Source organism: Notolepis coatsorum (assembly GCF_963971535.1).
Source record: "Notolepis coatsorum genome assembly, chromosome: 5".
NCBI classification, from domain to species: Eukaryota; Metazoa; Chordata; class Actinopteri; order Aulopiformes; family Paralepididae; genus Notolepis; species Notolepis coatsorum.
Genome location: NC_140169.1, coordinates 11,311,004 through 11,534,176, shown reverse-complemented (window position 1 = coordinate 11,534,176; position 223,173 = coordinate 11,311,004). Strand labels below are relative to the sequence as shown.

At 45.6% G+C, this 223,173-nt stretch overlaps 3 protein-coding genes across 5 annotated transcripts; 2 read left to right on the top strand and 1 right to left on the bottom strand.

Moving 5' to 3' along the window:
• The first annotated feature begins 45,074 nt into the window (after positions 1-45,074).
• LOC311228755 (interferon alpha/beta receptor 1b-like) lies at positions 45,075-77,449 on the top strand. Its single transcript, XM_084314697.1, has 8 exons — positions 45,075-45,242; positions 57,523-57,652; positions 58,318-58,499; positions 60,598-60,758; positions 62,393-62,546; positions 73,747-73,892; positions 74,248-74,405; positions 76,017-77,449. Exons 1-8 carry the CDS (start codon positions 45,182-45,184, stop codon positions 76,252-76,254), a joined length of 1,230 nt encoding a protein of 409 aa, XP_084170823.1. The 5' UTR covers positions 45,075-45,181; the 3' UTR covers positions 76,255-77,449.
• Positions 77,450-84,091: 6,642 nt separating this feature from the next.
• On the top strand, positions 84,092-126,404 carry ccnt2a (cyclin T2a). Of its 2 annotated transcripts, none has more exons than XM_084315007.1 (10): positions 84,092-84,261; positions 85,310-85,391; positions 89,976-90,104; positions 90,362-90,422; positions 97,992-98,054; positions 101,828-101,873; positions 104,523-104,686; positions 105,446-105,516; positions 123,412-124,732; positions 125,609-126,404. In XM_084315007.1, the coding sequence occupies exons 1-10, from the start codon at positions 84,104-84,106 to the stop codon at positions 125,620-125,622; spliced, it is 2,109 nt and encodes a 702-aa protein (XP_084171133.1). In that variant the 5' UTR covers positions 84,092-84,103; the 3' UTR covers positions 125,623-126,404. The 2 variants fall into 2 exon arrangements, with proteins under 2 accessions (XP_084171133.1, XP_084171132.1); XM_084315006.1 differs by having other exon boundaries at positions 125,589-126,404.
• A 3,379-nt stretch (positions 126,405-129,783) lies between these two features.
• map3k19 (mitogen-activated protein kinase kinase kinase 19) lies at positions 129,784-222,600 on the bottom strand. 2 transcript variants are annotated; one of them, XM_084314616.1, is made up of 9 exons: positions 222,383-222,600; positions 220,384-220,535; positions 201,333-201,379; positions 192,144-194,594; positions 158,522-158,626; positions 155,320-155,558; positions 152,516-152,768; positions 144,978-145,186; positions 129,784-131,443 (listed from the first exon to the last, which is right to left on the bottom strand). In XM_084314616.1, the coding sequence occupies exons 1-9, from the start codon at positions 222,592-222,594 to the stop codon at positions 131,305-131,307; spliced, it is 3,807 nt and encodes a 1,268-aa protein (XP_084170742.1). In that variant the 5' UTR covers positions 222,595-222,600; the 3' UTR covers positions 129,784-131,304. The 2 variants fall into 2 exon arrangements, with proteins under 2 accessions (XP_084170742.1, XP_084170743.1); XM_084314617.1 differs by having other exon boundaries at positions 222,360-222,397.
• Positions 222,601-223,173: the final 573 nt, after the last annotated feature.

The following is a 223,173-nucleotide window of genomic DNA, read 5'->3' as shown; positions in this document are numbered from 1 at the left end:
TTCACATATAGGTGGATCCAAAGAGAACCAACATCTTCTGAGCATGTCTTCTCATGTTTGGAAAGTTCTCCTCCTTGAGAGCAGAGTAGAACTCTAGCAGTGATGCTGACTTAAAGTGCTCTTTCAGTAGTGAATCAGACTGCAGGGCCCCGTTCCCCGTACCTGGATAACTGAGTTAGCCGGATAACTTTCGGTCAAGTCTGACTTAAGCCGGACTTTCCCATTCCCCGAAGCTGGATTGTCTAAATCACCATGACAACAGATCAAAAAGTTTGAGCCTGGTCGAGAGCAGGGTTTAAGTTCAAGTTAGCCGGATGAACCATCGCCACGCCCCCGCAAAGAAGTGACAGCTCGTTTCCTGAAATTATTCCCACAGTCTAGGATCTGCATTATACCATTCTGAATTACGTTTTTGTGCTCCATTCTTCCAGAGGGGGCTTTTGAAATGTAAAATAGACCCAAAATGCTGATACTAAATTCACTTTGTCCTAAATAATGCACGTTATATATACTGTGGCGCTCGCTCGGTGCGATGTACACATTATGTGGTTATTTTAACAACGCGCAGCATTGCAAATGTGAATCCCGCGGGGATATCCTTAATGATTGAAACCTATCGCTCGTTTGGCTCTGATTCCTTTCATATTCTCCGCTGTGGATGAGGAGCGAGGAAGGAGAGGAGCGCCTGGATTTTGTTTCATTCAAGCATAAAATTGAAGTGTCTATGCGTGGATTGTGGATTTTGTGTGATATTGTAACTGGGATTAAAATGTCTGATGAGATGCGCTGTTTGACGGATTTGAGAAATTGAATGAGCCGTTGACGTCACATTAATGAATGAGAATAAAGAGATAAAACTTCATTCAAAATAAAGAATATTCTAAACACGGGTCTATCGTTCATTAATGTATAAACAATGAATTTATCCCATCTGGCACAGTGGCGCAGCGGTAGTGCTCAATCCTGGCAACCGGGCGACCGGTGTTCGAAACCCCGTGTTTCCAATATAATTTTTTGGAATATAATATTAATGATTATACGCAGAAGTAGCCTAGTTTTAAGTTAAAATATTATAAATCTACATGCATTGAGGATGTCATTCTTTATATAGCTCTCAACGTGCACCAAATTGAATTATTCCTACATTGCAAAAAGAAGGAAAAGACTAGGATTCGAACCCCGGTCGTCTGCGTGAAAGTCAAAAGGACAAACCGTCACACCGCAGTACAGATAAATAAAAAATCCACCATACATCAATCAATGGATAAGAGAGCCGTATCCTTATTCTGAAACAGTTAAACTAATTATTTTCGCTAGCAAGATCTCATTTGATTATTCAATGCATAAACCTACTGCCAGCAGGAACGTTTAAAGAAATATAATCTGATTGATTGGGGTAATGAGGGATTTAAAATTAGCCTATAGATTATGCATTTAACTTGTCGGCAAGGCTATTGAGCCTGCAATCTGTAAAACAATCAATCAATCAATGCCGTTAGAAGATCAGGATTTCTGCGATCTACACCTGCTGTCTTTTCAACTGAAGCGGCCGCGCGCACTTATCCAGAGTCTCAAGTCTGGCTCGAGTTAACGAGACTGAATCAGCGTTCCAGGAACAGGAAAATCCCGGCTTCAAACATCGGGTTAACTGAATCTGGATAATGGGACTCTTGATCGACTTAGTTGAACCAGGTACGGGGAATAGGGCCCTGGTCAATGAGTTCAAGCTGAACATCAGTGGGTGCACTATCAACACTGCAGGTAAAGGGAGAGGAAACCAGCTGCATTTCATCCTCAACCTTTTTGAAATCTTAAACGCCTTGAAAATTCATCATGCAGTGCTCCCAACATGGATGAGTACCTGTGCCGGTGATCAGCTGATGGTTTGACTTCTTTCAGGGTTTTCATGTGTTTGAGATTGTTGCTGCCTAGTTGCCTTGAAATTAATTGCAACTTTGTCATGAAGGCTTTCACATGGCTATGCATTTCATGAGCAAAAATGCCCTTGCCCTGCAGTTGTGTGTTCAGTAGGGATGGGTACCGTTCACATTTGAACCGATACGGTACCGGTACCTGTGAATCGATACCGGTACCCTTTTTCTGTACTTTAGTCTCCAAAAATGTTATCTACCTACCTCAGTTGTGAAAAAAGAAATCCAAACTTCAAATAACCACACTTTCGACAGTTTTCGGCTTGCCCCGACTGCTTTGTTGTTGAATCAAGTCAAATCCTAGGTAAGCGTATATTGTGCGTGTGAACGTTGACATGAAAAAAAAAGTTAAAAATAAAATAAAACGAATATTAAAAAAAGTTTTTTTATTTATTTTTTTATTATCATGTAATCTTTCGCGGGCCGTGCAATGCCCAGGTCTGATCTAAATAGTTAGTTAGAGTGTTGTGTTCATTCATAGTTAAAGACAGTAGAGGTTGAGTACTTTATTATCTAAAGAGGGTAAGTTAGAGTGTTGTGTTCATTCATAGTTAAAGACAGTAGAGGTTGAGTAGTTTCTGGTGATATATCACATTCATTTAGATGTAGATTAACGAAGGGTTATGTATATAACTAGGAATGGGTACCGAATTCGGTACTTTTGAGGCACCGAACCGAAACACGTCGGTACTACCGAGTATCGAATCAAGTGAGAAACCGAAAAAAAATAAAAATAAATAAAAACAAATATTTTTTATTAATTTTTTTTTGGCTTTTTTTTTTTTTTTTGCTTTTTTTTTTTCATGTCAACGTTCACACGCACAATATATGCTTACCTAGGATTTGACTTGATTCAACAACAAAGCAGTCGGAGCAATGACAAGCCGAAAACTGTCGAAATTGTAGTTAAGTTTGGATTTTTTTTTTTGCGACTGAGGTAGGTAAATTAAATTTCTTGAGACTAAAGTACCGAAAAAAGGTACCGTTGGGTACCGGTATCGATTCACAGGTACCGGTACCGGTACCGGTATCGGTTCAAATGTGAAAGGTACTCATCCCTATATATAACCCAGTTCTATGAGTTATGGTGCGCTCAGCACCTGTCTGCATATATCTCGCTTCAGCGTATATACACTGAATAAAAAATTCCACCATGTACCTTTACATGCCAGCATTCATCTGGCCACACCCCCATCCGCTTACCTACATAAGCAGGGGTGGGGCCACACACTCATCTCCTTCCCAACAAATTTCACCACAATGAAAAATCAAGGGCCGCAGCGGCGTCCAGGTGCTGAGCGCACCATAACTGGGCTTAACCGTGGCTTGACCCCACGACTACACACACGCACAACCCGCATGCCACCCCGGGAACGAACGGAAGGAACAACCTCGTTACTGCCCCCAGAAATCACGGGGTCAAGAGCAAACCCAACCCCGTGGCAAGGCCGTAGCAGCGGAGCGCGAAGGAAGACCCAGACCCACTGAAGGGACTGGATCCCCTGGAAAACGGGGGCCCGGAGAGGTCAATGACGCCAGGCATCAAGACCCCACCAGGTGGTCACTTAGTGACACCGCCCCCCACATCGCCAGCGTATTCGGATAAGGCCCCTCCAAGAGCGGGCCCTTTCCCCCCAATAGCACACCGCCTGGCACACTGACCCTGCAGAACAGGCAGTCAGCATGGCCGTAAGCACACAAAAAAGGTTAACCAACGGAAGCAGGCAGCGCACCGGGGAAACCAGGCAACAGGCTGTAACAGAGCCTGGAGCACTGCGGACGAGACAGGCGCCAAAGGAGTCAGCTGAAAACAGCCCCCCCGGCGGAAGGGGCGTATGCTGGCGTTGTTGCATGACAAAGCGTCCATTAAAAAAAAAACACCCAGAGGGGTCGAGGCAGAGAAGGCTGACATGATTGGCAGACATCATGAACGTGCAGGGGCACACTCAACCGGGTAACCCGGGAGTTGACTCTGCTCCAACATACCAGGGAATCAACCACCCTCTCTGTACAGACGGTGGTTGTTCCTATAACCCCTCAAGAAAAAAACTCCAAAACACACTCAATACACTGGCTATACCGCAGTACAAGTTTCAGTTTTCAAAAAAGGGTTATCCCAGGCCTACGGTATCAACGAAACTTAGAACCAGCCCTAAGCACACTGCACTTGGTATTCCCAGGCGGTCTCCCAACCAAGTACTAACCAGGACCGAACCTGCGTAGCGTCCGAGATCGAACGAGATCGGGCGTGTACAGTTTGGTATGGCCGTAAGCCATTACGATAGTGCAGAGTACAATATGTACCCAACAGAGGGTCTCCATAGCGCCTAACCCTGTGACACCCGGACCGACCCGGCATTTTTCCCCCTGAAAAAAGCACAAGTCCCTCAAGGTACCAGAACAGCAGATCTGCATCCCCGGCGGACAACGGGTTAACTGACCTGGACCAGCGCGACCAGACCAGTCCCGTGTCCTAACCACGCCGACATGCCCACTCCAGAAGAGGGGGTAGGTATGCGTGTCGATCTAAAACATGAAAAGAGGGCGCCACCCAGACGGTCCCATTTGGACCGTGCTCAGTGGCCCACCCCAAGGGCGTGAGACCCCTCTACCTATGTTCAGATCTATTCCGTTAACATCCCCCAGATATGAACGAGAATTCATCAAGACAACCTAGTAAACTGGCGCTCGGAAGAGACAAAACTCCATCCCAGTTGCCCTATAAAAACGCTGTTTTAACAAGCAACCAAGGCGCACTTAGCCCCTGTGTGATTCCTTAACAGAAACACACCGAGCCAGCACTATGTATGCGTCGAGACCCAAACACATCAATGGATAGTCTAGCAAGACACCAAACATTGTTCCTCCAAGTCGCCTGGGAGAACGACACGGAGCCGTCGTGCTTCATGTACCTTCCTCTTTTTATTCAAAAAAGAAAGAAACACAGACTGACATGAATCTTTCGTGACGCAGCTGAGGGTAAAAATTGTTTAAATTTTTACATCCCACCACCCTCCCATAGGGAGGAGACGGAAATCCCCAGAGAGACTTCCCACGCGAGCTGTATAGATTGAAAAGAATATATTGCAACATTGAGCTATGTAAAATTTGGGGTAGGGCTCTCCGAGGAGGAGGCACTGAACCAATACACACTCAATAATCGAGTTGAATCGAATACACACACAATAGAGCAGAACCCCTTTTTGAAGTTCTACTCACCTTGACAATCTGAGGAGGAGGCTCTGAACTCTGAGGAGGCTCCCTCACAGGGAAGGAGAGTCCTAACTCACAGAAGGCCCGAGGAGGAGCTTCGTGAGGAGGAGCTCTGACAACTCCCTGAAACAGATCCATCACATGGACCTGAACAACTCACGGAAGTCTTACCAACAGAGACGCGCACAGTGACGTACTCTATGGCGGGGGAATTTCTGCGGTGCACACGCCCAATCTTCCAGGGCGTGGGACCAGGAAACCCCCCCCCCCCCCTCTTACCCTGTAACGTGCCGAACAGCAACGTGACAGGAACCTTGAAGGACAGGAGGTTTTAACCCCTGACCAATCAAAAAAGGGGAGGAAGGATTACCAGTTCACCCCTTTACGACCCCACACCCATGATACGATGTAATGACAAAAAAGAGCATGACACAGTCATATACAGCTACATGAAGTGTCTAACAGCTTCACACAGCTCATGTGCTAACCTGCTATCTGATTTTTACTAAGGAAAAAACACAGAATAGAGAGGGCCCCCTTAAGAGCCCCGGTACCAGACTTACACATGTGCTTCTGTGGCCAACCTAACCCAGTTGTAGATCACAAGACACACACAACCCTTTATCACAACAAAAAATGGCAAGTACACTCTTGCTACAGAGGAACGCCGTTTTTCATAACGAGAGAATACAGAATCCTCGATTAGTATCGGCCACAGGCCTTGCTAAGCACACACGAAAAGCGACCAAACAATCTTTTCTTTAGGAAAATATAGTTTCTCAAGCGGTTAGCACAACCCCAGCAACTAAGCTAAGGGTTACATCGTATCCCCACAAACAGTGACACAATATATTGTAAACAACATGTCTGAGAGGAGGGTGGGGAAACCCCAGGGAACCGGGGGGATCACCCCTCCTACCTTACCCTTGATACGGCCCAGTTGAACAGGTAACCCTGTTAATATGTGAACACCCTGTTCATTGTCATTACAGGCTGAGAAAAGAATTCATTCTTCACTCATATGTCACTAAGCATAGCTTTATAGGTTAATTAACCCCCTTAGTTGTGAGTTCACGGTACATGAACACACATGATGTTCTGTAAAACAACAACCCGATTTGTATGGAGAGAGAAGCTATACCAGTGACAAGACAATTCACACACAACACACGTCGTATCCTAAATGTATTGCAGCAACACCCGTTTTGGAAAACATCGTTATTACAAAACATTTAGAAGGGAAGGAAGAAGAAATGTTTAAGGTCCGGTCGGGACCTTCCTACCCAAGCGCAGGCCAAGCGAACTGCAATCTGGCTAACGGGGCACCGACGTTGAACACAGCATTCCTGTGTTGACGACGAGGGCAGCGTCGCTGCGCCACCCAGCCGCTACGGTTCTCCATGTTGACGCGGTCCTCGCTGGCCGGGCTCCCGGTAGGTTCGACTAACATCCTCTGTCAAAGATGACGTCGTAGTCAGAGTGTTTAAGGCATGTCATAGTCACAGAAAACGTTCAACAGTGTAGCATTAAGCTAACAGCCGTTCGGCTGATAGCAACAAGCTAACGTATTTTCATTTCAAACCTTTATTTATACTCGTGAAAGCACTGAGGTTTCCCTCATTTACAGTGATGACGAGTTAACAAAGGACACAAATATCATAACAGTTAATAATTACAATGAATTACAATTACTACAATGATGGATTAAAAACAATTACATGATTCAGTACATAGGTCAAGTGCAATGCCTTTAAACTCCATGAATGACGGGAATGTTCCGAGCTTTAGAGTCTTTTGCAGGGTATTCCATGTGTACGGAGCATCGTAGGAGAAGGCAGACTTTCCAAACTCAGACCGAACTCGAGGCACCCTGAGCACAAGCCGATCATTCGAACGAGTTTGGTAGGTGACAGCACTCCAGACCAACAAAGATGTAATATAAGGTGGAAGTTTGCCAATAATTGCTTTGTAGATAAAAAGATACCCATGATAACTACGTCGCAACGAGAGAGATGGCCAGCCTACCCTCTCATACAAAAGACAATGGTGAGTATCATATTTGTCACCCGTAATAAATCTTAGGGCGGAGTGGTAGGCAGAATCCAAAGGCCTTAATGTAGACACAGACGCATGCCTGTAAATGACATCACCATAGTCCAATATTGACAAAAAAACAGCCTGTACAATTCTTTTCCTACAGAACATAGGAAAACTAGCGCGGTTACGGTACAAGAAATCAATCTTTTGCCGTAATTTTGTAGCTAGGTTATCTATATGGAATTTAAAAGAAAGTTTATCATCCAGCCATATACCAAGATATTTATACTCACTAACTCTTTCAATATACAAACCATTTGCTGTTGTTAGGTGTAGCATGTCATAATCTATAACCCTGGCTCTAGAAAACATCATAGACTTGGTTTTACTAGCATTAAGCACTAACTTGAGCTTAGCTAGAGCATTTTGGAGAGTGTCAAACGCAAGCTGCAGGTTTACAATAGCTTCCTGAACAGTATCCGCAATGCAGTAGATAACTGTATCATCCGCATAAAGATGAGCCTGACAACCTGCTAGTGCTGAAAGACTAGAAACAATATCATTAATATAGATTGTAAAGAGGACCGGCCCCAATACCGAACCCTGTGGTACACCCTTAGACAATGGCAGGAAATCAGATTGAAAGTTACCTGAATTCACAGATTGACACCTTGAAGATAAATAGTCCTGAAACCAAGCACAAGCGGCTTTATCCAGGCCAATGCTAGCTAGACTATTCAAAAGCAAGTGATGGTCTACTGTATCAAACGCCTTTGAGAGGTCTACAAAGAGAACTGCACAATGCTTCCCATTGTCCAGGGCTGAAATAATGTCATTAGTGACCAAAGTAACAGCTGTAATAGTACTATGATTTGCTCTGAAACCTGATTGGTGAGTACTTAGCACTGAGCAACTTGAGAAAAAGGTTTTTAATTGGTTGTTTACCAAGGTCTCCAGTGCTTTGGCTAGGCATGATAGTTTGGAGATAGGACGATAGTTATCCATCTTACCCCTATCCCCCCCTTTATGCAAGGGGAGCACCTTGGCAGATTTCCACACTTGCGGGACTATGCCAGATGCAATAGAAAGGTTAAAGATGTATGACAATGGCTCACAAATGACAGGGGCTGCCAGTTTTATAAAAAAAAATAGTCTAAATTGTCCACACCAGTAGAACACTTAGGGTCTATGGATTGCAAGATATTGAGAGTTTCACTAGATGAAAATGGCTGGAAGGAAAATGTAGGTACACACGAGGCATGATCGAAGATTGGGCTAGGGTCAGAGTCAACATCCAGTGGAGCCAGCCCAGTAGACAACCTGTCAAATAAGGATCCAGCCTCAATGAAGTGTTTATTGAAAGCAAGACAAATTTCCTGAGGATCCGAGATTTTACAATCAGCCACATTAATACACAATGGCAATGTAGCAGGGTTATTTTTTGAGAATTTAGCTGGGTTAGAGTAGGAATTCGAGACTAAGTCTAAAAAGTAATCAGATTTAGCCTTCCTCACAGCTGCAGTAGTTCTATTTCTAAGTTGTCTGAAGGAAAGCCAGTCTTGCGTATCCCCAGTGCGTCTAGCACGTGACCACGCAGAGTTCCGCTCAGAAAATAATGCTGACAGCTCACTTGAGAACCACGGTGCCACCCTATCCTTAATCCTAGTCCTTTTATAAGGAGCATGTTTATCTACAAAGCAATTAAATGTCTTTATAAAAGAATCCAGTGCAGTTTGCACATTATCAGACCCTGCTAAACATAGACTATTATTAGTAGCAATGTCCTCCAAAAAGGTTTGGGGGTTAAAGATTTTAAGATTTCTCCTTTGAACAATACGCGGTCTTGATTTCAGCAGCTTTGTGGATCTAACACAGACCGTAGGACAATGATCACTAATGCCTAAATCAAAAACACCACTAGCAGAGATCCTGTCACATCTGTTAGAAAATATCAAGTCAATGAGAGTGGATTTAGCATGATCTTTAGGGTTTGGTCTAGTGCTCTCAGTAATCAACTGAGTAAGGCAGAGGTTACCACTCACCTCCTTCAGGTAACTAGAAGCAGCATTTCGCCAGTCCAAGTTAAAATCACCCAGCACTAGCATCTCTGAATTAGAATATAATGACAGTATATCCATAATTCTATCAGTAGCACTAGCCTCATCTTTTGGAGGCTTATAGACACCAATCAAAACTAAAGAGTTACAAGGCCCCAAATCAACCTTCAGCACAAGTAATTCGAAACACTTTGGAACTGTGATGGTATTCAATACTGAAACAGACAAACAGGATTTTACATACATTGCAACGCCACCCCCTCTGCCAGCTCTGTCGCTTCTATATAAATTATAGTGCTGTAAAGCTGCAGATGAGTCATTGTCAGATTTTTTTAACAAGGTTTCCGATAAAACCAGAACATCAGGATCAGCCTGAGATACTAAAATGTTCAGATGGTCTAACTTATGTTGTTGAAGGAGGCTTCGTATGTTTAAATGGATTAGGCCAAGCCCTTTCCTATCCTTGAAGGCAGATGGGCTGTTCAGACTAACTGTGGCAGAGACTGTATCATTAGGTACAGAGGTTATGGGAACAGAAACCTGAGACAAGGGGTGTACATATCTCTCATTTTTAAGATCCACCAGGTTACTCCTGACCACACCCCTCTCTTCTACATAACTGCGCCTACCACGCGACAAACCATCACATACAACAGAGATATTTTTAGGAGTAGGTCCATCAATAGGGCTTTGATCCGCCTGATCCCTGGGAGTGGCTTTAAAAACATGGACACAAGGAACTATGAGATGGATCGGACTCACCCCATTTCAGGCCACATCCACTGTTCTATGTTTTCGGACCAGTTCCCTACTCCCACTCACTGCGGATCTCAGAGCCATGTCCATACCCATGGAGAGCAGCCGGGCTCCATTCCAGTTGGGATGAAGGCCATCCCTAGCAAAGAGCTCCGGACGTCTCCAGAAAACATAGAAATTATCTATATAGGTAATCATCATTAGGCAACAGTAACCCTTCAGCCAGACATGAAGTTCACGGATCCTGCTGTACTTGCCATCCCCATACCTAGGGGAGGGAAAGGGACCAGAGATAATGCAGGATTTATTAGATGACTGGACTGTGGAGATCAGGGCCCTAAAGTCCTCCCTCAATAACTCAGACTGTTGATACTTAATGTCATTAGACCCGGAGTGGATGATGATGGATGATGCCTGAGGATGGTCCTTAATGAGTGAAGGGAGTGCTGCCTTGATGTCCGAGACCCTGGCTCCTGGGAGGCAGTAGGTTCTGGCCCTCGGGACAGCCACATGACGCACCATTGAAGTCCCGATGACAAGCACAGAGGGAGGGGGGGGGGGAGCGGTGCAGGGCTCACCATGCCTTGTGGGTCTCTGTAGAGGTTTACCATTCCGAGTGGGAGGGGGGCGCGGCTGGCGAGGGGGATCCTTCAGAGAGTGAGGCAGGGGACCCATCCACGCCTCCTGCGTGTCGGCTACAGCCGTGGTACCAGGAGCAGCAGTGAAGGACATTCCTGCATGACCAGTCTGCTGTAACACCTGCTCCCACGCCCCGGGAGAGGAGGTCGGTTTCGGTCTGGGGGTGAAGACCGGGAAACCAGGGCGCCTAGAAATGCTAGGAGTAGCTGGCAGATCCTCCTCCCGCTCCTGTGGTGGGGGGCCCAGACAGCTCCTAGCCGCAGGAGTGGGTGAGCCTGACCCCGGACGTTGCCTCTTGGCCCCTGGTGTCCGGTGGTCAAGCTCCACACTCTCCAGGATGTTGAATCCGTTGGAGAGTGAGAGAGACTCATGGGGTGGAGGGCTAAGACGAGAGTCCCAGGTTCGCCTCTTACGCCTCGACCGCACTTTAGACCAGGCCTGGGGAGGGGGGTGAGTAGGAGTGGAGCTGTAGAGCTTGGGCTTGGCTCCCTGCTTCCTGTATAGGCTCTCCCTAGAAGATCCAGCCGAACGGGGGGGTGCTTCTCTCAGGTCAGCCGACAGGATGGTCTCCCGATGTCTCTGCTCATCCAGATGGATGGTGGTGAGGAGGGAGACCCGCTCCAGCAAATCCTCCAACTGCTTGGCGATCTGGCAACAGCCAGTAGTGGAACACTCCAGTGGGGGACCGGCGCCCGATGTCATCCTGGAGCTGTAGGCTCAGGCAGAGCAGGCTGGAGGCCTAGTGGAGCTGGAGGTCCTCAGGTGGAGATGGAGGCCCAGTAGAGCTGGAGGCTAAGTGGAGCTGGAGGCCCAGGTAGAGCAGGCTGGAGGCCCAGTAGAGCAGGCTGGAGGCCCAGTAGAGCTGGAGGCCCAGTAGAGCTGGAGGCCCGGTAGAGCTGGAGGCCCAGGTAGAGCAGGCTGGAGGCCCAGTAGAGATGGAGGCCCAGTATAGCTGGAGGCCCAGTATAGCTGGAGGCCCAGGTGCAGCTAGTGGCCCAGTAGAGCTGGAGGCCCAGGTGTAGCAGGCTGGAGGCCCAAGTCAGGCCAAAAGTTAAAAATATATCTCGCAGTCCACAGGGCAATAAGCCTCTGCTGCAGATCTAGGCTATAGACGAGCCACACTGCAGCAGTAAGATGGTTGTGATGGGCAGGTAAGCAGGAGATTATTCTTCCAACTCTAAACTACTGCAGGTCTTCCAGCTCTTAGCTAATTGCTAACAGAGCCAGCTAGGCTAGGCTACTGCTAACAAGCAAGAGCACAATTTCAGAAAAGTTCCCAAAAACAGTATAAGTAGTCCACTGTTTTTAAAGCAGATTAAATAAAACAGACCTTTTCAACTGGCAGTACAATTCCATGTTAAAAATCCATTAAAATTCAACAAACTTTTCAGGAGCTGTCATTTCACACAGCTATCACGGCAGCCATTTTGTTTACCAGCCTGGTAAACACAGCGAGCTAACGCTGCATCTAACAGCTGCGCAGCTAACAGCTGACTGGCTAACACAGTAGTCCACAAACTAGCACGCAAGCTAAGCAGCTATCACCTGAACTGCATACAATGACATAACAAGCCACACTTCAGACAGGCCGCTGTCCCAATCCCTCCCCTAACAGGGAAAAGAAAAAGAAATGTCAGAACACAGTTGTCAACGGTGATCCAGACATACACGGGGCCCTTTGAGCATGGAACTTCCGATAAAGAAGATCCTATGCCCACATTTCCTCGTTAGGGTATACTTCCATTTGTATATGAAAGATGGGGCCTGCACGGGACAGAGAAGCATCCGCTCTAGAATCCCGGGATCACCAGGACCTAGCGCTGCCCACTAGATTAGCCATCATGGGCGTCAGACCAAGATCCCCCGACCGCCGTTTAAGCCGAGCAGAGGACCCTAGCCTGGAGTCGGCGTTTCGTAAATTGTTAGCTAACCCCCACAGCATCAACAACAACCAGAGCTCGCAAGCAAAACAGTACGTACCCAACCTGGAAACAACCGCTTCTCACAACAGTCGGTGCGTCCTACAGTCCAGCTGTGTTGCTGGAGGGTAACCCCATCCAGCCGCAGCAAGGAGGATTGTAGTTGGGAAGCATGTCAGCGGCGTGAGCTCCTAATACGAAAAAAGCCGTTGAAGGTCGGAATGATCCAGACACTCCAGTAACGAAGACAATATCGCCGTATTTTCTCGAAAACAGTGAGAGAGAAAATAAAGATATGATGTCAACGTATCTCCTTGTTCTTCCTTTCCTCAGACTAAATATTTTTCTCCACGTCAAGTGGGCATGTGAGCAGCACTTAGCTTGTGATGAAATTTGAGAAGGAAATGAGTGTGTGGCCCCACCCCTGCTTATGTAGGTAAGCGGATGGGGGTGTGGCCAGATGAATGCTGGCATGTAAAGGTACATGGTGGAATTTTTTATTCAGTGTATATACGCTGAAGCGAGATATATGCAGACAGGTGCTGAGCAAGCCATAACTAGGGGTGACGCTTGGCATCACTCATGCACTCCCTCGCGTACGTGCATGCGCACTGAATAAATTCCACAAATGTACCTTTAATACCAGTATTAGTCTGACCACACCCCTCATCAGCTTACCTTCATAAGCAGGTGTGTGGTCACCTGCTCTCCTCCTACCCAAGCTTTCACCACAAGGTGAGGTCAAGGGCTGCAGCGGCGTCGGATGCCAAGCGTCACCCCTAATTAACAGATCGTTCTGTTTCATTAGGGGATCCGCTTGGCATCACTCATGCACATAGGGAGGCCAAGCGGAGCCACTGGCCGACAAATACACCCCGCTGAAGGCCCCCCACAACCAACAGAACAGGGAGGGCCGAGCCCCCCCGACCCCCCCTAATGGAGGGCACCCCCCCTATTAGAGGTTTCCCGGGAGGGCGACGGACCCGACCGTGCGAAGAGGCACTCAAGCAACTCAACGCACAGGGTGAGCAGACCGTGGCTTGACCCCACGACTACACACACGCACAACCCGCATGCCACCCGGGAATGAACGGAGGGAAACAACCTCGTTACTGCCCCCAGAATCACAGGGTCAAGGGCAAACCCAACCCCATGGCAAGGCCGTAGCAGCGGAGCGCGAAGGAAGACCCAGACCCACCAAAGGGACTGGACCCCCTGGAACGGGGGCCCGGAGAAGTCCATGATGCCAGCATCAAGACCCCACCAGGTGGGCACTTAGTGACCCCGCCCCCCACATCGCCAGCGTATTCGGACAAAGGCCCCTCAGCCGAGCAGGCCCTGTCCTCCCCAACAGTACACCGCCTGGCACACTGACCCTGCAACAGGCAGTCAGCATGGCCGTAAGCACACAAAAGAGGTTAACCAACGGAAGCAGGCAGCGCACCGGGGAAAACCAGGCAACAGGCTGTTAACCCTAACCTGGAGACTGCGGACGAGACAGGCGCCAGAAAGGACAGCTGAACACATTACTTCGGACCGGGCCCGGTGATACGGGGAGCACAGGGTCCCCCGAGGAGGTCAAGACCACCCCAACAGGCCCCTCTTCGCCATGCGTAAGAGAAGAGCGTAAGAATGGAAAACCAGCCCCAGCACCCCGTACTTGGTATTCCCAGGAGGTCACCCAACCAAGTACTAACCAAGACCAACCTGCATGGCGGCCGAGATCCGACGAGATCGGGCACGTACAGGTTGGCACGGCCGTAAGCCATTACGACAGTGTAGAATACAATGTACCCAACAAGGGTTCCATAGCGCTCAACCCTGCGACACCCGGACCGACCTAGCATTCTTCCCCCTGAAAAAAGCCCAAGTCCCTCAGGGTACCAGAACAGCAGATCTGCATCCCCGGCGGACAACGGGTTTAACTGATCCGGACCAGCGCGACCAGAACCAGTCCTGTGCCCTAACCACGCCGACATGCCAACTCCAGGAGAAGGGGCAGATATGCGTGTTGATCTTAAACATAAAAAGAAGGCGCCACTCAGACGTTTCGGTGCGAACCGCGCCCGGCGGCCCACCCCCAGGGCGTGAGACCCTTCCACATATGTTCAGATCCATTCCGTTATCATCCCCTGATATGAACGAGAACCCGTCGACAACCACACAGGGTGTCGGAAGAGGAAAAACCCCCATCCCAATTGCTTTATAAAAACGCTGTTTTAACCCCAAGCAATCAAGGCGCGCCAGTCAGTTACCTAATGTCCAACAGAACATCCTGAGCTAGCACTATGTGTGCGTTGGGCATATCCACATCAATAATAGGCTATTTAGACCATCCTATTGAATCCCCAAGACGCCCAGGGGAACGACAAGAGGGCGGGATGCAACCAACTCCATGAATGAATGAATGAAAACTTTAACCAACAGATTGCAGAAAGGGTACAACATAGTACGGCTCAATACACACAATCGGTAAGGGGAGGCAGACCTGAGAAAGACGTTAGTCTTGTTTCCATCAGGGGCCCCCATTTCCAATTCATATAGACACATCCAACTCTTTATAATAATAAAGAAGAAGCATCACCCGTATGAACCCAACTGCACAGCTGGGAGTAAAAAACCCGTTTTCACATGATTTTACATCCAGTCACTCTTTTTAATCAGAGAGTAAAGACTAGACCCTCCCAGAAACCTTCCCACACAAGTTGTAGTCATGAGAAAGACATGCCAACTGTGAGTCACGTGACCAACTGACTCAAGTTACACATAAATCGAGCCCAGCAGACCCGTGAGCCCTACGCTCTAACTCGACACCTTAAGACTCTGTAACTCATGGAAGGCGTCGCCATAGCAACACCGCTACGACGGGGGGAAACCCTGCCGGCTCCTGTTTGTAATAGGAGTTGGCAGGATAACCCTCCCCCCCCCCCCCCCCCCCCCCCCTGCCAAGACATCCTACCGGCTCGGCCCTGACTGGCTCAGCAGAAGAGATAAAAATCTCCTAAACCAATCAAGTGGGAAGGAGGGGTTTATTCGACACCCCCTCACAAAAAACCCTTCGTTCCCTACACACAGAAAACAACCGTAGCCATTTTGAAAACCTCCGGTAGAATGCTAATGTATAGCGTAAGCTAATACAATGCCCGCTACCCACAAAATGTGAACAGGATTTACAACAAAAACAAGTCGTATGTGTGTGAATCCTACACCCGTTGACTATGTCGTACATAGCAAAAACGCTGACCGAGAGTAACGGCTAGGCCGTGGAACGTGTGTGTACGAGTATTACTGCAACTAACAACACAGCATTGTGAGACACATATACTTAGTTCAAGCAATGGAATAACACCAGTTTCTACCTGCATGTGGAGCGTCAGACTAATAGAACCCCCTATGACTGAGTGTATGTTGCAGACCTTGCTTAATCTCGTAACACAACACGACTCATCTCACAACGTAAAAGTGCAGATTCATATTTACACAACCCCACCATATGATTTGTTGAAGAAACACACAGTTTGTTTGGCCAAAAAACATATTCCCCCTTATGTCGGGGAACTTTTTATTATCACACGTTTTTTAAGGCACAAAATCATAGAGGGGCCGGGGAGGGTGTAAAGGAGAGGGGACACAGAGGGGAAAAGTCACTCTCAGCGGCGTCTGCCACCTCGCGCCGCTTGAGTCTTGCCACCCCGAGGAGCCCCGGAGGGACGGTAGGTTACTGTCTGCTGGTCTCGACGTTCCCTACCGTCTCCTCCGGTCGTGGATGGGCCGGCGGTAGCAGAAGCGCCGTCTCTTCTCCTGGCCTTCTTGGAGGGGCCAGCAGCGGCGGCGGAGGCAGTGGTAGGGACGACGGAGACAGCTCGACGTCGTGGAAGCCTTCTGACTCCACCGGCAAGGACGGGAGGTGGAAAATGGGGTTGGAGGATGGATCTCTCCTCTGCCATCTCTCTGCATGTTGAGGTCATCAACCGCAGGGCCTTCCCGAACAGACCAGCGTCGGAGAGGGCGGCCGTCAGAAGAGGGGCTCTCTTCCGTTCCGGCACACGGGCCTGCTCCAGCCAAAGATGACGCTGGCCCAGGGTGGCCAGGGCGCGCACTTTCCCCATGGCTATGGCCAGCACCTGGGTAAGGTGCAGGACAGCTCCTGCCGCCTGGGTGATCTGATCGCATTTTACCTTGGTCAGATCCGTGCCGCCCGTCATAATCCCCGATACAAATCTAGCCAGGTGGGCGATGTTAGACGCCGCAGCCAGCGATTGTGTACCAGCGATGAATGACTGGTCACCCCAATATGCCAATCGCCTAGCCGATCTACCCTGGAGGACCGGCTTGCATAAGGGTTCCCACACCATATCCGGACAGAGGAGAGCGGCCATCGGACTATCAAGCCGAGGCACGCCCTCCCCCATACCTTTGACTAACCCCGACACCCGCGTAACTGGTACGTAGGTGGGGGTTAGTCCCATGATGTTGGAAACCGCCTGACCCTGACGAACATAGGCCCCCATTGAGGGGAAAAATGGGTAGACAACGTCCACCCCTCTCACTGGGCGACGCTGCCAGAGATGACCTATGAGATCATCAGGGACAGGAGCAGGCAATGGCAGCGGCACGCCGTTTGCGGCGGCGGCTACCGCCATGAGCTCGGGAAACAAAGCCTGCAGTTCCCCCTGCGGACCTTCCTCCACCGAACCCGCATCCCTCACATGCAGCAGGCTGCAACTGGTCAAGGAGCCACAGTCTGATGTGGCCAATAGTAGGGCATCCTGCTGATGAGGCCAAGGTGGTTCCTCGACATCTTCGAACAGGGAGTCCCACGGAGCCATTTCTCCCCCCTCCGGTGTTTCCTGGATAGGAGGGATACTCTCCTCCACGGGACCATCATACAAGAATCCGTCCGCCTCTTCCATGAAGTCCTCAGTTTCCATCGGAAATCCAGAGCCGGACGCATCCTCGCTGGTCTCCAGCAGTTCCCCAAAACCAGGCCGTTCGCGCCTGCATGCTACCATCTTGCGACGTGAACGGGCAGACGCGAAAAGTTTGCGTCGCAAATCCTCCGGCTCCAAGACAACCCCCCGTTCACCAACGGACAATTCCCTGGAACCAGAGGAACCAGAGTCGAGATCAGGCCATCGCCGGAGCGACGGCACCGACTCCTCGGCTCTTCGGAGAGGCAAACTATCCATCGGCTGTCTCCTGGGCTGGGTCGGCAACCACGAAAGTGGCAACAGCCCAGCACCAGAACGCACGACGGAGGCGGGAATGGAGAACCGCTGGTGAAGAGTAGGTCTAGCGGGTCTACTCTCCGAAGAATACATTATGACCCAAACTTTTTCTTTACAACAGATATGAGAGAAGAAAAAATTAAGCACAATGTAGACTTGTCACAACTCTTTTCAACTAATCAACACGTCAAGTGGGGTACTACCGAGGCACTTCCTTGTGGTGAAAGCGAGAAGGAGGAGAGCAGGTGACCACACACCTGCTTATGAAGGTAAGCTGATGAGGGGTGTGGTCAGACTAATACTGGTATTAAAGGTACATTTGTGGAATTTATTCAGTGCGCGTGCACGTACGCGAGGGAGTGCATGAGTGATGCCAAGCGGATCCCCTAATGAAACAGAACTTCACAACTGGCAGGACATTTAAAAACATATATGGTTCTTTGGTGCAAGGGTTCAATTGTCCATAGGTTAGTATAGAATTTATGTTTAGCATGTGTTGAAGACCATTCCAAGAAGTTAATGTCCATACAATGCAAACGTTATGCATCAATCTGCAACAGATACTTAAAGCAGATATTATTGTGAAGGGACAGCATGAATTCACAGAGCTACCTGTAATAACAACACTCAGAGAGACATGTGCCTGTCAAATACACACAGGATATAGGCTAAACTAGGCTGTGTTCTTTTCATACTCTCAGGGAGTCATGTAAATAATGAATGAATTATTATTTAATTCATTGTTATTTATTTATTATTAATGAATTAATCAATCTTTAACCTTGAAAGATCATTGAGAGCAAGTTCTCATTCACTAGGACGTTGAGAAATACAGCACATAATAAATACAAAGACAATACAGAAACAGAATATATCAAACTATTTTAAATAATTAAAAACACCTGCAGACTGAGGTGAAATGGTTGGCTGTTAAAGATTTAAACTAACCAATGGAGTTCTTCTTTTCGTTTCTTTGAAGCATGATGGTTATATGACAGTTTCCCATTTATTTATTGAACACTGCATGGTTATGGCATATGGCATATTATGTGTGTGCTGTGGCTCCCCCATGCTCTTTATATTACTATTGCACTTTACTGTTACATGTGCACTCTGGTTGGATGCCAAACCTCTTTTCGTTGTACTGTATTTGTGCTGTATAATGACAATACATTTGAATCTAATCTAATCTAATGAGACCTAAATTATTATTTTATCCTTGATATTCCTTGGAAAAAAACTCATGTCACACCTTGTAGTCCAAGCCTGCTCCGTCCTATGACTGTGTTGTTTTCATTAGGACCATGCGGCATGTTACATGTGTTCCATTTGGGTCCCAACATGACATGAGTAGCCTGGGTGTACACGGTAGCATTGGTATATGACTACTTTTTGTACTGTGGTATAATATAATGTTCTCATGTAAAGATATTTCCCTCCCCTGTGTCCCCTTACCTGTGCCCCCCCCCCTCTCTGTGGAATAAGACATTCCCCTCCCCTTTCTCCCCAATCCTGTGCCCCCCCCCCTTTTCTCCCCAATCCTGTGCCCCTCTCCCCAAACCTGTATGCCCCCCCCTTTTTCCCCAATCCTGTGCCCCTCTCCATTTGACCTATCAAATGGGACCACATCCCCCCCTTGTTAACTATATAAGTCTCCTCCCAAGATCAATCCAGGGCTCTTTACCTGGGTCATTTCAGCTGATCACCTGGGGCGAGAGCCTCAGCCATTCTCTCTATGTAATCTATCTGTTTGGTTAATAAACCGTGTTATTATCCAAACCTCGGTTGACTGAGAACTTTCTTCTTCAGGATATCCACAAATATCCCACAATTGGCGTCTACGAACTTGTGACGGACCTCTTTGCGTCCCACCGGAGTGCTGTATTGTTTCATCGATACAGAGAAAAGTGAGTATAATAGATGGTCGACCAAAAAATGTATGGCAAGGAATTAAAACCTTCCCGCTTTTCTCTGTGCCAGGTGAATGTTACAGAATGTTGTCAAATATTGAGATCATGGCTGAGTAAGAATAATGTGCATTAATATATCTGATCTGTATTGAGAATCATTACCAGGGCAACGTGTGCACCTGGGTCCTTATCAGGCGGTTCTGAGAGGATGGGTTATATGTGCTATTCCCGAAAGTTTAGGCACAAAGGTTGAAGTGCTATTCCTGGTCGAGTTGGAGCCGATCAAAAGCTAAGGCACAAAATAAGGTTGTTGGATTGCTAACCCAAGTCTAGCTGATGCAGACTAAAATATAGGCAACAAGGCAAGAAACGTGGGCTTATTAGATGTGATATCCTTTAAAACGCTACTCTGTTAAAAACGTTCTGTAATTCCTTTGCAAAGAGGCGGGAAGTTAGGACCGAGAAGCTGATGGAATCATGATTAGATTTACCAGAGTAACGTCATAATATTCATTGTTTCTTTTTTTTTTTTGATCTTTTTCCCCCTCCATTTTCCTCCGATTTTCTACCATCCCAATGTTAGTCGTATGCCAATTCCCAGTCCCTTCCTGGTCGCTGCGCACTTACCCCCCACAGTCAGATCATCTGGGAGAGTGGAGGCTACCACGTGCTTCCTCCGACACACGTCCAGCCAATCACCGCTTCTTTTCACCTGGCAGCGCGGATTCTCATCGAGAGGGCGTAGCGACGTAGCGTGTGGGAGGATCACACTATCCCCCTCAAGTCCTATCCGCGCTTAGCAGGCGCCCTGACCGAACTGTAGGAGTCGCTGTTTACAACGACCCGGACCCACCCCGCCAGCTTCTCCCACCCTCTAATACAGCCAATTGTATTAGTGCAGACGGCCAGCCAAGCTGGTGACAACCCCGGAGCTGTGAGCTGGATTCGAACAGGCGAATCCAGCTCACAGCTCCGGGGTTGGTGACGAACGCAATCTCCGCTCGGCCACCTAACCGCCCTTAATAATAATAATATTCATTGTTTCAACCTCAAACTAAGCCCACAATCTCTTCCATTCCTGAAAACGATGTATTCGGATTAAATTAACCAATTGATCATACAGATAGCGGGAAGCTGATTACGCGATGTCCCGGTGTAGTACGCCATACTACATTAAACGGGACATTAGTCGCGGGTTGAAGAGACCGAGAGTATGATTAAACGGTATATTCAAATCTAATATATCGCTGTTAAATTTCGAAGTCAGGTTCGGTCGTTATGCTTTAATAACGATGTATAGGTATATCAAGGGTATAAATGCCTTGTCGCAGCAGAGTGCTGGTCGACTAAACGAACAGCGATCCAATACAATCAGGTATACAAACACGTTAACTTATATGTATTATTGTTTGTTTGTCTGTTTAAAGTCTCGTTTGTATGTGCACAGTATGCCGACTGATATCGCGCCGAGCATTGAGAGACGAGTTAACATTATGGGAATAACATTGGGGTACAACTCGCGCGACATGCAACGTCCAGTTGGAAATTATAGTTTTATCGTTTCTATTTGTTTCCGTTTCACATATGCACAAGTGACGTTCATTCGGTTACAAAACGCTGGTTTTAGGTAAATTCCAGGCTATTGAGAGCTCGCGGAACTAGTACTGCATGGATTGCAAAGCGTTATTTCCGAGGCGAATGGGAACGCACGAACGTCGCTTGGAGCGATGACGTCACGCTATGCGCGCCGTGGAGTTATGGTTTTGTTGTGAGCCTATCCATGGGCGAACGTAAAGTTTAATATGCCCGAGGCCGAGGGTATATGAAATCCACGCATAGTATATGTTTTAATTGTATGTGTAAATACACGCTGCAAGGGGGTAATATAAAATGGTTATTCAATAACTGAACTGAACTGTGAGGATCCAACGTGAACACGGCAGCTTTTTCCGGTGAGTATGAAACAAACCTATGACGCATGACATAACCATCCTTTCATTTGCAGTGAATTACAGCTATCCCATATCGCTTGAGCGATTGTTTTGAAGTCCTAATGTAGATGCATGACATAACTATCTTCTCATTGCAGCAAATTACAGCTATCCCATATCGCTTGAGTGATTGTTTTTCATTACTATACACGTTATAAGTCACATAAAGCTAACCTCAATGCCTGTTTCAGATTTGTAACATACCTGTATAGGTTTCTGTATAAAATATCATAAATAGGTTTCTATATCTTAGAAATGTGCACAAGGCTAGTGATAAGGCAAACATGCTATGTTTATTCAACAAATCATTTCTATTTTTAAAACAGTGTATGTTGTAACTCCCACATTTTGATACGGGGTACCATAGAAAATCATGCATCATAACTGAACACAACACAATTTATGAGTAACACACACTTCCAGTATAAGCGCCAAGACCTTATATAGATGAAGACTAGATGACGTGTGTTTGAACTCAAAATCAAAGAGAACACACTCAAAAATGGTCTTAGGAGTGGAAAATTAACATGTGTTTGTATTTTCAGTCTGGCTCTGAGGCGAGATGCAGAACAGTGCAGGTCTACACCCAAAGTGTATCACAAAAGACAGAAACTCCAACAATTTGCATGTCAACATGTGTGGAGCTGAAAGACAATCGATTGACCAGTTAAAACAAATCTGCATCCAAACACCCACATGTAAATTGTGTTTACAGGAAGCAAACAGACAATCAAGAGGCAGACTGAGTTAATCTACATTTGAACACAAAGCAGTTTGGAGCTAAAGGGAAATCAATTGTGAGACGATAGCAGACACTATTCAGGATAGGCACTTGAAAACGCAGGACAGGAGACAGACAAAGCTATGCAACAGCATGAACTCTGACCACACCTACCCAGACAAAAAGAAAAGAGTGGGAAATTAACACTTTGACTGCCGGGAAACGCTTTACAGCGTCATTCCCGGCCATGCTCAAGTTGCCGGAGGACGCTGTACAGTGTCCTTATATCAATATTTCAAAAATCTGCGATCGGATTCATATTTCCCCTCCGCTGGCCTAAGATCCACCAGGAGGACCCACTGAGCTCTCTGGCGGTTCAGGAGCGCCATCTGGTGGCCGATCGGCGCAATCGCCAAACAGGAAGTGCTATGGAGGTTGTGCTGGTCGGCCATATTACTTCCGGGCACTCTGTTTGGCTCCCGGGACTCGATCTCGACACAATACATAGCGATCGATTGCCAATAACTCGATAAACAACATGATTTGGACATATATACTATTATACAAGCTGGAAATGGACCCGATATTTCTACATACCATAATAGGTAAATGACTGTTCCACGCTCATCGCCCAACGGCGCGAGGAGGATACGGTAAGATTCAGCGTTATTTTTTATCGTATTCCATATAAACTGTTATGATGAACATATCACCCACACTAGATGAATGATATAACGCTGCCCACGGAATTATAAACGATCCCCCGCCCATCCGGTCATCATCAGATCATACGTAGATCATTCTAGAAGTACGTCCAATTGAAATTTTTTATATCGCCCCGATTGCCATCAAACTGTATTTCATCATCAATATAATGCATTTGGGGCTATATATCACGTTCTGGAGAAAGCTGCAGAAAGAGATGAAAACATACTTATACATTAGACCATACTTTACTATGAATATGTGAATGAAAAAGTTTAATGTTGCTACACAATGAACAATACATATAGGACTTTGAATGGGCCCTAATAATGGCAATGTAGCAATAGAATTTAAAAAGTTATAGCCCTGCAAAGAAGGGGAATTTCTCCATAGACAAATAGCGCTGGCAATCCACAGTCATTTTCCGTATTTCTGGCTGGCACCCATAGTGTTAACATGTTTTTGTGTTTACAGACAACCAAGAGATCGGGCTCCGGGTCAAGATGCATTGAAACTCCAGTGATTTGCATGTCAACACAAGAATCAACCGAAGGTGGTGTGGAGCTGAAAGACAATGCAAATGCCTAGAGAGGACTCTGACCACACCTATAGAGACGCAACGTAGTATCTCCACTATACTTAGTATAGTAGGAAGTATCGCTTTAAAAGCAGATTTTCTCTTTGTTACCACTGAGACTCACCTGACAATGGATGGAACCACTTATTTAACATGAATCAGACACAAGTGATGCATTTGCAGTCATGAAAGTCTACCTAATTCCCATACTAACAATAACTAACCAGTTGTTTTCATCATCTCTTTTCAAGAGGCACACGAATTAGAGATATGAATTCTGAATAAAACCAGACAAAGTAGAAGTGCCCGAGATGAAAGATTAATGATGAAAACAACTTCACTTGCAATCTCCTCCTTCTATTCTCTGCTTAACCAATAACTCCTTACAAATCTCAATTACTTTCCATGACTGCAAATATCAAAACCAACAAATTGGAGCACAATTATCTAAATGTACAAAGTATACACGTACATTGGTCATTTAGCTGACACTTTTATCCAAAAGCGACTCACAGGTTCTGTATGACAGGACATCAAAAAGGGCACAACTCTATCAGCTGAGTAACAATGTTCATCAAAGTGTTGAGTGCTACAGTGTAGGTTAGTTTATTAGGACAAATGCAAGACAGTAAGGTTAGCTAGGGTTAGATTTATTTGTATCAGTTGGAAGCAGGATAATCATTTACACAATGATTATCAAAATGCACAAGGTGTATTAGAGGTAATTAAATTAATGCTACTTAAGAGTAGACGAGAAAATGAATGGATGTATTTCATGCAAAATTAACTGGCTGCCTAGATTTTTATGTTTTTTCCCCATGCTAAATTATGATGAGCCACACTGAGATGTGAAGAACGCCAGAGAAGGCGTGACGAGGTAAGTATCCTGAGGCACACCCATCGCACAGGCAGTGTTGGGAAAGTTCACTTTCTATATGAACTAGTTCAGTTCACAGTTCACAATTTTTAAAATGAACTAGTTCAGTTCATAGTTCATAATACAAAATTTTGAACTAAAGTTCATGGTTTCAAAAATGAACTAATTTAGTCCTTTTTAGTTCTTTTTTTATATATATAGATTTTTTTATATAGATTTTTCACGTACAGTTACTTACATTACAAAAACACACATTGGTACAAGGGGGGGGGGGTTCTCCAGTTCATCTCTATGCCATCATCCACACCATAACCATAAGCAAGCAAAAACAAAACAAAAAGAAAAACAAGCAAAAAGGAAAGCAAACCAAGACAGGCACTGTACAGTATTGCACTTGAGTCGAGCCCATTCACATGTAGACATACATATATTTATTTTTTCCTATCCTAGGTCTGTCCATACAATGGGGCACTGGGCCTTTAGAAGGATCCGAGAAATTTCAGCAGGAAAATAGTCTAATAGTGGGGCCCACACCTCCTGAAAGGAAGCGTCGTTGCCTCTATGCACAGTGTCTTTCATGGGGTAGCACACCGAAGATCTCTCTATACCACATTTGTAAAAATGGAGGCTTATCCTTAATCCAGTTTATCAGAATGCATTTCCGGGCTGAAAGTAGAAGTTTATCAAATAGTTTGAATTGTAAAGGGTGTCACCCCTCCTACCCAACCCCCCCCCCCCAACCACCTCCAATGTACAGTCCCCCCCCCCCACCTACCCAACCTCCTCCAATGTACAGTTTCTATGTCAAATGTATATACTCTCTTTTCTGGACTCTTTTTGTATCACAAACAGTAGGCTACTGTATTTGAAAATCTGGTATGTCATAAATGTATAGATGTAGCAGTACTGTCTATCTGTATGTCATGTATGTCCTGATGAATTGAAAATGGGGGACCATGATACAGTACAGCTCAATACATACAATTGTTAAGGGGATGCAGACCAGAGAAAGACGTTCGTCTTGTTTACATCAGGGTCCCCCATTTTCAATTCATGACTGAGCTGTACTATACTGTACCCATTCTGCAATATGTTAATAAAGTGTTCAATCAATCAATCACTTGGCCCCAGAACCTGGATAAACACTTAGATTCCCAAAAGTAGTGAGATAGCCTGTAGGTACCCAGGTCTGTTTGACATTTCGAACATAAAGGAGATATTGAACGGCCCATTTTGTTAGTTCTTTTTTCAATACGTTGCTGCGAACTATTATTTGTAAAAAATATTGAACCACAGACAGCAATCAGAATACTGGCATTTCCATAACGCTTTGCCACCGCGCATTCAGTCCACACTGCAGCTTTCATTTCTACAGTATATTTTCAAAAACATGAGGAACAACTTTGCTTGAATTGTCTTTATTATGAAAACTAAAACAGGATGTTTGCATATTCTCAATGTTGCTGTCGACGTTGTCGCGTCGATGTGGGGACTTGCTTCTTCAAACCGGGTGGACAAAGTTTACAGACAAACGTTAGATTGTTTCCGTCTGAGTCAGTACTGACTTTAACGTTAAACTATTTTAAATCCCCAAGCACCGACGTCAAGAGGTAGAGTTCTCTGAGCGAGTGCTGCTCTCGACCTGCTGCTCGCAGATTCAGCTGTTGTTGTGATGAGTCTGATGACGTAGCAGGGGGTGTACAGGCGCGTTGCCAGATCGGTTGGTTTTCCACATAATCTTAAAGCCTGTTTACAGTGTTTTAACTGGGTTTTCGGCTGAAATACATATGAAATCTGGCACATCTTTGAACGCCGTTATAACAGAGTGCTGAGAATGAACGCACTTTTGAACTCCGTTACACAGTGCTGAGAATGAACGCGTTCTCAATTACGTTCATTTAGCGGATAATCAGTACGTTCAGTTCACGTTCGCCCAAAATACGAACGCGTTCATGAACGATCGTTCATTGAACGCGTTCAGGTACATCACTGCGCACAGGTAAGATCAACTTCAATTTAACATCACAGACTATGAAGACAAAGAACTATTTTATCTGATTCAAGACTTTGGCCATTCATTTACAATTTTATTTAAAGCCTAATGCTGTAAGATCTAGTTAGATACAAGATCTGATAAGATTGTAGTGAATGTGACCTTCTTGACATAAGGAATCATTGCTAATGCAATTGGCTTGCATTTCCTATTTTCAATTAAGTGATTTTATTTACAATGAATTTAATTAATCCCAAAATTATTTTCCTCTTTAGCAGAAAGGCGTTGAATCATTTATGTGAGGAGGTTTTCTAAGGCAATTTTATCATCCTCAGATCATATTGGTGAGAGGACACGACAAGTGAGAAGGAGTGACTCGTTGTTACATTCAAGCCTAAAATATGGCTCGTCAAGGCCTTGAATGCGACGTGGTGGACACAGGACACTGGACAAAAGTTTATCAAAAATAACTATTTATTTACAACTAACTAAATGGACAGAAATAGTGGGAGCTGGGTGTTCCAGACTCCAAAGTTAAATAACAAAACTATAGGCAAAAAGGAAGAACAAGTCGAATGTACAACAAAACAATGAGAGCAGGTGAGACGCTGGAGAGCTGAGACATCTCCTGTGAAGTGGGGGAGACTTGACTGCTGCCTGCACTCTGCATTTGTAGGGCGTGGTGCCTCATCACCACACCTGTGATCAATAAAAAAACGGCCATTTTAAACACAAAAACAGGAAGAAACAGTGTGTCAATTAAACCACCAATTAGTGACAGCACACTTAACCACAATGTGAATATGCACCACAGACAGTAAGTATTCCTCCACCATGTGAAAGTAATACATAACACCCCCACACCGAAGATTTATGTTCTTCTCCCAACTATAGCCCAAAGAAACCATCACCAAGAGAATGAACATAAATAAATAAGAAGATGCTTACCAACCTTACCAAAAAAAATGCAACCACACACTCCAACATGTGCAGCGCCTGTACTGTGTTGAGTGTGAGCCCCGGTCAAGAGTCACACTCAACTGCACATAAAAAAAATAATGTGACCCATAAAGCGAGCCACCACCACAAAGTGACCATGGGTCGGCCCCTGTCGTACACAACCTTTAACTGCGCCAAATGCTCCCCATTGAGGAACATTCGACAATGTTGTTCAACATAAACAACACTTCCCCGACTCTCGGCCAAACGAGACCTCACAAAAGGCCTGCAAAACAGAGACAATGAACTGGAACCAGCATGAGAGCTAAGCTCACCGCTCTCAGGACAGAAAACAGGAAAACAAAAAGAAACACGTCCCCGTGGCACCACCACCGTGTCCGCCTCGCCCACCCCTGGCATCACCAGTTCAGGAGATAGCAAAGCATGATGAACCGCCACAGGCAGGTCGTCCTCACCGCTGGAACATAGCAACACATCGGTCACAAAAAATAACGTGGTCAGGATCCAAAATGGTGTCACCCAAATCAGAACTGTCATGAGCAACAATGGTGTCACACACATCAACCTCGTCATGAAACAAAACGGTGTCAGAAACTTCTTTACTGTCACAAGCCAAAATGGTGGCACACACAGTAACATTGTCATGACACAAAATGGTGGCACACACACCTACTTCGTCATGATCAAAATGGTCGTCACCCATTAGACTAGGTTGTGAAGACTGCTCCTGCTGCACAGGACACAGGTAACTAGGTTGACTAGCATACCCAGTGCCTGGCAGAGAGTCAGTGTGGTCACATGAATCAACATCAGAAACACTGACCATACTGGGATCATCACTGCTGACAAGTGAGGCATCATGAACGTCAGAGCTACCGTAGGAAGGCCGGCAGCCCAATCCTGGCCTTGTAGCCTCCTCAACCAGAATGGTGCCACATGAAATGTCAGAAACGGTGCCACATGAAGTAGCAACATCCTGCCCACTCTCATCCTCCTCATTCTCCTCCTCCAATTCGTCTGTGGCCTCAGCCACTGTAAAGGCTGGGAAGCCCACGAGATACTGCTCCGCCACTCGAGTATCTGGCACGCATGTCACCTCCGGTTTCACCAGTACTTTACCTCCAGCCAAGTCATTGCCCAAGAGCAACGTTACCCCCTGCATAGGGAGTTTGCCAGCCGTCACTCCGATCACCACTGGTCCTGATACAAGGGCACAATCAAGAAAGACATTATGCAGCGGCACATTCATCGTGTGCATTCCAAAAGCCTCAATAACAACCCCTGCACCCAACTCAGAGTGGTGCGTAAAGGGCAGGACACTACTTTGCACAAAAGATTGGGATGCGCCAGTATCACAGAGAATTGTCACCGGTACTTTAGGACCCCCCTCTGTCAATGAAACAAACCCTGTACTCCTGAAAGGTGTGTAAAGGTCATCCACTCCTCTGCCATCTAGTGGAGACAGAACAGGGTTACGCACAGGTGTATTTATCAACATCACTGGTCTGGGTGGGTTAGACGGGCGCTTGTCTGGGTGCAAACGATAACAATTTCCCATCACATGTCCTGCACTCCCACAATTCTGGCACTTCCGGGCATCATCGCTTCCCCATGCCCCATTAAACTTACCACTACCCCCAGCACTGGACACTGTAGGCCTATTAGGAGTCCATTTCGGCCTCCCCTCATCATGCACAGGATAATGCCGTCTCTCAAAAGACGTCCTGTGGGTCAAAACATACTCATCAGCCAGGACCGCTGCTGCTGAACAGGTCCTGACTTTCCTCTCATTTAAGTACATAGCAATATCCTCAGATACGCCATACACCTTGAATTCCTCTAATAAGATTAGGTCCCTAATCTCCTCCACTGTGGTGACCTTTTCTGCTGCACACCACCGGTCAAAAAGCAACCGCTTTTCCCTCACAAACTCCACAAAAGACTGAGAGTTCTGTTTCCTCAAATTGCGAAATTTCTGGTGGTAAGCCTCAGGGACCAATTCATAGGCTTTAAGGATAGCCTGTTTCACCAAAGCATAATCCTTATTATCAGGATACATCGACGCATACACGATCTGTGCCTTACCACGCAAAGCACTCTGCATGAGGATAGTCCATTTATCTGCTGGCCAGCCGCAACTGCCAGCTATGTCCTCAAATAATAAAAAACTATCGACGTCCCTTTCCAAAAAAACCGGAACCATGCTTTTTTGCCTAGCCATATCAAAACCCGGCTCCCGATGCACATGTATAGCACCAGCACCACCCGCATGACGCATCGCCATCTCCCGGTCATATGCTGCCTGGGCGCGTACCTCCCGTGCCACCTCAATAGCTTCCTGGGCCTCACGTTCTGCTCTTGCTGCAGCTGCTGCTGTAGCTGCTGTAGCTGCTCTCCTCACCTCACTAGCTTCAATAGCCTCCCTGGCTGTAGCTGCTGCTGTAGCTGCTGTAGCTGCTGCTGTAGCTGCTGTAGCTGCTGCTGTAGCTGCTGCAGCTGCTCTCCTTATCTCACTAGCTTCAAGGTCCTCACGGTCTGCCTTGTTAACAGCTGCAAGCTCACGCGCTGTTCTAAGCTCCACATCTCGCCCACGCGGTAGCTCAAAACCTTCTCCCTCCTCCTCCAGAGTTCTACCTGCAGCCACACCAAAAACCTTCAGTGTACTCAGTTCCTCAATTAATTGACCTACCAAGTTCTCCTTTTTCTGGCCTGCATCGAGGTCTATTGAAAACCTTGTTGCCACCTGTAGTAACTCATCCTTTGAACATTTTTTTACCTTAGCCAGTGTTGGCTCTGCAACAAAGTCATCAATGTCCAACGTCATTGTCTATTATCCACAGTAAACGACAACAAACGAATACAACAATATTAATGACTAATAAAGTAATTAATCAACCAATTAATTAATTACCAATACAAGGCAATACTACAATTAATCCACAACAAGGGATATAGTTCAGTATCCAAAACACAAGCAACTCACCCACCGTTCCTACGACCTGGGGTTCAAACTCCAATTTCCCTGTATCCACAAAAAGGTGTAGCACGTAATTAAATGACAGTGACAGTGATTGAAGATACACGGCATAACACAGCACGCAATTAAACTCACAAGCAGTAGTTCAAAACACGGCATTTTATGTTAGCACGCAAAACAAATCACACTATCTAAGACACACGGCATAACACATACTGGATCAAAAGGTCAAGCTCAATAATGCACACAGATCCTATACTAGAGAATCACTACTAACCATACACAGATCCTATACTAGATAATTACAGCAGACACTGCTACTGGACACTAGCTACAGGCCTCTGCTGAGATGAACCACCCACAAGACTAACCCTGTGGTAGACATTTATCCCAAAATACTGGAACAAACGCTCTTCAGTAACACAAACCAAGTGAGGCAAAACCCCTTGTGTTACACTCAAACAAATTCAACAAACAAATTCTAATAATCCAAACAGGTGCTCCATACAATCTGATTTGACTCACAAATAGCTTCTAAAACCTATACTGCAGTCAAAAGAAGGACTGCTAGGCCCACCACATGTCTAATCTAACAAAAACACTTACATCAGGTCCTAACACACTAATTACATTTCCCGGCCCCCTAACCTACCTATACTGAAAGCTAATGCACTGTAGACCTAGCTTTCTTCAACCACACCTGCTACCAGCCAAAGATCATATACCAATCACTTCTTTGACTGCCCCAGGAGTACGTGGTACACAGGAGGCTAACAACAGCCAGAAAACAATGAAATTACCTACCTGTGGTGTCCACTAAACTAAATATTTTAAAGCATACCAGTAGTCAAATCAAATTATAAATTAAGAGCATACTTACCTGTTTGAAGACCGGCTAGAGCCCCCATGTTACATTCAAGCCTAAAATATGGCTCGTCAAGGCCTTGAATGCGACGTGGTGGACACAGGACACTGAACAAAAGTTTATCAAAAATAACTATTTATTTACAACTAACTAAATGGACAGAAATAGTGGGAGCTGGGTGTTCCAGACTCCAAAGTTAAATAACAAAACTATAGGCAAAAAGGAAGAACAAGCCGAATGTACAACAAAACAATGAGAGCAGGTGAGACGCTGGAGAGCTGAGACATCTCCTGTGAAGTGGGGGAGACTTGACTGCTGCCTGCACTCTGCATTTGTAGGGCACACCTGTGATCAATAAAAAAACGGCCATTTTAAACACAAAAACAGGAAGAAACAGTGTGTCAATTAAACCACCAATTAGTGACAGCACACTTAACCACAATGTGAATATGCACCACAGACAGTAAGTATCCCTCCACCATGTGAAAGTAATACGTAACACTCGTGATTGACCTGAACCACGAACGACATGCGGCCCATGGCAGACCAAGGAAGTGGAGCAGAGGACCACGAAGGAGACTGACCAAGGAGACACTGACGAAGAGGAGATCAACCTTTGACGGCCTGAGAGAAGACACCTACGAGTTCAGAGTCATCACCATCAACGAGATTGCGCCTGCTGCGCCACCCCGGCACTGCAGAACAAGGCAGACCAAACCCATCACCTACAGAAAGGAGATGGAGCCCCGACCATCAAGGTGGACTTCCATGACCAGATTGCCATCCGTGTGAGAGAGAGCGTCCTGCTGACTGGCCGCTACACCAGCAAACCCTCGCCCCTCTAGTACTGCGATGACGAGGAACGGGGGGACCAACCACCACACAGCACGTTCAAGACCACCCTGCAGCCATGTCTCTAGGCCTGATAAAGGTCAAGCGTGAGCACAGTGGCAGACATGTGATGGTGGTGAAGAACAACATAGACTCCAGGGAAAGAGTCTGCAAGGCCACTATAGTTGACCGCCCCACTGCTACAGGTGACCCTTGACAGGGAATGGACGGCGACCAGTGAATGTTCCCGACTGCATCGTCAAGACACATCATCAGAGACCTGTGGACCAAGAGACTTCTGAACACACATTGTCCACATTGTTATGTATGTATTTAATTGGTTTATTACTATGCCTGTATGCACAACCATGACATTAGCTCCCCTGAGTCACGACATGAACGACTGAAGGTATGCCAAGATATGTGCACAGCTATAGCCTCTAATGATTATGTTATTTGTTGTTTGATATCAGAGTTGAGGACCAATCATCGATATAGGTATTTGAGCGGTTAAATCAGACCATTATTATTAATAAAAGAATCTCACACACATCTAAAAACAAATCAGTTTTGCACACATTCATTTAGTTTGACAGGTATTGCCTGTTGTGTTAATTACAGCACCATGAAATGATGTAGATGGGAACAAAATAGGGACGAATACCTCATGTTATAGGGACTGCTACCTTATCATTTCATTGAGCTGTAAGTAACACAACACAAAGATTTAATGTCAACGATGACATCACTGGTGGCCATATTCAAACACATTTTGTCTCAATAACTTTCAAACTAAATGAATGTGAGCTAAATGGTTTAGAATATTTGGATAATGTGAGATTCTGTGCAAAATAAAGCAGCATTGTTTTTTGTTGAAGTGCCCCTTGAATACCTGACCTGACCTTGTTGTCACAGTACAGCGTGGCTGCAGGTTAAGATCAAAAGAAAAATATGTAATATAAAGATAAGGTAAAAAAAAAAGTAAGAATATACACATAATTGGAATATCTTGGTCTATACTGTCTATACAGGTATCATCATCAACCTTTATTTATTCTCAAAAAGACAATTGAGGTCACCCTCATTTTCAATGTCGTCGAGACTTTACAGACATTTCAATGCACACATTTCTACAATATAACAATAATAATATGAATAACTATCTATAGTACTTTTCACACATGGACCGCAGTCCAGAGTGCACCACAGCAATTAGTATAAAATTAACATAGGCATAAAATCAGCACACAAATTGACAATAGAAAAACAATGCATAAATTGCAGACATAAGAATAGGTATAAAAGACAATAAAGGTAGTGCAATGTAAACGTGCAGACTTAAGAATAGGCATAAAATAAGTGCAATAGTACAATGTCACTCGAAGGCATGTGAACCCAAACCCCCCACACATCAATCCCTACATCCAGGGATGCAGTGGCGGTACCACGGGGTACCACGCCGTCCTAGTAGTTCGCTGAGCAGAAGTACGCGCAATCGCGCACGGATGTGCACGCGCGCGCACACAAAAATGCATTCACAATTTCCACTGGACTCGTCGCGCCGTGCGCCAAGTACCCGGCGGCCGGCACTTATCTATCACCTAGACTTTGCATAATAATAGGATACCGATAGCATAACAAAGAACGAGAAGAGCCAAACCAAAATACAAGCCTGTACCAATTGGTGGGGGTTTGCTTGAGCTGTGGAACCTCTCACTATGTGTTGTGAAGGGCCAGATTAAACTGAGAATCTACCTTTATTGTTTGATATACTTTGTATATTATTTATATATATACACGGAATATCCCTTTACCTGCGTTCAAACCAGAGTAATATTCGCTCTCCTTATTGGACAGCGCCCCCAGGCGTCGGCGATTGCAGAACCATTACTGGTTGGATTATATTGATTTGGAACGTGGTACCCGGAGAAGAGCATCGTTGATTTCCACTATTGTTTGGGATTCAACCTCGTGAGGATTACAACTCGGGCTGGCCTCGTGGACGGAGGCTGGCTAGCTGTCATCAATGCTATCGAGCATTTGGATTACAATTATTGCTTTGCTGCTGATCAAGGGAGTTTACAAGGACCGACTCCTGTACCTGGAGTCTCTTTATTCCTCATTGAATCAGACGGAGTACCCGAACATTCCTCTACCCTCCAGGCCTTACACCCCCGGAGGGAACCCATTGTCTCCAGGCGGTACCAGTGTTGCCCTATATAGTTGCTACTATACGACAGGTGGTGTCAACTTAGACCCATCGTAGGATTCCTGCTATTCTTAGTGACTCATGCTATTGACTGACTTTACGTATATTCTTCGCCATACAAGCGCGACCCTAATTCTCATTCTGTAACCTAATGTTGCCTAATAATAATAAATTACCCTCAAATACTATTTCTTTGTCAATGCCGTGTTCTTGTGGGTGTTCACCATCTATATTTGATGTACTGTCTGGCCAGTAATTAAAGTACATAACTAGCAGTGGTTTAATCTATCACAATCTTTAATACAGTCAGGGTTTTGTAACCCCTCAGTTACAATTGGTCCTTCGAGCCAGAGGGTATCAGTGTAATATTTAATATAATATTAATATTGACATGGCCAGCGGTGAACACTCTCCAAGCGGCTCCCCTAAGCTAGAACGCCCGCAGCGCAAACGTCAGCTACCTCCATATCTGGAGGACTTCGCTTTCGTTCTACCCCCTAGCTTATCTAAACAGACGTTAAATACGGATAAATCGGATAGTTTAAGCATGTCCAATCCTATCGACTTGGCGACCCTGCCAGTAGAGACCCCAGTGGGTTCAAACGAAACTGACTTAGCTCACGGGGGGGACCAAGTGGGACATGACGTGACTATACCTCCAGACAGCGTCACCGGGATAGACCCCGGAGCGCTCCAGGATAAAGAAAGCGCTCCAGGGATAGAACCCGACACACAACCAAGAGAAGAGAACCGTGCCCAGGAGATAGACCTCGGAGCGCGCCAGGAGAACAGATCTCCAACAAGCCCTGTCAGCACCCGATCACCTCCGTCAGTGTCATCCCCCAGCGAGGCGGACCAGAGACTGGCGCAAGCCTTGATCGCCACGCTGACAGCCTCAACCGAAAGAGAGCGCGACCGGCTTCAAGCAAAGACGCTTAGTGAGCGCGAACACTCTGCCACGGAAAGAGAGCGCCTCCACGCGCAACTCCAAGCGCAAGCCCTTAGTGAGCTCGAACACTCTGCAGCGGAACGAGAGCGCCTCCAGGCTCAACAAATGAGCGAGCGCGAACAACGAGAGCGCCTCCAGGCGCAACAATTAAGCGAGCGTGAACACTCTGCAGCGGAGCGAGAGCGCCTTCACGCGCAACTCCAAGCGCAAGCCCTTAGTGAGCGCGAACACTCTGCAACTGAACGAGAGCGCCTCCAGACGCAACAAAGGAGTGAGGACGACCGCATAAGACTGGAGGAGAGGCGCCTTCAGACGGAAGAAAACATCAAACGAGACCGCGCCAATGCACAGCGCGACGCCGCCAATGCGCAGCGCGAAGCAGAGCGCGACCGGCTGCAGGCGCAGATGATAGAACAATTGATCGCCAGGGCGACACCCCCTCTCTCCGCACGGAGCTCCCGGAGATCATCACGACAAGGGTCTAGGGCACCTTCCCCTACCCGACAAAGCTACCCGGGACCCGGCCAACAGGAGGAACCTGTCTACGTCTCCGAGCCCCCTCCCCGACCGGTCCATACGAGACCCAGCCAACGGGAAGAACCGGCCTACGTCGCCGAGAGACTAACTAGAAGACTCCAGGACCTAGAAGAGGAAGAGGAGGAATATCAAAGAAAAAAAGAAAAGAAAAGATGCAGCAAGTGCGACAGCGCCCACTTGGAGGTCCTACACGACAGCAACAAGAAGAAACCCGTACCCCCAAGCAGCTCGAGAGTGAACGTCATGTACATAGACCCTGCGAAGAGCGGGAGCTCCCGAGTGCTATTGAAGGTGGTCCGAGTGCTCTTAAGCTACGAGGACAAGGTCATGGACACTTACGCCGTCCTAGACGATGGGTCAGAAAAGACTCTCCTCCTCGCATCCGCCGCAGCCCGGCTGGGTCTGCGGGGGAGCGAAGAAACAATGACAATCCGTACCATTAGAAGAGACCTGAAGACCATAAAGGGTGAAAATGTCTCCTTCACGATAGCAGCGGTCGGGCAGCCCGAGAAGCAGTATAGCATCACTAACGCCTTCACCAGCCACGACATAGGCCTGTCACAGTACACCTACCCCATCCCAAAGCTGATGGAGAAATACGTGCACCTACGTCAACTACCTATACCGCTCATCGACGACGCCACCCCGACCCTGCTCATAGGATCCGACCACGCACACCTCATCGTCCCAATGGACCGGGTCCACATCGGGCCCAGAGGCTGTCCAGCAGCGGTCGAGACCCTCCTGGGTTGGACACTACAAGGCCCCCTCTCCGGGTCTTCCAACCGACCAACAGCCACTCGCTGTCTCTACACGAGGATAAACGAAGAAGACACCACCCTCTTGCAGCACGTCGAGAGGCTATGGACATTAGACGCGATGCCCTTTAAGAATGAAAAGAAACTTGTTCGCTCAAAGGAAGACACTTATGCCATAGCCCTCCTCGAGCAGAAGACAAAGAGAGTCGAGGTCAACGGAGTGATGAGATACGCAACTCCACTCTTGAGGCGAGAGGGTATGCCCACCCTCCACGCCTCAAAAGAAGCGACAGAGCGATATCTACTGAACACCGAGCGGCGTCTAGCCAAAGACCCCACTCAAGCTACTGTGTACCGCGCTGAGATCGACAAGCTGATCACAGCGGGACACATAAAGAAAATTGACATTCAAGAGGCCGACCAGACGATTGAATCCTGGTACGTGCCCCACCACAAGGTCCACCACAACGGCAAGGATCGCATTGTATTCAACTGCAGCTACCAGATCGGACTACAGAATCTGAATAAAGAACTCTTGCCCGGACCGACACTCGGCCCCTCTCTCCTCGGCGTACTACTACGTTTCCGCCAAGACAAGGTGGCCATCAGCGGCGACATCAAAGAGATGTTCCTGCAGGTGCGACTAGTGGAGGAGGACAAGCCCTTGCTGCGGTTCCTATGGAGAGAGAGGATCAACGATGAGCAACCATCCATCTACCAATGGGAGGTCCTCCCCTTCGGCACCACATGCAGCCCATGCTGTGCTACGTTCGCACTTCAAAAACATGTGACAGAAGACCCTGAAGCTGACGAGGAGGTCAGACAAAGTGTAGAGAGGAGTTTCTACGTGGACAACTGTCTGCAAAGCGTCTCGACGCCAGACGAAGCCGAAGCCCTCCTGCTCAAGCTCCGTGCCTCACTGATCAAAGGCGGCTTTGATCTCCGGCAGTGGGCCAGCAGTGACCCTCAAGTACTTTGCAGCCTCTCCCCAGAGACAAAGGCAGCAAGCAGCGAGACCTGGATGGCGACCACCCCAGGTGAAGCACAGGAAATGACATTGGGCCTAGTCTGGCGCTTCAAAACAGACTCGCTCCATTACAAATACACACCCCTGACCACGGAGCAGGGAAGGTCGACCCCTCTACCGACCACCAGACGGAGCGTATACAGAACACTCGCAAGTCAATACGACCCGCTGGGGTGTATCCTACCTTACACCACTCGGGCGAAAATGATTGTATGAGAGCTGTGGGACAAGGAACAGGGCTGGGACGACCCCATACCCGACCACCTAGCTTCCACCTGGAGAGAGTGGGAGAGCGAACTCAGCTCGCTCCAAAATGTGAACATACGCCGAAGCTACTTCCCACCCACAGTGCGGCTGGAGACGTGCCAGATGGACCTGCACGTCTTCAGTGACGCCTCGGAAGTGGCCTACGGCTCGGTGGCCTACTTGCGGGCCCGAGAGGAGGGAGGAGAAATACACACAGCCTTCATCCTGGCTCGCTCAAGGATAGCCCCCCGCAAGCAACAATCGATCCCGCGTCTAGAGCTCTGCGCAGCTCTGGTAGGCGCGCAACTCGCCACGTTAATCCAACGTGAACTCACCATCCCGGTGCAAAGAACAATCTTGTGGTCAGACTCCATGACCGTACTCACATGGATCCAGTCCGATTCTTGTAGATACAAGGTCTTCGTGGGAGTCAGAATCACAGAGATTCAAGACCTGGTAGGATCAGCGTGCTGGAGGTACGTGGACACGAAACAGAACCCAGCCGATGTCATCACATGGGGGATGTCCCTACATGACCTCACACGTCACAATATCTACAGTGACGGTCCTGAGTTCCTCAAGCTCCCGGAGGAAGAGTGGCCTACCCCCACCCCTCGGGAGGCTAGTCAAGAGGAGGCAGAGATCAAGAAATCTATGTTCTGTGGGTTGACGCACATCCCAGTCCCCACTGACCCTAACATAGACGACTGCCTCACCTTTGAGAGTGCGCAGCTAAAAACATTCCTGTGGCACCACCCTGAGGTTCCCCCCACTACCGACATTGACGCATCGAACTACGCAGAGGCAGAACTCCTTCTGCTACAGCGAGCCCAAAGAGACTCGTTCCCCGACGAGCTAGACTGCCTGCAGGGAACAAAGCCAATCCCGTCAGACAGCAGACTGCTCCACTTGGCCCCCGAGCGCGACACCCATGGCCTCATCCGGGTGGGTGGTCGTCTGAGACGGGCCCCGGACTTAACGGATGACGTCAAGTTTCCTATAGTCCTCAACAGCCGACACAAGGTCACTGAGCTCATCATAAAGAAATACGACGAGGATGTGCACCACGCTGGGGCAGAGAGAGTCTTCGCTGAGATCCGACGTCGCTATTGGATACTGAACGGAAGAGAAGCAGTACATCGCTTCCAGCGGACTCGTCTAGACTGTCGCAAGTGGCGAGCACAGCCCAGTATACCCAGGATGGCCGACCTGCCTCACTGTCACACCCGACCCGTGGCGAGGCTGATAGAGTTGTCGAGGCTCCCTGACTCCCCTGATGACGATCATGACCCACTGACTTTGTAGATTGCCCTACTCCCCACAACAGACATTGAGCAGTTGACTGGACTATTAATCTGTCTCCTTTAACTAATTAGGTGCGGACTAATTAGGAGGCGGCTGTTGTGAAGGGCCAGATTAAACTGAGAATCTACCTTTATCGTTTGATATACTTTGTATATTATTTATATATATACACGGAATATCCCTTTACCTGCGTTCAAACCAGAGTAATATTCGCTCTCCTTATTGGACAGCGCCCCCAGGCGCCAGCGCGCAGGCCCCCAACGGCAGGTTCAAAGACAAGTTCAGGCATGTCAGGACATGCCCGGAGTCAGCGTATTGATACCAGACAAAGACTGCGGTTTGGGACTAGATATTCACTTAAGTATAAATACAGCGCAAGGTGTGCACACCGTTACGTTCAGTACCTTACCCCACCTTCACCACGAGTCAACGTGCAGTGAAGTGAGCAACCTTGCGTCTAACAGAGCATTGAGAACCACATGCGAATAGGATAGTAAAGTGTCAGAGTTTAATGCAGTAACGTCGAGTTCGACCTAATCTAATGTGAAGTAAATAGTCGTTCATTTATTGTATATCGTGCGGCCACAGTTCGTTCGTGTGTAGCATTACCCAGCGGTTCGTCGTGTCTTTAGCTAGTGTACTTAGCCAGGGTGTGTGGCCTAAATACGTCGCCCACACCCGAGGAGTCCTAGGCGGAGAACCGTTGGACATGTACACAGGAGAATCGACGTCGGCGATTGCAGAACCATTACTGGTTGGATTATATTGATTTGGAACGTGGTACCCGGAGAAGAGCATCGTTGATTTCCACTATCGTTTGGGATTCAACCTCGTGAGGATTACAACTCGGGCTGGCCTCGTGGACGGAGGCTGGCTAGCTGTCATCAATGCTATCGAGCATTTGGATTACAATTATTGCTTTGCTGCTGATCAAGGGAGTTTACAAGGACCGACTCCTGTACCTGGAGTCTCTTTATTCCTCATTGAATCAGACGGAGTACCCGAACATTCCTCTACCCTCCAGGCCTTACACCCCCGGAGGGAACCCATTGTCTCCAGGCGGTACCAGTGTTGCCCTATATAGTTGCTACTATACGACAGGTGGTGTCAACTTAGACCCATCGTAGGATTCCTGCTATTCTTAGTGACTCATGCTATTGACTGACTTTACGTATATTCTTCGCCATACAAGCGCGACCCTAATTCTCATTGTGTAACCTAATGTTGCCTAATAATAATAAATTACCCTCAAATACTATTTCTTTGTCAATGCCGTGTTCTTGTGGGTGTTCACAATCTATATTTGATGTACTGTCTGGCCAGTAATTAAAGTACATAACTAGCAGTGGTTTAATCTATCACAATCTTTAATACAGTCAGGGTTTTGTAACCCCTCAGTTACACTATGTGACAATGGTCCCGACTGGAAGGATCAAGGATGAGGCATTAAGTTGTGCTTCAGAAGGAAACTGTCCTTCTGTAAACTAAGTTACTGTCATAATCACAGCACGGGCCTACTTCACTCCCCCTCCTTTTCCCCTCACGTCCTCCACATGCTCCTCTTCATCCCCCTCTCTATCCACTGCGCACTCCTCATCATCCTCTCTTTCTTCAGTCACCCCTTCCTTCACCCTCATACACCCAGCTGTATTCCATCCCCCTAATTCACACACGGGCAAGCACCCCACTCTCCCCAGCTGCACCCTATCCTCCCCTGATGAGGGGACTATATCTGCACCTCGACGCTGACCAGAAGCTGTCGTGGTATTAATTACCACTGCCCAGGTACGACGTCTCTGCCACAAGCTCTACTGCTAGATACCCTCCGTGTATTGGCTTACTCTAACCCGTTTCTCTCCTGTGCCCAGGGCCGGACTGGGGAAATAATTCATACTGGGAGATATAGCGCGAAATATAGCCCCAATCAGGCCACTTTTTAAGCGGGGGGTCTGGGGGTCCCCCACCAGGAAAATTTTTGTTACAAAGACAGCATTCTGGTGAATTTTAGTGCATGTGAATCACAAACTAATGAGCCAACAATTGCTTAGTACAATCTACTCTTATGAACCTCAAATAAAACTGTTGTGGCCCTAGCAATGCTACTCTCTCCACCTTCAAAAAGAAAAAAGCAAGCGCACAACATATTTTTCTATTTACTATTATAATACAGTTAACCACTCTCTCCACCTATTCAAACAGAGCAAGAGCACAATACCATATTCACTTTACTGATGCACTACCCATCAACAGTTAAAATAGCCCTTTACACAAACATTAAATAACAGACCTTTCATTACAATACTATAATAACAGTAGCCACTGCCAGAATAGTGACACATGTATCGCGTGTGATGAGCACACGCATGCATGCACAACGAAGACAGAAGATTGCGTTGTCTCAATCATTTTAACTATAAAATGAGCTCAAAGTATGAGCTCACTCAGGGGCGTAGCTGGGGGGGGGTAGCTTAGGATGATTCCAAGGGCCCAGCACTGGGGGGGGGCCCAAAAAAATATATATATATATATATTTTTTTTTTACTAGACATCACTCAGGTGTATTATTGATGCTCTCATTGATACTATGTTTGTTTCTGAAGTGTGTGTGTGTGTGTGTGGTGTGTGTGTGTGTGTGTGTGTGTGTGTGTGTGTGTGTGTGTGTGTGTGTGTGTGTGTGAGTGAGATATATAGAGAGAGAGGGGGGGCTTTGGTAGACTATTGCATTGGTCCATTCATTGAAGATGAACGCAATGCGACATCCTTTACTAGGCTCACCCACCAACAGTGCAGGTGCTGAACTGCTGATCTGAATGTATAGGTAAAAACCATATTATGCATTTTCATCAATAAAAAAATGGCAAAAAAAAAATTCGCTCGCGCGCTAAGGCGCGCTCGCATTCACTGGGGGCCTACAAATACATTCTTTCATGGGGCCCAGAATCTGGAGCTACTCCCCTGAGCTCACTGACTGAAATTTCCAACAAAAAGCATCAATTGTCAAATAATATTGATCACATTAACTAGACTAGATGTTTTTGAGGAAATTAGAAAGGGAACAACTTAACCCTTGTGTCTGATCAGATTCTTATTTTTTTGATAACTTTACAGTGATTATGTTTGTAGCCAATGTGGCAAAGGTGTGTAATCTTTGAATTATCTTTGAATTATTTTGACTTTCTCTTTATCTGCCATTCCATTCGCCGCCTCCGCTGTCAATCAGTTGTATCGCCTGGTCCCGCCTCCACCAATCACAAGCGGCAGCACGGCTCCATTTCTGTGTGTGATCCGCGTGAGGGAGAGAGAGAGATAGTTCTCCAACTCTGTCGCAGACAGTGAAATCCTGGTTGTTCTCCACTCACCTAGGTTATCTAACTATCGCGCCGCGCCGCCGCCACAACTAGAAACAAAGGCCTGGCAAAAAAAAAAAAAAAAAAATTATAATAAAAAAAATATATACTTTTTTTTTTTTTTTTATATAATTTTTTTTTTTTTATCTGTGCAGGCCAGGCCAACGGGAAAACTCCAGGTGCTCCCGATGGCCAGTCCGGGCCTGGCTGTGCCCCAAATGACCGCCTTCCCTGTCTGGACGTCACCTGTTCCCGAAGAGGAACACCTATTCTCCCGCTGCCACCCAGCAGCTCCAGCGTCCCTGTCTGGACGTCACCTGTTCCCGAAGAGGAGCACCTATTCTCCCGCTGCCACCCAGCAGCTCCAGCGTCCCTGTCTGGACGTCACCGTTCCCGAAGAGGAACACCTATTCTCCCGCTGCCACCCAGCAGCTCCCCCGACAAGCACCAGGACCGCTTGCTCGCTCACTGCCGCCGTGGCAGCCACAGGACAGAACATAACCCTGTTCTATTTCCCCCCAATTCCTGTGTTGCTCAATTTCCATTAAACACCCTTGAAACCGCTCCTTTCTCTTCTCGTGTATTCAGCAATTGGGCTGTGCTCCAGACTCCAATTCTCACAGTTACATTGTTAATTTAGTTTGTATTTACTTTTCTAGTTTAAGTTCATTCAATTAAAGAAATTGTCACTACAATTACATTTAAAACATTGTTTGTTTTTTAGGGCGGCTACGTGGCGTAGTGGGCAAGGTGCTCGCCACGAATGACGGAGACGCTGGGCTTGCCTGTTCGAGCCCAGCGCTCCACATTGCTTTCAGTTTAGCTGGCCGTCCATACTGATACACATTGGCCGTATCAGGGGGTGGGAAACTGATGGGTGGGGATTGGGCGTTGTGGACAGCGACTCCTACAGGTCGGTTGGTGCGCCTGCGCAGTAGAATCAGGAAGTGTCTGGGGCAGCGTGAGCCTCCCACGCGTTACTCCTCGCCACTGAGAGATCGAGCTGCGCAGGTGAAAAGATGCGACTGCTGTTACCTCAAGTACCGGAGGGGACTTGTGCTATGTATGACTTAGTCCACATTGCAGCCGGCTTGTGGGAGGCAAGAAACAGCGTTCGTGACAGGGGAGGGTTGAATTGGATGATACAAAATTGGGATGGGAGAAAAATAGAAAATGGGAGAAAAAGTGGATCAAAAAAAAAAAAACATTGTTTGTTTTTCAACCATATCTGTTGACAATATAATTTCTTTATATATTGAAGGCTACATCCTGCTACCTTTTTCAGCTTCTCTATTTCAAGGCAATATTTACAAAAACTAAACTAAAACTAGTAATTTCCTATACAAACATGTTTCCTACTATTTATTCTGCATAATAATCAACTGTTCTGTGCGCGTGCACGTGGCGTCCGGGCAGTTCCCATATTACGACTGCACCGCCACCACCATAGATGTGCACCACTGCCTACATCCCCATCCAAGACCCCCCCCCCCCCCCCCCCCCCCCCCCCGTTGATAAAGCACGCAATGACCGAAGGAAAACACAAACAGCCTGCACGCCTCTCACACCGCCATGCACGGCGGCGGGAATGTACAGTAGCCTATTTATATATTACAGTATGTAGCAGTGTGTACACTACAGGGTAGTAGTGGGTTCCCATTTGTTTATATCGTGTAGGCCTACTTAGAAGGAGAGGAGGCCAGGTTTTAGGTCAGGATGAACAATCTTAAAAAAAAATGTATAGGTAAGTAAGTTGAATCGGACCTTGAATGATTTCATATTTTTCTATATTTCTAAATGCTAATCAATTATATATAACTATTTATCAATATACTCTAGTGAAATAGCTAAAAAGATGTGGGGATATATATTTTTCCTGTTGTTTTAAATTATGCCCCATAATCCCCTTTGTTTTTTTATTTTTGTTTCTTATGTGTGTTGGTTATGATGAATTGAAAATGGGGGACCCTGATGTAAACAAGACGAAAGTCTTTCTCTGGTCTGCATCCCCTTAACAATTGTATGTATTGAGCTGTACTGTACTGTACCCATTCTGCAATCTGTTAATACAGTTTTCAATCAATCAATCAATCAATCAATCAATCAATCAATCAATGTTAATTTGTAATAATTAAACGTTTCTTAATCTATTTAGATTTATTTTTATATTGCGTTATATATTATGTACGAGTTTTTTTTGGTATGCTTTAAATATGTTTAATAAAAAAGAAAAAGTTGAATCTGATCTAACCAAAATAATAGTATCTATTGACGGAGCATGCGCAGTGCAGGCCATGGGGATATGTCAACTGAGACTGCGCAGTCACTCTGCCAAAACCAATAGGGTCCAGCTGCAGCGCCGGGGAATCCTCTCACTGGGCAAGCCTGTGGCAGCCAAGAAAGACAGGCTTGCCCAGTGAGAGGTTTTTTCCGGCGCTGCAGCTGGACCCTATTAGCGACGAGCCGCTGTAGGAGAGGCCGAGGCAGAGCTGTGAGAACAGACCAAACATAACCACTAACATGTGAGAGCCATATAGTTATTAACGGTAAAAAGACATATACTGTAATAGAGAATTCGTCTGTCGGATAATAACGTTATATACACAGATATCGACCATGTTCGCCGCTGGCTACGTGGTTGCTGCTGCTTTCCTGCTGTGTCTCCAAACAAGCGCTGGTAAGTTGTTGCTGTACGTTTTAGGCCTTTTCTGTGATCACAACAGCTCGTTTCTCTGGATCATAAATCATATCATCTCTGGGTCTAGATAACATCACATCTTTCAGAAATGTAACTTTATTTGAAAATGGCTCTTGTGTTATTATTTCCGTCTGCATGTTTGTCTGACTGACTTCGCTTTTTTATGACATTAATAATAAAAAATGCTTGTATGAAAGGTGCTATACAAATAACGTTTATTCATATTATTAATGATAACCACGTTCTTATTTTATTTCATGCTAGACAAGACCGCATGCACACAGTTATTATTCTGTTAATGAGCCTACCTACAAGGTAGAGCTTCTAGTTATGATGATGGCAAAGATATTATAATATATAATATTATGAAGTAGGGTAATTCTGTTATTATTAAACTAAAGGATTCGGCCTACCAAATAACATGCCATACATTTGTGATGGATGCTTTTATGCTAAGTGATCAGCAGTACCAGGAGTGCATGTTTTTTTTTTAGCATGGGTGTCCCAGTAGGAATTAAACCCTTAACCCTTGCAGTGTATAGTGCCTTGCTCTAGGTTCAAGTTTCTTTATTAGTTGTCATACAAAAATACAGAATACTTTTATATGAAATGCTTTTTTCCGTTATCCGTAAGTCAAGTATGTAAACAAGTGTTCAATATACATGATATATACAATATACAATACAGAGTAGAACAATGTGTAACTTGAGTTACAATACAATACAGTATATACAGTACAATGCAGAAATTGGATGAGGTACAACTTAGGGTAAGGTGCAATGAGATGTGAATTGTAGTGCAAAGTGGGTAAAGTGGGTGCTACAGTGAGTTGTTTATTTAAAGTGAGTGTGTACTGTGGATGTGTGTGCTGTGAGTGTATTTGATGGTTTGTTACATAGTGTTATTGTCGTTGAGCATTAGGCTTGGGCGGTATGACGGTATATCAGGGTATTTAGAAATCCCGACGGTATTGAAAATCAATACCGTCCGTCACCGTCAAAATCACAGATGCGCTTCAGTTTCTATAACAGTGAAACAGAGTTTTGAGTGTAGTGCACACACGCGCCAGCAGAGGGCGAGACCGCTCTAGTGGAGCGAGTGGGTCACAACGGTGCTCACGTTTTACGGTAATGTTGCGACAGTGCTGTGAAAATACCGTAAAGCGTTGTGACGAGAGTTGGTGTGTGTTGTTGTGGAGCAACTGGTGGAGCAAGCAAATAATCCGTCTCTTATTATATGTGAACTAAAGAGTACAAGGTTTACACAACAGCCCCCACCCGCCTTTTTATTGTATTTGTACCGTCCTGTACTATCCGCTGTCAGCTGTTTATCTCTCTCTGTGAGCTACTGAGCTTGAATAACTAGCGTTAGCTCACGTTAACTAGCGTTAGCTCTGCGGCTAATCTTAGATTACCCTGAACTAAATCAATGACTAGGTTATAAAGCATTCGAGTAGTTTTCACTGCACATAGAAGTAGCCAAACAACGGGAGCATTTCGGGAGCATATGACCAATACCCAGGCAATTTCTAGCCCTTAAGGAATCAAATGGCTAGATGCTAACGCTAAAACGGTGCAGGCTTCTACCGGTGCGGGACTACCTTCTTAAAAATGCATGAACATTCACTGATAATTGGTCTGTAGTGGAGTCTACAAGGTCTACATTGCCGGACCATGTAGAATCCGGACCTTGTAGACTGACATAATTCTGTGCATAGTTTAGTCTACACAGACTATATTTCAAATAATCAAAATCTTACTTCATTCATCTTAAACATTCTTGATTTGGGGGATTGGTAGTTCCCATGAAATCTGAAGTTGTTCAAACGACAACAGCGATCCACCTTGAATTAAATCACACAGCCGAGTGAAACCTTGTTGGATGCGTCAGTCACGAAAGGGGCTACTTAATTAATTAATCCAACCCACTTTATTTATAGAGCACATTTAAAAACAACAACGTTTACGAAAGTGCTGTACAAGTCCCACAACATAAGATAAAAAAAAAAAAAAAAAAAAAAATTATTTTTTCGAAGCTTCGAATTAAAATCGAAGCTCGGCCCCGAAGCTTCGATTGCCAAAAAAAGCTTCGAAGGTCAGCCCTAACACACACACACACACTAACACACACACACTCACTCACTCACACAGGTGCTGCGCTGGAGTACAGACAGCTCTGCTCTCATAATGGCGGACAGAACGAAATGTTCAAAAGTCTGGGTCTATTTTACTAAAGTCGATGCTGACAACGCTCGTTGCCACAAGTGCAACAAGACATTTGCCAGTAATGTATAAGCGCTGGTACTTGTCAATGTGGCTGGCGAGGAGGTAACGTTAGCTCCGAGTAGAGTAATGGCTGACAATCCGGAGGTAAATAAACGAACGAGAGCTTCTGATTGGTGGTAAGAAGAAGAGGTGGGTGCAAGCCGTGGGACGTAATTGGCAGATCGACTGTCTGTCTCCAAATGTAACGTGACTACGTCACAGCCAAGAAAGGGAGCGCTGGATTTGTGAAAAACTCCCTGTTCCTAAACCACACGCTATCAGTTTTACCACAGTACTGGCAAAACGGGAGGAGGCTATAATAAAAACAAGCGCCCTTCATCCAAATCCACCCACACCGGATTTCTTTTAACCAAAAAATTTATTATATGTTATCGGAGCTATCAATAACGTTATCGAGTTTATCGGGATGACGTCATAATTGCTGATATCGGCCCGATAATTATCGGCCCGATAATTATCGTGCATCCCTAATGAAAATGAAAGTCATACCGTGCACCGGGGTATTATATCATAAAGGTTTGACGGTGTGAAAAAAAGGATACCGCCCAAGCCTATTGAGCATCCTGATGGCCTAAGGATATAAGCTCCTTCTGAGTCTCTCTGTATTGGCCATGAGACTCCGGTATCGTTTGCCTGACCGCAGCAGTTCAAAGAGGCAGTTGTTTGGGTGACTATAGTCTTTGATTATTCTCTTAGCCGTACCCCTGCAACGCTTGTTGTAAATGTCTTGGAGAGTGGGAAGCCCACATATTCCACGCTGTTCTGAGGGACCACAAAGACTGCAATTGGCTCGGATTACATGCCTGAAGTAAAATGTGGATTCCGGATTTTCTTTTCCCCATGCATTTTCATTCAGTCCAATCCAAATGGTGCATTACCATCCGGGAGATGATAGGGGGCGGTATTTTCCCTGTTCGAGCTCAGAGAGAGTGCCAGTGGTAACGTGAGGCTAGATTGATGAAAAATGAATGGAAATCGCGAATAAAAAAAATAACGATTAATAACGAGATTTCTCGTCCTTGGCACTCAAGTGTTAAGGATCTTCTGACTCACTTTGAACTTCCTTAGGCGCCTAAGGAAGTAGAGGAGTTTCCGTGCCTTCTTGACTACACTGTAGTGTCAATGTGTGTGGTCCATGTCAAGTCCTCGGATATGTGGACTCCGAGGTACTTAAAACTGTTCACACTCTTGACCGGTGCCCCGTCGATGCTGAGGGGGCTGTAGTCCCTGACCCCCGACCTCCTAAAGTCCACAATCATCTCTTTTGTTTTGCTGACGTTCAGGGAGAGGCAGTTCTCCTGACACCACCGCGCCAGATCCTCTACCTCTTCCAGGTAGGCCCTCTCATCCTTTGCAGAGATCAGGCCCACCACTACTGTGTCGTCAGCAAATTTGATGATTGTGTTGTTGTTCCGCTGTGCCACACAGTCATGTGTGTACAGCGAGTAGAGGAGGGGACTCAGAACACAGCCCGGGGGTCCCCTATGTTGAGGGTGATGGATGAGGAGGTGCAGTTGCCTGCTCTCACCACCTGGGGTCTTCCCGTCAGGAAGTCCAAGACGCTTATTGCTTATTGACAGCGGAAGAGTGCGCACGAGTGCTTCCGCGTTTTCCCTGATTGGCTGCGACACGCCCCGCGGCAGGCGCGGCAGCCGCAGAGCGGAGCGGCAGAGCTTGCGGCATTATGTAGCCGTAATCGCAGATGATTTTCATTCGAAGCTTAGCTCACCTGGCAGCGCTGCGGTCCGTTGGTTACAAGTTCGAATCCCTTCAATTTTTTTTTCTTTTTTTTAACGTGTATTCTTTCGCCGGTTAAGGTTAGGCATGGTTAAGGTTAAGGTTAGGCATTGCGCTGTTAAGGAGCTGGTTAAGGTTAGAGTTTGTCTTAGAGAATGGCAATATTCTTTCTATGGTTAAGGTTAAGGTTAGGCATGGTTAAGGTTAAGGTTAAGGTTAGGCATTGTTTCGGAGTTGGTTAAGGTTAGAAGGGTTAAGTTTAGGCGCCGTTAAGGAGCTGGTTAAGGTTAGAGTTTGTCTTAGAGAATGGCAATATTCTTTCTAAGGTTAAGGTTAGGCATGGTTAAGGTTAAGGTTAGGCATTGTTTCGGAGTTGGTTAAGGTTAGAAGGGTTAAGTTTAGGCGCTGTTAAGGAGCTGGTTAAGGTTAGAGTTTGTCTTAGAGAATGGCAATAGACAGCCTATTTCCGCACTGCCGCTCGCTCGCGCTGCCGCGGTCACATGGTCACATTGTCACATTCTTGCACTCTTCCGCTGTCAATAACGCGTCCAAGACCCACTGGCAGAGGTCATAGTTCAAGCCCAGGTCCCTGAGCTTGGCTACGAGTTTGGAGGGGACTATGGTATTGAATGCTGAGCTGTAGTCTATGAATAGCATTCTCACATAGTTCCCCTGCCTCTTGTCCAGGTGGCGTGTAGCTTTATGCCAAGCAAGCAGTGCAAAAATTTACCGTAGTGGCATGCAGTAATGCGCCTTTCATTTTCGCGGAAATAGGCTGTCTATTGCCATTCTCTTTGACAAACTCTAACCTTAACCAGCTCCTTAACAGCGCCTAAACTTAACCGTTCTAACCTTAACCAACTCCGAAACAATGCCTAACCTTAACCTTAACCATAGAAATTATATTGCCATTCTCTTTGACAAACTCTAACCTTAACCAGCTCCTTAACAGCGCCTAAACTTAACCGTTCTAACCTTAACCAACTCCGAAACAATGCCTAACCTTAATCGGCGAAAGAATACACGTTAAAAAAAAATCACGTTAAAAAATATTTTCGATGGGATTCGAACTCGCCAGCAAACAAGCCATAGGATCCACAGCCATGTGTCCTAGCCAATTGAGCTATTTGTTGGATACTGAATAAGGGGCGGTGACTTATATATATTGAGCTCCGCTCGTGTCGCATGCGCGGGCACCTCGCGCGAGCACGCCGGCGCACGCACGCACCTGAGCGAGCACGCCGCCGCCGGTGCACGCACGGTAGCATTTGTCTGAAAAGAAGGGCGCTTTACCGCACTAGCGTGCGGTGACGAATGCGGAAGCATTTTTGCACTGCTTGCTTGGCATTAACGTACAGGCGTCCAGGTGTGATGCTGCTGTGTGCAGCACATGGGCTATGGTGTCCTCCGTGGACCTGTTGGGGCGATATGCAAATTGCAGGGGGTTCAGGTTGATGGGGAGGGAGGAACAGATGTAGCCCTTTACTAGCTTCTCAAAGCACTTCATGGCTATGGAGGTGAGAGCTACAGGCTTGGGTTTTTTGGGTACAGGGATAATGGTGGACTTCTTCAGACTCTACTCGTCGCTTCACACAAAGAAGGCTAATTGTTATCATAACTGTCACTATCATAACCACTGACTGACCTATAGGATCATAACAGAGCTGCTGTGCTGAAAAAGTACAAGGGGGCTCTATGGAGAAACCATGGCACTCCCTTGACTAAAAGTATAATGGAGCTCCATGGAGAAACCATGACACTGCCCTGACTAAAAGTATAATGGAGCTCTGTGGAGAAACCATGACACTCCCCTGACTAAAGGTATAATGGAGCTCTATGGATAAACCATGACACTCCCCTGACTAAAGGTATAATGGAGCTCTGTGGAGAAACCATGGCACTCCCCTGACTAAAGGTATTTTTGAAGCTCTATGGAGAAAACCATGGCACTCCTCTGACTAAAAGTACAATGAAGCTCTATGGAGATGTCATCTACGTTTGATGTCATTTTGCCAAGTCAGCATGGCTCGCTGTGAGTGTGAGTCTTTCACCTTTTACATAATCTAGCTTTGGCATGGATTGATTGTTTAGATTCGCTGGCATGGCTAACAAATGCAAATATATTGTAGTCTGCCCCGTTGTTCTGATCATGATTACGTTCCTTTTTGCCCCCTTGATGCGTGCGCACTGCGCACACTGAGTCTGACATCGATGAGAAACACGTCTATGATGATGCCATTTTTGACATCTTGCTAAATCCATGAAATAAAAGGTAGGCTAGGTTAGTAGCCTACAAACAGATGAGGATTAATGAGCTCAAAGGCCTGTACAATCTTAACCCCTGAAAGTGTCCACTTGTGGCTATAATGAGGTTACAACGAGGCTATATAACAACAATATAACAAAGCTATAATGAGGCTACTCGACAGGCCAGATTGATTGATTTGCTTATGAAGTTTGGGCTCATTGGTATTCACAGATAAAGTACTAATTGAATATCCTACTGTTATAATAAATAGGGATGTCCTAATACAACATTTTTTCAGACCAGGTACAAGTACTTACATGTGGGTACTTGTTGCCGATACAGAGATTTATCACACATGGTTTCACCGCGTGATTACGAAACCTAGCCGCATTTCTCGTAGACGCTCTCTGATTGGCCGACGCCTGTTTCTACACTGGTTAAGCTTAGGCACTCTGCGAAGTTGGTTAAGGTTAGAGTTTGTCTTAGAGCATGGCGATAGAACGGCAGGTAGTTTGCACTGCAGGCTGTTTGACGTGGAAATGGGCAAAGACGCAGCTTGTCACGGATTGGGCAAACGCGTCAGTGGCCAATCGGAGAGCGTCAGTCAGTGCCAATCAGAGAGCGTCTCCGAGAAATGCGGCTAGGTTTCGTAATCACGCGGTTTCACCCACTCATACATTCCAAGCTGAGAGTCAAAGGTTCAGCGTGAGTCAGATTCCAGGCCATATCCTACTGTTAGGTTGTACAAATAGGAACGCTGGAGACGAGCCTAGTGGGGAACTGGATCACTTTCTGGCGTGAGAACAGAGTCGAGAGAGGGAAATATTGTGTAAGCTTGTCAACCATGCCCCCAGGAAGCCTGCTGAGATTTAGTACACACACACACACACACACACACACACACACACACACACACACACACACACACACACACACACACACACACACACACACACACACACACACACACACACACACACACACACACACACACACACACACACACACACACACACACACACATATACACATACACACGGACTACTGAACAGTAGTGCTTAAATGATTGTAGAAGCTGTGGATTTTTTTATTTATTCATTGGTGCTTTGGTGCTTTTATTGTATGTTCTTATTGTTCTATTAATTGTTTTTACATTTTTTATTTTATTAGATGCTGCTTTTGTTTTTATTGTATGTTGTTATTCTCAGATCAGCTTATGTTATTATTTATAGGTTTTTAAGGGCTGAGAGAGTGCCAGGGCAAAGTGCATCTCATTGCATTGAGTGTACACACTGTACTTTTTAATGTATGTGACAATTACACTTGAAAGTTAAACTGAAAGATGCATACCAGGGCTGTACGTTAACTTTTTTTGCACATAGCACTGGTGCTACAGAGGTTGATAGTTTTGTAGCACAGGCCAAAATCTTGTAGCACAAGTATAAAACGTGTTATATTTGTAACAGTCACAAATGTGCCTATTGTATTTGTGTTATTTAGTTGCAGTGCCATGTTTGGCTGTCATTTAGTATATCGCCATGTGTTATTATTACTATGATACTCTCATATGCTATTTTCAATTAATATCATAAACAACATAAGGAATATTAGCATAATTTTGAGTGGACTGAAGGAATGAGTCAGCGTTAATAGTTTTAAATGCAAATAATTTATTGAAACATAGAAGTGGGGTCGGTTGGGACACACACACACACACACACACACAATGGGGGACCCTGATGTAAACAAGACAAACGTCTTTCTCTGGTCTGCATCCCCTTAACAATTGTGTGTATTGAGCCGTACTGTACCCATTCTGCAATCTGTTAAATAAAGTTTTCATTCATTCATTCACACACACTGTTTCAACTCACCACCCCCGCATCATATTGTAGTCTAGTCTGTCTTCAAACTTCCACTCCTCTCGAAACTTGTTTATATTTGAATATCATCATTATCTGTCCATCCTCAGTTTACTATAATATACTCCTGTCCTGAGTCCTGACTAGTGACTTCATCGTCTTTCCAAACGCACGCACGCACACACACACACACAGGGAAGGGGAGAGAGTGCCCCCCCATTTCCCTTTCCACACTGTGTCTGCTGGCTCTGCGCCTCTGATCAGGATTAGCTTGTTAGCTTGCTAACCTTGTAGTGATTGTAATGGTACATAAACGTTAATTTCGGGCGATGTGCGCATAAAGGAATGGCGACGGTGCAAAGCATGTAGATGCATTTGACCCGTTGCGAGAAAGAAAAAACACCACGGACTTATTTCGGGACGTATAGGCGCTAACACAGCAGTGCGCACCACCAACCGACCAACGCGCTGCTCCTTGCAGAAGCACAGATAGGGCGGATACGACTTGTCGAGTTGTCACAAGAGTTTTTTCAAAATAAGAGTATCATATGCACCTGAACGTTGCTAGCTTTCGGAGCCTAGCTGGAGCTGCGCGTGGGCAGAAATGAGACCCGCTACAGGATTTTCAAAATAAGAGTATCTATATGAACCGAATCCCTATCGCACCAGTGCTACTGAAGTAAATCCATCCATCGCACAGACAGCTGTTGCTGTAGCACGTGCGATATATATGTCGCACTGTACACCCCTGCATACACACACACTAGGGCTGACCCCTATTAGTCGACTAATCGGTCGAAAGGAGCCGTAGTCGACTGGCCAACCTCTTAAGGGCTCCGCACACGGCGGGCGATTTTAGCCAAGCGACCGACTTTTTTTGCGAGCCGACCGCCAGAATTGTATCGCCTCCATTGTTATGAATGAGACAGCCCACACGGCAGGAGATTTTGAAGCGACGGTCGCGCAGCTATTTCTGTCGTCTGGCTAAATATCGCTTCGATCCTATTTTTTGAGGCGACACAGAAAGGACAATGAGGAAATAACATGACTTCTACTGGTGTATCATTTGTACAATTAATGTATCAATACATTCATTGATCAATAATCTACATATTATTACCATGCTACTTATGTTCATTATTATTAACAGGAACAATTTAAATAAATAATGTTAGTTTGAGAAGCTATACTGGCCGCTTGTTATTAACTAATAAATGAACAAACCTACTAGATGTTTTTATACTCGGGTAACAAAATAAGTTGTGGGTGTTGACAGAGTTTAATGTCCAGGCTGCAGCTGATGTAACGTCACGGTGACCAATCGCAGCCACTCTTATTGTCTGGGACCAAATATGGCCACGCCCCATTCCCAGTAAAAAGTGGGAATCTGTATATGGAAGTGACGATAGACAACACTTTCTGTTGTCAGTAGATGGCAGCATTGGTTTAAAATTAAAAGGTGAAAATGTTGAAAACTACATGAATACATTTCCCAAGATCCTTAGCACAGGTCACAGGTCACTGGGATGTGTCTATTCTTCGCAGTGATCTGAACAGCGGTAAACTATTACTGCGGCCTCGGTATAGCGACCGCGAATGGTAAACTAATTATCTTAACAAAAGTGCGCTGGTAGTAGGGCTGCACGATTAATCGTTTTTTAATCGAAATCGCGATTTGGAATGATGCAATTATCAAATCGCCAAGCCTGCAATTAAATTTTTAATTTTTTTTAACCAGGAAGTCCCATTGAGATACAAGATCTCCTTTGCAAGGTAGACCTGGCCAAGATGACAGCAATAACATTTGCAATACATCACACAGAAATAAAATGTGCGATACATCACACAAGAACATAATAAATGTGCATGTATACATTACATCACATGTAAACACAAAGCAGAATAGTCTACATGATAGTAAAAGTGTATAATACAGGGTAATACAGTAATTTTGCAGTTCGGACCCGACTACAGAAAGCAGCAACATTCTTCTTGTAAAAAAAAATCTAAAATATGTTATAATCGCATCGCAAATCGCAATCGCAATATCTGTCAGAATAATCGCAATTAGTTTATTTCTAGGGCTGTCTTAAATGCTTCGAAGCTTCGAACGTTCGATTCGATGGCACAAGCTTCGAACATTAAAAAAAAAATCGGAAGTAAAAAAAAAAAAATCAATTTTTTTTTTTTTCAATATTTTTTTTTTTACTTCGATTTGTGTGTGTGTGTAGGTGTGTGTGTGTGTGTGTGTGTGTGTGTGTGAACTACCCATCCCAGTTAGGACAGCCGAATCCCGTCCAATCTTTCGCCGTCGACTAAAGACTCACTTCTTCAACCATTATCTGAAATGATAAAAAAAAAAAAAAAAAATCTAACCGTGACTAACCTTACTGTCATGGACTTGTCCTAATAAACTAACCTACACTGTAACACGCAACACTTTGATGAACATTGTTACTCAGCTGATAGAGTTGTACCCTTCTTGCTGTCTTGTCGTACAGAACTTGCTAAATGACTAAATGTAAGTGTGTGTGTGTGTGTGTGTGTGTGTGTGTGTGTGTAGGTGTGTGTGTAGGTGTGTGTGTGTGTGTGTGTGTGTGTGCGCGCACCTTGTAGAATTCCACACATAAGAAAGAAAGATACTGGGATGAATAAACAAAATAGGAAATAAAATGTAGAAATGCATGCAATACAGAAATAAATATGAATCTCCATATATGAAATATAACATTTAGATAAGGTGCTACTGAGATGTTTTGGTGAGTTCTTTGTTTTTTTGTGGAAGTTGCCCTTCTTAAAAATGCATGAACATTCACTGATAATTGGTCTGTAGTGGAGTCTACAAGGTCTACATTGCCGGACCATGTAGAATCCGGACCTTGTAGACTGACATAATTCTGTGCATAGTTTAGTCTACACAGGCCATATTTCAAATAATCAAAATCTTACTTCATTCAACTTAAACATTCTTGATTTGGGGGATTGGTAGTTCCCATGAAATCTGAAGTTGTTCAAACGACAACAGCGATCCACCTTGAATTAAATCACACAGCCGAGTGAAACCTTGTTGGATGCGTCAGTCACGAAAGGGGCTACTTAATTAATTAATCCAACCCACTTTATTTATAGAGCACATTTAAAAACAACAACGTTTACGAAAGTGCTGTAGAAGTCCCACAACATAAGATAAAAAAAAAATTAAAAAAAAATTAAAATTAAATTTTTTTTTTTTTTTTTTTTTAAATTTTTTTTGTTGAAGATTCGAATTAAAATCGAAGCTCGGCCCCGAAGCTTCGATTGCCAAAAAAAGCTTCGAAGGTCAGCCCTTTTATTTCCCAAAATCGTGCAGCCCTAGCTGGTAGCGTTACATATGTTGTCTAAAGGGGGACATATGGTACAATTTAAGATTTTAATGATAATCGGCATATAAAGGACAACATAAAGCTTCGTTAATTTGTAAGAAACCTCAATGAAAACTGTAATATTCGCTATTATGAAAATGTGCTAGAATCCTATAAAAATGTGGACGCATTTGGTCTACGTTCCGTTAGTTTGTAAGGTTTATTGTCCAAAGAAATGATGGTTGAGAACAGAACAGCGTCTCCCGTGAAAAAACATCCTCTCAGCAGGTGCATAACATTACTTGTCCAATCGGTGGTAATGAACGTATTGTAGCGATCAGTCATGCAGTAATGTCAGGAAGAATGAGGAGAGGTTGTATTTGTATATATATGGTGGTTTAATTCCAGCTCAATATGGGTTTTACAGGTTAATATTCCCTCGTAAAGCACAACACAGCTACGCTCGCTTCACAACAAACTAACATCTGGTCCGTCCTCCTATATCTCCCTCCGGGGGGAAACAAGTAACCACACCCCCAGCTAGACAGAGAGACACATTCTTATACCTGTGAACGGTCAGGTCTGGTGTGGGGGGCCAGGCGATTGTCATTGAGCGACAGACAATCGCATCGCCAGGCGACGTTGGTCGCCCGCCGTGTGCAGACCACTTTAGTTGAATATATAGGGGGGTAAATGCTTAATTGAGCCGCACTAAACTAGGCGGGTGTAAAAGCAGTGTGTAGATGGATAATGATGTTTGATGCAGTGCATCTCTATGTGTTACAGGGCGAGCAGAGCTGGCCAAACCGGAGAATGTGACCGTGTTCTCTCTCAACACCCAATATGGACTGAGCTGGGACTGGCATCGGAGCTCTGCAGGGAACCAGGCTGTCACTTTCACCACGGAGTATATCCCGTAAGTCCCAGGAGCACATGTGAATACATCAGGTTGGGATCCCAGGAGCACACATGTGAATACATCAGGTTGGGATCCCAGGAGCACATATTAATACATCAGGTTGGGATCCCAGGAGCACATATTAATACATCAGGTTGGGATCCCAGGAGCACATATTAATACATCAGGTTGGGATCCCAGGAGCACATATTAATACATCAGGTTGGGGTCCCAGCCAGGAGCACATATTAATACATCAGGTTGGGGTCCCAGGAGCACATATTAATACATCAGGTTGGGATCCCAGGAGCACATATTAATACATCAGGTTGGGATCCCAGGAGCACATATGAATACATCAGGTTGGGGGCCCAGGAGCACATATTAATACATCAGGTTGGGATCCCAGGAGCACATATTAATACATCAGGTTGGGATCCCAGGAGCACATATTAATACATCAGGTTGGGATCCCAGGAGCACATATTAATACATCAGGTTGGGATCCCAGGAGCACATATTAATACATCAGGTTGGGGTCCCAGGAGCACATGTGACTACATCAGGTTGGGGTCCCAGGAGCACATGTGACTACATCAGGTTATTTTTAAATCACATTTCAATGGTATTGCGACTAGATCTCTTTAAAAACATCTGCCATCCGCATCTCTTCGCACCACCAGGAAGTACAAGCTGAGGATGGAGAGGAAGGAGTGGACCAAGGTGTGCCAGACGCCCCACACTCACTGTGACCTGACCCCCCTGAACCTCCACTACATGGGCATCTTCGTGCTGCGCGTACAAGCCAACACGGGCGCTCTGCACTCCAGCTGGGTCCTCACAGACTTCTGCCCCGATAAACACGGTGAGGAAGAGATGGAGCTAGATAGAAAGAGGGCAGGAAGGTAGGCTAGGAAAAGGGAAGGAAGGGATACTTTACCCATAAAGCATTGCTATTATACTGTAACCCCCCCACACACATAACCCCTACCAGTCTGGGCAGCCATTGTGCATTTGTTATTCGGATGTAATGAGAGAGAGATCTCTTGTATTCTCGAAGACACTCTGATGTCACGAGACCGCCGCCATCTTGGTATGGTGGAAAACAAATGTATTTCTACTATCAAATGTATGCGTTGAGCTCCGTTTTTATTACATATTTTATCACATTCTTGTTCATTTCATAACCTTTTCATATAATTTGTTTTGAAAATATTGAGGCCAACATGGCATTTCACTATTTCGAAAGCCTTTCTGGTGATTCTAAGGCGGGAAAAAAAGGCATGTAGGCTACTTGAAGAGAATGGACTAACGTTATATGGTGAAGTAGCTAGCAGCTAACATTTCTCTGCTGTTTACAGCCTCACAGCCAATAAAACTTAATTTACGATATACATATTTGTTCCTTATTCTCACCTGTTATGAAATGGGTAGAGCAGACATACGTATGATTTGACTTGGGGGCCAGGGTCTGCTTTGATCGACTCTCCCGTCTGAGTCTACATGTGCCCTCTTGATAGCCGCCAGCTATCCGTGATGCCTCAACTGGTATTATATAAAACTTTCGATTTGGATTTTTGATTATGTTATTAGTTTACTAGTACAAAGCGTAACACAGCAGCTCTTTGGCATTGTGATTCACTGAAGAAAATTACCCTTGATTGTGTTTAATTTGCCGCTTTTCCGATCCGTTTCTGCACTAAATGAACCGTACACAATGTACCCGGGGTGCATGTTTCCCCCACGCCGCAGTTGCCTAGCAACAACAGACAGGAAGTTGACTCGAGAATTGTGAGAGATTACTCTAACTACAGGATAAAGGAAAATACAAAAGTAGTCAAGATTCAAGATTTTATTATTTAAAATAAAGGACAAAATAACATATATAATGACATAAAACAAATCTGACCTGTATTAACAATAGCTCAGATTAATCATACCAAGTTGCTTTGGATAAAAGCGTCCGCTAAATGACAAAATGTAAATATAAATCATCATTGTATGCACCTGAGTCCCGAACACGTCCATCTACACCCTGAGTCGATCAGAGCTTCCTACGCTGAGATATGGTCACTTTTCCACACCTACCCCTACCGGTGAATGCCTTATGCCTCCGCGGAATCCGCGGAGGCATAAGGCATTCACCGGTAGGGGTAGGTGTGGAAAAGTGACCATATCTCAGCGTAGGAAGCTCTGATCGACTCTGGGTTTGTCTCTACGTGTTCGGGAGACTCGGGTGCACAAAAACCTGATTATGATCACGTCTCTACCACAACGACAGCCCGAGCTGTGAGTGAATTACGCGAAGGGGAGCAAAGTCTTATATTATATTATATATATGCCTTATGCGCACTGCCAGTCTTTATGCTACGGAGATATACAATTTAACACAAACGGTTCCAAAGACATTAATGTTTCTCTGCATATTTTCACACCGCCAACAAAGTAGCCTACTGGGTTTGTTGTCTCTGAATGGATTTGGTAGCTGTCATTTCTGCGCGTCTTCGACATCCGAGACTGAAAGTACTAAACCACTCCCCTACACGACACAACTGTAGTTCTTTAAACAGCGATGAAAATTATACAGCTGCACAATCTAACAATAATTAACACATTTATAAGTCGTATTAAGTTTTGCAAATAAGGAGACGTATATAGAGAACATTTCAAAGCACAAAAAAGTGCTCCATTTCAACCTATTTCTGAATTGCGCAACATTTTGTGGTTTTCTGAAGAATCGTTTCCGCCGAGATGTGCCGTCCTAGACCATACCGTGTCACATCTTTGAGTGGAGGGGACCTTTAACCAACCGTCGATAGTGTGATAGTAAAGGGTTAACCTTCTGTAGTGTGAAAGTGAAAGGGTTAACCTGCTGCCGTGTGGCAGTGAAAGGGTTAACCTGCTGTCATGTGGCAGTGAAAGGGTTAATAAGATTGTACTGTGTATCTCCTCTGTTCTCTCAGCTCTGCTGGGACCTCCTTCCAGAATAGACCTGGCTCCTGCTAGCAACCTCCTGGATGTGGCCATCTCTGATCCTCTGACCAACACCAACACCTCCATGAGGGAAAAGGTGCCCTTGATGTACTACCGCATCATCTACTGGGAACGCTCCCCAGACCCCAAGGTAGCCAGACAAAATAACCTCTTGATTTGGTCACTGTAGCAGGGGGACAGTTACTGGCTGCAAACAGGCTTCATTAACAGAAAACACTCACAATAACAAAACCGTACGGAACACAAACTCACAGGGTAGCTCTTGTCCATCAGTCTGTGTACACCAAAGACACAGAAACAACCCCTTTTCAGGTTGAGCGACACAACCTGCACACCTCTCTGATGAGGTGTGGACAATGCCAGCCCACTTGCCTCACCAACTTGCTGACTGCCAATTCGCCTTATTCACTTTGCTGCCGTCTTTGTAGTCGTAGATCGCTGTGAGCGCACTTCAATGAGCTGATAACCAATTAACTTCCACGTATCGAGTCGGGTGATCATGAGCTCGTAATTCCGATAGTGGATTCTGCCTGTCGTTTTGACTATTTCGGTGATTGGAATTTTAACGTTGAAGTGAACGGGACATTACATCAGACTCGACCAACATGGAGGCGAAGTGAATGAAGTCAATCGATGAGATAAGTGTCTCTCTCCCCCACAGTCACCCTTTTATTTCCCCTGGGAACACTCCTTTTGTGGTGTTCATTAACAGCTCCATGAAATGATGCAGACGAAAAAAATTAAACTGACTTTTCCCCCAGTAGCTTCTGGTACACTGTTTTGAAACAGACTCCCCCCCCACCCCTAGTAGCTTCTCATACACTGCTTTGTGTTTCAACCCCTAGTAGCTTCTCACTGCTTTGTGTTTCAACGTCAGCCCTCATACCCTAGTAGCTTCTGATGCACTGCTTTGAAACAGCCTTTCCTCAGAGGAAACATGGGTCCCTGATGGGGAAACTGTTCCTGGAACAGCTGTTTGAAGATACTTTAGTTACTGTGTCACTGCTGTTGTTTATAAAGACAGAGCCCCACAGTTTTGTTTTACAAACACATTTCAGGCTTTACGTTTGGTTCACAGTGCCTCACAATTTAGTTTTTTTATTTTGTTTTGATTCGGGATTATAGTATAGTATAGTAAAAGTTTTGTAAACTAACTAGAGCCATACTGATACTGGATTTATTTTACGCTGATACCGATATTTGGGAGTAAAGAAATTCCGATGTTGACCAATAGTCACACACATTTATAGCAAGGATCCCTCAAACTTAGTTATCAAAGAGCTGTGACAAAGATATGTAACTGGAGGTGGGATATTTTAGTTTAACAAGATTCACTGTGAATATGTGTGTGTGTATGTACAGTTTATGTATGTGTATATTACTTGTAAGAAAGGCTAAAGTACTGCATGCAAACCTGACTGCTTTGGGCCTAAATTTGTATGTGACTAACCTGAATAAGCCTGGCTGGTCCCATGTGTGTTCACCAGGCCTGACAGCACAGCTAATAAATGATGTCCCATGTGTGTTCACCAGGGCTGACAGCACAGTTAATAAATGATGTCACATGTGTGTTCACCAGGGCTGACAGCACAGTTAATAAATGATGTCCCATGTGTGTTCACCAGGGCTGACAGCACAGTTAATAAATGATGTCACATGTGTGTTCACCAGGGCTGACAGCACAGTTAATAAATTATGTCCCATGTGTGTTCACCAGGGTCTGACAGCACAGTTAATAAATGATGTCCCATGTGTGTTCACCAGGGTCTGACGCCCATGGAGGTCATCAGCAGCGCCAACCTGGTGACCCTGCCTGACCTGCAGGCCTGGACCTGGTACTGCGTGAGCGTCCAGTCTCGCTTCAACTACTACAACAAGAGCAGCAGCTTCACCGCACCGCACTGCATGCAGACCGAAGGCAGGTGACCGGCGTGACTCTGAGGCGCGGTGGTGGAGACCATCAGTGATGCAGCCGCCGCTAGGCAAACTCACAGTACAGACGAGATACTTCCCTTCAGTAGCATTGTCGTTTCCCTAATGTGAACGCGCCATAACTATTCCCACACAAGTTTAGCTGCAAACCCCCGCTCCATATAGCGTGACGAACTGCCGTGGCCTCCGATATCCTGCTGCGATTGGCTGTTTCTCTACAGTTCGCCAGCATCGAGCTGTTAGCTAGAAGCTAACGCTATGCTAGGGCTAGGCAGCATTATTGTCCATAGTCTTTTACGGTTGGAAACCGGTGAATAATAATTTGACAGAATGTTTGTTAAAAATAGCTAACTAGCTTACATTAGGGGCACTAGCATAACGTTAGCTCCATCATCAGTGCTACTGACGCGGTCCACTGACGGCCTCCTGTAAAACAGCAAGGAGTAGGAAACCTTTACACGTTCCTTGTAAGACAGGCACACAGCTGTATCACCGGTTATGGTTCCATCATTGTATCCTGTATGATAAGGTTGGGTGGTCTTCTCTGGCAGAGAGACGTGACTTGCATTGGCATGTGTTTCTGTATAAAGCCATTATTCACATATCACTTCATTGCTGTATTGGAACTCACACTCGCTCTGGTGACTGGCTTAACCCTTTCACTGCCACACTACAGAAGGTTAACCCTTTACTATCACACTATGATAGTAAAGGGTTAACCTTCTGTAGTGTGGCAGTGAAAGGGTTAACCTGCTGTGTATTGTCGCAGTGAAAGGGTTAACCGTTTGGTAGTGCGGCAGTGAAAGTGTTAATGGTCCCCAGAGTTTGCGCTGAATTAGGAAAATCTGCTCTCGGCTTCTGTGCCCCCCCGACACGTGGAATGTTTTGCAACACTTTAAAACTCAATACTTCAGTAGTCTGCATCGGTGGTCAACCATTTCACCTCAGTCTGTACAGTAGTTGTGTAACTGAGGGGTTACAAAACCCTGACTGTATTAAAGATTGTTTAGATTAAACCACTACTAAATATTATTATTACTTGCCAGACAGTACAGTTAAATATGGCAGACACTCAATATACGGCACAGGGACAAAGAGATAACGTTTACAGTATTTTATTAGCAATATCAAATGTACAACTGAGAATTAGTACGTTGCTCTTTTATGGCGAATGATAGTAGAATGTCAGAGTATCAAAGTCAGTGGGAATGAATAATTCCTAGGTTAATAATACTCGACCGGAACGCTGCATGGAGTGAGATGGCGATACAGGGCAAACGAGGGGTATAGCAGGAGACTGGTGATTTCCCCCACGGAGTGGTAAGCTCCAGAGGAATTGAAGAATAGTCGGATACTCCTGCTGGTCACTGAAGAAAAGGGGTCTCATACGGATCCAGTCCTTGTAATCCAAGTGCTCGATAGCAGGGTAATAGCTCTTAATCCAATGCCCAACGGCAGTGATGATAGCTAGCTAGCTTCGTCCTCGAAGCTAGCCCGATGCAGATCTTCAGGTGTAGTTAAATCCAAACGCCAATGGTATTAACGATGCTCTTCTCCACGTTACTACGTTTACACAATTCACTATAATACACCAACAATGGTTCTACAATATCAAGGTCGTATCTAAGGAGCTACTGGCTATCCGTAACGATACACCGTGGGTAGGTTCCACTGCTCACATGTCCAATCGTTCTGCTGTTAGGTTCACCTCGTGTTCTGATACTAATTACGTTAAGTCCACACACACTTGCTAAGGTTCACACTAGTTACTGGGTTCACTTCGCACTTCACGTGTTTAGGTTTCGCACTGCTGCTGCTTGCGCCTTTCACAATATATACTCAGAGTGATTTCTAGAGCGCAACCGAATCTCTTCAATGCGCTGGCCAAGGGCATGTCTCAACTTGTCCGGACTCGTCTTTGAACTTGTCTGGGGGGCGCGACTGTTGGCGCCGTCAATGCCAAGGGCGGTGTCCAATGAGGAAAGCGAATAATGGTATGATTCAAACGGAGGCTTAAAGGTATATAGCTTATATAAATAATATACAAGTTATATAAAATAATAAACGTAGATTCTCAGTGTTAATCTGGCCCTTCAGAACAGCCGCCTCCTAATTAGTCCGCACCTAATTAGTAAATAAAGGGGCACAGATTAATATTAGTGTCCAGTCAACTTCTCCATACTGTGTTATGAGGAGTTGGAACAATCTACAAAGTCAGTGGGTCATGGTCGTCGTCAGGGGAGTCAGGGATCTCCGGCAGCTCTATCAACTTAGCTACAGGTCGGGTGTAAGTCCGCCCTTGGACGATGACTTCTGCCGCTCTGACCTTCCCATCGGAACCAGTAATCACTCTGCTCACACCGCCGGCCGGCCACGTAGCTCGGGGTAGTGACTGGTCGATTATCATTACGACAGTATCCACTTTCAGGTTGTCCCTGTCTTTTACCCACTTCTGACGGGCTTGAAGGGATGGTAGATAGTGTAGGAGAAAGCGGGTCCAAAACTGGTCGGCCAGTACTTGGCTGTGTCTCCACATTCTCCGGCCGTTCATCTCGTCTTGTCTGTACACCGCCTGAGGAAGGGCAGGGTCCAGCCGCGCCATCAAGAGGTAGTTTGGGGTGATGGGGTCGATGTCTGCTACGTCGCTTGAGACGTAACCGAGGGGCTTAGAGTTCAAGACGCCCTCGATCTCTGTGAGGACTGTCATCAGGGCTTCCTCAACCACGGTCTGGGCCCCAAGTACGGTGTACATAGCAGTCTTTATGGAACGGACCTCTCTCTCCCAGGTTCCCCCGAAATGAGGGGCGTTCGGGGGGTTGAACTGGAATGTGATCTGAGCAGGAGCGAGGCGGGTCTTGAGTTCTTCACCCATAGCCAGGAAGCTCTCTCTCAGTTCTGTGTCTCCTCCTCTGAAGTTTGTCCCTTGGTCGGACAACAGCACTGATGGGGTTCCTCTCCGGGCTTGGAATCTCCGGAAGGACATGAGGAATGAGTCCGTACTCATGGTCTGAAGGATTTCAATGTGAACAGCTTGGGTGGTCATGCACTTGTACACGATGCCCCACCTCTTCTCTGTCCCTCTTCCTTTCTTGACGTTGAATGGGCCGAAGCAGTCCACGCCCGTGGAGTGGAAGGCCCGCTCGCCGAGTCGGAGGCGGCAGGGAGGCAGGTCGGCCATCATCGGGATACTAGGCTGTGCCCTCCACTTGCGACAGGTTGAGCAAGTCCGTTGGAAGCGACGTACAGCTTCTCTCCCTTGGAGTATCCAGAAGCGTCGTCGGATCTCAGCGAAGACTCTCGGCCCCCGTGTGGTGCACCACCTCGTCGTACTTCTGGATGATCAGCTCGTTATCTTGTGTCGGCTGTTGAGGACGATGGGATGCTTAGCATCTTCGGTCACGTCCGGGGCCCGTCTCAATCGACCACCCACCCTGATGAGGTGCTGGGCGTCGAGCTCTGGGGCCAAGGTGAGGAGTCGACTGTCTGAGGGGACTGGCTTTTTCCCTGTCAGGCAGTCTAGGTCTTCTGAGAATGAGTCTCTTTGGGCTCTCCTTAGCAGAAGAAGTTCGGCTTCTTTGTAGTTCGATGCGTTGAGGTCTGTGGTTGGGGGAGTCTCAGGGTGGTGCCATAAGAATGTCCTTTTCTGAGCACTCTCAAGAGTTAAGCAGTCGTCTAGGTTCGGGTCCGTTGGAGCCGGGGCGTGCGTCAGCCCGCAGAACATAGACTTCTTGATCTCTGACTCATCTTGACTCGCCTCCCGTGGTGTGGGGGTAGGCCACTTCTCCTCCGGGAGCTTGAGGAACTCAGGACCGTCACTGTAAGGGTTTGGACGTGTGAGGTTGTCTAAGGACATCCCCTGTGTGATGACATCCGCTGGGTTCTGCTTGGTGTCAACGTATCTCCAACATGCTGCTCTTACCAGGTCTTGGATCTCGGTGACTCGGACTCCGACGAAAACCTTGTACCGACAGGAGTCGGACTGGATCCAGGTGAGCACAGTCATAGAGTCTGACCACAGGATGGTCTCACGCACCGGTATGGTGAGTTCACTTTGTATCATCGTTGCGAGTTGCGCTCCTACCAGAGCTGCGCAGAGCTCTAGTCGCGGGATCGACTGCTGCTTGCGGGGAGCTATCCTCGAGCGGGCCAGGACGAAGGCTACTTGTACTTCTCATCCCTCTTCTCGGGCTCTCAGGTAAGCCACCGATCCGTACGCCACTTCAGAGGCGTCGCTGAAGACGTGCAGGTCTATCTGACACGTCTCCAGCCGCACTGTAGGGGGGAAGTAACTCCGTTGGATTGTCACCTCTCGGAGTGAGTTGAGTTCTCCCTCCCATTCTCTCCAGGTGGAAGCCAGGTGCTCGGGTATGGGGTCGTCCCAGCCCTGCTCCTTGTCCCACAGTTCTCTCACCAGCATCTTCGCCCGAGTGGTGTAAGGTAGGATACACCCCATTGGGTCGTACTGGCTGGCGAGTGTTCGGTACACACTCCGCCGAGTGGTCGGTAAAGTCTTGGACCTTCCCTGATCCGTGGTCAGGGGTGTGTGTTTGTAATGAAGCGAGTCTGTTTTGAAACGCCAGACGAGGCCCAATGTCATTTCCTGCGCTTCACCTGGGGTGGTCGCCATCCAGGTCTCGCTGCTTGCGGCCTTTGTCTCTGGGGGGAGGCTGCGGAGGACTTGAGGGTCACTGCTGGCCCATTGCCTGAGGTTGAATCCACCTTTGGCCAGTGAGGCTCGTAGCTTCAGTAGGATGCTCTCGGCTTCTTCTGGCGTAGATACGCTCTGTAGGCAGTCGTCCACGTAGAAACTCTTTTCCACGCTGTGTAGGGATGGGTACCTTTCACATTTGAACCGGTACCGGTACCTGTGAATCGATACCGGTACCCAACGGTACCTTTTTTCGGTACTTTAATAAAAAAAAAAAAACTTTTTTTTTTTGTTACTTTTTTTTTTCATGTCAACGTTCACACGCACAATATATGCTTACCTAGGATTTGACTTGATTCAACAACAAAGCAGTCGGAGCAATGACAAGCCGAAAACTGTCGAAATTTAATTTACCTACCTCAGTCGAAAAAAAAAATCCAAACTTCAAATAACTACAATTTCGACAGTTTTCGGCTTGTCATTGCTCCGACTGCTTTGTTGTTGAATCAAGTCAAATCCTAGGTAAGCATATATTGTGCGTGTGAACGTTGACATGAAAAGAAAAAAGTAAAAAAAAAATAAATAAACAATTTATAAAAAAAAAAAATTTTTTTTTTTTTTCGGTTTCTCACTTGATTCGATACTCGGTAGTACCGACGTGTTTCGGTTCGGTACCTCAAAAGTACCGAATTCGGTACCCATCCCTAACGCTGTGTCTGACCTCCTTGTCGGCTCCGGGGTCTTCGGCCACGTGCTTCTGTAGCGCGAACGTGGCGCAGCACGGGCTGCAGGTGGTGCCGAATGGGAGTACCTCCCATTGGTATATCGAGGGTTGTTCGTTGTCGAGCCTCTCTCTCCACAGGAACCTCAGCAGAGGCTTGTCTTCCTCCATCAGTCGCACTTGTAGGAACATTCCCTTGATGTCGCCGCTGATGGCCACTTTGTCCTGGTGGAAACGTAGCAGTACGCCGAGGAGGGAGGGGCCGAGTGTCGGGCCGGGCAGGAGCAGGTTATTCAGGTTCTGTAGTCCAATCTGATAACTGCAGTTGAATACGATGCGGTTCTTTCCGTTGTGGGTGACCTTGTGGTGGGGCACGTACCAGGACTCGGTCGTCTGGTCTGCCTCGTGGTCGTCGATTTTCTTTATGGCCAGCCGTGATCAGCTTTTCGATCTCGGCGCGATATATCGTTGCTTGAGGGGGGTCTTTGGCGAGACGCCGCTCGGTGTTCTGTAGATAGCGTTGAGTCACTTCCTTTGACGCGTGCAGGGTGGGCTTCCGTTCCCGCCTCAAGAGTGGAGTCGCGTATCTTAGCACTCCGTCGACCTTGACCCTCGTAGTCTTCTGCTCGAGAAGAACTATGGCGTACTTGTCCTCCTTGGAGCGAACCATTTTACGTTCGTTCTTGAATGGCAGCGAGTCTAGTGTCCATAGTCTCTCAACGTGCTGCAAGAGGGTAGTGTCTTGGTCGCTCACCTTGGTGTAAAGGCAGCGTGTGGACGTTGGTCGGTTGGAAGGCCCGGAGAGAGGGCCTTGGAGCGTCCAGCCCAGTCGGGTCTTAACCGCGGCTGGGCAGCCTCTGGGTCCGATGTGGACCGCGTCCGTTGGGACGATGAGGTCTGCGTGGTCGGAGCCTATGAGCAGGGTCGGTGTGGCGCCGTCGATGAGCGGTATGGGCAGTCGGCGTAGGTGTGCGTACTTCTCCCTCAGCTGTGGGATGGGGTAGTCATAGCGTGACAGACCTATGTCGTGGCTTGTGAACGCCTTGTTGATGCTGTACCGCTTCTCGGGCTGATCGATCGCTGCTATGGTGAACGAGACGTTTTCACCCTTTATTGTCTTTAAGTCTCGACGAATGGTACGGATTGTCATGGTTTCCTCTGGACCCCGCAGGCCCAACTGGGTCGCGGCGGAAGCGAGGAGGAGAGTCTTCTCCGACCCGTCGTCGAGGACGGCGTAGGTGTCGAGTACCTTGTCCCCGTAACTGAGGAGCACTCGCACCACCTTGAGGAGCACTCAGGAGCTCCCGCTCTTCGCAGGGTCTATGTAGAGTACTTCTGCTCTCGAGCTGCTTTGTGGGGCGGGTCTCCGTTTGTTGTTCTCGTGTAGGACTTCTAGGTTGGCGCCGTCACACTTGCCGCACCTTTTCTTGAGGCGGCACTCAGCTGCCATGTGGCTGCGCGCGCAGCGGAAGCAGCGGCGGTTCTCTTTAATCCACTGACTCACGTCTTCGGCAGTCAATTTCTTAAATGCGTCGCATTGTGACAGCCAGTGTTCGTTGTCACAATATTGGCATGCGATCTTCCATTTTCCCTTAGCGGGGGGGGGGTTATGGCTCTTTTGTCGCGGCACCGACTCGGCCTGGTGCATCACGGTGATGGGCCTGCTGTGGTCTTTAAACCTTCTCTGTCCCTCTTTAGTGTTAGAGCCGCCCCACGCGAAGGTGTCGATCCGTAGGCTGCTGACCTCTCTGGCTAGGAAGTCAGCAAGGTCTAGGAGTGATTGTTCTGGGCCGTTGGGGTCACGGTGATCTCTTTGCCGCCGAAAACGTTCTTGGCGGGATGGGGGGAGCTTCTCTAATATCCGCTCCACGTTGGAGTTGGCGTACAACTCGTACATCCCCTTCTCTCGTTGTGACCCGAGCATCCCTACCAGGGATTGTACTTTAATGGATAGGTCATCCAGGGCTCGATTGTCTTTAGCTGGGGGGAGACGTTCAATCTCCCGTATCTCCTGAATGACATAGTCCCATGTACGTCCGTAACGCGCATCGAGGGCCACCAGGGCATCAGAGTAGGGAGTCTGTGAATTTCTAGTATGCCAGCGCTATGTTGTGCGCTCTGGTTACTTTGAGGTGCTTGAGGAGGATGGCATATTTGTAGGACTCGTCCTGTACTCCGGACATAATGGTCTCTAAACACATGTGCAGTTCGGTATACTGCGCTCTGTCTTCTCGCGTAAAGTCTGGGAATGTGGGTGTCCCAATGTAGGATGCCATGGATGGCTGTGACACTGATGCGCGTAGGGGGAGAGGCCTCCTTGGCGAGTGTCCCCGTACGTGGGGTCGTGGGTTCGTGCTGGGTGGGAACCAGAGGCCGGGCCCCCAGGTACTGCTCCTCTGTGCTGTCTGTTGCTTAAACTCACCCCTGGGACGGGTTGGGGGTTCGTAACGCAGCGTGTCGGGGCTGAGATCGGGGCTGTACTGTTCTTCCTGGTCTGAGATGGGTTTGTGCGTGTGGGCTTTATGTCCTCCCTCGTCCTCCGCTAGGCTTTGTAGTCGCTTGGTCAGCTTCTCTGCAACGTAAGCAGGTTCTTCCCGTAGGCTGGGTCCCGTGTAGATTGGTCGGGGAGGGGAAGGTGCCCTTGACCCGTGTCGTGATGATCTCCGGGAGCTCCGGGTGGAGGAGTGGGGAGTCACCCTCTGGAGCGCTTGCTCCATCATTTGCGCCTGCAGACGGTCTCGTTCCGCCTCGCGCTGTGCATTGGCGGCATCGCGCTGTGCATTGGCGCGGTCTCGCTCCATGGTTTCTTGAGCCTGGAGGCGCCTCTCTTCCAGTCTGATGGTCATCGTGGCGTCAGCCTGGATGCGACTCTCTTCCAGTCTGAGGTGTTCGCGTTCACTCTCTCGTTGCGCCTGCAGGCGGTCACGCTCACCCTGGAGGCGGTCTCTTTCCGTTGAAGCTGTCAGCGTGGCGATCAGGACTTGCGCTAGCCTCTGGTCGGCCTCGCTTGGGGATGACGCTGATGATGGTGATCTGGAGTTGACAGGGCTTGGCGTTGACCTGTTCTCTTTACGCGCTCCGAGGTCCATCTCGGGGCCGCTGTATTTTATCTTCTCCCGCGCTCCGAGGTCCATCTCGGAGGCGCGGTACTCTTTTCTCTGGTGCGCGCCGAGGTCCATCTCGGGGGCGCGTTCTTTATCCTCTTGCGCTCCGAGGTCCATCTCGGGGGCGCGTTCTGTACCTTCTTGCGCTCCGAGGTCCATCTCGGAGGCGCGGTCTTTATCTTCTGGCGCTCCGAGGTCCATCTCAGTGGCGCAGTGGTCTTTGGGCATAGTCAAGTCATGTCCCGCTTGTCCCCCCCCCGTGAGCTAAGTCAGTTTCGCTTAAACCAGCTTGGGTCTCTACCAGTGGGGCTGACAGGTCGATAAGGTTGGGCATACTTAAGCTACAAATTTTATCCGTGCTTAACGTCCTTTTAGATAAGCTAGGAGGTAGATCTACAGCGTAGTTCTCCAAGTGTGGAGGGGGCTGACGCTGGCACCTAGGGCGCTCTAGTGTGGGGGAGCCGTTTGGAGAGTGTCCGCCGCTGGCCATATTATTATTAATATGATTATTATTACTGATACCCTCCGGCTCGAAGGACCAATTGTAACTGAGGGGTTACAAAACCCTGACTGTATTAAAGATTGTTTAGATTAAACCACTACTAAATATTATTATTACTTGCCAGACAGTACAGTTAAATATGGCAGACACTCAATATACGGCACGGGGACAAAGAGATAATGTTTACAGTATTTTATTAGCAATATCAAGTTCTTTAATAGTTGTCATACAGAAGTACAGAATACTTTCATACAAAATGCTTCTTACTGTTACGCTCCAGAGACTGTGCTAGACAAGATAGTATCAAATAACATAATAACATAATATAGCATGAATTTAGAAGAAGAAAATGAGGTCACAGTGTTCGGTATAGACATATGTACAATGTTCTGAGTTACCATATAATATACAATACACAATACTATGCAGTGTACTAATGTACAGTACTATCTAGTGCAAAGCAGAAATGGGATGAGGTACAATTTTAGGTACAATTTACAGTAAGGTGTACGAGTTGTAGTGCAATCCTTCATCCATAAATATAAAGTGTGGGGAGTGGGTGCTACAGTGTGTTTGTTTAAAGTGGGTGTGTGCTATAAAGTGTGTGGAGTGGGTGCTACAGTGTGTTTGTTTAAAGTGAGTGTGTGCGTGTGGATGTGTGTGCTATGTGTGTTTGGTGGTTGTTGTTGTGTAGTGTTCATTCATTGTTCGTTTAGCAGCCTGATGGCCTGGGGATAGAAGCTACTTCTGAGTCTTTCTGTGCTCGCCTTGAGACTCCTGTATCGCTTGCCTGACGGCAGCAGTTCAAAGAGGCAGTTGTTCGGGTGGCTCGAGTCCTTAATAATTCTCTTAGCCTTCCCCTTGCAACGCTTGTAGTAAATGTTCTGGAGGGTGGGGAGCCCCCCTCCAATTGTGCGTTCGGCTGAACGTGTCACTCTTTGTAGTCTGCTTTGGTCTTTTGCAGTGCTATTCCCAAACCAGGAGGTGATGTTGCCGGTCAAATATCAAATGTACAACTGAGAATTAGTACGTTGCTCTTTTATGACGAATGATAGTAGAATGTCAGAGTATCAAAGTCAGTGGGAATGAATAATTCCTAGGTTAATAATACTCGACCGGAACGCTGCATGGAGTGAGATGGCGATACAGGGCAAACGAGGGGTATAGCTGGAGACTGGTGATTTCCCCCACGGAGTGGTAAGCTCCAGAGGAATTGAAGAATAGTCGGATACTCCTGCTGGTCACTGAAGAAAAGGGGTCTCATACGGATCCAGTCCTTGTAATCCAAGTGCTCGATAGCAGGGTAATAGCTCTTAATCCAATGCCCGACGGCAGTGATGATAGCTAGCTAGCTTCGTCCTCGAAGCTAGCCCGATGCAGATCTTCAGGTGTAGTTAAATCCAAACGCCAATGGTATTAACGATGCTCTTCTCCACGTTACTACGTTTACACAATTCACTATAATACACCAACAATGGTTCTACAATATCAAGGTCGTATCTAAGGAGCTACTGGCTATCCGTAACGATACACCGTGGGTAAGTTCCACTGCTCACATGTCCAATCGTTCTGCTGTTAGGTTCACCTCGTGTTCTGATACTAATTACGTTAAGTCCACACACACTTGCTAAGGTTCACACTAGTTACTGGGTTCACTTCGCACTTCACGTGTTTAGGTTTCGCACTGCTGCTGCTTGCGCCTTTCACAATATATACTCAGAGTGATTTCTAGAGCGCAACCGAATCTCTTGTCCGGAATCAATGCGCTGGCCAAGGGCATGTCTCAACTTGTCCGGACTCGTCTTTGAACTTGTCTGGGGGGCGCGACTGTTGGCGCCGTCAATGCCAAGGGCGGTGTCCAATGAGGAAAGCGAATAATGCTATGATTCAAACGGAGGCTTAAAGGTATATAGCTTATATATATAAATAATATACAAGTTATATAAAATAATAAACGTAGATTCTCAGTGTTAATCTGGCCCTTCAGAACATTTAATTCATTTTAAAATTGTTTAATTTATTGACTTTTCTGTTTCTATATTGTTTCTCAATGATTTTTCTAGAATAAATAAAGATTGAATGAATGAATGAATGAATGAATGAATGAATGAATGAATGTGTGTTCGTGTTCGTGCCAATTGGCTAAAAGGGGGGCATGGTTGTTTTGTCTATTTGGACATAAATAAATTATGGATTGTGTGTTTTTACCAGGAGCGACACCATGGTGGCAGATCCTGCTGTACTTCCTGGCCTCTCTGACGGGCTGTTTCGTGGTGGTCCTGCCCCTCCTCTACGCTGCCTTCCACTGCTGCCGGGTCCTGAAGGGGGCCTTCTACCCGTCCATACAGCTGCCTGCGGTATGCCTCTCCTGCCACTGTCACCCGCTATAGACAGGGTCCCGCGAAAAAGTCTTAAATTTAACAATCACAAATTTAGACCTTAACCCTTTCACTACCACACTACCAAATGGTTAACCCTTTCACTGCGACAATACAGAATGTTAACCCTTTCACTGCCACACAACAAATGGTTAACCCTTTCACTACCACACTACAGAAGGTTAACCCTTTCACTACCACACTATAGACTGTTAACCGTCTGCAGTGTGGTAGTGAAAGGTTAACCTGTAGTGTGGTAGTGAAAGGGTTCAAAGAAAACATAATAATGATTTTGATAAGACATTACATCTACCTCTTTGTCTCTCCCTTCCAGTACCTCTCTGACTCCTCCCCCGGCTCTGACATGCCTCGCCTGCTCTCCCCAGAGTCGGAGTCGGTCTGTGACAGGGTGAGCGTCTGTCCGGAGGCGCTACTCCTGGAGATCCACACCCCTCCCCCCGAGCTCGTCTCTGGGCCAGATCAGGACAGCAGGTTAGCCACCACCACCTTTTTTTATAAATGTATTTATTTTTAAATGTTTAGCTGTGACCAGCAGCTCTATAAGTCGCTCGTCGTCAAAAGTGTCCCCATCCTCTAGTGCAGTGGTTCCCAAAGTCAGGGTCGGGACCCAAAGGAGGGTCGTGAGCCGCAGCGGGTGGGTCGCCAGATGATTAAAAAAAGAAAAGAAAAAAAGTCCAAAATTTTTTTTTTTAATTTTTTTTTCAGGCCACTGAACTTAGAAGCAGGCCAGGACAGTGTTTCTAGTTGCAGCAGCGCAATCGTTGGATAACCTAGGTGGGGAACAACCAGGAGATCACTGCAACTCACACAAGTTGGAGAACTATCTCTCTCTCTCTCTCTCTCTCTCTCTCTCTCTCTCTCTCTCTCTTGCTCTCACACACACACACACAAAAGGAGCCGCATGTGATTGGTGGAGGCGGGACCCTTACAAAAAACTGTTGTTGCTAATCAACACATGCTAGCCTGTAATAATCCCCCCCAGAAAAATCTACTTTGCATTTGATATATTGCAAATATATACCATCACACACACTGGCATTTAAAGGGTTAGAATTATAAAATTAATATGTGGTGTTATGATCAGGGCTGAAGTTGAATAAAAGATTGTATTATTTTCAATCTGACATTACAAAAAAACTGAAAATCCATCAAAATCAGTGTTGTTGCTAATCATACATATGCTAGCCTGTTTTTTAACAATAATTTGTGATGCCATCGCAAACACTGGCATTTAAAGGGTACAAATAAAAAAAATCCTGCACCAGAATGCAGGAAATGAAGTCTTTGTAACAAGAAATGTCCTGGTGGGGGACCCCCAGACCCCCTGCTTAAAAAGTGGCCTGACTGGGGCTATATTTTGCACTATATTTCCTGGCCTGAATGATTTCCCCAGTCTGGCCCTGGTTAAAAGCCTCCAATGCTTATTAGTGTGTGTGCGTTTGAACGTGTGCATGTTTCAACCATACATTTCCATTACATTTTTTTTTTTTTTTTTACCTCCTATAATAGTGGGGGTCGCGGCTCTCTGACCCCGTTATTTTTGGGTCGCGGCCTGAAAAGTTTGGGAACCCCTGCTCTAGTGCAGGGGTTCTCAATTTTTTTTATACCATGACCCCAATTTATTTAGGATTTTTTTAGGCGACCCCACACTTAATGTATTGTGTAATTTCAACGTGGAATTAAGGAATATCAAAATAAAAGCACACATTGTTGAACTTGATCATGCATATTTATTAGAACATTTAATTACAGCACTATGTTATCAATACACATTTATAAAACAAGGCATATTTAGCCAAAATATGTTGCCAGAACAAAAGAATTAAACGTTTTTTTTTTGCCAATGCGACACCCACGACCCCTGTAATATATATTACAGAAATGTCGGCCTACTGAAAAGTATAATTCACTCAATACTTGATTGGGGCTCATTTTGCGTCAATCAATGCGCCGTGGCACGGAGGCAACCAATATATTTCCTCATTATTCTAATTTATTGAGATGTACCTGCATAAAAAATATATAAAAGACAATCTAAATAGGGCAGTTTTACTGAGGCTTTAATATGTGGATCTGTGTCAGTGGCAGGCACATCCGGCAGGGCAGTGGAGACTCTGGGGTCTACTCCACGGAGGGAAGCTTCAGCCGGCACCAGCACCAGCACCAGCAGGCTGACAGCGGACACTCCTCCCTTGGCGGGGACAGCTCCTGGCAGGGCCCCCCTCTCCTGGAACAGCTCAACATGGAGGACATGGGCCCGGTGCCCAAGGGTGAAGTGGACAACGCCATGGACGAGGGTGTCATGGACATGTGCGTCTGAGCTGGATGGATGGATGGATGGATGGATGGAAGGAAGGATAGAAGGAAAGAATGGGTGTGGTGTGACTCGGGGAGTGTTGTTACTTGATGGAGAACAAGAAAGAGAGAAGGCTAAAAAGGCTGCATTTGAAATGTTCCTCCTCAATGGTCCCTGTGATGTTCCTCATGTTTTTAAGTGACACGAAAAAGATGGAGAGAAAAAGGAAAGAAAAGAGGATGTCATCATCTCACCCACATACCTCCTGAAGATGGGAGGAGTCCATATCGCACGTACATTAGCGCTGCTATGATTCATGACTTGTTTGCCTTCTCCTCACCTACCGTCTCGGGGGGGTTCAGACGGAACTAGGCTCATCTGACGACTGCTACGTTTCATTAGTCGTTTGCTACGTCCTCCCTGACTTTCCCTCCTCGGCTCTTGGTGACACGTAGCAACGCACGTCACTAGGGGTGTAACAATACATCGATGCATCGATCCTAAGGTGACGATTCAACTGCATTGATTTGAAAATGTTAGAATCAATTAGAATTTTTTTATATATATATATGTCGATTTCTTATTGACCTATATAGTCCATTCATGCTGAGTGAATCAGTTCCCCAAGCCACATTTTGTGTATACAATTTTTGGGTGGGAATTAACTGATCGAAAATGTGAAAATGAAAATGAAAACCTTTTGGTTTCTGTTCGCCGCAGCGAAAAAAGCCGGTCGCGGCACAAGCCAATCAGAAATCAATAGTGGGGCCCATAGGCTTCACGTTGCCATGCCTCGGTTTAGCCACGAGCGATGGGGAAATACTCAAAGAGTGATTTTTTTTTTTTTTTTTATATAATAATAATTTGAATAATTTAGCTGTGGTTTGTCCAAAAGGCCTGACAGCCTATTTTCTGTCCATGCTGAAGACGAGAGGGGAAGGGAGGAAGAACACAGCCTTCCCCCACAGGCAGTGCTGGCCATTGCTAACGTAGATCAAGGAGAAGTAACACGCGCTGGAATCAAGGAGAGAATTCAACGATTTAGTCCAAAGTAGAACATTGGTGCGCACACATTTAACCCTTTCACCACCACACTACAGAAGGTTAACCTTTCACCACCACACTACAGAAGGTTTAACCCTTTCACTACCACACTACAAATGGTTTAACTGTCTGTAGTGTGGTAGTGAAGGTGTAACCTTCTGTAGTGTGGTGGTGAAAGGTTAACCTTCTGTAGTGTGGTAGTGAAAGAGTTAACCATCTGTAGTGTGGTAGTGAAAGGGTTAACCTTCTGTAGTGTGGTAGGGAAATAGCGTCTTGTTTTATTTCATCTTGTGTTTATTTCATCTTTTAGTCAGATTTGGACTAAATCTCTAAAGATCCCTAATATTTTATAATTTTTTATTATTATTATTATTTGTTCCCAAGATGAGGATCAGGTGAAGGCTGCATATAGCTGAAGGGAAAATTGTCTGTTTGTCTGTTTGTGTGTGTGTGTGTCTTGTCTCGTCTCGTCTCGTCTTGGAACAAATCAGAATCTGCATAGAATCCATGTTGTAGGATTTAACCCTTTCAGGTGTACAATCAATCCATCACATGAGATTAGAATTCTGAGGACCGAACATGTTCTGATCGTGATTTAAACGAGTCACGACGGGTCATTCTGAACATGTTCTAGTCGTTATGTGAACGAGTCACGACATTGAAACCTATGGAGGTCTAGGATTCCGAGATGGAATTGCGAGTAAATGTTCGGAAGAAACTTACGCCTGTTTTAAACTGGGCCTTGATTTGTTCTTATAGTAATTCCACAGAACGATACGTCTACAACTGGAACAACAAAACCAACTTACCTGTCTCTGTCCATTTGTTTGTGTATCTGTATCTAATCTCAAAACAAAATGAATCGGTCTGTCGTATAGTAACTTTAGTACGTTTTTAACTTTCATTTTAAACTGATTATTATGTGTGTGTGCACACGCCTGTCTGCCTTTGTTCCATTTTATTAACAACATTTTACAGGAAAAGGTTTTGACGATATAAATGTCTTTAGGTCATTTTCAAACTTCTGTGTGTGCGTGCATTTGTGTCTTTCTGTCTTGAGATCAGGAGAATGTGGCTAGGTGTATTATTTGAATACATTTTAATTAATTAATTTTAATTAATTAATTTGTTCTTTTATGATTCTTATAGAATCTTAAAACAAAACCAGGGTCAGTATTATTGTGGTTATTATTTTTCTTCATTTTTGACTTGTGATCAAAGAGGCTTCGGCTCTCTGTTTGTTCAGCTCAGGTCTCGAAGGGACCAAGTCTCCTCTTTAGCCACTCTTCCTATTTCTTATTGTTTGTTTCTCTGTTTGTTGACGTTCCGTCTGGGAACAGAACACATGTGTAACTTTGCAATTCCACAAAAGACCTTAAAGGGGCAGTTCACCCAAAATAAAAAATAACATTTTCCCTCTTACTCAGAGGGCCATCTATCCGTCCAAATGGTTTTGATGTGATTTGCTGAGTTCTTTTTTTGCTGCCGTCTGCCGTCACTCCCAATACAATGGAGCTGAACGGCATTGTGTTTGTGTGGTGCTCAAAGTGGCAAAAGAAAGAAAATACATTTGGAGATGAACTTTCCAGACAGAGACACGACAGCACCACTCTGTAATACTTGCATAGTCCATAAATCAACCGTAACATTTAATCTGCTCAAGTTTTTATTACAGTAATTGCACATGTGTATATGTGTATTGCTTTTTCGTTTTGAATATTGCAGCTATAAAGGCCTTGTGGTATAAGAGCAGTGTGTTGAGGCAGTTGGGCAGTAGCATGTTGGCGACACAACTACTTATTTTAAGTGTTGTGTTCATTTCAGCTCAATGAAATTATGAGGTAGCAGTCCCTTCAAAACAAGGAATTGTTATTTTTTTCCACCTACATCATTTCACGGAGCTGTGATTAACACAACACGAGGATTCAACAATGTCTCCGATGTAGGGATGACTACATAACGCTTATTTTGATAACTGGCTATCTGTCATTAACTGGATGGCCGTGTTTTTATAGATTTCTTTTACTTTACTTGAGTGGTTCCAAGTGGTCTCTCTCTCTTGCTCACACACACACACGATATAAATCTATCTAACTTTACCAGATGACATCTGTACAACATAGGCTGCACACAGCGACCATCCATGAGTTCTGCCCATCATCACACAACAATGCTTGGTAGTTGTGTGATGGTAGTGACATTGGCTAACTACATAAATGCGCCTGCATGGTAACTGATTTACTCATCATTATTAAAACTGACTGAAACTCATGTCTACAGTACAGGCCCCCGTCTTCGTTTGCTAAACCACTGCACAATTCACCCATTAGCACCGTGTCAACACCCTGCTCCTGTCCTGGACGTCTGTTGAAACTGTATAATACCTTAACTGTGAAGAGATGTACTGCTGGAGTGTGTATGTGTACAAAGCAACGGTTGTGTCAATAATGTATTTTTTTTTTTGTTATACAGCTACCATCTGTCACATCTGCAGTAACCATGTTTAATGGGACAATCATTCAAATTAAAGAAACCGGATCTACTATCCAACACATTACTGTGAAGACTATTGATTTTCTTATTTATAGATTTATAATAATCTATAAATAATCCCACTTCCCAGAATCTCCTTCACCAAGGTCTCCCCGACCTTTATCGCCCTGTCATATTGACTGGCTATGCTGTCCGCGTGAATATTAAAGGCAACCAACTTGTGTTCAGCTTTTCGTTAAGCGTTTCTATCAATCCACTAGCACACGCCCTTGCGGCGCGGCAGAAGCGCTGGTCGAACCAGCGGTGTTCTGTTGTGTGACTGTACTACAGCGGTGTTCTGTTGTGTGACTGTACTAAACTCTTCCACCACATGACCGACATTTGACATACAGTACACCTCCTATCTATGTTCACGCATGTTGGGATTATGTTTGGTCATGACAAAACAATAAAAATCGCTACTGTTAGTAATGCTGCCACCACCCACTTCAATGACAGAGCTCTCATATTTGCGAATGCATAAACTATATCTTAAATTATGGCGATGTGTCTAATATGGCTGTCGTGAAGTCATTGATAAGCGACAGCCATATTAGACACATAGCCATAATTTAAGATATAGTTTATGCATTCGCAAAATATGAGAGCTCTGTCATTGAAGGGCTTCGTTCTACAACGGAGCACGGCCGCTGCTGCTGGAGCTGGACCGAGTCAAGCCGGCGGCGGCGCACGGAAGCCGGGGATAAACCACCGCGTCGCCCCGCTGGCGCTTCAGGCTCAGCAGCCTCCACGGGCGAAATAACATATAACGTTACAGTTCCACACTGATGTACAGTGAGTGTCTAATATGGCTGTTGCGAAGTCATGCCTCTCCCTCTGAAAGCCCATCCACGCTGTGTATCATAGAGACATAGAGCACTGGGTTTTATCACTGGAGATATATTTCTCTTTTTCAGTTTTGCCACTGGCCATGACAACATCCCCTCCAAATTCCTCAGAGACTCAGCAGCCGCCATCACCCCAATCATCACACACATAATAAACCTCTCCATAAAACAGGGACACGTCCCCAAGGACTTCAAAATTGCGAGGGTGACCCCTCTGCACAAAAAGGGCAGCAAATTAGACCCAGGCAACTACCGCCCTGTTTCTATTTTCACCTCCATCTCGAAAGTCATGGAAAAGATAGTCTACGAACAGGTCGAAAAGTACCTAGCGGAAAAAAATCTAATCTACGAATTCCAATCTGGCTTCAGAACATCCCACTCCACTGACACATGCCTTCTCTATTTGAATGACCACATCAAACAAGAGGTGGACGCAGGCAAATACTGCGGCATGGTCATGCTGGACCTACAAAAGGCATTTGACACGGTCAATCACTCCATTCTGATTGACAAGCTAAAAGCAATTGGTTTTGATAGTCTATCAGTCAGCTGGATGCAATCCTACCTTGAGGGGAGGGAACAGATGGTGGAGGTAAACGGTACCCTATCCCCCCCCCTCACAGTGAGCTGTGGTGTTCCACAAGGAAGCATACTAGGACCGCTACTGTTCCTAATTTATGCAAATGACATGTCGTCAGCTTGTGACTGCAACTTGTTCCTGTTTGCGGACGACTCAGCCCTGCTGGTCTCTGACAAGAACAAGTTACAGGTTGAAAAAACCCTCAGCTCGGAACTAGGCAGAATCTGCATATGGCTCGCTGATAACAAACTATCATTACACATGGGCAAAACAGAGTCCATTCTCTTCGGTTCAAATAACAAACTCAGCAAGACCGACGGCTTCTCAGTTACAGTGGGTGACAATATTGTCACAAGGAAAGATGAAATTACCTACCTGGGTTCCATCCTAGAGGCTAATCTCTCCTGTGACAAAATGGCATCCAATGTAATAAAAAAAGTCAACCAACGAACTCGATTCTTGTACCCAGGGGTGTAGCTCCAGATTCTGGGCCCCATGAAAGAATGTATTTGTAGGCCCCCAGTGAATGCGAGCGCGCGTAAGCGCGCCAGCGGAATTTTTTTTGGCCATTTTTTTATTGATGAAAACGCATAATATGGTTTTTACCTATACATTCGGATCAGCAGTTCAGCACCTGCACTGTTGGTGGGTGAGCCTAGTAAAGGATGTCGCATTGCGTTCATCTTCAATGAATGGACCAATGCAATAGGCAATAGTCTACCAAAGCCCTCCCTCTCTCTATATATATCTCACACACACACACACACACACACACACACACACACACACACACACACACACACACACACACACACACACACACACACACACACACTTCAGAAACAAACATAGTATCAATGAGAGCATCAATAATACACCTGAGTGATGTCTAGTAAAAAAAGAAAAAAAAAAAAATTGGGCCCCCCCCCCCCAGTGCTGGGCCCTTGGAATCATCCTAAGCTACCCCCCCCCCCCCAGCTACGCCCCTGCTTGTACCGGATCTCCTCTCTGGTAAACAAGAATACCCTGAAGACTCTGGCAGGAGCACTCATTCAGGGGTACTACGACTATGCTTGCACCTCATGGTACCAAAGCACCTCAAAGGCGCTAAAAACAAAATTACAAACATCTCAAAACAAACTGGTCAGACTACTGCTTGACCTTACTCCTAGAACCCACCTCACCCCTGCCCACTTTGACAACCTAGGATGGCTTAGAGTAGACGACAGAGTACAGCAACTTGCAATGGGCCTGGTCTACAAGATACACTACACGACCAAGGTACCCATGTACATGTCAAAATACTTCCCAAAGGTCAGTGAATACCACGATCACAACACCAGAGGGAGCTCCACAAATCATGTTAAACCCAGATTCGGCTCAAATAAGGGACTAAACACGTTTCGCAATTATGCCACATCAATGTGGAACGCCCTACCCAAAGCTGTAAAGGAATGTGGATCACTACCCACTTTCAAAACCTCTCTCAAGGGACACCTACGGGAGACTGCAATTCAACACTGGCCCCTGTAAATATCCTAACCCAACCCCCTCCAATGTACAGTCATTTACTTAGTATGGTTTTGTCAATAGTCCAATGTACAATTTTGTTTGTTTGTACAGTGTCTCCCCCCCCCCCTCAATGTACAGTTTTGCCAATGTACAGTCATTTACCTAGTATGGTTGTCGATAGTCCAATGTACAATTTTGTTTGTTTGTACAGTGTCCCCCCCCCCCCCCTCAATGTACAGTTTTGCTTGTTTATACAGTGTGCCCCCCCCCCCCCCCAACCACCTCCAATGTAGATTACCCAGTATGGTTGTCAATATCCCAGTGTACCCAACCCCCCCCCACCCAACCTCCTCCAATGTACAGTTTCTACGTCAAATGTATATACTCCCTTTTCCTGACTCCTTCTGTATCACAAACAGTACTGTATTTGCAAATCTGGTATGTCATAAATGTATAGATGTAGCAGTACTGACTATCTGTATGTCATGTATGTCATATATGTCCTGATGAATTGAAAATGGGGGACCCTGATGTAAACAAGACGAAAGTCTTTCTCTGGTCTGCATCCCCTTAACAATTGTGTGTATTGAGCTGTACTGTATTGTACCCATTCTGCAATCTGTTAATAAAGTTTTCAATCAATCAATCAATCAATCTCACTCACCATTGTCTGACAATATCATAATGATGTGTTTTCTATATTATATCCACAATCATTCATCTAAAAAATTGTATGGGCTTTGATTAAACATGTAACCTACACCTACTGTAACTTACTGTACCTCTGCTTCCTACAGCACAGCAGGTAATGGCGTTAATCAATGGAACGCGAAACATAATAACGTTACGCTTTCTAGTTCAGCGCATTTCATAACTGTATGGGCTTTGTTTATACACGAGTGAATCTGGTAGTTGGTTGTTAAAAACGCGAAACATAATAACGTTACGCTTTCTAGTTCAGCGCATTTCATAGCGCTCCACTGCTACCGCAGCCCAACACAAGTGCGTTGGAACAGCAGCCACAAGTTGGTCGCCCGCGCTGCCGCTCGCTTGCGCTCCTTGGATTTCATTTGGGACGTGGGACGACTGCGCTTGCCTGCGCGTGGGGGCGGGGGGGCGCGGCCAATCAGAGAAAAGCCGAACACAAGTTGGTTGCCTTTAATATTCACGCGTCCCATCCAGGGCGTTCCCCTCTACTTCCTCATCGAACTCGAACGACTCGTTGCATGATGTTATTCTGCCACTTAGTGGTAGCAGCTATGATAGCACCTATCATTACAACGTCCGCTCTCTGTGTCCTGACCCTACGTCACGTCCGCTCTCTGTGTCCTGACTGAGCGAAGGCCGGAGAGCAACAATGGCGGCGTGCCGGGGATCGTCGTCGAAATGGTTTTTCACCCGGGAGCAGCTGGAAACCACGCCGTCTCGCCTGTGCGGGGTCGAGCCGGACCGGGAGCTGTCGTACCGGCAGCAGGCGGCGAACCTCGTCCAGGACATGGGCCAGAGACTAAACGTGTATCCTTTGTAAACAAACCGTGTCGCCGGCTAAGCTAGTGGAGAAGACATGGCGCTCATGATGATGGGCCCGTTAGCTTACTGTGTTCTCTAACTGCCACACAGCGGCCACGACACGGTTAAAAGACGTGTTTGTGTTGATTTGTCTTTGTTAACATCCACGTATTAACGTTACTCTGGATACAAATGTCTTATCTGTTCTCTTTTATATGGGGTTCCTGGCTTGCTTTGCTCAGTTGGATATCGCTAAACTCACACTGGTGATGAGGCCAGAACGTTAAAGGGACATTTCAACACAAAAAACCCCAATGCTGATTTATTTTGCACATCTCTCACACACACACACACGTTCAAAAGCTCTGAACTGTTTTGCACACATCCGTTTAGTTTGACAGTTATTGAGAGTAAATTGGTTTGAATATGGCCACCAGTGATGTCATAAAAATAGCTATAATACCATGTCTTATAGGGACTGCTACCTTATGAACATAACACACGGATTCACTGTCCCCAATGACACCACTGTTGGCCATATTCTAACTCATTTTATAACTGTCAAACTAAATGAATCCATGCAAACAGTTTAGGGTTTTTTGGATGTGTGAGATTATGTGCAAAATAAATCAGCATTGTTCTTTTTGGTGAAGTGCCCCTTTCTGCAGGCTAGCTTTATTTTAATAAACAAACAAATCTGTTTGCTGATGGAGTCCATTTGATAAAACAGTGTTGCGATTGTTTAGCTTACATTAGCTAACTTAATCATGTAAATGTGTTGACACTATCTGTTGCTGTTTGGTTGCTGGTCTCTAGCCATACAGCAAAGTAATGTTTATTCACTCAGTCACCGGTCATTTCTGTGATGCTTCTTGAATAAAGCAACCTGAGGCGCTGTAGTGATGTAGAGCAGATCAGTTTAGGTCTTACAATTAGCTGCAGTGGATTGACGCCATGTAATTAAACAAAATCACAAATTTTTATTTATAATGGTCTAATCTAGGCTAGGTGGTTTGTTTTGACATTGAATTACTTTCCTTGACCTATCCTCCAGCTCCCAACTTACAATAAATACAGCTATTGTTTACATGCATAGATTTTATATGAACCACTCTTTCACCAAATTCCACAGAAATGTAAGTATTAATAGAAGTACTGAGATTATTATGGTGCATATCGTAACTTTGTTCATAGTTGTTAACCATCGAACAGTATTTGACACAGACACATTTCCACTATAAAATAATGTATGGGGTTGCTATCAGTCAGACTTGATAATACACAAGATCTTTCTCCAGCTATCCTAGCCCCTTACGTGACTGCGATGTGCAAGCCTGGGGCTTTAGTGACGGCAGTCACTCTCAGCTGTGCCGCGACCAGGCTAAAAAGAAAGTACCAAGCGGTGATCGGGGGCTGGGGGTGGGTCAAAAATATATCAGATGAATTTCAAAGATACCCAGCGTACAATATGGGTTTAACACAGCTTTACAGTGGGGTCTGGAAGCTCGGAGTTGCTAATAAACAGTTTAAATCATTACCCTCTACTAGTGCTTCAACTACCACTGCAGCCTCTACTAGTGCTTCAACTACCACTGCACCCTCTACTAGTGCTTCAACTACCACTGCAGCCTCTACTAGTGCTTCAACTACCACTGCACCCTCTACTAGTGCTTCAACTACCACTGCAGCCTCTACTAGTGCTTCAACTATCACTGCAGCCTCTACTAGTGCTTCAACTACCACTGCAGCACCTCTACTAGTGCTTCAACTACCACTGCAGCCTCTACTAGTGCTTCAACTACCACTGCAGCCTCTACTAGTGCTTCAACTACCACTGCAGCCTCTACTAGTGCTTCAACTCCCACTGCAGCACCTCTACTAGTGCTTCAACTACCACTGCAGCACCTCTACTAGTGCTTCAACTACCACTGCACCCTCTACTAGTGCTTCAACTACCACTGCACCTCTACTAGTGCTTCAACTACCACTGCAGCACCTCTACTAGTGCTTCAACTACCACTGCACCTCTACTAGTGCTTCAACTACCACTGCAGCCTCTACTAGTGCTTCAACTACCACTGCAGCCTCTACTAGTGCTTCAACTACCACTGCAGCACCTCTACTAGTGCTTCAACTACCACTGCAGCCTCTACTAGTGCTTCAACTACCACTGCAGCACCTCTACTAGTGCTTCAACTACCACTGCAGCCTCTACTAGTGCTTCAACTACCACTGCAGCACCTCTACTAGTGCCTCAACTACCACTGCAGCCTCTACTAGTGCTCAATACCACTGCAGCCTCTACTAGTGCTTCACTACCACTGGACGATTGCATACCTAAAGTAATTTGCGATTTATTATACTTTATAACTTATAGCACATGCATGAGTCTGGTCTCTTTTGAAAGGAAACATTCTGAACTTTCTTCCACAACAAAGAAGAATCACTGAGTGCTAATTAAATAGTTACAGAGGTTTGAACACACTGAAGTAAATGTTTTGTGTACTAAGATTTCTGTTTACTTGTTGTCGGATGCCTTTTTTCAAGTTCCACCTGAGAGGTAGGAGCTGGAAAACATAACCGTTCCATAGCCTGCCCTGAAGTTTTATCTATAGTACAGGTCCAAAGTTGATAACAATCCCAAGAAAATTGGTGTTTTTGTAATGTGTGTGTGTGGCGTTAATTCGGCATGAGTATCCACAATGGCCGTACGCTTCCATTGATTCAGAGGCTCTAGTCAAAATAAAGGACTTCCCTGGCTTCTTCTACCCATTTCTGGTTGCAATCATCCCTCGCATGGGATAACATTGGCTCCAGAATTTCCTTGGCTACAGAGGTGGTCAATCATTTTCGCCATCAGCTGTGACTGGTCTGTACAGGACCCGGCCAAACCTGACGTGGTCACTTCAGATGTTTCGTCTTGTAATTCGAGACTGGAAGCACGCAATAGGTCGAGTAGGGTGACGATCGAAAGGCGGAAAAATTTTACTTTCCAACAATGTATTGGTTGATCGGCAAAAACGCACCCCGGAGCCTGCAGACGAGGGCAAAGTGCAGCGGCGTGCGTGCGCATGCGTGATGGCCCACCGCTGTGCCTTCCCATGCTTAACACTTTCCGTGCCGGAGCTCGGTGCCCCGGAACCTCCTTGAATGCCGCCACCCACTTCAATGTTAGCGTTAAAAACGCCTAATCTATGTTTTAAATTATGGCTATGTGTCTAATCTGGCCGTCGCTTATCAATGACTTGTTTGCAGTCAACATTGTCGAAACGGATTTTTTTTATCGGTTCATTTTCGTTTCATAGCATTTTGAAAAGCCCTAGTTTTCAAGGAAAATATTAAGATTCTGTGATAAAAGACATTTACTGGAATATTCTAGAATACACAAACGTTGTAATTTTTCGGCCTATTTATGAATCGTTTTCAAATAAACGCTAGATTATCGATAGTATATGTGTACGTATGCACACTAATAGAGGCGATCTGACATCTATTCTCTTATTTCCTCATCAGCGATCACAGCCAAACAGACACATCACACATAGGGGACACGCTGTTATCTCAGCGAATACAGTTCCGATTACCCCAAGACTGGTAACATAGACTCTAGGGCTGTCCCCGACTAAGGATTTGGATGGTCGACTAGGATTGGCCAAAATTTGCCGTTAGTTGACTATTGGTCAGGGGGGGAAGTCAAATATTTAAAAAAAAAACTATTTTTTTTTATCATTCCATTTGGGCTGTGGGGGGTGCTTAATGTCTGAAGGAGTCGACTGAAGGCTTCTTGTCCTCTGTAAAAAAGCATGCAATTGGTCCACTGATGGATACATCTTGATATTTGTCTAATCTAGTGTGTTCATTAGATGGGTGAAATCCTCTTTCAGTGCCTCTGTGCCTGTTTTCGTAGGCAGTTAGCCTCTGGTATGCGTGCCATTAGCGTTAGCCACGCTTCTAGGCCTCTTTTCTTTTGGAAAGAATGATAAAAAAATATATATATATTTAAATTATTTTTATTTTTTATTATTATATTTGACTAAGAGGTTGGCCAGTCGACTACGGCTCCTTTCGACCGATTAGTCGACTAATCAATTAATAGGGTAGGGGTCAGCCCTAATAGAATCCTTACCTTAGATCAGATGTTCTCCAAAAAGATTATTCCATTCCAAATATCGATCACGCTTATTGATTGATTATTGGCTGCTGTAAATATATATTCCAGGCTGATTTCCGTCCCGCGATCAGATCCCTCAGTCTAAGCGACTGACCTGCAGTTACACAGGGATAGACGATAGGGGGCGCTGTTTTCTAATCTGAGCTCCTGTAGGGCAGGGCTTCCGTTAGAAAAAATTGTTGCCGGCCTCAGTGTCCGGTAGATTTCAATCTACCGGTCAAATGAGAGAAATTCCGGTCAGAGTTTATTGAGCTTAAAAACAATTGATAGGCAAAAGAATGACAACAAAACAAAAGAATGACATCATCAAGGCATGTAGATTTATAATATTTTTACTTAAAACTAGGCTACTTTTGCGTATAAAGTCATTATATTCCAAATAAAATAAGTCCCGAGACTCCATGCTGCTGCCGACTTTAAATCAAATAGGTGTCTGTGGGCAGTCGCCCGACATTAATAAACAGTCTGTTATAATCACATTTTTATGAGCTAACGAATTCCGTTATATTGGACATTTGTATTAATTATATCAAGCGAAGAACTGAGAGATTTGGCAGAGAGAGACGGCAACATTATCGTGGGTTTGCGTGACGACTCTCCACCTCCCAATGACTTATTTGCGAGAGTATGTCGATGCAAAGCAGCAGATTCAGCTGTTATTGGCTCTTTTCTGGGGACCGCACAGCAGCGCCCCCCACCCAACATTGAATTGCCAATGGCTGAATTGGAGTACTGCTTGAGTACTCCACTGTGCTGCTGCTGCTCCGGCTCTGCAGCTTCACAAAAGTTTGCACACCCAGCACTAAGCTCTCGCTGACAACGTTGTTGTCATTATTAGAAGCAACGATGAAACAAATGTAATGATTGTTTGGTTCATCGCATAGGCTATTTAATTTTAGCCTATTTTAATACAATTCAAATAATCAAATTGTGCTTAGACTCAGGGAATTATTTTCACCGGACATTAAGACCGGAGAGATTAAATATGTCGGACTTCAACAGATTTTGCCGGTCAAATACCGGTAATTACCGGCTAACGGAAACGCTGCTGTAGGGGCTGGTGTACCAACGGGAGACTCGGTTGATGAAATATGAATTCAGATCGCTAATAAAAAAAACTATTTGTCGTCGTGGGCACTCAATGGGGGGGCTGATAAAACGAGATATGTCGTCCGTGGCACTGAAAGGGTTAAGAGGTTAATGAATTTATCAAGTTTGCGGGTCCAAAATGAATGCTGTTGTTTACATGTTGCAGGCATGTGGCCCCTCTCTATTTCCCCACGTGGAATGCACCTGATTGGAAAATAACATGCTGGTGCTCTAGTGCGACATCTAGTGGCTGAATGTAACATGCTGGTGCTCTAGTGCGACATCTAGTGGCTGAATGTTATCTATAGCACCTTTTGAATCAACAACCACAAAAAAGAATCCCTGACGTCAACTCAGTCCTGCAGTCCACTGGGGGAAACCCTGAGCACACCAAAAACTACCACTGTAATTGTCATGGTTTGTCTTGTCATGGTGAAACATTCAGTTTGTTCTGTTCCAGATCATTTCTCCAACGACCTTATTCTTGGCTGCAAAAGTGGAAGAGCAGCCGCGGAAACTAGAGCATGTGATTAAAGTTGCACATGCCTGCCTAAACCCCCAGGAGGCGCCCTTGGACACAAAGAGTAACGTAAGTCTGGGTAGCTCTGGGTTTCACCTCTTTCAATGTCTTGTCTGTCCACTTCTCACTGGGTGACGTTTAAACCATGGTCAAGTTTTTCTTTCGCTTTTGTCAAAGGGACTTAAACCCGCCCTGCTTTGGCCTCTTCTTGGCGTGTATAAAATAAACTAAAAAGGGCGTTGCATACCAGCAGCACTGGCAGTTAAGAGCTAAAGAGACTCTCTGTTGTTAGGGGGTGTGGTTAATGACTGTCTATCAAACTTCAGGCATACCTCCAGCAAGCTCAAGAGCTGGTGATGCTTGAAACCATATTGCTGCAGACCCTGGGTGAGTAACGGTGACTCAGAATGGATGACTTGAAAGAGAGAGACAAACTTTGTTTTTATCATCACTATCATTGCCTTATCGTTTGTCACTAAAATGTGTTATGATGGACCACCTTCTAATTCACTGACGGAACGCAGCAACGTTATGGGAAATGTGCTTACCGTATTCTCCAGTCGGGCAAGAAGATGGATACAGATTTTATCCCTCTGCGTCCAGTAGAAAGCTGTGTCCTGCTGCGAGCTAGTCCTAGCTTAGCGCAAATTAATGGAAGCGGATACGGAACACTAGCCTAGGTTAAAACTACAGGAGAAGTGTTTTTTTGGCTAGTCGGTCCCAGAGCCTTCTAAAAAGAGAGTTGCGACACTCTGTGACCTCGCCACCACGCTCACTGTACCGCCGATCACGTGGTTCATGTAGCTTGCAATAGTTTAAAAAAAAAATCTTGCTTTACGTTAGCTAACTGCATTTAGAATCTAACAAACTATCTTACGATAAACATTAACTAAAGCTGGCTACATAAAATACCACTATTGACTAAATCCATGAGGTCTGCTAATGCATTAAAACTTCCAGTGCCATTCACTTATTTACACGTTTCTGACGCCCGACCGTTGAGTGCCAATCACATGTTAACACATTTCTGGATCGTTTAATTTTTTTTTCGATTTTAATACCCTATTCCATCCAGGGAGCCTGCTGTTATCATAGGGAATGAGTCTGAGATCGCAAAAGTCCAATGCCGCCGCCTGGTGGTATGCGGCCGGTATTGCACATCCTTTGAAACGTTGAGTCTTTGGCTGTGCGTCGATGATATAGGTCCGGGCGGACTATTCTTAGTCGGACAAGTGTAGCGGTTCTAATGCTCGGATTGAGAAGAAACAATTACTCCCCTGGTGAATTCTGTTTTGGATTATGTTGGCGGAACGATGGACATCAATACTTGGAATGGCGATCAGATAATTGGAATATTCTTTTCGGGGTACATCCTAGTCAAGGTAACGGCTATATGGTATCAATATTGCGTTGATCCAATAATGTTTTCATTGCGATCCGAGCGTATGTGTGTAATGCTACTCCATAACGTATTCCGTTGGTGACGATCAAAGCATCGAAAAACGACCCCCCCCCACACCCTTTCATGCATTCATGATGGAACATAATACCAATCATATGCATTTGATTTTTTTAAAGTAGCGTGTGTAGGGACAAAACGCCAATGCATTTACTATAATACACGTTGCGTCTTATAACCAGCCTCTCAGGAACTGGCCCGGCTCATTCCAAAATAACACTCATATTCACCACGGTATAAAACGGGAATGTATGGATGGAAAAATTATTTCTTTTTTGCATCTTGACCGGAAGAAACCCAGTGTCAAATGACTATAGTATTGAATCCATGGCTAGAATATAGATTTAGCTCTACAAACAAGGTGACCGTTCCCTATCTATCTAGTGGTGGCCTCGCTACAGACGGCTGCGGCTAATAGTTGGCACCCAAAGTGTTAAAATTAGGGCTGTCCGTTTATCGCGTTAACAGGGCTGTACGCTAAGCTTTTTCACTAGGGGCACACTTGCCCCTAAATGAGAAATTTAGGGGCAAAAAATATTTTTTAGGGGCACATTTTTAAATAACAATTTACCATTATTTATATCGATTGTTTTTGATTTAAAGATTTTTTTTTATTTTATATAATTTTCTTTTTAATAAAATATATATATTATATAATCATACTTGTAGTTGTATTATCTGCGAGACATCGCCACCACGCAACAAGTCTAAATGCTCGCTATATGCAACCAGCTCCACTGTCTGTGTGTACTCGAGTAGCCTCCAGCTACGGCCAGGATTCCCCGGAGCTGCAGCTGGACCCTATACTGTAGCCTCCAGCTATGGCCAGGATTCTCCGGCGCTGCAGCTGGACCCTATTGACTATATTCAGCGTGCTCTCAGCTCGAATACGCATCGACTCAGTGTTAGAAGACATTGATATCAGGAGCTATCTGAACTATTTAGTTTAATGGGACGTTTCGTTTTGAACAGTAAGCTAACGCGAGCTATCATGCACTACTAGACTTACTGGAGCATTTGTTGATAGCTATCAGTAGCTAGCCGGCTGGCAGGCTCACCGAGGTCCCAGTGTCCCACTAGAGACTAGTGTTTACAACAGCCACGGGTGCGGGAGGGAGGAGGAGCAGCAGACACCGCAGCTCTCTCCGTGTGTCTGAGTTCAGTTCAGTTCACTATAGGAGGTCGAACGCGTCGAAAATATGAAACAATACTAACTTTACAGGCCTGTACACTGCGATGATATGATCGCAAATTGCCCCCTAATTTGGTCCGTGCGAGTTTAAAATAATATCTGGGGGCAAGCTTGCGAGTGGTAATTTCAACCCTTCATTCGCATTTCACTCCTAAATTAATCCATACAAATTGTAGTAAAACATTAGCCTACAACCAGGGCTGTACAGTGCAATATAATGTTGCGGTTGTAATTTAATTAGACAGACCAGCGCGGACCTTTAATAACATGCAATTTAATTGACACGAGCAATGAGCTAACGGTAGCTTCTAACCAAGGTTACCATTAGGATTATGCTAAGCTAACTAGCGATCTCTGCTAACCCTGGAAAACGGTCAAAGCGGACTCCACAAGACTAGTTCCATTCGTGAGGAAAGGGGTGGGTTATATTGACCGCTTGACAACAGAAGTTTAAACATAACTTCATATTTATTGGTTATTCATTTCTGTATATCATTGAATTTCCATCTCTGTGTGTCTCCATCTCTTCCTGTTTACATTCGAGTGTGACGTCATCACCTACGGCAGCTTAGACTATCAAAACGCGAAGGGGGGGGGGGGGGGGGGGGGGCTGGCTCTCTTGTTCGTTCTCGCCCCCCTCTCTCTCTCTCTCTCTCTCGCTCTCGCTCTCGCTCTCGCTCTCGCTCTCGCTCTCTTTTCTCTTCTCTTCTCTCTCTCTCTCTCCATTCAATAATTTAAAGTAGCCAAATGTTACACACAGTATAAATACTAACTGGATAGTTGATGATATAAACATTTAATTTCATTATCTGAAATATTCTAAAATCATTAAGTCTGTGTGATTATTATTTTCTCACAGTAGTGTGTGTGTATATATATATATATGTGTGTGTGTTTGGCTAAAGTGGATAGAAAACACAGTACTGTGTAAAAGGCACCCAAGAGTTTTTATATAAATTGTCTTAGATGTAAATAATTTTTTTTATTAGTGTGTCAGTAAGTAGACTACTCTTGGTACATTTTCATTCAATTATTTTTTAAAGCATCTTCATGGTTTAATAATGCAAATATATGTTGCAGGGACTTATTATAATCATCATATTGGCGTGACTGTATGCATCAAAGGGTTAAATCAAGCATTTTTAAGTGCTTTAGAGGAAATGTCAAAATATTGCGATATCATTTAGAGGCCATATCGCCCAGCCCTACTATAATGGTAAAATAGTTATTTAAAAATTTGCCCCTAAAAAATATTGTTTGCCCCTAAATTTCTCATTTAGGGGCAAGTGTGCCCCTAGTGAAAAAGCTTAGCGTACAGCCCTGCTTTACTTTTCTTCATAGCTAAATCAGACAGTCAGCCAGTCTATCAGAGTGAGTGCTCAGTCGATTGTTCCCGCTGATCATACCTGCTGAGTGCTCACTGCTCAGCTCGCGTGAGTGACGTCATCGCGTCATCACACGCCTTGGATAATTTAGGAGTGAAATGCGAATGCAAGCTTGAAAGCACTACTCGCAAGCCCGCCCCCAGATAATATTTACCAATCGCAACGGCCAATTAAAGGGGCAATTCGCGACGATATCATCGCAGTGTACAGCCCTGGTTAATTAGATTAATTAATTACACAGCAAATTATCGTGTTATGAAAATTAACTCAAAATTAACGAAATTATATTTTTATTTTTTATAAACATTTAAAAAATGTTTTATCTCGTTCATTCCATAACAACGTAGAATAAACATTTACAAACTTTTTTTTAAATGGTCCATTTGCATGTTCTTGGTATCTGATTCTAGGGACATCTATGGATCTCAGGGAATGTATTCCCAGTGTCAGAAATACTGTGTCTGTTACTAGGCTTGAGTAAATTGTAATGAACCAAATGAGAATATCAATTCAATTCTTTTTATTTTTTTATTTTGTTTGACTGTGAATAACACCATGCTAAAATTGACCAGACCTGAAAAATTTAAGCAAATGAATAAAGGGAAGATGATTAAACAGAAGGTTTTGTAGATACAGTACTGAATTCTGCCATCCGGACACATGCAATTTGAAATATGATTATAGAATATAAAATATCAGGCCTAAAATGGTTATGCGATTAAAATGCGATTAATTAGATAAATTAATTACAAATCCTGTAATTAATTAGATAAATTGTTTTAATCGCCTGACAGCACTAGTTAAAATGTAAAAAAAAGAAATACAGTAATTTGATTTCATAAACTTACTAGCGAGCGTGCCTCGTAAAAACTGAAAATGAATGGGGTTCAACGCTGGAACTTGGAACTATAGGCGCCCCTGAGGCGCTTCACTTCCGCATTCCACGATTACAATAGAAGTCTATGAGAGTGTCGCAACTCTCTTTTTAGAAGGCTCTGGTCGGTCCATATCTGCTTCCATTCATTTGTAGCTTGCAGCCGGATAGCACAAGATTAATTGGTATCTATCTATGTTCTTGTCTGACTCTGGAGAAGACGGTAAGCACATTTCCCACAATGTTGCTGTGTTCCTTTTGATTGCAGCCTCTTCAATGTAATATATTGTATTATGAACTACCACTTGGGTTATTTGTCAAGCTCATTTTCTTTGGAGTGAATCATGTAAGGGTGACATATTATTCTCTCTCAGTGCCACGATTCACTTCAGACTGAACGACTGCTAAGTGATGTGGCCATAGTGGAATCTGCTATGGAATCTCCACGAATGGCATCCTTGTGTTCAATGCTGTGGTCACCATGGCAACCCCCCCCCCCCCCCAGTCATGTTTCTTGCCACTGTTTGTATGGCCAACTTTGGAATTTCAGCAATATTTAAGATTAATGCTCGTCACAGAGCAATATTTAAGATTAATGCTCGTCACCGACGTCAAGTGAAATGACTCAACCGTTTTAATTAGGTCCCACATAGTTTACTTAGTTCAGCCAAACGTTTGTTTTTGTTACCGAATTCACAATTCATCTAGTGATAAAAGGCTCTGGCCCAGTGATTTATAAGCTCAAATGAAAAAGAAATGACAACATGATTATCCATTGTTATTAAAGGTGCTATAGATAACATTTGTATGTAGACACATCATTTTTTATTTTTTTTAATAATACATCCACAGAGCTTTTAGAAATATGCAGAATAAAAGTATTGCTCCCCCCCAATTTTTTTTTTAATTAATTTATCTTAAATTGTTTGCGGGTCCAAAATTAATGTTGTTGTTTACATGTTGTGTGCATGTATCCCCTCCCTACTTCTTATTTCCCCACGTGGAATGCAACTGTTAAGGCCCTCCCATAGTCGAGCAGACTGTACGCGGACTGGACTCAGCGGAGGTCCACTGGACTCTTTGAGCTTTCATAGTCGAGCGGACCTCCGCGGACCAATTTCCTACATGTCACGCGCCAGTAGGGCTGCAACGATTAGTCGACATAATCGACGATGTCGATTATAAAAAATCGTCGACGAGAAATTGTTGCGTCGATTAGTCATTAAACATTTTTTTTTTTTTTTTTTTTTTTTTTTTTTTTTTATTATTTTTTTTTCCCCCACTACCTATCTTTGTGAGAGTGGCTTCTCAGGGTTCCAGACAACATCATAACATGATGATCCCATAGCAAATTTTGGACATTGAAAACATTGTTCCCCTGCAGGAGATGAAAGACACACAATACATTACACACGTACTCCTCTCACTCACACACAGCGATCAGAGTAAGACACACACATACACACTCCTCTCACTCACACACAGCGATCAGAGTAAGACACACACATACACACTCCTCTCACTCACACACAGCGATCAGAGTAAGACACACACACATTCACACTCCTCTCTCTCACACACAGCGATCAGAGTAAGACACACACATTCACACTCCTCTCACTCACACAGCGATCAGAGTAAGACACACACACATACACAAATTACACAGTACACACCTCTCACTCACACAGCGATCAGAGTAAGACACACACACAAATTACACAGTACACACACTCCTCTCACTCACACAGCGATCAGAGTAAGACACACACACATACACACACACACAGACTCCTCTCACACACAGCAAACAAAAGTTATTTAAAGTACACTTCCACTTTAATTTGTATTATTTAATTTATTTATCTTGTTATGAGTGATTGCTGTATTGTTCTTCAAATACATTTTCATTTAAAGTGGCTTAAAGATCCAAATTCAAATGTTTCATGAGTCATTATTTTAATTTGCTATGGGATCATCATGTTATGATGTTGTTGTTTGGTCCTGACAAGAGTCTCAAAGTCTGGGGTGATGGTAGACAAGCAACTCTGAGGTCATGCTCAATGTCCAATCTGTTCCTCTGCTCTGTCTTCAGCTGGACCAGAGCTGAGAAGCCACTTTCACAAAGATAGGTAATAATAAAAAAAAAAATCCTTTTTTTTTTTTTTTTTTTTTGGTTTGTTGTTGTTTACATTGGTTTTCGATTAGTCGACTAATCGAAAAAATTATCGGCAGATTAGTCGACTACCAAATTAGTCATTAGTTGCAGCCCTACGCGCCAGTTTACACAATTGTCCCCACGCTGTTCAACTTATGTCATGTTATCTCCGTTTCCAATATTTCGATAATAAAACGGGCAGTTTTACGCACTTGAATAACAGGTATATAGGCAGCGAGATGCAATGTACCGTATAGGCTTGAGGTGGACAGCGCGTGGTGCTGAAATGAAACACGCATTGCATGAAATAAAAGCACCAGTTTTATTTCAAAATATTGGAAACAGAGATAACATTCTATGTTATCTCCGTTTCCAATATTTTGAAATAAAACTGGCAATTTTACACACCATTTAGAAAAGCCATTCAAACATCTCTCTTGGCATGGAGCAAGTGGTCAGAGTAAAATGCAGATCGGCGTCACATTAAATGCAGTTCGATTTCAACCAAAACGCCGAGCAGCGTTTTGTGTGACACCAAGTCAGCGGCGCGGACGTCCGCACGTCAGAAAATAGGAGCTTCGCACTTGGACTCTGCTGTGGGTCTGCTGTCCGCTGAGATCAAAGCTCAAAGAGTCCGCGCGGACCTCCGCGGGGTCTGCTCTGTGTACAGTCTGCTCGACTATGGGAGGGCCTTCAGTGTTACATGCTGGTGCTCTAGTGCGACACCTAGTGGATAAATGTTATCTATAGCACCCTTTAAATGTATTGGGAGTGAAAAGAATCTCCTTTTGATCTATTTTGTTGTTGTGAGTGTGTTTACTGAATGACATGTCACCTCCTGACTTTGTGTCCTTGTGTTGAACTCACCTGTCATGTATTTTGTTCCAGGCTTTGAAATATCTATTGATCATCCACACACTGATGTGGTGAAATGTTCCCAGCTAGTGCGAGGTAGAGGCTTCCTTCTTCTGCTCACCATGCCCCCTCTGCTCTTTTGTCTTGTCCCACCTCCCGCTGTCAACAACTGCTCTGATGTAATGATTACATAACGACAATAACTGGCTCTGTTTGATGACCCCTGCGGCCAGTCTCTCCATTCTCTATACACAAGGTTGGGTTCTTCAGGTCACAGATTGAGCCTGAGACTAGTTGGGATTGACGTGTATTTTAATCTGTTCTGGTCCACTGGACCCGCAAGTGTGGTCATTGTAGGTGAAAACGAGTACATATGAAACAAAAGGGTTCGCTGTGTTCCTTCACTGTCTGCATCCACCTTGTTTCATTTATATCTTTCAAGATAAACATGATTTATTCCATATTATTCTTATTTTTTTTACAGACATCACATTTATGACAAAACAATATCACTTTTATTGATGAATGTGATGTAGCAGAGGTAAATGGCAAATGTGAACAATTTATGCCGTCTAGATTACTTGTAATTGAGATAAACATCTGTTTGAGTATGATTACATTACGGCTTTATTGTTAAAGGAGGGCTTAAAGGAGAACACACAGGGTAAATGAGAACACCACACAGGGGTTAAAGGAGAACACCACACTGGGTAAATGAGAACACCACACAAGGGTTAAAGGAGAACACCACACTGGGTAAATGAGAACACCACACAGGTTAAAGGAGAACACCACACTGGGTAAATGAGAACACCACACAGGTTAAAGGAGAACACCACACAGGGGTTAAATGAGAACACCACACACAGGTTAAAGGAGAACACCACAGGGGTTAAAGGAGAACACCACACGGGGGTTAAAGGAGAACACCACACAGGGGTTAAAGGAGAACACCACACAGGGGTTAAAGGTCAACCTCCACGTTGTATTTTTGTTCAATAAACAATGTGGACTAGGCCAACAGTGGCTTTCATGAAGAAGGGAAAAAAAAATATTGAAATTGACCCAGTTTTAGCGTTTTTATCAAACATTTTGTCTGCCCAACACAATCACCACGCACGTGCATATTTTAATCAATGGTTCATAACGTGCGTGTGTAATCGAAATGATCGTCACAACAGGTGCAGGACAACAGGGGGCTCACCAGGGGGCGCTGAGTCACACAGCTAGTGGCAGGCAGAGAGCCTTGCTACCATAGATATATGCTTGCTACTACTAGCCGAATGAAATGTATCTGTTTCACCTCACTATTGCTCCGTGATTATAGCCATCCATCCATCTCTAAAGCTAACCACTATTTGTAAAAGCCACAACCACGTTACCATATTTGTAATAATGTAAATCATTGTGTCGTTGTACACATATTGTGTTTATAACGTTAGTAGATAACATAGCTTAGCTTGGTAGCTATTGTGCTAACAACATATCCCGACATCCGGCTCGCTGGCCGGCATGAACGGCCGACCCAAAATGGTTCTCTCCTCTCTGTACACCCCGTCCCCACGGGTGCCCTGCCGGGGGGCCCATGGACGCGACGGCGGCAGCAGCCGTAGGGTGCTCGAGCCCGTAAAGGCTAGTGTTACACGATAGCTATGAGCTAACTATCGCTGCGGGCTCCGGCGCCCGCTGTTGTCGAGTCCACAAGCTCCTCCGCGGGGACGGGGGCACACAAAGAGGAGAGAACCACCCGCAGGGACGGCGGGCTATAGGCTAACGTCAGTGAGTGTAGTGGTCCCGAGTCGACTGTAGCAGGGACGGCGGAGATATAGGCTAACTGTGATGCACCGAGTGAGCCACCATTGATCTAGTACTATGACCCGGACGGACATAAGGCATACGTTTCCTGAAGTGACGTCACGGCCGTGCTAGGCATAGTGGTGCTAGGTGCTAGCGTCTGATAAGCTTTTAGATTCGGCTCATTAATATGCACCTGTTGTCCTGTTGTGACGTCGGCGTTTGATAAGCTTTTTTGATTCGCGCGTGCATGTTATTCGTGCGTGGACCTTTTTAACTCTTTCAGAGTGGCATTTCCGGTGTCAAATGGAAAAAAATAAATAATGAAATTATATACCAATGATGTAAACTACCCATAATTGATCAGTAGGGTTTAACCTGGAGGTTGGGCTTTAAAGGAGAACACCACACCGGGGGTAAATGAGAACACCACACGGGGGTTAAAGGAGAACACCACAGGGGTTAAAGGAGAACACCACAGGGGTTAAAGGAGAACACCACACGGGGGTTAAAGGAGAACACCACACAGGGGTTAAAGGAGAACACCAAACAGGGGTTAAAGGAGAACACCGCACAGGGGTTAAAGGAGAACACAGGGTAAATGAGAACACCACACGGGTTAAAGGAGAACACCAAACAGGGGTTAAAGGAGAACACCACACATGGGTTAAAGGAGAACACAACACGGGTTAAAGGAGAACACCACACAGGGGTTAAAGGAGAACACACATGGTAAATGAGAACACCACACAGGGGTTAAAGGAGAACACACAGGGTAAATGAGAACACCACACAGGGGTTAAAGGAGAACACAGGGTAAAGGAGAACACCACACAGGGGTTAAAGGAGAACACCACACGGGTTAAAGGAGAACACCACACAGGGGTTAAAGGAGAACACAGGGTAAAGGAGAACACCACACAGGGGTTAAAGGAAAACTCACGGGTTAAAGGAAAACACCACACAGGGGTTAAAGGAAAACACCACACAGGGGTTAAAGGAAAACACACAGGTTAAAGGAAAACACCACACAGGGGTTAAAGGAGAACACCACACGGGTTAAAGGAGAACACCACACAAGGGTTAAAGGAGAACACACAGGTTAAAGGAGAACACCACACAGGGGTTAAAGGAGAACACACAGGGGTTAAATGAGAACACCACACGGGTTAAAGGAGAACACCACACGGGTTAAAGGAGAACACCACACAGGGGTTAAAGGAGAACACAGGGGTTAAAGGAGAACACCACACAGGTTAAAGGAGAACACCACACGGGTTAAAGGAGAACACCACACAGGTTAAAGGAGAACACCACACACAGGTTAAAGGAGAACACCACACAGGGGTTAAAGGAGAACACCACACAAGGGTTAAAGGAGAACACCACACAAGGGTTAAAGGAGAACACCACACACAGGTTAAAGGAGAACACCACACAGGGGTTAAAGGAGAACACCACACAGGTTAAAGGAGAACACCACACGGGTTAAAGGAGAACACCACACAGGTTAAAGGAGAACACCACACACAGGTTAAAGGAGAACACCACACAGGGGTTAAAGGAGAACACCACACAGGTTAAAGGAGAACACCACACACAGGTTAAAGGAGAACACCACACGGGTTAAAGGAGAACACCACACAAGGGTTAAAGGAGAACACCACACACGGGTTAAAGGAGAACACCACACGGGTTAAAGGAGAACACCACACAGGGGTTAAAGGAGAACACCACACAGGGGTTAAAGGAGAACACACAGGGGTTAAATGAGAACACCACACAGGGGTTAAAGGAGAACACCACACAGGGGTTAAAGGAGAACACCACACAGGGGTTAATGCTGTTTGACCATGGGTGCCTGGAACAAGGTTTTGGTTTTGTGTCTATGGATAAATCTACTCAGTCTTGGCCTCTGGGCTCAATCTGTAGCTTAGCAACCCAACCACTAGGTTATATTTCCAGCTCCCCTTCTATGATGACCCCTATAATCAGAACTCTTGTCTGCCAAACACTCATCCTTCTCCTTTTCTCTCTCTCCCCCTCTCTCTGTGTCTCTCTGTCCTCCCTCACAGCAAGCAAGGATCTGGCACAGACATCCTATTATATGGCTACCAACAGGTTGTTACCCAGCCCTCCCTTTGTTGCACTGTGACTGCACTGCACACCAATAGCTTCCTGTAATGCAGGGTAACCCTTTCAGTGTCCAACTACTTGCACCGGCGGCTAGTGGGACGCTTGCCCCCACTCCCCTCCTCCTCCTCCCCAGAGCTTCCCCTCCCCTGTCGTCCCCCGCACAGCGGGAGCGGGAACGTGGGTGGCTCGTAGCGTTACCGGCCCCGGTCGCAGTCAGTGCGGTGTATTGTACAAGGGCGCCACCGGTTGGGCACAGATGGGTTGAATGCAAGATGTGAAGTGTAGCTGGTGCGCTTGAGAAAACTCCACACGTTTTGCTCGGTTGCGCAGAGAGTGCATATGTCTAAAAAAAAAAAAAAGACACTTTGGTAGCCTGAATAGCAGCTAAAGATTACACAGATGTAAACATTACGTAGAGGTCCCTCTGGTAAGTACCACGACTCTTTTGTTTTCTTTTTTTCCATATTGATTTGTGTCAAATATATGTCGTCATATATATATATTTATTTATTTATTTTTCTAGTATTTGTTTGTCGTAACATTCACATTTATTCCCCTAGCATTTTGTAACCCATTTAAAAGATTATGACAATGCAGACGTTCTGGATAAGGACCCTTTAAGGACCTGTCATTTAGGATGCTTTCTAGCAAATTCCTCAAGTATTATTTCTGTTATAATATTGACCACTCATCTGGTTTTCTTGTTGCTAAACCGGTGCTTCCCTGGCATCATGTGTAGTTGTCAGACGGGGTCCTTAAAGGGTTTGTTGACAGTAGCCTACTACATTGGTTATTGGCATAAAGTAATAATAGGATACCCGGCATTATGTGGAACTGTTGTAATAAGCCAGTTAACATAAGGTACAATGACTGGATGCTGCCTACGAACTGTTTGTGTCGTCTGGACATTCAGCTTGCATTTCCTCATACAGTTTATTGAAAGAATGAAAGCAGGCGCAGAGGAATGTTCTTGAGATGGTTTAGAGCAGGGTTCGCAAAAGGTCCATGAAGTGCTTAAAGTGCTTGATTTTTTTACCCAAAAAAGTCAAGGCCTGGAATTCCTTAAACAGCCAATTCTTTTTAACAAGGTGCTTAAAAAGTCCTTGAAATTCAAATCAACCATTAGCATTGAACGTTTTGTTCATCCATGATAAAATTGTTCTGAATCAAGAAATTATTTGTATTTTTATTTAAAGTGTAACTAATTGTCGGAAATTGGTTTTAAGCCATACATATTGGTTCAGATTTTTTTTTTTGATAAAAAAAAAACAGCATTTCAAAGTGAATTGTATCCTTTTAAATGCCCTTTTTAAAATGCAAAATTGTGCTTGGAAAAGTACTTGAAAGTCCTTGCATTTCATTTTGCAATGTCTGTGGGAACCCTGTTAAGAGGTACTCTTCCACTAAAACACAGAAGCTATTAAACCATTCAGCCACAAGTTGATCCAAAACAAAGTTTGAAATGAACAAAATAAAAAATTGGATTCGAGTTCCGTCTCGATGCGAAGGTTCGACTCCAGACTCCAGACATTGTGCTTATTATCTTAGCTCCACACGGTTACCATCCAGCTCTTACCAGATGTAGTGGGAAGGGGGGGAGACTGTTCAGTGTGGAGCCTTCTGAGTTTCTCCAGACCGCAGGCCCAGACTTATGTAGTGTTTTGTTTGTAAAACCTACAGGACGCTGCTGAGCTCCCAGACTTAACACGGACCCCTGAGCGCCTCTAGTGTCCCGTAGCCTTTATCAAGTATTTAGTGATGACTGACGTGCCTGGATGAATGACTGGTTTGAGTTGACTTTCCAACAAAAACAAACCCGCCTGACTCATTGTGATATTAATCTCCTTTTTATATTAGGTTGGCCTACGGTGAACTTGTAACAAACACAGTTAGTGATGTCTACAGATTTCTGTGGTAAACAGTTAGTGATAGCTATACATTGCTGAGGTAAACACTTGGATGGTAGCCATTTGTTTTTATGTAATGTTAATTATAATTGTGTTTCTAACCAATCTTTATTTATTTTTTACATGACCCCCTCTTACTCTGTACAGTTGTAGCGTTGAATTTTATGTAATTTATTTTCTATGATGCAGCTGTCCCACAGATTGGTTGGTTTCGAACACATCATTGAATTGGACCAATTATAAGAAAATGCTCGTTTTTAAATGTCTTTTTACGTTTACATCATCAAAAGCTCTCAAAACCTCCGAAAGACTTGTTCGATTTGAGCGTTTGTGTAAAATGGGTCTTTTCCGTTTGACCCCCCTCCCCCTAAAGTTTGAAATTGATGTTGACATCCCGACATGAAATCAGTTGACTGTAAAGCCATGTTGTTGTGTTCATGTGTGTGTGTGTGTGTGTGTGTGTGTGTGTGTGTACTCAAGCTGCCAGTGGACTAACACTGTCTGCTCCCTCTTGTGTTTTTTCTCTCCCCTATATCTCCTTCTGGTCCTGACCACGTCATCGTCCACAATCCACACCTACTACACTCTCACACACACTCACGTGCTCTCACACACTCACGTGCTCTCACACACACACACACTCACTCACGGGTCGAACGTGCACGTCTCGAATCCCCTCATACACACAAATTAATATTTTCCTCTCACACGCACGCACGCACATCAGTCTACACCTCACAACCTTCTGCCTCCAGTACAAGCCCACAGTGATCGCCTGTGTCTGCATCCACCTGGCCTGTAAATGGTCCAACTGGGAGATTCCTGTCTCCACGGACGGGAAGCACTGGTGGGAGTATGTGGATCACTCTGTCACCCTCGAGCTGCTGGACGGTAAAGAGAATTGACTTCATCTACGAGTTTATACTCTTGAGTTTGGCTGCTCCCCCGGCTGTATAGCCAACGCTATGCTAGCTACGTGTCGCAGCTGTTTTTGGTGACACGCTTTTCGGTGTGTTTCTCTAATTCAAATAGTGTAATTATAATAAATGTTTTGCCTTCAAATGCATTACCTGAAAGCATAAGGAACAATTATCAATATCAAAGTTGGGGAGAAGGGAGTTGCTGGTACCTTCCTAAATCTCTCCTTGTGCTTCTAACGGACCGGGGTGACGCGAACCGACCCATAACGTTAAATATATTGACTTTCACACATACACCTTGTGTAGCGCTATTCGCACACTCAGTCGCTGTTTAATCCATCGCTATCATAGACTAAACTAAATCTGTAACACGCCCCAAACGGCAGACCCAAACGATGCCACGTGTTTGTCAAACGCTCAATGGTCAGTCTGTCTGCTTCTCTGACTTTATTAGAAGGTTAAATATGTTATTAGCACTCCGTCACATTGGATGACGGCTGATTATGTGGTGGAATATTCACATGATCACAAGAGCTGCCCCCTCGTAGACGACGCATCGCTCGGTCAATTAGTGGATGAATCATCTTTTATGGGTTATTTTTGGAAGAATGAAGCCCTTCTGCATGATTGCACGTGGGAAACACAATTTTTCAGTTTTGCCAATTGAATCAAGTAATTTCTTTTAATTGTGGACAGTCCTAATTGCGTTTATGTCTTTACGTCTCTTCAGAGCTGACTCATGAGTTCCTTCAGATTCTGGAGAAAACGCCTGGCAAGCTGAAGAGGATACGAAACTGGAGGGTAAGGATTAGATGAACCGGTCGGCCGATATTGACCTATCATGACATATCGGTTCTGCATAAGTCAAGTAAAACTGATTTATAAAGCACATTTTACACACAGAGGCATTCCAAAGTGCTGTACACAAAAAAATATATAAAAAAGGCACAGTATAACATAATGATTCTCTGGAATAAAAAAATATATATAAAAGGAACACCGCGACTTCCGGTTTTAGCACAACATGTAGTGCACGCATTTTGCAATTGCTCCGCTCCCACCAACGCTAATTTCGTTTAAAAACATTATTTGGACAGTAAAGAAAGAGAATAGACCACATCGTATGTATTGTTAAGACCCTCTACTAACCATATCAAAAGACAAAATGGTTAAAGGTAGAAAGGCGACAGAGAAAATAACTACGGCAACTTCAACGGCGCAGGACGTAACAAAACGAGGAAGACACGTCCTAACCGTCGCTGGTTCTGAGCCGACGGCGACAAGCTCCGAGGAGGAGAAGGAAGAGGACAATTTACCGGGATCATCGATTACGGTCCCCGAAAGAGAGTTAATAGAGACCAACATAACAGAAGGTACAGAATCAAGCTCTGTGAAAGCGAGAGCAGCCAGATTTATGGATTCCAACGTCACTGCATCTATCTACCATATGCCGCCAACTGAAGAAAGCAGTACTACCACTCCACTCGACTTCAACACCACCACTCCACCCGACTTCAACTCTCTGACTATCCTGATAAAAGAACTGATGGTCGCTGATAAAGAACAGATGGTAGCTTTCAAAGCACACGTTGAACACATCGATACTAAATTCGAACAGGTTATGAGAGCGATCGCCGATCAGTCCTTGCGAATCACGACAGTGGAGAACACGGTGAAAGAAATTACACATGCAGTCAAGGCGAACGAAGGTAGCATGACAGAGATGGGAGAAGATATGGAAAAAGTGAAAGTAGAACTCCGGAGAGAAATAAAAGATCTTAAAAAAGAAGCGATGGAGAGGCAACTAGAAACCCAACGTTACCACAGGCGGAATAACATTCGCATTGTGGGGCTTGATGAAGCAGTGAACTGCGAAGATACCAACTTTCCAAAAGTGTTATCAACGATTTTGGATAACACCGATCCAAACAAAGTGCCAGAAGTGGAACAAGTTTACAGAATCGGTTCCCAGGGGCAAAGTATCAAAGTCATCATTGTCACTCTGCGGAAAACTACAACAAGGGATGACATCATCAAATATGCTCGCAACCAACGTGGGAAGCTGAAGTATGGTGATAAACCAATATTTATCTACGAAGATTTGAGCAAAGAGGCCATCATCCGACGTCTACCATACAAAGATGTGATGCAAAAGCTGTACAAAGCCGGCTACAAGCCAAGGCTATCATATCCGGCGCTGTTATCATTCTTGGGCAATAACGGCCGCAGGTCAGGTCCATATACACCTTTTGAAGCTGAGGATTTCCTGAATCAAAATGGAGCAAATAACCCAAAGCATGACGAAAATGCCGGAAACAGTTAAGCCTCTCTCTCAATATATACCAGTGTTGGAATGACTTTATTGTGTTCATCAATAAGGTCATTCCACCAGTGTTGGAATGACTTTGTTGTGTTCATCAAAGTAGCAAACGATATGCAAGTCGTCTATAACAAAGTGTATTGTGTATAATACGATTCATAATACATTATAATTTCAGTCTCTGGTCTCTGAGGGGACAAATAAATATCATTGCAAAAAGATCTATCTGGAATATTCTGGGTTTATCGCTCAAATGCCCTGGGTCTCTTAGATCATTCTGGAAAGTAAAAAAGTCTAGGCACTAGTATATTCTACAACCTTCTAGAATATAAGGCACCATGACAACGAAGCATACAACTCTAACAATAACATTCGGTGTGTATACACATAGCAGATAATAAATTAAATGAAGTGCAATCAGTCCTTAATAATACTTTAAAAATTAACCACACATAAACGTATGAGCACAGCAAGGTTATTCTAACAATTTAAGTAATCACTCCATTAAAGGCACATTGAAGCGCTAAAAGGCGCTGCTTTTCTATCTTATCTAATCAGTTAAATCGGTTCTAGTGGCTTCTCCACGTTGATAATTATTTATCTCTTATTCCTTATCTATATCTTTCCATTGATTTTTATTTTATTTAATTTTTTCTTCTCATTACTCTATATTTTTTAAATATATTTTAACTTACATTGTTCTTTTCCAATGTTCTTCACATTAAGGTGTCAATATTACTCTATATTATTTAAATATATTTTAACTTACATTATTCTTTTCCAATGTTCTTCACATTAAGGTGTCAATATTGTTCTACAATCTTTTCCTTTTTTTTCCCCACACGTTAGTGGAGGGTTCAAAGGAATATGTCGATAAAGGTTTATTCTCTTTTTTTATTTTATTTTTTATTTTTATTTTTATGTTATTTATCACAATACTTCATTACAGTAAGGGAAGGTGCAAGACCAAAAGCGACATTCTATTGCAATAGAATGGAAATGTTAGATCCTATGGCAATTAGCATAGGAAAATTAGGATTACAATGCTCAGTTTGGGCAATCCGGTGGACCATGGGAGAAAGTCAATCGCGGAGGATGTGTTCTTGGAACACAGGCATGTTCGACTTTCTGGGTGAGGGGAAAATAGGGGATTTTTATTTGTATATATATATGTTTTTAAGCTCAGCTCTCAACGGGACCTCATTAATTGGATGTACATCTATTGTAGCTTCATACTCCAGAAACATTACCAAAAACTACACGAAAACATGCATAGACTATGGCTAGTTTGAATATAATGGTATGGAACACCGGTGGGATAAACAAACAACACAAGCGCAAAAGCGTGCTCACACTGATGAAAAAAGAACATGTGGACGTGGCTCTATTAAGCGAAACGCACATTTTAGAGGGAGACATAAATACGTTAGCGGATAACATATACCATAATATTAGTCACTCTTCTTTTGCTACGAGAACTAGAGGGGTAGCCATAGTCGTCAGACGCAAATTAAATATCGAATTGAAAGGGGTATGGTCGGATGCTGAGGGGCGCATAACTATAGCTAGGATTATACACAATAACAGGAAAATTGCATTGGCAGCGGTATATGCCCCGAATTTGTACGAAGTGGGTTTCTTCACTTCACTAACAGGAGAAATGTTAAACCATCCCGAGTACTCATATATAATAGGTGCGGATTTTAATGCCATTTGGAACCCAAGGATGGACAAAACTTACCTTTCCTTCTCCAGCGAACAAAAGAATTCATCTAAAGCATTAAAAGATTGGTCGAAATCAACAGGAGTAACTGATTTATGGCGTTCACTTAACCCCATGACCCGCAAGTACTCCTGTCGTTCGGCGAGACACAACACACTATCCAGAATTGATTACGTCTTTGCATCCCCGAGAATATTTGATAAATATGAAGTGGAAATGACACCCAATGCGCTATCAGATCACTGCTACTTAATCCTGAAAGCAACATTTGGTACACTATCTGCCCGGGCCCCAAGATGGCGTTTTAATTCGATGCTGCTTAACAACAAGGAATTCATTACACAAATTAAAGAAGCTCTCACAGTATTCCTACGGGATAATGCTAACTCGGTGCAAGATCCCAGAATATTATGGATGTCGGTAAAGAATATGATCAAGGATTTCTCGGATAGATTTACCTCCATATTGCGCAAAAATCAAAACACAAAACTGTCTGAAATGGAAACGCTTTACTCAACGCTTTTTAATTCTTTAAAATACAACAACTCTACTAGACTAGATAACCAAGTTAACATTCTAAAGACAGAGATCAAAGCAATGTACAGACAAAAATCGGAATTGCAAATACGCAGCACAAGACAACAGCAGTACTTCCAAGGTTCTAAACCTAGTCACCTATTAGCCATGCGACTAAGAATTAATGCAAAATTTGCAGATATAACTGCCATTAGGAAACAACAAGCTCTAGTAACAGAACCCAAAATAATAAACGATACATTCAAAGAATTCTACTCCGATTTATATAACTCAGAAACGACCTTTGATCAAGACAAATTAGACACATATCTTAATCAAATTACTCTCCCTAAACTTACGGAGGAAGACGCTAAACAGTTAGAAGTACCGATCACATTAGAAGAACTCAAGAAGGCCATATCCGGAATGAAAAACGGCAAAGCTCCGGGAATTGACGGTATCCCATCAGAAATGTACATTTCTTGCTGGGACATATTTGGACCCTTATTACTAAATATGATCTTATACTCAGTCAAAGAGGGAAGCTTCATTGAACACAAATACCGCACTCATTTCAGTTCTTCACAAAAAAGACAAAGACCCCACTGAGTGCGGTAGTTACCGTCCTTTAAGCCTCCTCGGAACCGATGTCAAACTGTACTCTAAGATATTAGCCATCAGATTGCAAAAGCATATGACGTCTTTAGTTCATCCGGACCAAACAGGCTTCATAAAAGGTCGCCTGATCAATGATAACATAAGGCGAATACTGCACGTACTAGATACAGACAAAGAGGACATCACACCTAAGGCGATACTATCCCTGGATGCTATGAAAGCATTTGACAGGTTGGAATGGTCGTTTCTATGGGCAGTATTGGAAAGGATGGGGTTAGGAAAAGGTTTCATTGATATGATTAAAGTACTATACAAGGACCCATCGGCCAGGATTACAACAGGCACATTCATCTCCGATATCTTTCCGGTATCACGCTCAGCCAGACAAGGTTGCCCTCTTAGTCCCGGACTATTCGATCTATCATTAGAACCTTTAGCACAATTTATAAGACAATCCCAACACATAGAACCAATAGTAATCAAGGGCACACATCATAAAATTAGTTTATATGCGGACGACGTAATATTGTTCATGCAAAACCCCAACAACACATTGCCGCTTATACTCAAGTTGATAGAGAACTTTGGTGATTTATCGGGATTTAAAATAAATTGGCCTAAGTCGGCTTTTCTTCCTCTTAACACCAGTGCAAAAAAAGAGACAACCCTCCCAGGTGCGATACCCATGGTCAGATGCTTGGGTGTGGAAATATTTCCCACCATAAGACAAACGGTGAAGCACAATTACACAAAAATACAGAACAAAATCAAAGACGACCTGGACAGGTGGGCAAAACTTAAAAACTCAGTACAGGCAAGGGTATCAATAGTTAAGATGGATGTATTACCAAGAATCAATTTCTTCAGCTCAATGCTTCCGTTACCTCCTCCAGAGGGCTACTGGAAAAGATTACAAACCTCCACATACAAATTTATTTGGAATAACAAACCACCTCGCATAAAAAGATCCACCGCACAGAGAAATAAAGCAGACGGTGGCATGGCAGTCCCAGATTTTTTACAATATTTTAATGCCTTCACATTAAGACCATTGAAGAAGATATGGTTTGACCCCGAGGCTTTGGTATCTTGGAGAAAATTAGAAGAAAACATAGTAGCCCCACAGAGATTGAAAGACATGGCATACACTAAACTTTCAATCAAGCATTGTGAGCGAGAATTTGGCCCAATAATTACCCATGCAATCAGGACATGGCGGGAAACACAAAGGACATTTCCTAACCCTCAAGTATGGCATAATCACACTCCCATATTCAATAACAATGCTCTCTTAATGGGAAAACGACCTATAAGATTCCCTATATGGGAAGAGAGAGGCATACACTCATTAGGGGATATTTTTAATAACAAGGGCCTCTGTAGTTATGTCGAAATATGCATAAAGTTTAACCTCACCGAGTCCACATGGCTTTTTTACATACAGTTACGACTTTGTATGAGATCTCACGGTGTTCCATTACTCATACCAATTGAACACCACAGATACCACAAATTTTTCTATGAAAGAGATACATTGGGAGGTTTTGTATCAGGTTTTTATTATCAATTACTAACGTCCTCGTATGAAACCCTTCAACTAGACAATGTCTGGAGGAGGGATATACCAGACCTGGAAAATGACTTTGATTGGCAAGGAGCCTGGGCAAATGTCCGACTTACATCAAGGAACCCGGATCATCAACAAATCAATCTGAACTATATTCACAGGACATACTTGACTCCTATAAGGCTGTGCAAAATGGGGCTTATACAAGACTCCAAATGCTCCCAATGTACAAATGGGGACGAAGGAACATTTATGCACATGTATTGGGACTGCCCACCAGTTAAGGCATTCTGGAAAGATGTGTCCCAACAATTATCAATACTCGTATTTTGGAATATACCTGTACACCCCGTGGTATTGCTATTGAATGATGTTTTTGAGTTTGCAGTGAATCCACAACTAAAAAGATTGGTTTTATCGGGTATCACAGTAGCTAAAAAACTGATCGCATCACGTTGGTTTCAACCGGAAAAAATGTGCCGGAAAGTGTGGTTTCTTACATATCTCGATGTGATATATCAAGAAATATCTACAGCAAGAATTCTGGGGCTCAATGAATCCAAAATGTCAATGTGGTTAGAAGTGGTGGAGAGAATAAAAGCTAGCCTATAATGGTAGTGTCTGGTTAGGAGTGAGGGATAATGGAGGTACTATCCAAGAGGGGGTCCGGGAGGGGGGGGTTTGAGCTGGAGCATATGTGTGTAGGGTTTTAGAAAATAGGTATTAGGGGTATATTATATACTAACATTTATATAATTGTAACTTCGCTGGATATACACTGTATACGGTTAAAATGTTATTATTGACTATTTTTGTTTTATCCTGTTTCTGTACTTGCATATATTTTAACCACCTTTACTGAAAGTTTCATTATACATTGTGTGTTGAGTACTGACTTTTAATAAGTTTTGTTTTGCAATAATAAAAAAAATTTAAAAAATAAAATAAAAGGAACACCGCAGGGTACAGTATAAAAGCAGTACATTCTCACAAATAGATTTTCAGTGCACTAAAACAAACAAAAGAATGAAAATAGTGCAGTAAAGTGAAAAGGAAAAAAAGTGCAGTGGTTTAGCAGCAGCAGTTAAACACAGAAACAAACACCAGGGTTTTTAGCTTATTCTTAAAAACAGGCAGAGTTGGGGCAGATCTAAGATCAGTTTATACCAGCTATGTGGCATAGTAGGAACATGCGGCTTCACCATGTTTTGTTCTGGTCCTAGACGCATCATATCCCATAGACATGCATAGACGTATCCCAGCTGCATATAGATTCAGTGTTTCCCGTATACCGGCTCCAGAAAGAAATATGCTAAATGCAGTACTGCATCTACAAAAAACCCTGTAAATGATCTGCCCATTGTTCATTTGCTTAGATATTTATTATACCTGATCTCAAGAAGTAGCTGAATGAGCTCAGTGGCATATTTTAGCTTTTGGTCATTGTCAGCATGGTGTTATTCACTGTCGAAGATGGAAAAGAAAATATATTCTCCTTTTGGTTCATTACAATTTACTCAAACCTAGTAACGGACACAATATTTCAGACACTAAGAATACATTCCCTGATGTCCATAGATGTCCCTAGATACCAATAACATGCAAATGGACCTTGTAGAAGTTCGAGCAATCTTCCATTTACTTGGGTATGTACTTTTAGGCAAATTCTCAAAAAATATAGTTAGGGCTTAACAGGTTAAGTAAGGTGTAGATGCTAAGAAAAAGTAGGGTGTGTATATATTATAATAATAAAAATGTTTTTACATATATTGGCTAATGTAACGATGAATGTTTTACTCTTTGAAAAATATTTTACATACAAAATAAATAAATCCCAGTGAATATAACAGTGTTTTGTTGAATAACACTACAGTTTACCAGGGATTTCTTGTTTATTTTTCTTTTACGTGGAAAGTTCTACTTGAACCTCTGTGTAATTTGGTGCAAATACACTTTTTCCTCAGTGAGTGACAGCCATTTATTTGGATATTGTTCTGGTCGTTTTCTGGAAGACAAGCTGCACAATAAATTATATAGTTGTCAGATCAATTGATACAAGAGTAGGCTACTTCAAATCATAGCTTCAAACACCTCAAATCCTTCACTATGATTTTCATTTATATTGTCCTCAACATCCACAACAAGCTCCAATGCTTGTTATTATTACATCTCTTTTAATGTCTTTCTGCTATTTTATTATAAAACCAGGCACAAGCTCCTCTATCCTCGGTTACGTGCAAGCAGAGCATGTCTGTCTGCCGATAGGCGGAGAGCACTGGAGTATAAAGAAAAAATAGGAATTTTCCATTGGTCCTCCCAGCCCACGTGACCATTTCTAGCATTTACATTGGCTATAAAATAGACCGATAGATACAGCGGATTAGATGCAGCCTGCATTCGGAAAAAGAGAAACAGACCGATCTAGATATTTCAAGATTCTAGGCCGTACTTCCGCACATTGCCAGTCAGCCTGTGGGAGACAGAGATACACTTTCAATGTAGTCTTTATCATAAACGATTCCAAAAATATATTTTTTAAAAGTTTTCCAAAACATGTCTAAATGGTAAATAAATGGGTGACAGTGGCTCGGGAGGTAGAGCAGTTGTCTGGTAATCTGTAGGTTCCCGGTTCGATTCCCGAGCAAGACACTGCCGTAACCCCTAATTGCTCCCGATGAGCAGGTTGGCACCTTGCATGGTGTGATGGGGTGATGAATATTCCCAGCTAATTTCAAGGAAATCCAGCCTCTACATTAGGGATGCCCCGATCACGTTTTTTGCCACCGATACCGATCACCGATCGTCGTGAGCCATATCGGCCGATACCGATCCGATACCGATCGTTTTTGATAAAAAAAAATTTAATTTAATTTTATATAATTTTTTTTTTTTTTTTATAAAATATATATATTATATAATTAGACTTGTACTTGTATTATCTGCAAGACATCGCCACCACGCAACAAGCTCCACTGTCTGTGTGTACTCTAGTAGCCTCCAGCTACGGCCAGGATTCTCCGGAGCTGCACCTGGACCCTATACTCGAGTAGCCTCGAGCTACGGCAAGGATTCTCCTGCGCTGCAGATGGACCCTATTGGTATAACGTTACTGTGGTCATATCACATTCAACATGCCCTCAGCTCGAATACGCATCGAATCAGTGTTATAAGACATTGATATCAGGAGCTATCTGTAGCTACTGCTAGCCGGATATATAACGTTAATACAACGCCTCAGTGAATTATTTAGTTCAATGGGACATTTCGTTTTGAACAGTGAACTAACTTGCGCTAACATGAGCTAACAGCTAACCGGTATCATACACGTCTCTACTAGACTTTGTGGAGCGTTTGTTGATGTCAGGAGCTATCGGTAGCTGGCCGGCTAGATACCGTTCGGTTAGACCAGGGGTGGGCAATTATTTTTCCCTGGGGGCTGAATGAGCAACTGAAAATATGTTGGCGGGCCGGGCCAAAATTCCAAACTCAATTATGCATAATATACATTTTATTTCTATATAAAAAGCAGTAAATGGCATTGTTTTGACCCCTGGTAAGAGTATGTTATTATTTGGCAATTAAAAGGTGAGGTTGGCTTTCAAAAATATCATTTATTCAAATAGAATTTATTTCCAAAATGATAAACAAAATGTGAAACATTAATAACAAAGGGCATGTATGAAAAAGTGCTATACAAATAAAGTTATTATTTTGAGTTTCATATACTATTGAAACAAGGATTTTCTTAGCTTTCTAAAGACATCACATCATCTTATAGCCAAAATAAACAAGATGTCACTGAACTGTGTAAAGAAAAGTGTCCCAGTAGCCTTTTTTACTTTACATGCCTATATTAAACATTTAATGTTTTCAGAACTGTGCAAAAAAAGAAAAAAAAATATCAAGTGTCCCATTTCACTTGTTATATTTCCACATTTTAGTGTTCTTCAGCTCTTTTTTTTTTTTTTTTTTCATTCAGTGTGATAAATCCAGTCTCTGTTGAGCTTTAACAAGTCCATCAAAGTCAGGTTGCTTGTCTGAGGTGGAGATGCAAAGCACAGCTGCCAGATGTTCATCAGTGAGAGAGGATCTGTACCTGGACTTGGTAAACGTCATGACTGAGAATGTCTGTTCACATATAGGTGGATCCAAAGAGAACCAACATCTTCTGAGCATGTCTCCTCATGTTTGGAAAGTTCTCCTCCTTGAGAGCAGAGTAGAACTTTAGCAGTGATGCTGACTTAAAGTGCTCTTTCAGTAGTGAATCAGACTGCAGGTCAATGAGTTCAAGCTGAACATCAGTGGGTGCACTATCAACACTGCAGGTAAAGGGAGAGGAAACCAGCTGCATTTCATCCTCAACCTTTTTGAAATCTTGAAAACACCTTGAAAATTCATCATGCAGTGCTCCCAACATGGATGAGTACCTGTGCCGGTGATCAGCTGATGGTTTGACTTTTTTCAGGGTTTTCATGTGTTTGAGATTGTTGCTGCCTAGTTGCCTTGAAATTAATTGCAACTTTGTCATGAAGGCTTTCACATGGCTATGCATTTCATGAGCAAAAATGCCCTTGCCCTGCAGTTGTGTGTTCAGTAGGGATGGGTTGGTACCGTTCACATTTGAACCGATACGGTACCGGTACCTGTGAATCGATACCGGTACCCAACGGTACCTTTTTTCTGTACTTTAGTCTTTAAAAATTTAATCTACCTACCTCAGTTGTGAAAAAATAAATCCAAACCTCAAATAACCACACTTTCGACCGTTTTCGGCTTGCCCCGACTGCTTTGTTGTTGAATCAAGTCAAATCCTAGGTAAGCGTATATTGTGCGTGTGAACATTGACATGAAAAGAAAAAAGTAAAAAAAATATATATATATATATAAAAACAAATTTATTTTATTTATTTTTTTATTATCATGTAATCTTTCGCGGGCCGGTCAGAATCATCCGGCCCGCGGGCCATACAATGCCCAGGTCTGGGTTAGACAATGCCTTATCATGTATTAAACTAAAAGTGAATAGTTGACTGGGTCATTTTGTAACAGTAGCTAAGCTAACGTTAGCTCAGGGAGACGCCGTCCTCCCGTGTCCCGTCCCACTAGACTACTAGACCCGTGTTTACATGCGTGCGGGATGGGCTGGAGGGATGAGCAGACGCAGCACCACCCGGTGTCTGAGACAGAACTCAGCGACAGCGAGTGAGATCGGTATTGACGATCGGCGAAAATAATAGACAGGGTCAATTTTCAGAAAATCATAAACCTGAAGGCATTTCGTGTTTATTTTTGGTACACAACATTTCTAGGGGTATTAAGGGGTGCTGAATCCAAATCTGCTGTATACCAAGCTCAAAAATGTCAAATAAGGCCTCAAAATTGAGAAATCCAACATGGCCGCCAGCGCCAGGCTGAAATCTATTTAAGTGCATATCTTTTTGACTAAACAAGGTAGAAACATGAATGAAATGTGTTTTTATATGTTTGCATACATGAGGAATTTAAAATCATATCCTGATTTTAGATCAGTTGTGAAAATGTTGCTTGAAACTCATATTTATAGCAGAAACTGTGGTCGTTATTGATGCATAACTCATCAACCAAATAAGAAAGAAAAGCAGGATGATCCCAGGTCATGGATTTATTCATCAAACTCTTTTCTCTTGAATTTTTTATCAACATGCCATTTATGCAAATTAGAAATCCTTAATATACGTACAGTAGCTTAGGTACAGTAATTTATTGTCAGTCATCAATCGTATCTAACTAGCATGTCCCATATGCTCTGTAAATAACTATGTACAGATATCGAGATGTCACTCCATGTTACCTGTTACCTGTTTACTGAACAATGTTGTTTTTTCATTTTTTGATTCTATTATATGTTGTACCACTGTATTGCACATCGTTGCGGGCAAGACCACCCGCATTTCATTGTATACCTGTATGCCGTGACAATTAAAACTCTTGACTTGACTTGTATTCAGGCAGGTGTCGCAGGTGTCTTGCAGTTGCATAATTCATCCAATGCCACTTTTCCTGAATAGAATAGAATAGATTATAATATAATAAAATAAAAAGATTATTTTACCATATCAATATAAGTGAATGTTCAAGTTTCTTTATTAGTTGTCATACAGCAGAATACTTTGCATGAAATGTTTCTTTCTGTGTTGCTCCTGAGAGTGTGCTAGATAATAACAAGATAGTATAAAATAAGTATAAGTATAAAATAGAAAGTCAAGAAGTCAAGTACGTAAACAAGTGTAAACAACAAAATTGTTCAGTGTATCTAATATATACAGTATGTACAGCTGGTACAAAAATGGTGAGGTATTAGCTTGTGGTGCCACCTTGTAGTGGTGAGGTGCAATAAGGAATGAGAATGATGTGCAATTTCCTTACCAATAATATAAATATAAAGTGTAAAGTGTGTCTAAAGTGGTAAAGTGGGTGCTACAGTGTGTTGTTTATTTAAGTGAGTGTATGTGCGCTGTGGGTGTGTTGATGGTTTGCTTATTGTTCATTCATTGAGCATCCTGATGGCCTGGGGATAGAAGCTCCTTCTGAGTCTCTCTGTGCTTGCCATGAGACTCCGGTATCACTTGCCTGACCGCAGCAGTTCAAAGAGGCAGTTGTTTGAGTGGCTGGAGTCTTTGATTATTCTCTTAGCCTTGCCCATGCACCGCTTGTTGTAAATGTCTTGGAGAGTGGGAAGCCCACCTTCAATTGTGCGTTCGGCTGAACGGGCCACTCTCTGTAGTCTGCTGCGGTCTTGTGCAGTGCTATTCCCAAACCAGGAGGTGATATTGCCAGTCAGGATGCTCTCTATTGTGCATGAGTAGAAGTTCTTGAGGATCTTCTGACTCACGTTGAACTTCCTTAAGCGCCTAAGGAAGTAGAGGCGTTGTCGTGCCTTCTTCACAACACTGTCAATGTGTGTGGTCCATGTCAAGTCCTCGGATATGTGGACTCCGAGGTACTTAAAACTGTTCACTCTCTCAACCGGTGCCCCGTCGATGCTGAGGGGGCTGTAGTCCCTGACCCCCGACCTCCTAAAGTCCACAATCATCTCCTTTTGTTTTGCTGACGTTCAGGGAGAGGCTGTTCTCTTGACACCATCCCGCTAGAACCTTAACCTCTTCCAGGTAGGCCCTCTCGTCATTTGCAGAGATCAGGCCCACCACTATTGTGTTGTCAGCAAATTTGATGATTGTGTTGTTGTTCCGCTGTGCCACACAGTCATGTGTGTACAGGGAGTGGAGGAGGGGACTCAGGACACAGCCCTGGGGGGCCCCTATGTTGAGAGTGATGGATGAGGAGGTGCAGTTGCCTGCTCTCACCACTTGGGGTCTGCCCGTCAGGAAGTCCAAGACCCACTGGCAGAGGTCATAGTTCAAGCCCAGGTCCCTGAGCTTGGCTATGAGTTTGGAGGAGACTATGGTATTGAATGCTGAGCTGTAGTCGATGAATAGCATTCTCACATAGTTCCCCTGCCTCTTGTCCAGGTGTGATGCTGCTGTGTGCAGCACATGGGCTATGGCGTCCTCCGTGGACCTGTTGGGGCGGTATGCAAATTGCAGGGGGTCCAGGTTGATGGGGAGGGAGGAACAAATGTAGCCCTTCACTAGCTTCTCAAAGCACTTCATGGCTATGGAGGTGAGAGCTACAGGGCGGTAGTTGTTGAGGCAAGCAGGCTTGGATTTCTTGGGTACAGGGATAATGGTGGACTTCTTCAGACAGGTGGGGATGACAGCATGTTCTAAGGACAGGTTAAATATGTCAGTGAATACCAGGGCCAGTTGGTCGGCACAGACTTTTAGGATGCGGCCGGGGATACCGTCCGGTCCTGCTGCCTTCCTGATATTCACTTTCTTAAACGTCCTCCTCACCTCATGTTCTGTTACCCTGAACACTGAGTCTCCATCAGCAGTGCCCCCCCCCTCCATTGCAGTGGTTTGTAGGCTGGTGCTGTTATTCCCAGCCTCAAACCTTGCATAGAAGGTATTGAGGTCATTTGCCAGTTGTATGTCACTGTTCAGTTTGTGGGAGGTGCCTTTGTAATCTGTCATCGTTCTGAGGCCCTGCCACATAGCTCTAGAGTCAGCCTGTTCATATTGAAGTTCAATTGTATCCCTGTAGCGCCTTTTTGCTTCTATTACTGTCCTCCTAACATTGTATCTCGCCACCTTGTGGTCATTCATGTTGCCTGTCACAAGCCTGCCATTGTATGCTGAGGTGCGCGCCTTCAGAGCTTCGCGGACGGATTTGTCTACCCAGGGCTTTTGGTTTGGGTAAACTCTAATTGTGGTAGAGGGGATTGTTTCTTCTACCAAAGTACAAACAAAGTCCAGCACTGTTTCCGTGTAGTCATTAATATTATCTGTGTTATCGCGGAACACCCCCCAGTCTGTACATTCTAGTGCAGCTTGGAGCGTCTCCTCCGACGCCACCGTCCAGCGCTTCACCTCTCGCGATACTACAGTAATGCGCTTGAGACTTTGTTTATATTGCGGTACAAGAAAGATGGCGTCGTGATCTGACTTGCCGAAAGGACTGGCAGCATGTGATTTGTACCCACTCTTAAATTGTGAGTAGCAATGGTCTAAAATATTCCCGCCTCTGGTAGAACAAGTCACATGCTGGTAGAAGTTTGGCAGCACTTTTCTCAGATTGTGCCCGTTTTGATGGATTGGTCATGGTATCTGTCAAAGACGACATCTACCCTCTGGTATTTTGCTCCCATCTTCAACACGGTGTCAGTGAACTTGTTGGCATATGGCGCTTTTCCACTGCATGGTACCTACTCTACTCTACTCTACTCTACTCTACTCGCTTTAGGTACCTGGTACTTCGTTCCTTTTCCACTGCAGGTACTAAATAAAAGTACTCAGTTTGTCTCCGTGTGGGGAGGCGGGGCTGCTGGTGTACAGCTGAGAGCTCCATAGCTCTGTGAGAGCTCCAGCATAGCTATGTGAGCTAGTAGGCGCAAGCCAGAGTAAAACACAGTTTTCAATCAATCAATCAATAACAACATTAACGAGACTCTCGTTGTGTCTATTCTGCTAACGCTAACGTTACCTCTCGTCTCATTGTGTCTATTCTACAAGCGTTAACGTTAGCTAGGCTGTCTATGCTAACATTAACGTTGGCATTAGGCTAACAAGCTGTAACGTTACCAGTCGCGTCTATTTGCTAACGTTAGCATTAGGTAATAACCAGTTTAAAATGGATGGTGATTACCTCACGTTGTGTCTATTCTACTAGCATTAACGTTACTCATACAAACAATCAATAGCGAGTTATATTGATCACGCTATGTACGATAGCCATGCTAAAACGCTAGCACAAAATTAGCACAACATAAGCTTAAGCCTTAACAAGTCAGCAATCTTTTTGCGAGACTAAACTCTCCGCTCGGTGGCAAATTGTGTTGATGTCGGTTTTGTTTAATCAATAAATGAGGCAGAATACACAGTGACTGTATCGTTTGTTTATTGAACTTGTGCCTGCTGCCATAGATATCTATAGAACTATAGATATCTATGCCTGCTGCAACCATAATGAAATCCTATGCGAGACATTAAAGATGGTGGCTTTCTGTTTTCGTTCAGACTCTCCAAGGAGTGACATGTCTCTCTTCTGACCAATCAGTGGTCTGCAGTTTTTCACGTGACTTTTGTGGTACCAGTTCTACTCGCTTGGCTCGCGCATAGAACCTCGACAGAGCAGGGACTAAAAAAGTACCCAGAAAGTACCCAAAAAGTACCTGGTACCAGGTACTTTGGTAATGGAAAACCGAAAATACCGAGTAGAGTAGAGTAGAGTAGGTACCATGCAGTGGAAAAGCGCCAATAGTCACCAAATGTTGTAGTATCAGGTGGCTTTCCGAGTGCCATTACCAGAGCTTGGCCATCAATGACCAGGCAGCTGGGTCCCTGAAGGGTAAGATCGGCAGGGGTTTTAACTTGTTTCGTCAGTATATTTGCTAACACAGACTTGTTGGTGGAATGTAGACTCCCGTTAGTTGTGGCCAGAGATGGCGGGATGGGCATGAGCTCATGCTGGAGGATATTGTCAAGGTCTACCTTACGACCTGCTCTGTAAGCTATGATGAGCCTTTGCAGAATCTGCCTGTCAACTTTGATGGTGTTTTGCTTGTTCTTGGAAAGTTGCACAACTTCATACAAAGAGGCAAATGTCTTGGCTTTGTTCATTCGAATGGGTGATTTCAGGTTCAGGTGCTGGTCACTATCTGGAGGTTCACACAAACGTTTGTCCACAAACATGTTCAGTTGTGCCTGTTCTGCGCCAAGTATGGATTCTTGAATCTCCGGTGTGACTATGTCCTTGTTGATGTATGTAAGAAAACTTACAAAAGCGCATTTAATTCAGGTTTGTACCTTGTGTAGTCACACTTAACTCATTAAGCCCCACCATTTATTTTTTGAAAATTCGCCTAAAACAGCATGCTTACATTAAAAGGCTTATATATCCAGATTTATAAGAGCTACTTGCATAAACTTGGTACCTGAAGAAAGCTAAGACTTGGGGGATTATAATGTTGGTGTCCAACACTGTACAGTTATTACCAAATTGCTGTAGTCTTCCTGCAAACACTGAAGAAATGTCATTTTTTGTATCCTCGCCTATACAAAGATTACAGTTAGACAGTCAAAAACACCCTGTTACTCATGGTTGCACCCCAGCTATATTCCTACTTTCTTCCTCCATATGTGCAGATGTTCTGTGCAAAGTTTCATGTCAGTAGAATAAAAACTGTGGGTTTAGCACCTGTTTTTGTGGAGAGAGGGCCTGGTGCTGGCGGCCATGTTGGATTTCTCAATTCTGAGGCCTTATTTGACATTTTTGAGCTTGGTATACAGCAGATTTGGATTCAGCACCCCTTAATACCCCTAGAAATGTTGTGTACCAAAAATAAACACGAAATGCCTTCAGCACTTTATACAAGCACATTTTCTGAAATTCTGCCTAGTCTATAAAGCATTATCACCGATCGTATATTTATACTGATTATCGGCCGATAACGATCGGTGGCCGATCGATCGGGGAATCCCTACTCTACATGTCGAGATGCTCTCACACACACAGGCCTGAACAAAACCTTCTACCACAAAAGGATAGATTCAAGAGTTTATTCATCACATACATACCAGGGCATACAGTGAAATGCGGTTGGCCATGCCCGCTACGATTGTGCAATAAAACAATAGTAATAGTAGTAATAATAATAGTAATAATAAGATACCGTACTTTTCGCACTATAAGCCGCACCTGAATATAAGCCGCAGCAGCTAAATTGAATGATGTGTACATATATAAGCCGCACTGGACTATAAGCTGCAGGTGTTTTAATGTTTAATTACCATATGTAATTAGCATTTGGGACACAATACTGTCGGACAAATAACAAGAATTAACTCATTTACAAGTTGTATTAAGTTTAGCAAATAAGGGAACAGATAAATAACATTTCAATGCAGTCAAAAAAGCAATATTTAGATTTTTACATTTTCGTGTTTGGTCACGTCGAGTCACATATAAGCCGCACCGTTATATAAGCCGCAGGGTCGACAAATGGGGGGAAAAGCCACGGCTTATAGTCCGAAAAGTACGGTAACTAGAATAGACATGGTAAATAGACATGTTAATAATCCGATTAAAGGCACTGGATCAGTTTTTCCCTATGTCCCATGTCCCTATGCTATACTTGCTGTTACTAATTATACTATGCAACAATCACAAGTTATTTTCTTAAAGTGTCCTATTTCCTATTGTTGCAAGCACATATTAACTCAAAATTAGATGTGAAATATTTAGGATACAGCCCTTAGAAATATTTTGGGGAATATCATTTAATATATCATTTAACTTGGGAGGAATCTGAAATCCTCACAGTTCTATGTTAAAAGCCCACGTCTCTCCTCCCAGGCCACGCAAGCTGCCAAGAAGCCCAAGAGTGACGGCAGCTTGGACACCAACATGCTACAGGACCATTCCATGTGCGACTCCTACATCGACCCAGCCTTCTCCAAAGCGGCCCCCTCCTTCCCCACGCCCGGCCAGTCCGGCGGCGGACCCCTCTCGCTGGGTTCCCTGGGCGGACCGTACAGCTTAACGGGCGCCGGCGACTGGCCCCAGGGCCATGGGGCGTACCTGCCTTCCTCCTCCTCCACCTCCTCCTCCTCCTCCTCGTTGAAACAGGATCCCCTCAGCCTCGCCGCTCTGTCTTCTCTTCAGACCTCGTCTTCCTCCTCGTCTTCCTCGTCCTCGCTCCAGCACCCGACACACAGAACTGAGAAAGCGGGAGATTTCAACCCTGTTAAACATGAACACAAAGGAGGAGGAGGAGGCACCAAGCAGCATCACTATCCTCCTCCCCCCCAGCCTCCTCCTCCTCCGCCGCCTCCTCCGGCCCAGAAGCTGTCTCTGGATAAATACAGAGAGAAGCACACCGCGGAGCTGGCCGCCACCGGGCACAAGCGCCGGCAGGAGCAGCAGCAGGGGGCGCCGGAGAGCGACGTAAGAGGGGACTCCTCTACGTTCTCCTCCTACACTCCCTCCTCCGGACAGTCGGACCATAGAAAACACTCGCAGCCCCATCACCTGTCCCAGCAGCACGCCCTCGGTGGCGGCGCCACCACAGCCTCCCCGCTGAAGGTGAAACTGCCCTCCTCCTCGTCGGGGCAGCAGGACAGGCCTCACCACGGCGACAAGCGGGACAAGGGAGCGGGCTCGCTGAAACTCCGCCTGCCCCTCCTCGCTCCTCCACCGGGGGGCGGCGGCGGACCGGCGAGCAAGGACGAGCTCAAGATGAAGATCAGGGTGTCGTCGACGGAGCGCCACAGTTCGTCGGACGAGGGCGGGGCCAACAACAGCAACAACAACAACAAGAGTAAACATTCCAGCCCGCTGGTGAGCAAGGACAAGCAGCACCGGGGGGGAGGGGACCTCGGTGGCTTCCACCGGCCCCACAAGCAGCACGGCCACGGCCACTCACACCCTCCCCACGCGCACAGCGGGAACGGGCGGGGCGGCTCGGAGGGGGGTCCGGGGCTGCTCCGGAGCCCACTGGGGCTGGTCGGCGGGGATGGTGTGGCCTTCGCCCCTCCGGCACCGGCCTCTTCTGCTTCCTCCGCCTCGTCGCGTAAGAGGGCGTACCCCGAGGCCGGACACAACCACCACTCTTCCTCCTCCTCGTGTTCCAAAGTGAGCAAAGGTTCCAAGGGAGGCAGCGGTGCAGCTGGTGCAGGTACTTCCTCTTCCCTCCTCTTCCCTCTCTTCCTCTCCTTCCTCCTCCCACTCTTCCTCTTCCCTCCTCCCCCTCTCTTCCTCTTCCCTCCTCCCTCTCTTCCTCTCCCCCCTCCCTATCTTCCTCTTCCCTCCTCCTCCCTCTTCCTCTCCCTCTTCCCTCCTCCCTCTTCCTCTCCCTCCTCCTCCCTCTCTCTTCATCTCCCTCCTCCTTCCTCTCCCTCCCCCTCTTCCTTCCTCTCCCTCCTCCTCCCTCTCTTCCTCTTCCCTCCTCCCTCTCTCTTCCTCTTCCTCTACCTCCTCCTCCCTCTCTTCCTCTCCCTCCTCCCCCTCTCTTCCTCTCCCTCATCCTCCCTCTCTTCATCTCCCTCCTCCTCCCTCTCTCTTCCTCTACCTCCTCATCCCTCTCTTCCTCTCCCTCTTCCTCTCCCTCCTCCCTCTCTTCCTCTCCTCCCTCTCTTCCTCCCTCCTCCCTCTCTCTTCCTCTACCTCCTCCTCCCTCTCTCTTCCTCTCCCTCCTCCCTCTCTTCCTCTCCTTCCTCCTCCCTCTCTCTCCTCCTCCCTCTCCTTCTACCTCCTCCCTCTCTTCCTCTCCCTCCTCCTTCCTCTCCCTCCTCCCTCTCTCTTCCTCTACCTCCTCCTCCCTCTCTTCCTCTCCCTCCTCCTCCCTCTCTCCTTCTACCTCCTCCCTCTCTCTTCCTCTCTTCCTCTTCCTCTCTCTCCTCCCTCTCTTCCTCTCCCTCCTCCCTCTCCTGTACCTGAATTGTTGTCTCTTCTAGCTAGCAGCTAACCTCCTGCCCCCTCCCCACATCCCCTTTCTCCTCCTCTTATCTCTCCCTCCCTCCTGTCGCACTCAGGTGGGCTCCGGACCTCTCAGCAGTACCCCGCTAGCGATCCATCACACCACCACATGGGGGAGCAGAGACACTGACGGCCCCTGGCGCCTCAGTAGCAACAACAACAACCACGTGGTCAGCCGCTCGGGAACAGCAGCCTGCGTACAACGCAGTCAAGACTCTACGTGGGCTTTCCTCCCTGTCGAGTGCCCCAGAGAAAAAGAGAAAAGAAAAACACTAGGATGTGAATACGATATATAAAAAATAAATAACTTTACTGAAAGGCAGAGAAGGAATTTGTTAGGCAAAGAAAAAAAAGACAGGTGAGAAAGTGTTGTAGAAACTCTTGTTTCTGAGCGGAGGCAGAGGAGATGATTATGCTTCCTGATCGCTCAGCAGAGACGCCGTCTCGTCTTTACTTCTATTCAGTACGTCTCGATTGCTGCTTTTCTTCTCCATAGTCTCCAACGGGTGTCTAGGAATATGGATGTGTGTATCTGAGGGGGGGGGGGGGGTCCATTATTTTTCAGTTTCAAAAATCTCTCGCGTGAGAAAACAAAATGATATAAAAAAAAGAAAAGTATTATAAATACAGAAAATGCATGAAAGGTGCAATTTCTAATATTCCCCCCCCCCCTTCTATTTTTCTTTTAATAGTAATTTAAATGTACTAGTTTATTTTTTCTTCCCCTCAACAACTGTACTTAAGAAGCTAGTGACCGGCTCTTTAATGAAGGGTAGTTTCTTAAGAAGCTAGTGGCCGGCTCTTTAATGAAGGGTAGTTTCTTAAGAAGCTAGTGGCCGGCTCTTTAATGAAGGGTAGTTTCTTAAGAAGCTAGTGGCCGGCTCTTTAATGAAGGGTAGTTTCTTAAGAAGCTAGTGGCCGGCTCTTTAATGAAGGGTAGTTTCTTAAGAAGCTAGTGGCTGGCTCTTTAATGAAGGGTAGTTTCTTAAGAAGCTAGTGGCTGGCTCTTTAATGAAGGGTCGTTTCTTAAGAAGCTAGTGGCCGGCTCTTTAATGAAGGGTAGTTTCTTAAGAAGCTAGTGGCTGGCTCTTTAATGAAGGGTCGTTTCTTAAGAAGCTAGTGGTCGGCTCTTTAATGAAGGGTAGTTTCTTAAGAAGCTAGTGGCTGGCTCTAATGAAGGGTAGTTTCTTAAGAAGCTATTGGCCGGCTCTTTAATGAAGGGTCGTTTCTTAAGAAGCTAGTGGCCGGCTCTTTAATGAAGGGTCGTTTCTTAAGAAGCTAGTGGCCGGCTCTTTAATGAAGGGTAGTTTCTTAAGAAGCTAGTGGCCGGCTCTTTAATGAAGGGTAGTTTCTTAAGAAGCTAGTGGTCGGCTCCTTAATGAAGGGTAGTTTCTTAAGAAGCTAGTGGCCGGCTCTTTAATGAAGGGTAGTTTCTTAAGAAGCTAGTGGCTGGCTCTTTAAAGGGTCGTTTCTTAAGCTAGTGGCCGGCTCTTTAATGAAGGGTAGTTTCTTAAGAAGCTAGTGGCCGGCTCTTTAATGAAGGGTCGTTTCTTAAGAATCTTGTGGTCGGCTCTTTAATGAAGGGTCGTTTCTTAAGAAGCTAGTGGCCGGCTCTTTAATGAAGGGTAGTTTCTTAAGAAGCTAGTGGCCGGCTCTTTAATGAAGGGTAGTTTCTTAAGAAGCTAGTGGCCGGCTCTTTAATGAAGGGTAGTTTCTTAAGAAGCTAGTGGCCGGCTCTTTAATGAAGGGTTGTTTCTTAAGAAGCTAGTGGCCAGCTCTTTAATGAAGGGTAGTTTCTTAAGAAGCTAGTGGCCGGCTCTTTAATGAAGGGTAGTTTCTTAAGAAGCTAGTGGCCGGCTCTTTAATGAAGGGTAGTTTCTTAAGAAGCTAGTGGTCGGCTCTTTAATGAAGGGTAGTTTCTTAAGAAGCTAGTGGCCGGCTCTTTAATGAAGGGTAGTTTCTTAAGAAGCTAGTGGCTGGCTCTTTAAAGGGTCGTTTCTTAAGCTAGTGGCCGGCTCTTTAATGAAGGGTAGTTTCTTAAGAAGCTAGTGGCCGGCTCTTTAATGAAGGGTAGTTTCTTAAGAATCTTGTGGTCGGCTCTTTAATGAAGGGTCGTTTCTTAAGAAGCTAGTGGCCGGCTCTTTAATGAAGGGTAGTTTCTTAAGAAGCTAGTGGCCGGCTCTTTAATGAAGGGTAGTTTCTTAAGAAGCTAGTGGCCGGCTCTTTAATGAAGGGTAGTTTCTTAAGAAGCTAGTGGCCGGCTCTTTAATGAAGGGTTGTTTCTTAAGAAGCTAGTGGCCAGCTCTTTAATGAAGGGTAGTTTCTTAAGAAGCTAGTGGCCGGCTCTTTAATGAAGGGTAGTTTCTTAAGAAGCTAGTGGCCGGCTCTTTAATGAAGGGTCGTTTCTTAAGAAGCTAGTGGCCGGCTCTTTAATGAAGGGTAGTTTCTTAAGAAGCTAGTGGCCGGCTCTTTAATGAAGGGTAGTTTCTTAAGAAGCTAGTGGCCGGCTCTTTAATGAAGGGTCGTTTCTTAAGAAGCTAGTGGCCGGCTCTTTAATGAAGGGTTGTTTCTTATAACTGTGACCAGTTGTTCCAAGAAGAACCAATATTGACTGAAGCCGACGGGGGGGTTTATTATTTTTCCACTTCCATCTCCTCTCCCTTTTATTTTTTATACTTCAATACCGTACGTATGATCTGCATGTTCCAATCATCAAAGGGATTTAAAAAAAAAAAGCAGAAACGCAGACTTGCTGTTTACAGAAAGTGGAAATAAGTGTACATACGTTTTTGTATGTTGAAAAAGAGAGCGAAAACAAAACAAAAAAACAACGAATACTCAGGTTTGGAGCTGCTTGTAAGTATAACAAGATGTCATACCTATAAAAGTAATTTTTTCCTTTATTTTTTTTTGACTATTGTAACTTGTTGATGTAGGGATTCAGCATCAGCAGTTGACTGATTGCAGCATTCCAGTTATGTGTGCTTCTTCTCAGAGCCTGTAGAGGGCGCCCTGGTCTACCTTATCAACGGGAACATCCAGAACGCCCAGCGGTTACAGGCACATAAAAAAAAAAAGTGTTTCCTGGAGCAATGCAATTTGTATCGATAACAGTAATTTAAAATTATTATTTTTTACCTCCAAGAAGAACTTAAGCTGGATGCCAAAGGCTGTGCCTCGAAATGACAAGAAAGAAATGGACACAAGGACTATAATAGTGCTCTTTAAGTTTACATAACCGTTTTTGCTGTGAAGTGCATTGAAAATCGTTTCACAACTTTGGGGGGGGGGCGCTGTAACCCTATAGATGTCAGTGAGTTAGGGGTTAATTATGTAGGATTGTTCAATGAAACCAGTGTACTATGCTACATAATAATGATAATAATAATAAATAAATTAAGTGTTGGACCTGGAAAGTTGCAAAGGAGAGGGTGGTGTAGTTTACAACGGAGCATGAACGCAGCGCAGTGCAAACGTTCCGACGCCTAGTTCAACTTCTTATGATGACACTGTCCTTCACATCCAGCCCCCCCCCCTTTCAGTACTTATAATAAACTTCAAAGGTTGTCACTTCCTTTAACATGATAAATGTTATGTTTTTTTTATATATATATATATATATATATATATATATATATATATATATATATATATATATAGTTAAATTTTTTTCTGAGATTCTAAGAAGTCACTAGGCCTACAAAATTAAGAACTGGATATTTGAAGTATAGATTTAATGATGAAGGCACAGTGCCTTTGCAATAGCATATTCTTTTTCAATTCTAATTTTTTTTTTATTTAACATCCCCTCCACTCAAAATGTGTTGTTTCTTTTATGGTTAATTCTTGGAGGCATGACTTTATAAAGATTGTTATTTGTGCAGAACCAGAGCGCCTTCTTCACATTCTTCCCCTGGAAAGAGAGCTTCTCTGTACTTCCCTGACATCTGAGTTTCATGTGTGATGATGTCACTAATACTCATTTATACTAATTGTTATTCAATATAGACCATTTTATAATAATGACACAACTCATTGGTTATCGCCTGGTTACCGAAAAAGACATCTGCGGTGGAATCATTTAAAGAGAACTGTAGCGGTAAAACTGCCAGTTCACCTGCTCACACAACTCGCTTGTTGAATTTCAAACTGATCACCCACTGCTTATAATTCCAGATTCAAATACGCCCACCCTGAAGAGACAATTTACAAAACACTCACTTGGAAATTGGAAAGGTTTTAATATGAGTTGATTGGCACACTTGGATAAATAATGGCCACAATGTTTTGATTCAAGTAACTAAGTCATTCAAAACAGGCATTGCATAAAAGTGCTATCTTCATTTACATGTAAACTAAAGGGACAATGAGCGGTCCTTGCTAAAAGGTAGAAAGTCATCAGTGATGTCATCAAACGGTGACCTCCAGGCAAAAGAGCCCTGCTTGGTATTGCGCTTTGTTTAAATGTTTTGTTTTGGTCTGATGTGTGTTGGAGTTGAGTGGGGACGGACAGGATAGGGGTCATTATGGCTGGCCACACTTCAGGCTCTGCCAAGACGGGTCTAGAGAAATGCACACTATAATAAGTTAATATATAGCTATATATATTATAGCATTAGCTATATAATAACTTGGTATAGTGTGAATTTCTCAAACCCCTCTCCTGTTACTTCTCCCCAACTCACTTCCAACCATAAAGATGCACTTGTGAGGTATCCCGTTTCTCACGCCCCGACAATGTTTGATTTGGACATTCATCTTCTACAGCGCGTGTTGGTCGGGGGGATTATTCTGTAATGAGGTTACTGATTCCCATCACTCGTTCAGGCAGCGATGTGTGAAAGCAATACTGAATGTCAAATCAAGGAAACTAAAAGAAGGAAGGGTCAGTATTGTGTAATGATTCGACCCCACAACGATTTGATTATGATTCTTCAGGCAACGATTCAATGCATCATGAAATCTCTTCATTTGACCACGATTCGATTAGAAATTTTCGATCAGTTAATTCCCCCCAAAACTAATTATACACAAATGTGGCTGGGGGAACTGATTCACTCAGCATGAATGGACTATAGGTCAGTAATAGGGGTGTAAAACGATTCGATTCGATTATGATTCTTCAGGCAACGATTCAATATTAATTTGACCACGATTCGACCTTAGGATCGATGCATTGCATTGTTACACCCCTAGTCATGTCACTAGCGCGTGAACCCACATTGGTGCGGAACTTTCAGGTCGGCCGACATTTAATTAAATATCGCCATCTCCTCGTTTGTCATTTAAACGGGTTATTATCTTGGATGTCAGTGTTTGTTAACTAGTTTGATGTATTGGTTCATGTATATTTCCTCATAGCTGGTATATTGTTTGTATTATTTACATCTCCCATAGGCTTCAATAGAACTGGCACCAAGCAGAGCATTAGAATGCTGGTATTCTGACGCGATGACCCTTCCTTTTATAATTTCCTTGTGTCAAATGAGGAAGAAGCAGTGTTTTCTGGGTAGAAAACGGGTGGAGTTTTCTCAATTAGCCTCTAATGGCGTGGTAGTCGTGGGAACGTACTGTGTAGGAACTGTCCCCTCGAGCTTTAATCTCTGTTTGACGGCATTACAGACTCTACCTTTAAGTGTTGAGTAACTTCAGGCTGTTTTACCATGCCGTGAAGTATACCCAATGCTCTTGAGTTCCCATTTTGTTAGTGAAAAGGATGAATGATCCCGTTGTCCTAAAGCTCGCTAATGTCGTATCAGTGTTAGGCGACGTTCAGCTGCACAGTCCGTCCCGATGGACACTGCAGCCGTGTCTCCTCTGGGTCTCAGAGAAGGAGTTGATTCCGTTCTTGTCCTTGGGGATGAAGGGGTGCTTCAATAGACAGTCTGCAGATGGCCGTAGTTTCTGGTCACTAGATTTGGGCAAAAGAGAAAATGTCATATTTAAGGCTGAGACGATATGCCATTTGGAAGAATAGTTAAACCGGGACAAAGTTATTGATAAATACTGATATTTTTATTAGTATTAAAAATATATGTTTTCTTTTTAAATTATTATTATTTAAACAACACATTTATGTTTATTTTGCAGCAATTCTTTGTTGTTGCTGCCATCTTTAGTGTTACAGATTTCCCCATTCAAAACGACCACAGTGATCCTTCTCATGTTATAGTCTGGTCTCTGGATGTGATGGAGGAGTGCGCTGCATATTGAATGCACAGTGCAGAGTTGCAATTCAACTGAATTTACATTAAATGGGGATGTTTTAACTAAAACATGCCACAAGACCTAGTATTTAATATAGTATAAAAAGTATAAAATAATTATATATTTTTTACACATGCAAAATAATCGATAAGTGATGCCACTTATCTATTTCACGCAGTTATCGATAATTATCGATAAGTGTTCTCAGCCTTAGTAATATTATGTTTTGCTGCTCAGCGTAAATTACCATATTGACCCGAATACACTGGCGGACTCCGGGGGGGGGGGGGGGGGGAATCGCCCCCCCCTGGTTGAAAAACGCGCGCTAAAGTGCCCTTTTGAGTGGCGGAAAATTAGAGGGTGTGCCCTATTGGTGCTCTTCCAATGGTCTAAACTTGACCATGTGCCCCCACAGTTGAAAAACATCACGCAAAAGTGCCCTTTTGAGTGCTTTTGTGCCCCACGGTTAAATAATGTCATGCAAAAGTGCCCTTTTGAGTGGAAATAATTAGAGGATGTGCCCTATTGGTGCCCCTCTAATGGTTAAACGTGACCATGTGCCCCCACCCACAGTTGAAAACATTGCGCTAAAGTGCCCTTTTCAGTGGTGAAAACTAGAGGATGTGCCCATTGGTGCCCTTCCAATGGTCTAAACTTGACCATGTGCCCCCACAGTTGAAAACATCGCACTAAACCTAAAGTGCCCTTTTGAGTAGCAAAAGCGAGAGGACGTGCCCGTTGGTGCCCTTCCAATGGTCTAAACTGGACCCAGACGGTTAAATAATGTCACACAAAAGTGTTAGCTACAACTCTGAGCAGCCCCCTCACTACAATATTCCATCCATTTAAATGTTCAGTTTTAGACACATCCCCTCTTGAATGCTCAGATGCCAGAGGGCTTAATGCAGTCGGAGCTGTAACCCTGCATCCTACTGCTGTGTGTGAGGTAGGTAATACAGCAAGCTTTCTTTGAAGTTGCAAAGATTGAGTTTGTTTTTACCAATTATGCATTACTAAATACTAATGTATGTACACTGCAAGTGCTTTCATTGATGGCAGTATGTTTTAGCCTAGGCTAGCTGTATTACTACTGTAGCTAGCTAACTAAACGGGTACCTTGCTTAGCTGATTCTATGCTAACCTGTGTTCTCAATTTAAAAATAAAGTGTAAATTATTTTAGGATTATTTGCACAAAATATACCGATAGCATTTTAAAGTTCAGTGTGAATTGCTTTTTAAAGCTAATTTAAGAGTGGTAGTAAACCCCAAAATTGGCCATTTTAGTTTTCGTTTTTGACGACTGCATACTTTTTTTGCAAACCAAAATACTATACTTTATACTTATACCATATGCATGAGCCTGGTCTCTTTTGAAAGATGACATTCTGGAGTGTCTGATAAAAGAAGGACAACTCACCTTTAGTGCTAATGAAATAGAGTAACATAGGTCTGAACTTGAGTTGTAGAAAAACGTGTTACTCACGTTTTTCTGTAGTAGTCCAGAAGTAGTTTTCCCCAGAATGGCTGGAGGCTTAAAAAACACCCGAGATCCATAGCCTGAAGATCATAACGATCCGTTCAGAAATGAGTGATTAGGAGTGATTTTGGTAAACTACAAAAGAAAAGCTCAGTTTTCTCATAGACTTCAACTAATTCTCTTCCTGTTTTCGCTCGTGACTTCACCTATATCCCTGATTCGTACATCCCCAGGTGGGGTATCGTTGGAAAGCCACACTCATTGGCTACAACCCTGTCCAATCATTTTCGAGATCGCCAAATGATTGACGGAACTAGAGCCCCAAGAGTCGGGAGTAGTATTTGCGCAATACCGTGTACTTCGCGCAAGCCTCACATATCGGCATGTAACTCGAGAACCGCTGACTGGATTTTGTCGCCTGAAAGGGCTTTAATTCGATATATATATTGTATTAAAAAATATGCACAACCGGGCGGCTAGGTGGTGCAGTGGGCAAGGCGCTCACCTCCAATGCTGGAGACGCTGGGTTCGAGCCAAGCTCTCCACATTGCTTTCAGTTTGGCTGTTCGTTCATACTAATACATTTGGCAGTATTAGGGGGTGGGAAACTGATGGGTGGGGATCGGACGTTGTGGACAGCGACTCCTACAGGTCGGTTGGTGCGCCTGCGCAGTAGAATCAGGAAGCGATGGGGGCGGCGTCCCTCCAAAGCGCAGACCCCTGACGCTGAAAGATCGCGCCGCGCAGGTGGAAAGATGCGACGGCTGCTACCTCGAGTATCGGAGGGGACTCGTGCTATGTATGGCTTACACGTCCACATTACAGCCGGCTTGTGGGAGGCAAGAGACAGCGTTCGAGACAGGGGAGGGTTGAATTGGACGATACGAAATTGGGATGGGAGAAAAATAGAAAATGGGAGAAAAAGTGGATAAAAAAAAATAGCCACTAGAGGTCGCCAAAGTGCAGGTGGGCAAATCGTCCTCAAGAGGGCCCACATGTGGGCCCCTACCTGATAAGAAGTGGGTTTAGCATTGGCCTATATTTTATGATTACAGAATGTCAAGGAGAGAAAGAAATCGGAAGAATATTAAAAAGCAGCTCAAAAATTCTCTTTGAAAAATTTGGTCTAAAAGCAACAATAGTAATGGAGGAGATAAGGGGGCGGCTACGTGGCGTAGTGGGCAAGGCGCTCGCCACAAATGCGGAGACGCTGGGCTCGCCTGTTCGAGCCCAGCGCTCCACATTGCTTTCAGTTTAGCTGGTCGTTCATACTAATACACATTGGCCGTATTAGGGGGTGGGAAACTGATGGGTGGGGATCGGGCGTTGTGGACAGTGACTCCTACAGGTCGGTTGGTGCGCCTGCGCAGTAGAATCAGGAAGTGTCGGGGGCAGCGTGAGCCTCCCACGCGTTACTCCTCGCCACTGAGAGATCGAGCTGCGCAGGTGAAAAGATGCGACTGCTGTTACCTCAAGTACCGGAGGGGACTTGTGCTATGTATGACTTAGTCCACGTTGCAGCCGGCTTGTGGGAGGCAAGAAACAGCGTTCGTGACAGGGGAGGGTTGAATTGGATGATATGAAATTGGGATGGGAGAATATATAGAAAAATGGGAGAAAAAGTGGATAAAAAAAAAGTAATGGAGGAGATAAGGATACAGTTATGTATTTGTAAGTCCTCACTACTAGATACATGTACAAGCTTGTCTCACAGAGCCATAGTTTGGATTATAACTGAGAATCTGGTGCTAATATGGTCAATAATGCTTATTTTGGACAGACAATTGTGCCTTAAATATTTAAATTGAGCAACCATAGACCCTTTTTATTCCAATCAAGGCAAGAGGGCTAGTGGTGGTAGTGCTATATGACATATTATTTTATAATACAATTATAACATTGTAGGCTACATACGAATATTATATACAGTACAATTATATTACTATTATAAAACAGATATTATTTGCTCCACCTTAGATAAAGACAGTACAGACAATGAAGATGGAGATAGTCAACAGGGAAATAATGATATCAGGAAGAGAGATGGTGAAGAAGTGGAGGAAAGAGAAAATGTAGATTCTATGGAGAGAAATTATGAAGAAGTGGAGGAAAGAGAAATGCAAATGATTCTATGGAGAGAAATGATGAAGAAGTTGAGGAAAGAGAATGCAGATGATGCTATGGAGAGAAATGATGATGAAGACGGTTATGGAGATGCTAAAAAAAGCGAGGATGAAAATGATGATAGGGAGAGAAATTATTCAAACGACACAACAACAAATAACTTGAATGCTCTCCTGTTGCCATTAAAATATCCCACTGATCCAGCCAGTATCCAGGTACAATATATAAACTTTAATGGAGAGAATGGGGAAGATAGAGGGGGGAGGGAGAGATACAGTAGAAGATAGAATGAGAGGACAGGATGAGAAGGAGAGGACATGAGGAGAGAAGGAGAGTACAGGAGGACAGAAGGAGAGGGCAGGAGGGGTGTTGGGAGAGAGAAAGGAAGAAGCTCAACGGCACTCAAATTAACTTTAACTGTTAAACTGTTTTATATCCTGTAAAATATATGTTGTAAATAGCTTTTAAAGAATAGGTTCACTATTTTTAAACCCAGACTATATTAAAATGCTGTTTCCCAAATATTTATATTCCTCACTGATATCTTTAGCATTGAGAAATGTACCACTGCAGCAATGGTTTAGGCCTTCAAACACCATGATAATCTACTTTTCAAACACATGATAAATCTAAGTTTCAAACACTATGATAAATCCACTTTTCAAACACCATGATAATTTACTTTTCAAACACCATGATAAATCTACTTTTCAAACACCATGACAATGAGGTGAAATAAACATTTGAAAGGTGTATTGTTCCCTGTGTGCTTTTATCATAGAGGTGTGGTTATATTATTAATCTGGATTGTCTGTTATTCTAATGTTAATCTTAATCAAGGATGAAGACTATTTCACCATACATGACGCATCATAGCTTTTTGCTCACTGATGGGGTCCCATGTTGTGCAGTAGGTGCCCTTTTTTCTTTTCGCCCCTGCCCTTCAAAACAGCCTGAGTACGCCACTGCCCGAATATAAGACGCACTCCCAACCCTCCGTAGTGCAGAAGACAGATATGGCTGAACCTATTACCATTCTGGTATAGGGGGGGGGGGACACTTTGGCTTGTTTGTATTTATTTAAACCAATCGCAATCATCCTGGGAGGCGCTAAGCTATAATAGTGTCACGGATAGCGGAAGAGGAGGAGAGAATTCAGACTGAAATAGTCGGCTAATGGCAGCTTATACCCACAGTCCATAGTTGCCAAACATGTTGTAGCTTACCGGGAAAGGGGCTAAATAATGCTCAAGTTTAACTTTATTTACTGTGACCCGTCCAATAATAATAATAAATCAAATTTCTATAGCGCCTTTCATGAAACCCAAGGTCGCTTTACAATCAAGAGGGCTAGGGGAATGGGGCAGTAGGGGAAAAGGGGAAAAAGGGGAGGATGAGGGCAGGTAAGGGATAATGAACCTAATCTAAACTAACTAATGGGGAAAAGCCTTGGTGAAGAGGTGTGTTTTGAAAGTGTCCAGGGTTGGGGCGTTGTGGATTTCCGGGGGGAGAGAGTTCCAGAGGGTAGGGGACGCCACGCTGAAGGCTCTGTCACCGAAAGTCCGTAACCTGGTGCAAGGGATGGAGAGGAGACCCAGATCGGAGGATTGTAGGTTCCGGGATGGAGTGTGCTGGTGGAGGAGATCAGACGGCTATCGGAGGGCGAGGGCATGGAGGGACTTGTAGGTGAGGAGCAGGAGTTTAAAAGAGATACGGAACTTGACTGGGAGCCAGTGGAGGTGGATGAAGGTGGGGGTGATGTGCTGCCAGGGCTTGGTGTGAGTGAGAACCCTGGCAGCTGAGTTCTGTACATACTGGAGCCTGTCCATGGCTTTGCTGGGTACCCCGAACAGGACTCCGTTGCAGTAGTCCAACCGGGAGGTGACGAATGAGTGGATCAGGGTCTCAGCCACAGAGTCTGAGAGTGAGGGTCAGAGACGGGACATGTTTCTGAGGTGGTAGAAGGTAGACTTGGTAACAGATTTGATGTGGGAGTGAAATGAAAGTGTGGAGTCGAGGGTGACGCCCAGGTTACGGACTTCGAGAGACGGGGAGATGGAACAGCCGACAACGTGGGGGAGGAGATCTCCAACCTTCCGGAGCAGTGCCTTGGGGGCCACAACCATGAGCTCTGTCTTTTTGCTGTTGAGTTTGAGTAGTTTGGTTGACATCCATGTTTTTATGGCGTGGAGGCAGTTGACTAAAGACTGTGGGGGGAGTTGGGAGGATGGTGAGGTGCTGAGATAGAGCCGAGTATCATCAGCATAACCGTGAAAGTTGAGTCCGTAGTGACATATGATCTGACCGAGGGGGAGCATGTAAATGGTGAAAAGTATAGGGGACCCAGCACGGAGCCTTGGGGGACACCGTGGTTGACTGGGGCCGGGGGGGAGGATGTGACGCTGACAAACCGATCTATTTGTGAGATATGAGTGAAACCAAGACAGAGCTGTACCGGTGATGCCAAGGTTGTCAGAGAGGCATTTGAGGAGGACTGAGTGAGATATTGTTACGACCCTGTGTCAAACGCCGCAGAGAGGTCGAGAAGGATGAGGAGGCTGATGTGTCCGGAGTCTGCAGCAAGGAGGAGGTCATTTGTGATCTTGATGAGGGCGGTCTCTGTGCTGTGGTGTGCTCGGTAGGCTGACTGACCAATCTCCAGAGACCCCTCCAATCTCTAGAGACCCCTCCAATCTCTAGAGACCCCTCCAATCTCTAGAGACCCCTCCAATCTCTAGAGACCCCTCCAATCTCCAGAGACCCCTCCAATCTCTAGAGACCCCTCCAATCTCTAGAGACCCCTCCAATCTCTAGAGACCCCTCCAATCTCCAGAGACCCCTCCAATCCCCAGAGACCCCTCCAATCTCTAGAGACCCCTCCAATCTCCAGAGACCCCTCCAATCCCCAGAGACCCCTCCAATCTCTAGAGACCCCTCCAATCTCCAGAGACCCCTCCAATCCCCAGAGACCCCTCCAATCTCTAGAGACCCCTCCAATCTCTAGAGACCCCTCTAATCCCCAGAGACCCCTCCAATCTCTAGAGACCCCTCTAATCCCCAGAGACCCCTCCAATCTCTAGAGACCCCTCTAATCTCTAGAGACCCCTCTAATCTCCAGAGACCCCTCCAATCTCTAGAGACCCCTCCAATCTCTAGAGACCCCTCCAATTTCCATGTGTAATTTATGGGGAAAACATGGGTCTTATATTCGGACAATACACTCCTGAAATTGATCATTGTTTTAAACCGAATTGTTTAGCTATGTAGAAAACTGGCTGCCAACGTTTATTTTCATCCTGTCCCCTTGATGTCCATCCAATGCAGTGTGTAGACTGCCAAGGAGCTTAGTATACCGGGTAGTTCCATAGAGCGGCATTGTCGGGACCCCCACCTGCTTCTGGTTAGGGTAGTTCCATAGAGCGGCATTGTCGGGACCCCCACCTGCTTCTGGTTAGGGTAGTTCCATAGAGCGGCATTGTCGGGACCCCCACCTGCTTCTGGTTAGGGTAGTTCCATAGAGCGGCATTGTCGGGACCCCCACCTGCTTCTGGTTAGGGTAGTTCCATAGAGCGGCATTGTCGGGACCCCCACCTGCTTCTGGTTAGGGTAGTTCCATAGAGAGGCATTGTCGGGACCCCCACCTGCTTCTGGTTAGGGTAGTTCCATAGAGAGGCATTTTGCACACTTGAGAAATCCCGTTTCTCATGGCCATGTGTGACAAGACGGCCTTCTATAAGGATAAATTATTGACCGTTCTCATGTGTATAGCGCCATCTAGAGGCTCTGATTTATTCTCTAATGACATTACATATCCCCTCCATCATTATTTCCACTAAGTGGAAGTAATGTGTAAAGTTCACACAGATGCAAAATTAACAGTTATTAATAGAACACCTATGCGGTGGAGTAATGCATATACTGTAGTTTAAAGTCCCAGTGCTGTTATACTGAATATCAGCACTCTTGGAATGAGTTCTATAAGAGACATTGGTGATTCTTACTTTAGATGTAAATGTCCAGTAAGGTGAGCAGGTTCGGCACTATATGTTCAATATGACGAGACAAAGAGGTGGATATGTTCAATATGACCAGACAAAGAGGTGGATATGTTCAATATGACCAGACAAAGAGGTGGATATGTTCAATATGACCAGACAAAGAGGTGGATATGTTCAATATGACCAGACAAAGAGGTGGATATGTTCAATATGACCAGACAAAGAGGTGGATATGTTCAATATGACCAGACAAAGAGGTGGTATGTTTAGGGTGACCAGGTGTCCCCCTTTTGGTTGTACTGTCCCACCATTTGACCAAATGTCCCGCGTCCCTCATATTGAGAGGATGTCCCTCTTTTCGAAGCCAAAAAAAAACATGCATCTAAAAGCCCCTTCCTACAGACAGTAAACGTAGCAACCCGCCTCTTGTCCACACACATTGCTCTGATTGGTTATAGTACTTTAGCGCGCTGCTTGCCTGCTTGTAACGTGACTGAGACTGAGTCGTGACGCTACCTCATATCGCAGATCTGATTGGTTATAGTAATTTAGCGCACTGCTCTGCTCGTGAGAGTTGAACTTGTGATGCTACCTCATATCGCAAATCTGATTGGTAAAAAAAAACACAACAACATTACAAGCGAACTAGTTCAAGATGGAAAGCAGTAAAAAGAAACGGACCTGCAGTTACAACCAAGACTGGCAAACGACACATGACTGGGTGAGGCAGATGGCAGGCAATCCGCAGCAGGCTTTGTGTTTTGTGTCATAGTTCGTTTTCAATTGCGCATGGAGGAGAATACGACTTGAAGCGCCACAGTGGACGTGAGTGGCTCACCAAAAAGAAACATCCAGATCTATGGATACGTTTCTTTTTAAACCAAACAATGATAGCCAGACGGACTAGGTCACTGCAGCTGAGATAACAAGTGTCTATCACACAGTACAACACTCCCATTCATACAGGTCAGCCGACTGTGGTATGAAACTAGCTCCTGTCATTTGGCCAGACTCAGATATTGCAAAAAAAATCGTGTAGTCGTACAAAAGCTACATCCATAGTTATGGATGTACTGGCACCTTCCTAGAGTTGTTTGATTGAATTAAAAACCCCAATGGTCCCAGATGACCAAAACACACCATTATTTTCGGTAACTTCTGATGCTTCCAATCATGGCACCATAAAACTTTTCAAAACTATTAATTTGTATTATTATTTTTGTATTATACTACACTGTTTTCCCTAGTTCTGTGTTAACAGGGAATATCAAACAAGACATTCCTGTCAAGTGATGACGTTTAAATATTTAAAACAGATGTTAGGTGGTATTTAATTTGTATTTATTTTGTTTTAACCTTTAACCTTTGATTTAAATATATTCAGTGAAGACCAGTTATTCTAATAAGACATTTTACATTATCTATCTGTCCCACTTTGTCCCACCAAAATCTTACTGTTGTCCCACTTTGTCCCACCAAAATCTTACTGTTGTCCCACTTTTGGACTTTTTGCATCTGGTCACCCTAGGTATGTTCAATATGACCACAAAGAGGTGGTATGTTCAATATGACCACAAAGAGGTGGTATGTTCAATATGACCACAAAGAGGTGGATATGTTCAATATGACCACAAAGAGGTGGTATGTTCAATATGACCAGACAAAGAGGTGGATATGTTCAATATGACCAGACAAAGAGGTGGTATGTTCAATATGACCACAAAGAGGTGGATATGTTCAATATGACCAGACAAAGAGGTGGGTATGTTCAATATGACCACAAAGAGGTGTATATGTTCAATATGACCAGACAAAGAGGTGGATATGTTCAATATGACCACAAAGAGGTGGATATGTTCAATATGACCACAAAGAGGTGGATATGTTCAATATGACCACAAAGAGGTGGATATGTTCAATATGACCAGACAAAGAGGTGGATATGTTCAATATGACCAGACAAAGAGGTGGATATGTTCAATATGACCAGACAAAGAGGTGTATATGTTCAATATGACCACAAAGAGGTGGATATGTTCAATATGACCAGACAAAGAGGTGGATATGTTCAATATGACCAGACAAAGAGGTGGATATGTTCAATATGACCAGACAAAGAGGTGGATATGTTCAATATGACCACAAAGAGGTGGATATGTTCAATATGACCACAAAGAGGTGGATATGTTCAATATGACCACAAAGAGGTGGATATGTTCAATATGACCAGACAAAGAGGTGGATATGTTCAATATGACCAGACAAAGAGGTGGATATGTTCAATATGACCAGACAAAGAGGTGTATATGTTCAATATGACCACAAAGAGGTGGATATGTTCAATATGACCAGACAAAGAGGTGGATATGTTCAATATGACCAGACAAAGAGGTGGATATGTTCAATATGACCAGACAAAGAGGTGGATATGTTCAATATGACCACAAAGAGGTGGATATGTTCAATATGACCACAAAGAGGTGGATATGTTCAATATGACCAGACAAAGAGGTGGATATGTTCAATATGACCAGACAAAGAGGTGGATATGTTCAATATGACCAGACAAAGAGGTGGATATGTTCAATATGACCAGACAGAGGTGGATATGTTCAATATGACCACAAAGAGGTGGATATGTTCAATATGACCAGACAAAGAGGTGGATATGTTCAATATGACCACAAAGAGGTGGTATGTTCAATATGACCACAAAGAGGTGGTATGTTCAATATGACCACAAAGAGGTGGATATGTTCAATATGACCAGACAGAGGTGGATATGTTCAATATGACCACAAAGAGGTGGATATGTTCAATATGACCAGACAAAGAGGTGGATATGTTCAATATGACCACAAAGAGGTGGATATGTTCAATATGACCAGACAAAGAGGTGGATATGTTCAATATGACCAGACAAAGAGGTGGTATGTTCAATATGACCACAAAGAGGTGTATATGTTCAATATGACGAGACAAAGAGGTGGATATGTTCAATATGACCAGACAAAGAGGTGGATATGTTCAATATGACCACAAAGAGGTGGATATGTTCAATATGACCAGACAAAGAGGTGGATATGTTCAATATGACCAGACAAAGAGGTGGATATGTTCAATATGACCACAAAGAGGTGGATATGTTCAATATGACCAGACAAAGAGGTGGTATGTTCAATATGACCAGACAAAGAGGTGGTATGTTCAATATGACCACAAAGAGGTGGATATGTTCAATATGACCACAAAGAGGTGGTATGTTCAATATGACCAGACAAAGAGGTGGTATGTTCAATATGACCAGACAAAGAGGTGGATGTGTTCAATATGACCACAAAGAGGTGGATATGTTCAATATGACCAGACAAAGAGGTGGTATGTTCAATATGACCAGACAAAGAGGTGGTATGTTCAATATGACCAGACAAAGAGGTGGATATGTTCAATATGACCACAAAGAGGTGGATATGTTCAATATGACCAGACAAAGAGGTGGATATGTTCAATATGACCACAAAGAGGTGGATATGTTCAATATGACCAGACAAAGAGGTGGGTATGTTCAATATGACCACAAAGAGGTGGATATGTTCAATATGACCAGACAAAGAGGTGGATATGTTCAATATGACCAGACAAAGAGGTGGATATGTTCAATATGACCACAAAGAGGTGGATATGTTCAATATGACCACAAAGAGGTGGATATGTTCAATATGACCACAAAGAGGTGGATATGTTCAATATGACCAGACAAAGAGGTGGATATGTTCAATATGACCAGACAAAGAGGTGGATATGTTCAATATGACCAGACAAAGAGGTGGTATGTTCAATATGACCAGACAAAGAGGTGGATATGTTCAATATGACCAGACAAAGAGGTGGTATGTTCAATATGACCACAAAGAGGTGGTATGTTCAATATGACCACAAAGAGGTGGTATGTTCAATATGACCACAAAGAGGTGGTATGTTCAATATGACCACAAAGAGGTGGATATGTTCAATATGACCAGACAAAGAGGTGGTATGTTCAATATGACCAGACAAAGAGGTGGATATGTTCAATATGACCAGACAAAGAGGTGGATATGTTCAATATGACCAGACAAAGAGGTGGATATGTTCAATATGACCACAAAGAGGTGGTATGTTCAATATGACCAGACAAAGAGGTGGTATGTTCAATATGACCACAAAGAGGTGGTATGTTCAATATGACCACAAAGAGGTGGATATGTTCAATATGACCAGACAAAGAGGTGGTATGTTCAATATGACCAGACAAAGAGGTGGGTATGTTCAATATGACCAGACAAAGAGGTGGATATGTTCAATATGACCAGACAAAGAGGTGGATATGTTCAATATGACCAGACAAAGAGGTGGATATGTTCAATATGACCAGACAAAGAGGTGGTATGTTCAATATGACCACAAAGAGGTGGATATGTTCAATATGACCAGACAAAGAGGTGGATATGTTCAATATGACCACAAAGAGGTGGTATGTTCAATATGACCACAAAGAGGTGGATATGTTCAATATGACCACAAAGAGGTGGATATGTTCAATATGACCACAAAGAGGTGGATATGTTCAATATGACCACAAAGAGGTGGTATGTTCAATATGACCAGACAAAGAGGTGGATATGTTCAATATGACCACAAAGAGGTGGATATGTTCAATATGACCAGACAAAGAGGTGGATATGTTCAATATGACCAGACAAAGAGGTGGATATGTTCAATATGACGAGACAAAGAGGTGGATATGTTCAATATGACGAGACAAAGAGGTGGATATGTTCAATATGACCACAAAGAGGTGGTATGTTCAATATGACCACAAAGAGGTGGATATGTTCAATATGACGAGACAAAGAGGTGGTATGTTCAATATGACCACAAAGAGGTGGATATGTTCAATATGACCAGACAAAGAGGTGGATATGTTCAATATGACCAGACAAAGAGGTGGATATGTTCAATATGACCAGACAAAGAGGTGGATATGTTCAATATGACCAGACAAAGAGGTGGGTATGTTCAATATGACCAGACAAAGAGGTGGATATGTTCAATATGACCAGACAAAGAGGTGGATATGTTCAATATGACGAGACAAAGAGGTGGATATGTTCAATATGACGAGACAAAGAGGTGTATATGTTCAATATGACGAGACAAAGAGGTGTATATGTTCAATATGACGAGACAAAGAGGTGGATATGTTCAATATGACCACAAAGAGGTGGATATGTTCAATATGACCACAAAGAGGTGGGTATGTTCAATATGACCAGACAAAGAGGTGGTATGTTCAATATGACCAGATATGGACTAGTGCTGTCCTTGACTGAAATTTGTAACCGACCAATAGTCACCAGACTGTTGACTAATCAATTTGTTAATTATTTATTAGATACATGTTTTAAATAGTTTCCTACAAGGACCTCTTTAAATCTAGTACTTATCTTTCAGGAAATAACGCATTAAGCATAAAAGAAAGCTTAAACAACTAATGGACTAACAAAGTGTTGGTCGACTAAAGACCAAAGCAACTGATTCATGGACTGGAAAGGGTCAGCCCTGCCCTGGACTATAACTGTTGATCTACTGTTCTTACCTAGTCAGGCAGACTTGAACAAAGTCCCTGGCGTCGTCTGAGAACCCATCGGGCAAGGGTGGCATCGGCCCCCGGTGCGCCGCGATGTAAAACAAGGCCGCCCTCTTGTCCATATGTGCCAGCGGTGGTTTCCCCGTCGCCATCTCAAACACGGTGCATCCCACACTCCAGATGTCAGACTTCCTTCCATGGCCCGTCTCGCTAATCACCTAGAAAGAAGGCACACTTGGTTGATTTCATGGTAGCAGAAATATAGGAGTCCATGGCGCACTATAATCTGTTTAAAGGAACACGCCAACATTATGAGTCAGACAAGAACATAGATACCAATGTCCTCTGTTCATTCAGTAGAAAGCTATCCAACTGCAAGCTAGCCTAGCTTAAAACTCCAGAAGAGGTGTTTTTGGTAAACGGACCGTATTTGTTACAAAGGGTCAGATTAAACCGAATATATATATTTACTGCTTGAGATCCCTTGTATAATATTTGTATATCGTTTGATATCCCTTGTTTATTCTTTGTATATATACACGGAATATCCCTTTACCTGGGTACAAACCAGACCATAATATTCGCTCTCCTATTGGACAGCGACCCCTAGGCGCCAACGACCATACCCCCAATGGCAAGTTCAAAGGCAACGCCAAGGCATGTCTCAACATGTCCAGGTCTGCGCAGTAATACGAGACAGAACTGAGGTTGGCACTAGATAATTCACCTTACGTATAAATATGGCGCAGGTGGAAACAGCAGGAGTTCATTCAGTTCATCGTTCGTTCATTCCTAGTAAAGCCTTCACCACGAGTCAACGACCAAGTGAAGTGAGCAACCTTGCGTCTAAATAGAGCACTTAGAATATGTGCGAATCGGATAGTAAAAGTGTCAGAGTTTAGTGAAGTAACGTCAAGTTCAACCTAGTTTAATGTGAAGGATAGTGCACAGGAGAATCTACACCGGCGAATGCAGAACCATTTTCTGGTTGGATTATATTGCTTTGGTACCGTGACTGCTGGAGCAGAGAACCGTCTACCCCACTATCGTGTGGGATCTACCCCTGTGAGGAGCACCCTCGAGCCCGCCTCTAGGACCAGAGGCTGGCTAGCTTTCATCCATGCTGTCGAGCATACTGGATTATAGCTGTTGCTTTGTCTGCCGATCAAGGAATTACATGTACCGACTCCCGTAGCTGGAGCTTCTTTATTCTTCGTTGACCCAGACTTTGCACCCGAACATTCCTCTACCCTGCCGGTTTACAACCGGAGGGAACCCCCCAGTGTCTCCAGCTGACTACTAGTGTGCCTTATGTAATTGCTATGCTACAGGTGGCGTCAGTTATACCCATCTTACTATTCTCATGGACTTACGCTCTTGACCTACTTTAAGTGTTCTTCGCCTTACAAGCGCAAGTATAATTCTCAATCTGTAACCTACCGTTGCTGCTCTAATAATAATAAATCCCTCTAACTATAACTTTATGTGTCATTGCCGTATTCTTGTGTGGGTGTTCACCAGATATATTCATGTACTGTATGGCCAGTAATTAAAGTACATAACTAAGTAGTGGTTTAATAATACCATACTCTCAATACAGTCAGGGAATTGTACCCCTCAGTTACAATTGGTCCTTCGAGCCGGAGGGTATCAGTGTAATATCTAATATAATATTGATATTAACCATGGCCAGCGGTGAACACTCCCCAAGCGGCTCTCCCAAGCTAGAACGCCCGCAGCGCAGACGTCAGCCACCTCCCTATCTAGAGGACTACGCTGTCAGTCTAATACCTAGCTTTAAACAGACGTTAAATGCGGATAAAGCGGATAGTCAAAGCATGTCAAATCCTACCGACCAGGCGACCCGACCAGTAGAGACCCCAGTGGATTCAGACCAAACTGACTCAGCTCACGGGGGGGACCAGGTGGGACATGACCAGACTATACCTCCAGACAACGTCACCGGGAGAGTCCCCGGAGAGCTCCAGGATAAAGAAAGCGCTCCGGGGAGGGGAACCCGACACACAACCAAGAGAAGAGAAGCGCGCCCAGGAGATGGATCTCGAGGCGCGCCCAGAGAACAGATCTCCAACGAGCACTGTCAGAAGCCGATCACCTCCGTCAGTGTCATCCCCCAGCGAGGCGGACCAGATGCTGGCGCAGGCATTCATCGCCACCCTGGCAGCCTCCACCGAACGCGATCGACTTCAGGGTGAACGCGATCGACTTCAAGCACAGACGCTTAGTGAGCGCGAACACTCTACCATGGAAAGAGAGCGCCTCCAGGCTCAACAGACGAGCGAGCGCGAACAATCTGCAGACCAACGAGAGCGCCTTCACGCGCAACTCCAAGCGCAAGCCCTTAGTGAACGCGAACACGCTGCAACCGAGCGAGAGCGCTTCCAGGCGCAACAAAGGAGTGAAGACGACCGCATAAGACTGGAGATCAGACGCCTTCAGACGGAAGAGAACATTGAAAGAGGCCGCGCCGATGCACAGCGCGCCGCCGCCAATGCACAGCGCGACGCCGCCCATGCCAGCGCCGATGCACAGCGCGCCGCCGCCAATGCACAGCGCGACGCCGCCCATGCCAGCGCCAATGCACAGCGCGACGCCGCCAATGCACAGCGCGACACCGCCAATACCCAGCGCGAAGCACAGCGCGACGCCGCCAATGCAGAGCGCGACGCCGCCCATGCCCAGCGCGAAGCAGAGCGCGACCGGCTGCAGGCGCAGATGATAGAACAATTGATTGCCATGGCGACACCCCCTCGCTCCGCACGGAGCTCCCGTAGATCATCACGACAAGGGTCTAGGGCACATTCCCCTACCCGACGAAGCGACCCGGGACCCGGCCAACAAGAGGATCCTGTCTACGTCTCCGACCCCCCTCCCCGACCGGTCCATACGAGACCCAGCCACCGGGAAGAACCGGCCTACGTAGCCGAGAGACTGACTAGAAGACTCCAGGACCTAGCAGAGGAAGAGGAAGAGGAGGAATGTCAAGCCGACCAGCAGCAACGTACTCTGGACCAGGAGGCCCAGTACAGCCCCGACGTCAGACCCGAGTCACTGCACTACAAACCCCCGACCCAACTCACGGGTGAGTTTGACGTACAGTCAGCACCGAGGAACAGCACCTGGGTACCCGGCCCCTGGTACCCACCAAGTACCAACCCACGACAACACGTACGGGGAGACTCGCCCAGGAGGCCTCTTCCCCAACGCTCACCAATGTGCCAGCCATCCATGGCATCGTACCTTGGCACACCGACGTTCCCAGACTTTACGCGCGAGGACAGAGCACAGTACACGGAATTACGGATGTGCTTGGAGACTATGATGTCCGACGTCCCTGATGAGTCGTACAAATATGCCATCCTCCTCAAGCATCTCAAGGTGCCCAGAGCGCATAATATAGCGCTGGCATATTCCAACTCAAGCACCCCATACTCCGCGGCTCTAGTAGCCCTCGACCAGCGTTATGGACGCATATGGGACTACGTGATACAAGAAATAAGGAATATTGACCGTCTCCCCCCAGCCACAGACAATCGATCATTGGATGACCTCTCTATCAAGGTACAATCCCTGGTAGGGATGCTGGGGTCCCAAAAGGAAAAAGGGAGACACAAACTATATGCTAACTCTAATGTAGAACGAATATTAGAGAAGCTCCCTCCAGCCCGCCAAGAGCGCTTTAGGCGGCAGAGAGACCACCGTGATCCCGATGGTCCCGAGCCATCCCTCCTAGACCTGGCCGACTTCCTCGCGAGAGAAGTCAGCAGCCTACGACTGGATACGTTCGTGCGGAGTGGACCAAGCCCAAGAGATGGACCTCGGAGATCCAATGATAACCGCCGGTTGGTGACCGTTATGCACCAAGCCGAATCAGTACCGCGGCACAAGAACCACAACACTCCCTCGACGAAAGAGAAGTGGAAGATTGTATGCCAGTACTGCGAGAAAGAACATTGGCTGTCTCAATGTGACACTTTCAAGAAGATGACCGCTGACGAGGTGAGTCAGTGGATCAAAGCCAACCGCCGCTGTTACCGCTGTGCGCGCAGCCATATGGCAGCCGAGTGCCGCTTAAAGAAGAAATGCAGCAGGTGTGACGGCGCCCACTTGGATGTCTTGCATGACAGCAACAGGAAGAAACTCGCACCCCCAAGTAGCACCAGAGTAAACGTCATGTATATCGACCCCGCCAGCAGCGGAAGCTCCCGAGTGCTCTTGAAAGTGGTCCGAGTGATATTAAGCTACGAGGACAAGGTCATGGACACTTACGCCGTCCTTGACGATGGGTCAGAAAAGACTCTCCTCCTCGCATCCGCCGCAGCCCGGCTGGGTCTGCGGGGTGCCAAAGGAACAATGACAATCCGTACCATAAGAAGAGACCAGAAGACCATAAAGGGTGAAAATGTCTCCTTCAAGATAGCAGCGGTGGACCAGCCCGAGAAGCAGTATAGCATCACCAACGTCTTCACCAGCCACGACATAGGCCTGTCACAGTACACCTACCCCATCCCACAGCTGATGGCGAAGTACGAGCACCTACGCAGACTACCTATACCGCTTATCGACGGCGCCACACCGACCCTGCTTATAGGCTCCGACCACGCGGACCTCATTCTCCCAATTGAGGCGGCCCACATCGGACCCAAAGGATGCCCAGTCGCGGTTCAGACCCGACTGGGGTGGACGCTCCAGGGCCCCCTCTACGGACTTGACAGTCAACCCACGTCTACACGCTGCCTGCACACAAAGGTGAGCGACACCGGCCACTCTCCCGTACAGCCCGTTGAGAGGCTATTGACATTAGACGAGAGGCCTGTGAGAGAACCGTGGGCACAAGAAGAGGGAGTTCCGAACTCCACCCCCCTCAGCTGCGCTCCAAGCGACGTAGCTGACCTCGAACCCAGCACCCCAACCGACTTCTTGATTGGGCGGCCGGAACCGGCCCCTCCTCAGACGGGGTACAGACCAAACAAGAGGAACAGACGGAGGATGTGGAGACACAGCCAAGCACAGCCCAGTATACCCAGGAGGGCCGACCTGCCTCACCGCCACACCCGACCCGTGGCGAGGCTGATAGAGATGCCAGGGCTCCCTGACTCCCTTGATGACGATCATGACCTACTGACTTTGTAGATTGCCCTACTCCCCACAACAGACATTGAGTAGTTGACAAGACGATTAATCTGTCTTTGCTTTATCTAATTAGGTGCGGACTAATTAGGAGGCGGCTGTTACAAAGGGTCAGATTAAACCGAATATATATATTTACTGCTTGAGATCCCTTGTATAATATTTGTATATCGTTTGATATCCCTTGTATATTCTTTGTATATATACACAGAATATCCCTTTACCTGGGTACAAACCAGACCATAATATTCGCTCTCCTATTGGACAGCGACCCCTAGGCGCCAACGACCATACCCCCAATGGCAAGTTCAAAGGCAACGCCAAGGCATGTCTCAACATGTCCAGGTCTGCGCAGTAATACGAGACAGAACTGAGGTTGGCACTAGATAATTCACCTTACGTATAAATACGGCGCTGGTGGAAACAGCAGGAGTTCATTCAGTTCATCGTTCGTTCATTCCTAGTAAAGCCTTCACCACGAGTCAACGACCAAGTGAAGTGAGCAACCTTGCGTCTAAATAGAGCACTTAGAATATGTGCGAATCGGATAGTAAAAGTGTCAGAGTTTAGTGAAGTAACGTCAAGTTCAACCTAGTTTAATGTGAAGGATAGTGCACAGGAGAATCTACACCGGCGAATGCAGAACCATTTTCTGGTTGGATTATATTGCTTTGGTACCGTGACTGCTGGAGCAGAGAACCGTCTACCCCACTATCGTGTGGGATCTACCCCTGTGAGGAGCACCCTCGAGCCCGCCTCTAGGACCAGAGGCTGGCTAGCTTTCATCCATGCTGTCGAGCATACTGGATTATAGCTGTTGCTTTGTCTGCCGATCAAGGAATTACATGTACCGACTCCCGTAGCTGGAGCTTCTTTATTCTTCGTTGACCCAGACTTTGCACCCGAACATTCCTCTACCCTGCCGGCTTACAACCGGAGGGAACCCCCCAGTGTCTCCAGCTGACTACTAGTGTGCCTTATGTAATTGCTATGCTACAGGTGGCGTCAGTTATACCCATCTTACTATTCTCATGGACTTACGCTCTTGACCTACTTTAAGTGTTCTTCGCCTTACAAGCGCAAGTATAATTCTCAATCTGTAACCTACCGTTGCTGCTCTAATAATAATAAATCCCTCTAACTAGAACTTTATGTGTCATTGCCGTATTCTTGTGTGGGTGTTCACCAGATATATTCATGTACTGTATGGCCAGTAATTAAAGTACATAACTAAGTAGTGGTTTAATAATACCATACTCTCAATACAGTCAGGGAATTGTACCCCTCAGTTACAGTATTCATATAGCTCTTTTATCCAAAGCGCTTCACAATTTATGTTTCACATTTACCCATTCACGTTCACTCACCGACGGCGGAGGCAACCATGCAAGGTGCCAACCTGCTCATTGGCAGCAGTTAGGGGTTAAGTGTCAGATTACCAGATGACCGCACTACCTCCTGAGACACTGTCTGTCTGTTGCCCCTTTTGTTTTTGTCCGTATCCGCTTCACATTAAAGATTGCAGCCGGATAGCTTTCTACTGAACGCACAGAGGAATTTCTATCTATCTTCTTGTCTGACTTTGGAGAAGACGGTAAGCGCATTTCCCATAACATTGGTGTGCCCCTTTAAAAGTAGCTAAGCACCTATCTACCCAAATCCATTTCAGCCCAAGAAGGGAGTTCTGATTAATTTCATCCATCTAGTAACTCTAGTTCATCGTGAATTTGAACACCCGAACAGATCTAAAATAAGTAATCCTACTAAAATATGCGTTATGGTGCTCATTGCCCTACTTCAAAGCAACCCTTTTGGGTATGGAACGTCACACGAGCCATGGTTTCCATCAAACGGTTCATACAATCACTTGTGAGGCAAGAAGATGATGGTGCAAGATGTTGATACTTCACTGTTCATAACTTTTTCACATTACTGCTCAATTGCACAGCCCTGCTGAATATTCCATCCCACTGTATTGTTATTTCTATTCTAATTAGTGTATATTCTTGACCACATCATGCACAATTGTACAGCCCTGTCCTATTTTATTTTGTAATTCTATTCTATTCTATTGTGCTTCTATTTTAATTTAGTTTATATTCCATTTTATTTGATTCTACCGTAATTGTCTGTCTGTTAATGTCGCGCCAAAAAATTACCAAATCAAATTCCTTGTATGTGTAAACTACTCGGCAACAGAGACCTTTCTGATTGAACACTGGTTAACTTTGTCTTCACCACCAAACGGCACCTAGGTATGGAAAGCCGAAAGGGCCACATTTATGCCTCAATTACCCACCCGTTTGTACAATTATCGCCGTAAAATTATCGGCGCCATGCATAGAATAATAAACGGCGCCATGCGTCGAGCCGCCATACCTAGGTCCATATCTTACTTCAGGCGCCATCCAGTAAGGCGTTCCGTGGACGGACTTGAGCAGGTCTCCGCTGTGGCTGTCGGTGTGGCTCAGGTAGCTGAGGCGCCGGGCACAGCCGAAGTCGATGAGCTTCACCACGCCGGTGGGCATCAGCATGGTGTTGTTCCCCTTCAGGTCGCGGTGGATCACTCTGTTCAGGTGGAGGTACGCCACCCCCTGCAGGATCTGACGGGTGTACAGGGCCAGCACCCGCTCAGGCAAAGGACCAAATCTAAGGGACGGCATGTGGGTTGTACTTGAAGCTAAATTCAGGCGTAGCCAGTCACACACATGGTAGGACATAGGCAATTTGACATGGGGGACGACGACTTAAACATTTTAGACATTTAAACGTGCAGTATGTAGTTTTGGGGGATACGTTTTCAGCTCAAGAGTTCCCTGGGCTGTTTAAACAACTTATATTTCAGTTGTTACAACCCCCTGATATCTTATATTTCAGCTGTTACAACCCCCCTATGTTTTGTTTTTTTCTTACGATACTAGACACTCTCGCACACCTTGGTGGTAACCCATGGGACTGAAATAAATGACGATCGAATCTTGATAGGTGGCAATGTCGCCTACCTTTTGAGTACATCTGGGCCAGTTGGTCCTGTCCCCCATGAACTCAAACTGTTTGTGAGAGAGGTGGCAATAGTGATCGGTGTGGAGCGAACGATTGGAGATTATCATGAAGATGAAAAACAAGGTGAAGACTATCCAGAAGGTGCGTTTTCACCAGACTACGTTGGAGTCCGCATTTCTGGTAAATCAAAAAAATAGCAACCGGCCGGGGATGTAACGGTATCTGTTCAGAGCGTCTCACCGCGCCGCAGTAGTCGCAAGAGCACGCTCAGAGCCCGAATATTTCACTGAAATGTTCAGCGATAGCGACACAGACAGCGGGATTACCGAGTCAGACCCAGATGAGCCGGAGTCGATGCCAAGTCGAGAGGCAGGTCTGGTAATATTGACATTGAATTTCATAACTAATATGTGTGAATAATTAGAGAATCCATAATGTAAAAGCAGGGCTTAGCCAAAAGTGATATTATTGGTGTTAGATAGACATTCCAAACCAACCCCCTCTCAGGGTAAGACTGGATTAGAGAACAGTTGCAGGTCATAAAAGCCCTCAGGGGACAACCAAGACTATGTAAATAAGTCACACCCCACAGAAAACGGTGACTCATTTTACTGGCAGAGGGACAGCTGGTCTAACCGAGATTAGAGGTCACAGAAAATATAATTACATTATATTAGTTTAGAATGAAAAACAATATTGGAATAATAACAAGATTATAGTAATCAAATTAGAAGGTAACTTACAAAGAAGATTTGAATACCATTTTAGGAATGTCAAAAACTGGAAGTAATAAAGCTATTTCCTTTAAATCATAGAGTAATACAAAGTGCCAGTTTGGTAAATAGGGTTTGGTGCTGGCTCTTGTGGACTGATTGGTATTAACCTAGAAAGCAATGACTGTACTGGGTTGATGCTAAATAGGCCATAGATTCATTACACAAACCATATAAAGGGAATGTTAAAAGGTCTGATTCATCAGACCTCCCCTCTGTTCACTGAAGGAAGACACCGGCAAGGAGATCGAGGAGGGGGGGGGCCAGCTAGCCCCCACAGAGGAAATCAGGGGGGGCGGACCGCCTCCCCCAGAAGATTATCTGAGGAGAACTCCATATATAGAATTAAGAAAGCTGATTGGACCAACGTATTATTAGAATAATGTGCTACTATTGGGGGAAATCAGAGTATAAATAAGAATGTAGAGGAGAGAGAGAGGAGGCCAGCCCACCGACCCATCCCCAGGGGGTCAGGCTGAGCCTCCATCCATCCACCAGAGAATGTGCTGTTATGCATGTGAGTAGAATCATGGACTCATTCTTGTTGGTTAGAATAACATGTACAGATTCCTACCTTAGACCAGGTTGTGCCCATGTGTATGGCTTAGTACATTCTCGTTTCATACATAACATGACTACTATTTATGTGCAGAACTGTCTTGATGTGAAGAGCCACATGTGTCTGGGCTATTTGACTATATAAACCTCATCAACCCTTTTGTACAAAGCATGTATTATGATGAATAATTCCTGTATGTAACTGATGCCTTATCCACCTTTGGCCCTGATGGCTTGTCGTACAGAACTTGTAAGTCGCTTTGGATAAAAGCGTCAGCTAAATGACTAAATGTAAATGTAAATGTATTGGCAAATAAATCAGTTTGGACCATAAGTTCCTCTTTTGTCTGGCTACACAAGTTATTTCTCATCTGACTAAGTCAGGACCATGTTTCTATCACTCTCCTTTTCCTCCTTCCGGGTGGCAACCTTATTGTGCTGTAAATAACCTTAGGTATTGTATAGAATATACGACACAGGTAAGACTACCCATGGTGGTTTTGTGAATAGAACACTAATATGTATCAACATGAGCCCTTTGACCTGGAAATGTATAAGTGTCAGACGAGCAACAAGCACAAACCGTGCATGCTTCACAAAAGACACGATATCTCTCTTCCTATAAAATGAGCAGGGATTTTGGGGAAATGGCCACTCTTTAGCCTGGGATTGCGCAGGAACGGATGTATGTAGAAATAAATATGTTTTTTTCCCTGTTGGAGTAGAAAGATAAGCCTTTCAAATGAGCCATAGTATGTCTCCATAGCTATAATATAATATGGGTCTACAAACATCGTCAAAACGGTCTGAAACGCTGGCGCCAGGGAGTAAACTTGGGAAAACAGCGGGGCAGTCAATGAGTTCACCTGTGCAGGATGCTGGCGATGGACCCTCCTGGGACGTACTCCATGAAGATGCTGACCACGTGGCGGCGGAGCGAGGTCCCCAGGAAGCCCACGATGTTGCCGTGCTGGAGGGTCTTCAGCAGCTCCACCTCGTCCTGCAGACGGCCGTACTCCCTGTCCGCCACCTCGCGGTCCGACGTGTGGAGGCTCACCTGCTTCACCGCGATCAGCTGACCCTGGCTGGTCAGACCACAGTATACCTGGAGGGAGGGGCGGGTTAAAACTAGAGATGTCCGATATTATCGGCCGATATTGGCATTAAAATGTATTATCAGGAATTATCGGTATCGGTTAAATATTTTCTTTTAATTATTTTTTATGTATTTAACCTTTATTTACCCAGGCAAGCAAGTAAGAACAAATTCTTACTTCATTTATTGTAAAAAGTAAGCATAATGTTGTGTTAATTCCACGACAAGAGATATGTAATGTTAATTACCTGAAATTATTCAGTTTTTTGGTATCAATTGATATCGGTATCGGAAATTAAGAGTTGGGCAATATCGGTATATCGGATATCGGTAAAAATGCCAAAGGACATACTTGACTCCTATAAGACTGTGCCGAATGGGGCTCAAACAAGATTCCAAATGCACCCAATGTACAAATGGGGACGAAGGGACATTTATGCACATGTATTGGGACTGCTCACCAGTTAAGGCATTCTGGAAAGATGTGACCCAACAAATATCAAAACTCGTATCTTGGAATATACCTGTACACCCCTCGGTATTGCTGTTGAATGATGTTTTTGAGTTTGCAGTGAATCCACAGCTAAAGAGATTGGTTTTATCGGGTATCACAGTAGCCAAAAAGCTGATCGCATCACACTGGTTTCAACCGGAAAAAATGTGCCGTAAAGTTTGGTTTCTTACATATCTCGATGTAATTTACCATGAAATATCTACAGCAAGAATTCTGGGTCTCAATGAATCCAAAATGTCAATGTGGTTAGAAGTGGTGGAGAGAATAAAAGCTAGCTTATAATGGTAGTGTCTGGTTAGGTGCGAGGGATAGTGGAGGTACTTCTCAAGGTGGGGTCCGGGAGGGGGGGGTTCGAGCTGAGCATATGTATGTAGGGTTTTTTTTTTAGATAACAGGTATTATGGGTATATCTTATATAAAACAACTAACCAAAATGTGATCTCATTGGATGTGCCCTGACAATTAATGCTTGTATATCTTATCGTGTGTTGTCATGTTTGTTTATATGTTTGTTTTAAAAAAGAATAAAAAAATAAAATACAAAAAAATGCCAATATCGAACATCCCTAATTGAGATTTCCAAGAGAAATTAGATGTGGTTGTACCTGGGAGAAGCCCAGTACAACCACAGTTTGACACTGTTGACCACTAGGAGCTGCCCAGTACAACCACAGTCTGACACTGTTGACCACTAGGAGCCGCCCAGTACAACCACAGTCTGACACTGTTGACCACTAGGAGCTGCCCAGTACAACCACAGTCTGAGACTGTTGACCACTAGGAGCTGCCCAGTACAATCAGTCTGATACTGTTGACCACTAGGAGCTGCCCAGTACAACCAGTCTGACACTGTTGACCACTAGGAGCTGCCCAGTACAACCAGTCTGACACTGTTGACCACTAGGAGCTGCCCAGTACAACCACAGTCTGACACTGTTGACCACTAGGAGCTGCCCAGTACAACTACAGTCTGACACTGTTGACCACTAGGAGCTGCCCAGTACAACCACAGTCTGACACTGTTGACCACTAGGAGCCGCCCAGTACAACCACAGTCTGACACTGTTGACCACTAGGAGCCGCCCAGTACAACCACAGTCTGACACTGTTGACCACTAGGAGCTGCCCAGTACAACCACAGTCTGACACTGTTGACCACTAGGAGCCGCCCAGTACAACCACAGTCTGACACTGTTGACCACTAGGAGCCGCCCAGTACAACCACAGTCTGACACTGTTGACCACTAGGAGCTGCCCAGTACAACCACAGTCTGACACTGTTAACCACTAGGAGCTGCCCAGTACAACCACAGTCTGACACTGTTAACCACTAGGAGCTGCCCAGTACAACCACAGTCTGACACTGTTGACCACTAGGAGCTGCCCAGTACAACCACAGTCTGACACTGTTGACCACTAGGAGCTGCCCAGTACAACCACAGTCTGACACTGTTGACCACTAGGAGCTGCCCAGTACAACCACAGTCTGACACTGTTGACCACTAGGAGCTGCCCAGTACAACCACAGTCTGACACTGTTGACCACTAGGAGCCGCCCAGTACAACCACAGTCTGACACTGTTGACCACTAGGAGCTGCCCAGTACAACCACAGTCTGACACTGTTAACCACTAGGAGCTGCCCAGTACAACCACAGTCTGACACTGTTAACCACTAGGAGCTGCCCAGTACAACCACAGTCTGACACTGTTGACCACTAGGAGCTGCCCAGTACAACCACAGTCTGACACTGTTAACCACTAGGAGCTGCCCAGTACAACCACAGTCTGACACTGTTGACCACTAGGAGCTGCCCAGTACAACCACAGTCTGACACTGTTGACCACTAGGAGCTGCCCAGTACAACCACAGTCTGACACTGTTGACCACTAGGAGCTGCCCAGTACAACCAGTCTGACACTGTTGACCACTAGGAGCTGCCCAGTACAACCACAGTCTGACACTGTTGACCACTAGGAGCTGCCCAGTACAACCACAGTCTGACACTGTTGACCACTGAGCAGCTCCACCAGAGCAGTTTGGGGGTTTAAGTGCCTCGCTCAAGGGCACTTCAACCCAGATTTTTACTGCCGGTCCGGGGGATTGAACCGGTGACCTTCTGGGTCACAACCCTGCTTCTCTAACCTTTAGGCCACCGCTGCCCCAAATTAAAAGTCATCGAGACAAAGAGAGAGCGAGAGAGAAGCCGTCAGGCGGCAGTCTGTCAAGCTGAATTCATTTAGCAGGGATTATGTTTTTGAGGCAGTAATAACGATCTCTATGACTTGTGTGTGTATCAGCATGGCCCCCTACTCTCACCTCAGGTATCACAGAAAAATCTACATCGTCCACTCATAATTCCCACTTGTTGAGTCATTCATGTACGTGCTTGAGTAGTTTTTTTTACAATATTGTTTCAGATTGTTTCCGACGCGCCTGGAAGGCACCATCATCTCACCGTCCCATAGGCTCCTCTGCCAAGCAGCTCTCCTTTTGTCCAGGTGATGGTGTCGTCCAAGACCGACCCAGGGCCGCTGAGCTCTCCACCGTGTGTCGTCACATCCTGCCGCGCGGGACACACAACAACAGAGGGTGACGAGCAGGTTCCATTGAAGAACTGTGCAGATTTTCTCTGTGATATTAGTTAATTAAGTCAGGACATCCTTTAGATTGGTGTCTGTAGTATGAAGCTCTGGCTAGGGGCCTTCTTTGTAGGGCAGGGGTCAGGTTGCCCAGGGCAACCAGGACCTGCAGCGTCTGAACATTGATAAAGCGGAGCCCTAGAGACCAAGGATGGCCTGCATTCCTTAATATAACGAATCCACAGAAAAGGAGTGTGTCTTCGTTTCATCGGTGCCAGTTCCTTGTCGCAGCGGAGAGAGAGAGAGAACAGAGTGAGAGACTTTATGGTCAGAATCTCGAGCAGCGTAGAGAGAGAGAGAGAGAACAGAGTGAGAGACTAATCTTTTGTTTCACAACGCAGAGACAATCAACGAGCTGGACCCCGATATCTAACACGATGTAACAACTACGTTTTAGACATTTTAACGTTGGATTGGCGGTTGACACAACTCGAGAAAATCCCAACCAGATTGGGATGATTTCCGGTTACACTGACGTATATACAGTAAACACAGATCACTTGTAATGACAATGAAATAGTCCAATCAGTAAATGCATTAAGTTACATATATATTCCCAGTTGGTATGAATTAAGGACAAATATTTATTTAATATGGATATGGATTCAGTTTAATCTTGTATATGGTCATGCGGTTCTCTATATTAGTGAATAGGAAATGACAGATTGGAAGAATAGACTGACAAATATAAATAAAAACCAAAATGAAGTGTCTTAGTAAGGTGTCAGGCAATGAGCCACCAGCCTTGGCATAGTTTCTCTACTGGAGGATAGAACTCTACTGGAGGATAGAACTCTACTGGAGGGATGGAACTCTACTAGAGGGATAGAACTCTACTGGATGATAGAACTCTACTGGAGGATAGAACTCTACTGGAGGATATAACTCTACTGGAGGATAGAACTCTACTGGATGATAGAACTCTACTGGAGGATAGAACTCTACTGGAGGATAGTCTACTGGAGGATAGAACTCTACTGGAGGATAGAACTCTACTGGAGGGATGGAACTCTACTGGAGGATAGAACTCTACTGGAGGGATAGAACTCTACTGGAGGAATGGAACTCTACTGGAGGGATATAACTCTACTAGAGGATATAACTCTACTAGAGGATAGAACTCTACTAGAGGATATAACTCTACTGGAGGATATAACTCTACTGGATTATAGAACTCTACTGGAGGATAGAACTCTACTGGAGGATAGAACTCTACTGGATGATAGAACTCTACTGGAGGGATGGAACTCTACTAGAGGGATAGAACTCTACTGGATGATAGAACTCTACTGGAGGGATATAACTCTACTGGATGATAGAACTCTACTGGATGATAGAACTCTACTGGATGATAGAACTCTACTGGAGGATAGAACTCTACTGGAGGGATAGAACTCTACTGGATGATAGAACTCTACTGGATGATAGAACTCTACTGGAGGATAGAACTCTACTGGAGGATAGAACTCTACTGGATGATAGAACTCTACTGGAGGATAGAACTCTACTGGATGATAGAACTCTACTGGAGGATATAACTCTACTGGAAGGATAGAACTCTACTGGATGATAGAACTCTACTGGAGGATAGAACTCTACTGGAGGGATAGAACTCTACTGGAGGGATAGAACTCTACTGGATGATAGAACTCTACTGGAGGATATAACTCTACTGGAGGATAGAACTCTACTGGAGGATAGAACTCTACTGGAGGGATAGAACTCTACTGGAGGACTAGAGGAGAGATAGAACTCTACTGGAGGATATAACTCTACTGGAGGATAGAACTCTACTAGAGAGATATAACTCTACTGGAGGATAGAACTCTACTGGAGGATATAAATCTACTAGAGGATAGAACTCTACTGGAGGATAGAACTTGGAGAGATAGAACTCTACTGGAGGATAGAACTCTACTGGAGGATAGAACTCTACTGGAGGATAGGAGGATAGAACTCTACTGGAGGATAGAACTCTACTGGAGGATAGAACTCTACTGGAGAGATAGAACTCTACTGGAGGATAGAACTCTACTGGAGGGATATAACTCTACTGGAGGATAGAACTCTACTGGAGGATATAACTCTACTGGAGGATATAACTCTACTGGAGGATAGAACTCTACTGTAGGATAGAACTCTACTGGAGAGAAAGAACTCTACTGGAGGATATAACTCTACTGGAGGGATAGAACTCTACTGGAGGATAGAACTCTACTGGAGGGATAGAACTCTACTGGAGGGATGGAACTCTACTGGAGGGATAGAACTCTACTAGAGGATATAACTCTACTAGAGGATAGAACTCTACTGAAGGATATAACTCTACTGGAGGATATAACTCTACTGGAGGGATGGAACTCTACTGGAGGGATAGAACTCTACTAGAGGATAGAACTCTACTGGAGGATATAACTCTACTGGAGGGATATAACTCTACTGGAGGATATAACTCTACTGGAGGATATAACTCTACTGGAGGATAGAACTCTACTGGAGGGATATAACTCTACTGCAGGATAGAACTCTACTGGAGGATAGAACTCTACTGGAGGATAGAACTCTACTGGAGGGATAGAACTCTACTGGAGGATAGAACTCTACTGGAGGGATAGAACTCTACTGGAGGATAGAACTCTACTGGAGGATAGAACTCTACTGGATGATAGAACTCTACTGGAGGATAGAACTCTACTGGAGGATAGAACTCTACTGGACGATAGAACTCTACTGGAGGGATAGAACTCTACTGGATGATAGAACTCTACTGGAGGGATAAAACTCTACTGGAGGATAGAACTCTACTGGAGGATAGAACTCTACTGGAGGGATATAACTCTACTGGAGGATAGAACTCTACTGGAGAGATAGAACTCTACTGGAGGATAGAACTCTACTGGAGGGATATAACTCTACTGGAGGGATAGAACTCTACTGGAGGATAGAACTCTACTGGAGGGATATAGCTCTACTGGAGGATAGAACTCTACTGGAGGATAGAACTCTACTGGATGATAGAACTCTACTGGAGGATAGAACTCTACTGGAGGATAGAACTCTACTGGAGGATAGAACTCTACTGGAGGGATAGAACTCTACTGGAGGGATGGAACTCTACTGGAGGGATAGAACTCTACTAGAGGATATAACTCTACTAGAGGATAGAACTCTACTGAAGGATATAACTCTACTGGAGGATAGAACTCTACTGGAGGATAGAACTCTACTGGAGGATAGAACTCTACTGGAGGATAGAACTCTACTGAAGGGATATAACTCTACTGGAGGATAGAACTCTACTAGAGGGATATAACTCTACTGGAGGATAGAACTCTACTGGAGGGATAGAACTCTACTGGAGGATAGAACTCTACTGGAGGGATAGAACTCTACTGGAGGATAGAACTCTACTGGATGATAGAACTCTACTGGAGGGATGGAACTCTACTGGAGGGATGGAACTCTACTAGAGGGATATAACTCTACTGGAGGGATATAACTCTACTGGAGGATAGAACTCTACTGGAGGGATATAACTCTACTGGAGGATATAACTCTACTGGAGGATAGAACTCTACTGGGGGATAGAACTCTACTGGAGGATAGAACTCTACTGGAGGATAGAACTCTACTAGAGAGATATAACTCTACTGGAGGATAGAACTCTACTGAAGGGATAGAACTCTACTGGAGGATAGAACTCTACTAGAGGGATAGAACTCTACTGGAGGATAAAACTCTACTGGAGGGATAGAACTCTACTGGAGGATAGAACTCTATAGAACTCTACTGGAGGATAGAACTCTACTGGAGGATAGAACTCTACTGGAGGGATAGAACTCTACTCGAGGATAGAACTCTACTCGAGGATAGAACTCTACTGGAGGATAGTAGAACTCTACTGGAGGATAGTAGAACTCTACTGGAGGATAGAACTCTACTGGAGGGATATAACTCTACTAGAGGATAGAACTCTACTGGAGGATAGAACTCTACTGGAGGATAGAACTCTACTGGAGGGATATAACTCTAATGGAGGATAGAACTCTACTGGAGGGATAGAACTCTACTGGAGGGATAGAACTCTACTGGAGGGATGGAACTCTACTGGAGGATAGAACTCTACTGGAGGATAGAACTCTACTGGAGGATAGAACTCTACTAGAGGATAGAACTCTACTGGAGGGATGGAACTCTACTGGAGGGATAGAACTCTACTGGAGGATAATAATAATAATAATAATGGATTGGATTTATATAGCGCTCTTCGTGACACCCCAGAGACCCCAGAGCGCTTACAGAGTCCATTATTCGTTCATACACAGTCATACCGGTGGTGGTAAACTACAATTGCAGCCAGAGCTGCCCTGAGGCAGACTCACGGAAGCGTGGCGAATAATCATCGCCTACGGCCCCTCCGACCACCACCAACATTCATTCACATGCATACACATTCATACGAGGCAAGTAGGTTAAGTGTCTTGCCCAAGGACACAACGGCAGTGGGATGGACATGGGCTTGAGCGGGATTCGAACCACCAACCCTTCGATCATTGGACGACCCGCTCTACCCCTGAGCCACGCCGCCCCAGGATAGAACTCTACTGGAGGATAGAACTATACTGGAGGGATAGAACTCTACTGGAGGATAGAACTCTACTGGAGGATAGAACTCTACTGGAGGATATAACTCTACTGGAGGGATGGAACTCTACTGGAGGGATAGAACTCTACTAGAGGATAGAACTCTACTGGAGGATATAACTCTACTGGAGGGATAGAACTCTACTGGAGGATATAACTCTACTGGAGGATATAACTCTACTGGAGGATAGAACTCTACTGGAGGGATAGAACTCTACTGCAGGATAGAACTCTACTGGAGGATATAACTCTACTGGAGGATAGAACTCTACTGGAGAGATATAACTCTACTGGAGGGATATAACTCTACTGGAGGGATAGAACTCTACTGGAGGGATAGAACTCTACTGGAGGATAGAACTCTACTAGAGGATAGAACTCTACTGGAGGATAGAACTCTACTAGAGGATAGAACTCTACTGGAGGGATATAACTCTACTGGAGGATAGAACTCTACTGGAGGGATAGAACTCTACTGGAGGGATATAACTCTACTGGAGGATAGAACTCTACTGGAGGGATAGAACTCTACTGGAGGATATAACTCTACTGGAGGATAGAACTCTACTGGGGGATAGAACTCTACTGGAGGATAGAACTCTACTGGAGGATAGAACTCTACTAGAGAGATATAACTCTACTGGATGATAGAACTCTACTGAAGGGATAGAACTCTACTGGAGGATAGAACTCTACTAGAGGGATAGAACTCTACTGGAGGATAGAACTCTACTGGAGGGATAGAACTCTACTGGAGGATAGAACTCTATAGAACTCTACTGGAGGATAGAACTCTACTGGAGGATAGAACTCTACTGGAGGGATAGAACTCTACTCGAGGATAGAACTCTACTCGAGGATAGAACTCTACTGGAGGATAGTAGAACTCTACTGGAGGATAGTAGAACTCTACTGGAGGATAGAACTCTACTGGAGTGATAGAACTCTACTAGAGGATAGAACTCTACTGGAGGATAGAACTCTACTGGAGGATAGAACTCTACTGGAGGATAGAACTCTACTGGAGGGATATAACTCTACTGGAGGATAGAACTCTACTGGAGGGATAGAACTCTACTGGAGGGATAGAACTCTACTGGAGGGATGGAACTCTACTGGAGGATAGAACTCTACTGGAGGATAGAACTCTACTGGAGGATAGAACTCTACTAGAGGATAGAACTCTACTGGAGGGATGGAACTCTACTGGAGGGATAGAACTCTACTGGAGGATAGAACTCTACTGGAGGATAGAACTATACTGGAGGGATATAACTCTACTGGACGATAGAACTCTACTGGAGGATAGAACTCTACTGGAGGATAGAACTCTACTGGAGGGATGGAACTCTACTGGAGGGATAGAACTCTACTAGAGGATAGAACTCTACTGGAGGATATAACTCTACTGGAGGGATAGAACTCTACTGGAGGATATAACTCTACTGGAGGATATAACTCTACTGGAGGATAGAACTCTACTGGAGGGATAGAACTCTACTGCAGGATAGAACTCTACTGGAGGATATAACTCTACTGGAGGATAGAACTCTATAGAACTCTACTGGAGGATAGAACTCTACTGGAGGATAGAACTCTACTGGAGGGATAGAACTCTACTCGAGGATAGAACTCTACTCGAGGATAGAACTCTACTGTAGGATAGAACTCTACGGGAGGATAGTAGAACTCTACTGGAGGATAGAACTCTACTGGAGGGATAGAACTCTACTAGAGGATAGAACTATACTGGAGGATAGAACTCTACTGGAGGATAGAACTCTACTGGAGGATAGAACTCTACTGGAGGGATAGAACTCTACTGGAGGATAGAACTCTACTGGAGGGATAGAACTCTACTGGAGGGATACTGGAGGGATGGAACTCTACTGGAGGATAGAACTCTACTGGAGGATAGAACTCTACTGGAGGATAGAACTCTACTAGAGGATAGAACTCTACTGGAGGGATGGAACTCTACTGGAGGGATAGAACTCTACTGGAGGATAGAACTCTACTGGAGGATAGAACTATACTGGAGGGATAGAACTCTACTGGAGGATAGAACTCTACTGGAGGATAGAACTCTACTGGAGGGATGGAACTCTACTGGAGGGATAGAACTCTACTAGAGGATAGAACTCTACTGGAGGATATAACTCTACTGGAGGGATAGAACTCTACTGGAGGATATAACTCTACTGGAGGATATAACTCTACTGGAGGATAGAACTCTACTGGAGGGATATAACTCTAATGCAGGATAGGACTCTACTGGAGGATATAACTCTACTGGAGGATAGAACTCTACTGGAGGGATAGAACTCTACTGGAGGATAGAACTCTACTGGAGGGATAGAACTCTACTGGAGGATAGAACTCTACTGGAGGATAGAACTCTACTGGATGATAGAACTCTACTGGAGGATAGAACTCTACTGGAGGATAGAACTCTACTGGACGATAGAACTCTACTGGAGGGATAGAACCCTACTGGATGATAGAACTCTACTGGAGGGATAAAACTCTACTGGAGGATAGAACTCTACTGGAGGATAGAACTCTACTGGAGGGATAGAACTCTACTGGAGGATAGAACTCTACTGGAGGGATAGAACTCTACTGGAGAGATAGAACTCTACTGGAGGGATATAACTCTACTGGAGGGATATAACTCTACTGGAGGGATAGAACTCTACTGGAGGATAGAACTCTACTGGAGGGATATAGCTCTACTGGAGGATAGAACTCTACTGGATGATAGAACTCTACTGGAGGATAGAACTCTACTGGAGGATAGAACTCTACTGGAGGATAGAACTCTACTGGAGGATAGAACTCTACTGGAGGGATAGAACTCTACTGGAGGGATGGAACTCTACTGGAGGGATAGAACTCTACTAGAGGATAGAACTCTACTAGAGGATAGAACTCTACTGAAGGATAGAACTCTACTGGAGGATAGAACTCTACTGGAGGATAGAACTCTACTGGAGGATAGAACTCTACTGGAGGATAGAACTCTACTGAAGGGATATAACTCTACTGGAGGATATAACTCTACTAGAGGGATAGAACTCTACTGGAGGATAGAACTCTACTGGAGGGATAGAACTCTACTGGAGGATAGAACTCTACTGGAGGGATAGAACTCTACTGGAGGATAGAACTCTACTGGATGATAGAACTCTACTGGAGGGATGGAACTCTACTGGAGGGATGGAACTCTACTAGAGGGATAGAACTCTACTGGAGGGATAGAACTCTACGGGAGGATAGAACTCTACTGGAGGGATAGAACTCTACTGGAGGATATAACTCTACTGGAGGATAGAACTCTACTGGGGGATAGAACTCTACTGGAGGATAGAACTCTACTGGAGGATAGAACTCTACTAGAGAGATATAACTCTACTGGAGGATAGAACTCTACTGAAGGGATAGAACTCTACTGGAGGATAGAACTCTACTAGAGGGATAGAACTCTACTGGAGGATAGAACTCTACTGGAGGGATATAACTCTACTGGAGGATAGAACTCTATAGAACTCTACTGGAGGATAGAACTCTACTGGAGGATAGAACTCTACTGGAGGGATAGAACCCTACTGGATGATAGAACTCTACTGGAGGGATAAAACTCTACTGGAGGATAGAACTCTACTGGAGGATAGAACTCTACTGGAGGATAGAACTCTACTGGAGGATAGAACTCTACTAGAGGATAGAACTCTACTGGAGGGATGGAACTCTACTGGAGGGATAGAACTCTACTGGAGGATAGAACTCTACTGGAGGATAGAACTATACTGGAGGGATGGAACTCTACTGGAGGATAGAACTCTACTGGAGGATAGAACTCTACTGGAGGATAGAACTCTACTAGAGGATAGAACTCTACTGGAGGGATGGAACTCTACTGGAGGGATAGAACTCTACTGGAGGATAGAACTCTACTGGAGGATAGAACTATACTGGAGGGATAGAACTCTACTGGAGGATAGAACTCTACTGGAGGATAGAACTCTACTGGAGGGATGGAACTCTACTGGAGGGATAGAACTCTACTAGAGGATAGAACTCTACTGGAGGATATAACTCTACTGGAGGGATAGAACTCTACTGGAGGATATAACTCTACTGGAGGATATAACTCTACTGGAGGATAGAACTCTACTGGAGGGATATAACTCTAATGCAGGATAGGACTCTACTGGAGGATATAACTCTACTGGAGGATAGAACTCTACTGGAGGGATAGAACTCTACTGGAGGATAGAACTCTACTGGAGGGATAGAACTCTACTGGAGGATAGAACTCTACTGGAGGATAGAACTCTACTGGATGATAGAACTCTACTGGAGGATAGAACTCTACTGGACGATAGAACTCTACTGGACGATAGAACTCTACTGGAGGGATAGAACCCTACTGGATGATAGAACTCTACTGGAGGGATAAAACTCTACTGGAGGATAGAACTCTACTGGAGGATAGAACTCTACTGGAGGGATAGAACTCTACTGGAGGATAGAACTCTACTGGAGGGATAGAACTCTACTGGAGAGATAGAACTCTACTGGAGGGATATATCTCTACTGGAGGGATATAACTCTACTGGAGGGATAGAACTCTACTGGAGGATAGAACTCTACTGGAGGGATATAGCTCTACTGGAGGATAGAACTCTACTGGATGATAGAACTCTACTGGAGGATATAACTCTACTGGAGGATAGAACTCTACTGGAGGATAGAACTCTACTGGAGGGATAGAACTCTACTGGAGGGATGGAACTCTACTGGAGGGATAGAACTCTACTAGAGGATAGAACTCTACTAGAGGATAGAACTCTACTGAAGGATAGAACTCTACTGGAGGATAGAACTCTACTGGAGGATAGAACTCTACTGGAGGATAGAACTCTACTGGAGGATAGAACTCTACTGAAGGGATATAACTCTACTGGAGGATAGAACTCTACTAGAGGGATAGAACTCTACTGGAGGATAGAACTCTACTGGAGGGATAGAACTCTACTGGAGGATAGAACTCTACTGGAGGGATAGAACTCTACTGGAGGATAGAACTCTACTGGATGATAGAACTCTACTGGAGGGATGGAACTCTACTGGAGGGATGGAACTCTACTAGAGGGATAGAACTCTACTGGAGGGATAGAACTCTACGGGAGGATAGAACTCTACTGGAGGGATAGAACTCTACTGGAGGATATAACTCTACTGGAGGATAGAACTCTACTGGGGGATAGAACTCTACTGGAGGATAGAACTCTACTGGAGGATAGAACTCTACTAGAGAGATATAACTCTACTGGAGGATAGAACTCTACTGAAGGGATAGAACTCTACTGGAGGATAGAACTCTACTAGAGGGATAGAACTCTACTGGAGGATAGAACTCTACTGGAGGGATAGAACTCTACTGGAGGATAGAACTCTACTGGAGGATAGAACTCTACTGGATGATAGAACTCTACTGGAGGATAGAACTCTACTGGACGATAGAACTCTACTGGACGATAGAACTCTACTGGAGGGATAGAACCCTACTGGATGATAGAACTCTACTGGAGGGATAAAACTCTACTGGAGGATAGAACTCTACTGGAGGATAGAACTCTACTGGAGGGATAGAACTCTACTGGAGGATAGAACTCTACTGGAGGGATAGAACTCTACTGGAGAGATAGAACTCTACTGGAGGGATATATCTCTACTGGAGGGATATAACTCTACTGGAGGGATAGAACTCTACTGGAGGATAGAACTCTACTGGAGGGATATAGCTCTACTGGAGGATAGAACTCTACTGGATGATAGAACTCTACTGGAGGATATAACTCTACTGGAGGATAGAACTCTACTGGAGGATAGAACTCTACTGGAGGGATAGAACTCTACTGGAGGGATGGAACTCTACTGGAGGGATAGAACTCTACTAGAGGATAGAACTCTACTAGAGGATAGAACTCTACTGAAGGATAGAACTCTACTGGAGGATAGAACTCTACTGGAGGATAGAACTCTACTGGAGGATAGAACTCTACTGGAGGATAGAACTCTACTGAAGGGATATAACTCTACTGGAGGATAGAACTCTACTAGAGGGATAGAACTCTACTGGAGGATAGAACTCTACTGGAGGGATAGAACTCTACTGGAGGATAGAACTCTACTGGAGGGATAGAACTCTACTGGAGGATAGAACTCTACTGGATGATAGAACTCTACTGGAGGGATGGAACTCTACTGGAGGGATGGAACTCTACTAGAGGGATAGAACTCTACTGGAGGGATAGAACTCTACGGGAGGATAGAACTCTACTGGAGGGATAGAACTCTACTGGAGGATATAACTCTACTGGAGGATAGAACTCTACTGGGGGATAGAACTCTACTGGAGGATAGAACTCTACTGGAGGATAGAACTCTACTAGAGAGATATAACTCTACTGGAGGATAGAACTCTACTGAAGGGATAGAACTCTACTGGAGGATAGAACTCTACTAGAGGGATAGAACTCTACTGGAGGATAGAACTCTACTGGAGGGATAGAACTCTACTGGAGGATAGAACTCTATAGAACTCTACTGGAGGATAGAACTCTACTGGAGGATAGAACTCTACTGGAGGGATAGAACCCTACTGGATGATAGAACTCTACTGGAGGGATAAAACTCTACTGGAGGATAGAACTCTACTGGAGGGATATAACTCTACTGGAGGATAGAACTCTACTGGAGGGATAGAACTCTACTGGAGAGATAGAACTCTACTGGAGGGATATAACTCTACTGGAGGGATATAACTCTACTGGAGGGATAGAACTCTACTGGAGGATAGAACTCTACTGGAGGGATATAGCTCTACTGGAGGATAGAACTCTACTGGATGATAGAACTCTACTGGAGGATAGAACTCTACTGGAGGATAGAACTCTACTGGAGGATAGAACTCTACTGGAGGATAGAACTCTACTGGAGGATAGAACTCTACTGGAGGATAGAACTCTACTGGAGGATAGAACTCTACTGAAGGGATATAACTCTACTGGAGGATAGAACTCTACTAGAGGGATAGAACTCTACTGGAGGATAGAACTCTACTGGAGGGATAGAACTCTACTGGAGGATAGAACTCTACTGGAGGGATAGAACTCTACTGGAGGATAGAACTCTACTGGATGATAGAACTCTACTGGAGGGATGGAACTCTACTCGAGGGATGGAACTCTACTAGAGGGATAGAACTCTACTGGAGGGATAGAACTCTACGGGAGGATAGAACTCTACTGGAGGGATAGAACTCTACTGGAGGATATAACTCTACTGGAGGATAGAACTCTACTGGGGGATAGAACTCTACTGGAGGATAGAACTCTACTGGAGGATAGAACTCTACTAGAGAGATAGAACTCTACTGGAGGATAGAACTCTACTGAAGGGATAGAACTCTACTGGAGGATAGAACTCTACTAGAGGGATAGAACTCTACTGGAGGATAGAACTCTACTGGAGGGATATAACTCTACTGGAGGATAGAACTCTATAGAACTCTACTGGAGGATAGAACTCTACTGGAGGATAGAACTCTACTGGAGGGATAGAACTCTACTCGAGGATAGAACTCTACTCGAGGATAGAACTCTACTGGAGGATAGTAGAACTCTACTGGAGGATAGTAGAACTCTACTGGAGGATAGAACTCTACTGGAGGGATAGAACTCTACTAGAGGATAGAACTCTACTGGAGGATAGAACTCTACTGGAGGATATAACTCTACTGGAGGATAGAACTCTACTGGAGGATAGAACTCTACTGGAGGGATATAACTCTACTGGAGGATAGAACTCTACTGGAGGGATAGAACTCTACTGGAGGGATAGAACTCTACTGGAGGGATGGAACTCTACTGGAGGATAGAACTCTACTGGAGGATAGAACTCTACTGGAGGATAGAACTCTACTAGAGGATAGAACTCTACTGGAGGGATGGAACTCTACTGGAGGGATAGAACTCTACTGGAGGATAGAACTCTACTGGAGGATAGAACTATACTGGAGGGATAGAACTCTACTGGAGGATAGAACTCTACTGGAGGATAGAACTCTACTGAAGGGATAGAACTCTACTGGAGGATAGAACTCTACTAGAGGGATAGAACTCTACTGGAGGATAGAACTCTACTGGAGGGATAGAACTCTACTGGAGGATAGAACTCTATAGAACTCTACTGGAGGATAGAACTCTACTGGAGGATAGAACTCTACTGGAGGGATAGAACCCTACTGGATGATAGAACTCTACTGGAGGGATAAAACTCTACTGGAGGATAGAACTCTACTGGAGGGATAGAACTCTACTGGAGGATAGAACTCTACTGGAGGGATAGAACTCTACTGGAGAGATAGAACTCTACTGGAGGGATATAACTCTACTGGAGGGATATAACTCTACTGGAGGGATAGAACTCTACTGGAGGATAGAACTCTACTGGAGGGATATAGCTCTACTGGAGGATAGAACTCTACTGGATGATAGAACTCTACTGGAGGATAGAACTCTACTGGAGGATAGAACTCTACTGGAGGATAGAACTCTACTGGAGGATAGAACTCTACTGGAGGGATAGAACTCTACTGGAGGGATGGAACTCTACTGGAGGGATAGAACTCTACTAGAGGATAGAACTCTACTAGAGGATAGAACTCTACTGAAGGATAGAACTCTACTGGAGGATAGAACTCTACTGGAGGATAGAACTCTACTGGAGGATAGAACTCTACTGAAGGGATATAACTCTACTGGAGGATAGAACTCTACTAGAGGGATAGAACTCTACTGGAGGATAGAACTCTACTGGAGGGATAGAACTCTACTGGAGGATAGAACTCTACTGGAGGGATAGAACTCTACTGGAGGATAGAACTCTACTGGATGATAGAACTCTACTGGAGGGATGGAACTCTACTGGAGGGATGGAACTCTACTAGAGGGATAGAACTCTACTGGAGGGATAGAACTCTACGGGAGGATAGAACTCTACTGGAGGGATAGAACTCTACTGGAGGATATAACTCTACTGGAGGATAGAACTCTACTGGGGGATAGAACTCTACTGGAGGATAGAACTCTACTGGAGGATAGAACTCTACTAGAGAGATATAACTCTACTGGAGGATAGAACTCTACTGAAGGGATAGAACTCTACTGGAGGATAGAACTCTACTAGAGGGATAGAACTCTACTGGAGGATAGAACTCTACTGGAGGGATATAACTCTACTGGAGGATAGAACTCTATAGAACTCTACTGGAGGATAGAACTCTACTGGAGGATAGAACTCTACTGGAGGGATAGAACTCTACTCGAGGATAGAACTCTACTCGAGGATAGAACTCTACTGGAGGATAGTAGAACTCTACTGGAGGATAGTAGAACTCTACTGGAGGATAGAACTCTACTGGAGGGATATAACTCTACTAGAGGATAGAACTCTACTGGAGGATAGAACTCTACTGGAGGATAGAACTCTACTGGAGGATAGAACTCTACTGGAGGATAGAACTCTAATGGAGGGATATAACTCTACTGGAGGATAGAACTCTACTGGAGGGATAGAACTCTACTGGAGGGATAGAACTCTACTGGAGGGATGGAACTCTACTGGAGGATAGAACTCTACTGGAGGATATAACTCTACTGGAGGATAGAACTCTACTAGAGGATAGAACTCTACTGGAGGGATGGAACTCTACTGGAGGGATAGAACTCTACTGGAGGATAGAACTCTACTGGAGGATAGAACTATACTGGAGGGATAGAACTCTACTGGAGGATAGAACTCTACTGGAGGATAGAACTCTACTGGAGGATAGAACTCTACTGGAGGGATGGAACTCTACTGGAGGGATAGAACTCTACTAGAGGATAGAACTCTACTGGAGGATATAACTCTACTGGAGGGATAGAACTCTACTGGAGGATATAACTCTACTGGAGGATATAACTCTACTGGAGGATAGAACTCTACTGGAGGGATAGAACTCTACTGCAGGATAGAACTCTACTGGAGGATAGAACTCTACTGGAGGATAGAACTCTATAGAACTCTACTGGAGGATAGAACTCTACTGGAGGATAGAACTCTACTGGAGGGATAGAACTCTACTCGAGGATAGAACTCTACTCGAGGATAGAACTCTACTGGAGGATAGAACTCTACTGGAGGATAGTAGAACTCTACTGGAGGATATAACTCTACTGGAGGGATAGAACTCTACTAGAGGATATAACTCTACTGGAGGATAGAACTCTACTGGAGGATAGAACTCTACTGGAGGATATAACTCTACTGGAGGGATAGAACTCTACTGGAGGATATAACTCTACTGGAGGGATAAAACTCTACTGGAGGGATACTGGAGGGATGGAACTCTACTGGAGGATAGAACTCTACTGGAGGATAGAACTCTACTAGAGGATAGAACTCTACTGGAGGGATAGCACTCTACTGGAGGGATAGAACTCTACTGGAGGTTAGAACTCTACTGGAGGATATAACTATACTGGAGGGATAGAACTCTACTGGAGGATAGAACTCTACTGGAGGATAGAACTCTACTGGAGGATAGAACTCTACTGGAGGGATGGAACTCTACTGGAGGGATAGAACTCTACTAGAGGATAGAACTCTACTGGAGGATATAACTCTACTGGAGGGATAGAACTCTACTGGAGGATATAACTCTACTGGAGGATATAACTCTACTGGAGGATAGAACTCTACTGGAGGGATAGAACTCTACTGCAGGATAGAACTCTACTGGAGGATAGAACTCTATAGAACTCTACTGGAGGATAGAACTCTACTGGAGGATATAACTCTACTGGAGGGATATAACTCTACTCGAGGATAGAACTCTACTCGAGGATAGAACTCTACTGGAGGATAGAACTCTACTGGAGGATAGTAGAACTCTACTGGAGGATAGAACTCTACTGGAGGGATAGAACTCTACTAGAGGATAGAACTCTACTGGAGGATAGAACTCTACTGGAGGATAGAACTCTACTGGAGGATATACATTTACATTTACATTTAGTCATTTAGCTGACGCTTTTATCCAAAGCGACTTACAAGTTCTGTACGACAAGCCATCAGGAAGGGCACAACTCTATCAGCTGAGTAACAATGTTCATCAAAGTGTTGAGTGCTACAGTGTAGGTTAGTTTATTAGGACAAGTGCATGACAGTACGGTTAGTTAGGGTTAGATTTTTTTTTTTTTTTAATTCAGATAATGGTTGAAGAAGTGCGTCTTTAGTCGACGGCGAAAGATTGGACGTGATTCGGCTGTCCTAACTGGGGTGGGTAGTTCATTCCACCATTGTGGGGCAAGGACTGAGAATAGGCGACTTCTCTTTGATGACCCTCCCGGAGCTTGGATAGGAGTAGGTCTGAGGCGGCCAGAAGATGCAGAGCGTAGGGGTCTTGAGGGTGTGTAGTTAGAGACCATTGACCGGAGGTAGGCGGGAGCGGTTCCCTTTGCCGCACGGTATGCTAGGTCGAGGGCCTTGAAGCGGATTCGTGCAGCAATGGGGAGCCAGTGCAGGTCCCTAAGAAGTGGGGTGACATGGGCCGACTTCGGTAGGTTTGAGATCAGGCAGGCCGCTGCGTTCTGAATGAGTTGAAGAGGCTTAGTGGCAGTGGCCGGGAGGCCAGCGAGCAGTGCATTGCAGTAGTCGAGGCGGGAGATGACTGTTGATTGGACGAGGAGTTGGGTGGCTTCTTTTGTCAGGAAGGGGCGGATCCTTCTGACGTTGCTCAGGAGGAATCGGCAGGTTCTGGTCGTCGCTGCGATGTGAGCAGAGAAGTTCAACTGGTCGTCGAGGACAACACCAAGGTTCTTGGCGGTCGGGGACGCAGTCACAGCTGCATTCTCGACTGTGATTGAAAGGTCGGTTAGGGGGGAGGATTTGGCCGGCAGGTGGAGCAATTCTGTTTTGCTTAGGTTCAGTTTGAGGTGGTTGGACGTCATCCAGGCGGAGATGTCGGACAGACAGGTTGAGATCCGCTCAGAGACGTGGATATCTGAGGGAGGGAAGGAGAGGAAGAGTTGAGTATCGTCGGCATAACAATGGTAGGAGAAGCCATGAGACGTGATAATGTTACCCAGTGATTTAGTGTAGAGGGAGAAGAGAAGGGGTCCTAAAACCGAGCCCTGGGGGACACCCGTCCGCAGGGGGCGGGTGGCCGACAGGGTCCCTCTCCATGACACTTGGTAGGAGCGGTCATTGAGGTATGATGACAGCCATGTCAGCGCAGAGCCAGCCACTCCCATTCCTACTGGAGGGATAGAACTCTACTGGAGGATATAACTCTACTGGAGGGATAGAACTCTACTGGAGGGATACTGGAGTGATGGAACTCTACTGGAGGATAGAACTCTACTGGAGGATAGAACTCTACTGGAGGATAGAACTCTACTAGAGGATAGAACTCTACTGGAGGGATGGAACTCTACTGGAGGGATAGAACTCTACTGGAGGATAGAACTCTACTGGAGGATAGAACTATACTGGAGGGATAGAACTCTACTGGAGGATAGAACTCTACTGGAGGATAGAACTCTACTGGAGGGATGTAACTCTACTGGAGGGATATAACTCTACTAGAGGATAGAACTCTACTGGAGGATATAACTCTACTGGAGGGATAGAACTCTACTGGAGGATATAACTCTACTGGAGGATATAACTCTACTGGAGGATAGAACTCTACTGGAGGGATATAACTCTACTGCAGGATAGAACTCTACAGGAGGATATAACTCTACTGGAGGATAGAACTCTACTGGAGGGATAGAACTCTACTGGAGGATATAACTCTACTGGAGGGATAGAACTCTACTGGATGATAGAACTCTACTGGAGGATAGAACTCTACTGGATGATAGAACTCTACTGGAGGATATAACTCTACTGGAGGATAGAACTCTACTGGACGATAGAACTCTACTGGAGGGATAGAACTCTACTGGATGATAGAACTCTACTGGAGGGATAAAACTCTACTGGAGGATAGAACTCTACTGGAGGATAGAACTCTACTGGAGGGATAGAACTCTACTGGAGGATAGAACTCTACTGGAGGGATAGAACTCTACTGGAGAGATAGAACTCTACTGGAGGATAGAACTCTACTGGAGGGATATAACTCTACTGGAGGGATAGAACTCTACTGGAGGATAGAACTCTACTGGAGGGATATAGCTCTACTGGAGGATAGAACTCTACTGGAGGATAGAACTCTACTGGATGATAGAACTCTACTGGAGGATAGAACTCTACTGGAGGATAGAACTCTACTGGAGGATAGAACTCTACTGGAGGATAGAACTCTACTGGAGGGATGGAACTCTACTGGAGGGATAGAACTCTACTAGAGGATAGAACTCTACTAGAGGATAGAACTCTACTGAAGGATAGAACTCTACTGGAGGATAGAACTCTACTGGAGGATAGAACTCTACTGGAGGATAGAACTCTACTGAAGGGATATGACTCTACTGGAGGATAGAACTCTACTAGAGGGATAGAACTCTACTGGAGGATATAACTCTACTGGAGGGATATAACTCTACTGGAGGATAGAACTCTACTGGAGGGATAGAACTCTACTGGAGGATAGAACTCTACTGGATGATATAACTCTACTGGAGGGATGGAACTCTACTGGAGGGATGGAACTCTACTAGAGGGATAGAACTCTACTGGAGGATAGAACTCTACTGGAGGGATAGAACTCTGCTGGAGGATAGAACTCTACTGGAGGATAGAACTCTACTGGAGGATAGAACCCGAGGATAGAACTCTACTGGATGATAGAACTCTACTGGAGGGATAGAACTCTACTGGAGGATAGAACTCTACTGGAGGATAGAACTCAAGGATAGAACTCTACTGGATGATAGAACTCTACTGGAGGGATAGAACTCTACTGGAGGATATAACTCTACTGGAGGATAGCACTCTACTGGAGGATAGAACTCCACTGGAGGATAGAACTCTACTGGAGGGATATAACTCTACTGGATGATAGAACTCTACTGGAGAGATAGAACTCTACTGGAGGATAGAACTCTACTGGAGGATAGAACTCTACTGGAGGATATAACTCTACTGGAGGGATAGAACTCTACTGGAGGATAGAACTCTACTGGAGGATAGAACTCTACTGGAGGATAGAACTCTACTGGAGGATAGAACTCTACTGGAGGGATAGAACTCTACTGGAGGGATAGAACTCTACTGGAGGGATAGAACTCTACTGGAGGGATAGAACTCTACTGAAGGGATATGACTCTACTGGAGGATAGAACTCTACTAGAGGGATAGAACTCTACTGGAGGATATAACTCTACTGGAGGGATATAACTCTACTGGAGGATAGAACTCTACTGGAGGGATAGAACTCTACTGGAGGATAGAACTCTACTGGATGATATAACTCTACTGGAGGGATGGAACTCTACTGGAGGGATGGAACTCTACTAGAGGGATAGAACTCTACTGGAGGATAGAACTCTACTGGAGGGATAGAACTCTGCTGGAGGATAGAACTCTACTGGAGGATAGAACTCTACTGGAGGATAGAACCCGAGGATAGAACTCTACTGGATGATAGAACTCTACTGGAGGGATAGAACTCTACTGGAGGATAGAACTCTACTGGAGGATAGAACTCAAGGATAGAACTCTACTGGATGATAGAACTCTACTGGAGGGATAGAACTCTACTGGAGGATATAACTCTACTGGAGGATAGCACTCTACTGGAGGATAGAACTCCACTGGAGGATAGAACTCTACTGGAGGGATATAACTCTACTGGATGATAGAACTCTACTGGAGAGATAGAACTCTACTGGAGGATAGAACTCTACTGGAGGATAGAACTCTACTGGAGGATATAACTCTACTGGAGGGATAGAACTCTACTGGAGGATAGAACTCTACTGGAGGATAGAACTCTACTGGAGGATAGAACTCTACTGGAGGATAGAACTCTACTGGAGGGATAGAACTCTACTGGAGGGATAGAACTCTACTGGAGGGATAGAACTCTACTGGAGGGATAGAACTCTACTGGAGGGATAGAACTCTACTGGAGGATAGAACTCTACTGGAGGGATAGAACTCTACTAGAGGGATAGAACTCTACTGGAGGGATAGAACTCTACTAGAGGGATAGAACTCTACTGGAGGGATAGAACTCTACTGGAGGATATAACTCTACTGGAGGGATATAACTCTACTGGAGGATAGAACTCTACTAGAGGGATATAACTCTACTGGAGGATAGAACTCTACTGGAGGATAGAACTCTACTGGAGGATAGAACTCTACTGGAGGATATAACTCTACTGGAGGGATAGAACTCTACTGGAGGATAGTAAGTAAGTAAGTAAGTAAGTAAGTAAGTAAGTAAGTAAGTAAGTAAGTAAGTAAGTAAGTAAGTAAGTAAGTAAGTAAGTAAGTAAGTAAGTAAGTAAGTAAGTAAGTAAGTAAGTAAGTAAGTAAGTATTTATAAAGCACCTTTCATACATGTCATGTAGCTCAAAGTGCTGTACACAAACATAGGCATATATAACGATAAAAGCAATAAAGTCACAGTGATCAGTTAAGATCAATGTTTAAAAATAATAATAATAATAATAATAATAATAATAATAATAATAATAATAATAATAATAATAATAATAATAATAATAATAATAATAATATATTATAATAATAATAATAATAATAATAATAATAATAATAATAATAATAATAATAATAATAATAATAATAATAATAATAATAATAATAATAATAATAATAATAATAATAATAACGTAAAAATGAAAATAACGTAAAAATGAAAACATGAAAACAGTCATTTGCTTACCAGTTTGGGAGAACAGGTCCGCACAAACATGTCCGCTCAGTAGCAACCGGAAGTAGGAAATGCACTAAACCAATGCACTTGTACGGTAGGTAGCAATGTTAGCTCTTATAACACTAGTGTAGTTACGTTTTTATTAGTGGTCAGAGTTGGGTCCACAGGACTTATCCAAGCCCCATGGATCCATCAGTGGACGTGTATTGTGTGCGTATGTACCCGTTCCCTCATGTGGTCAGTGGTCAGAGTTGGGTCCACAGGACTTATCCAAGCCCCATGGATCCATCAGTGGCCGCGTATTGTGTGCGTATGTACCCGTTCCCTCATCTAAAGAGTTGGGTCCATAAGACTTATCCAAGCCTTACGGATCCATCAGTGGTCGTGTATTGTGTGCGTATGTACCCGTTCCTTCATCTAAAAAGTTGGGTCCACAAAGCTTATCCTAGCCTCATGGATCCATCAGGTTTTTCCAAGCCATAACTATTTGTAAGCTAGACTGTATAGGTACGTTTTTAATTTTCCTTTAAAAATTTTTATGGAGCTGGCGTTTCTGATGTGTGTTGGTAGTGTGTTCCATAGTTTTGGGGCATAGTTGGCAAATGCCATACTTCCTATCCTCTTTTGGTTTCTGGGCGTGTCTAGTAAACCTGTAGTGGATGACCGTAGTGTTCTTGAGGGCAGATAACTAACTAGGGATTTGCTATGTATTTTGGGCCTTGCTCATTAAGAGCTTTATATGTTAGGAAAAGGACCTTAAAATCAATTCTATGAGTTATTGGAAGCCAGTGCAGAGTGGCTAGGACTGGAGTGATATGTTCTCTTCTCCTTGTATGAGTTAGTAATCGAGCTGCAGAGTTTTGGATAAGCTGAAGCTTCCCAATGGTTGCTTTGGGAAGACCAGTGAACAGTGCATTACAATAGTCAAGCCGACTTGATACAAAAGCATGAATAAGTGTCTCTGCATCCTTTTTATTTACGAAAGGTCTTACTTTCGCTATGTTTCTTAGGTGGAAGAATGACGTTTTCATGGCCTTATTTATATGAGACTTAAAGGTCAGGTCTGAGTCCAAGATGACACCTAGGCTTGTAACCTCAGTGTTTACATAGGATGACAGACTCCCCAGGTTTTCACACAGCACTTCCCTTTTCGCTTTTGGGCCGATCAATAGGATTTCGGTCTTGCTTTCGTTTAATTTTAGGAAGTTATTGTTCATCCACTTGTTTATTGCTAACAGACAATTTGTAATGGACTGTATGGCTGTAGTGTTATTTGGTTCTGCGGAGATATATAGTTGTGTATCATCAGCATAACTATGGAAGCATACATTGTGGTCTCGAATGATGTCCCCGAGGGGCAGCATATATAGTGAGAAGAGTAATGGACCAAGGCAGCTTCCTTGTGCATCTCCAAAGCTGCTGTCATGTTCCTCGGATACATTGTCTCCAAGCTTAACATAGAACCTTCTCCCCTTAATGTATGTTATGAGCCAATTTAGTACATGATCGGAAAAGCCAACCAGTCTTTCAAGACGACTGATCAAGATATTATGGTCAATCGTATCGAACGCTGCACTAAGGTCCAATAGGACAAGAATTGAGACTTTGCCAGCATCGGAGTTTAGCCTGAGGTCGCTAACTATTTTAGTAAGGGCAGTTTCAGTGCTGTGATTTGTTCTGAAACCTGATTGTAATTCCTCCATGATGTTATTATCTTTGAGAAAGGAGTTTATTTGTACTGAGACTATCTTTTCTAATATCTTGCTGATAAATGGAAGGTTCGATATTGGCCTATAGCTTTTTAGTTCGTTTACATCTAAGTTTGTTTTCTTTAGTAGTGGTTTTACTACAGCCGTTTTAAATGCATCTGGAAAAGTGCCTGTTTGAAGCGACATATTTATGATTTCAAGGACATGATTTGAGACACTATCGAACACCCGCTTGAGAAATGCTGTTGGTATATGATCGAGGCAGGAGGTGGCGGAATTACACTCAGAGACAATCTTACAGAGGTCAGGTAATGTAATACATGTGAATTCCCCCATAGTTATCTCAGGTGGGTTTTCACTCACAGCCAGATCTATATCAGAGGTAATGCTTGCTCTAATCAATGATATTTTTTCATTAAAGAAAACTGGGAACTCTTCACATTTTGTGGCTGATTGCTGCGGTATATGGGGGGGGTGGTATGTTAATCAGCCGGTCGATGGTGGAAAAAAGTACTCTGGAGTTACCCATATTTTCTGAGATCATTTTGGAAAAATATTCCTTTCTCGCAAGTTGTATTGCCTTATTGTATGCGCCCATGGCGTCTTTGTATAAATAGAAAGATAGAAATAGATAGATAGATAGATATAACTCTACTAGAGAGATAGAACTCTACTGGAGGATAGAACTCTACTGAAGGGATAGAACTCTACTGGAGGATAGAACTCTACTGGAGGATAGAACTCTACTGGAGGGATAGAACTCTACTGGAGGGATAGAACTCTACTGGAGGATAGAACTCTACTGGAGGATAGAACTCGAGGATAGAACTCTACTGGATGATAGAACTCTACTGGAGGGATAGAACTCTACTGGAGGATATAACTCTACTTGAGGATAGAACTCTACTGGAGGGATAGAACTCTACTGGAGGATAGAACTCTACTGGAGGATATAACTCTACTGGAGGATAGAACTCTACTGGAGGATAGAACTCTACTGGAGGATATAAATCTACTGGAGGGATAGAACTCTACTGGAGGGATATAACTCTACTGGAGGATATAACTCTACTGGAGGATAGAACTCTACTGGATGATAGAACTCTACTGGAGGATAGAACTCTACTGGATGATAGAACTCTACTGGAGGATAGAACTCTACTGGATGATAGAACTCTACTGGAGAGATAGAACTCTACTGGAGGATAGAACTCTACTGGAGGGATAGAACTCTACTGGAGGATAGAACTCTACTGGAGGATAGAACTCTACTGGAGGATAGAACTCTACTGGAGGGATATAACTCTACTGGAGGATAGAACTCTACTGGAGGATAGAACTCTACTGGAGGGATATAACTCTACTGGAGGATAGAACTCTACTGGAGGATAGAACTCTACTGGAGGGATATAACTCTACTGGAGGGATAGAACTCTACTGGAGGGATATAACTCTACTGGAGGGATATAACTCTACTGGAGGATAGAACTCTACTGGAGGATAGAACTCTACTGGATGATAGAACTCTACTGGAGGATAGAACTCTACTGGAGGGATAGAACTCTAGTGGAGGGATGGAACTCTAGTGGAGGGATGGAACACCGTTATTCCAAAAGATATTCCCTCATTTTGTATTTTGATGACGTGGTGGAGAGTGCCATCTAATGGTCAGTTCAAAATCTCCCATAGGTGTTCAATTGGGTTGTAATTTACTCATCAACCCATTCAGTGACCCCTTATGCCCTGTGAACGAACGGGTAGGGTTAGTGTTGTGAAGGGCCAGATTAAACCGAATATATATATTTATTTATATATATATATTTAATTGTATTTGTATATTCTCTAATATTCCCTGATATCCCTTGTATATTCCTTGTACAATATGCATTGAATATCCATTCTAGCCTACTGAACATCCCATAATAGTCTCCATTCTACTATTGGTCGAGACCTTGGTGCCAGGCTGCCATACCCCTCAGACCCAGTTCAAACGTACCGCTCCACATGTACGAACAAGTCCTAGTTCCGCGTAGGAATCTGGCTACCGCACCACTAATGGGACTATTTGTTCATAGTGCGTATATATACTGCGCTACTAAAGTAGGACTTTCTTTTCAGTCCAGTTTCTTACCCTCCAATAGAGTCACAGACGTAAAGCCTCCCCGCGACGCCACGTGTGGGAGTAAGGCCAAGTTCGCCTACCATCGGTATTGAGACATCGTGTATATTAATATTTGAATAGTCATATTTGGCACTATATCGTCGAGTTGGACGTAGTCTATTAAGCTAATAATAGTCTGTTAATATATAGTGCTTTGTGCGGTGAGAATACTACCGTAGTCAGTACCCCATCGTTTCGGGCAGAGAACTGGCTGCTTACCCAGGGTGGTTGACCCCACGTGAAGCTGCACCCGAGGAGCCCCAGAGCCGACGAGCGAGTGGACCTGTATACCGGATTATTCTACCGACGACAGCCCGCCTTCCCAGGCACGGATTATGCTTTGTATACATTGATTATTCCATGGATAAAGACCCCCGACACTGCCGTGTGTTGGAACCCCCCCCCCTGGAGAGGACGCAAGGTGAGGAGACGCTCTGCAAGACGAGGTCGCTTCACGTCTCTCCTCCGTGGACCGGATGACGCCGGCCCACAAAGAGTCCACCTGCTTTCATCTGTGGTCCAAGGATCGCCGGCGCATTGAACGGCACTACAGTGGGTTCACCTGGGATACCCTTGGCCGGATGAGGCAGCCGGATTCTACCCCCCCCCCTTCCTACTCCTGTCGGCTTACAAGCGACCGGATTAACCCCCTCTAGTGTATCCAGTATATAATCATTAAAGTATCATTGCTGTTATTCCCTAAACTATTCCAGGTCGTATATGTACCACCTGCGCCTTCAGAGATTGGACATTCTCTATTGATATACCGACGAATACTCTTGCCATAAAAGTGCATACTATTTCCATTCATAAATGTGATTGATTTGATTAAGTGCTTGCTCTACACACCATCGCTGTGTAGAAATAAAGACCTATTTCTAATTCGTACATTTGTGTTGGATCCGTTTCATCTACGTGACAGTGTTCATCATAATATATTTATGCCGTGTACTGGGTGGCCGAATATTAAGTACAAAGGTAGTGGTAGTAAGTATCATATCTAGTAATACAGTCAGGGAATTGTACCCCTCAGTTACAATTGGTCCTTCGAGCCGGATGGTAATTAGTGTAATATTAATATAGTGTTATTAATATTGAAATGGCCTATGATGAACACTCCATGAAACGATCCTCCTAACCAACGCCCGCAGCGCGAACGACGGCTCCCTCAGTACTTAGAGGCCTACGCTGTCAGTCAACAACCTAGTCTTCTACTAACAGTAAACGCGGTAAAACTAGAAAGTAAAAGTATGTCTAACCCCAACGCCCAGACTACCCCGACCATAGAGGCCCCTACGGGCTCTAATGTAACTGACCAAGTTCACGGTGGGGACCAGTGGGAACCAGACATGACTTCACACCCCGCCAGTACTGAAGAAGTAGTCCCCGATGAGTCCCGGGAGGAATACAACGCTACCGAGAGAGAACTCGGCACGGAAGAAGACGGGGAGAGCACCCTGGAGATAGAGCTCCAAGGCTCCGCAAGGAGTACCCCGAGGGAAGGCTCCCCTATACAACCGCCTTCTCCCAGCGAGGCAGAGAGGACCCTACAGCAGGCCTTCCTCATCAGCCTGAACGCCGCTGCTGAACGCGACCGACTGCAGATCCAGCAGCGAAGCAAACACGAGCAGATACGTCTAGAAATAAGACGCATTCAGATGGAAGAGAATGTGGCCCGAGAACGAGCCGGTGCTCAACGGGACGCAGCGCGCGACAGACAGCAGTCGCAACTAATAGAACAGCTGATCAGACGGACAACACCCTCTCCCTCCGCCAGAGGCTCCAGGAACTCGTCTAGACACACCTCCAGGGCGGCATCCCCTAGCCGAGTAAACAACCCTGAACTTGACCAACAGACGAGGTCTATACCCCCCACAGACCACCTCCCCCCACCGGTCCAAGCGAGACCTAGCAACCGGGAAGGAGCAGCATATCCTGTGGAGAGGCTAAACCAGAGACTACAAGCACTGGATGACCTAACTGAAGACGAAGAGGAAGAGGAGGAGAACCACGCCCGAAGACAGCACAGTACTCTACCGGACCAGGAGGTCCGGTACAGCCCAGGCTATACTCCCGCGGAGCTGCGCTACAGACCCCCGACTCTATACACGGGTGAGCACGACGCACGACCCGCACCGAGGAACAGCACCTGGACAAGCGGGCCATGGTACACTGCCGGTACCAGCCCATACCAAGGAGCGGGAGGAGACTCGCCTAGGAGGCCTCTCCCCCAACGCTCGCCGATGTATCCACAGTCAGCGTCATACATTGGCACGCCTATGGTACCCGACTTCACCCAAGAGAACCGGGCCCAGTATACAGAACTCCGCATGTGTCTGGAGACCATGTTGGTGGATGTATTGGATGAACGCCACAAATACGCCATCCTACTGAAGCACTTAAAGGTGCCCCGCGCACATAATATAGCGCTCGCCTACGCGACTTCCACCACCCCATACACAGCAGCGCTGGTAGCATTGGACCAGAGGTATGGGCGCATATGGGATTACGTGATCCAGGAGATCCGACACATCGACCGCTTACCCCCAGCAATAGACAATCGAGCACTGGACGACCTGTCCATCAGAGTGCAGTCCCTGGTAGGGATGTTGGGAGCGCAAAGAGAGAAGGGAAGGCATGAACTTTACGCCAACTCAAATGTGGAAAGGATTCTGGAGAAGCTGCCGCCCGCTCGTCAGGAGCGCTTTAGGCGGCAGAGGGACCACAGAGACCCGAATGGCCCCGAACCGAACCTCCTCGATCTAGCAGACTTCCTGGCGAGAGAAGTCAGCAGCTTACGGCTAGATACATTCGGACGGAGCACCCCTGGCTCCAGAGAAGGAACCAGACGACTAAATGATGGAAGAAGATCGGTGACCGTGATGCACCAATCGGAGTCAGTACCGAGCAGCAGGAGCCACAGTACCCCCTCCAGAACGGAGAAGTGGAAGATAGTGTGCCCCTACTGTGAGAAAGAACACTGGCTAGCGCAATGTGACTCCTTCCCCAAGCTGAACGCGGAAGAAGCCAGTCAATGGATAAAGTCCAACAAGCGCTGCTTTCGCTGTGCGCGCTCACACATGGCAGCCGAATGCCGCTTAAAGAAAAGGTGCACCAAGTGCGATGGAGCCCATCTGGACATACTTCACGACAGTAACAGACGGCGCCCTTCACCCGCACCATCCAGCCGCAAAGCGAGCGTCATGTACATCGATCCCGCCAGCAGCAGTGGAGCCCGAGTACTCCTAAAAGTAGTGCGTGTGACACTAAGCTACCAGAATAAAGTCCTGGACACTTACGCCGTCCTCGATGACGGGTCAGAGAAGACCCTGCTGCTCGCCTCCGCTGCGGCCCAGCTAGGGCTGCGGGGAAGCGAAACCCAAATGACAATTCGGACAATAAGACGAGATTTGAAGACGATAAAGGGCGAGAATGTCTCATTCTCTATCGCAGCAAGCGGCCAGCCTGAGCGACGGTACCAGATTACAGACGCTTTCACCAGCCAAGAAATAGGACTGTCGCGGTACACATACCCCGTCGCCAAGCTGATGGAGAAATATGTACATCTGCGCAAGTTACCGATCCCGCTCATAGACAATGCTATGCCGACCCTGTTGATAGGCTCCGACCATGCAGACCTCATTGTCCCGATAGACCGGGTTCATACCGGACCCCGAGGCTGTCCTGCAGCAGTCGAGACCCGTTTGGGATGGACTCTCCAAGGCCCGCTCGCCAAATCTCTCAACCGAAGTACAGCCACTAGATGTCTCCACTCCCGAGTCACAGAGGGAGAAACCGCACTCCTGCAACACGTAGAGCGGCTATGGACCTTGGAACAAATGCCCTTTAAGAACGGAAAGAAAGACATTCGCTCTAAAGATGACATTTACGCCATTCACCTCCTCGAGACAGGGACCAAGAGAGTCCCGGTCAACGGCGTGTTGAGATACGCCACGCCACTCCTGCGGCGAGAAGGAATGCCTACTTTCCACGCCAAGACAGACGCCACAGAACGGTACCTGCTGAACACGGAGCGGCGCTTAGCCAAGAACCCCGCCCAAGAGAGTGTATACCGCGCTGAGATTGAGAAGCTCATCACAGCGGGACACGTCACAAAGATGGACATTAAAGAGGCTGACCAGACCACTGAATCGTGGTACGTGCCTCACCACAAGGTCCATCACAACGGTAAAGACCGCATAGTATTTAACTGCAGCTACCAGATCGGATCCCAAAATCTGAATAAAGAGTTACTGCCCGGTCCCACACTCGGCCCCTCCCTACTCGGCGTTCTACTCCGCTTCCGCCAGGAAAAGGTGGCCATCAGCGGGGACATTAAAGGAATGTTCCTGCAGGTGAGATTAGTAGAGGCGGACAAGCCCCTGTTACGGTTCCTATGGAGAGAGAAGCCAGGAGATGAGCACCCAGCCATCTACCAATGGGAAGTCCTCCCCTTCGGAACGACGTGCAGCCCCTGCTGTGCTACATTTGCACTACAGAAACATGTAGCAGAGGACCCAGCAGCGGACGAAGAGGTCCGACACAGCGTAAAGAACAGCTTCTACGTAGACAACTGTCTACAAAGCCTTTCAACCCAAGAAGAAGCCGAGGCTCTCCTGATTAAACTCCGCGCCTCATTGATCAAAGGCGGCTTTGATCTCAGGCAGTGGGCCAGCAGCGATCCGCAAGTACTGCGCAGCCTCTCCTCCGAGGACAAGGCAGCCAGCAGCGAGACCTGGATGGCTACAATCCCGGGAGAAGCCCAGGAGATGACCCTAGGATTGGTGTGGCGATTCAAAACAGATTCGCTTCACTACAGACACAAGCCCCTGATTACGGAGCAGGGAAGGCCGGCGGCGGCGCCGACCACCAGACGGAGTGTGTACACAACACTCGCCCGACAATATGACCCGCTAGGATGTATTCTACCGTACACCACCAGGGCAAAAATGATTGTACGAGCATTGTGGGACAAGGACCAGGGCTGGGACGACCCCATTCCCGCACACCTTGCATCCACCTGGAGAGAGTGGGAGATGGAGCTCCACTCACTCCCAGGCGTTAATATGCGCCGAAGCTACTTCCCACCCACGGTGAGGCCAGAGACATGTAAAACGGACTTACACGTCTTCAGTGACGCCTCAGAGGTCGCATACGGATCAGTAGCCTACTTGCGGGCCCAAGAGAAGGGGGGAGAGATCTACACAGCATTTGTCCTCGCCCGCTCGAGAATAGCCCCACGCAAGCAACAATCTATCCCACGTCTAGAGCTCTGCGCAGCCCTAGCCGGAGCGCACCTAGCCACGCTCATCCAACGTGAGCTCACCATACCGGTGTCTAGAACAATCCTGTGGTCAGATTCCACGACGGTACTCGCCTGGATCAAATCGGACTCATGCAAGTACAAAGTCTTCGTGGGAGTCAGAGTCACCGAGATTCAAGACTTAACCGAAGAGTTAACCGGAGAAACAGAGTGGCGCTACGTTGATACAAAACAGAACCCAGCTGACGTCATCACCCGGGGGATGCCCCTGGATGACCTCACCCGTCGCAATGTCTACAGTGACGGCCCCGCATTCCTAAGACTCCCGGAAGGACAGTGGCCCATGCCTATCCCGAGGGAAGCAAGTCCAGAGGAGGTGGAAAATAAGAAGTCTGTGTTCTGTGGATTGAGCACCGTAGCCTCCACCGACCCTAACATAGACGATTGCACGTCCATAGAGAGTGCACAACAAAGAACATTCCTGCGGTACCACCCGGAGTGCAAGTCCCCCGCTGATATGTCAGCAGCTAACTACGAGGAAGCAGAATTGCTTCTACTGCAGCGAGCCCAGAGAGACTCGTTCCCCGATGAATTGGCCTGTCTACAGGGAGGAAAGCCCGTCCCATCTGACAGCAGATTAATTCATCTGGCCCCCGAGAGCGACGCTCATACCCTCATCAGAGTGGGTGGTTGCCTACGCAGAGCCCCCAATCTACCGGATGACATTAAATACCCGATCGTATTGAACAGCCGACACAAGGTCACAGAGCTGATTATAAAGAAATACGATGAGGATGTACATCACGCAGGAGCAGAAAGAGTCTTCGCGGAAATCAGACGTCGTTACTGGATCCTACAAGGAAGAGAGGCGGTACGACGCTTCCAGCGAACATGTCTAGACTGCCGCAAGTGGCGCGCGCAGCCCAGCATACCAAGGATGGCTGACCTTCCTCCATGTCGCCTCCGAATCGGTGACAAGCCATTCCACTCAACGGGTATGGACTGCTTTGGCCCGCTGCACATAAAGAAAGGAAGAGGAACCGAGAAGCGGTGGGGTATTGTATTCAAATGCATGACCACCAGAGCGATACACATCGAGCTTCTCCCGACCATGAGCACAGACTCATTCCTTATGGCCTTCCGTAGATTCACATCACGGAAAGGAAGACCGTCTACCCTATTGTCCGATCATGGGACAAACTTCAAAGGCGGCGAAAGAGAGCTGAGAGAGAGCTTCCAAGCTATGGGCCCAGAACTTAAGACCCACCTCGCTCCAGCACAGGTTGATTTCCAATTCAACCCCCCAAACGCACCCCACTTCGGTGGCACTTGGGAACGAGAAGTGCGCTCCATAAAGACAGCCCTGTACGCAGTACTTGGGGCCCAGACTGTGGCGGAAGAAGTCCTAATGACAGTCCTCACGGAGATTGAGGGAGTACTTAACTCGAAGCCCCTCGGATATGTCTCCAGTGATGTGGCGGATATCGACCCAGTTACCCCCAACACACTCCTGATGGGGCGGCTAGATCCTGCATTACCCCAGACAATGTACCGGCCTGAAGAAGCGAACGGCCGACGAATGTGGAGGTACAGCCAAGTATTAGCCGACAAGTTTTGGAACAGTTTCCTACTGCACTACCTACCGTCTCTACAGACCCGCCAGAAGTGGGTAAAGGAGAGAGACAATTTGACAGAAGGAACAGTCGTCATGATTATTGATCAATCACTGCCCAGAGCTATGTGGCCGGCCGGCCGCGTAAGCAAAGTGATCACCGGTGCCGACGGCAAGGTCCGAGCAGCTGAAGTGCTTGTCCAGGGTCGCACTTACACCCGTCCCGTGGCGAGGCTCATAGAACTGCCCCGACTCCCAGACACAATCGATGATGACCATGACCCTATAACCCTATGACTTTGTGAAGTTGACTGACCCCTACAGCAAACCCTTATGTGTAAATAGACAACGCGATTAATCTGTCTCTGTTTAACTGATTAGGTCTGGGACCAATCAGGGGGTGGCTGTTGTGAAGGGCCAGATTAAACCGAATATATATATTTATTTATATATATATATTTAATTGTATTTGTATATTCTCTAATATTCCCTGATATCCCTTGTATATTCCTTGTACAATATGCATTGAATATCCATTCTAGCCTACTGAACATCCCATAATAGTCTCCATTCTACTATTGGTCGAGACCTTGGTGCCAGGCTGCCATACCCCTCAGACCCAGTTCAAACGTACCGCTCCACATATACGAACAAGTCCTAGTTCCGCGTAGGAATCTGGCTACCGCACCACTAATGGGACTATTTGTTCATAGTGCGTATATATACTGCGCTACTAAAGTAGGACTTTCTTTTCAGTCCAGTTTCTTACCCTCCAATAGAGTCACAGACGTAAAGCCTCCCCGCGACGCCACGTGTGGGAGTAAGGCCAAGTTCGCCTACCATCGGTATTGAGACATCGTGTATATTAATATTTGAATAGTCATATTTGGCACTATATCGTCGAGTTGGACGTAGTCTATTAAGCTAATAATAGTCTGTTAATATATAGTGCTTCGTGCGGTGAGAATACTACCGTAGTCAGTACCCCATCGTTTCGGGCAGAGAACTGGCTGCTTACCCAGGGTGGTTGACCCCACGTGAAGCTGCACCCGAGGAGCCCCAGAGCCGACGAGCGAGTGGACCTGTATACCGGATTATTCTACCGACGACAGCCCGCCTTCCCAGGCACGGATTATGCTTTGTATACATTGATTATTCCATGGATAAAGACCCCCGACACTGCCGTGTGTTGGAACCCCCCCCCCTGGAGAGGACGCAAGGTGAGGAGACGCTCTGCAAGACGAGGTCGCTTCACGTCTCTCCTCCGTGGACCGGATGACGCCGGCCCACAAAGAGTCCACCTGCTTTCATCTGTGGTCCAAGGATCGCCGGCGCATTGAACGGCACTACAGTGGGTTCACCTGGGATACCCTTGGCCGGATGAGGCAGCCGGATTCTACCCCCCCCCCTTCCTACTCCTGTCGGCTTACAAGCGACCGGATTAACCCCCTCTAGTGTATCCAGTATATAATCATTAAAGTATCATTGCTGTTATTCCCTAAACTATTCCAGGTCGTATATGTACCACCTGCGCCTTCAGAGATTGGACATTCTCTATTGATATACCGACGAATACTCTTGCCATAAAAGTGCATACTATTTCCATTCATAAATGTGATTGATTTGATTAAGTGCTTGCTCTACACACCATCGCTGTGTAGAAATAAAGACCTATTTCTAATTCGTACATTTGTGTTGGATCCGTTTTATCTACGTGACAGTGTTCATCATAATATATTTATGCCGTGTACTGGGTGGCCGAATATTAAGTACAAAGGTAGTGGTAGTAAGTATCATATCTAGTAATACAGTCAGGGAATTGTACCCCTCAGTTACAGTTAGTGTCCTGTGAACGGGTTAGGGTTAGTGTCCTGTGGATGCGTTAAGGTTAGTGTCCTGTGGACGGGGGCGTCGTCATCCTGGAAGAGACCACTCCCATCAGGATAGAAGTGTTTCATCATAGGATAAAGGTGATCTTACATTTACAGTGATCTGACATACAGTAGTTAAGAGGTTGTGAACATGAGAGAAGGTTTTAAATATTATATAGATATGAAAATGTTTGCACCATGAGCTTACCTTTAACAATTCATCTCTTCCCATCGCATGATAATCTCTTCCATCCGTCTTCATCGAGTCAAAGTCCTCAGGATACGGTCCCTCTTCTGATGTTTCCTTCTCGTCCAATGAAATCAGCTCCTCGGCCAGACAGCGCAGCAGGTCATCCGTGAGCGGCCCGTCCCCCGCCTCGTCCAGAAACCGCTGGTACACCGGGGACGTGGTGCGCTCACCGCTGCGGCTACCGGAGGTCCAGGTGTTGATCTTCGGTTGGACCGGGCTTCGAGGCGACGCAGGCTCAGGAACCGGTCTGTTTGGATTCTTAATTACGCCCTTGTCATTGTCATTGTCTAACGGATTCCCCATTGTTCCTTGTGTGTTAATCTCCACGCGATCCCTCCCGTGAGTAGCTCTGGGAGATGTGTGTTCTGCCTTTACTTGACTTGCTATTTCGTTGTCAGGTTTTAGTGTCTCTGATCCATTTTTAGATAGAACTTCTTCAATGACGGGTAACATATCAACTTCCTCCTGGCCTTCGGGACCATTAGGGCAAGTTGTTTTCTGATCATCATCATCATCACCACCATCATCCTCACTTAGGAATAATAACTCTGTTTCCAAGTCCAACAAGGGAACATCTTCCACTTTGTGCATCTCCTTCCTTGGTACGGTTGTGAGACTTGGCTTGACCCTGGAAGGTGCAGGCTTTAGCTTGGCTTTGGTAGAACCCACTCCCTTCTCTGCAGGGCTTCTCCTGAGCTTCTGACTCTCCGCTAGTTTTTTTAAGGGTTTCTGTTTGACTTTGTGAGTCTGGTAGGTCTTCCTGGAGAGAGGTTCCTCGCGGGAGCTGGAGACTCTGAGGTTGTCGAAGACGGGACCAGCGAACATCTCGTAGATGGCCGGCCCCTCGTCCCGATTCTGTATCATCTGGAACATGTCTTTGTATTGGATGTAGTCCACGGCGGACTTGGAGCGCGGTGTCCCCGGTGAGCCCGTGCTTCTCGGCTGCCGGGCGCTCTTCAGCTCCCTCACTGCCGGTTGTTTCAGAGCCTTCTTGTTGCTCAACGTCTTCTTTGGGTTGTGGTTGGGTCTTTTGATACTGGGATGTTGCAGCTCTACTACAGCCTTCTTTCGTGGAGATGGAGTGTCATTGCTCCTCTGACCAGCCTTCACAGAATTCAACCTTGATTTGACTGTACTCACCGTGGCCTCTCCGTTAATAATAAGATCAGGCGTTTTCCTGACCCTCGCTTTGACTTGTGAAGGATTTGAGACGGGTCTCAATTTGCTTTTGGTCTTGGTCCGGTGTTGAACGCTGCTGTCGCTGTGTGCCAGCGCGTTGAAAGACTGGTTCGTTTGGACACTTGTTTGTGGCTGGTAGCAGTTGATGTTAGTTCTCCTTTCTTTGATCCTGGTCGGCTTGACCGTTTTGATCACAGTCGGATCCGTCTGGAGATCCAATTCTGACAGCATGAGGTTCACAGTCGAAGGACAGTGTTGATTCTTCTCCACAACAGGAGCACCGCTCAGCTTTATGTCCTTGACGATGACCAGAACCTCCCTGTCTCCATGTCCGTTAGATGCAGCAGCGGTGTCATTCGCTGACTCAACTCGTTTGTCTTCATTCAAGGAATCCTGCCTTGTTCCCTCTCCACGGCCCAGAGTCGACAGTTCATCTCTGTAATTTCCCTCAGGAACCGAGATGGCACCGTCACTGTGGCCACTTCTCACGTAAAAGGTGACGCCACGATCGCTCTCGCTTTCAGCTTCTTTGGAACGTTCCATATTGTCCCTTTTCCCGCCAGAGTGTGATCGTATAGGTTCCTCCCTTTCTGTTCCTTTTATACGATTCGTATCATCCCCTTCACAGTACGATTTTATCGGTTGTTTATTATTTAAATCATCTCTCGCGTTATGAGCTACAGTGTCCCTTCTCATGTCAGAGTCACCTTTGATAGGTTCCTCACCAAGGACATCCATAGGGTCATGAATCAGTGCCACGTGATTGATAAGCGCAGTGTGGTGACACGCAGTCTTTGCTTTCCTATCCCCACATTCAACCGCGGGGCTCACGGCTTGCAGACCCGTTGATATCTTAGAATCCAAGTGTGACCGATTTTCAAGGATCCTCCGATAGGTGTCTACTGAAATGTGTTCATGTATGTCTTTCTCATCTTCCTCCTCCTCGTCTTCCAGATCAATAGAACTTCGGCTGCTGCTGTCACCGCTGCTGGAGCCGCTCTCCTCACTACCGCCCCTAGTGGCGGGAGGACTTCCCTGCAGGCTTCCCCAGGACAGCCTCTCTCTCCTCAGCCGAGTCAGAGAGCCCAGCAGGGTCCGGCGAATAGGCTTCAGGGGAGCGGGATGCTTGAACCCAGGCAGGGCTGCTTGGTCCCCGGCCCTACCCTCTAACGGAGCCAGGAGCTTGGGTGTCCTGGGGAGCGCAGTGGGGTGCAAGGCAGGCAAGGAGCCCTGTCGGGGGGGGGGGGGGGATTGTGGAAAATAGAGAGAGAGAGTGACCTAGATTAGAGTGACATAGATTAGAGACAATGAAGAAAGAATGCATAGATAACATTTGTATGTAGAGTAATCATAAAGAAATACATACTACATGCGTTTAGAAAGGTGTGGAATTGTAAAAAGTATTGCTTTTCTCCCAAAAAGTTTTGTCTGTGTTGATGTTTATTTAAAATTGTTTACGTATTTTTTTTAATAAATAGATGCAAATAAACTGAATAAAAAAAATCTTCAAAATGCCTCTAATGTTACTATTACACTGTATGATTTTATGGAAATCCCAGTGGAATTTGGGGAACTACATGGCGTGCAGAATGGGCATGGATCCTTGGGAGTAAAATAACATTAAAGGAACACAGCGACGTTATGGGAAACATGCGGACCCTCTTCTCCAGAGTCGGACAAGAAGATGGATAACAATTTGGAAGTGGATATGGACCAGCTAGCCTAGCTGCTGGCCAAAAACACCTCTCTCTAGGCTAGTGGTCCGTATCCGCTTCCATTCATTTGTGGTAAATGGTGCATTTATATAGCAGCTTTTATCCAAAGTGCTTTACAATTTTGTTCCTAACATTCACCCATTCATTCACACACCGACGGCGGAGGCGACCATGCAAGGTGCCAACCTGCTCATCGGGAGCAGTTAGGGGTTAAATGTCTTGCTCAAAGACACTTCGACACGCTGCCCGAAAGGCATGGGAATCGAACCGGGAACCTTCCGATTACCAGACAACCGCTCTACATCCTGAGCCACTGTCGCCCCCCCCCCCCTCTAGCTTGTAGCTGGACACACACTGAACAAGAAGAAATCTTGACTCTGGAGAAGACGGTAAGTGCATTTTCTTTAATGTTGGCGTGTTCCTTTAACCCTTCCACTACCACACTGCCAAAGGGTTAACCCTTTCACTGCGACAATACAGAAGGTTAACCCTTTCACTGCCACACGACACAGTGTGGTGGTGAAAGGGTTAACGATAGGTTATGACTATAACCAAGTTCTGTTAGTTAGGGGCGATGCTTGGCATCACTACTGCACTATCTCGCGTACGTGCACGCGTACTGAATAAACCACAAATGTACCTCTAATACCAGTATTAGTCTGACCACACCCCTCATCAGCTTACCTTCATAAGCAGGTGTGTGGTCACCTGCTCTCCTCCTTCCCAAGCTTTCACCACAAGGTGAGGACAAGGGCTGCAGCGGTCGTCTGATGCCAAGCATCGCCCCTAACTAACAGAACTTGGTTATAGTCATAACCTATCGTTCTGTATCGTTAGTGGCTTAGCTTGGCATCACTACTGCACAAGGGAGGCCAAGCGGAGCCACTTGGCTGACAAATACACCCCGCTGACAGCCCCCCAAAACCATCAGAACAGGGAGGGCCGAGCCCCCCCGACCCCCCCTAATGGAGGGTATCCCCCCTATTAGAGGCTTCATGGGAAGGCGACGGACCCGACCGTGCGAAGAGGCACTCAAGCAACTTAACGCACAGGGTGAGCAGACCGTGGCTTGACCCCACGACTACACACACGCACAACCCGCATGCCACCCGGGAACGAACGGAGGAACAACCTCGTTACTGCCCCCAGAATCACGGGGCCAAGGGCAAACCCAACCCCGTGGCAAGGCCGTAGCAGCGGAGCGCGAAGTAAGACCCAGACCCACCAAAAGGACTGGACTCCCTGGAATGGGGGCCCGGAGAAGTCCATGATGCCAGCATCAAGACCCCACCAGGTGGGCACGTAGTGCCCCGCCCCCCACATCGCCAGCGTATTCGGACAAAGGCCCCTCAGTTACTGCACCTGGTATTCCCAGGCGGAACCAACCAGGCCAGAACCTGCCCAGCTTCCGAGATCGGGCGTGTTCAGGTCGGTATGGCCGTAAGCCGAGCGGGACCCGTCCCCCCAATAGTACACCGCCTGGCACACTGACCCTGCAGAACAGGCAGTCAGCATGGCCGTAAGCACACAAAAAAGGTTAACCAACGGAAGCAGGCAGCGCACCGGGGAAAAACCAGGCAACAGGCTGTTAACCCTAGCCTGGAGACTGCGGACGAGACAGGCGCCAGAGGGGACAGCTGAACACAGCCGCCCCGGCGGAAGGAGCGTAAGCTGGCGGTGTTGCATGACCAAGCCTCCATTTAACAACCCCCACCCAGAGGGGTCGAGGCAGAGAAGGCTGACACGATTGGCAGACGTCATGAACGTGCAGGGGCACCCTCAAACGGTGAACCCGGGAGTTGACACTGCTCCAACACACCAGGGAATCAACCACCTCGGTGTTACCCAATGCGGTGGTTGTTCCTATAACCCCTCAAGAAAAAACTCCAAAACACACCTGCGGGTATACACCGGCTATACCGCAGTACAAGTGTTTCAGTTTCCAAAAAGGGTTAACCCAGGCCTACGGGTCGCAAACATCACTTCGGACCGGGCCTGGCGGTACGGGAAGCACAGGGTCACCAGAGGAGGTCAAAAAACCACCCCCACAGGCCCCTCTTCGCCATGCGTGAGAGAGGAGCGAAAAATAATGGAGAACCAGCCCCTAAGCACACCGTACCTGGTATTCCCCGGCGGTCTCCCAACCAAGTACTAACCAGGACCAACCTGTGTAGCGGCCGAGATCCGACGAGATCGAGCGCGTACAGAATGGCATGGCTGTAAGCCATGACGACAGTGCTGAGTAAAAACATACCCAACCAGGGTCTCCATAGCGCTTAACCCTGTGACACCCAGACCGACCTGGCATTTTTCCCCCTGAAAAAAGCCCAAGTCCCTCAGGGTACCAGAACAGCAGATCTGCATCCCCGGCGGACAACGGGTTCAACTGATCTGGACCAGCGTGACCAGAACCAGTCCCGTGCCCTAACCACGCCGACATGCCTACTCCAGGAGAAGGGCAGATATGCGTGTTGATCTTAACATGAAAAGAAGGCGCCACCCAGACGTTCGGACGAACCGCGCCTGGTGGCCCACCCCAAGGGCGTGAGACCCCACTACATATGTTCAGATCCATCCCGTCATCATCCCCCAGACATGAACGAGAATCCGTCGACAACCCACCCAGGTCATGGGATGTGGTCGCCGGAAGAGGAAAAACCCCCATCCCAGTTGCTTTATAAAAACGCTGTTTCAACCACAAGCAACCAAGGCGTGCCAGTCAATCGCCTGTTTACAGCGAGCTAGCACTATACGTGCGTCGGGACACACCCCCATCAATGAACAGGCTATTTAGACCTGTCATTGAATCCCCAAGGCGCCCAGGGGAACGACAAGAGGGGTGTGACACTCCCTAACTCCAACACTTCTGGAATAGAAAGAAGGAAGCATCAACAGTATGTATCCCAGTCTACACAGCCGGGGTAAAAAATGTTCACATTTTTACATCCCACCACCCTCCCATAGGAAAGAGACGGGGATCCCCAGAGAGACTTCCCACGCGAGCTGTACAGATTGAAAAGAATATATTGCACCTTGAGCCATGTAAAAAACTGGTTTTAGGGCCTCCGGGGAAGAGGCACCGAACCCATACACACTCAATAAACGAATTGAATCGAATATACATACAATAGAAAAGGACCCTTCTAGAGGGTCCACTCACTTCGACAATCTGAGGAGGAAGGCTCTGTACTCTGATGGAGGCTTCCTCACATGGAAGAAGGAGTCCGAACTCACAGAAGGCCCGAACAGGCGCTTGGTGAGGAGGAGCCCTGACCACCCCCCCTGAAAACAGATCCATCACATGGACCTGAACAGCACACGGAAGTCCTACCAACAGAGACGCGCACGGTGACGTACTCTATGGCGGGGGAATTCCTGCGGTGCACACGCCCAATATACCAGGCCGTGGGACCAGGAACTCCCTCCCCCCCCCCCCCCCCCCCCCCCCCGTAACGTGCCGAACCGCCACGTGACGGGAACCTTGAAGGACAGGGGGTGTACCCCTGACCGACAGAACAATGGGGAGAGGAAAGGTTACCAGTTCACCCCTTTACGACCCCACACCCATGATACGACGTAACGACAAAAAGAGAATATGACACAGTCATAGTCAGCCCTATGAAGCGTTTCACAGCTCCACACAGCGCATGAGCTAACCTGCTATCTGATTTTTACTAAGGAAAAACACAGAATAGAGAGGGCTCTAAGAACCCCGGTCCAACACACACATGTGCTTCTGTGGCCAGTACAACCCAGTTGTAGGTCACATGACACACACAACCCATCATCACCTACAAAAAATGGCAAAAACACTCAACAGAGGAACGCCGTTTTTTCCACAATGAGAGAATACATCATTCTTGATTAGTATCGACCACAGGCCTTGCTAAGCACACATGACAGCAACCAAACCAATTTCCCTTTAGGAAATAAGTTTCTCCAGCAGATTTAGCACAACCTCAGCAATCAAGCTAAGAGTTACATCGTATCCCTACCACACAAAAGACACAATTAATGCACAACATGTCTGATAGGAGGTGATAAAGTCCCCAGGGAACCGGGGGGGAAAACACAATCCTCCTATTTTACCCTCAATACGGCCAGTTAAAACAGGAAAACCTGCTAATGTGTGAACTCACTGTTCATTGTCATTACAGTCTGAGAAAGAACATTCTTTTACTCACTTGTCACCAAGCATAGCTTCATAGGTTAGTTGCCTTAGTAGTGAGTACACGGTACACATAAACACCATGATGTTTCTCACACAACAACCAGATCAATACATCACGATCTGCACGGAGAAGCTAACTGCCAGTGACAAAAACAGCTCACACATAACCCGCAACGTATCCCAAATGCATTGCAACAACACACGTTTTGGGAAAAAACACCGTTATTCACAATACATTTAGCAAAGTAAAACCAGAAGACGTGTTATGAGGTCTGGCCAACCCCGTACCTACCCGGAACGCAGATCAGCGAAGTGCAGTCACAAGACACCGTAGAACACAGCCGTCCTGTGTTGTTTGATCCGGGCAGCGTCGCCGCTCCAACCAGTCGCTACAGTCCTCTTTGTTGACGCAATCGCCGTCCAGGCTCAGGGCAGGGTCGACGAACATCCCCTGTCAAGGATGACGTCGTGGTCAAGAGTGTAAAACATGTTAAAATCAAAGCACGTTCAACAGAATAGCATCAAGCTAACGGCTGCTCCAACCGTTCGGGTGCTATTGCTTCCGCTCGCGAGACGCCGATCTAACGACGCACGCGATCAGAAGCGAGCTCCCGGCGGCGCGCGAGAAGCTAAGCTACCCCGCGCCAGGCCACTGACCGGCTAACCGTAAGCTATGAACATGTAAACAATGACATAACACTCACCCAGACAGGCCGCCGTTCTGAACCTCTCCTCACTTTTTAAGAGAAAAGAGAAAACAAGACGTCAACACCGCTTCACAACGGTGACATTACCACGTCCGGCGGAATCAGCACAGTACCAACTGGCCTGTATAGCTGACTTTGAACATGAATCTGCCGCTATCGCACATTACATGCACATATCCCCTCGTGAAGGAATACTCTCATTTGGATATGAAAGATGGGGCCTTAACACGGTGACAGAGAGAATCCACTCGTCCAGAACACACAGGGATCACCAGTGTCAATGGTCGCGGCCCACTATAGTTAAAACTATAATGGTCTTCAGACCAAGGTCTTCTGTCGCCTAGGTGGCTAAACAAAGGACCCTAGCCTGGGGCCGGTTTCCATAAACTTTGTCAAGTAGCCCCCATAGCACTAACAGACAAGTGGAGCCCGCCAGCAAACACTACTCACCCAACCTGGAACGCACCGCTTCTCACAACAGCGGCATGTCCGACAGTTCAGCTGTGGCCTGACAGGTTTCACCCCAACAAACACAGCAAGGAACTGCAGTTGAGAAGCATGCAGCGGCGTGCTCCCAATACGAAAACCGGTGGAGGGTTTTTAGAATGATCATCATCTTCCAGACACTCCAGTACGAAGACAATATCGCCGTATTTTCTCGAAAATAGTGAGAGAGAAAATAAAGATATGATGTCAACGTATCCTTGTTTCCCAAAGCTGTTCCTAACCCAATTTCTTCCATCATGGTGTCAAGTGTGGGGATCTACCGAGGCACCTCTTCCTTGTGGTGAAAGCGAGAAGGAGGAGAGCAGGTGACCACACACCTGCTTATGAAGGTAAGCTGATGAGGGGTGTGGTCAGACTAATACTGGTATTAGAGGTACATTTGTGGTTTATTCAGTACGCGTGCACGTACGCGAGATAGTGCAGTAGTGATGCCAAGCTAAGCCACTAACGATACAGAACCGTCTGTAGTGTGGTAGTGAAAGGGTTAACTCTTTGGTAGTGTGGTAGTGAAAGGGTTAACCGTCTGTAGTGTGGTAGTGAAAGGGTTATTAACCTTCTGTAGTGTGGTAGTGAAAGGGTTAACCATCTGTAGTGTGGTAGTGACAGGGTTAACCTTCTGTAGTGTGGTAGTGAAAGGGTTAACCGTCTGTAGTGTGGTAGTGAAAGGGTTAAGGAGACTACAGCCTTGGTGTGATCAACACTGAGGTTTGGGGGCCCAATGCCTTCACCCTGATCCTCAGCAAGAGCGAGCAGTACTGCCAGGCGAGCAGCAGAACAGAACAGAACCCACGGTGGAGAGAATGAAAACAAAGACTGACGTCTGAAAGAACCAGACGGAGGGGAGCGTCAGTGTGCGACCGCTGCCCACCTTTCTTCCATCGTCAGCTTCACTGTCCGTCTCCTGGCATCCCAGCCCTGCAGTAGGGGAGATTATTTAGCATTTGGTATTATTGATATTGTCCAATTCTTGTGATTCTATTTGTGTCATAGAGTTATAGATCTCCAGGAAATTGTTGTATGTTTTTAAAGGATAAGGCCACAGTGTAATTTTCTTTTTGTCAACATAATAGCCTATGAAAAGATTAAAACCTACAATACATTTATTTTACTCTCAATACAAGGCTTCCTGTTACGAGTGCGCTTACTCGGCATGGTGAACCCAGGTAGCAGAGTGAATACGAAGAGACGACGTGGTGATGATAACAGTGTTTACTCACAAGACAGGATACACGACGACAAACACAGGTAACATTTAGACAATGAACCAGCAAGTCTCTGCTGGTCCAGACACTTAATATACAAACACTAATTAGACACAGAGGGTAATTACTAACAGGACACAGGTGTGGTAGATAGAACTAACAGAATACAGAGCACACATGGGGAAACAATAACAATTGTACAAACTGAGACAAAAGAGACTAAAACACATTTACAAAACACAGACAGTAGGGACACAAGACTAACACAATGGAAACAACAATGACAACATAGACAATGAACATAACAAACATAAATGGCAGATGATAATGTTAATTAGGTGTGTGAGCTGATGCCAGATCTACCACATCTGGCTCAGCCCACCGGTTGCCAATGTTGTGTTGTGAAGGGTATTGATGGGGGGTTGTGAATGTCTGAGTCCTGGACCAACCGAACCGGGAGGAGGGTTGCCGGCTGGTCCCACAGGACCGGGGGAAGTGTTACAGTACCCCGCCCTCGAAGGTCGACTCCCAGGCGGCCTAGCAGGCCCCCCGGGAACGGGAAGGGTGGGAGGGACGGAAGCCGCATCGGCGAAGAGGTGCGGGGGAAGGAAGGGGGTTCGAGGGACGGGGCTTGCGGGAACTGGGTCGGGAGGAGGGGGCTGACAAGGAGGACTGGAACAGGGAAGGATGGAGGGTAGAGGTAACGGCTCCGGAGTGGGACCTGGGGCTGGGGTCTCCTCGGCGGCGAGACCCACCGCCGAACCCCGAACCGGAGGCTCCCTGGCGGCAGGACGCGGTGCAGGACCCCCGACCGGGGTCCCTCCGGCAGCGGAATCCGGCGTCGTCCTCCAGGTCTGCCATGGTGGTGGCTCGTCCTCTGGAACCTCCCAGGGCTGAGGAGACCTCGACCAGGGCGGCGAGGAGGACCTGCGGTCCTGGGAACCCCGTCTCCCCCTGGGGCTGTGGCGTCGGGATCCGCGCCCCTTCCCAGACGCTCCCCTGCGGATCAGACGACTCCCCACCCAGGGATCCAGCACAGAAGTGGCCGCGGTGCAAGCACCCATTGTCATCGGCGCCGCTGACCCGGCCACTGCGTCCCATGGTGCCAGACCCCGAGCGGTCGCCTGGTCGGCACACAGGACCGAAGCGCCCAGGATCCCGAGAGCGAAGCTCGCTCCGTCTCTCCTCTCTGCAGGGTTCAGGTTCGGCTGGTTCATTCTGTTACGAGTGCGCTTACTCAGCATGGTGAACTAGTGATGTGACGTTTGAAGCGAGGCTTCGGAGCTTGTGTCGGGCAATAAATTTTTTTTTATGTGGAGTGTGTATCGAGGCGTGTATCAGGTGACGTATTGATGACGTCCGAAGCCTCACTCGGGGACGTACCGCGTCACTGATTCAGGAAATGGCTTCGGGGTTGGTGCGCAACACAATGTGTCGACATAGGAATTCATTACGAGTTTCTTTGCGTTGGAGAATCCCGTGGAGTACTGGGAAAGACAAATAAATGTGTATCCTAATAATCCCAACATATATATATAACAGATGGTAACGCGAGGCACTGTCAGTCACGATGGACTTCAAGCGTTGTGAAGTGATTGGCGAGTAGCGGTACTGCGAGTTAAACTCACTCCACTTAAAAAGACACACTTTACACGTCATTAAGTGTGAATTCACCTTGGTGTAGCGGTCTGTGCTGTCACCTGTCGCCCGTGTCGCGGCAGACCCGGGTTCTAAACTCCCTCGGGGCATCGAAGAAAGTTAAACACAACGCAAAAAAGGTGACCATATCATCTCCGTTACATATAAACTTGCTGTAATGTCTAACTTGCTGTGCCTAATCTGATCACATCTGTATGATCCAAATGCAGGATGGCATGTCGATTTTGAGTTGCTTTTTCTGAATAAAAATGAATGAAGCAAGCACTTGTCCCTGCCATCATAGAAAAACACACTATATTAAAGAATAGAATGTTGTAGTAACACAAGCACTTCTCCTCTGTCCCTGCTATCATGCTGTCAGAAAAACAGACACAATATTATTTGTTTATTGAATGGCATCATCATCACATCAAAGCTTCACACACCAAAGCCATGGTATCATTATAATCACGCAGCCTGTTCTACATTTATTGTCCACTTGATGGCACAGTAGAGCAAATACACCATGAAGCTTCAACACATGTGTGGTACTATTGGATGGAAAGCCTCAATGCTTCATGAAGCTTCATCTCGCCATCACTATGGTGAACCCAGGTAGCAGAGTGAATACGAAGAGACGACGTGGTGACGATAACAGTGTTTACTCACAAGACAGGATACACGACGACAAACACAGGTAACATTTAGACAATGAACCAGCAAGTGCATGCTGGCCCAGAACACTTAAATACAAACACTAATTAGACACAGAGGGTAATTACTAACAGGACACAGGTGTGGTAGACAGAACTAACAGAATACAGAGCACACATGGGGAAACAATAACAATTGTACAAACTGAGACAAACGAGACTAAAACACATTTACAAAACACAGACAGTAGGGACACAAGACTAACACAATGGAAACAACAATGACAACATAGACAATGAACATAACAAACATAAATGGCAGATGATAATGTTAATTAGGTGTGTGAGCTGATGCCAGATCTTCCACATCTGGGCCCTATTCCCCGTACCTGGTTAACTGAGTTAGCCGGATAATTTTCAGCATAGCTTGACTTAAGCCAGACATTTCCGTTCTCCGAAGTCGGATTTTTTAAATCGCCATGGTAACAGATCAGAAAGTTTGAACCTGGTCCGGAGCAGGGTTAAGTTCAGTTAGCTGGATGAACCATGGCCACACCCCCGCAAAGAAGTGCCAGCTCGCTTCCTGAAATAATTACCAGTGTAGATCTGCATTATACCATTCTAAATTATGTTTTTGTGCTTCGTTTTCCTAGAGGGGGCTTTTGAAATGTAAAACAATAGACCTAAATTCTGATAATAAATCATATTCAGCCTATAGATTTACTTTGTCCTAAATAAAATAATGCACGTCATATACGGCGCTCGGAGTCGCGATACACACTGCATGTGGCCGTTTGGCTCTGATTAGTTTCATATATTCTCCGCTGTAGATTTGCTTAACGGAGTGCCCGGATTGTGTTTCATTCAAGCATAAAATTGAAGTGTCTATGCGTGGATTGTGGTCTTTGTGGATTATGAATTACGAGGAATCTGAGGATTGTTGAATTGTATCATCACTCACACGTTATTGTGATATTGTAACTGGGATTAAAATGTCTGAGATGCGCTGTTTGACGGATTTGAGCAATTGAATGAGCTGTTGACATCACATTAATGCATTTGAGAAAATGCATTTATCTGTTCAAGCATTGTTATCTGATGATGAACATGCGTCACTGGTATAAACCAAAGATTAATCAATTCAATGCATATGGATTATGTCCGAAACAGATTAAACCTGATTAATAGTGAAACTGTATAGCCGGCTCCAAGCCTCTCTGTTATTTCGGGGGTCGCGCCTTGAAAATTGTATTTATATATAAAGTACATGTTACCTAGGCCGAGCGCATACAGTGCAGATATCCTCATAAGCATCTATTAATTCTTATCAATTAGATACTATTTGGGCTTGTTTGTATCTACTTATTCTATATATAGAGTTTAACTAATTATTTTCGCTAGCAATAGATCTCATTCGATTATTCATTCCATTAAGCCCACTGCCATCAGGCACATTTAAAGAAATATAATCTGATTGATTGGGGTAATGAGGAATTTAACATTAGCCTATAGATTATGCATTTAACTTGTCGGCGAGGCTATTGAGCCGTATGTATTGTACCCATTCTGCAATATGTTAATAAAGTTTTAAATCAATCAATCAATCAATGCCGTTAGAAAATCAGGATTTCTGCAATCGACACCTGCTGTCTTTTCAGCTGAGGCGGCCGCGCGCACTTATCCTGAGCATCAAGTCTGGTTCGAATGAACGAGACTGAATCCACCTTAGAGGAACAGGGAAAGCGCGGATTCAAACATCAGGTTAATTGAATCTGGATAATGGGACTTTTGATCGACTTAGTTGAACCAGGTACGGGGAATAGGGCCCTGGCTCAGCCCACCGGTTGCCAATGTTGTGTTGTGAAGGGTATTGATGGGGGGTTGTGAATGTCTGAGTCCTGGACCAACCGAACCGGGTGGAGGGTTGCCGGCTGGTCTCACAGGACCGGGGGAAGTGTTACAGCTTCCTACTCTCTTCTCAACCGGGAATCTAATCTAATGCTAAGATCATTGGATACAGAACATTATGTATTATCATGAAAAAGGGGCCTTGTACAGGAATTCATCTACAAAAAAATAAACACTGGACTCGGCACCAGGTCAGACACCAGAGGTGACTGCATGGTCCAACGTAGACTGACCACGTTTGGCCAAAACATCCTGTCCATATAAGGCAGTCAAATGTGGAACAGTCTCCCCATTTCCATAAGGGAAAACCCCACCCTTGCTTCTTTTAGAGAGCAACTAAAAAAAATGGCTGAAGACCAACCAGTCATGTGACCACATATCTCTAGCCATAGTATTTCTGTGTATTGCTGTTATGTATTTGTAAATGTTTGACTGTTTCTATGTGTGCTGTTTTTATGTGTTTGTACATTTCTTACTGTTTTTATGAGTCCTGTTTTTATGTTTGGGGACAACGGATGGAAATTAGCCTCGTGCTAAATCCGGCAATTTTTACACTCCACGGTGTTCATTAATTTTGCATTGTCCCGTCCAAATAAACAAATAAATAAATAAACTACAAAATTGCCTTCAGAAGGAAACAAGCACTATTTATTTATCGATGTACAGCAGTAAACAGAAAGCTGTATGTTCCCCAAGTATGAGCGTTACACTCAAGTCCAGGAGAAAGTACAATGCAATGCAATGCAGTACAATGTTCATTGCAGCGGTGAATAATGCTGGCCAAAGCAACAGAACAGCTCTGGGACCTGTTTTAACATGATGAATATTGTTGACCAAAGCAACAGAACAGCTCTGGGACCTGTTTTAACCCCTTTTTCTACAACAATGGAATGGAATTAATTCTAAGACTTGTGGATATGAGCTACATTGTGGGTGTTGGTCTTTTCGTAGGCTATTTGGACAAAAAGAAAACAAATAAAATAAATGATGAATACCACACTACAGAGGGTTAATGCTTTCACTACCACACTACAGAAGGTTAACCTTTCACTACCACATTACACAGGGTTAACGCTTTCACTACCACACTACAAAGGGTTAACCTTTTCACTACCACACTACAGAAAGTTAACCTTTCACTACCACATTACAAAGGGTTAACCTTTTCACTACCACACTACAGAAGGTTAACCTTCCACTACCATACTACAGAAGGTTATATAGCATACTTGCATCGCGTCCCGCTCTTAAGCTATACCGAGATATACCTCATCTCATGTACTTATTGTACTCCATCAACGAAAAAACCAAATACACCCCTCACCTGCCAGGCCCCGCCCCTAGTGGCGTGCTACTTAGTACTGGGCATGGCCACCACTCACTCTTCCTCTTCCTAATTTTGTTTCCATCATAGCGGATGCAAGTCGCCCTATGCAACTAGCTGTTCGAAAAGTTTAGATAATATTGAGTGCTTACCGAAGATTTGCCTACCCCTGAAATCTTCGCGGCATGTTCTGGCGGTTCTGCGACTCTGCAGCGGGATGCATTTTCCATGCATCTCAGTGTCGAGTTCGGTAGTTTCCTTGTCTTGTTGACAGCAGACAGGGGACAGCGTGTGAGGTGTAGCTATCGAGCTACCTCGCACAAGGTAGGACTTACGCCACTAGGCATTATCGCTGGTGTTAGTAAATGCTGCTTGTTGTGAGTTGTATTTTGCGCCAGGGGCAGGATGTTTGGGTAAACGTCCCTCTAAGAGGTGGACGTTTCCCAGGCTGTCCTGGAGCGCGCTGCTAATACTAAAATGCTATAAATGCTGGGTCAATGTTCTACTGTTCCCCGCTGTGGGATGTCACTAGGCATGACAAATGCTGTCGTTTGTGATGTGCTCGGGTTGTCCCGAGAGACAACCGAGTGTGTATTGGCGCAAGCGGCGGGATATCTGGGTAAACGTTGTTGTTTTCCCCGTTATTCTGAAGCGCGCGGCTAACGCTATGCTATTTTTGGGCTACTGTTTCTATTCTGTCTCTCTGCTATGGGAATGTCTGTCTATACTACAGTTTTTCCCTCCTCCCAACCATTCATGCTGACGGTCAATCGGTGTCTACTGGGGGAGTAGTGCGGGGGGGGGGGCTTTGTTTACCTTCTTGGGTAAATGAGCTGAGGTCTAGGGCTGGTGTGCTGTTGTGAATATTATGAATGAATGCAGGACTGGTTCTCTCTGGTCCGCCTCCCCTTAACGTCGTGTGCATGGGTTTGCCCATTCTACAGTATGTTCGTGGTGTTAGTTCATTTATTCATTAACCCCTTCATGGTGCACACCACAGTGGAGGTTGCTGTTTGCAACCACCACTGGTGCTCCGTGTTTGCATCAGTCCTTTGCTTTTGACATGTTGAAACAGTGCCCCGCCCGGCCGACGCCATGAGGTGGGTTGGCCCGGCGAGTGGCTGGTGGGCTGCTACAGCCTGTACCGCCACGGTATGGAATTGGCAGCGATTAGTAACTGTGTTTGAATTGCTGTTTTTTCTATAAAAAAATGGTGTCTGGTGGCGGGGCCTTGAGGGCCAGCCGACGTCGACACATCGCGCGAGGTTGTTGACGTTATTAGCTTTGACCTAGCCGCAAGCTATAACCGCTCAGGGCTCCCCTCTCCGCAGAGGATTTTTGTCTTCCGCTGGAGCGCGGGCGGTATTGTCCTAGGCCCCACACCGCCTCACACCGCGCAGCCAGAAGAAGAGAGAGCACGGCCTCGTCAACGGCGATGACGAGGCCCTCGACAGGCGGCCATGTTTTCCCCCGCCAGAGGTATCCTGGGCGTTGAATCGACAGGTGTCCACAAGGCCGACAGCCTTGGCGGCCAAGGGATCGGCCATGTTGGATGGGCTCGGTTTGGAATATACAAGCCGTCGCCATCCTGCCGCGAGCAGCCCGCTCTCCGGTCACTCCCTCCCCCAACACCAGCGGAAAAAGGGGGCTCTGATTGTTTCCTTTGGCTGCGGGCCGCGTGCCTTTGTTGAAGCGTGTGCGGCCCCACTTTTCGCTTCTCATGGGGACAGGGGCTGACACCCAGTTGATGGCTGAGCCTGGGTCTGTCCGTGAGAATGTTGTGCTGTCAAGCGGCTCCCACACCATAAGCGGTGTTGGTTGAGCCTGGTGTTACGTCTGTCAACTATAAGTGTTGTCATATTGTGGTTCAGGTGTTTCATCCACCTCCTCACGCTAGTGAGTTGGAGGCGGGCCTTCACCTGTCATGTCCGGTCCGTGCTTGGGGATTTACCTCAGCCGTACTCAGGGCCTCAGGGCTACCGATCAGCTTTTTGTCTGTTACGGTGGTTCTTGTGCCGGTAAGGCACTATCGAAACAGCGCCTGTCCCATTGGTTGTGCGAGGGCATTGCCCTCTGCTACACGTTGGCCGGGCTGGATCCCCCTGGGGGCGTCAGGGGGCGCACTCCACTCGTGGGATGGCGGCCTCTGCCGCTCTGCTGGGTGGGGCCTCGGTGGAGGACATCTGTGCTGCAGCTTCATGGTCCTCCCCGGGTCCCTTCGTAAGGTTTTACCTCATGGACATGACCGGGGGTTCTGTCTCCCAGGCGGTTCTGAGGTCTGTGGCCTCTCCTGCTTCCCGTCCTTTGGTGGGGTAGCAGGGGTGTGTGGGTATGGGCCACAGTGTGTTGTGTCACACGTGGTTCCGCCTGTGCTGTGTGTTCAAGGGGTTCTAGTTCCTTCTTGTTCGCACTCGGGTGGAGTTGACTGCGCCCCCTCTTCATTAGGAAGGATGGGGTGACGGGACTCCCCTTCCCCCTTGATGTGGGCTTACGGGTCCTCAGGGGGTGCATCTGTCGGGCCTCGCGTCCGCTCTACCCCATATCTCGGTATGGCTTAAGAGCGGGATGCGATGCAAGTACGCTGTATAACGACAGTTTATGTATATAACCTAGTTATATGAGTACTGGCTAAGCGTCCCGCTCTTAGCGTGCCCTGAGTTCCCTTGGGGAAACTTTTCTTTGGAAAGATTTTTTCCGAGGAAGAGTGAGTGGTGGCCATGCCCAGTACTAAGTAGCACGACACTAGGGGCGGGGCCTGGCAGGTGAGGGGTGTATTTGGTTTTTTCATTGATGGAGTACAATAGGTACCTGAGATGAGGTATATCTCGGTATGGCTTAAGAGCGGGACGCTTAGCCAGTACTCATATAACTAGGTTATATACATAACCTGTCGTTAACCTTTCACTACCACACTACAGAAGGTTAACTTTTCACTACCACACTACAGAACGTTAACCTTTCACTACCACACTACAAAAGGTTAACCTTTCACTACCACACTACAGAAGGTTAATGCTTTCACTACCACACTACAAAGGGTTAACCCTTTCACTACCACATTACAAAGGGTTAACACTTTCACTACCACACTACCGAAGGTTAACCTTTCACTACCACATTACACAGGGTTAACACTTTCACTACCACACTACAAAGGGTTAACCTTTTCACTACCACACTACAGAAAGTTCTATATCGTATTAGCTTCCGCTCAGCGTCAACTGCACATATCTCACTCCAGTGACGTGCACTGAACAAAAACTCACAAATGTACCTACCAACATCCGTCTGGCCACACCCCCATCCGCTACCTACATAAGCAGGGGTGTGGCCACACACTCATCTCCTTCTCAAAATTCACCACAAGAGAGTGCCTGTATACCAATCACTTGACGAGGTTGTTTAGTTGAAGAAAGGAAAACAGAAGAACAAGGAGATACGTTGACGTTATATCTTTATTTTCTCTCTCACTATTTTCGAGAAAATACGGTGATAATGTCTTCGTCACTGGAGTGTCTGGAAGATGATGATCATTCTGACCTCCACCGGCTTTTTCCTATTAGGGGCTCGCGTCGCTGATCTACTCCCCACCTGCAGTCCTCCTTGCTGCGGCTGGATAGGTATTGAACCTCCGGTTATACAGCTGGACTGTAGGAGGCACCGGCTGTTTGTGAGACATTGGTTGCCTCTGGGCTGGGTGAGTTATGTTTTGCTATGCAGGCGCCAGTTGTCTGTTAATGCTATGGGGGTTAGCTGACAATTTTACGAAGGCCTGCCCCAGATTGGGGTCCTCTGCTCGGCCTCTTAGGCGGCGGATGGAGGGTCCTGGTCTGACGCCCATAATGGTCAAACTAGTGGGCCGCGACCGAGATCTGGTTTGAACCCGGGATTCTCTGGACAAGCGGATGCTTCTCTGTCCCGTGAAGGCCCCATCTTTCACATGAATGTGAGAGTACACCCTAAACACGAGGAAATGTGGGTCTGGATCTTCTTTATCGGTAGTTCCATGCTCAAGTCGGCTGCAGCCCGTATGGGAATTGTGCTGACTCCGCTGTATGTCTGGTAAATCACAGTTGAAAACTGTGTTGACATTTCTTTTTCTCTTCTCTCTTAGGATGAGGAGGGTCTCAGGCGGCGGCCTGTCTGAAGTGTGGCTTGTTATGTCGTTGTGTACAGTTCAGGTGATAGCTGCTTAGCTTGCGTGCTAGTTTGTGGCCTACTGTTAGCCAGTCAGCTGTTAGCTGCGGCGCTAGCTCATTGTGTTCACTAGGCTAGGAAACGTTAGCTTGTTGCTATCAGTCGGGAGCGGCTGTTAGCTTAATGCTACACTGTTGAACGTTACTGTGAGTATAACAAGCCTTAAACACTCTGACTACGACGTCATCTTTGACAGAGGATGTTAGTCGACCCTACACCGGGTGCCATGCCAGCGAGGACTTCGTCAACATGGAGAACGGCGGCTGGGTGGCACAGCGGACATTACCCTCATCACCAACGCAGGAGACGCGGGTTCGACTTTGGCTATCCCGTTAACCAGTGTTGCAGTCCTCTCGGCCTGCGCTCAGGGTGGAGGTAGGAGTCCTGACCGGACTTTAAACACTTCTTCTTTCCTTCCCTTCTAAATGTTTTGTAATAACGATGTTTTCCAAAACGTGTGTTGCTGCAATACATTGAGGATACGACGCGTGTTGTGTGTGAATTGTCTTGTCACTGGTATAGCTTCTCTCTACATAGAAAATCGGCGTTGTTTTTTACATGTGTAAAAATGAACTGGTTAGTTGTGATGAGAACATGTGTGTTCATGTAACGTTTGTAACGTGGGTGAACTCACAACTAAGTGGGTTAATTAACCTGTGAAGCTATGCTTAGTGACATGTGATTGAGGAATGAATCCTTTTCTCAGCCTGTGATGACAATGAACAGCGTGTTCACATATTAACAGGGGTACCTGTTCAACCTGGTCGTATCAAGGGTAAGGTAGGAGGGGTGACCCCCCCGGTTTTTCCCTGGGGCTTCCCCCCCCTCCTCTCAGACATGTTTTGTTTACAATATATTGTGTCACTGTGTTTGTGGGGATACGATGTAAGCCTGTGGCCAATACGTAATCGAGGACTTATGTCTCTCTCGTTATGAAAAACGGCGTTCCTCTGTAGTAAGAGTGTACTTTTGCCATTTTTTTTGTGATGAAGGGTTGTGTGTGTCGTTGAGATCTACAACTGGGTTAGGTTTTGGCCCACAGAAGCACATGTGTAAGTCTGGTACCGGGGCTCTTAAAGGGGCCCTCTCTGTTCTGTGTTTTTTCCTTAGTAAAAATCAGATAGCAGGTTAGCACATGAGCTATGTGAAGCTGTCAAATGCTTCATGTAGCATGCTATGACTGGTGTCATGGCTCTACTTTGTCATTACATCGTATCAGGGGTGAGGGGTCGTAAAGGGGTGAACTGGTAAACCTTTCCTCCCCTTTTCTGATTGGTCAGGGCTTGAAACCCCCTGTCCTTCAGGGTTCCTGTCACGTTGCTGTTTCGGCACGTTATAGGGTAGGGGGGAGTTGCCTGGTCCCACGCCCTGAAAGATTGGGCGTGTGCACCGCGGAAATTCCCCCGCTATAGAGTACGTCACTGAGCGTGTTTCTATTGGTAAGACTTCCGTGAGTTGTTCAGGTTCCATGTTATGGATCTGTTTCAGGAAGTTTTCAGAGCCTCCTCCTCACGAAGCTCCTCCTCAGGGAAAAGAGCCTTCTGTGAGTTCGGACCCTTCCTCCCAGTGAGGGAGCCTCCTCAGAGTTTCAGAGCCTCCTCCTCAGATTGTCAAGGTGAGTAGAACTTCAAAAAGGAGTTCTGCTCTATTGTATGTGTATTCGATTCAATTCAATTCGATTATTGAGCTTGGTGGGTGATGCAGCGCAGTAGAGACGTGGTTCTTCTGCGCTGCTCCCTACTGGTAGTGTGTGTATTGGGTCAGAGCCTCCTCCTCTGGTGTCGGAGTTTCTCCTCTGGGAGTTCAGAGCTCCTCCTCGGAGAGTCCTAACCCAATTGTTACATAGCTCAATGCTGCAATATGTCTTTTCAATCTATACAGCTCACGTGGGAAGTTTCTCTGGGGGTTCCCCGTCCTCTCCTTTTTGGAGTAGGTGGACGGGGTATTGTTTAGGGTTTCCCTGACTCCTCGCCTTATAGGTCTGTTGAGTCATGAGGTTCCCCCTGTCATAGGGGTACGTCGCTCACCGTCCCCTCTTATGAAGTGTGGTTGACGGGGTGGTGTTTTCCCTCAGCCGCATCGCATGGGACCCATGTCCGTATTATTTTTTCTTTTTTCCGAAATTTTTTTTAATTAAAAAAGCGGCTTCTTGTCGTTCCCCAGGTGGCTTGGAGGAACGGTATCTGGTGTCTTGTCATTAAAACGGCATTTTTATAGGGCAACTGGGATGGAGTTTGTCTCTTCCGAGCGCCAGTTTACTAGGTTTGTCTCGACGAATTCTCGTTCATATCTGGGGGATGTTAACGGAATAGATCAAAGCATAGGTAGAGGGGTCTCACGCCCTTGGGGTGGGCCACTGAGCGCGGTACGAACGGGACCGTCTGGGTGGCGCCCTCTATAATGTTTTAGATCGACACGCGTACCTACCCCCCCTCCTAGAGTTGGGGATGTCGGCGTGATTAGGACACGGGACTGGTTCTGGTCACGCTGGTCCAGGTCAGTTAACCCGTTGTCCGCCGGGGACGCATATCTGCTGTTCTGGTACCCTGAGGGACTTGTGCTTTTTTCGGGGGGAAAAATGTCACAGGGTTTGATATTATGGAGATGTTCGTTCTCCATTCTTTTGGCCCCTCTCTTCTCCCGCTTACGCATGGCTGAGAGGGGGCTGGTTTTTGTAGTACTCCTCTGGCATCCCTTTGTACGTCCCGGTCTGCCGGGCCCGGTCCGAAGTCGTTTTCGTCGACCCGTAGGCCTGGGATAACCCCTTTTTGAAAACTGAAAGACTTGTACTGCGGTATAGCCAGTGTATACCCGCAGGTGTGTTTTGGAGTTTTTTCCTGAGGGGTTATAGGAACAACCACCGCATGTTGAACCAAGAGGGTGGTTGATTCCCTGGTTTGTTGGAGCGGAGTCAACTCCCGGGTTACCCGGTTGAGTGTGCCCCTGCACGTTCATGACGTCTGTAAATCATGTCAGCCTTCTCTGCCTCGGCCCCTCTAGAGCATCAGGGATTTTTGGTGGAGGCTTTGACATGGTGCTCAACAATGCCAGCATACGCCCCTTCCGCCGGGGTGCTGTTTTCAGTTGACCCCTTTGGTGCCTGTCTCGTCCGCAGTGCTCCAGGCTCGGGTCAAGTGCCTGCTGCCTGGATTGAGGGATCGGCCTCTTCTGGAGGTCGTCTCCCCGGTGCGCTGCCTGCTCCCGCTGTAGTGTAGCCTCTTGAGTGCTTCGAGTTACGGCCATGCTGACTGCCTGAGTATGCCAGGGTCAGTGTGCCAGGCGGCGTGTTAGTGGGGGGAAGGGCCTGCTCTTGGATGGGCCCTGTCCGAATACGCTGGCGATGTGGGCGGCGGTGTCACTAGTGACCGCCTGGTGAGGTCTTGATGCTGTGGCGTCATTGGCCTCTCCGGGCCCCATTTTTTTCCGGGGGGATCCAGTCCCTTCTGGGTCTGGGTCTTCCTTCACGCTCCGCTGCTACGGCCTTGCCACGGGGTTGAGTTTTGCTCTTGACCCTGTGATTTTGGGGGCGGTAACGAGGTTTGTTCCTTCCATTCGTTCCCTGGTGGCATGCGGGTTGTGCGTGTGCGTAGTCGTGGGGTCAAGCCACGGTCTGCTCACCCTGTGCGTTGAGTTGCTCGAGTTCCTCTTCGCACGGTCGGATCCGTTCCCTCCCGTCCTCCAATAGGGAGGGTATCTCTCCATTAGGGAGGGTCGGGGGGCTCGGTCCTCCCCGGTTCTGGGGGGCCTCAGTGGGGTACATTTGTCGAGCTTCAGCTCCCGCTTAGCTCCCGTTGTGCAGTTGACACTGAGCGGGAGCTAATACGATATAGAACGATAGGTTATGAATATAACCGTAGTTCTATGAGTATTAGTGACGCTCAGCGTCTGGACGCCACTGCGGCCCTTGATCTTACCTTGTGGTGAAATTATTGAGAAGGAGATGAGTGTGTGGCCACACCCCTGCTTATGTAGGTAGCGGATGGGGGTGTGGCCAGACGGATGTTGGTAGGTAAAGGTACATCAACAAAGAAAAACCAAGAATCTCCGGCTCTGAGAGAGGATGGACCTCAGGTAGGAAGTATGACGCAGTGTAGTGAAAGCCGGAAACATCCGGAAGCTACCCTGCCGACCACCATTCTCTCAAGCAGGGCCATTACCACCATCGGAACATGGAATGTAAGGACCATGTATGAAGCCGGAAAGACTGCGCAGGTGGCTGCCGAGATGAGGAATTACAATCTTGCCATACTCGGAATCAGTGAATCAAGGTGGATCGGATCCGGCCAGAAGAGGCTCGCCACAGGCGAGATGACACTGTACTCAGGCCATGAAGAGGACAATGCACACCATACCCAGGGAGTGGCCTTGATGCTGTCCAAGGCTGCCCAGAGAGCACTTATTGGATGGGAAGCACATGGTCCTAGGATCATTGCAGCTTCCTTTAGAACTATGAAGGCAAAAATAAACATGAACATTATCCAGTGCTATGCCCCTACAAATGACAGCAATGAAGAGAGAAAAGAAGAATACTACAGCAGACTACAGGACATCATTCAGAAATACCCAGAAAGAGACATCAACATCATAATGGGAGACTTCAATGCCAAGGTAGGAAGTGACAACAGAGGCTACGAGGAGACAATGGGAAAGCAAGGTATAGGAGAGATGAACGACAACGGGGAGAGATTCGCAAACCTATGCGCCACTAACAACCTGGTCATCGGCGGAAGCATTTTCCCCCACAAAAGGATACACAAAGCTACTTGGATCTCACCGGACCTCAACACCGAAAACCAGATAGACCATGTGTGCATCACTAAGAAGTTCAGGAGGTCCCTTCAAGATGTTTGTGTTAGGAGAGGAGCTGATGTTGCCTCAGACCACCACCTCCTGGTTGCCCGGCTGAAGCTGAAATTAAAGAAAAACTGGACAGGAGAGAAGAATCGGAGACAAACATTCAACACAGCACTTCTGAGAGACCCAACCAAGTTAGAAGAATACAAACTCACACTTAGGAACAAGTTTCAAGCCCTGCAAGAGTTGATTGAAGAAGAGGAGGAAAACATCGACAAGAAGTGGAAGTCTGTGAAGGAAGCAGTAAGTACAACGTGCAAAGAAGTACTGGGCCCGAAGAAACACAACCACAAGGAGTGGATATCAGCAGAGTCATTGAGGAAGATAGAGGAGAGGAAAGGGAAGAAGGCACTAATCAACAACAGTCGAACAAGAGCCGAAAAGGTCAAAGCACAAAACCAGTACACAGAAGCCACAAAAAGGGTTAAGAAAAGCATCAAGGCAGACAAGAAGGACTATATAGAGAGTCTTGCGGCAGAGGCTGAAGAAGCAGCTAGACATGGAAATTTGAAAGACTTATATAACACCACCAAGAAGCTGTCAGGAAAGTTTAGTAAACCGGAAAGACCAGTTAAGGACAAAGATGGACAGCCAATCATCGGAGAGGAAAGACAAAAGGAAAGATGGGTAGAACATTTTGAGGAACTGCTAAACAGACCAGCACCACAGGACCCACCAGACATCCACCAAGCTGACAGGGATATGCTGATAGACTGCAGCGTGCCAACAAAAGAAGAGATCCGCAAAGCCATCAAGAAGCTGAGGAACGGCAAGACTGCAGGACCCGACGGTATTCCGGCAGAAGCACTGAAGGCCGATATAGAGACGATGGAAGAGATGCTCCATCCTCTCTTCAAGAAGATATGGGAAGAAGAACACATCCCATCAGAATGGAAGGAGGGCTACCTCGTCAAAATACCGAAGAAAGGAGATCTGAGCCAATGTGCAAACTACAGAGGGATCACATTACTCTCCATCCCAGGAAAAGTATTCAACAGGATTTTACTGGACCGGATGAAGGACGCAGTCGACCCACAGCTACGAGACCACCAGGCGGGCTTCCGCAAAAACAGATCCTGCACAGACCAGATTGCAACACTGCGGATAATACTGGAGCAGTCATTAGAGTGGAATTCACCCCTATTCATTAATTTCATTGACTATGAAAAGGCTTTCGACAGCGTAAATAGAGAGACCCTCTGGAAGCTACTCAGACACTACGGAGTGCCAGAGAAGTACAGAAATATCATCAGGAACTCCTATGAGGGGATGACCTGCAGGGTAATTCATGGCGGTCAACCCACCGACGCCTTCCAGATAAAAACTGGAGTGAGACAGGGCTGTTTGTTGTCACCATTTCTGTTCCTGCTGGCAATAGACTGGGTCATGAAGCAATCCACGGCAGAGAAACGAAATGGCATACAATGGACATTATGGACGCAGTTAGAGGACCTCGACTTTGCAGATGACCTGGCCCTTCTCTCTCACACCCAGCAGCAGATGCAGGAAAAGACCAGTACCATCGCTGACAACTCTACTCGGCTTGGGCTTAACATCCACAGAGGGAAGAGCAAGGTCATGAGAATCAATTCTGACAACACATCACCCATCATTCTGGAAGGAGAAGCGTTGGAAGAGGTAGACAACTTCACCTACCTGGGCAGCATGGTTAACAAGCAAGGTGGAACAGATGCTGATGTGAGAGCCAGGATTGGCAAGGCCAGAGGAGCCTTTCTCCAACTAAAAAACATCTGGAGCTCAAGAGACATTTCCATCACAACCAAGATCAGGATATTTAACACCAACGTGAAGTCAGTCCTACTCTATGGTGCTGAGACCTGGAGGACCACTGTCACAACAACCAATAAATTACAAGTTTTCCTAAACACCTGTCTGCGCCGAATCCTCCAGATTCGCTGGCCTAACACCATCAGCAATAAAGACCTGTGGCAACGAACACAACAACAGCCAGCAGAGAAAGAGATTCTCCAATGGCGTTGGAGATGGATTGGCCATACACTCCGTAAACCATCCCTGAGCATCACAAGACAATCTCTCAGGTGGAACCCCCAAGGGAAAAGAAAGAGAGGCCGACCACGAAACACCTGGCGCAGAGACTTGGAAGACGATGCCAAGAAGATGGGACACACCTGGGGCCAGCTTGAGAGGTTGGCTCAGGATCGGGATGCTTGGAGAACCCTTGTTGACGGCCTATGCCCCAAACGGGGTAAAAGGCGTAAGTAAGTAAGTAAGTAAAGGTACATTTGTGAGTTTTTGTTCAGTGCACGTCACTGGAGTGAGATATGTGCAGTTGACGCTGAGCGTCACTAATACTCATAGAACTTAGAATCGTTAACCTTTCACTACCACATTACAAAGGGTTAACCTTTTCACTACCACACTACAGAAGGTTAACCCTTTCACTACCACACTACAAAGGGTTAACCCTTTCACTACCGCACTACATACGGTTAACCCTTTCACTACCACACTACAGCAGGTTAACCCTTTCACTACCGCACTACAGCAGGTTATACAACGGCATGCAAATTTCTCGATTCTGATTGGCTGAAACAGTCCATTTACACGTATGTATTGAGACCATTCTACGCTTCTGGTCCCAGGACCCGCCCACAACCGAATCACATCACTCCACCAGGATCACTCCGTCGGCAAAAACAAGATGGCGGACAATAATCTTTAACAAATGGATATGTTGATAGCGTCATAACGACTAAATATCAAGCGATTCTGTCACAGCGAATGTCTTAGTCTCTTACACAATGTTGGATTGTGTAATCTATGGGTCATGAATCATTGTGTAACAAAAGAAAAATCGCGGATAGATTGATTGATTAATTTGCAATTTCTTTTTCAATTTCTTTTTCCTTCTCTCTGACTGCAGCCCTCACTCTCACACTGTCCGACGCTGGCTCAGTCTCCACCCACCCCCACACACCCCCACACACCCCCACACACCCCCACACACACACACACACACTCACACACGCACACACGCACACACACACACACGCACACACACACACACACACACACACACACACACTCCTGTCTGCAACGTGGGGGATAGTCAGACTGAGAGAGAGCTGGGTGCTGCGCTGTTCTAAGTGAGCATGGCCTATTGAGTTGATTGATTGATTGATTGATTGCTAATTTTATTACTGTACGCTTGGTTTCCAACTGGTTAAGTTTAGGCCCTCTACAGTAGGTTTAAAAAGATAAATAAAAAAATAGGGCGAAGAAAACTTTCTTTTCCTATAGGGCAAAGAAAACGTTTTAATTTGTTTTACCTACTTTCTATAGAAGCCTCTAAGAATGAAGTTCTATAGAAAGTAGGTCTGCATCCCCTTAACAATTGTGTGTATTGAGCCGTACTGTATTGTACCCATTCTGCATCTGGTAATAACATTTTCAATCAATCAATCAATCAATCATTCCAATAACAACCACTAACTTCATAATTAAAAACTAAAGAAAAGTTGGATGTGTTAGTTGGTTGGATGTCTTAGTTGAAAGGCAGTTGGATGTGTTAGTTGGTTGGATGTCTTAGTTGAAAGACAGTTGGATGTGTTAGTTTGTTGGATGTCTTAGTTGAAAGACAGTTGGATGTGTTAGTTGGTTGGATGTCTTAGTTGAAAGGCAGTTGGATTCCAATAACACACAGTTGGATGTGTTAGTTGGTTGGATGCACTTCCGAGCTGCTTCCACATGGAGGCAATTTCTCTTTTTTGCTGTTGTGGGAACTACTTTTTCTGGCTGATGGTTTTTCAATAAATCTTCGATTAATGTGTGTTTATTGTATAGCAATAAGGTTGGATGAATGTGGCAGTTGTATAAAAGCATTAAACCACTTGCAGTCGTGATTTGTGAACAATAGACCACCCCTAGGCATGGTTTATTGTTCACAAACCACTCCTGCGCGTGATGTGATGCTTAATTAACCCTTTCACTACCGCACTACAGAAGGTTACCCCTTTTCACTACCGCCCTACAGAAGGTCAACCGTCTGTAGTGTGGCAGTGAAAGGGTTAACCTTCTGTGGCGTGGTAGTGATAGGGTTAATGTCACACACGCATCGGAATTTATTTCAAGCTACTGCTTTTGATTGGTGGACACACTCACGTGTCTGGATGTGAACCCTGGCCTGGAGCAGCGTGTCGGAGACCAGGAGTGGCTGCATGACGCTGGGGGGGGCAGACTGACTGAGCAGGCAGGCCGGGGGGGCCAGCCTGGGGCTGCCAGAGCGCCTGGGGGCCACACTCTGTCCTCTGAGTCTGTGAGGGACAGGGTTAGGGTTAGGGTTAGGGACGGAGAGCAGCCCGGGGCTACCAGAGCGCCTGGTGGCCAGACAGGGACAGGATTCACAGGAAGTTGAAGTTGAAGTTTTGTTTTATTTGTCACACATAAGGTACATGTACATTACAGTGAAATGCTTGGTTCTGTATGAGCCTCCTGAGTATTGTGCTTCATACAGTAAAAAAAAGTTTAAAGAATAATGACCAAACACTATACAAAATATACAATATACAAACAAAATGCAAAACAAAATGCTAAAATTAGGTAGGGATGTAGTGCAAATCTTTTAGTAATAAATAGGTAAAATATGGTGTAGTGTTAAAAAGTGTTTAAAGTGTCTAAAGTGAATGTTAAAGGTGTTTAAAGTGTGTGTGTGCAATGAAGATAGTTCAGGGAAACTATTTGTAATCTTTGTTTTCCCTCTTCAGGATTCTAGGCATTTTGGACAAATAACCACTATTCTATTTTGGTAACTGTTAAACTACTTTGGACTGCATGGATATAGCGCTTTTATCCAAAGTCCAATGTTATTTTATCCAATGTCTTAGATCAGAGGAATAACATGTATTCATTCTTAAATTGGGTGGTGTTCCCCTTTAATGTGTGAATGTGGTACATCTCCCGAAAGTACTCAACCTCTACTGTCTTTAACTATGAATGAACACAACACTGCACATGTATTGGGACTGCCCACCAGTTAAGACATTCTGGAAAGATGTGACCCAACAAATATCAAAACTCGTATCTTGGAATATACCTGTACACCCCTCTGTATTACTATTGAATGATGTTTTTGAGTTTGCAGTAAATCCACAGCTAAAGAGATTGGTTTTATCGGGTATCACAGTAGCTAAAAAGCTGATCGCATCACGCTGGTTTCAACCGGAAAAAATGTGCCGGAAAGTTTGGTTTCTTACATATCTCGATGTGATTTATCAAGAAATATCTACAGCAAGAATTCTGGGTCTCAATGAATCCAAAATGTCAATGTGGTTAGAAGTGGTGGAGAGAATAAAAGCTAGCTTATAATGGTAGTGTCTGGTTAGGAGCGAGGGATAATGGAGGTACTATCCAAAGAGGGGTCCGGGAGGGGGGGGGTTCGAGCTGGAGCATATGTGTGTAGGTTTTTAGATAACAGGTATTAGGGGTATATCCTGTATAAGACATTGGTATAAATGGTAATTTCGTTGGATATACACTGTATATTAATGCCTGTGTATCTTATCGTGTGTTGTCATGTTTGTATATGTGTGTTTAAAAAAAAAATTAAAAAAAAAAAATTAACACAACACTAACTAACCATCTTTGGATAATAAACTACTCAACCTCTACTGTCTTTAACTATGAATGAACACAACACTCTAACTAACCATCTTTAGATAATAAAGTACTTAACCTCTACTGTCTTTAACTGTGAATGAACACAACACTCTAACTTACCATCTTTAGATGATAAAGTACTCAACCTCTACTGCCTTTAACTATGAATGAACACAACACTATAACTTACCATCTTTAGATGATAAAGTACTCAGCCTCTACTGTCTTTAACTGTGAATGAACACAACACTATAACTTACCATCTTTAGATGATAAAGTACTCAGCCTCTACTGTCTTTAACTGTGAATGAACACAACACTATAACTTACCATCTTTAGATGATAAAGTACTCAGCCTCTACTGTCTTTAACTGTGAATGAACACAACACTATAACTTACCATCTTTGGATAATAAAGTACTCAACCTCACCCTATACTGTCTTTAACTGTGAATGAACACAATACTCTAACTATTACTAACCATCTTTTTTTTCATCTATGCACCTGTGTCTGGGCGGGACAGGCAGGCACGGGCTCCCTGTGGTCCTCAGCATGCTGGAGGGGGAGGAGGAGACAGGCAGGCACGGGCTCCTTGTGGTCCTCAGCATGCTGGAGGGGGAGGAGGAGACAGGCAGGCACGGGCTCCTTGTGGTCCTCAGCATGCTGGAGGGGGAGGAGGAGACAGGCAGGCACGGGCTCCTTGTGGTCCTCAGCATGCTGGAGGAGGAGACACACTCCAGAGGACCCCAGAGCCTGCTCCTCTCACACAGGCTAGGTAGAGACAAACCACCACTGAGAAGAGAGAAGAGGAGGAGGGGTGGATGAGAGGAGGGAAGAGAAGAGATGGAGAGGAGAAGAGAAGGGATGGAGAATAGGAGAGGAGAGAAGAGATGGAGGAGAGAAGAGGAGAGGAGAGGAGAGATGCTTACTTGGTGTGACTTTGTCAGCTGACTGTCGGCTGAAGTGTGTTACTCACCATCGGCTGAAGTGGAACCCTGCCTTAACCCTTTCACTGTCACACTACCAAATGGTTAACCCTTTCAGTGTCACACTACCAAATGGTTAACCCTTTCACTGTCACACTACCAAATGGTTAACCCTTTCACTACCACACTAGAGAAGGTTAACCCTTTACTATCACACTACAGACGGTTAACCGTCTGTAGTGTGATAGTAAAGGGTTAACCTTCTAACCGTCTGTAGTGTGATAGTAAAGGGTTACCTTCTGTAGTGTGGTAGTGAAAGGGTTCAACTGCTTGGTATTGCACTTTGTTTACTATTTTAGTTTTTCATCT

What these genes read in the sequence shown, in the direction of transcription:
- LOC311228755 (XM_084314697.1), top strand. Translation starts at nt 45,182, where the DNA reads ATGTTCGCCGCTGGCTACGTGGTTGCTGCTGCTTTCCTGCTGTGTCTC. An exon ending in CTTCTGCCCCGATAAACACG is followed by an intron (nt 58,500 to 60,597) that starts GTGAGGAAGAGA and finishes CTGTTCTCTCAG; the next exon opens with CTCTGCTGGGACCTCCTTCC. An exon ending in AACGCTCCCCAGACCCCAAG is followed by an intron (nt 60,759 to 62,392) that starts GTAGCCAGACAA and finishes TGTGTTCACCAG; the next exon opens with GGTCTGACGCCCATGGAGGT.
- ccnt2a (XM_084315006.1), top strand. Translation starts at nt 84,104, where the DNA reads ATGGCGGCGTGCCGGGGATCGTCGTCGAAATGGTTTTTCACCCGGGAG. An exon ending in TCACCAAATTCCACAGAAAT is followed by an intron (nt 85,392 to 89,975) that starts GTAAGTATTAAT and finishes GTTCTGTTCCAG; the next exon opens with ATCATTTCTCCAACGACCTT. An exon ending in CAGCGGTGCAGCTGGTGCAG is followed by an intron (nt 124,733 to 125,588) that starts GTACTTCCTCTT and finishes TGTCGCACTCAG; the next exon opens with GTGGGCTCCGGACCTCTCAG.
- map3k19 (XM_084314616.1), bottom strand. Translation starts at nt 222,594, where the DNA reads ATGCTGAGGACCACAAGGAGCCCGTGCCTGCCTGTCTCCTCCTCCCCC. An exon ending in GCAGAGGAGCCTATGGGACG is followed by an intron (nt 155,559 to 158,521) that starts GTGAGATGATGG and finishes CCCTCCCTCCAG; the next exon opens with GTATACTGTGGTCTGACCAG. An exon ending in CTTACTGGATGGCGCCTGAA is followed by an intron (nt 145,187 to 152,515) that starts GTAAGATATGGA and finishes CCTTCTTTCTAG; the next exon opens with GTGATTAGCGAGACGGGCCA.